The sequence below is a fragment of the Moschus berezovskii genome, chromosome 8 (assembly GCF_049115385.1).
Source record: "Moschus berezovskii isolate FMDL1 chromosome 8, NW_MosBer_1.0, whole genome shotgun sequence".
Classification (NCBI taxonomy): Eukaryota; Metazoa; Chordata; class Mammalia; order Artiodactyla; family Moschidae; genus Moschus; species Moschus berezovskii.
In genome coordinates, this window is record NC_142467.1 from 77,868,579 (window position 1) to 78,086,384 (window position 217,806).

At 37.1% G+C, this 217,806-nt stretch overlaps 2 protein-coding genes across 10 annotated transcripts; one reads left to right on the forward strand and one right to left on the reverse strand.

Moving 5' to 3' along the window:
* Positions 1–52,285: 52,285 nt before the first annotated feature.
* On the reverse strand, positions 52,286–54,353 carry LOC148777102 (sentrin-specific protease 3). Its single transcript, XM_088838788.1, has one exon. The coding sequence runs from the start codon at positions 54,280–54,282 to the stop codon at positions 52,558–52,560; it is 1,725 nt and encodes a 574-aa protein (XP_088694914.1). The 5' UTR covers positions 54,283–54,353; the 3' UTR covers positions 52,286–52,557.
* Positions 54,354–87,212: 32,859 nt separating this feature from the next.
* Positions 87,213–215,139, forward strand: DMXL1 (Dmx like 1). 9 transcript variants are annotated; one of them, XM_055431337.2, is made up of 46 exons: positions 87,214–87,762; positions 102,876–103,001; positions 106,010–106,081; positions 109,251–109,329; positions 114,121–114,253; positions 121,675–121,741; positions 123,028–123,206; positions 127,563–127,752; positions 128,953–129,118; positions 132,253–132,465; positions 133,724–133,977; positions 134,088–134,772; positions 134,863–134,984; positions 138,252–138,341; positions 138,421–138,523; positions 139,617–139,736; positions 140,021–140,242; positions 143,098–144,783; positions 145,994–146,101; positions 147,996–148,165; positions 148,686–148,783; positions 149,763–149,928; positions 150,986–151,247; positions 152,378–153,471; positions 153,936–154,127; positions 156,954–157,030; positions 158,054–158,181; positions 158,686–158,934; positions 159,267–159,380; positions 164,855–165,033; positions 170,770–170,900; positions 171,678–171,763; positions 173,068–173,269; positions 174,516–174,633; positions 177,808–177,870; positions 183,922–184,008; positions 186,717–186,838; positions 187,204–187,345; positions 190,371–190,421; positions 190,673–190,733; positions 194,666–194,793; positions 198,718–198,810; positions 201,199–201,290; positions 207,683–207,735; positions 210,648–210,865; positions 212,558–215,139. In XM_055431337.2, exons 1-46 carry the CDS (start codon positions 87,676–87,678, stop codon positions 212,780–212,782), a joined length of 9,303 nt encoding a protein of 3,100 aa, XP_055287312.2. In that variant the 5' UTR covers positions 87,214–87,675; the 3' UTR covers positions 212,783–215,139. The 9 variants fall into 9 exon arrangements, 7 of the variants coding, with proteins under 7 accessions (XP_055287312.2, XP_055287313.2, XP_055287314.2 ...); XM_055431338.2 differs by lacking the exon at positions 190,371–190,421 and having other exon boundaries at positions 212,558–215,137; XM_055431339.2 differs by lacking the exon at positions 177,808–177,870 and having other exon boundaries at positions 212,558–215,137.
* Positions 215,140–217,806: the final 2,667 nt, after the last annotated feature.

Here is a 217,806-nt window from a genome sequence, read left to right on the forward strand (position 1 = left end):
GGATGCCATGATCTTAGTTTTCTGAATGTTGAACTTTAAGCCAACTCTTTCACTCTCCTCTTTCACTTTCATCAAGAGGCTCTTTAGTTCTTCTTCACTTTCTGCCATAAGGGTGGTGTCATCTGCATATCTGAGGTTATGGATATTTCTCCCAGCAATCTTGATTTCGGCTTGTGCTTCCTCCAGCCCAGTGTTTCTTATGACAGACTGGTTCCAAATCAGAAAAAGAGTATGTCAAGGTTGTATATTATCACCCTGCTTATTTAACTTACAAGCAGAGTACATCATGAGAAATGCTGGACTGGATGAAGCAAGCTGGAATCAAGATTGCAGGGAGAAATATCAATAACCTCAGAAATACCAATAACCTTATAATATGCAGATGACACCACCCTTATGGTAGAAAGTGAAGAAAAACTAAGGAGTCTTTTGATGAAAGTGAAAGAGGAGAGTGGAAAAGTTGGTTTAAAACTCAACATTCAAGAAAATGAATTTCATGGCACCAAGTCCAATTACTTCATGGCAAATAGATGGGGAAACAGTGACAGACTTTATTTTGGGGGACTCCAAAATCACTGCAGATGGTGATTGCAGCCATGAAATTAAAAGACGCTTACTCCTTGGAAGAAAAGTTAGGACCAACCTAGACAGCACATTAAAAAGCAGAGACATTAGTTTGCCAACAAAAGTCCATCTAGTCAAAGCTATAGTTTTTCCACTAGTCATGTATGCATGTGACAGTTGGACTATAAAGAAAGCTGAGTGCCAAAGAATTGATGCTTTTGAACTGTGGTGCTGGAGAAGACTCTTGAGAGTCCCTGGACTGCAAGGAGATCCAACCAGTCTACCCTAAAGGAAATTAGTCCTGAATATTCTTGGGAAGGACTGATACTAAAGCTGAAACTCCACTACTTCACATCTGATGTGAAGAATTGATTTACTGGAAAAGATTCTGATGCTGGGAAAGATTGAAGGCAGGACTGGAGAAGGGGATGACAGAGGATGATGTGGTTGGATAGCGTCACCGACCCGGTGGACATGAGTTTGAGTAAGCTCCAGGAGTTGGTGATGGACAGGGAAGCCTGGCATGCTGCAGTCCATGGGGTCACAAAGAGTCTGACATGACTGAGTGACTGGACTGAACTTAACTGGACCTGGAGCATTCATTGTTTGTTGTTTAGTCACAAATTCGTGTCCAATTCTATGACCCTATGGACTGTAGCCTGCTAGGCTCCTCTGTCCATGGAATTTCCCAGGCGAGAATACTGCAGTGGGTTGTCATTTCCTTCTCCAGGGGATCTTCCTGACCCTGGGATTGAACCTGCATCTCCTGTATTGGCAGCCGGATAATTACGTGATAAAGCCCACAGTTCTATCTCCAACCTAACAAAGGTAGGAGGTAGAACTGTCACTAATCTGTCACTCTCCAGTTAGTCCAGATGAGCACCAAAGGTGAGAATCATTGCCATTTACCTAAAATAGTGATTTTTCTCATAAGAAAAGAATAGCAAGTAATAATAATTTCTCTCCCCTTTTGAAATTTTCAGTTTTTGCCTTTGTTGGCAGATACAGATTTTTTTTCTTTAGTGTATTACATTCCTACTTAAGGGGACATATTCACCACAACAAAAATTTGTTGGGGAAGGGGAAATTTCCTCTACCCTCTTGTAGGTGGACTAATAATAAAATTGACACAAGACAGGTTGACAGGAGATAAAGAAACAACATTAATTAATGCACTTGGGGGGTCTCATTGAAATGGGATCTAGGTAGTGACCAAAGCACACAGCTTTTATATATGTTAGATGAAGAAACAACAGATTTGTGAATAATTGACAGGACTAAGAAACTTGGGTTTTGGGTGTTTAATTAGTGAAGAACGTAAACAGTTTGGGCAAGGGGTTGTAAATTAAAGATGTAACAGTGGCTTCTCTACCCCAAATATCCTGTATCTGGTAATAAGTGCCTCCAGGTACAGGGAATGCACCTTCCTTATGAGAAATTTATTTTCTGTCTTCAGGGAGACATCCTGTACGTTAAACAGTCTCTCTAAGGGTATAAACACCTCAAACTTGAGATTCCTTGAGGAAATACCACCCTTCTAATAGCTTTGAGCTGCAGATCATCTTGATCTAACAAGTTATCTGTTGGCAATTCCTCATTTAAACCAGTAACTAAAAGGCCTAAGCCCCAACCCTAGGTATCTTTTTAATTCTCTCTGTGTTTTGAATTGAAGTAGAGAGGGAAATATGAACTTTGCTTAAAAGTTATGCAAAGTTTAAAGATTATAGAAGTTTGTTGGCAGTTATATTTTGTTCTCCATCCTCAGATATCCCTGAGGGAAAATGCTATAAAAATAACGATTAAGTGATTTTTCGTGTTCAGAGTTGAAGTTCCAAAACCAGCGTATAGAGTCACAGTCCTTGAGCAGAGGGACGGTACATGTTTTACTCATCTTCTTTACCCAAAGCAACAACCCTCTCTGTGAGCTCCTGTAGTAACCCGCTAGGACCTTGAGCTCAAGAAAGAACTGTGCCTTTCATCACCCTATCCTTGATGTAGTGAGCCCATCCCTTAACAAGGAGCTTCAAAATGGTGCTAGAATTCTTCCTGAGGTGAAAACGAGACAGGAAGAGAGCAGGGCACAACCTTTAAAAGAATGACATAGCCCTCGGGTACAACAATCAGCTAGTTAGAACCAACTAGGTCCAAGATGGTGGACAACTCAACTTCTACTAGAACTTGAGCCTCAGTATACACTTATTGTAATACATCAACATGCTAAATGACATACCCACAGGCCTATGTGCATCATTATGCTGTACACCTGAAACTTGTATAATATTGTAAATAAACTATATTCCTCCAATAAAAAAAAAACACTTCAAGTCCTTAGAAAGCACACATACACACACACACAAATTCCTTTCTATGTTCCATTATCTCTGCATGGCCAAGCAAACATATAGGGGATTATTGATGATCCCCATATGATTGATAATATGATTATTATTGAAAATTGATTGATAATAATGTCATCAGTTCAAATAGGAAAGACTAGAGTGATGAATATGTTTGGGGAAAGATGGCTGCCAAAACAGGGTGCCAGGAATTCTATTTTGTTCATGCCATGTTTCAAGTACCAATGTTGAAATTAATATAGAACTATCAAGCATGAAGCTACATATAAGAATCTGGACTATTAAGAAGAAGACAGGGATATAAACATTAAATGCACTTTTTTTCTTCCAGTTTTATTGAGATATAATAGACATATAGCACTGTGTAAGTTTAAGGTATAATGATTTGACTTATATCATGAAATGATTATGACAATAAGTTTACTGAACATTCATCATCTCATATAGATATAAAATTAAACAAATAGAAAAAAATTATTGTCTTGTGATGAGAATTCTTAAGATATACTCTCTTAACAGCTGTCACATAACATACACATAACATATATATGTCACATAACATACACATACACATATGTCACATAACATATAATTAACATTAACAATGTTAATTATATTTATCATGTTATTAAGTGTGATTTGATTTAAAAAAATAAAACAGATATCAACTATATGCTCAAAATACCAGGGGGTTGTCTGATTAGAGACGGGGCAGCAAATAAACAATCCATCACCGTGCTATATACTTTTGCTACAGTCAACTCCATAGATCTTTTCCAGTCCCTTTGATTGTATTATATATTTTCAAGAGGCCTGGAACATGAAGGTGACCACTGATGCTTCTATACCTGTTTTCAGTTTTTTGTTCATGGGAATAGGACTACAGTGAAAAGAATGAAGAAAACATAAAAAGGGGGAAATCTGGTATTTCTCAGAACAAGTGTAAATCATTGAAATAACATATATATGATTTAACAGAACTAGAATTCTAAAATAAATATCTTTTAAATTTCTTTATAATACCAACCTCCAAATTCCTGCAAAGAGAACATGATTCAGCCTTGCCACTGACATATCCTTTTGTACAGTTTCACATAGAACAGCATTATATTGAGTTCCATGCTGAAGCAGATTATACTATAGCAAAGCCCTGGTGTTATTTGTGAAATTATAATTTTCACTTTACAGCAGTTTACAGTTTATGAAGTCTTTTTACCAACATTATTTAATTTTGTCTTTCCTTACAGCCTTAGAGAGTAAATAAGATATTCATTATTTAACAGATAAGGAAAAATGGCAGCCTCTGAAAATGAAATGGTTTGTCTAAATTAAAATGGCTATTTTAAGTGACAAGATTGTGTTAGAAAGCCATATCTCCTAACTCTAGTGCTGTTTCTTTCTGTGATATCATAAAACTTCTTTATTTTTTTCCACACTCTTCAGTATATATTTATTAATAGTTTCCCAAATGTCATAATAAAATTGAAATAGTGAAATGAATGTTTTGATACCACAAAATTATATAAGAGCTAAGATTAGAATTTATATTAACTAATCCATTACACATTCATTGATGATTCAGCTAGAGATGTTTACCACTGTAAATCATTTCTACTATATAAATATCTTGAGCTAAAGTCTATGAGCAAGAAAATATCTGGCATAAATTCCCTTAAGAATGCTTATAATTCAACTTCTGACCATTTTTACTATATTTTTTTACAAGTTTTCAAAGAGATAATTCATGTTTTTAAAACTTTGCAGAAGGAAGTTTAAAAATCACAAAATTTCTGAAGCAGATGTTGCTATTGCAAAAAAAAAAAGAAGTTTAAAGAAAAATTAAATATACAAATAATGTTTTAGAATGCTTGAGTGGATTCATTGTGGCAATCACATATGGTAAATCTAATGCTTTACATACATTTTGAGACACTTTATACACAAAGCCCCTATTCAATGAAAACACCAATATATGAGCATGTGATGGATGATTTTTTGTTCTTTATTTTAGAAGAGATGTGAGTGCAGATTAAGACTGGCCCAAAAAAATCACAAGTTGAAATTTTCTCCTCTAAGTATTATTTCTCATCTTTAGATTTTAATCTCTTTTTTTGTACAACATCATTGTCATGCATTCAAATAGTAGTTTTTGCTTACAAACTTCAGAATTAGAATTCAATATGGTAATATCAGTTGACAATAATTAATTTTGGCCTGAGACATATAGTCTCAATGACTTGTTACTTGCCCTGAAAGTACTCCTACACTAAAAATACATACATTGACTCCCAACTATTACATAAAACAGGCCAATCAGTTCAGTTCAGTCACTCAGTCGTGTCCGACTCTTTGCGACCCCCATGAATCACAGCATACCAGGCCTCCCTGTCCATCACCAACTCCCGGAGTTCACTCAAACTCATGTCCATCGAGTCGGTGATGCCATCCAGCCATCTCATTCTCTGGAACACAGGCCAATAGTTGAAGGCAAAAAAAAAAAAAAAAACTCATACTCTTCTATACATATATTTATAGTCCATAATATTCAAAAAGGAATTTAGGACATGCATTTTAGTAAATATAAATATTTGACCTCCTAAGAATTCAGAACTCCTAAAAAGATTGTTATATTATGAATATTGAACATCTTAACTAGACAGGAGTTAGGTTTTATATTCTGGTTCTTAACTACAATATTTTCAAACCAAAAATCATGATCAATTATCTGAAATACTGGAGAAGAAGTAGAGGAAAGTGAACCCTCTTGCACTGTTAGTGAGAATGTAAATTGATACAGCCACTATCGAGAACAGTATGGAGATTTCTTTAAAAACTAGGAATAAAATTACTACATGATCCGGCAATTCCACTCCTGGGCATATATCCTAAGAAAACTATAGTTGAAAAAGACACATGTACCCCACTCTTCATTGCAGCACTATTTACAATAGCCAACACATGGAAGCAACCTGAGGAGGGCAATCCACTCCAGTATTCTTGCCTGGAGAACCCCATAGACAGAAAAGCCTGGTGGGCTACAGTCCACAAGGTCACAGAAAATTAGACACAACTGAAACTTAGCATGCATGCACAGAAGCAACTTAGATGTCTGTCAACAGATGAATAAATAAAGAAGTTGTGGTGCATATATATAGTGGAATATTACTCAGCCATAAAAAGGAACAAATTTGAATCAGTTCTAGTGAGGTGGATAAAGCTAGAACTTATTGAAGCAAGTCAGAAAGAGAAAAACAAATATCATATATTAACACATATATATGGATCTAGAAAAATGGTACTGATGAATGTATTTTCAGGGCAGGAATATAGACTCAGACATATAGAACAGACTTATGGACATAGAGAGGGAAGGAGAGGGTGGGATGAACTGAGAGTAGCATTGAAATATAAAAATACATATATTACAATTACCATGTGTAAATAGATAGCTAATGGAAGTTGCTGTATAGTGCAGGGAGCTCAGACTGGTGCTCTGTGACAACCTAGAGGGGTGGGATGGGGTTGGAGGTGGGAGAGAGGTTTAAGAAGGAGGGGACAAGGGTATACTTATGGCTGATTCACACTGTTATATGGCAGAAACCAACACAACATTGTAAAGCAATTATCTTCCAATGAAAAATAAATTTTAAAAACAAAGTATATAAAAATTATCTGAAATAGTCTAAAATTGGCCCTGCTCTAGATAACTCATGAAGCCTGGTCAACCCATTTCTAGCTCTTCTCCCAGTTTTCTGCCCACATATCCCCAAGTCCTCTTCCCAAAGACAGAAACTCTTGATTCCCTGCCTGGTCCCATGTTTTTTCAGTAATTCAAAAGTCCTTTTTCAATATGCTTTTGTGTATTTTCTAAATCCTGTATATAAGCAGTTTAAAAATCATATCTTAGGAATTGATAAAAATATTTTTGAGGGATTTGAAGATTACTATTTCAATATGCAAGTGATTCAGTAATAAGTGATACCTGTCCTTGCCATTTGCTGTATCCTAGTTCTGATTCCCAATAACCATCATCATTCTCGACCCTAGACCTTCCTGGTCAGAAACTAAGTTTTGTTCCCTCCACTATCACAGAGGGCTTAGAGACCTTCACTGAGCCTACATCTTGCCACACTCATTCCTGAAACCTACAAACTGCTGGCTATTTCCCTCATACTGCTTGCCATAATATCACTCTCAGGTTACCATGGACAGAGGAGCCTGGTAGGATGCAGTCCATAGAATCGCTACAAGTCAGATACGACTGAGCAACTTCACCTTCACTTTTCACTTACATGCATTGGTGGAGGAAATGGCAACCCACTACAGTATTCTTGCCAGGAGAATCCCAGGGATAGGGGAGACTGGTGGTCTGCCATCTATGGGGTCACACAGAGTCAGACACGACTGAAGTGACTTAGCAGCAATAGCAGCAGCAAGGCTTTCTGACGGTGACCAATTTTCTGGCTCACCGCTATTGTATGTTGTCACATCTCCTAGAGATTAAGTTAAGTCTTGGCGAGATAACAAACTGATGGCCTATAGGGCACTAATAGTTGGTTTGGCATTATCAGTATTTTAAGTTTTAAAAGGTGAATGGACAAATTCCTAGAAAAGTCAAAAGAAACAAAAGAGACCATAGCAAAAATCAACAAAGCCAAAAGCTGGTTCTTTGAGAAGGTGAATAAAATAGACAAACCACTAGCCAGACTCATCAAGAAACAAAGGGAGAAGAACGAAATCAATAAAATTAGAAATGAAAATGGAGAGATCACAACTGACAACACAGAAATACAAAGGATTATTAGAGAATACTATCAGCAATTATATGGCAATAAAATGAATAACCTGGAAGAAATGGACAAATTCCTAGAAAAGTACAACTTTCCAAAACTGAACCAGGAAGAAATAGAAAATCTGAACAAACCCATCACAAGCATGGAAATTGAAACTGTAATCAGAAATCTCCCAGCAAACAAAAGCCCAGGTCCAGACGGCTTCACAGCTGAATTCTACCAAAAATTTAGAGAAGAGCTAACACCTATTCTACTCAAACTCTTCCAGAAAATAGCTGAGGAAGGGAAACTTCCAAACTCATTCTATGAGGCCACCATCACCCTAATCCCAAAACCTGGTAAAGACCCCACAAAAAAAGAAAACTATAGGCCAATATCACTGATGAACATAGATGCAAAAATCCTTAACAAAATTCTAGCAATCAGAATCCAACAACACATTAAGAAGATCATACATCCTGACCAAGTGGGCTTTATCCCAGGAATGCAAGAATTCTTCAATATCAGCAAATCAATCAACGTAATACACCACATTAACAAACTGAAAAATAAAAATCATATGATTATCTTAATAGATGCAGAGAAAGCCTTCGACAAAATTCAACATCCATTTTTGATAAAAACCCTCCAGAAAGTGGGAATTGAAGGGACATACCTCAACATAATAAAAGCTATATATGACAAACCCACAGCAAACATTATCCTCAATGGTGAAAAACTGAAAGCATTTCCCCTAAAGTCAGGAACAAGACAAGGGTGCCCACTCTCACCACTACTATTCAACATAGTTCTGGAAGTTTGGCCACAGCAATCAGAGCAGAAAAAGACATAAAAGGAATACAAATTGGAAAAGAAGAAGTAAAGCTTTCACTGTTTGCTGATGACATGATCCTCTACACAGAAAACCCTAAAGACTCTACCAGAAAACTACTAGAGCTAATCAATGATTACAGTAAAGTTGCAGGATATAAAATCAACACACAGAAATCCCTTGCATTCCTATACACGAATAATGAGAAAATAGAAAGAGAAATTAAGGAAACTATTCCATTCACTGTTGCAACGAAAACAATTAAATACTTAGGAATATATCTACCTAAGGAAACAAAAGACTTGTACATAGAAAACTATAAAACACTAGTGAAAGTAATCAAAGAGGACATGAATAGATGGAGAAATATACCGTGTTCGTGGATTGGAAGAATAAATATTGTAAAAATGAGTATACTACCCAAAGTAATTTATACATTCAATGCAATCCCTATCAAGCTACCAACAATATTTTTCACAGAACTAGAACAAATAATCTCACAATTTGTATGGAAATATAAAAAACCTCGAATAGCCAAAGCAATTTTGAGGAAGAAGAATGGAACTGGGGGAATTAACCTGCCGGACTTCAGGCTCTATTACAAAGCCACAGTCATCAAGACAGTATGGTACTGGCATAAAGACAGAAATATAGATCAATGGAACAAAATAGAAAGCCCAGAGATAAACCCACGCTCCTATGGACACCTTATCTTCGACAAAGGAGGCAAGAATATAAAATGGAGAAAAGACAGTCTCTTTAACAAGTGGTGCTGGGAAAACTGGTCAGCCACTTGTAAAAGAATGAAACTAGAACACTTCCTAACACCATACACCAAAATAAACTCAAAATGGATTAAAGATCTAAATGTAAGACCAGAAACTATAAAACTCCTAGAGGAGAACGTAGGCAAAACACTCTCCGACATAAATCACAGCAGGATCCTCCAAGACCCACCTCCCAGAATATTTGAAATAAAAGCAAAAATAAACAAATGGGACCTAATTAAAATCAAAAGCTTCTGCACAGCAAAGGAAACTCTAAGCAAGGTGAAAAGACAGCCTTCAGAATGGGAGAAAATAATAGCAAATGAAGCAACTGATAAAGGATTAATCTCCAAATTATACAAGCAGCTCCTGCAGCTTAATTCCAGAAAACTAAGTGACCCAATCAAAAAATGGGCCAAAGAACTAAACAGACATTTCTCCAAAGAAGACATAAAGATGGCTAACAAACACATGAAAAAATGCTCAACATCCCTCATCATCAGAGAAATGCAAATCAAAACCACAATGAGATACCATTTCACACCAGTCAGAATGGCTGCTATCCAAAAGTCTACATGCAATAAATGCTGGAGAGGGTGTGGAGAGAAGGGAACCCTCTTACACTGTTGGTGGGAATGCAAACTAGTACAGCCACTATGGAGAACAGTGTGGAGATTCCTCAGAAAACTGGAAATAGAACTGCCATATGATCCAGCGATCGCACTCCTGGGCATACACACCGAGGAAACCAGAATTGAAAGAGACACATGTACTCCAATATTCATTGCAGCACTGTTTATAATAGCCAGGACATGGAAGCAACCTAGATGTCCATCTGCAGATGAATGGATAAGAAAGCTTTGGTACATATACACAATGGAGTATTTCTCAGCCATCAAAAAGAATGCATTTGAATCAGTTTTGATGAGGTGGATGAAATTGGAGCCAATTATACAGAGTGAAGTAAGCCAGAAAGAAGAACATCAATACTGTATATTAACGCATATATATGGAATTTAGAAAAATGGTAACCTGAACCCTGTATAAGAGACTGCAAAAGAGACATAGGCATTTAGAACAGTCTTTGGGACTCTGTGGGAGAGGGTGAAGGTGGAATGATTGGGGAGAATGGAATTGTAGCATGTATATTATCATAAGTGACCAGTCCAGGTTCGACGCATAAATTTTCCTCTGTTCAAAAAAAAAAAAAAAACAAATAGAAATCCACACATATTCATATAAGAGGAAATAACTCAGGTAATGCATTCTCAATACATTTTAAAATTCATTCTGTTATATTCTTTTTTATTCCCCAAGTCTTGGCAATTTAATTTTGTATTGGTGACCCATGTTGATGTTGTTAAATCATTACTCTTTCATATTTCTATATAATTTTCTTTAGATTTTCACAAAATTTTGTTACATACAGTTGTTTTGAAAAAAAAATAATAAAATTGCAAAGGAAAAAAAAAGTTTATTAAAAAAATGAAACAAAAAGAAATCTGCTTTTCAGCAGAGCTGAATTTGGCAGTGTTGCTCAATTTTTTGAACTCCTTCGAACTGTAGGTCAGCCATCACTTTAAAAATTACTCTGTGGGGGAGGCTGGGGGGAACATATGGGAACGCTCTGTACTGTCTGCTCAGTTCTCCTGCAAACCTGAAACTGCTCTTAAAAATAAAGTCTTCTTTTTTTAAAATTAAAAAAAAATAAAAAATAAAAGGTGAATGTCTTCAGGCCAAAAATAGGTTCTCCAGTTTGCCAAAGGCTCCAGCACTCCCTATTGTATTACAGAAAGTGAAACTCGCTCAGTTCAGTTCGGTCGCTCAGTCGTGTCCGACTCTCCGCGACCCCATGAATCACAGCACGCCAGGCCTCACTGTCCATCACCAACTCCCAGAGTTCACTCAAACTCATGTCCACAGAGTCAGTGATGCCATCCAGCCATCTCATTCTCTGTCGTCCCCTTCTCCTGCCGCCCCCAACCTTTGGTGGCAAGAATACACAGAAGAACTGTACAAAAAAGATCTTCATGACCAAGATAGTCACAATAAAGTGATCACTGACCTAGAGCCAGACATCTTGGAATGTGAAGTCAAGTGGGCCTTAGAAAGCATCACTATGAACAAAGCTAGTGGAGGTGATGGAATTCCAGTTGAACTATTTCAAATCTTGAAAGATGATGCTGTGAAAGTGCTGCACTCAATATGCCAGCAAATTTGGAAAACTCAGCAGTGGCCACAGGACTGGAAAAGGTCAGTCTTCATTCCAATCCCAAAGAAAGGCAATGCCAAAGAATGCTCAAACTACCGCACAATTGCACTCATCTCACACGCTAGTCAAGTCATGCTCAAAATTCTCCAAGCCAGGCTTCAGCAATATGCGAACCAAGAACTCCCAGATGTTCAAGCAGGTTTTAGAAAAGGCAGAGGAACCAGAGATCAAATTGCCAACATCCACTGGATCATGGAGAAAGCAAGAGAGTTCCAGAAAAACATCTATTTCTGCTTCATTGACTATGCCAAAGCCTTTGACTGTGTGGATCACAATAAACTGTGGAACGTTCTGAAAGAGATGGGAATCCCAGACCACCTGACCTGCCTCTTGAGAAACCTGTATGCAGGTCAGGAAGCAACAGTCAGAACTGTACATGGAACAACAGACTGGTTCCAAATAGGAAAAGGAGTACGTCAAGGCTGTATATTGTCACCTTGCTTATTTAACTTATATGCAGAGTACATCATGAGGAACGCTGGGCTGGAAGAAGCACAAGCTGGAATCAAGATTGCTGGGAGAAATATCAATAACCTCAGATATGCAGATGACACTCCCCTTATGGCAGAAAGTGAAGAGGAACTCAAAAGCCTCTTGACGAACGTGAAAGAGGAGAGTGAAAAGGTTGGCTTGAAGCTCAACATTCAGAAAACAAAGATCATGGCATCTGGTCCCATCACTTCATGGGAAATAGATGGAAAAACAGTGGAAACAGTGTCAGACTTTATTTTTTGGGGCTCCAAAATCACTGCAGATGCTGATTGCAGCCATGAAATTAAAAGAAATTAAACGAAGGAAAGTTATGACCAACCTTGATAATATATTAAAAAGCAGAGACATTACTTTGCCAACAAAGGTCCGCTAGTCAAGGCTATGATTTTTCCCGTGGTCATGTATGGATGTTAGAGTTGGACTGTGAAGAAAGCTGATCACCGAAGAATTGATGCTTTTGAACTGTGGTGTTGGAGAAGACTCTTGAGAGTCCCTTATACTGCAAGGAGATCCAACCAGTCCATTCTAAAGGAGATCAATCCTGGGTGTTCATTGGAAGGACTGATGCTAAAGCTGAAACTGCAATACTTTGGCCACCTCATGCAATGAGTTGACTCACTGGAAAAGACTCTGATGCTGGGAAACTCACTCTGCTGCTGCTGCTGCTAAGTCACTTCAGTCGTGTCCGACTCCGTGTGACCCCACAGACGGAAGCCCACCAGGCTCCCCCGTCCCTGGGACTCTCCAGGCAAGAACACTGGAGTGGGTTGCCATTTCCTTCTCCAATGTGTGAAAGTGGAAAGTGAAAAGTGAAAGTGAAATCGCTCAGTCGTGTCTGACCCTTAGCGACCCCACGGACTGCAGCCTACCAGGCTCCTCCATCCATGGGATTTTCTAGGCAATAGTACTGGAGTGGCTTGCCATTGCCTTCTCCGGGGAAACTCGCTCAGTCATGTCCAAATCTTTGTGACCACAAGGACTATACAGTCCACGGAAATCTCCAGGGGATCTTCCCAACCCAGGGATTGAACCCAGGTCTCCAACATTGCAGGAAAATTCTTTACTGTCTAAGCCACCAGGGAAGCTCCTATTATATTACAACAGCCCCATTATTAATTTGCTTATCTGCCTGAAACTTGAAGCCATTGGAGGTAGACCTCTAAAGAGAGATCCCCTCCAACAGCCTAACAGAGCTCTCATCATCATCCCATCTGGGCTCTGTTTATCCAGTACATCAACTGAATGTCTAATTCCAAGTCTTAAGATTTCTTAGTCTTTCTGGCTCCACTGATTCAACAAATCCCTTGTGTGAAATGACAACACCATCTCCGATGCCAAGAAAGTAGGAGATGGAAGGGGTGACATTTGAATGTCACTCTGGAATTACTGACTTGTTTACTATATCCCTCCAAATTACAGATACACTCTGGGAGGAAAAAAAAAATCTAGAAAGAAAGTCATCAGAAGAAGGAAGCAAAGAACAGCCGTGATATGCATGAAAATGAAAATTCTCACTACTGATGTTAGAATTCAGTGTATTTTTTGATGAGCTAAAAATGACTATCATGAAGATGGATTTTAGTTGCTTGCCCGCAGACGTATGCCCACATCAGCTAAGGATTCACTCCTGCATTCCATACACAACATATTAGGAATTTGTAGGATTTGGGAAAACATTCATCTCCACCTGGGGAAGATTTAGAGTCAGAAAGAGTTAGGATAAGTGGAACAAAGAAGGGGAAGTCAGAATGGCCTGAGAAACAAACAAGCACAAGTGGAAGTAAGGAGGAAGGAAGAAAGGGAGAAAGGGAGGCAGGGAGCAGGAAGGCAAATTAACAATTTATTGAGCATATACTAGGTACCAATTGTGTTCAATTCTTTTATACACATGATGTCATTTAACATTCACACTCTCTTAAGTTCAGAGAATCAAGGACACACTCAGGGTTACAAGAGCACAAAGCAACAAAGTTAGACTGTAAAGCCAAGTCTAACTCAAAAGCCCACACCCTGTTCAAGATGCCACAACTTTCTCAGTGATGATTTATTTTAACCAATGCAGCAAGCATTTGCATGAAAGTGTTCTTAAAAAAAGCAAAATTCAACTGAGTAGGGATTTCCCAAGTGGTTCAATGGTAAAGAGTCCTTGGTCAGGGAACTCAGATCCCACCTGCCAAAGGGCAAATTAGCACATTCCACAACTACACAGCCCATGTGCCACAACTACTGAGCTGGCACCGCCAGATCAAAAGATCCCACATGAAGTAAGGAAGATCCTGTGTGCCACAGCTAAAACATGAAGTGGCCAAATAAATAAATAAAATTTTAAAAATTCAGCTGAGTAAAACTGACTGTAAAAAAAGGTGGAGGAATTCAATTGAGGGGCAAGGAAGCTAATAGCAAAAGAAAGGACTATTTTGGGGCCAGGACATTTTTTTAGGGGGGATAAGGGAAGGCAAGAGTTTCATCATCAAAATGGCCTCTTTCCCCTGGGAGGTGGGATGGATAAAGTGAGCCACATGAGAGATTATTTCATTAGGAGCTGACTGTGGCTCAGATCATGAACCCCTTATTGACAAATTCAGACTTAAACTGAAGAAAGTAGGGAAAACCACTAGACCATTCAGATATGAGCTAAATCAAATCCCTTATGATTATACAGTGGAAGTGAGGAATAGATTTAAGGGACTACATCTGATAGATAGTTCTGATGAACTATGGTTGGAGATTCCTGACATTGTACAGGAGGCAGGGATCAAGACCATTCACATGGAAAAGAAATGCAAAAAAGCAAAATGGCTGTCTGAGGAAGCCTTACAAATAGCTGTGAAAAGAAGAGAAGTGAAAAGCAAAGGAGAAAAGGAAAGATATAAGCATCTGAATGCAGAGTTCCAAAGAATAGCAAGGAGAGATAAGAAAGCCTTCCTCAGTGATCAATGCAAAGAAATAGAGGGAAACAACAGAATAGGAAAGACTAGAGATCTCTTCAAGAAAATTAGAGATACCAAGGGAACATTTCATGCAAAGATGGGCTCGATAAAGGACAGAAATGGTATGGACCTAACAGAAGCAGAAGATATTAAGAAGAGGTGGCAAGAATACACAGAAGAACTGTACAAAAAAGATCTTCACGACCAAGATAATCATGACGGTGTGATCACTCACCTAGAGCCAGACATCTTGGAATGTGAAGTCAAGTGGACCTTAGAAAGCATCACTATGAACAAAGCTAGTGGAGGTGATGGAATCCCAGTTGAGCTATTTCAAATCCTGAAAGATGATGTTGTGAAAGTGCTGTACTCAATATGCCAGCAGATTTGGAAAACTCAGCATTGGCCACAGGACTGGAAAAGGTCAGTCTTCATTCCAATCCCAAAGAAAGGCAATGCCAAAGAATGCTCAAACTACTGCACAATTGCACTCATCTCACATGCTAGTAAAGTCATGCTCAAAATTCTCCAAGCCAGGCTTCAGCAATACATGAACCGTGAACCTCCAGATGTTCAAGCTGGTTTTTGAAAAGGCAGAGGAACCAGAGATCAAATTGCCAACATCCACTGGATCATGGAGAAAGCAAGAGAGTTCCAGAAAAACAACTGTTTCTGCTTCATTGACTATGCCAAAGCCTTTGACTGTGTGGATCACAATAAACTGTGGAAAATTCTTAAAGAGAGGGGAATACCAGACCACCTGCCCTGCCTCTTGAGAAACGTGTATTCAGGTCAGGAAGCCACAGTTAGAACTGGACATGGAACAACAGACTGATTCCAAATAGGAAAAGGAGTACGTCAAGGTTGTATATTGTCACCCTACTTATTTAACTTATATGCAGAGTACATCATGAGGAACACTGGACTGGAAGAAACACAAGCTGGAATGAAGATTGCTGGGAGAAATATCCATATCCTCAGATATGCAGATGACACCATCCTTATGGCAGATAGTGAAGAGGAACTAAAAAGCCTCTTGATGAAAGTGAAAGAGGAGAGTGAAAATGTTGGCTTGAAGCTCAGCATCCAGAAAACTAAGACCGTGGCATCTGGTCCCATCACTTCATGGGAAATAGATGGGGAAACAGTGGAAACAGTGTCAGACTTTGTTTTGGGGGGGCTCCAAAATCACTGCAGATGCTGATTGCAAACACGAAATTAAAAAACGCTTACTCCTTGGAAGGAAAGTTATGACCAACCTAGAAAGCATATTAAAAAGCGGAGACATTACTTTGCCAACCAAGGTCCATCTAGTCAAGGCTATGGTTTTTCCAGTGGTCATGTATGGATGTGAGAGTTGGATTGTGAAGAAAGTTGATCACTGAATAATTGATGCTTTCGAACTGTGGTGCTGGAGAAGACTCTTGAGAGTCCCTTGGACTGCAAGGAGATCCAACCTGTCCATTCTAAAGGAGATCAGTCCTGGGTGTTCATTGGAAGGACTGATGCTAAAGCTGAAACTCCAATACTTTGGCCACCTCATGCGACGAGTTGACTCACTGGAAAAGACTCTGATGCTGGGAGGGATTGGGGGCGGAGGGAGAAGGGGACGACAGAGAATGAGATGGCTGGATGGTATAACCGACTCGCTGGACATGAGTTTGAGTGAACCCCGGGAGTTGGTGATGGACAGGGAGGCCTGGCGTGCTGTGATTCACAGGGTCGCAAAGAGTCAGACACGACTGAGCGACTGAACTGCACTGAACCAGAAAATACCAGACTGCTTGATTCAGATTACATATCTGGTGAAGTTAGAAATTGCAATTAGATTAGGTATTAAAACTAGGTTTGGTGTATGGGTTTTAGTAGAAATGAAGCCACTGGAAGCCTATGGTTTTTCTCTTTAACAAGAGCCAGTGCTTTGGAAATGGGTTGAATAGATAAATTTAACTTTCAAAACAGTCTTGTGAGATAAGTATTGTTTTTTCCTTTTCTCACAGATACCGAAACTAAAGGTCAAAGAAGTCAAATACCATACTAAAAGTCAACCATTTTTGCAAACATCAACAGAATCGCTTGGTGTACGCCTTAGGCACACGAGTCCCCCATTCTCTGTGCATGTTGCAGAGGGGTGAGTTAGGTAAGGTCGAAATGAAGCTGGATGCATAATGACACTGTGCTTCATGAGAGGGATCCCATCCCCTGTTGCTCTGTCTTTTACAGAGCAAGACGAGAGTGAACTTAGAAGCAAGGGACATAGAGTCTGGGCTTGGGCACTGAATGGTCTGAGCTTGGCTGCCAGTTGTCTGTGAATGCTAGCTGTTAACTCCTGTGGGAAGTCGGTTTGTGGTGCAGCTCTTCCCATGGGGAGAAAGGAAATCACTGAAAAAGGTGCCACCAGAAGTTGTTTCAGACACAGCCCCTTCCACTGAAGCAGGGGCTGCTGCCCCAGCTAGTTCATCCAGGCATCCCAGAAAGAAATCCAAGGGGCATTTATTGGACAACCCAACTTCTTTTTACTCATTCACCAAAAATAGTGACAGAGCAAGGACATGAGCCGTTGTCTTTTGGTTTTAGAATCCAGGTAGAAGTTGGAAAGCTCACCCTGGTTGAGTGAAAACAGTAGCCATATACAATGGCTACAGCAAGCTTAGAACTGTTCCACAAGACTTATTTGGGATCTCAGGTGTTCAAATGGCAGATAGTCAAATGCTATTTGTCAAATGCTGGTAAATGCCAGCATACTAGTGCCAAGTGATGGAGTCACTCATAACATCCCAGACACAGCTAAAGAACTTGAGGAGGGAGATGTCTCCGGCTGGGAGAAAAGGGGCACTACATTGACAAATGAAGTTACAGGAATCCATTTCCATTAAACCCGTTGGTTGAATTAAAAGACAGCTTCATAAATAACTGTACTCTCTGTTCTTCACCACAAAGTCTCTTTATGATAAAATTTTCTGTACAAACAAATATAGAAGATCAAATGACATTTCTACTTTAAGAGGATTGGATCTTTTCCACTAATTTATATCACTTTTGATAGTAAAATGAAGTAGATTGTAAGTTAGGAGTCCTACTGTGAATATTTTGTGAATAACTATTGCACGATTTTTTTAAATTTTCAATTAATTTTTTATCTGTAATTAATTTTTCAGTACATATTTTCTTATGCTGAGTTTACCATTTTCTCTATTATTTTTTTTTACTTTATCTCTACAGTAGATTTAGAGTAAAAGACTTTCATTTTTCTTTATTCTCTAAAAGGCTGTGAGATGTTTCATTCTATCTTGTGAAGAACCATTCTTATTAAGCAAGGACTGGTCTGAGAATGCACCTGTGCTTATTCCTTTTGTTGACTAGAAAAGATGTACAACTTGAGAGCTGTAAGTTTTATTTGGGACAAAATGAGGACTGCAGCCCGGGAGGCAGCATCTCAGATAGATCTGAGAGACTACTCCAAAGCAGCAGTGGAGGAAAGTCAATATATAAGGTTTTGGTGAAGGGTGAGTTCAATGCCATGAAGCACTCAATTTACAAAAGGTTTTTTGTTAGTCATGAGGGTCTGATGTCACCATGAAGGGATTTAGTGCTTCCCTAGATATGAGGAGAAGCAAGATTGAGATCATAAAATCTGTTCCTAAAAACATCCAACTATCTAAAGACCTATCCTACCAATTTCCCTGGAGCACAGCTCCCTCTCTCCACCCTGAACTCCCTCAGGAGTTGTTGAAGGTCACCAGCTATAGCAGCATGGGGTTCAATCTCCAAGGCAGATGGCAAATGCCTTGTTGTTCAGTCATTGGCAATGCTCTTGGTAAGTACCAATTTGTAGTTGACACTTTCTATTCCAAAACTGAACCAAAGAGGAAAGGCAAGGAATCAGAGGCTTTAAAAAAAAAAAAAAAGTAGCTCATTGGTGAAGTGATTTTACCTCCTTTTTGTCTGAGATCGAAATCAGGGCTTCAGAGAACAAATTAGCAGTTCCAGTGGGGAGACAGGAGGGGAAGAGCAATCAATACAGGGACAGGCAGCCAATAAATACAAACTTTTCTGTATAAAATAAGCTACAAGGATATATTGTACTACAGAAGGAATATAGCCAATATTTTATAATAACTATAAATGGAGTATGGGCATCCCTAGTGGGTCAGATGGTAAAGCATCTGCCTGCAATGCAGGAGACCTAATGTTCTATCCCTGGGTCACGAAGATGCCCTGGAAAAGGACATGGTAACCCACTCCAGTATTCTTGCTTGGAAAACCCCATAGACAGAGGAACCTGGTGGGCTACAGTCCATGGGGTCGCAAAGAGTCGAAAACAACTGAGCAACTAAGCACACATAAATGGAGTACAACCTTTGAAAAATGTGAAGTGAAAGTGAAGTCACTCAGTCGTGTCCGACCCTTAGCGACCCCACAGACTGCAGCCTACCAGGCTCCTCCATCCATGGGATTTTCTAGGCAAGAGTACTGGAGTGGCTTGCCATTGCCTTCTCCGAAATTGAAAAATGTGAATCACTATATTGTACACCTGTAACATATAATATTGTACATCAACTATACTTCAATAAAAAATGTTTAGATCAGTGCTTTAGTGTCCATTTACTTCTACATTTGCTCCTTGGAAGCATGGATCTGTGGGTCAAATAACATATTGCTAAAGTACATGATTCACAAAGGTCATTTAAAGATAGAACCTAATAGATTTATTTTCTCTTTTCCTGTCTTTTATTTCCTTCTTTCTTCCTTCTTTGCCTCCCTCTTTTTCACCCCTTTCCTTTAGTGTATAAGTTAACTCTTAAATAAACCTAATATTAATAATAATATTCTATTTTATGATAAAGGGAAGACTGAGTGTTCAAATATAAACATGAGAAAGTGAAATATTTCATAATGAATATTTTACATTTTACTTTACACATACAGTTTACTATATTGTTAACATAATGCACATAATGCATGCTTTGAACTTGTGTATTGGTAGTTTTGCAAGACTATTCCCTGGTACTTAGGTCAGTGGGTAGGTGGGTAGGGTCTGTCTTGGACAGAGTTTTCCTGGGGCATAGCCTGAAACAAGGATTTGAGTGTAGGTAACCCCATGGACGGAGGAGTCTGGTAGGCTGCAGTCCATGGGGTCGCGAAGAGTCAGACACGACTGAGCGACTTCACTTTCACTTTTCACTTTCATGCATTGGAGAAGGAAATGGCAACCCACTCCAATATTCTTGCCTGGAGAATCCCAGGGACAGGGGAGCCTGGTGGGCTGCCGTCTATGGGGTCGCACAGAGTCGGACACGACTGAAGCAACTTAGCAGCAGCAGCAGCAGTGTACTTGGACTGCAAGGAGATCCAACCAGTCCATTCTAAAGGAGATCAATCCTGGGTGTTCATTGGAAGGACTGATGGTAAAGCTGAAACTCCAATACTTTGGCCACCTCATGCGACGAGTTGACTCATTGGAAAAGACTCTAATGCTGGGAAGGATTGGGGGCAGGAGGAGAAGGGGATGACAGAGAATGAGATGGCTGGATGGCGTCACCGACTTGACGGACATGAGTTTGAGTGAACTCCGGGAGTTGGTGATGGACAGGGAGGCCTGGCGTGCTGTGATTCACAGGGTCACAAAGAATCGGACACGACTGAGCGACTGAACTGAACTGAGTTTACTTCAGGGACTTCCCTAGTTTACTTCAGAGGTAGGTGAATCTCAGAAGCACCAGTAGAAGAATGGGGAAGTGAGATAGGCAAAAGTAAAAAGAGCAACAAAAATCATCATCATTATTATTAAGCATATTATAGCTGTGAGCAACTGAGACTCCATTCCACGGCATAACTCTGGCAGATAGGCAGGAATTGCTAGTGCCTCATACCACCAAGGACCAGGGGTCTCCCTGAGGGAGAAAGCAGATAAAAAACTTGGAATGAGGGAAGATAAGAAAGATTAAGTGACATTTGAACAAAATTGGGCTTCCATGGTGGCTCAGAAGGTGCCAATCTGGTTGCAATTCAGGAGACCCAGGTTGAATCCCTGGGTTGGGAAGATCCCCTGGAGCAGGGAATGGCAACCCACTCCAGGATTCTTGCCTGGAGAATTCCATGGACATTGGAGCTTGGTGGGCTACAGTCTGTGGGTTCACAAAGAGTAGGACACAACCCAGCGACTAACGCTTTTTCACTTTTCATCAATACTAGTAGAAACTCAGTTTTTAGAAAGTATATCACACACACCAAGAGTGATGGAATATCTATTGGGATAGTGAGATTTTGCCTGTGGGTTGACTGAACATTTTAAAGGAAAGGATCCATACCTGAGGGAGCTAAGACAAGTGGTAGTTACCTGAAGGTTCAGTTCAGTTGCTCAGTCATGCCCACCTCTTTGTGACCCCATGGACTTCAGCACAACAGGCTTCTCTGTCCATCACCAACTCCCAGAACCTATTCAAACTCATGCCCATCATGTTGGTGATGCCATCCAACCGTCTCATCCTTTGTCTTCCCCTTCTCTTCCCGCTTGCAATCTTTCCCAGAAACAGGGTATTTTCCAGTGAGTCAGTTTTCCACGTCAGGTGGCCAAAGTAGTGGAGTTTCAATTTTAGCATCAGTCCTTCCAAAGAATATTCAGGACTGATTTCCTTTCGGATTGACAGGTTGGAAGTCTTTGCAGTCCAAGGGACTCTCAAAGGTCTTCTCCAACACCACAGTTTAAAAGCATCAATTCTTCAGCTCTCAGCTTTCTTTATAATCCAACTCTCACATCCACACATGACTACTGGAAAAACCATAGCTTTGACTAGATGGACCTTGGTTGGGAAATGTCAGGTGAGTGTATTCTCCTCGGTTCTGTCTCGTCACAACAAAGATTTGGAGTGACGGACATTAAAGCCTTCCACGCATCACAGCTCTCAGATCTAGGACAAACCATGTTATAGCTTTTAGACAAATCAGTGTTACAGCTCTATTTTATTTAGAAGATAGCAGGAGACTCCATCCTCAAAGTGTGAGGGCATGCCAACCCAAAGACTCAAAGAGAGAGTGGAAGAGCACGCCAGCGCATGGAGAAGAGAGAGAGAGAGTGAGAGAGAGAGAGAGAAAGAGTGAACACACTCAGGAGAGAGAGAGAAAGAAAGAGCACACACACGCGGGAGAGAAAGAGAAAGAGCGCACACGCGGGCGAGAGAGAGAGAGAGAGAGAGAGCTTTGGCTCCTCCTTTTATATGTTTGTCCTCCCCCTGGGCCTGCCCTGTGCAAACTGGGCCAGCCAGGAGTGCTGTTTGTTCTACCTGAAATCTTCACTCTGGTCCTCGGACCATCCTTTGACCTTCTTTTGTTCTATTTTCAAGGGCTTTTCCCTTCCTTGTCTTTTAGCCACCGCCATTTTGGACTCCTGTTTCCTATTTTAACTACCTAATATTGCCCCTTCAAGAGATGGGAGGCCCACTTCTTTGGGAATGGGGGCGTCAAGGTCTTTCTGGCTACTTCCTGCCGAACTGGGATGGCGAGGGGTATTGGGCCTCCCCTTCTTGCTAGTCTCAGGCCTCAGAGTCCTCATAGCAGTGTCCATCTAAGGGTGACTGATATTTTCCATGGTCGGCTGTAGTTTTGTATCTTTGTTGAACTGACACCACATGTTGTAGCTAGTTGACCTGGCTCTTCTTTTTCCATCTAAGACAAAGCTGCTTCCATCAGTGTACCAGATTTCCTCAGGATTGGTCAGAGGAACTTCTGACAATCTCTCTTGGGGTTTTGTCCAGTGGCTAGACAAGAGTGAAAGGGGAGAGAGTCTTCAGGGGAAGGCAGGAGGGTGGCCGGGTTAAGAACCTCACAAGGGGATATAGTGAGGCCTGGATTTTCCATCAGCATTACTTGATATCTGAGGATTCTTTGATCAGACATCAATAATGGCCTTTCCCATTTAGGAGTTGTTTTACTTGGTGACTGGTAAAAATAGTTAGTTTGCCCCCAAAGAAGAGTTTTAAAGCGTCTTCTATCATGATTGCAATAGCTGCAAGATTTCGAAGGCAGGGGGGCCAGCCTCGGGCAGTTGGATCGAGTCTTTTGGACAAGTAAGCTACAGGCTGGGGCTCAGATCCTAACCTTTGAGTTAACACTCACAAGGCTATTCCCTCTCTTTCATGGACATAAAGTTGGAATGCTTTTTCTGGGTCTGGCACCCTCAAGGCAGGTGTCTGAGTTAAGGTCTGTTTTAGTGCAGCCTCTGCCTTCTTTTGAGGAGTTCCCCACATCAGTGGGATTGAATCATCTCGTTCCTTTAAGCTTTCATAAAAAGGCTGGGCAATTAGACCATAGTTGGGTATCCAGATTCTACAATATCCAGTTAGTCCCAGGAAAGCTTGCAATTGTTTTCGAGTCGTGGGGGAGGGTAACTAGAGGATTCCTTGTACTCAATCAGAGGACAGCCTCCTGGACCCATGTGTAATATGAACTCCCAGGTAAGTGACCTTTGTCTCGACCATCTGTGCCTTTGCCTGGAAGGCTTTATATCTCCTTTCTGCCAAAAAGTTTAGAACCTGAATTGCATGTTGTTGGGCATTTTCCTCATCTGGAGAGCAGATTAATAGGTCATCTACGTATTGTAATATTTTCCCATTAGGTCCCAGGTACAGATCTAGGAGATCTCAGCTAAGGGCCTGTCCAAACAAGTGGGGGTTATCTCTGAACCCCTGAGGTAAAACTGTCCAAGACATCTGTTGGTGTTTTTCTCCTGGGGCCTCCCACTCAAAGGCAAAAAGATATTGGGATTCTTTAGCCAGTATCCTTGCCTGGAGAATCCCAGGGACAACGGAGCCTGTGGGCTGCCGTCTATGGGGTCGCGCAGAGTCGGACACGACTGAAGCGACTTAGCAGCAGCAGCAGCCAGTGGTATGCAAAAAAAAATGTATCTTTGAGATACAAGACTGTAAACCACTTGGCACTGGATGGGATTTCTCCCAAGATTACATAGGGATTGGGTATTGTGGGATGGAGGGGGACTACAGCTTCATTTATGATCCGGAGATCTTGAACCATTTGGCAGGTTCCGTCCTTTTTCTTTACTGAGAGGATTGAGGTGTTACATGGCAGATTGGTGGGGACCAATAGCCCACAAGCAAAAAATTTATTTATTAAATGCTGTAGTCCCTCCCGCGGAGAAGGCAATGGCAAGCCACTCCAGTACTCTTGCCTAGAAAATCCCATGGATGGAGGAGCCTGGTAGGCTGCAGTCCGTGGGGTCGCTAAGGGTCAGACACGACTGAGCGACTTCACTTTCACACATTGGAGAAGGAAATGGCAACCCACTCCAGTGTTCTTGCCTGGAGAATCCCAGGGACGGGGGAGCCTGGTGGGCTGCCGTCTATGGGGTCACACAGAGTCGGACACGACTGAAGTGACTTAGCAGCAGCAGCAGTCCCTCCCGAGCCTCTCTTTTGAGGGGATATTGTTTCCGGTACCGAGTGGGATCTCAGAGGACAATGATGACCGGTTCAGCTTGGTGGGCTCGTCTAGGAATTCCCTGGTCCCACACCTGGGGGTTAATTTTGTCTTCCCATAGTTTTTGGTCCCTCTGTATTGGAGAAGGTGTAATGGGTTCTTCAGTAGTAACAAGGAGTTGCAGGGCTCTTGGGGCTGAAAAGCTTTCCATCACAAGTGTGGTCCCCAGTTTAGTATGTCTCTTCCCATTAAGGGAGTAGGACACTCAGGGACCACCAGAAACTGGTGGGAAAATATTTGTCCACTCCAGCAACAAAGAAGTGCTTAGGTGAATCTTTTAGTAGTTGTTTTTCCTATAGCACCCAAAATGATACAGGTTTGGGAGGAGAAGGCTCCGGAGTAGGAGATGAAGACAGAGTAGATAGCCCCTGGGTTAACTAAGAAATTCTCGAACCTACCTGCCACATCTGTGACAGGTGGGCTGGCTGGAGCAGGCCGCTTCAGTCCTGTTGAACCATCGTGAGGGAAAGCTTGGCACTTGACCTTGAGGCTCTTGGGTCCTGAGGGCAGAGTGCCACCCAATGTCCCAGTTGATGGCATTTGTAGCAAGCCATTTTAGGAGACTTGTCACGGTTTGGACACTCTTTGGCCCAATGCCCCCCCTATCTACAGATTAGGCATTTGCCTTGTGCCTTGTCCTTCAAGGACTCGGGGTTTGCCATAGGGCTTCTCTGGAGGGCGGCCAGCATCTGGGGGTGCCTTGTCTCTTTCCTTCTCTCCCTCTCCTGGGCCTTGGCCTCCTTCTCCTGTTCTCTGTTATAAAAGGTATTGGTGGCTGTCTGGATCATCTCATCTAAAGAGGCAGCAGGGTCCTGCTGCTGTAGCTGTTGTAACTTAATTCTGATGTCTGATGCACATTGGGACAGGAATTTGTCCTTTAAAATCACCTGTCCCTCATAAGAGTCTAAGTCCAGATTGATAAACTTTTGGAGGGCCTCTTTTAGCCTTTCCAGAAAGGCAGTGGGGTTCTCATTGGGCTCCTGAGTTATTGATGAGACTGGGCACAGTCCCACAAGTAATAGGCTTCCTTTTGTTTCCATGGGTGGACTTCCTTAAAGGTGTGTCTTTCTGAAGCTTATCCTACCCAGTACTGTTGCAACCTGAGAGCCAGGCATCCCCGGGTCAGGGTGCAGATCCCCAGGCAGGTCGAGGCATGATGGACTCCCGAGAACTGGGTCCCTGGTCAGGTAGAGGCATGACGATCTCCTGGGACCCCCAGGACTAGTGGATCCCTGAGCAAGTTGAAGCGTGACAAGCTTTCGAGGACCAGATCCCTAGGCAGGTCAAGGCGTGATGACATCCTGGGACCCTGGGACTGGAGTTTGGGCATCCCCAAGGTCTCCAGCATGACCAGTGCTGGGTAGGATTAAGGTGTTGGATATTATACAGTATTTCCCTCCCAAGGCCAGCTATTTTCTTGTTGTCCCTCCAGAAGATTGTAGAGGCAACATTGTGAGCCCAGATGGGACTGAGGAAAAGGAGCGTGAAACAGAAGGGATGGGGGCAGAACACAACCTTGGAAAGAATGACTTCGGACAAGGCTATAACATAGACCAATTAAAATCAATTGGGTCCGAAATGACAAGTTAAATTCGAGTAAACCTTAATCCCCAATCTATAAACCAAAAGACACACCCAGAGGTGGCAGGACAGCTCCAAGTCACTGTCAAAAGAGGGAGGAGTGGGTGGTTCCCCAATGGTTGGAATGATCCTCCCACTCATTAGCATATGAATTCACCCCGCTGGCAAAACCTAGGCAGGCCTAATTCCACGGCCCCAGCCCTTGCCCTTGGCAATGGCTCAAACCCTGAAGAGTGGCTTCTCTCTGAATCCTAACAAATCCAACTCTTATCGCTTTGTCTCTCAATGCATTTTTGCAATGAGACATCAGAGCCTGAGTTTCGTTAGGTTCTGAAGCCAGGCATCCTGGGTTTTTCCTGGGAGAGAGCTGAAGGACAGAAGGAAAAAGCAGTGGGAAAAACGTGTCAAGGAATCCCCTTCATAGCCTGCCAGAAAATCTGCTAAATTCCTGACCTGTGCTCACAGTTTTCATTGGCCTGATCTTGGCACAGAGAAGAGTAAGGACAGAAGAACCCCCACCGGCTTGGGTAACAGCTACTGGGGTCCAGCAGATAGCGCCTTTGGGACACACCGAACAGTAGCCTCTCCAGAGCCCCTCAATTGTGCCCACTGCTGCCTGCCTGTTCGCGGGGGGTTCAAGGAAACAGGAAACAAGAGATTGTAAAGGAATTAAGATTTTGTTAGGCATGTCCTTCCAGCCATAGGAGCGAGGACCTCCTACCTTAACCGGAGGTCGTCTAGAATCTGAGGCTGAGCCGTGTGAGCTTTCTGCTGAGTTCGTTTTTGCTGTCCTGGTCTCCAGCACGATGGGCCTCTTTTCAGTTCCCTTGCGCCGGGTTTTCTTCACTTTCCGCTTCAACCACGGGAGCTTTCGCTGAGTTGGGCTCCTGCTGTGAGTGGCCTCCTCCTTGCAGGGGCCGCACCTAGGTTGTTTCAGCCAGGTTAAATCTGAGTCACGGCACCATAGATGTCAGGTGAATGTATTCTCCTTGGTTCTATCTCATCACAACAAAGATTTGGAGTGATGGACATTAAAGCCCTCGGCGCATCACAGCTCTCAGGTCTTGAACAAACCGTGTTATACCTCTTAGACAAATCAGTGTTACAGCTCTATTTTATTTAGAAGATAGCAGGAGAATCCATCCTCAAAGCGTGAGGGCATGCCAACCCAAAGACTCAAAGAGAAGAAGAGTGGAGGAGTCCGCCAGTGTACAGGGGAGGGAGAGAGAAAGAGTGCACACACGCGGGGGAGAGAGAGTGCGCGCTTTGGCTCCTCCTTTTATATGTTTTTCCTCCCCCTGGGCCTGCCCTATGCAAATTGGGCCAGCCAGGAGTGCTGTTTGTTCTACCTGAAGTCCTCACTCTGGTCCTCGGACCTTCTTTTGACCTTCCTTTGTTCTGTTTTCGTGGGCTTTTCCCTTCCTTGTCTTTTAGCCACCGCCATTTTGGACTCCTGTTTCCTATTCTAACTACCTAGCAGGAAAGTAATGTCGCTGCTTTTTAATATGTGATCTAGGTTAGTCATAGCTTTTCTTCCAAGGAAGCATCTGCTCATGGACATCAGTGACCTAACAAGTTAGTAAAGAGGTACTGGGTCAAGATGCAGGCTAAGACAGAACAATAGAAAATGAATCTGAAATTTGGGAACACTTCTATTCTGGGTGTGTTTATCAGTTCCTGGAAGAAGTAGCTAAGAGTTTGATATACTGATAATATATGTCAATATATACTTGCTCTCCTTTTCCTCCTTATCTTCTTTAAAATATAGTAAAATTATATAAATTAATGACTATTACAAGGTATTGTTGGGGTTTTTTTACATTTATAGATGTACAGGTGAAATATATGTAACAATGATAACACAAAAAGGAGAAAGTGGAATAAATCTATGAAGGAGTAATGTTTACATCTCACTGAAATTAAATTAGTATATGGCTAGAGCTGATTGATGCTGATAAATTGAGATGTATGTGGTAAACCCTAGAGTAACCACTAAGGAAATGACCAAAATAGTGGAAAAAAAGACTAATGAAATTAAAATGCTACATTAGAAAATATTCACTTACTGAAAAAAAAAAGCAGTAAGGAAAACCAGAGGAACAAACCAACATGATAAATAGAAAACAAAAACTCAACTGGCAGATGTAAATCCAACTATCACTAATGGCATTAAATGTGAATAGACTAAACAATCTAATCAAACTGTATTCTAAAAAAAAAAAACAAGATCCAATTATATGATGACTACAGGAGAAATGCTTAGATTCAAACACACAAAGATTGAAAGTAAAAGGATATCAAAAGCTAGATTACTTAAACACTTTGTTCAGAGTGATTCTCAAAACCCATTTTAGGTCCCTGAGAAAAATTTGGAACCAATACCTTTTGCATATGGAAATTCTGATCATTCTGCAAAATTCAGTTCAAGTACAACCTCCTCTTTAAACACTTCCCTGACCATTCCCAGAGCCTTTTTCCACATTTATAATATTGTTTATACCACTTTTAGTAAAGAATATATCCAATGCCTAAATTAGGACCTAAAAACAAACAAAATTAACTTTCCTTATTTTTCCTGATCTCAGATCACTTTCCTAGTTCTATCTACCAACACTTTTTCTCCTTCCATAGTGCTTCCAACTGACCAGCACCTGCAGCACCCTTACCTCAATTTATACTACTGTGCCTTAAGTGACTTCCCCTTTTCATACAGAAACTGAAAATTTCTTTCCTTTGTGACATATAACAAGGCCTACTAAGATTTGTGAATATCATACTAGCTTATTCTAGAAGTAGCTCACTATCTCAATTTAAGTACTTAAGGTAAACGTAATAGTTTTGTATCTATGATTATGTATTTGTGATTTGAGTTTTTTAAATTTTTATTATTTTTGGTTGCATTTGGTCTTCATTGCTGTGTTCAGGCTTTCTCTAGCTCTGGCGAGTAGGGGCTACCCTTTGTTGCTGTGCATGGGCTTCTCATTGTGGTGGCTTCTCTTGCTCTCTAGGCCCACGGGCTCCATTAGCTGCGTCACACTGGGGTGTGGCTCAATGGTAAAGAATCTGCCTGCCACTTTAGGGAACTCGGATTCGTTTGGGAAGATCCCCTGGAGGGTGAAATGGAAACCCACTCCAGTATTTTTGCCTGGAAATCCAGACAGAGGAGACTAGTGGGCTACAGTCCATGGGGTCACAAGGAGCTGGACACAACTGAATGACTGAGCACACATGCACAGGCTCAGTAGTTGTGGCGCATAGGCTTAGTTGCTCCTTGGCATGTGAATCTTCCCAGACCAGGTATCAGCCCTGTGTCCCCTTCATTGGCAAGCGGATTCTTATCCACTATGCCACCAGGGAAGTCCAGGTTGGTTTTTTTTTTTTTTATCTTGGTAATAAAAAATGATCCCAGTGTTCTTGCCTGGAGAATCCCAGGGATGGTGGAGCCTGTTGGGCTGCTGTCTATGGGGTCACACAGAGTTGGACACGACTGATGTGACTTAGCAGCAGCAGCAGCAAGAAAAAATGATCAGACAATGCAGTACACGCCTTGGTTCATCACCCAGATCTCACCTTTAGCGCTCATTCTCCTACCTACTAGCATGAGCTATGGGTGACTGGCAGTAGAGCCCCTGCTGGGAATTGTCCTCATCTGAACAGACCTGCCTTGCTCAAGTTTAGATTCGCTTCCTAGGAATGATAAACTTCCAGTGACCTGTCTATATGGGAATACAAAGGCCCAGGTCCCACTCAGTTGAGCACAACTCAGAAGAAACATCTCAGACCCAGTTTCCCAGGAGTTCCATAGGAGCCCTCTGCTGCAACTACACTGAAGTTCATCTTCTCTCACTGCCCAATCCTGCTCTAGTATTTCTCCCAAGAGTAAACCTGATAGACATCTTGAGTGCAAATCTTTGTATCAGAGTCTGTATCCCAAAGAACTGCCCTAAGACAAATAAGGTATACTTGGAATATGTATCAGTTTCCTAGGGTCACCATAACAAAGTTCCAGAAACTAAGTGTCAAAAGTAACAAAAATTTATAATCTCATAGCTACGGAGTTAGCAGTCTGAGATGAAGGCACTGGCAGGGCCATGTTCCCTCTAAAAGCACTATGGGAAGACCTGTTGCATGCCTCCCTCCTAGCTTCCAGTGGCAGCCTAACTCCAACTTCATCTGGCATTCTCTGCATCTGTCACTGTGCCAAAATTTCCCCTTTTTATAAGACCATAATCATAATGGATTAGTGAAGTGAGTGAAAGTCACTCAGTCGTGTCCGACTCTTTGCAACCCCATGGAATAGTCCATGGAATTCTCCAAGCTAGAATACTGGAGTAGGTAGCCATTCCCTTCTCCAGGGGATCTTCCCAACCCAGGGATTGAACCCAGGTCTCCTGCATTGCAGGTGGATTTGTTACCAGCTGAGCCACAAGGGAAACCTGCTAATGAGTTCATCTTAGCTTGATCATCTGCAAAGACCCTATTTCCAAACAAAAGCACGTTCACAGACACTAGGAGTTAAGATTTCAACATATTTTGGGGAAAATATAATTCAACCCATAGCAGCATATTATAAGAATTAACATGTAAAACATCCTCTGTCATGTGACCCCATGGGTCATAGACTGCCAGGCTCCTCTGTCCATGGGATTCTTCAACAAGAATACTGGAGTGGGTTGCCATTTCCTTCTCCAGGGGATCTTCCAGACCCAGGGATCGAAGCCACATCTCTTACATCACCTGCGTTGGCCAGCATATTCTTCACCACTAGCGCCACCTGGGAAGCCCCTTTATGTCAAAGGGTCTTTTAAACACATAAAAACTTACATAGTCTATGCAGTTTCATCCTCATCACCCTGGGACTAATTGAGAGTTACTGTGCAACAACAGTGCTTCCCTGACTTGGCTCAAACAACTTCCCAAGAACTACAAGCTCTTCAAGGTGTTCCCAGACTGTTCTGAGATCCTCAGTGGGTGACTGTTTTTGTACTCTGTGGATTATTCTGTTGTTTTGTGGGTTGTTTTTTGTTTGTTTGTTTTTTGTACTCACAATAGTATCCATTACTTTTCTGAACTACTGCTTCAGCTGACTGAGACCATGAAATCTGCCCTTGCTGATACTCAAGGCTCCTGCCACTTTTCTTCTTAAAGTGTCAGCGCTGCTAGTGGATATTAAATCCACCCTGTTTGCACAAACTACATGATCTCAACAAACGCAGCTTTATACTAAGTCTTATTGATAGAGCAAGTGCTTCCACTGTAACCTATCTTCTCTTTTTCCACTTCTTGCTCAGGAATGGCTTGACTGACCTTGGACCTTTGCTACTCCACATTATATACAAGTTAAAATCAACTTGTCTGGACTTTCCTGGTGTCTCAGTGGTAAAGAATCCACCTGCCAATGCAGGAGACACAGTTTGATTCCTTGTCAGGCAAGATCCTACATGCCACAAAGCAACTAAGCCCAGGCACCACAACTGTTGAAGCCTGAGCACCCTAGAGCCCATTCTCCACAAGAAGAGAAGCTGCTGCAAAGAGAAGCCCATGCACAACTAGAGAGCAGCCCCCAATGACCACAACTAGAGAAAGCCTTTGTGCAGCAATGAAGATGAAACATAAATAAATAAATACATTAAAATATTTTTTAAAAAACAGCTTGTCAGTTACAAGAGAAATGTTATATTGAGTTTTGGATTGAAATGTCATTGAATCTATTGACTTTTTCATATATTGAATCTTCCTGCCATGTGGGAAATTACCTTGATGTAGTGGTGGTGTCAACAACAAATTGGCACTTGCCAGGGGCATTTGCCACCTGCCTCTACCGGGATTGAATCCTGTGCTGCTGCAGCTGTTGACCTTCAACATACCCTGAAGGGAGTTCAGGATTGATAAGAGGAATGAGGCTATTTGTGCTCCAGGAAAACTGGCAAAACAGGTCTTTAGAAAGTTATTGCCAGGAACTGATTTTTTGAGCCCAATCCTTGTATCTCCTCATACCTAGAAAAGCATTAAGTCCTTTCATGGTGACATCAGCTCCTTGTGACTAACAGAAAACCTTTTTTTAAGAGAAGTGCTTGATTGTATGAACTCCCCCTTCACAAAATCACATATATTGACCTTCCACCCCATCTCTTTGGAGCAGCTTTTCAGAGCTCTTTGATGTGCCGTCTCCCAGGTTGCAGTCCTCATTTTGCCCCGAATAAAATTTAACTCACAACTCTCATGGTGTGCTTCTTTGTAAGTCAATAGTTATGGTACCCACAAAGGGGTCCAGGGTAGACTTCTCTTCTTTGCCTAAACTTTATGAGGAACTGGAATCTTGATACCAGCAGAGACCCCTTGTGCCCATCTGCCTCCTCAGAGAGTCCAGACATATTTGAGTAAGGTTCTCCTGGTTCTTGTATCTCCCATGTTGGTTTATACTCCTTTTTATTTGGTGGTAGAGCAGGTACCTGTACCCTCCCAGTTGAAACATACCGGGGGAGGTGCCCCATTGAAAGATACCGGGGCATACCCACTCACTGAGTGGGGCTTGGTTGAAAGATACTGGGGAATATCCACCCAATTAGAAGACCCTGTGGTGGGGGCAGGCAGGGAACTGTTTGAAGGATACCAGGGGAATACCCTCCCAGTGGAAAGATACTGGGTGAGATTCAGTTAAAAAATCCTGAGGAATACCTGGGGCTTGGTTGAAAGACACCAAGGTTGCTCAGTTGTAGGAGACTTGAGTGGTCTGTGCTGAGTAGTTAGGTAAGAGGCTAATCTGATGCTTTTCCTGAATTCGGCTGCCTTAATAGAAAAGTGGCGATATTACATGAGAATTTTGTTTTGAAGAAAAGGAACAACATTTCTATCAGCCAGTTATGGTTTTCTCAGGTGACTGAGAAATTTATGGGAGTGGTGGAGGCCAGGTCCTAATGTTATGTAGCGGTCCCATAGAAAAACCCACTCATTAATTAAAACGCTTGCTCACCAGGGATAGTGAATAAGAATTGGCCATTCAGCGATCTGAACACCCATAGTCATCTTAGACTGCCGGAGGGAGAAAACAAAATACATAAGAGCTGAGACAACTCTGGAGTGATGCATGGAGGAATGAAGTTCACAAGCAGCACACAGGTCGACCACACAATTTCACTAGTAAGTTTTATCCCTGACAAATTCAACTTAAAATGAGAAATGTGCTGTGCTTAGTCACAGTCGTGTCCAGCTCTTTGTGACCCCATGGACTTTAGCCCACCAGGCTCCTCTGTCCATGGGGATTCTCCAGGCAAGAATACTGATTGGGTTTCTGTGCCATTATCAGGGGATCTGCCCAACCCAGGGATCGAACCCAGGTCTCTAGCATTGCAGGTTGGTTCTTTACCATCTGAGCCACTAGGGAAGCAAAATGGAAAATAGAGCTTCTCAAACAGAAACAAGGAGCATCAGAAAGCAACCTCTAACTAACACCACAGCGAGGGTTGTGTGCATACGTAACTTATACTTGCAAGTACGTACTTAATTGGGGAAATTATACTAAAGGAGATCTCAACTTAAAATGGCAAAATTGGGGTTCCTTTCATATTCCAAAACTTATATTTAACTGATATTTTTGCATGCATAGTTTTAAAAAACTAGCCATAAGATCAAAGAGACTAAATGGAATGCTTACTTTGATTGGTATCTAGAAGTTTCAAAAATTGAAAACAAGAGAGTAACGTCTTTGCAGGAAACCAACAAGAAATTGCTTGAACTTTTATCAGAACACTAAAAAAGGCTGCTAGCACTCTCTGCCTCTCCTGCTCCACTCAAGTATCCTCTCCTATCGGAACTGCCTAGCCCAAGTTCTTTTTCTCTTCCAACTCTTCTGCCTCCTGCTGCTCCCCTCTTCCCAGCAAAGGGAAAAAAAAACAGAAGTAATTATAGCTCCCTTAAAGAGAAACCTATTACAAGGGGAAGTGAATTGTCTTCAGTGCTTGCCTATATACCCTGGACCCAAATAGAATTTAGAGAAAGCTAAGGAATTTCCCTCATCTCACACTCTAGTAAAGTAATGCTCAAAATTCTCCAAGCCAGGCTTCAGCAATAAGTGAATCATGAACTTCAAGCTGGTTTTAGAAAAGGCAGAGGAACCAGAGATCAAATTGCCACATTCGCTGGATCATTGAAAAAGCAAGAGAGTTCCAGAAAAACATCTATTTCTGCTTCATTAACTATGCCAAAGCCTTTGACTGTGTGGATCACAATAAACTGTGGAAAATTCTGAAAGAGATGGGAATACCAGACCACCTGACCCGCCTCTTGAGAAACCTGTATGCAGGTCAGGAAGCAACAGTTAGAACTGGACATGGAACAACAGACTGGTTCCAAATAGGAAAAGGAGTACGTCAAGGTTGTATATTGTCACCCTGCTTATTTAACTTATATACAGAGTACATCATGAGGAACGCTGGGCTGGAAGAAGCACAAGCTGGAATCAAGATTGCCAGGAGAATTATCAATAACAGATATGCAGATGACACCACCCTTATGGCAGAAAGTGAAGAGGAACTAAAAAGCCAGAAGAGGAACCAAAAGGCCTCTTAATGAAAATGAAAGAGAAGAGTGAAAAGGTTGGATTGAAGCTCAACATTCAGAAAACTAAGATCATGGCATCTGGTCCCATCATTTCATGGCAAATAAATGGGGAAACAGTGGAAACAGTGTCAGACTTTATTTTTTGGACTCCAAAATCACTGCAGATGCTGATTGCAGCCATGAAATTAAAAGAAGTCAGGCTTCAGCAATATGGAAACCGTGAACTACCAGATGTTCAAGCTGGTTTTTGAAAAGGCAGAAGAACCAGAGATCAAATTGCCAACATCCGCTGGATCATCGAAAAAGCAAGGGAGTTCCAGAAAAACATCTATTTCTGCTTAATTGACTATGCCAAAGCCTTTGACTGTGTGGATCATAATAAACTGTGGAATATTCTGAAAGAGATGGGAATACCAGACCACCTGACCTGCCTCGTGAGAAACCTGTATGCAAGTCAGGAAGCAACAGTTAGAACTGGCCACGGAACAACAGACTGGTTCCAAATAGGAAAAGGAGTATGTCAAGGCTGTACATTGTCACCCTGCTTATTTAACTTATATGCAGAGTACATCATGAGGAATGCTGGGCTGGAAGAAGCACGAGGTGGAATCAAGATTGCTGGGAGAAATATCAGTAACCTCAGATATGCAGATGACACCACCCTTATGGCAGAAAGTGAAGAGGAACTCAAAAGCCTCTTGATGAAAGTGAAAGAGGAGACTGAAAAAGTTGGCTTGAAACTCAACATTCAGAAAACTAAGATCATGGCATCTAGTCCCACCACTTCATGGGAAATAGATGGGGAAACAGTGGAAACAGTGTCAGACTTTATTTTTTGGGGCTCCAAAATAACTGCAGATGCTGATTGCAGCCATGAAATTAAAAGACACTTACTCCTTGGAAGGAAAGTTGTGAGCAACCTAGATAGCATATTAAAAAGCAGAGACATTACTTTGCCAACCAACGTCCATCTAGTCAAGGCTATGGTTTTTTCACTGGTCATGTATGGATGTGAGAGTTGGACTGTGAAGAAAGCTGATCGCCAAAGAATTGATGCTTTTGAACTGTGGTGTTGGAGAAGACTCTTGAGTCCCTTGGACTGCAAGGAGATCCAACCAGTCCATTCTAAGGGAGATCAGTCCTGGGTGTTCATTGGAAGGACTGATGCTGAAGCTTAAACTCCAATACTTTGGCCACCTCATGCGATGAGTTGACTCACTGGAAAAGGCTCTGATGCTGGGAGGGATTGGGGACGGGAGCAGAAGGCGACAATAGAGAATGAGATGGCTGAATGGCATTACCAACTCAATGGACATGAGTCTGAGTGAACTCTGGGAGTTGGTGATGGACAGGGAGGCCTGGCATGCTATGACTCATGGGGTCGCAAAGAGTTGGACATGCCTGAGCAACTGAACTGAACTGAACTGAACTTCTTGGGAGGAAAGTTATGACCAACCTAGATAACATATTAAAAAGCAGAGATATTACTTTGCCAACAGAGGTCCGTCTAGTCAAGGCTATGGTTTTTCCCATGGTCATGTATGGATGTGAGAGTTGGATTGTGAAGAAAGCTGATCGCCGAAGAACTGATGCTTTTGAACTGTGGTGTTGGAGAAGGCTCTTGTGAGTCCCTTGGACTGCAACGAGATCCAACCACTCCATCCTCAAGGAGATCAGTCCTGGGTGTTCATGGGAAGGACTGATGCTACAACTGAAACTCCAATACTTAGGCCACCTCATGCGACGAGTTGACTCACTGGAAAAGACTCTGATGCTGAGAAGGATTGGGGGCGGGAGGAGAAGGGGACGACAGAGAATGAGATGGCTGGATGGCATCACCGACTCGATAGACACGAGTTTGGGTGAATTCCGGGAGTTGGTGATGGACAGGGAGGTCTCGCATGCTGCGATTCATGGGGTCACAAAGAGTCGGACACGACTGAGCGACTGAACTGAAACTGAAAACTGAACTGAGACTGAAACTGATCGTTGATTTACAATGTTGTGCCAGTCTCTGCCTTAAAGCAAAGTGACTCAGTTACATCTTTTACATTCTTTTTTATAACTTTTTCCAAAAGGGTTTATCCCAAGAGATAGGATATAGTTCCCTTTGCTATACAGTAGAACCTTGCTGTTTATCCATTCTAAATGTGATAGTTTGCATCTACCAACTCCAAACTTATAAATCTTTAATAATACCTTCACTGACATGCTCTCACCCTATTCAAGCAAATCATAACATCTGAAAGAGCATGATCTTTAGAGTCACATAAGACCAGGTACTCCATGTACTAACTATGTTTTTTAGGGCTTCTCAAACTCTTGGAAGATCAATTTCTTCATTTGCAAAATAAGAGTAAAAATACCTAACTCACAGACTTATTGTAAATTTTGAGATATTTTGTCATGTGGAGCTGTTCTGCTCAGCAGCATCCCTAACCTTTATCCATTGATACCAGTTCAGACAGTGAAGAATTCACCTGCAGTGCAGAAGACCTGGGTTTGATTCTTAGGTCGGGAAGATCCCTGGAGAAGGGAATGACTACCCACCCCAGTATTCTTACATGGAAAATCCCATGGAGCTGTTCTGCTCAGCAGCATCCCTAACCTTTATCCATTGATACCAGTTCAGACAGTGAAGAATTCACCTGCAGTGCAGAAGACCTGGGTTTGATTCTTAGGTCGGGAAGATCCCTGGAGAAGGGAATGACTACCCACCCCAGTATTCTTACATGGAAAATCCCATAGACAGAGGAGCCTGGCAGACTGTATAGTCCATGGGGTCACAAAGAGTAAGACACAACTGAGCAACTAACAGTTTCACTAGCAACAGATACCACCCCGTTTAAAAAATGAGAAAATGTATATAAATGTACATAGAACTAGTAAGTTCTCAAACATCGGTAGTTAATGAGCCATTTTGGGCATTTGGATAACTGAGTTTTTATATTTTTGAAACTTAGAATCTCTTATTTTAATAAGATTTAACAAATATATTTCTAATATATATTAAATATATGCTTTCAAACAGAAAATACAGAACAAAATTTAACATTTTATTGATGATCTGGAATCAACACTATGAATTATTATGATTTAAATAAAGCTGGAAGAAATATACATTTGAATACCTGCACTGTCATCGGCAATTAATGTCCATCATAAAATTTAATCCTTATAATAGATTTTAGAAGCAGGAACTGTTACCCCTGCTTATAAAGGAGGAAGTTAAATTGCAAAGGTGTTAATTTCACTCATGTTAAATCACTGCTAAGTGATCAGCCTTGTCTGATTTCAAATTCCATGTCCTATTTGCCACCTCAGACAGCCATATAATAAATCTCTCAAAATGAATCATGCATGTGGGACTATTTGTCCTTATTTTAAATAGCACAGATCATTGTGCTTTTTGAGTTTGTGTGCTTATTCTGCTCCACCATAGACTTGTGTCGCAGAAAGAATTGATTCTATAGGCTATCCTCCTCTGCATCTATTCTTCTCTACAGCCCACACTCCAGATTTTACTTGTTGAGAGAACCCTTGATTCCTCAGGTCTAGGATAGCCTTGAGATTTAAGGCAGACTAGACCTCTCTCCAACCCCAGAGGTCTTGATTGGTGCCAATTATTGTCATTCCATTCCCCTAGCCAACAACTGGTTTAGGCATGGGTGTGTGAAGCAATTTTGGCCAATGAGACACAAAAATCTACCAGTGGATGTCCAGCAGAAGTTTCTCCTAGCTGATAATAATAGACCAATGGAAGAAAATTAGTCCTCTTCTTAAACCTGATGAGATATCAGCTTATATCATCTTGTGATTATACAGGAACATGCCTCAGAGCAAGAACAAACATGACAAAGATGGCAGTGGAAAACAGAAAAAGCCCAAGCTTTTCATGATATCATAGAAATTAATACATTGAACATTCCAGCAAGGTACAGCCTGGTGATTCAGCTGGTGTTTCTGTTTTGTTTTGAGCGTGTAATGTGCTGAACATCAGGTAATACCTTCTTTCTTACATGCCTTCTTTCTAATGAATGAAAAAAATTCGAAAAATAAACATTAAGAAGATAATAAAATGAGAGAATCCATCACCCTTTTCTTTGTTTTTGCTCTTTAAAGTTATTTATGAAATAGTCCTAGCTCAAGACCATTCTAGACTTTAAAATGTTAGGGCTGACTGCTTCACCACTATTGGAAAAACAGAGATGAGATAATATGTCAGGTGTTCATTATTATGCCAGTTTTGTAGAACACTGAAAAACCATTCTCCTGTCCTTAAAGGAGTGTGTCACACAGGAAGCAGTAGCAAAAACGTTAATCATGCCTCTAAATCTCTCCTGCGGTTCTTCCTATGTGGTACATCAGAGGTAACACTATTATCAAATCTGGTGACCAAGCTGTCTGGAACTTTTAAGTGAAGGATAACTTTATCACTACTGGTCATACTATTTTTGGTTTTCTCTCTTTTCCCCCTTCTCTTGGGGACTCAAAGTCTTTTTCTGTCTAAAAGTGTATTAATATGAGACATGGTGAAAACATCTGTTCTAGCTGTAATAGTTTGGAGTCTATTCATGGGTAACGTTTAGAAGGACCTGTCCATTTTTACATTGTATTTATTCTTGCTACCTACATCAGCATAGATACTCAATAAATTATGGCATGAGTGAATTAATGAATGCTGCTGCTGCTGCTAAGTCGCTTCGGTCGTGTCCGACTCTGTGAGACCCCATAGACAGCAGCCCACCAGGCTCCCCCGTCCCTGGGATTCTCCAGGCAAGAACACTGGAATGGGTTGCCATTTCCTTCTCCAATGCATGAAAATGAAAAGTGAAAGTGAAGTCACTCAGTTGTGTCCGACTCTTCACAACCCCATGGACTGCAGCCTACCAGGGTCCTCCGTCCATGGGGTTTTCCAGGCAAGAGTACTGGAGTGGGGTGCCATTGCCTTCTCCGTTAATGAATGCTAGTATAAAATAAATGTACATAAATTTTGATTAATGTATTCATCCATTATCTTTGCTGTTGAGAAGTTTACTACATAGGCATGACAAAGTAAATAATTAGAACAGAGAATTATAGGTATTATGCTAGAGGTATACACAGAGTACTGTGAGAGAACAGAAAAGTGGCTTTTTGAAACTGTGGATTTCAAGTCAAGGGAACAGCATGTTCAAAGGGACAGAGAATTGCACATTGTGGGCTGTGGCCATAGTGAAGAACTAATGATGGCCTGTTCACATCTCTCCTTCCAACATTATTCCCAGAACCACTATCTTGGTTATGTCAGTCTTTGTGCTTTTTAAGTTCATATTAGACAATTTAGCTCCAGGAGCAAAATCAGAAAGATCACAAGATAGAAAGACAGATAGGCAATAATGAGCTGTGAATGAGCTGAAATACTGACTTAATCCATGGGGTAAAGAAAATAAATGAGAGGAAAAAAGAGTATGTGAAGCAGTTGGTAACTGGGGGAGAAGCAAATAGGCACTCTGAAACAGAGTCAAAGAAAGTAATATAGATATATTAAGAGGGAGCCAGTAATAGACCCGGGTTCCATCCCTGAGTCGGGAAGATCCCCTGGAGAAGGAAATGGCAACCCACTCCAGTATTCTTGTCTGAAAAATCCTATGGACATAGGAGCATCAGACACGATTGAGCGACTAGCACTTTCACTTTCAATAATAGCGCTAGACTTAAATTGCTATGGTATCACTATTTTCCTTACTGATAACCATGATCTTAAAAACTTTAGTCTGAATGAGTTTCTCTGTTCTTTACAACTCAAAGAGCCTAGTGAAAATCAGCCTCTCCAATATGGATTCTATTTCTGTAAACTAGGATTTTTCTTTCACCTTTCCACAAATGTGGCACTTTTATTCCTACCTGTCTTCCATCTTTTATGTCATTTACCTTAGATGAAGTTCCTTTTCTTCTCTCTAACTAGTTGTTCAGCTGACATTTTGAGCCTAAACAAAGTGCCAGACAGCTTGATGCTGGGGCTACAGAGATGACTCACATGTGGTCCTTACCTTCAAAGTTGGAAACAACCTAAATGCCCAAAGAGACATGGTTAAAGTAATTATGGTATGCCTGACAAAACACACCACTTAACAGCCCTTAAAATCACTCTATAAACAACATTTGGTGACTTGGAGAAAGTCACAGTCTTATGGCAAATGACAAAAGCAGGTCAGGGTAATGGTAGAGAATACGGGCTATTGGCCTCATTTTAGGTTTTATAGTCAGAACAGCCTACATTCTAGAGTTGACTCAAATACTTTCTAAACGTATGACCTTGAACGCAATACTAGACCTTTCTGAGTTTCAGTTTGCTTATCTATAAAATGAGGATAAATAATAATACATACTTTCATAATGGCCTGGTGAGAGTAAATGAGATAATATATGTAAAGTACTTAGCATCGTGCCAGCTCATAATAAGTATTCAATAAATGCTACCCATTATTATTATATCATAGTTTACTAAAAAATAAAAGTACACATTAAATGTATGCATATAAACTGGAAGGAAATATTGTAAAATGTAAATATTAATATTATATCTGAAAGATATGACTACAGATGATCTTTGTTTCCTTCTTTATACTTTTATGTGTTTTCTATATTTTATACAATAGCAATATTTTATCTTATAATAAGAAGAAAAGTTATTTTATGAGACTAATTCAGGACAAAATATCATTTTAAAGAATTATTAATGTTCTTTAAAATGTGAAATATTTTCTTTATATTTTTAAGTCAAATATTATGAATTTTTAATTAGCAAAGTTAGATTCTATTATAGCTTAAATTCTGATATTATTCTAAACAACATGCTTTTATGTGTTTTAATTCTATTTTACAACTTAAGAAATACCAGAAGTTAATTAAATACACTGAACTTCCTTAGACTCAAAGATAAAAAGATACAGCTTCAGAGAATGTGGACTATCTAAACTATCCATGAATCTGAAGACAGCACATTTCCTGATTTCTTTTTTTTTTTTCCTTTTTAATTTTCAGTGTGCTGTGCAGCTTGCAGGATCTTAGTTCCCTGACTAGCGATCAAACCTAGACCCACAGCAGTTACAGCACCGAGTCTAGACTAGTGATAGCAGTAGACTGCTAGGAAATGCCCACACACTTCCTGATAATATTTCTAAAGTTATAATAATCAAAAGAGTATGGTATTAGCATAGAAACAGACACATGGGTCAACGGAGCAGAATGCAAATGAATGAAACTGGACCTTTATCTTACAGTATACACAAAAATTAACCCAAGATGGATTGAAGAATGTAAATCCAGAAAGCATAAGAAAAACCTTAGATGAGAATATAGGGGTGAGCTCCTTGATATTGGCAAGGATTTATTTTTTATTTGACACCAAAAGCAAAGGAAACAAAAACTAAAACAAACAAGTGATACTACATCAAGCTAAAAAGTTTCTGCATGGCAAAGAAAACCATCAACAGAATGAAAAGGCAACTTTCAGAATAGCTGAAAATATTTCAAATCATAAATCAAAGTATTGGAACTTCAGCCTCAGCATCAGTCCTTCCAATGAATATTCAGGGTTGATTTTCTTTAGGACTAACCAGTTTGATCTCCTTGCAGTTCTCACTCTCAAGAATCTCCTCTAGCACCACAATTTGTAGGCATCAATTGGAAAAAACCCTGATGCTGGGAAAGACTGAAGACAAAAGAAGAAGGGGAGGCAGAGGATGAGGTGGTTAGATAGCATCAACTCAGGTGGCATACCAGTAAAGAATCTGCCTGCCAGTGCAGGAGACACAGGAGATACGGGTTTGAACCCTGGATTGGGAAGATTGCCTGGAGTAGGAAATAGCAAACCACTCCAGTATTCTTGCTTGGAAAATTTCATGGACAGAGGAGGTCTGCAGGCTGTAGTCCATGGGTTTGCAGAGCCAGACACGACTGAGTGACTGAGCACACACACACACACATATTCAAATCACACATCTAATAATGGCTTAATACCCAAAATAAAAAACTCATGCATTTCATGGATAAAAGCATAAATTTAAAAAAATAGGCAGAACTGAATAGACATTTTTCCAAAGAGGGCATACCTATAGACAACATGTACATGAAAATGTACTCAACAAAACAGTATGCAAGTTTCATCAAAAAGTAAAACTATAACTACTCATATGATTCAGCAATTCCACTTCTGTTTATATATCCAAAGGAAGTGGAAACAGGATATCAAAGCAATATTTGAACTCCCATGTTCATTGCAGCATTTATTCACAATAGCCAAGAAAGGGAAACAATCTTAAGTGTCGATCATTGTGTGAGTGGATAAAGAAGATGTGATATGTATATACACAATGGAATATTCAGCCACATTAAAGAAGGAAATCCTGCCATATGCAACAACATGGATAGAACTTGAGGTCATCATTCAGCGGTAAAGAATATGCCTGCAGTGAAGGAGACCCAGGTTCAATCTCTGGGTCAGGAAGACCCCCTGGAGGAGGGTATGACAGCCCACTCTAGTACCTTGCCTAGAGAATCCCATGGACAGAGAAGTCGGGCAGGCTGCAATCGATAGGGTCATACAGGGTCTAACACGACTGAAGCGACTAAGCAACAGCAGCAGCCTGCTAAGTCAAATAAGCCAGACAAATAAAGACAAATGCTGCTGATATTATTTATATGTAGAAACTAAGGTGGCGGAGGGTAGGGAGGGGAGGTCAAACTCATAGATATAAAGAAAAGTGCTTTCCAGGGGCTTGGTGGGGTAGGTGGGGAAATAAGAAGAGGTTAGTAAGATAAGTAAGGTCTGAGGAGCTAACATAAAATATGGTGACCGCAGCTGATAACATTCTATAATTGAAATTGCTAAGACAGTAGAACTTAAATATTTTACAGAAAAAGGGAAAAGATAAATATGTGAGGTGGTGGGCATGTTAATTAGCTAGATGGGGGAACCCTTTTACAGGGTGTGTACATCAGATCACCACAATGTACACTTTAGGTAAAAATAAAACAACCTAAATATGAAATTTATAATTCATTGACTTTCCCTATTACTCGATGACACAGGAAACTACCTTAAAGATTTACACTTAAAAAAAAATGACTACTATATGCTATTTTTTTTCATAAGGGCAAATGTTACAGGAAATGATTACAAAAAATAAGAAACAGAAAGTGGTGGTGTTTTGCAATGGTTTTAATTTTTCTGCTCGCTTTCATACAGACAGAAACACCCACAGAGAGCTTCAAATACTATGCTTGTCCAGATGATTCCCAAATTTACTACTCCTGAAACACTCTCTTCTCTTTATTCAGTACCTCCCCTTGCCTGTTCTTCAGCTCTCAGCCTAAATGTCAATTTTCAAAGTTTCTTTTTCTGACCAAGACTAGGTTAATTTCCTCCAAGAGAGATTTTAACCCTTATGACTTTGAGTCTCAGTAAGAAATATATTTCATGTAATGATCTGGTGCACATACAGGGAAATATTCATTCTTGAATACATGTGCCAGTCACTATAAAGTATTAGGGATATAAAGTGAATAGGATTGTTAAAAACTAATTACACTTAAAAAAAAACACACACAGAAAAAACTATCACCTTGACAGAGTTTACATTCTGATATTCCTGCTTCTGCTTTTGTTGTTGCTGTTGTTTAGTCACTAAGTTGTATCCTACTCTTTTGTGACCCTATGCACTGTAGCCCACCAGGCTTCTCTGTCCATGGGATTCCCCAGGCAAGAATGCTGGAGTCGGTTGTTATTTCCTTCTTCAGGGGATCTTCCTGACCCAGGGATTGAACCCGCATCTCCTGCACTGGCAGGTGGATCCCTTACCACTGAGCCACCGGGGAAGCTTGGTGCCTTTACCTCCCTTAAAACTATTTTCAATCTAGCAGCCAGAGTAGTCCTTTTAAAACATGTCACTCGGATGTTCAAATCATCTAATCATCAAATCATCTGATGGCTTCCCAGCTCACACAGAATCAAAACCAAAGGCCCTTCAATGAACTACAAGGCCTTACATGCCCCAGACCCCAACTGGCCCTTTTTTCTCATAACCTGCTATGTCTCGCATTCACTTAACTTTACTCACTTTGGCCTTGCTTTACTTCAAAATCAAACAGGTCAGGCACAATCCATGGCTTTGTGGTGGCTATTCCTTCTGCCTAGAATGTTCCTTCTCCAAATATCCATTTGACTTACTCCCTCAGTTCTTTGAGGTCTTTACCCAAAAGACACCTTTCCATGGAAGCCTTCTTTAACTACTGTTTCTAAAATTTCAACCCATACCCCTGACATTTAATATATCCTGCCTTGCCTTTTGTTTTTCAGTTTCATTACTTTCTAATACAGTCTATGCATATATGCTAAGTCGCTTCAGTTGTGTCTGATTCTGTGACCTGATAGACTGCAGTCCTCCAGGTTCCTCTGTTCAAGGGATTCTCCAGGCAAGAATACTGGATTGGGTTGCCATGCTCTCCTCCAGGGGATCTTTCTGACCCAGGGATCGAACCTGCATCTTTCATGTCTCCTGCATTGGCAGGCGGGTTCTTTACCACTAGTGCCATCTGGGAAGCTCCAATATATTCTATACCTTATTAAATTATATCTTACTATCTGTCTTTCTCCTAGAAAGTCCACTCCACTAAAACCTGGATTTTTGTATTTATTCACTGGCAATATAAACTGAAACCAAAAAAAATTCACAAAATAATACTTAGCTTATTATTAATATGTGTGATTTACTCTGATATTTTTCTGCTACTCTTTTTGCTAAAAATACTGGTCATAAGCCACTTAGATTGGTTTCAGGATCCACTCATGAATCACTATCCGCAGTTGATATCACAGTGCTTTCATGTGTGTTTTGTGTCATGTATATTTGTTTCAAGCTGTCTCTATCTCTCTCTCCTCCTTTCTCTCTGACTACTAGTCCTTGCCATACTGTGAGTCCCATGAGGGTCAGGGCCATCTTACTCACTATTATATTTCCAGTACCTTGTTCAAGTCATGTGCAAGCAGAAAGGGAGCAGAAACTGTAAGCAGAAGTTAGTCACCAGGCAGATAATGAGCAGAAACAAAGAGGGAAGTAGAAACTATGACCCATGAGAGAGAGAAGAGCTATTATAAGTGCATACATATCTTTATAGGAAACTTCTTTACACTCTTGCTTAATTAGGGTTTTTTATTTTTTGAAAATAATGCTACATAAAGTGAATGAAACATCTTGATCAAACAGAGTAAACAATCCAAATACTTCAAAAGAATAAACATCAATAGTTTCTAAATGTCAGGTGTGTTGATGGATAACCAGAAGAATTACTTTAGTTAGGGTTAGGGTTAGGGTTAGGGTTAGGGCAGGAGAGTATGTTTGCTTCGGTTGGCCCCCATGTCCTTTTACCCAACTTGCTTCTTTGCTCTGCTGTATGGTTATGTGACATAGGAAGGGCTCCTGGCTGGCCCCTTGCCCAGAAGGATAAATGCTCTTGATTGAATAAGGAAGATGCTTTCAAAGGTAAAGAGACTCTACATGAGTAATCTTTCTCTGGGTGTCCTCCTTTCTTGGAGGTTCAGGTGAAGCAAGTCTGCCCTGAGAGGTGTCTGGGTTAGTAACTCAGGCCTGCTGAAGTTTATGTTCTCTATCTTGCTCTTTGGCATTCTAGCACATTTCAATACTCCACACTTCATTTTATGCAATTTATAAAAGCCGAGTTTCAGCCGAGTTTCAAATTTCACCGTTTATTTGATCCAATTAAACTCATTATATTCTATGTTGGAGAAAGTAGATAAAATCCCAGATACAAATAGTGTTCCTATAGCTGTTTTGTTTTGGTTTCATACACAAACACACTTTTTTTGGAGTGGTTTCTTCTTGGAGATATATACATACAAATTTCCTTGGCAATCACAGATTTAAACGAAGCAAACAAAGCTTCGATGGACATGAGTTTGAGTGAACTCCGGGAGTTGGTGATGGACAGGGAGGCCTGGCGTGCTGTGATTCATGGGGTCGCAAAGAGTCGGACACGACTGAGCGACTGAACTGAAATGAACTGAACTGAACTGAACAAAGCTTCAGCTTCAGTGCTTCTCATTTGCAACGGCCTCATCTACGAAAGGAAACTAATTTTGTCTGTTCTTAAAAGGGCCTCCAGAAGTGTATAATTTTAATGTCTTATTAAAATCTGGATCTGCTTGTGCCTTTAAGAATGTTATTGGTGGTATAGGCTGATTGATAGTAGAGTTTTGTGTTTTAGGAACTCTGGTTGGCTCAGTAGTTCTGACTTTTATGAGTCCCAACAGCCATGTTGAAGTTGAGGTGTTGCTGCTATGACATTTTAAAAAAAGGAAAAAAAAAAAAACCCATGCATCAATTTTTGGTTTCTTCTTAGCCACAGAAGCGGGTAAATCAGGGTACATAGGAAAATATAAACAGAGATGAGAGACCACGGATTAGCATATAAGTGTAGGAAGAAGTGTCAATAGCACAAATAAATTCTGAATAAAAATACACTTTATAATCTTTGTCTTGTAATTAATTTAGATCTTTAGCTAATCTTGATTGGAAATGGTAAAGAAAAACTGGAGTTCTGGGTAGAGAAGTATGAGATGAAACTGGATATTCATGTAGTTTTTAAGATCATTGTTGTAAAAGTAACATGAGAAGCATTTTTAAATATTAACAGTAAAGGTGATTATGGAGCCAACAGAAGAGTATCTTTCATACCTTCTTCCCTTTTAACTATGAGGCATAGGAACTATCCCCAGAGGATTTTGGGCCTACGCAGGAGAATTGCTGGAGAGAGGGTCCCATTGTAATATGCCCTCAGAATTGGATCACCACTCCAAATTCATTTTGCAAAAATTGCTCCATAGGATGGAAAATTGATTAGGATGAATTTATGACTTAGAATCAGAACTAAAAGGGCTCTTAGGAACCTTAATCCTCTTTATTATATAAAGATTTTCTTTAAAAGGTCATTTGCCTAAAGTCACGGAACTAAGACTGAACCCCAGGACTTGTAATTCTCAGCCCAGCGCACCTTGTAGGATATCTTACTGCCTCTTTGCTTCAGAAAATAAAAATCCATATGCATTAATTCTACTTGCCTGGAGTTTTTTACTTGCTAAACTAGAAATCAATTTCCTTTACTTGAGGAAAACCAATCTCTTACTTCTTTTAGGAGCATTAAAGGTGGCTGGTTGATGCATTCATGTGACATTTGATTTAGTTATCATAAAAGTATAAAGAGAAATACTAATTACTACCACAATTAAAATTGCCAAAAATTCCACAAGGGAGATAAAATGTTTTAAAATCTTAATCATCTATATAACATGTTTTACTTTTTAAATGTTTACAGTTAATATGTATCACATACAACTTATCTGGTCAGGCAAATGCAGGCTATCATACAGTTCTTCCAATCATTATAAAATTATAATGTATTTTAAAAAATTATTTCTTATTGTAAATCAACTATAATTCAGTTATTTCTTTCTAGTGTCCTGTTTGATTTCCTTTAGTAATAACCTGTTTTCTCTTAGGATCTAGGCTGAGTACAGTTTAGTGTTTCTCAAACTTTAGTTATTCATATTTGGGATTTCTTTCACATTCACAAATCATGCATTTCCGTACTCCGTATTTTTATTTATATTGACTCACTTTTATTCAATACCTAGTTTACTTTCATCCTAAAATAATATCCATGATATCACAAACTTGAGGTGCTATTTATATTCTTATATGTATAAATATTTTAAAAGATATTACTATGCCTACTACCTAAAATCCTCTCATTGTGAGAAACACTGATATACTTCATGCAAAGAGCACTGACTTTTGACCAACAAAAAAAGGGGCTCAAAATTCAGTTCTCTATGTGAAATAAGACAGGCAGAGAAAGACCAATATCATATAATATGGCTAATATATGGAATCTGAAAAAAACATGCAAATGAAATTATTTACAAAACAGAAATAAACCCACCTCCATAGAAAGCAAACTTATGGTTACCAAAGGGAAAGGGGGAGAGGTATGAACTAGGAAGATGATATTAACAAATATACCCTACTATGTATAAAGTAGATAACCAACAAGGACCTACTGTATAATACTGGGAACTATATTCAATATTTTGCAATAACCTATAAGGAAAAGAATCTGAAAAAGAATGTAAATAACTGAATCACTCTGCTATACACTTGAAACTAATACAACATTGTAAATCAACTATAATTCAATAAATTAAAAAAATCAGTTCTGATTTTTTTTCTGTGAAAATTTCTTTACCACTCTAAACCACTCTCCTAATCTGTAAAATGAAAGAAAATACCCTTTTTGCTTCCCTTTCTGCATTTTTGTGAAGCTTAAATTGCATAATGGCCAAAATACTTTGAACTGTGAAAAAGATGTAAGTGAGAAGAAAAATATTATATAGGGGAATATATAATAAATATAAAATAATAATAGGATAATAATAGGTCAGCTAATTTTATGCTTAAAGTATTTAAATACAGCTGCATTTTAATCTGTAGGACTATTTTTTTATGAAAGCAAAAATTGGGGTATTAAATAAGGTTGTTATTTATCCTAGAAAAGAAAGTTAGACAGTGTTAGTCACTTGGTCATGTCCAACTCTTTGTGACCCCATGGACAGTAGCCCGCCAGGTTCCTCTGTCCATGGAATTCTCCAGACAAGAATACTGGAGTGAGTTGCCATTTACTTCTCCAGGGGATCTTCCTGACCCAGGGATTGTACCTGGGTCTTCTACATAATGAACAGATTCTTTACCATCTGAGCCACCAGGGAAGCTATTTATCCTATCAACAAGAAATTTGAGGAAGTGGGAAAATCTTGCCTTTTTCAGGAAAAGAGCTATTCTTTTTATTGGTTTGCTTTTAGCCACTGTAATCCAATAGCCTCCAAAGGCCATCTGTGGCAGCAGCCCAGAAGAAGACTTAGTGTGTCATTCTAATAACACGTATAAATTGACATGAATGATCACTGCAAGGCCAACATAAAACATGTCTTTTTATTGGTCAGTAAAGCTTGAATCATCTTACCTGCCTCCCGAGAAATCCGTATGCAGGTCAAGAAGCAACAGTTAGAACCAGACATGGAACAACGGACTGGTTCAAAATTAGGAAAGGAGTAAGTCAAGACTGTATATTGTCTCCCTGTTTATTTAACTTATATGCAGAGTACATCATGTGAATTGCCGGGATGGAAGAAACACAAGCTGGAATCAAGATTGCCAGGAGAAATATCAGATATGCAGATGACACCACCCTTATGGCAGAAAGCGAAGCATTAAAGAGCCTTTTGATGAAAATGAAAGAAAAGAGTGAAAAAGCTGGCTTAAAACTCAACATTAAAAAAACTAAGATACTGGCACCCAGTCCCATCACTTCATGGCAAATAGACGGGGAAACAATGGAAACAGTGACAAACTTTATTTCTTGGGCTCCAATATCACTGTAGATGGTGACTGCAGCCATGAAATTAAAAGATGCTTCCTCCTTGAAAGAAAAGCTATTACCAACTTAGACAGCATATTAAAAAGCAGAGACATTACTTTGCCGACAAAGGTCCATCTAGTCAAAGCTATGGTTTTTCCAGTAGTCATGTATGGATGTGAGAGTTGGACTCTGACATCTGAAAGCTGAGAACTGAAGAACTGATGCTTTTGAACTGTGCTTTTGCAGAAGACTCTTGATAGTCCCTCAGAGTTCAAGATCAAACCAGTCCATCCTAAAGGAAATCAGTCCTGAATATTCATTGGAAGGACTGATGTTGAAGCTGAAGCTCCAATACTTTGGCCAACTTATGTAAAGAACTGACTCACTGGAAAAGACTCTGATGCTGGAAAGATTGAAGGCAGGAGGTGAAGGGGAAGACAGAGGATGAGATGGTTGGATGGCATCACCGATTTGATGGACGTGAGTTTGAGCAAGTTTTGGGAGTTGGTGATGGACAGAGAGGTCTGGCGTGCTGAAGTCCATGGGGTCACAAAGAGGGACTGAACTGACTGAAAGCCTGAACAGTGGATTCTTACACTGTTTTCCTACCAGAAGTCAGCAGAACTGCTCTCAGGTTTCATTCAGGGTCATCTAAGGATGCAGTACCCTCTAGGAATCACCACATCTGAACATCAGAGGGATCTTTTCAGGCTACAGTCAGTCTTGAGAAGTCATGTTAGATATCCTTGAGAAAATAGAATCTATCTAGGCTGGTATGCTTTACAAGGCTTCATATTTACCTCTGACCCTCCTTACCTGAGTATTAAGGTTCAAACAAATGTTTCGGGCACTATGCTATATACTTTTGCTTGTATTAATACATTTAACATCTATCAATCATGTCATTTGTGAGAACTCTAGTGTTATCTTGGTTCTAAGTTATGAATGTAACTTATAGCCTGCTGCTGCTGCTGCTGCTGCTAAGTCGCATCGGTTGTGTCCGACTCTGTGAGACCCCATAGATGGCAGCCCACCAGGCTCCCCCGTCCCTGGGATTCTCCAGGCAAGAACACTGGAGTGGGTTGCCATTTCCTTCTCCAATGCATGAAAGTGAAAAGTGAAAGTGAAGTTGCTCAGTTGTGTCCGATTCTTAGCAACCCCATGGACTGTAGCCTACCAGGCTCCTCCAGCCATAGGATTTCCCAGGCCAGAGTACTGGAGTGGGGTGCTGTTGCCTTCTCCAACTTATAGCCTAACAAATGTTATATAGCCACATTGTTATAAACAAATTATTTAGCTTCCTTGGGAAAAATTACAATTATCTGTGATGATTAGACATTTGACTGTTTTATATGTAACATTTGAACTGTTAACTTTTGCCACCAGGGAAGCCCTAGAATATAATAAAAGTACTAAAATTTAACTTAGGATTTCCCTGGTGGTCCAGTGGTTAAGAATCCGCCTGCCAATGCAGAGGACATGGGTTTGATCTCTGATTCCGGAGGATCCCACATGCCACAGAGCAACTAAGCCTATGAACCACAGCTATTGAGCCAGTGCTCCAGGGCCTGGGAGTCCCAACTACTGAGCCCATATGCCACGACTGCTGAAGCCCGAGCATCCTAGATCCCGTGCTCTACAACAAGAGAGGCCACCACAATGAGAAGCCTGCTCCTTGCAGTTCGAGAGTAGGCCCTGCTGGCCACAGCTAGAGAAAGCTCATGCAGCAGTGAATGAACAGCACAGCCAAAAATAAATAAATGAATAAAATTTTTAAAAAGTAAAATAAAACAAAATTTTACCTAAAGCATATGTCTTTTATCTTAATCATCACTATAAATTCTAAGTGTATATAGCTATAAAATTATATAAAACTGAATTCATACTCATGATTATTTTTTATAATATTAAATGCAAAAAAATATAGTTATTTGGATTCTCTGACAGTGTGACTGAGAGATAAATAAGACTTTATTATAATTGTCAATCATTCTAATTAGCAAGAAATCAGAATATAATTTTTTATTATTTTTTTTTTTTTTATATCTCCAAAGGATTCTTTATTGACAGAGCAGGACCGTGGCATTTATATATATATATAAAAAATGTTTGATTTGGCAGGCAGTAATCCCATTGCCCGCCCACCACCCCTAGATTTTTCTGCCTCCCACCCCCGCCCTGCACATGGAAGGGAGATGACTGCCCCACCCAGGCCACAAGGCCATACTCCCTTGCAGACAGCAGGAAATAGGGGATTTTCCATGGCCACCCCTTAAACATCAGAAATCAACAAGTATTCTCTCAAAGGAAAAGAAAAATACAGAAATCAAAACATTTAAATATGAAAAACCAAAGGGAACTGGGTGGAAAGAGGCTAAAGACAAAAGGAACTTGAGTTTCTTGGGAAGGGTCTCCCATGTTCCCCTGCCCATTAACGAATGGGCTTGAGGCCTGGGATACGAGGCTCACACGGTGAGTTTGCAGTGACACAGCTCCTTGTAGATCTGCCGACGAAGTTTGGGCATGTCCTGCTGAGTGAAGCTGAATGGCTGAGACAGGGCCAGGTGCTTGCAATACTGCAACACAAAGGCGCCACAGTCACTGTCATTATTCTGCCTGGCCACATTCATTTTGAAGTAACCTTTCCAGCCCTGGTGGAAATCCAGCCGGTCTTTCTTCACTGCCTCTGCCTGCAGATACTTGGCAATATGCTTAGGGCAGCGGCGGTTCAGGGTGCGCTGTGAGTCAAAATAGGTGATGGTGCGCTGCCTCACGTCAACAGAGATGAGGGACCAATGCACCTCCAGGTGGATGGGGATTAGCAGGAGCTCTTTATTGAAAATGTCCACGTTTTTGGTCCACCTTTTCACCCCATCATAACCTTTGGTACGGAGTTTATCATAGAAGAAACTGTTGAAGAAATGCACCTTTTCAGGGACTGTGTCCATGACCAGGTCTCCGTACATGTTCATCACCTGGTCATTGAGCCAGTTCTGTCCATACAAAGTCCCCAGGTCATCCATGGTCAGCACATGCCGCTTATAGGTGACTCGGAAGCCCCTCACCATGGCATTGCCTGGCATCCGCTGGTATGACTGGATCAACTGCAGCACCAGGCCCTTCCTGGAAGGTGCAGAGAACTCCTGCTGGAAAATGTCCTCTAGTTTCTCCACTACCTCATCAGTGCTGAGGGGGATGAGGCTGCCATAAGTCTGAAGGAATTCATCTAAGATGCTCTGCACACAGGTGACATGCTCCTCCCGCAGAGGGCTGTGCTGGCCAGCTTTCTCCCCAGGCCGCTCGGCCTCTTCTGCAGTGCCCACATCTGAGCCCTGAAAAAGCTCCTGGGCCACGTGGTCCCCGATGCTGCACACGTTGCTGATGAGGATGCTGGCATCAGGGGGTGCCAGACTTCGCTCTCCTTCTGGCCCAAGTGGTCCCCCAAAGCCATTGGGCAGAGTACAAGAGAGGAGACCGGAGTCAGGGCCCAAAGGAGACTTTGGAGTCCACCTTAATCCATCTTCCTCCATGGGGGCCCCAGAGGGCACTGGTGGAGACCCTCTCACCCCATCCTCAGCCATGAGAGCACCTAACAGACCCAGCCGGGGTGGAGGTGGTCCCCGAGGGGAGTCAAAACGACAGCAGGGGGATGGCACCTGTGGTGTCACAGCCCCTTCCCGGGGTGAAAGATGGTTCTTGGGGTGTGCAAGGTTCCGCCGCCGGCCCCGGTGTCGCCCCCAAAGCTTCCAGTGGAATGTCAGCGAGGTGCTTTTTGAGTAGAGCAGCATCTGGAAGGCTCTCATTGCTCTGCGACGGCGCTGTGAACAGGTTTTCCGATGAGTAGCGCGGGGAGGGCGAGGCCTCTGGGAAGCTCCCAGCTGACCCCATCTGGGGGGCAGCCTCCAAGCTGCCACTTCCTCCTCCTCATCTTCATCTTCATCGTCCTCTTCTTCCTCCTCTTCTTCACTAGCTGAGGCATCAAAAGAGGGCCGAGGGACAGGGAGGCGTCTGGTTGGCACTGTGGTCCCTGACCCAGGGTCTGGCCCAAACCCTCCACCTGATTTGAGTCGGGGTTTGGGTGGTGGGGGCCAACGAAGACGCTCCCGCCTGGGACTTGAAAAAGCTGGGGCTATGCCGGGTCCAGGAGGCTCAGGCCCCCAAGACCCGGTCCCTTGTATAGTCTCTTTCATCTTCCAATAGCCCAGAGCGGGGAAGCCGGGCGGACAGGCCCGAGGGCGGGCGTCTCCGGCCTCAGGCTTCCCGGCTCATCTCTCTGGCGGCGGCGGCCCCACCACTTCTGCTGTCTTCAGGTGCAGTCGTCTCAATTCAGGATTCCAACGCTTCTGGGCCGCGCGCCGCGCCGCGGCCGCCTCTCGCTCTGCTTCAGCCTCCACCTCCACAACCTCCCCCTGAGAATATAATTTTTTAAAGTTAGCTGTTCAGATAGGACCAGAACTTCTTGTAGTACCAGCAAGTAAAGGAACGCTTGAAAAAAAAATGCTCTACTGTGTCAAAGTAACACAGGAGCCAACTGAAAAAAGTCCCAATGGCAAAAAGCTGAAACAATCTGAGCCACAAAATAAATAGCATGGGATTATAAACCAACATATAAAGTAAAAATCCATGAGTATACACTAATATAACAAATAAATATGTAAGTAGATGTCGAAGAGATGACTCTCCCCTGCCAAAGAATTAAGAAAGAATTTATGTAGATAAACTCTACCCTGGGGAGAGAGAGGGTAACTAACTGTCAACTGACAGAGTTAAGGGAACTCTGTACATGTTCTCTGTGAATTGTGTATTCCTTCCAAAGAGTACAGTAGGGGAAGGTGGGAAAAAGAGTGGGAAGGTAGGAAAAAGAGAAACACCACATCAGCCAAGTGATCAAAGCCAGCATCAGCAGTGATAAATCAAGTAGACACGTGTAGCCTTAACATGATATGATGGATACGACATCTTTGTCCTGTGCGTGCTAAGTCGCGTCTGACCCTTTGCTACCCCATAGATTGTAACTGGTCAGGCTCCACTGTCCACGGGATTATCCAGGCAAGAATACTGGAGAGGTTTGCCATTTCCTACTGCAGGGGATCTTCCTGACCCAGGGGTGCAACCCATGTCTTTTATCCCCTGCATTGGCACATAGATTCTTTACCACTAATGCCCCCTGGGAAGCCCTCACCTTTCTGGTCTCTTCCCCAAAATGTATAGTCTCAGTCTAATAAAGGGGTACAAATCAGACAAATCCCAACAGAGGAACATTTTTCAAATGACCTGACCAGTAGTCCACAAAATGCTCAAAGTCATCAAAAATCAGGAAATATCTGAGAAAGTGTCATAGCCAAGAGGAATCTAAGGACATAATGACTAAATGTAATTTGGTAACTTAATGGAACCCAGGACACAAACAGGGCATTGGGTAAAACTAAGACATCTGAGTAAACCACAGACTTTAGTAACAATGTGTTGATATCAGTTTAAAGCTGAAACTTCAATACTTTGGCCACCTCATGCGACGAGTTGACTCACTGGAAAAGACTCTGATGTTGGGAAAGGTTGGGGGCGGGAGGAGAAGGGGACGACGGAGAATGAGATGGCTGGATGGCATCACCGACTCTGTGGACATGAGTTTGAGTGTACTCCGGGAGTTGGTGATGGACAGGGAGGCCTGGCGTGCTGTGATTCATGGGGTCGCGGAGAGTCGGACACGACTGAGCGACTGAACTGAACTGAACTGAACTGAATTATAGCAAGTGTACCACAATAATGTAAGATATTGAAAATACGGGAAACCAGATAGATATATGGTAACTCTTTAAACCATCTTCTCATTTTTTCTGCAAATCTTAAACTGTTCTAAAAAAATGAAGCTTATTATTTTTAAAAGTTTCCAGTTATTCTAATAAAAGCATATTTATATATTACATTGTACTTTCTGTTTAATGGGAATAGTATTAGAATAATGACATTTGTCAATCTTTAAAACAATTACACTGTAGACAGGTTTAATTCTACTTAACCCAAGTAGAATAAGCAACTGAATTTAATTTATGGTAGACTCTGAATACTGTGTAGATTTTTTAACTTAACTAGGAAAAATTTTAAATTAAATCTGGAACTGAATGTTTGTTTCTTTCAATTTATTTTATTTAACTGAACGATCAGATGTATAGGGAAGTTAAATACTTTTAATGAGATGTTTTATTTGGAGGGGAGATGAGCCCAACATAAATAAGTTTTCTCAGAATTGATCTCCAATGAAACTAAAACATCTGCTTGAAATTTTATAAAACTATATTTGAATATGAGACTTTTTAATATTGTCATTTGCTACCACCTTTTATTGGAGAAGGAAACGGCAACCCTCTCCAGTATTCTTGCCTGGAGAATCCCAGAGACAGAGGAACCTGGCAGACTATGCTCCATTTGGTCTCAAAGAATCAGATACAGCTGAAGTGACTTAGAACGCACATACCACCTTTTATACGTGCATTCAAGCATTTCACAAGCCCCTTATGGTACATTTATAGTAACATTTCCTAAATGAGAGAAACATATGAGTCAAATGACTTAATACCAGATTCTCCATGAGTCAAAGATGGAGCTGTTTCATTGAGTCATTACCTGTCAGTCCTAAATTCTCAGGAGAATTATTTAAACATAAACCATCTGAAATCATAGTAAGGAAATAAAAATAAAACATTTTCCTACTAGTTTTCAACAGTAGATTGTTTGAGAACACATCTGGGGGACTCCAATATCTAAAGATACCCCTAAACTGAAATGCAAAAAATACTGTTCTTACCTTTAAATTTTCTTTTATACTATTATCTGTTAAATCCTATTCTAAGACGCTTTCTTTCTATTATTGTGCTTATTTAGGAAGTACATTCAGTTCAGTTCAGTTCAGTTGCTCAGTCGTGTCCAACTCTTTGTGACCCCATCACGCCAGGCCTCCCTGTCCATCACCAATTCCCGGAGTTCACTCAAACTCATGTTCATCGAGTCGGTGATGCCATCCAGCCATCTCATTCTCTGTTGTCCCCGTCTCCTCCCGCCCCCAATCACTCCCAGCATCAGAGTCTTTTCCAGTGAGTCAACTCGTCGCATGAGGTGGCCAAAGTATTGCAGTTTCAGCTTTAGCATCAGTCCTTCCAATGAACACCCAGGATTGATCTCCAGAATGGACTGGTTGGAAGTACATTAGACAAGTCCGTAGTGATCTGTTAATTTTGTCATTACTGCCTCAGAATCCTAGGTTCTTAAATAACTGCCTTACAAGTAATGCAATAAATAAAACTGTATCAGAAAACATAATTGTGAAATTTTTGAATGCCTTAAACCTGACCACAGAGTTTTCACTGCTCCTTCTTTGAGTGGTGAAGATTCTTATAAGAGTATATACCAGAAATAAAACATCAGTATTTTGTATATGATTCTGAATTCTTATTAAAATTAGTTCTCATCTACACTGAAAAGTAGTTTGAGCCCAAGTAAGCTTGTCTTCAATCTATTGTGTGCAAGCCTGCATTAGTAAGAAACTGTATTTCAGGTAATCCATTTAAAGCAGTATGATTTCTTAAATAAATATTAAGTAGAAAAATATTTTATATGAAGTACACTGGAGAAAAAATACATCAACCCAGATGATCCTGTAATTCTTGAATTGCTTGATATTGTCACAGGTTTTTCTAATGTTGTTCAGGAAGCCTTGAGGGCAATGAGATTTGCTGTGTCAAATAAGCAGCAGATTCTAATCAAATTCCTGGTTGCCTAGTTATGGTTCTTGATAATGAAAAAATAAAAACATTGTTCTTATCAGTTGGTATGTGTACTGTTAGTATAAATTTACAGTGACATAACTAACATAATGCTGAGACCTTATCCAAAGTGTAAGACCTTGTTGAGTCCTAGGGAAGTAGGAATAATACCAAGAAATAACCACAAACCCTCACTGGAAAGTCATCTTATTGTGGACTCATAGGATGTACCCTGAGGAGACTACCTTGCCTTATATTCTCATTATAACACCCTTTTCAGGGCCCCATGAGACCATGCACCTTCCTTCATGATCACCTCATAAATCATTACCTCTAGTGAAGACTAGCACAGACCTGAGTCATCAAGAAAAATTCAATTTCACTAAATACCTGTTTAACTCAAGTTTCTGTTTAATGAACCAATTCCTGTATCCAAGCAAATGACGCATTTAATAAGGCAGGGGATATAGTTCCACAAACTGTGTTGAATGGAAAGCTCCATATAGAAATGTTATTTCCAAACATGGGTATATCCAACCCAACTATTTTAGAATTAATTTTTCATGCCGTAACAGTTTTTACATTACTGGAACTTTGACGGTCTATAGAAGAGAGGAGAAGGACAAAAAAGGGAGGCAAACATGGAGAGACCCACAGGCACTTTGAAAAAAGTGTAAAACTCAAATGTTGGCAGGATAAGCTAAGGACAAGTTTACTGCTTAAAAAAAAATGCAGAAACAGGTAGAGGTAAAACAGGGGCACTGTGTTACTGAATTGAAGCCTAACTTCAAATTCTCCCACATGACAAGATTCACTAACAACAAAGAATTCCCTATTACACAAATCATCCACTTAACTGACAGACAAACCCAAGAAAACACACTGCTTTATTATTTTTTTAAGGTCCATCTGGAGTCCAAAACACTTTGTTGTTGCTGTTCAGTCACTAAGTTGTGTCTGACCCTTTGCGACCCCATGGACTGCAGCACACCTGGCTTCACTGTCCTTCACCATCTCCCAGAGTTTGCTCAAACTCACATCCAAGGATAGAACCAGGTCTTCCGCATTGCAGACGGATTCTTTACCATCTAAGCCATCAGGGAAGCCCCCCCTAGACACTTGGTTTTCTTTAAAACATTCTTTAAATTAACCCCAGAAATGGTAACATACTCTCAATTTCATTCAAATGGGAGTTCAGTTAAACTGAATGTTTTCACTTTGAGAATTAATTTATAGGAAATGGCCAGCAGGAACAAGTGTTTCCTTTAGGAAATAACTGAATTTGATGTTTTGAAACTGAGCTGGGTAGGTGCTTAGATTAAATGAGATGTGTCAAAAGTCAGTATGAGAACATGTCTGGAAGAGAACTCAGGCCAGAGCACAGTAGTTACTTCCAGGAACTGGGTGGCAGGGAGACAAGTGCAGGAGAGAGACATCACACTATATACCCTTTTGTATCTTTTAAATTTTACATTGTATGACTGTGCTATCTATTTAAAGAAGGGAGTACAATATTTTAAAAGATATTATGTCTCTCCTATAGCATGAAGCCCAATGACAACATAATCTTTTAGGAAAACCCTATTCTTAAACCAGTAAAATATATAGCAAATACCACTCCATCCCTCAGGTTAATGAGCTATACTATCTTAAAATCATAAAGAATGCACTCAATCTAGTGTCTGTTGGTGACAGAGAGCAGTACTCACAAAAGTCAATTAAACAATTGTATTTCATTAAGTGTCATTACACATTATTTAACATACTCTTTAGGGCAAAAAATAAATGTGATTCCAAATTAATACTTTTAGCTCCTGTCAATAAAAGAGAAAGAATACAGAGAGAAAACAATGTGAAGTTTCTTTTTCTTTTTTTACCTCAGAAGCTTTTACTGATCCCAGGGCTGACAGAAGCATAAACTGAACTTTGAAAAAGAAGGATGGACAAAACCATAGATGATAGACCTGTGAATTATTCAATATAGCTTATTTTAATTCTCTAATAAAAAATACTTTTAATTGACTATATTATTACTACTGATTAGTATTAAAATTACTGAATCCATTCATGACAATGAAGAAAAGATCTTGGAGTTACTTCTCTTTAAGGCTAGAATCATCATGACATTGGATAGAGACGGGAAAGAGCAGCCGATTGAATGGTATACAGAAAGTGGCAGCACATAATGACAGCAGCATTTTCCTAGGCCCACTTCTCTGTCTCTAGCTCCATACTTATACCCCTCCCTTGCTTCCCTCTCTCCTTCCCTTCTTCCTTCTAACAAGACATTATTCCAGGCAGCAGGAATTCTAAGAGGTATCTCTTGGATGTGTACACAAACAATAAAAAAAAAAACAAAACAGAGGTATGACCATACAAGGAGATGCAGATTCTGATGTATTCCAATCTGGCCACATTCTAGTGCCATGAGTCTCAGTGTTGCTACAACAACATCCCTGCAAATGAAGGTAAAGTTTGGATTGAGAGCAGTGATAAGGGAAAGAGAATTTCATAAACCTATTGAAAGTATATGAATGGGTTTGTATGCTCAACTCTGCTTCCTCTTGGCAATTACAGGCAAAATTTTTTTCTGCTAAAATTTTTTGTTGATTTATTATTCAGTTCAGTTCAGTCACTCAGTCATGTCCAGCTCTTTGCGACCCCATGAATCACAGCACACCAGGCCTCCCTGTCCATCACCAACTCCCGGAGTTCACTCAAACTCATGTCCATCGAGTTGGTGATGCCATCCAGCCATCTCATTCTCTGTCGTCCCAGTCTCCTCCCACCCCCAATCCCTCCCAGCATCAGAGTCTTTTCCAGTGAGTCAGCTCGTCGCATGAGGTGACCAAAGTATTGGAGTTTCAGCTTTAGCATCAGTCCTTCCAATGAACACCCAGGATTGATCTCCTTTAGAATGGACTGGTTGGATCTCCTTGCAGTCCAGTTGTTAAATTAAAAAATGTTTATTTAAATGATCAATGGCAGTGCTTTGAATATTTGAGAGCAACTCATAATGTAAAACTACTGTTTTGCTTTGGAATGCACTTTTCTTGTTACATTTCTTGAGCTAATGCTAAAATTAATTTTAGCCTATTGGGACAATAATGAGCTTTAAGCAGAGTAAACTGGACCAGGGAAAATACTAACTGAAGTTTGTCAGAGTTAGTCCATAGAGAAGGTAATCAAAATTTCAACATATATGCAAGGTATTTTAAATCCAGGGAACTAGTGTCCTATTCTTTTCCTATTACTGTTTAAAAATGCTTCTCAAAACTCTTCATACTTTTCAGCAAATGCCAGCTGGCTGTGGCTTCTTTAGCTGCTTCTAACAGATTCAGATCAAGACTACATTAGATACTACAAGGTTTAGTGATGGTGTAAACAATCTCCCTCAGCTAAAATGACCTTAAGTAGTAAGGTAAAATAAAGCAAAAAATCTTAAGAGACTGAGATGTGAGGTTTCCAGAGGAAAAGGAAACATTCATTGTACTCAAAGGGGCAGTATTTATGTAATTGCCTGCCATGGTCCAGGCATGTGATTGTTCTAGAACTCTTTCTAAATATATATCTAAATTTACAATGAGAAGTCCCATTTCTGAACACACTGAAATTTGTTATAGTCACAGTTAAACCTAGGAATATCAGAAGAGGCTTATTTGCATTATTATTGTATTTAAAATAGCAATAACCACCATGACATTTATAAATTACATATTTACTGTTTGTCAAAAACTATGCTAATCTCTTTGCTTGCATTATCTCATCTATAACTCACAACTCGGTGAATAAGGTACTATTTTAAACCATTTTACAGATGGGGAAACCAAGGTAACTGACACACAGTAAATGTCATGACTGACTTAAAAGCTCACACTTAACCTCTGTGCTTTTGGAGATCAATCTTGGGTGTTCATTGGAAGGACTGATGCTAAAGCTGAAACTCCAATACTTTGGCCACCTCATGCGATGAGTTGACTCACTGGAAAAGACTCTGATGCTGGGAGGGATTGGGGGCGGGAGGAGATGGGGATGACAGAGAATGAGATGGCTGGATGGCATCACCGACTCGATGGACATGAGTTTGAGTGAACTCCGGGAGTTAGTGATGGACAGGCAGGCCTGGAGTGCTGTGATTCATGAGGTTGCAAAGAGTCGGACACGACTGAGCGACTGAACTGAACTGAACTGAACCTCTGTGCTATAGTAACTTTGGAATTTTAGCGAAAAGGAGAAAAGAACTGGATTTGTTTATGTCACTACGAAGTGATTCACATGGATACCTTGATGGTAACTGCTCACATAAACTATTTCAATGTAAGCCAACTTCATCTATAATTTTACCTCTTAGGTGAACCACATTCCAGTTGGGCATACATACAGTTTTGGCTGTAAAACTAATGAACTACTATTAATAGAGTCTTTAGTAGGGTCCAGGTGCTGGTCTCAGAGAGGTGTTATTTTTGTCATCCCTACTAAAGCCCTGAGGGGTTAAGTTCACACTGCTTGTGAGCACAAGAGCTGGGATTCAAACACAGGCAGTTTGGTTCAAAGGCTCCAAGTCACTGCTCTACAGACCCTCAACTGAAAGAGTTAATGAGCCAGTAACAATAATGAATTTTGTTCTTTGAGAAGTGAGGGTTGGAGCAGAGTGCCTTAGGCGGCCCAGGAGTTTCATCATTTTACAGCATAACATTTTCTCCTTTGCTGCTAACCCTTTGGGGAAGCTAAATTTCATGTCAGAAGTAGATATCAGAAGGGAGAGGAATGGCCATAGCTATTTAATTGGCCTGGGGACCCCCTGCCTCGGCTCCCACTCAGCATCACCCACTTCCTAACAGAGTAAGCTTGTAAGGTTCACTGTTTGAGAATAAATATGAAAATCTTCAGAAAACATACATTTCTCTTCTCTTCTAGTCGCTCCTCCTGTCTTACTGAGTCCATAACCTTAGGTAGGTTCAATGCTCTCTGCTTGCTCCTCTTTGAAATGTCTTATTAATGTCTGAGTGGAAAGTACACTACTAATAATGAATATTAATTGTGTTTATCTTCAGGATTAGAAATATAACTATAGATTTTAATGAGGTTGTATAAGTTATTAACATTTATTCAGTGCTTTAAATTTTCACAATCTTATTCACAATGCACAGTTTGCAATGTCAGTTTCATTTCTTTTGCAAAAACAGAGTAACAGTTTGGCAAAGTGACTTGCTTAAAGTTATGCAGCATACTGATAGTGAATATTCCTAGCCTGGATAACTCCTTAACCACAAGTTCTTATTGGCACTGATGATCTAATAGTAGCAAAAATGTAACATGCACTTAACTTGTAGTGCTAAGCACTCTAAGTATATAATCCAGTTCTCATAACAACCCAGTGAGGAAGTTATTTTTATTCCTATTTTACAGATGAGAAAAAAGAGTCTCAGAGAAGCTAAATCATATACCTAAGATTGCACACCCATTGAGTGCAAAGAATCAGGATCCAAACTCTGGTCTCTCTGACTCCTGGGACTTCCCTCTAAGCCCTGGGGAATAAGGGTACATGTGTAAAACAGTGGCTCCAACTGGTAAAGAATCCACCTGCAATGCAGGAGACCTAGGTTCAATCACTGGATTGGGAAGATCCCCTGGAGAAGGGAAAAGCTAACCACTCCAGTATTCTGGCCTGGAGAATTCCATGGGCTTCCCTGATAGCTCAGTTGGTAAAGAATCTACCTGCCAATGCAGGAGACCCCAGTTTGATTCCTGACTCTGGAAGATCTGCTGGAGAAGGAATAGATAAGGTACCGACTCCAGTATTCTTGGGCTTCCCTGGTGGCCCAGCAGGTAAAGAATCTGCCCACAATGCAGGTAGACCTGGGTTCAATCCCTGGGTTGGGGAGATACCCTGGAGAAGGGAAGAACTACCCACTCCAGTGTTTTGGCCTAGAGAATTCCATGGACAGTCCATGGGGTCACAAAGAGTTGGACATGACTGAGCGACTTTCAATTCAATCAATTCAATGTGTAAAATGTTCTCCTTACCTAAAATTTTTTAAGAAGTGAGAAGATAGGAGGAGGGGTTGCACATCTGTGCCAGAACAAGGAAGTATGGTTATAAGCTTAACCCTCTAAACTTAAGGTCCAAAATAAAAGAAAACAAGGACATTACATGTTCCTGTTTCTATCATTTGGTTCTACATTGCTTATGTTTCAAATAAAAACATACTGGGTTAAAGATATTGAATTGTGGCTCAGCTGGTTTACCATAATACTTCTCTCCACCTGCACTAGTTACTAACAACAATGGTACTTAGGAATAATAAATAGGAATAATATAATAATTAATAATTATATTAATTATATAATATAATAATAAATATAATAAAATTTATTGTATAATAATATAATAATATGAAATAATAATTAGGAAATCATTAAGTGACAGCAGGAAACATTGGTTATAGGTTGTAAAAAGATACTACAAAAATAGGAAAAGTTGTTAATACTGTGGGTACACATACAGACATATGCACACACATAGACACACAGATGTGCATTTGTTATTCAGGTATAAGAATATTGACCATGTCTAAAAATGGCTTTGTGCACTCTATCAGAATATGACTGCTTTTCAAATTGAATAACATCTGGTTAAAAGTAGGTTCATTTGCACAAATTTATGCTTATCCCAAACAAGATTTCAAAAATTGGCAGCAACTAGATTGCGGTAGGAGAAGGTATATCAATAGGGCTGAACTTGTTGTATAATTCTCTCTTTTTTTTTTTTTTTTGACTTACAGTATTTTTATTTTTTTTTGACTAATTTTTTATTTTTTTTAATTTATTTTTTTTTATTTTACAATATTATATTGGTTGGTTTTGCCATATATTGACATGAATTCGCCCCAGGTGTACATGAGTTCCCCCTCCTGAACCCCCCTCTCACCTCCCTCCTCTCTTTATCCTCCCTCTGGGTCATCCCCGCACACCAGCCCCGAGTATCCTGTAATATGCATTGACCCTGAACTGCTGATTCATTTCACATATGACAACATACATGTTTCAATGTCATTCTCTCAAATCATCCCACCCTCACCCTCTCCCACAAAGTCCCAAAGACTGTTCGATACAACTGTGTCTCTTTTGCTGTCTCGTATACAGAGTTATATTTCCATCTTTCTAAATTCCATATATATGTGTTAGTATACTGTATTGGTGCATTTCTTTCTGTCTTACTTCACTCTGTATAATAGGCTCCAGTTTCATCCACCTCATTAGAACTGATTCAAATGCATTCTTTTTAATGGCTGAGTAATACTCCATTGTGTATATGTACCAAAGCTTTCTTATCCATTCATCTGCAGATGGACATCTAGATTGCTTCCATGTCCTGGCTATTATAAACAGTGCTGCGATGAACCTTAGAGTACATGTGTTTCTTTCAATTCTGGTTTCCTCAGTGTGTATGCCCAGAAGTGCGATTGCTTATAATTCTCTTTTTAAAGCTAAGTCTTAGGGCAGTTTAAAAATGATTATTTATCAGGATCAAGATATATTTATTGGATTGGCCAAAATGTTTGTTAGGGTTTTTCTGTAAGATGTAACAGAAAACCTCTAAGTGAAATTTTTGGCCCATCCAATATAATAGTAAAAACATAAACTTTTCAGCCAATTTATTAATCAAGAATTATGCTTTTTTTAAATGAAATTAAAAGACGCTTGCTCCTTGGAAGAAAAGTTATGACCAACCTAGACAGCATATTAAAAAGCAGAGATATTATTTTGCTGACAAAGATCTGTCTAGTCAAAGCTTTGGTTTTTCCAGTAGTCATGTATGGATGTGAGAGTTGGACTATAAAGAAAGCTGAGCACTGAAGACTTGATGCTTTTGAACTGTGGTGTTGGAGAAGACGCTTGAGAGTCCCTTGGACTGCAAGGAGATCCAACCAGTACATCCTAAAGGAAATCAGTCCTGAATATTCATTGGAAGGACTGATACTGAAGCTGAAACTCCAATACTTTGGCCACCTGACTCATTGGAAAAGACCCTGATGTTGGAAATGATTGAAGGCAGGAGGAGAAGGGGACGACAGAGGATGAGATGGTTGGATGGCATCACCAAGTCCATGAACATGAGTTTGAGTAAGCTCCAGGAATTGGTGATAGACAGGGAAGCCTGGCATACTGAAGTCCATGGGGTCACAAAAAGTAGGACACAACTGAGTGACTGAACTGAACTGACTGATGCTTTTTCTGGCACAAGCTGAAATAAAGATTTCTGGGAGAAATATCAATAACCTTAGATAAGCAGATGACACCACCCTCATGGCAGAAAGCAAAGAGGAACTAAAGAGCTTCTTGATGAAAATGAAAGAAGAGAGTGAAAAAGCTGGCTTAAAACTCAACATTCAAAAAACTAAGATTATGGCATCTGGTCTCATCACTTCACGGCAAAATAGATGGGTAAACAATGGAAGTAGTGAAATACTTTATTTTCTTGGGCTCCAAAATCATTGTGGATGGTGACTGCAGCCAGGAAATTAAAAGATGCTTGCTCCTTGGAAGAAAAGCTATGACAAACCTAGACAGCATATTAAAAAACTAGAGACATCACTTTGCCAACAAAGGTCCATTTAGTCAAAGCTATGGTTTTTCCAGTGGTCATGTATGGATGTGAGAGTTGAACCATAAAGAAAGCTGAGTGCTGAAGAATTGATGCTTTCGAACTGTGGTGCTGAAAAAGACTCAGAGTCCCTTGGACTGCAAGGAGATCAAACCAGTCAATCCTAAAGAAATCAGTCCTGAATAATCTTTGGAAGGACTGATGTTGAAGCTGAAGCCTTAATACTTTGGCCATCTGTTACAAAGAGCTGACTCGTTGGAAAAGACTGAGGCTGGGAAAGATTGAAGGCTGGAGGAGAAGGGGTAACAGATGATGAGATGGTTGGATGGCATCACTGACTCAATGGACATGAGTTTACCAAGTTCTGGGAGATGGTGAAGGACAGGGAAGCCTGGCATGCTTCAGTCTATGGGGTTGCAAAGAATTGGACAGGGCTAAGAGACTGAATAACAGCAACCTTTAAATTGCTTTTATTCGAGGCAGGGATCAAGGTGACCACATTTCCCACAGTAAACTCCTCATCTCTTCTTTTTTGTTGTTGCCCAGTTGCTCTAGCCAACCAAAATGCAAGTCCCTGAACTGGCCAAGCTGTTTCACAGCCTTTGCTTGAGCTGTTCACATTGCCTGGAAAGCACTCTCCTTTCCCTGCCCATCCTCACCTGCCAAAGACTTATCTCCAAGATGCTTTCCCCTAAGAAACCACCCTAGATTCATTACTGTTCTCCTTCCTTGTTTAAGAAGTGACTGTTTCCTCCACAGGCACTTCCCTGCACTTTTCCCTTCTATGACTTCTGTCACAGTACTCATCCCCTTATCGCATTTACTACCTTACATGCTTCTCTACCTGACTAGATTCTAAACTGTGTGGAAACCTGTCATTCTGTAATCGACTCTGTGAACCCCTCCAAAGACATTTTTTTTTGATGTATCATGAAGTCTAGGATTTAGATGAGTGCCAGAGCATTTCCTTCAGTCTCTTATGTGAGTTCTTACTTTCACAATAGCTGGTGGCGCAGTTGGTAAAGAACCTGCTTACCTAAGTAGGACACACAAGAGATGTGGGTTCGATCCTTGGGTCAGGAAGATCCCCTGGCAGAGGAAATGACAATCCACTCCAGTAATCTTAACCAGGAAATCCCACAGACAGAAGAGCCTGGCAGGCTATATGGTCCGTGGGATCACAAAGAGTTGGACATGACTGAGCACGCACACATGCAACAGGAAACAGAACATTAAAAATTCTTTAATTTGTTGGCCATGTTTAATTGACTTCCTTCTGAGGTCAAGAACCCTATTTGTCTCCAGAGCACTTCAACTTCACAGAACACCCCCCAAGCTTATCCATTATCCCTGTGAATGTTAATGCAAGCTCTGGTGAGCACAGTGAGGTCTGCAACCTGAGCAGATTTTCCTCTCTGTAACAGGTTATATTCTAGGGGTGAAGTGAATTTTATTAAACCTATTTTAAAATTTTTACCTAATAAATTTCTATTTTTGTTTCAAAATATGACCCATCAAGAAGAAAAGTTCAGTCTGCATTTTCTAATGAAATTTCTAATCAGTCTCTTTCAGGCCTGGATTTTACAAACAGAGGCTGCAGTGAATTTTCCTCTTCTTCAGGCGGTGGAAGAAAAGTTGCAGGATTTAAGTAGTATAATAAGGATCACAAATAAGTAATAGAAAAGATGGTAGAATCTCATAGAAGGTAAGTGTATTTATGAAGATCTGTGGTGTATTTTCAGCGAGTATCAAAGATTTTACAATATGAAGGAACATCAGATTTAAAGGCAGCTCCCCAAACAAGGTGTCAATGTGTCTACTAGTTTATTTGCTGTGACTATTGTTAGACAAATCACAGTGGAAACCTGATTATAACTCACTAAAGGCCTGTTCATGTTTAAGATTCAAAGAGGTTTCCTTCCCAAGGACTTAATTCATAAAGTCCTTGGTAAGGAAGACACTATACAAAGACATTATTGTTTCAGAAGAATTGGGAATCCACTTCTTGAAAAAGCCAGTGCCATCTAGGATTCTGCTTAATTGTGTCTTAGTTACTGGCCTGGCAAAGTTTTGAATAGCCTATAGTGTGTCAGAAGTAAAGAATTCATCTTCTGGGGATATATCATGTCCTAGCTAATGAACTTTACTTTGAAAAAATTATAAATTCTCTTTTGTGAAACTTACAGCCTTTCTGAACTGAAACAGCAAGTAGAGAGAATCAGTCTAAGGGCTTAGGTCATTTTCAGAACACAACAAAAGGTCATCCACATTTTGGTTACAGGCAGAATCACAGAGAAATTTACAGTCTTTGAGGTTGGGGTTGTTGAATTGTGAGGAGCAAGAGTGTACCTCTGAGATACTTCCCTGGTGGTCTAGTGATTTAGACTTCACCTTCCAAGGCAGGGGGTACCAGGTCGATCCCTGAGCTAAGATTCCACATGCTTCATGGCCAAAAAACCAAAACATAAAACAGAAGCAATATTGTAACAAATTCAATAAAGACATAAAAAAAATGATCCACATTAAAAAAATGGTGTACCTCTGAAATTCTAAACATAACTGTCCAAGGCCTTGATTTCCCCAGGAAAAGGCAAACAAGCATTAACTATTTGATCTAGAGGAAAACATCATGTGGTGCAATTTCATGGGACAACCATCAACTCTTCAATAAATGATATCAACAACAGTTTGCATCCTGAGACTTGTCCTCAAAGCCTCACCTTGCTGGGTCCATTAATTCTAAACTATCAGTCAGTCAGTTCAGTCACTCAGTTGTGTCGACTCTTCGCGACCCCATGAATCACAGCACGACAGGCCTCCCTGTCCATCACCAACTCCCGGAGTTCACTCAAACTCATGTCCACAGAGTTAGTGATGCCATCCAGCCATCTCATTCTCTGTCGTCCCCTTCTCCTCCCGCCCCCAACCTTTCCCAGCATCAGAGTCTTTTCCAGTGAGTCAACTCGTCGCATGAGGTGGCCAAAGTATTGCAGTTTCAGCTTTAGCATCAGTCCTTCCAATGAACACCCAGGACTGATCTCCTTAAGGATGGACTGGTTGGATCTCCTTGCAGTCCAAGGGACTCACAAGAGCCTTCTCCAACACCACAGTTCAAAAGCATCAATTCTTCGGCGATCAGCTTTCTTCACAGTCCAACTCTCACATCCATACATGACCACAGGAAAAACCATAGCCTTGACTAGACGGACCTTTGTTGGCAAAGTAATGTCTCTGCTTTTTAATATACTATCAAGGTTGGTCATAACTTTCCTTCCAAGGAGTAAGCGTCTTTTAATTTCATGGCTGCAATCAGCATCTGCAGTGATTTTGGAGCCCAAAAAAATAAAGTCTGACACTGTTTCCACTGTTTCCCCATCTATTTCCCATGAAGTGATGGGACCAGATGCCATGATCTTTGTTTTCTGAATGTTGAGCTTCAAGCCAACCTTTTCACTCTCCTCTTTCACTTTCATCAAGAGGCTTTTGAGTTCCTCTTCACTTTCTGCCATAAGGGTACTATAACACCCACGTAATTCATGTTCTGATTCATATGTAATCCTAATCAACACAATCCTCCCTGCCTAGAGTTAAAAGAATTGGCTTGAATCAAAGTTCAAAATCTCAGTAAATACCCCAACTTTGCCCTTCTTTCGAGGAGACACCATTTAAACATTTTTGTGGCAGCGTTCTTTCTTGCCGCAGTAAACAATAAATTCAGCTTTGTGGTATCCACAGGTTGTTTAGGTAATGTGAGGGAGCCAGTATTTGACAGTCCTTGGATATTAGGGATTTTGTCTCATTTATTTTTGCTTTTTATGGTATCTGATGAAGCTTAAGAAACCTAGAAAACACTTTAAAATGTTGCAAATCAATATTTGTTGAATGAATGAATGAATGACTGCAATATTTTGAACTCTTGAATGTTAGGCAAGTTGGCAAGGGTCTTTCTGAAAGGAGGTAGTTTTCATGAGTGGTGGTACCTTCTCTTTAGGGAGCATTTGGATTAGGATCACCAGATCTAGAGTTTAAAAATACAGGGAGCTGGAGAACAGAGGATTTTTATGGCAATCAAACTATGTAAGATATTGAACTAGTCAACCCATGTCATTATACATTTGTCCAAGCCCATTAAATGTACAACAGCAAGAGTGAATGGTAATGTAAGCTATAGTCTTGAGGTAATAATGATGCATCAATGGAGGTGCATTAGTTGTAAAAAATGTAATTTTCTAGTTGGAGATAATGGTAATGGGAGAGGCTTTGTTATGTGTGGTGTATGAGTGAATATGGGAAACTGAACTTTTTTCCTAATTCTGCTGTGTATCTAAAATTACTCTAGAAGAAAAAAGTCTATTAAAAAGTAGAGGAAGCCCAGCTAAATTTGAATTTTAGACAAAGAATAAATTATTTTTAGTATGTATATCCCATAGAATATTTGGAACATACCTGTATAAAAATTATTCTGAAAAGATATGATGTCTGACAGTCCTTTTCAGGATGTGTGCAGGGTATGTTTGGTTGACATGTCATGAGGTGGGAGGGGGTGGGGTATGTGAATACTGTTAGTAGAGGCCAGGAAGACTTAACGTCCTGAAATTATGGGACAGTTCTATGCAACAAAACACTGTCCCGTCAAAAATGCCAATAGCATTATTTGTGAAAACTGGAAGATTTGTTGGGTAGGGAATAAACTTTTCCTCTACCCTCTTCTGTGTGCTAACTGGGGGCCTGCAAATTAAAGTGACAAAAAGCAGATTTATTTGCATGCAGTTTTATGCATACAGTTTATTTGTATGCATAAAAGAAGCTACTAACAGAGAAAGTAGCCAGCTCATTAAATGGTTAAAGTTAGAGGTTTATATACCTGATTCAGTAAGAGAAAAGGAGAGAGGAGAAAAGACTTCTACAGGAAGAATTTTAAGCTTATTTAAGAGAGGCAAATGGGTTTTAGGAGAACAAAGGAAAGATATGAGATAAAAAGTTTGTGATAATGTTTGTCTAAGAAGGTACTGGTGGCTTTTCCTCTTCAAAGTTATAAATTTCTCCAGAAAGGGGATTTATGATAGATTTACTCCTGGCTTCCTTCCTTGGAGTAAAAACTGCCAGAGGAGGGAATTTATGGCAACCTCATTTCCCCCAAATTTCTGCTTTTAATAAAGGAAGATCCAAAGCATGTTTTTTCTACATCTGTTGAATCTCCAGTGTCTTTAGCTTAAAATAATCTTTATACCAACTCTGGGGTTCTGAATAGACCCCCGTAGACTCTTATTTGTGAGTTTTCTTTCTTTTTAAATGTGTTTTGTGTACAATCTTTGGAAAGAATAGTATTAATTATAATCAGAATTTGGTAATAATTTTTCCTATCTATCCTTAGAAGGAGTCAGCTGTGATACACTATAAAAGACCGAAATTGAAGCCTAAGTTTTGAATGTCTAAATTTTTTTGTATACTATAGACTCCCATAATAGTGAATAGGATACTCTTTTTAATCAGCTCTGTATTTCCTTCTTCAAAAATAAAAATGTAAGGATCAATATAGTTACAGTTGTTAAAGCTAAAATGTATGAGCAATTTCTTCATTTAATAATAATACTGAAAAAGGCAGTGTGGTTCCTTGTCTCAGTTTGTATAATAAATAGTTACTGTCAACTGAAAAATACTGAACAATCTAAAAGTCTAAAATTATATTTATTTGGCAGACATACTGAGGACTTAAGCCTGGAAGACAGGATCTCAGATAGATTTGAAGAATGGTTACAAAGAGGTAGGGATGGAGTCAGGATATACATAGGAGGCCTTGAAAACAAAACAAAACTGGTACTTGGAACATGAAAAGTGTACTGCTAATTAAAGAAAACCAGACATTCATTCAAGTTAATGAATTTTGCACTTTTCTATAAATGGGAAGATAAAAGAGTCTGGGCTTATTGAAGTTGTTCCTTCCATATGCATCTTGATTAGGGCCAGTATCCTGTTTTTCTCCATGCTGAACCCTTCACGGTGCATAGTTGGGGCAGCTGCACTGGCTGATGGCTCTGTGGGCATAATATCCTTTGTTTACTGATACGGCAGGCCCTTATCCACAGTACAACGAACATTATTCCGAGTTGAGAAGTTACTAGTTAGTACTACTCTTTCACAACACATGACATTGTCATGGTTTGAACGAAAAACAGTTGGTTTTTTTTCTAAGATTTTTACTTTTGTAGGGATCCCAGGTCTTAAAAATAGGTTACATTTTCCCAGCTATCAGCACTTTTCTTCATCTTCTAGTACCATACTTAGGATTTGCCGTGTTTTACTTTAAACCTCATTGAGAAATATAGAGATGCTAAATGTGACCAATGCAAAACTGAATGAAAAGAAAAATAATTATCATAATTAGGAGTAGTTATTAGAAACACTCTTGCCTCACTTATTTGAGATAGAAACATCCAGGCTTTTGTTCCCTAGGTAAATATCCATTCCAGGAAAAGTTAGCTGTACTACAAGAAATCTGTAGTCCTCCCAAACTGACTGGAATCCAAAACACAAAGTTATCTTAATCAGTTTTATTTTCATAACATATTTTCATATGCTCATGTTTTGGTTTCTGAAGTTTTGTTCACTTTTCAAGCATGCAATTTCCTCAAGTTTTAATCCTCAGCTTTTGAGTTTTATCAGTTTAAATGAAATCTGCTCATATTGGAAGCTGCTCAAGCAAATATTGTTTGGTTGTATTATACTTTTCCCCCAGTGAATAATGTAGCAGAGCATTTGGTAGCTTACTTAAAAGCCATTTCCAGTCCCCTCCTTTGTTGTCCTTCTCTCTCTGAGGCTAGAAAGCCAGCTATTCACTCACTTCTCCAGCCTCCCTTAAAGCTAGGTGTTTGCAATGTGACCCAAACTGTGACCATGAAGATACAATAGAAAATTTGCTTGTTAACTTCCCAGGAAGATATTCCTCCCTGGTTAAAGGAAAGTTGAAAGTGATGAGAAAGTCTCTTTCCTTTCCCATCCTTCCTGCTTTCCTATATGTTTTCTGGTGAGGAAAAATCTGAAACTGTCATAGTCAATGTGTGTCTATCAGGAGAAATCCCACATTTTCCTGCTGTACCATCCTGGAACCATTTCTTACTGTATGACACACTTAAGTGTCTTCATTATATAAGCCACCACTGGCTGCATAGTCTGTTGTGTATAGCCTAAAACAGACTGTATAAATATTATTTATGTATGAAAATATTTAATATATCTGTCACGTTTACATTTATGGATTAGGAAACATATGATTATGTTCCATTTGTTCCTTCCCTGGAATGACTACCAGGAAGTTAAAGATATTCTGTGGAAATCTTTGGCACAATCTAATATTTCAATGAGAAAGGAAGAGAGGAACAGAGACAATTGCAACTGCTCTGTATATTAGAGAAACATCATTAAAGGGATCCGTAACTAGGAATTGCCATGTTAATACGAATATGACTGTTAAAGCTCAATAGTTTTCTAATTCTATCCCATCTCTTATGAGTACTTCTTTTTTAAATAGCTTTATTGAGACACAACTCTCATGCAATAAAATTCATACTTCCTCTTTGAAAAGGATTTGCATCCTATTTTGCAGAAAAGATGAAGACACTCAAATTGAACCTTTCTTGCCCCATCTCTATCTTCTCTAACCAAAGATAGATAAAACTGGTTATCTTCTCTAACCAAACTGATAAAACTGATAACACTCACCATTGGCAAGTCCAACCCCTCCACCCTGGATTCTCTATATCCTTGGTTTTTTATTCCATCAAAAATATTTACAGTCTTTCCACTTTGTAAGAAGCTAGTTCTTAGATGCAAGTTTCCAAAGGAGGCATAAGCAGTAGGGTGTGATCCAAATGGGGTTAACTAAACAGTGTGGTCAGAGAGCAAGGGGACTGGGCAGGGCAAGACTGCTGATTAGACTAAGGCAGCTGGGCTTGGCAAGTTTAGGAGACTCATCAGGCTTTAAGGTCTTTTTTAAAGGTAGCAATCACGGTCAGAGAAGCAAACTAATTAGACTCTTCAGGACAGTGGACCAGAGCCAGCGCTAGAAAGAACTTGTTCTCTGATGCCTAGGAAACCATTACCCTCTTATCTACTGTAGTCTAAGAATTCTCTGCTGCTGCTGCTAAGTCACTTCAGTCGTGTCCGACTCTGTGTGACCCCATAGACGGAAGCCCACCAGGCTCCCCCGTCCCTGGGATTCTCCAGGCAAGAACACTAGAATTCTCTAGTTAGCACCTTTCCCTGTCAGAGCCTTCTAGATATTGGGGGAATTTAAAACAAAAATTAAAACAAAAAGATTTTAAAAAGAAGTATGGGAGGAAGGAAAGACAAAAGAAAAAGGGATAAAGGCAAGAAAAAAAAAGATACTGTCTTCATCTATTTAAGAGCTCTCAGTGTTCAAGTCAGAGTCAAGGCTTAGCTGGAGGACTGGAGTCCCTTGTGCATGCTAAGTTGCTTCAGTGGTGTCCAACTCTGTGCAACGCTATGGACTGTAGCCCACCAGGGTCCTCTGTCCATGGGATTCTCCAGGCAAGAAAACTGGAGTGGGTTGCCATGCCCTCCTCCAGAGGATCGTCCCGATTCAGGGATGAAAACGGAATCTCTTATGTCTCCTGCATTGGCAGACAGGTTCTTTACCACTAGCACCACCTGGGAAGCCCATTTGAGTCTGTCATGGTGGACTAATTCTTTAGAGCCTTGTAATTTTCTTAACAGCTTTCCTTTCAGTATCCACCTTGAGAAAAGGACACTGAATAAGTACAAAAGCAAAGACAATTTATGGATATGGCGTCAGTTAATTCCTCTTTATCTCCTTTTTGTGCATTTAGAAGGATCTCCTAAAATCCTTGGCTTCCTTGCTGACTCAGCAGTAAAGAATCTACCTGCCAATGCAGGAGACTTGGGAGACTCAGGTTTGATCCCTGGGTTGGGAAGAATCTTTGGAGAAGGAAATGGCAACCCACTCCAGTATTTTATCCATGGAAATCCCATGGACAGAGGAGCCTGGCAGGCTACAGTCCACAGGGTGACCAGAGTCGGATACGACTTAGCAACTAAAGCACCACCACCACCACCTAAAATCCTAAATCCAATGCTCTCTTCTTGGACTTTAATTATTTTTAACACTCTGAGAAGCATATATATATATTTTTAAGTAGCATACTTTTCAAAGACCCTGCTATGTTTCCTTGGTGCCTCTCCCATTCACCTGACTACATTAGTGGAGTTGACTCATTACTACTGTGGGGTACGCACTAAGCTTTAGTTATTGGTTCTTCAGTGCTTGGTTTCTTCACCTTCTCTCCTTAGAAACCACCTTTCTTCCTGAGGGTCAACTCCGGATACTTTAAATGACTGTTTCTTGGTTTTGTATTACTAACTCTGTAATAATTCCTGAGCTCCAACCCCATTTCTCTAAGTATCTTCTACTATGGATGTCCTATGATTGCTTCAAATTTAAACACTGAGTCAGTCTTAGCCTTCCCTACCCAAAATGGCTTGCCCTACCATATTCTCCTTATTTTTCACTACATTAGTAAAATGCCAGTTACCTAATACTGTTAATGAGCAGCCTGTTTCCATTCCTAACCTTTTATGAGAAACTTTCAAAATTTTATCCCCTTCTTTTCCAGGATAAAAACTTTCTAGGAAGAACATTAAGCAAACAAATGTACCAGGTTAGACACTATACATCATTATCAACAAGAGAAAGTTAGAAACAGGTAAAAATATCCTATAATTTTTTAATTTCATTTTTGAAAAACACAAACTTGAGGATGAGATTATTTTTTCAGAAATAAAGACAGTTAAGGTGACTTTTCCATGTTTAACAAAAAGGTATTTCTTTTATCTACCTCTACCTCTTAAGGTTTAGAAAGCAAAAAGTCTTGTTTACTGAAAATCTATCATTGGTTCAGACAGATGTGTTTTAATTGAAGCACTATTTACAACCTTGGAGAAGGAAATGGCAACCCACTCCAGTATTCTTGCCTGGAGAATCCCATGGACGGAGGAGCCAGGTGGGCTACAGTCCATGGGGTCGCAAAGAGTCGGACACAACTGAGCAACTTCTCTTCTTCTTCGCTCACAACCTGGAGCCCTCTCTCTATGGATGTTTTTGATCCAGAAACTATAATTAAAAGCCTCTGAGTAAATGGCAATGTTCTGATAGAACACAGGGAAATTGTGACCATTTGAATTTCTAGCAATTTCAGCTACAGACAAAAGGACTTTTTAAGAAAGCTGCTTACTGAATTTCCCTCTTAACAGGGTTGGGTTCTCTTTTTCTTTCTGCTGCTATATAGAAAGGAAAAATCAGCAAATAAAATCAGAATAACATTTATCCATTCCTCAACTTTAGGTTTTGCTTTTTTTTTTACTTTCTCAGAGCTCTAGTATATGTTTTTCTGTAGAACTAGTTTTCTACATGGTGTCTATATTTTCATTTTTAAAAATCTTACCAATAGCAATTGAACCAGTTATGTGAAGTTATGTACAAAGCACACTTTAGAAATGGTATTATTGCCTTTCTCCTGTATCTATTGCTCTTCCCTTTGTTACTTGACATGCTAATATTTCATAATGATTCAAGAAAAGTGAAACTCTCATGCTGGACAGAATATAAACCACCATGTTCTTGGGCTCCAAAATCACTGTGGATGGTGACTGCAACCATGAAATTACAATACACCTGCTCCTTGGAAGAAAAGCTATGAAAAACCTAGAGAGCATATTAAAAAGCAGAGATATTACTTTGCCTACAAAGGTCTGTCTAGTCAAAGCTATGGTTTTTCCAGTAGCCATCATCTTACGGATGTGAGAACTGGACAATAAAAATGGCTGAGCGCTGAAGAATTGATACGTTTGAACTGTGGTGCTGAACAAGACTCTTGACAGTCCCTTGGACTGAGAGGAGATCAAACCAGTCAGTACTGAAGGAAATCAACCCTGAATATTCATTGGAAGGACTGATGCTAAAGCTGAAGCTCCAATACTTTGGCCTCCTGATGCAAAGAGCCAACTCATTAGAAAAGACCCTGATCCTGGAAAAGATTGAAGTCAAGAGGGGAAGGGGATGAAAGAGGATGAGATGGCTGGATGGCATCACTGGCTCAATGGACACGAGTTTGAGCAAACTCTGGGAGATGGTGAAGGATCAGGAAGCCTGGCATCCTGCAGTCCATGGGGTTGCAAAGAGTTGGACAAGACTGAGTGACTGAACAACAATTAGTCATTGTGGCTTCACATAATTGGGTAGGAAAGGCATCACACAGGACTGGACCAAGGGTTTAAGTAACATCATGATATCCTCTTACTCTTACTCAAAAATGAACTTTACTTTTCTCTCTTCATTCTCTTCTAAAACACTCAGACATCATCTATGTTCAGGGATGATGGTCCTTTCTTTCAAAAATGGAGGCATTTCCCCAGAGAAGGATTCTGATTGACTCAGGATTCATCCCTGAGTCAATTACCATGGCCAGAGATGAGGCAGTAGAGTTTAGTGGTTAAGAGCAAGTACTCTGATGAAATTTTGCAGATTTACATACTCTCCTTTAATGTACTCTCTGATACTTGCCACATTCATAATCCCATTTTCATAGGAACTACCACTGCTTTTTTCCCAACTCAGTGTAGGGACCTGAAGCCTAAGCATTGACTGGTGAGAGACAGCCCAGGTTGTGGTTGTTCATTTCTCTTCTCATCCCTCCCTATATAGCAGCTATTTCTACTTCCCTAGGTAGAAGAGGAGAAAATTAAGGATATACTCAGTTCACTTCTCCCTACATTTGGGATTATCTATGGGAACTCTGATGATTTGTTCTTAGCTTTCAAGCATTGCTTCTGGGAAAAACAAGTAGAGCAATAGTAAGCTTCAGCAGAATCTTCTACTTGTGTATTGGCTCTAACTATTCCTGCTTTATCTGTTTCTTTCCTAACGTGGTTGTTACTGACAAAATTCTGCTGGTAAAATATATATATATATATTTACATACCCATAAATATACAAATGTGTATATTATTTATAGAGTGTTACTTAGTTAGATATTGGTAGACAGAGTGTGTGACTCAACTTCACTTGTCCATCTTAATGCAGAAGTAACCTCAGTTTATATGGCATAATTAAAGGAGCCACTCAAGTGACTCTCAGCTAGACATAGGTTGCTTCAAGGGCATTTGTTATGTTGTCCTGGGAAAAAAGGCTGGCAGTTTCTGTTGTTGGAAAATTTTGTGTTCTGCCTCACCAGTTATTCCATTAAACATATATGAAAGAAAGCAAGCACAGTCCCTGATAAGATTTGTTTATAATCTAACTGGGTAGCCCCTCCCCGCTTCCTGCACACAACTTCTCTTTTCTTTGCTTTCTGAATATAAAAGTCTTTTGTAATTATCCCTTTCCATGGTTAAGAAACATTCCCAAATTTTCTGTTCATTAATCTAGCTCTCTATCTCGGCTCACCGTTTTGGCTAGGGGCAAGTGGTAAGCTTTGATGATTTACCAAATCATCATTCCTCTTTTTTTAAAAGACATTTTAGGTTCACCACAAAATCAAGAGGAAGAAGCAGAGATTTCCCAGAAACTCCTGCCTTTACACATGAATAGACTCCTCATTATCAACTCTCCTAACCAGAGCAGTACATTTGTTACAACTGATGGACCTACACCAAGTTCATGGTTTGGACAGATGAATGACATGTATTCATTTTGATAGTATCATATACAGTATTTTCAACACCATTTTAAAAAGCCTTGCTGTTCCACCTAGTCATCCCCCACCACCAACCTCTGGCAATGACCGATCTCTTTACTGTCTCCATAATTTTGCTTCTTTGAGAATGTCACAAAGTTGGAATCATACAGTATGTAGCCTTTTTAGGTTTACTTCTTTCACTTAATAATATGCATTTAAGGTTCCTCCGTGACTCATCACGGTTTAACAGCTCATCTCTTCGTAGCACTGAATGATATTCCATAGTCTTGATGTACTACTGTTTCTTTACCCATTAACTTACTGACAGACATAGTGTTTACTTGTAATCTTGGAAAGTGTAAATAAAGCTGTTACAAATATTTGTGTGTAAGTTTTTGTGTGGAGATAGTTTTCAACTCTTTTGGATAAACTCTGAGGGGCATGACTGCTGGATTGTATGGTACAAGTATATTTAGTTTTGTAAGAAACTGCCAAAGTGTCTTCCAATGTGACTGTATCATTTTAGCTCTCACCAGCAATGAATGAGTGTTCCTGTTGCTCTCCATCCTCTCCGGCCTTTAGTGTTGCCAATGTTCCAGATTTTGGCCATTCTAACAGATATATAGTAGTATCTCATTATTGTTTTTCATTCTCTCATGACATAGGATATGGAGCATCTTTTTATATGCTTATCTGACTTAGCAGCAGCAGCAGCTGACATCTGTATATCTTCTTTGGTGATGTGTCTGTTAAGGTCTTTGGCCCATTTTTCAATCAGGCTGTTTGTTTTCCTATTGTTGAGTTTTAAGAGATCTTTGTGTTATTTGGGATAGCAATCCTTTATCAGAAATATCTTTTGCAAATATTTTTTTCCCGGTCTGTGATTTGTGGTCTTCTTGTTCTCTTGGCAATGTCTTTCACAGACCAGAAGTTTTTTATTTTATTGAAATTCAGCTTATCCACTATTTCTTTCATGGATTATGCCTTTGGTATTGTATATTAGAAGTAGGCATCAAACCAAAGGTCATCTAGGTTTCTCCTGTGCTATTTCCTAGGAGTTTTATAGTTTCGCGTTCTAATTCTGGGTCTGGGATCCATTTTGAGTTGGATTTTGTTAAGGGTAGAAGGTCTGTGTCTATATCAAATTTTTTGCACAGAGTTGTCCATTTTTTCTAGCACCATTTTTTCTCCATTGTATTGCCTTTGCTTCTTTGTCAAAGATCATTTAAATATAGATCAGAGCCTGTTTCTGCATTCTCTATTCTGTTCCACAGATTTATTTGTCTGTCCTTTCCCCAAAACCACACTGTCTTGATTACTGCAGCTTTATAGTAAGTCTTGAAATCAGATAGCGTTAGTCCTTCAACTTTGTTTTTCTTTTAATTTTGTTCTGGCTCTTCTGAGTATTTTGCCTCCCATAAAAATTTGGAGTCAACTTATCAATACCCACAGAATAACTTGCTGGGATTTTGAATAGAAATGGCAACCACTCCAGTGTTCTTGCCTGGAGAATCCCAGGGACGGGGGAGCCTGGTGGGCTTCCGTCTATGGGGTCACACAGAGTCGGACACGACTGAAGTGACTTAGCAGCAGCAGCAGCAGCAGCAGCAGTCCCTCTACTTTGTTCTGTCCCACAGTCAAATGCTCTCAAGTTGCTCCTGGCTAAACAAAACTGCCTGCTTCTGTCTTCCTCATGGCTTCTCCTTTCCTTTTCAAAATTATATCTCTTGACTTCTGCTTCCCTTCTAATGAAAACTCCAATAGGTGTTAGAAGAGCCATGACCTGATATACATGACTTATTGCTAGTTCCAAAACATTCCTAGAAGTATTTCCTTTTCACCAAGTGAATATCTAAAACTGGCTGTGTATCAAGGCGCTTTCTAGTTGGACCTGTATATTTTGCCTTTCAACAAAAGCTGGCCTTTATAATCTGGGTGTTGGGTCAAGGTAGGGAGGTAAACTTTCCTTCCATCTTGAGGAAGGGGAGGAGAAAACTATTCAGGAAAGATGGTTCTTTCTACCAAAGGCTCACTGAAGACCCAAACTTAAAAAAGTCCTGTCTCTTCTCACCTTGTCAGCTAAGGAATAGCAGACCCTGACTGAACTCGCTCTGGGCTTCAGGGAGCCTTGGAGAACACTTAGAGGGCCTTTGTAGCCTAAGAGATCTGAGTTCAAATCTTTGGATGGCAATATGACCTAAATCTAATATGACCTTGGCAAGTTATTTAATTTGAGTTCAGGATTCTTCACTTGAAAAACAGAGATATTAACCCTTACAGCGTCCTTGAGATTGAAATGAGATAGAATACCTGTTACAGAATCTGCTGTGCTGTGCTTAGTTGCTCAGTCATGTCTGACTCTTCATGACCCCATGGACTGTAGCCTGCGAGGCTCCTCAGTCCATGGGGATTCTCCAGGCAAGAATACTGGAGGGGGTTGCCAGGCCTTCTTCATTACAGTATAGAATGGGTATTTAATAAACAGTAACTTGTATACACGGAGAAGGCAATGGCAAGCCACTCCAGTACTCTTGCCTAGAAAATCCCATGGATGGGGGAGCCTGGTAGGCTGCAGTCTGTGGGGTCATTAAGGGTCGGACATGACTGAGCGACTTCACTTTCACTTTCACACATTGGAGAAGGAAATGGCAACCCACTCCAGTGTTCTTGCCTGGAGAATCCCAGGGATGGGGGAGCCTGGTGGGCTTCCGTCTATGGGGTCACACAGAGTCGGACACGACTGAAGTGACTTAGCAGCAGCAGCAGCTTGTATACATAATTGTCCTTTAATTATTTATGGGTATAAAACCCTCCAGTTGAGCAAGTGAGGGTGAGCCAGTAGCCAGTAGTATTTAATGGCTATCTTCAAATTTTAGAGTTATTGGAATTAATTTTTCGATAGTAACAGTATTATAAATGATGGCTAGGGTCCTGTAGCATTGTTCAACTATCTATTTAACCTGTAATATTCCTGATGGATTTTTCTATAGCAAGGTTGCTGCTGGCAGCACAGGCAGGTTTCTGGGACAGTCTATTATTTTTGAGACTTTTATGATAATGATATAAAAATGCTTACGTGCAATTCCAGCAACAAAGTCCCCCTGATTCCCTGATTTAGTCTTTGTTATAGAATTAGGGACTTTTTTCTCTGTTTAACCTCCTTTATCTATTGGAGGACTATGGGATGGAAACCCTTCTTGATGGCTCCCATGGCACAGGTCCTAGGAGGAAAGGGATTTATATCGATGAGTTTAGAATGCTGGGAAAGATTGAAGACAGGAGGAGAAGGGGACTACAGAGGATGAGATGGTTGGATGGCATCACTGACTCAATGGACATGAGTTTGAGCAAACTCCTGGAGTTGGTGATGGACAGAGAAGCTGGTGTGCTGCAGTCCATGGGGTCACAGAGAGTCGGACACGACTGAGCGACTGAACTGAACTGAGGATGAGGGTGGCAGAGAGGAGGGCAATGAAGGGAATTTCAGTAAATAAGCTGGTGAGAGAGAGGCATGATTACTTCTCCATCTGAGCTGATTTCCTATATGCTCCTTTCCTTCCCCCACAAGAATCTCAGAGTTTAGCCTGTTTGCTTTTCTTTACAGTGTCACCACTCCTTAAGTCTGATAGACGTCCTCCTTTCCCTTTAAGACTAGAACTGAAGAGAGAATAGATTTCTCTTTGGCCTGCCGGTCCTCGAAACCACAGTACTTTGGTTTTCTAAGAGATTCTGCTGCTAGCAATAAGGCAAAATATGCAGAATTTTATTTAAAGAAAGACTTCCTTTTTCAGAGCCATCCTTCCTCTTTTGTTTCTTAGAAATAAAGCTGGAGAAAAAAAACTAAAGAAATTACAGGGGGAAAAAGGAATGAAAGGAACTAAAGGGAAAAAATAAATAAAGGTACACAGCCTTTGCGTATTCAAAGGACAGAATGAGAAAATTCAATTACAGTTCAGGAAATAATTGGATTCAAGAATTCCCCTGGACTTCTTGTTAGGAGGTGGATTTGTGGCCTCTGGGCAGAAGGGGTAAGAGAAGGGAGGATGAAAGGCAGGTATATATAATTTACCTTCATCTCTTCCATTCTTCCATTTCCTTATCTAACTAATTTTGTCACAAGGTCAGAGTTACACTCAAGTTGCATAAGAAGTTAGGACTGGATTTTGGATTGAATAGAGCTTTGTTAAAGCTTGCCTATGGACAGTTCTCCAAGGTAGTCCTTTAGGGACTCTTTATATATATATATAGGTAAGTCAGATCCTGTCTATATTCGTTCTTGCTATCAACTATTAGTGGCATCTACTCTGTGCTATGATAAATACTGGGGACTCAGGAATGCAGTGTGTGTACATGCTGCTCAGTTGTATCCAACTCTTCTGTGACCCCATGGACTGTACCCTGCCAGACTCCTCTGTCCATGGAATTTTCCAGGCAAGAATACTGGAGTAAGTTGCCATTTCCTTCACCAAGGGATTTAAAGATGCTTGTGTAATCATCAACACAAAATGTTTTACTAATTAAGCTGAGTTATCATTCAGTACAACTACCATTCTGCACAGCAAAAACTATTTTGGAGATCATAGAGCAGTAGAGGATCCTTCCTATACATTAGGGGTTGGCAAACTTTCTCTCTAAGAGCCCAAATAGTAAATATTTTGCTTTGCAGGATATATGATCTCTGTTGAAACTATTCAACTCTGCAGTTATAGTGTGAAAGCAGTTATAGACCATACCTCAATGCCTATGCATTGCTGTGTTTCAATAAAATTTTACTTACAGACATAGGAATTTCATATAATATTTATGCATCAAGAAATATATTTAATTAATTTTTTTCAACTATTAGAAAATGTAAAAAACATTCTCACCTCAAGGACTGTATAAAACCAGACAGTAGGTCTTAGTTGTAGTGGAATGAATAGATACAGTACAAGGATTTACCGGTTCCATTGAAACAGTTCATTTGCTGTACAACAAAGATAGGGTGCTTAATGGGTAGTTTTTTTCTGAATAAGAGGCAAAGGAATACCCTCACTTTTCATTAGCTGTTGTACAATAGTACCATAGGTTTGGATACAGGCCAAGATGGCCTCAGAACACTTATGGCATTTCAAACATCACTGAAAAATTTGATTTGGACTGAGGTTTGACACTATATGGAACACTTTAGAAAAAATATGTCAAAAGGTTAGGTTTATTTAATAATAGTAATAGTAATAGAGACTTCCCTGTGGGGGAAAGACTTAGCCCTCCACTGCAGGGCATGAGTTTGATCCCCTGTTGGGGAACTAAGAAGCCTCATGGCCAAAATACCAAAACATCAAACAGTATTGTATCAAAATCAATAAAGGCTTTCAAATAGTAAAAAATCTAAAAAATATTAAGAATAACATCTATTAAATTCTGCCTATGTGCTAAACACTGTGCTCATTTAATCTTCATGATAATCCTATGAAGAAGGTTTATTAATATCCCTACTTTACAGATAAGGAAAGTAAAGCACAGAAAGATTAAGTTACTTGTCTAAATGAGTAATTAGGGCAGGAGTCAAATTCCATCTATTTCTAGGTGAAGGAATTTGATAAAAACTAACAGATGTTTATCAGGAATAAAAATGCCAAGCAAAATACTGTTGATAAACAAGTTAAACTTGCTAATTTTACAGATGAGGAAAATGGTCTTAAAGTTAATGAGACATTTTCCATGGTCATACAGCAAATGAGAGATAAAGAGTAGATCTCAGATTTCCTAACTACGAGGTCCCTTACTTTCTTTCATTCTTTTAACCTTTTATTACATACTTTTTAAAGTATGCCTTTTAAAACCAGAAGATAGGCAGAATAGAGCGAGTAAACATGTTAAACTTTGGGCTAGCTACAGAATTTATATGAAACAGAAAAAAGCTTGATTTAAGATCTAAAATATAAAATTAACTAAAAGCCATTTTAAATAAAATCTGAATTAATAATTAAAAAACAAAATGTTACACCTCAATAAAATAGTATTTTTAAAGACAATTTAAATTTTAAATCCCTCATTGTTATGAAGAGACTGGGATAAATAATGGAATTCATTTACATCTTTCAAATTTAAAAAAGGGAGATGGCTCTTTTACACTTTTGTTAAAAATATTTTTTATTATAGTTGATTTACAATGTTGCACTAGTTTCTGCCCTATGGCAAAGTGTATCAGTTATATAAATATATATATCTACTTTTTAAAGATTTTTTCTTAAACTTACTTTTAAAGTAAACTTTTAAAATTGCAAAACAAAGTATATGTACATTGCAGAAAACTTAGGGAAAGCAAAAAATAAAAATAAAATTACCAGTACTCTTCTCATCCAACTATTAGTGTGAAGAGTTTTTTGTTTGTTTTTACCACCAGAAAAGGGTATAAAAATCAAAATCGGGTTCAGTTCAGTCGCTCAGTTGTGTCCCACTCTTTGCGAGCCCCTTGACTGCAGCATGCCAGTCTTCCCTGTCCATCACCAACTCCTGGAGCTTACTCAAACTCACGTTCATGGAGTCGGTGATGCCATCCAACCACCTCATCCTCTGTCGTCCCCTTCTCCCGCCTTCAATCTTTTCCAGCATCAGGGTCTTTTCCAGTGAGTCAGTTCTTCAAATCAGGTGACCACTTTTTTTACTGGGAAGTTCTTAATTTACATTCACTCTTTACCCTTTACTGAACACCTAGATCGTAAAGTGCACTCTGCACTAGACACTGGGATACACGACAGCTTGTCTCTTAAGAGGCTTACGGTACATGGGTGGAGACAAAAACAGATGTTTATCAATACAGAGTGAAGTCGCTTAGTTGTGTCCGACTGTTTGCGACCCTATGGTCTGTAGCCTACCAAGCTCCTCAGTCCATGGGATTTTCCAGGCGAGAATACTGGAGTGGGTTGCCATTTCCTTCTGCAGGGGATCTTCCCGACTCAGGGATCAAACCCGGGTCTCCCGCCCTGCAGGCAGACGCTTTACCCTCTGAGCTACCAGGAAGCCCCTTATCAATACAAAAGCCCCTTATCAATGTCAAAACACAATGAGTTGAATCTCACAGTTGGGATTACGACATTAATCACTTTGGTATCCTTGGATTTTTTAGGAAACACCAACTCAACGCAGGGCTGGTGCAGTATTTTTATTACCGTAACTTAAAAACGAATGTTAAGTTGAACTTTGGTGAAAAAACCTCATTTTAGCACTTGTCAAGTGTTTATTTTCGTTTTTAGCGAACTGGAAACGCGCGGCCAGCCGGAGTTACTACTGTGCGGGTCAGAGAAGACGCAGGGTTCCCATTCACTAGTATTCGCGGGCGGCCCAGAGGAGCGGTGTTTGTTGGGACTTGTAGTCTCTACCAGGACTGAGGACACCGCAAGTGTATTTATAATGCACTTCTCCCTTTTAAGCTTTCTGGTCCAACAGTCAGAATAAGCCCTAACCTAAAGCATAATTTGACAGCCCTTATTCTAAAGGAGATCAATCCTGGGTGTTCATTGGAAGGACTGATGCTAAAGCTGAAACTGCAATACTTTGGCCACCTCATGCGAAGAGTTGACTCACTGGAAAAGAGTCTGATGCTGGGAAACGTTGAGGGCGGGAAGAGAAGGGGACGACAGAGGATGAGATGGTTGGATGGCATCACCGATTCTGTGGACATGAGTTTGAGTGAACTCTGGGAGTTGGTGATGGACAGGGAGGCCTGGCGTGCTGTGATTTATGGGGTCGCGGAGAGTCGGACACGACTGAGCGACTGAACTGAACTGAACCTTACCCAAGGCTCTTCATGTTTTCACTAGGCTCCTGACGTTGAACATTCAAACGCACAGCGTCCCTGACAAGCCTTTAAGACATTGGTCTATCCTCGGAAGTGGGTGGAGCCTTACGTGGGCTAGAGCTCGGGATTGGTCAACATCTCCCTCGAAGAGGCGTTTTCCTCTTGCTGTTCTGTCAGCCGTGGTAAAAAAGTGAATCGTTTACCGCAGTATTCCTTTCCGCCCCGAGAATCTCGCGATATTTCGGCCAAAGGGACCTAGCGACGCGTAGGGAGCCGCCGAGGCCATTGGGGGTGGCGGGCACGGGAGCCTGCAAGGGCCAGGTCAGGTGGGGAGGGCGAGCGCGTGCTGCTTGCGACACTTGGGCTCGGTCCGGGCCAGCCACCCAGACCTCAGGGGAGTGTTGTGGACGGCGTGGCCCTCCTGGCCGGTGAGTCGGCCGGGGGTCGCGGCCGCTGGGTCGACCCAGAGCTTCACCTGGGCCGGCGTGGACTGTGACAGGTGTGCGGACGAGCGCGGCGCTCCGCCCGCTCGCTGGCCCGCCCCCTCCGGGCCTCAGAGGCCGGGGCTCGGGATGAGCTGCGGGCCGCAGCTGAGCGGCTCCGGCTTCTGGCGCCTGTCGCTGCGGAACGGCCGCCGCCCGTGAAGGAAGGAGGGAGGGCAGCGACCGCTGACCCCGGGCATGAGCCGGACACGACGTCAGTTGCTGGACTGAGGCGCAGACATGAACCTGCACCAGGTGCTGACCGGGGCCGTGAATCCCGGCGATCACTGCTTCTCGGTGGGCAGCGTCGGCGACCAGCGCTTCACGGTGAGAGAGGGAGGCTCCCTCGTCGCCCGTGGCGAGTCCGCGCCCCTGAGTCAGCGGGCGGAGGCCCAGAAAACCTGGTCGCCGTTGCGGGGGCTCGCCGCGCCCCAGGGGGAGGGCCCCACTCTTTAGGGTCGGCAGACCTGGCCTTTGAGAACGGAGGCGGCAACAGCACTTTGGTCATTGAGCTACTTAGTGTTTACAGAGACTGCATTCGGAAACGAGAATGTTTTGTAGGATTTTTCCAAGTCTTAATCTGACATCTTTGGGTTGGGGTGGTTTAACAATGTCGTTGCTGTGTGGCGGGGTGGGGGGGTGGGGACTGGCTTTTTATTGCCCAAGTCCATAGGCTCTTAATTGTCAAGTTTAGGAATAGCTGGGATTAGTTTCATTTCTTCCTCTGAGTTAAAGTCAAGTTTTTGTAGTTAAAAAGAGTGCGTGTCTTTAAAAAAAAAAAAAGTTAAACAGTTACTAATTGTTTGCTGTCAACAACTAGCGCGTAGTAAAAATTTAGTGAAAACAGTGCTTTTCATTTAGTTTTAAGTTCACTGGGAGTAACTTTGGAAGGAGAAAACTATTTTTGTTAATGGTTCACTCCTGCCATCCTTGCACTCCTTATTTAAGAGTGTAGCAGTCCTGGGTGGAGAAGGAAATGGCAACCCACTCCAGTGTTCTTGCCTGGTCCCAGGGACGGGGGAGCCTGGTGGGCTTCCGTCTATGGGGTCACACAGGGTCGGACACGACTGAAGTGACTTAGCAGCAGCAGCAGCAGTCCTGGGAGACTTTTATTTATTTTAGATTGTTCGTATTAGTTACCAAAAGTTACGTTACTGTTTTTCAGTAAAACTCTTTCATTTGTAGCTATGTTAAAATTTAAATGGAATTGTCGTGTTTTTCATTTGTTTTCCCCAGATAGTGAAAGGAGGGCCCCAAACTTTTGCTTCTTACCAGAATATTATAGACATTTTCTTCCTTAACTGTAATTTTTTAAAGAATTTTCTGTAGTTATTATGATTTCAAGCTTCAGGTCAGTATTGCACATAATAGTCTATATCTAAATAGAAATATACTTACAGGGCTCAAGAGTTTTGCTACAACTTGAATAGTTATTAAGCTGTCTCTTAATAGTTGTGATTAAGTTACTTAATTTTGCCTGTATAAGTGAAGCAAACTAAACAGCTTAATAGATAGCCCAGGTTTTCTTTTTATCCACCTTTGACTATTTTTTGTCATATTTGTCAGTCAATAAATAATAGAAAAGAACCAGTAATCATTATTTAATATGGTGTACTCATTTAGTATCTGAATTTTGCTTTTAGTGCCAACCAAGTACTTTGCTTTTGAATAGTCTGTTCCTTCCCTGTAGAGTGACTCATATATGCCTTAAATTGCACTTGACACTAGGAGTTTTAGAGATTCTAATTCTAAACGTTAACCTTGCTTCAGTGCTCAAAGGAGAGAGTGAACTCTGAGGGTTCTAGAGGGCCACCGGAGTCTCCCAGCAGTTGAACATTGCTTTCTGCTGTTGCTGTTCAGAAAATAAAGATCATCCTAAGGAAATTTTTCTTAATGGGAGATTTTTGGATGGTAACATTTTGTTCTCTGACATCTGCTAAAGTTATATGAATGCTCCTCTAATGTAAATTCTAACAACCTTATCTGAGAAGGCATTCAGAATCTATTAATGTGTAAGCAGTGGTGTGAACTTCAAAGTAGATACAGTATGCTGACTTATTTATGCACCTAGATGGCCAGAGTGTTTATAAATTTTTGGTGAATGCTTCTGTTATTTTAAAGGAGAGGTGAGTTAATTTGTCAAAGATAAAAAGAACGTCCTATGCCATTATGTAGCTTGCTGCTCAGGTTTACTGAATTTTAAAGTGTATTTACATAGACCAAGCTTTAATCACCTCCCGCCAAGCCCCCTGTAGATTTCTCTCAGATCTCGAATCAGTGCGGTAAATAAGGTGAAAATAAACATTTTGTTGTTGTTATTTAGTATGAAGAGATCCCAGGTCTCTCTAATTCTGACGGTAGTTTATTAACAATCATCTTTTTTCCTGTGCAGGTAATCTACCCTGACTCTTTAACATTAAATTGATGTGTTATAAACTAGATTTCTTGCCCTCAGTCTTCTGGACACTATATACATATTAAATTTAATCTCTCTTGAAATTATCATTTTTTTCTAAAAAGTAGAACCTCTTGTTTACGCCTTGAATTTTGTTTTTAACCTCTTTTGATTTTGGCTTTTTTTGTTTTACATAGAGAGCAAACATTAATGGTAGATGGTATGTGCAGACTAAAAATCTTTCCCTAAATTCCAGTTTTACTTAACCTGAAGTGAAGTGAAGTCGCTCAGTCGTGTCCGACTTCTTGTGACCCCATGGACTACCAGGCTCCTCTATCCATGGGATTTTCCAGGCAATATTAACCTGAAGTGAAGTGAAGTAAAGTCACTCAGTCGTGTCTGACTTCTTGTGACCCCATGGACTACCAGGCTCCTCTCTCCATGGGATTTTCCAGGCAATAGTACTGGAGTGGATTGCCATTTCCTTCTGCAGGTGATCTTCCCAAGCCAGGGATTGAACCTGGGTCTCCCGCATTGTAGACAGACGCTTTACCATCTGAGCCACCAGGGTACTTCACCTAGGGACATGAAATCTTTCTCTTATAGGCCCACTTGAATAATTATTTTGTTTCTCCTGTTGAATTATACCTTCTCTAAAGACAGATTTAATGTTTGTAATTCCTCTCTTTGCATGTTTGCAGATAACTTATTTGTTCTTATTTTAAAAGATTACAAGAGATGAGATCCTGTTTTCTGAATATAGCCAGATAGGCTTTAAATTGAAATAAAATTGAGTGCCATTTCTCATGGATTCTAGATTTTAAAATATGACATTTCTAATATAGTTAGTATATATAACAGACACCTTTTTGTGCTACTTAAACTGGCATCAAACTATTTTGACTTTTCTGTTAATAGGAAAACTTCTAGTAGGCAGTGACAGTGTCTGTTACACTTCAAAGCACTTTATTTGCACTTTCATTATATTAGTAACCTGTTTTGCCTTGTGTATGTCTTCCAAAGTTTCATTGTGAGTGCCTAGAACAGTGATTGAAGTACTGGTGTCACCTAATACTAGCATCATTATCTGAATTTGATTTCCAACCTAGTCCTTACAGTTAGTTATATATCCGTGGGGAAATTCTTCTACATTCTTTGAGTTTCTTCTTTTTTTCTTATCTGTATAATGAGGCTAAGGAAAGCATATTCATAGGGTTGTTACATGAAAAACTGTTAAGTCCGTTGCTTGGTACCTGTACAACTCTTAGAAATGCCAGTTATTCTAAAGGCTAAACTCATAGTGCCTAAATACTAATTAACTCAATGAATAATAGTAAAGAAGTCTTCAGTTCAGTCGCTCAGTCATGTCTGACTTACTGATATGTAATTAAAAATTTCAGTTTTAAGTATTTTTAATCATTTAGATTTGAGTTCAAATAAATACCTCAATTAAAGTTAAAAAAATTTTTTTCAATATCAGTTGTTATGCATTTTATCCTAAATATCAGATGAACAAGCAGGAGAAATTTCAGGTATATTAGCAAAAATTCTTTAATTTTTCTTTATTTACATGAATTCTTCCTTCATTCCTTTTTCCTTGTTAATTTCCTACAGTCTTTAGAGTGAAAGTACATGAGCACCTGGCCCTAATCTGTTGACGACTTTTGTTTTCATCAAAAAAAATTTATTTGTTTTTCATAGTTAAAAACAGGCATAGTTAGTTAGATCTGGTTTTCTAATATTACTGTGCATGCTAGTGATGTGTGCTTTAATATATAATAGATTATCTGAATTTAGTGTTGAAATTGTGTTTTTACTGAAATGGAAAGGGAGGTAATTTTCAAGAGACAGATTGTATTACTATTTAGGACTTCCTGTCTCTAGTTTGTAATTTAAACACCTTGGCTATATGAGGAATAGCAAACAAATAATAGATCCAGACTCTCTTTTGTGTTGGACAACTCAGTGTTCCCAACCAAAGGGACCCAGATTAGAAGTGAAAAGACTGACCGCAGCTGTCTGGATGCTGGTAGAGAAATGGAGGCTGAATTAGCACTCTCCTTCAACTTTCTGTAATAGTAAGCATCCTTTAGTTTAAATTTTTGTTTTTTTCACTGTAGGGAAGACTTTATAGGAAGTTCTTTTTTTGGAGAAGCATGTGAATGAGAGAATACAGGAGGGGAAAGTTTGATTATGTATCTGGAGAGAATGATTTTTGTGGTGCTCATAGGCCACTACGGATACAAATTAAACTTTAAATATTTGGTTTATTTTTAAATATTGTATTTTAAGTAGTATTAAGGTACCTTTAAAATTGTTGAAGTAGTATGAATTCTTAATGTTGTGTTTTAATAAATGTGAATAATATTAATTACAATATGCCAAATATAAGTCATTTAACCAGGAAGTATACCAGGAAGAAATTCTTCGGGATATTTACCTGGTATGGTTGGTTAAAATAAAACAGTGAAAACAGGAAATTAACTGTTATACAGAAATCACAGGATTTCCATATTAGAATGCTCACTGTTGCAACCTTGGGTAATTTTTAAAATTTAGAATATTCAAGATGGTTGTCTGCCAAACTTAAAGTTAAAAATCATGTTTGTTGTATGCTAAATAGCATGCATATGAACTCAGTTTTTTCTTTGCACCTTGTTTAGCCTCAGTAATCGTAATATTACGTGTGCCTAATAAAAAGATTTTCATTTGTCAATTTAATTTTCATTGCTTAGTAATAGGTTATTCTGATTATGGATCTTTTGACAGAAGCAGCAAGTGTATCAATTGTAATATATGCATATTACTTTTGAAACTTGGGTTGCATGGCAATTTATTTGATAAACCAGTTCTGTTCTTTTAATTATTGTTTTAATAATAATAATAGGGCAACTTGAAGTTTTCAAAACCATTTATTTTGTAAAAAAATCTATGAAACTCTTTAGATTTTGGTTTAAAATATTATGTATAATATATTTAAAACCAGGTAGGTTAGTAGAGATGGATTATTTTAAAATCATACATATCCAATTTTATTTTTTCTTTATTTTGTTAATGTGTGAATTATTAATACATTCAGTTTTTTAAATTGAAGTACAGTTGATTTGCAATATTGTGTTACTTTCAGGTTTACAGCAAAGTGATCTGGATTTATATATGATTATTTTTCCATTATAGGCTATTATAAGACTTTGACTATTGTTCCCTGCATTATACAGTGAATCCTTACTTCTTTTCTGTTTTATGTTTAGTAGTTCATGTCTGTTAATCCCATCCTCCTATTTATCATTTGCCCCCTTCCCTTTTCTTTTTGGTGACTCTAAGTTTGTTTTCTTCATCTGTGAGTCTGTTTCTGTTTTGTATATAGATTGATTTGTATAATTTTTTAAATTCCACATATAAATGCTATCATACAATATATGTCTTTTTTTCTCCCTGACTTCACTTAGTGTGGTATTCTCTAGATCCATTCATGTTACTGCAAATGACAATATTTTATTCTTTTTATGATAAATATTCCATTGTGTATATGTACCATGTCTTCTTGATACATTTATCTGTTGATGGACTTAGGTTGCTTCCATGTCTTGGCTGTTGTAAATGCTGCTATGAACTTTGGGTGCAGAGCCCATTTTAAAGTTTGTTTTCCCAGTTTGGTTTGGTGTAATGTTAACTTGTCATGTTGTATAAACTCCAGTGATTGAATAAATTTTAATAATCTATTTAAAATATCCATAAGAAGATGCGTCTATTTCAAGTGATTTTTGCGTGATACCCAGTTTGGATTATCTGTACAGGTTCACCTCTCTTTTTTTTCCCGAGCCTTATTGAGATACAGTTGGTGTTAACATTGTGTAAATTTAAAGTATACAATGTTATGATTTGATACACATACATATTATGAAATATTTACCACAATAAGATTAGTTAACGTATCCTTTACCTCACATAATTACCACTTTGTTGTTATGATGAAAACATTAAAACTATTCTAATAGCAACTTTCAGTTGCACAATATAGTATTGTTAGCCATAGTCACCGTGCTATACATTAGATTCCTGGAACTTACTCATCTTATGGCTGAAAGTTTGGCTCCTTTGACCAACATCTCCCATTTTCCCACCCACAGCACCTGGCAACCACCATTCAATTCTGTTAGTAAAATATTTCTATTAGTAAAAATGTTTTTGGATTCCACATATAAGTGGAATATATATGTACAGTATTTGTCTTTCTCTGACTTAACATAACGCCTTCAAGGTTGTCACAAGTGACAGGGTTTTATTTTTGTGTGTGTGTGACTGAATAATATTCTTTTGTTTTTGTGTATGTGTATAAAATATATTTTTTAAAATCCATTCATTCACTGATGGATACTTAGACTGTTTCCATACCTTGGCTTTTATGAACAATGCTGAAATGAATATGGGAATGCAGGTATCTCATAGTGATTTCATCATCTTTGGACATAATCCTAGAAGTAGAATTGGTGGAACACATGGTAGTTTTGCTTTTCATTTTTTCAGGACTCTCCCATACTGTTTTTTTTGCTTGCTTGTTTTTGTTTCTTTTGCCTGTGCTGTGTCTTCATTGCTGTGCGTGGGCTTTAGCTAGTTGCAGCGAGTGGGGACTACTTACTCTCCAGTTGCAGTGCATGTGCTTCTCATTGCAGTGGCTTCTCTTATTGTGGGCATGGGCTCTAGGGTGCATGGGACTCAGTAGTTGCAGCACACAGACTCAGTAGTTGTGGTTGTGGCATTTGGACTCTAGAGTGTGGGCTTCAGTAGTTGTGGCTCACAGGCTTAGTTGCCTTGCAACTTAGTTGCCTTGCCACATGTGGAATCACGTGGACCGGGGATCAAACCTGTGTTCCTGCATTGGCAGGCAGGTTCTTAACCACTGGACCACCAAGGGAGTCCTCTTCTATATTGTTTTTCACAGTGGCTATGCCAGTTTACATTCTCACCAAGAGTACACAAGGATTCCTTTTCTTCACATTTTACCAACACTTATCTTTTATCTTTTTGATGATAGCATCCTAATGGGTGTGAAGTGATATCTCATCCAGTTTTGATTGGCATTTCCCTGATGATTAGTGATATTGAACGTCTTTTCATGTACCTATTGGCCATCAGTACATCTTCTTTGGAAAAATGTCTGTTTGAGTCCCCTACCCATTTTTAATTGGATTGTTTTTGCTGGAATGCAAAAGTAGGAAGTCAAGAAATACCTGGAGTAACAGGCAAATTTGGCCTTGGAGCACGGAATGAAGCAGGGCAAAAGCTAATAGAGTTTTGTCAAGAGAACGCACTGGTCATAGCAAACACCCTCTTCCAACGACACAAGAGAAGACTCTATACATGGACATCACCAGATGGTCAACACCGGAATCAGATTGATTGTATTCTTTGCAGCCAAAGATGGAGAAGCTGTAGCAAAAACAAGAAGTTAGCAAAAACAAGACCAGGAGCTAACTGTGGCTCAGATCATGAACTCCTTATTGCCAAATTCAGACTGAAATTGAAGAAAGTAGGGAAAACCACTAGACCATTCAGATATGACCTCAATCAAATCCCTTATGATTATACAGTGGAAGTGAGAAATAGATTTAAGGGACTAGATCTGATAGATAGAGTGCCTGATGAACTCTGGACAGAGGTTCGTGACATTGTACAGGAGACAGGGACCAAGACCATCCCCATGGAAAAGAAATGCAAAAAAGCAAAATGGCTGTCTGCGGAGGCCTAACAAATAGCTGTGAAAAGAAGAGAAGCGAAAAGCAAAGGAGAAAAGGAAAGATATAAGTATCTGAATACAGAGTTCCAAAGAATAGCAAGGAGAGATAAGAAAGCCTTTCTCAGTGATCAATGCAAAGAAATAGAGGAAAACAACAGAATAGGAAAAACAAGAGGTCTCTTCAAGAAAATTATAGATTCCAAGGGAACATTTCATGCAAAGATGGGCTCGATAAAGGACAGAAATGGTATGGACCTAACAGAAGCAGAAGATATTAAGAAGAAGTGGCAAGAATACACAGAAGAACTGTACAAAAAAGATCTTCACGACCAAGATAGTCACGATAACGTGATCACTGATCTAGAGCCAGACATCTTGGAATGTGAAGTCAAGTGGGCCTTAGGAAGCATCACCACGAACAAAGCTAGTGGAGGTGATGGAATTCCAGTTGAGCTATTTCAAATCTTAAAAGATGATGCTGTGAAAGTGCTGCACTCAATATGCCAGCAAATTTGCAAAACTCAGCAATGGCCACAGGACTGGAAAAGGTCAGTCTTCATTCCAATCCCAAAGAAAGGCAATGCCAAAGAATGCTCAAACTACCGCACAATTGCACTCATCTCACACGCTAGTAAAGTCATGCTCAAAATTCTCCAAGCCAGGCTTCAGCAATATGTGAACCGTGAACTCCCAGATGTTCAAGCAGGTTTTAGAAAAGGCAGAGACACCAGAGATCAAATTGCCAACATGCGCTGGATCATGGAGAAAGCAAGAGAGTTCCAGAAAAACATCTATTTCTGCTTCATTGACTAAGCCAAAGCCTTTGACTGTGTGGATCACAGTGGAAAATTCTTAAAGAGAGGGGAATACCAGACCACCTGACCTGCCTCTTGAGAAAGCAACCTGTGTGGATCACTGTGTGGATCTTGAGAAACCTGTGTGGATCACTGTGGAAAATTCTTAAAGAGAGGGGAATACCAGACCACCTGACCTGCCTCTTGAGAAACCTGTATGCAGGTCAGGAAGCAACAGTCAGAACTGTACATGGAACAACAGACTGGTTCCAAATAGGAAAAGGAGTACGTCAAGGCTGTATATTGTCACCCTGCTTATTTAACTTATATGCAGAGTACATCATGAGGAATGCTGGGCTGGAAGAAGCACAAGCTGGAATCAAGATTGCTGGGAGAAATATCAATAACCTCAGATATGCATATGACACCACCCTTATGGCAGAAAGTGAAGAGGAACTCAAAAGCCTCTTGATGAAAGTGAAAGAGGAGAGTGAAAAGGTTGGCTTGAAGCTCAACATTCAGAAAACTAAGATCATGGCATCTGGTCCCATCACTTCATGGGAAATAGATGGAAAAACAGTGGAGACAGTGTCAGACTTTATTTTTTTGAGCTCCAAAATCACTGCAGATGCTGATTGCAGCCATGAAATTCAAAGACGCTTACCACTTGGAAGGAAAGTTATGACCAACCTAGATAGTATGTTAAAAAGCAGAGACATTACTTTGCCAACCAAGGTCCGTCTAGTCAAGACTATGGTTTTTCCCGTGGTCATGTATGGATGTAAGAGTTGGACTGTGAAGAAAGCTGATCGCCGAAGATTTGATGCTGTTGAACTGTGGTGCTGGAGAAGACTCCTGGAGAGTCCCTTGGACTGCAAGGAGATCCAACTAGTCCATTCTAAAGGAGGTCAATCCTGGGTGTTCATTGGAAGGACTGATGCTAAAGCTGAAACTGCAATACTTTGGCCACCTCATGGGACGAGTTGACTCACTGGAAAAGACTCTGATGCTGGGAAATGTTGAGGGCGGGAGGAGAAGGGGACGACAGAGAATGAGATGGCTGCATGGCATCACCGACTCTGTGGACATGAGTTTGAGTGAACTCCTGGTGTGCTGTGATTCATGGGGTCGCAAAGAGTTGGACACGACTGAGCGACTGAACTGAACTGAACTATGAGTTCTTTATATATTTTAGATGGTAACTTTTTATCAGATAAGGTTTTGCACATACTTTCTCCCAATTTGAAGGTTACCTTTTCATTTTGTTGATGGTTTCTTTTGCTGTGCAGAAGCTTTGCAGTTTAGTGTAGTCTTATTTATTACTTCTTTTGTTGCTTGTGCTTTTGGTGTTCAATTAATCATCACTGATTGTGAAGGGGCTTTCCCCCTGTGTTTTCTTCTAGGAGTTTTGTTGTTTCCAGTTTTATTTCTCAAGTTTAAGTTTTTGATTCATTTTTGAGTTTATTTTTGTGTGTGATGTAAGACACGGGTTCAGTTTCATTCTTTTGCACAGGGATGTCCAGTTTTCCCAGAGTCAACTTATTGAAGAAACTATCTTTTCTCTGTTGTATGTTCTTGGCACCTTTGTCAACAATTAGTTGACCGTATATGTGTAGGTTATGTCTGGGCTTATGATTCTGTTCCTTAGGTCTCTGTGTCTGTTTTTATGCTGATACCATATTGTTTGGATTATTATAGTTTTGTAATATAGCTTGAAATCAGGAAATGTGATGATCCCAACTTAGTTATTCCTTGATTGCTTTGGCCATTTGGGGTCTTTTGTGGTTCCATGTGAATTTTAAGATTTTTTTTTCCCCTATGTGAAAAATGCTACTGGCATTTTGATAGAAATTACATTGAATCTATAAATGGTTTCGTGTAATATGGACATTGTAACGATATTAACTCTTCTAGTTCGAGAACAAAAGACATCTCTTCATTTATTTATGTCATCTTCAGCTTCTTTGATCTATGTCTCGATAGTTTTCAGTGTTCAAGACTTTTCACCTGGTTAAAGTTATTCTAAAGTATTTTATTCTTTTTGATGCTGTTGTCGATTGGTTTGTTTCCTTAATTTCTTTTTTGAATAGTCTATTGTTAGTGTACAGAAATGCAGTTTTTTTAATATTGATTTTATATTCTGCAACTTTGCTGACTTTATTAGTTCTAAAAGTTTTTTGGTAGAGACTTCAGGGTTTCTATATGTAGTATCTTGTATTCTGAAAAGAGACAATATTATATCTTCCTTTCTGATTCAAATGCATTTTATTTGTGTTTCTTGCCTAATTACTCTGGGTGGGACTTCCAATATTATGTTGAATAGAATTGGTAAAAGTGTGGGCATCCTTGTCTTGTTCCTGATCTTAGAGGAAAGCTTTTAGCTTTTTACCATTGACTGTATTAGCTGTGAGCTTGTCATATATGGCTTTTATGGAACCATCCTGCATTTCAGGGATAAATACCACTTGATTATGGTGTATGATCTTTTTAGTACGCTGTTGAAATCAGTCTTTTAGGGTTTTGTTGAGGATTTTTGCATCTATATTCGTCAGAGAAATTGGCCTGTAGTTTTCTTGTAGTGTCCTTGTATAGCTTTGGTATATATAAAACTTTGGTGCCAAAGTTTTTTCCTTCTCACTCTCCAAGGCTGAAAATATATTAGTCAAATTCTGTGTTCATAAATTACTTAGTTTTTTCCTGCCTTCTTTCTTTCAGTGTAGATGTAGTATTTGTTTGTAATGTAGTTAGTTCATTTGTTTCCCCCTCATTCTGATTCATTTATTTCTGATGTTAGTTAAGTTTCAGAAATCATAACTAGCATCCCTTGGTAGATGAATGAATAAAAATGTGTAGGGGTGTGTGTGTATACATGTATATATATATACATCTTCTTTATTCATCTACCAATGGATGCTGGTCATGATTTTTGAAATTATTAAATTTCATGTATACATATGTACATGTATACACACACACATACACATATGCATTCATTTTCATCCGTATATGTGTACACCCAGTGCCTGTACACACACACACACAGTGGAATATTAATCATAAAAAAGAGTGAAATCTTGCCATTTGAGACAAAATATGTGGATCTAGAGGGTATTATGCCAAGTGAAGTAAGTCAGGCAAAGACAAGTAAGTCAGCCCTTTTCTACTTGTTTTTTTAATTTTTCACTTGATACTATCCCCTGGAAATCACTCTATCAGTTCATAGGCTTCTTCCTCATTCTTTTTATAGCTGTGTAATACTCCATTGTTCCTATGTACTATAGTTTATTCAACCAGTATTCTGTGCACAGCAGGATTTTTAAGGAGATACTTACATACTCTTAAAAATGATTGAGAAACAAAAAGATGCAAATATAGTTTGACTCTTTAATGCATTTTATGTTTAATTAATTACATTATCAAATAAACTATAAAAATTAAAATTCTATAGTCAAGAAAATCAGGAGTTTTTTTTTTTTTTTTATTATAAAGCCCCAGGGATAATAGTCAACTCATGAAGTGTGGACTGCAATTAGTTATATTCTGTTTTTGTTTTTTCCATTTACCAGTTTATTGCCATCCACTAGTTGTAACTCTGAAAGAAGAAAGGCCAGGCTGAATGAGAGAGATATTCTCAATGAAGATCAATAACATTTATTTGACTTAAATTGACCAAAATTGGGCTTCCCTGGTGGCTCAGACAGTAAAGCATCTGCCTGTAATGTGGGAGTCCTGGATTTGATCCCTGGGTTGGGAAGATCCCCTGGAGAAGGAAATGGCAACTCACTCTAGTACTCTTGCCTGGACAATTCCGTGGATGGAGGAGCCTGGTAGGCTACAGTCCATGGGGTCGCAAAGAGTTGGACATGACTGAGCAACTTCACTGGTTCACTGGTTACCAAAATTAGGAATCGATAGCTTTGCATCTTCTAGTACTTTCACTAAGGAAAAATTAACTGACAAGCTGTGATAATATAATACAGTAGCAGGAAAAAAGAAAGGGTAATCTAGGACTGGATAAGTCTTTGAATGATCACAATTTGTATTATGAGTTGGCATCTTTCTGTTGGGTAGGTGTCTGTTTCTGAGATAACTCTGCATTTATCAAGTCTGAAGATGTTCAATACTTGTATTAAACATTAATTAAGCAGTAATTTTTGAGGTACTTCAGGATTAATGCAGACTTGATTCAGGAAAATTTAGTCATGATTGACAAAAATCGGTGCAACACAATATCTAAGAGTAGATAGATAATTGCAGTACATGAAGGCAGAGGTTATGAACACATTAAAGTTTTTAAATATATATATATAAGTGTATCTATTTATCCTGGCTAATAGAAATTGAAAAAAGTTTGTGTAGTGAGAAGGAAATCTAAATTGTAAACACTCTGCATTTAATATTATATTTTGGTAAACAGTGACAGTATTTTATAAAAATTTAAAATTCAGGATAAAATCAGTTTCTAAAATATTAAGGTATTTTAGAGGATCATTAATGAAAAGTTTTCTTAAATTGCTTTTTGGAGTTTACTCTTGAGGATAATCTTGTGACAAGCCTTGTGATCCTGTCGTGGGTATTTACACAGAGGTGAGCAGACCATCATGAGGTTTTTTGTTTGTTTTCTGAGCCAGTTTTTCCCACTGTGTGACACTAGTAGAACCGCACTTGATTTCTCGTAATTCTTTTTAGGAAGATCCCAGGCAAGCATCGGAGAAGGCAATGGCAAGCCACTCCAGTACTCTTGCCTGGAAAATCCCATGGATGGAGGAGCCTGGTGGGCTGCAGTCCATGGGGTCGCTAAGGGTCGGACGACTGAGCGACTTCACTTTCACTTTTCACTTTCACAGATTGGAGAAGGAAATGGCAAACCACTCCAGTGTTCTTGCCTGGAGAATCCCAGGGACGGGGGAGGCTGGTGGGCTTCCGTCTATGGGGTCACACAGAGTCGGACACGACTGAAGTGACTTAGCAGCAGCAGCAGCAGGCAAGCATGCTTAACTAAGGAAGTTCCTGTGCTCCCACTGAAAGAGCTCTAGATCAGAAGTCAAAATCAAGCCCACTCTGCCACTCTAGAAGCTGTCAGCTAATTTAGGCCTAATATTTTTGATAATGTGAGCAGATTTATTTGTATGTTCTCTCAAATCCCTTTTCTAATATTTTTTGTAGCTTATACAGAACCATTTGACCTTGGTAGGATTTATGGTCATAAAGTATATATATTAAGTATAATATTTTTTTGCATTAAGTAAAGTGTGTGTATCAGAGAAGGCAATGGCAAGCCACTCCAGTACTCTTGCCTAGAAAATCCCGTGGATGGAGGAGCCTGGTAGGCTGCAGTCCGTGGGGTCACTAAGGGTCGGACACGACTGAGCGACTTCACTTTCACACATTGGAGAAGGAAATGGCAACCCACTCCAGTATTCTTGCCTGGAGAATCCCAGGGACGGGGGAGCCTGGTGGGCTGCCGTCTATGGGGTCACACAGAGTCGGACACGACTGAAGTGACTTAGCAGCAGCAGCAAAGTGTATGTATATGTGCAAAAGAGATGAGAAAGTAAAGAATTACTGAGATTTTCAGAACTTACCAGGATGGAAAACAGTTTGTGATGGATATTTTATTTTCAGGGTTATGCTGCATATAAATTCCAGGATGACAGTCATGTGCTCTTAAATGGAAGAAACTTCTGTGATCTTAAGATCAGAGAACAAGATAAACTTGAACTCTACCTTTTTGTCATGGACTTTAACTTGTAGTAATGGAAATGGGTAACAAGCAAGATATTTGCAAATTGTGGTGTATGCTGTGAAGAAAAAGAACAAAAAGTCATTAGAGGAGAGGGAGCAAGAATATGGGTATATTCAGGAACTGAGACCTGAATGTTGAATAGAAGTTAGACAAAGACCAGGCAGGTAGAAGGAAGGAAAACTACCTTGAGGTAGAAAAAGATTGATATACCCAAGGAACAGATTAAAGGGTAATATAGTGGCAGGAGCCAATTGAAGGGATGAAAGAGTAGCTTGAGATGATTTGGGGAATTAGGACAGTCATTTAGGGCATTGACATTGGTAAGAAGTTGAGATTTTGTTCCAAGTCCAATGAGGAAACTATTGAAGGGACTTAATCAGGGAAAATTGCTTGGTGTAATAAACATTTTTAAAAGATCACTTTTGTCTTTGTGTGGAAAGTAGTTATAGAGGGAAGCAAGAATGGAAGTGATCAGAGTATAAGCAATCATGCAGGAGAGAGATTATGGTAGTTTAGATAAGTGCAGTAGCATTCAATCAAGATGGAAGAAGTGAAAGGAATTGGTATATAGTTTGCAGATAGGACTGATGGGTCTTGTATATGGGAGGTAAGGGAAATATTCTCAAATAATGAAGATTTAAAAAAAAGAATATTTAAAATAAGTCTGTTAAAATATAATATTTAATGCCAGTGTTTTATGTGATAAAATATTTTGTTGACAATTTTATCATTTTTAGTTTATTTTGTTCTTTTTTGTTTTGTTTTTAGGCTTACGCATCTGGATGTGACATTGTTATACTGGGAAGTGATTTTGAAAGACTGCAAATAATCCCAGGAGCTAAACATGGAAATATTCAAGTAGGATGTGTAGATTGTTCAATGCAACAAGGCAAGGTTTGTAATCTTGCGGTAATATGAGACTTGAGTATGGTTTTTGTCAGTATAGTCTCTGATGTATCATTTCCTGTTGAATTAGAGACTTACTGTGTTTCCAAGACAATGTAGCTGCAGATATCTTTGTCTCTCTAGATGTACCCTAGAGAACAAAATTCCTGACTTAAATGTATCTTAGAGACTGTCAGGAATTATATTCTTGTATAATCTTGAAATATAGCATAATTTTCTCCATGAGTTGACAGATATAATATTTATTGCCTGTAGAGTAGATGTAAAATTTATTTCAAAATTTATTGGATTGAAGGAAAGGAATAACAATAAACTTCAGTCTATTTAGAAATAAACTCCTGAAAAGTAATTATTGTTAGAGTCCTACTTTGTCTTTAGACAGGTAGTTATCTCCTTGTAACTTTGGGATAAGCTTTGTAAAAAAATCAACATAAATGCTATAATTTTTAAAGTAATTTATTCCAAGTCTATAAAAATGAAAAATTTAATCAACTTCTATTTACATATGAAAAGGAAAAATATTACCTTGAAAGTGAAACAGCAACAAAATCAAAAGAAATGGGTTATATGATTTTACATCAGGTTAAATATGGTTTCTGTATAGTACCAGAGTTGGGAGAGTTATAACTTACAAACAGTATAGTATAGAGCTTCATATAGCACCATCTAGGCATGGATGACCAAGCCTAGATACGGTTGTAGCTAGACTAGGCTGAACTTTGCAAATGTAATTTTTTTTGCTAGATACTTAAAGTATATTGTTTGACTCTGTGATAATGTTAGAACATCTTGTGTGAGAAATCAAAATAGTCCCAACCTTATTTTTAATCATTCCTAGTAAACTTGCCATTCTGAAAAGTTATGTCTTCTGACCTAGCTTAAAGATGTTCATGGTAAAGTCGTTTCAACTCTTGTAGTCTTTGCCTGTTTTTTTGGACTACTGTTTTTTGTTTTGTTATTCGTCTACCCCTTCCTTTCAGTAGAGTTGCAGGTGTCTTATCTGTCTTTCTTTTGTTCATGTCTTTCATTCTCCCTGTACTACAAAAATGATTTTTGTTATGGAATGCCAAAAATCCTTTAAACTTTTTCCTTTCTCTTCATTTTTGCTTGCTCTCCTAGCTCTGTAGTTCTGTAATCTTGATTGTGTGAAAGCTCACTTCTACCGTCTAGATTCACATGAGGCTAGTTAATGTTGGAAATCTAATTTTAGTAATTTCCAATATGAATTACCTTTTTGGGATAAGCTATACTATAGGCTTCCCTGGTGGCTAAGATGGTAAAGAATCTGCCTACAATGCAGGAGAACTGCGTTCGATCCCTGGATCAGGAAGATCCGCTGGAGAAGGGGATGACCACCCACTCCAGTGTTCTTGCCTGGAGAATTCCATGGACAGAGGAGCTTGATGGGTTACTATATTACATGAAATACAGGTTAGAATGAAGAGGTCATTTGGTTTTCTAATCATTCTGATAAAGGGTACATTTCCTTTGTTTTATAGACAGTATCAGTATAATCAAATGATTCCTTAAGATATCAAGATGAAAATTTATAGGTTTTGGTATTTGGGACTTCTGTTTAACTTTTAGAAGGAAGTGCTTCTTGATACCATAGGCATCAATATTTTATCATTACTAGTTTTATGTTTGTAGTACTACCAGATTAGTTTTCCTAAGAAAATTTGTCTGCATTTGACTTGTTATTCATTTGCTTTAAACTGTTCTTAGTTTCCCATTACTTCAGAAAAGTTTAAGTTGTTCACCTTGGTTTGAGACTTTCTTTAATGCACTCACACCTACCTTTTTGGCCTCACGTTCATTATTCTCTTTCTGGCTGGGCTGCTGGTCAGTCACCTCCCAACATACTTTACTTCTTTTAATATTTACACTTGTATTCATACTGTGCCCTATTTTTGAAATTGAACACTGACTACAGTTTGAAATCCTAGCCACACATAAAGGCACAAACTAAACACTCCTGGATGAACTCAGTGTAGATAATTTCTATATTCTCAGAACTCCTCCGTTCCGTTCAGTCGCTCAGTCGTGTCCAACTCTTTGCGACCCCGTGGACTGTAGCCTACCAGGCTTCTCCATCCATGGGGTTCTCCAGGCAGGAAGACTGGAGTGGGTTACCATTTCCTTCTCCAGGGGATCTTCCCGACCCAGGGATCAAACCTGGGTCTCCCGCATTGGAGGCAGACGCTTTAACCTCTGAGCCACCAGGGAAGCCCCAGAACTCCTCAGAACACTTAAAAATATCCACTCCCATATGTATGTTATATCCTCATTTCTTACTCTTCTTCACTGGGTTATATGTTCTTATTTTTATTCCTGATCATTCATTCTATCTATATATCTGATTTCTGATGTTTTAATATTCTTCATTTGTCACTCACTCAGGCTGCAGTTGTAGCTACCTAATAAAACAAAGCCAGCAAAGTTTATTTTTCATTGATTAAGGGGTAAATTTTAAAGATACTCAAATAAAATAGAATATTGAAAAAGTATACTTCTTAAAGAGTTCACAAAGGAATAGATCTAAGTTTTATCTCCAATAAGTTAAATATACACTGACAGAATTGTGAACTTTTGAGGACAGATAACCTAAAAACTGATTTTTAAGTCATCAAATTCCATAGGGAATACATCAATACATTTTCTTATGTGAGGAAGGGAATTAACATTTAGTGTTCTTTACCAGATGCTTTACAGATATTATTTCAACCCTCAATTCTACTAGGAAGATAATATAATACATACTGTAAATATAGATAGGGAAACTGAGGTTCAAAGAGATTACCTTGGTGGTATTCAGTAAGTGACAGTGCTGGGATTCTGACTCAGATATGGTAACCCCCAAAACTGATATTCTCAAGTATTGGTGAAAGAAATTTTGTGTTGAGTATTTTGTAAGTTATACTATTCATTTCCTTTGCTCTTTTGATTCATCAGTAACAACATATTTATAAGTTTTCTTTCTTTTTTCTTTTTAAAAGATTGCAGCATCCTATGGAAATGTTATTTCTGTTTTTGAACCAGTTAACCTACCGAAGCAAAAGAAAAATTTGGTCAGTAATTTATCTTTTTCTATTAGAAATGGAAATGTGTTTTAAGAGATAATATTTTTGAGTACAAAATTAGAGTGATTGTCACATAAATCAGTATAAATTGTACACTGTAATTAAAGACAACATGCTAAATGCCACTTCCTTCTTTAAAATGTGTAAGTGTTTCATTGAAGTAGAATTAAACTAAATTGTGCTTACTGAATTATGAAATGCTTTTTTTTTCCGGTCTGTCATTTTTTTTTTTTTTCTTACTTGAAGAGTCAACAACTTGAAATTTGTCAGTTACTTTGTTAATACTGGCAAACATCATTGTCTAGTCATATGTGGCACTTGTTTTTTGTTTCTATGATCTTCTTTTGTATAGCTTTTTTCTTTGTATATTTTGTTCTTAAAGTGACATGTTTTGACTGCAAAATCTTAACATACCCCTTGGATTTACTTTCTTGCCCTTATTAAATCATGTAATAATTGTTAGTAGGTTTGTGAATGTTTTTTCTTTGTAAGGAATCTATATTCAGGAATAGTTCTGAAAGTTGCTTAAAACAATAGTTTATAAATATTGAGGTTATGTAGTAGATTTTTTGTGTTTTGATACTCTTAAATATAGCAGACCAAGGTATTTTATTCATCTCTACTGAAGGTTAAACTACTGATTTTAACTGTGAAAGAGGATCAGCATATTGTGGTCTAAAGAAAGTTGTAGTAGGAGTCATAGAAATGGTTTATTTATCTGCTGCTCTGTAGCTGTTTGATATTAAGCAGGTCAGCTTTAAGAGGCTCTTTGCTCAATTCCAAAATTGTTTAACATCTATTTATTCTTGATTTCAAAGACTGGAAGTGTGTTAAATGTGAAAAATTAAACAGTGTGTTAATAATTTATCTTATGTATCTTTTAACAGTTTTCATTTCATCTTCACTTAGCTTATTAATATCTTACAAATTCCCTCTGACTTAGTTGGGCAGCTGTTATTTCTTTTTTATAAATAAGGCAGCAGAGGTTCAAAAATATGTGACTTGAGCAATAATACAGCAGTTGAGCCATAGATCTAAGCGTGAAACTAGTTGTCTTGATCCCTAGATGTGAGCATTCTTTTTTCTTACCTTGTGTTAATGAAAAATATTTTCTCTAGGTTAATTTATGTCCATTTAAAACTTTCATGGAAGGAGAGTCCACACTTCTCTCATTTGTGTTTGTGTTTATTTTATTATCTATGAATCCAGTGTTAGAGGCTCTCATACCCTTAGGAATTAGTAGTTGATAGTACTAGAAACATATTTTATAGGTGGTTGTTCCTTATAAAACACTGTATTTCAAATACTAGTCAATAAATATTTGTTGAATGAAATAACTGACTTTAAAAAATCAGTTTGTTATGTTAAAATGCCTTTATTAATAAGGGTAGAAATGAGAATTTCAGTTATAACTCTTGTACTAGTTATAATTGTTTAATAGTCTGAAAAATTCAATAAGAAGAGGCTGGTTTATTGGTAGCAGCACTGAGTTTGCAGAGAGGGCAGGGTAAAGAACCTGATGAATAAAGGGAAACTGGATCAAATGGAAAGATTATTAACTTGGAAGATGCTCAGAATCTTTAATTCCAAGATATAGTATCAGAGCATCTTTAGAGCCTCATAAAAATATTATTTTATTTGTACATTCTGGAATATTCTGTTAAGATGGTAGTTCTTCACAAGAGGAGCACTTCAGAATCACTAGTTGATAGTGTGTCCAGGTCCTTCTCTGGGGAATTGTGAATCTGTACCTGTGGAATTGTGCCTATACTTGTTCATCTGGGCTTCCCTTGTAGCTCAGTTGGTAAAGAATCTGTCTGTAGTGCAGGAGACCCGGGTTCGATCCCTGGGTTGGGAAGATCCCCTGGAGAAGGAAATGGTATACCTCTCCAGTATACTTGCCTGGAAGATCTCATGGACAGAGAAGCCTGGAGGGCTGCAGTCCATGGGGTCTCAAAGAGTCGGGCACAACTGAGCGACTAACACACGCACACTTGTTCATCTAGTTGTAGAGGGAGTCTTTTGATGGTTGAGAGCCATTCCTGCAAAATGTGCTTAGTTGCTCAGTTGTGTCTGACTCTTTGCAACCCCATAGACTGTAGCCCGCGAGGCTTCTCTGTCCATGGCGATTCTCCAGGCAAGAATACTGGAGTGGGTTGCCATGCCCTCCTCCAGGAAATCTTCCCAACCCAGGGATTGAATCTAGGTCTCCTGCATTGCAGGCAAATTCTTTACTGTCTGAGCCACCAGGGAAGCCCACATAGTGTTTCATAAAAGCGTATTCAGCAGGTCACCTGTATCAAAATCACTTGGAGATGTTGGTTTAAAGTACAGATTCCTGTGCCCAGTCCTGGACCTTTTAAATCTGAACATTTGAGCATGGGTCTTAAGAGTCTGAGTTTTTAGTAAATATCTCACATTATTTTCATACCAAAGTATGGGAACCACTGTACTCAGAGAGTGTTTATGGGTCTCAATCTATTAGAAGTTAGAGATGTCAACTTAGTAGGCCACAACCTGACTTTAAAAGAAAATGAAAAAGAATAGAAATATTAGAGTTCATTACATGTATTAAGATAAACTTAGATTGCATTTGTGTGTATGCATATATGTGTTCTGGGTTACAGTGCAATGTGTATTTCTTACTGGTTTGCAGGTTAAAAAAGTTTGAAAAATACTGCTCTAAGGGATGAAAAGCCTTTATATTTATATAAGAGCAGTGTTAACATCTCTTATTCTGAATATTCACACTTACCATATGCCCTCAGGTGAAGGTGAAACACTAAAAGAGAAGGAATCTTCAAATAGCAGAGACACAGACATATTTACAATTAAACCTTTGTAGCTATAATAATAATAATAAAGTAATAATAGTAACTTTAAAAGTTTGAGGTTAATACGTATATTGTCCTAGTTGGCAGATACTTAATGATTGTCTAAATATAGTAAAGACAGACTTTTGAACCTTCCAGGAATGGATATGCTCGCATTGATCTCCATCACATACTCTTTATTTTTCTTGACTAGACTGAACATTTTATTCTCTTCAAATGTGACTCAGTGCTCAATTATACCTCAAGAAATGAGTACATGTATTATTAAAAATAATTAGTGTCAGTGTAGACATAGACTAAATGACCTTTTTTTCAAATTTTAGGAATTATATAGTCAATGGCAGAAAAGTGGCCAATTTTTTCTGGACTCCATAGTACACAATATAACTTGGGATCCTGCAGGTAAGAAAAGAAGGATTAACTGAAATAATACTTGTCTGGGCTATTGATTTTTTTTACTTTTATGTATTTCAGTTCTGCTTTGTGTGAAATGATAGAGAACACAAAAGTAAGTAAAACAAGTTGTGTAATTTTGCAGCTTATACTGAAATGAGGAAAATATACACCATAATAGTGTCCAGCTATTGTAGGAATATGTGTTATTTTGGGAAGCAGACACTAATTGTCTCTGGAGAATCAAAGTTTCATTGAAGGCGAGCCTTTTAACATGAGAGTAGATGACTTTGATAGTGAGGGTGGGGATAGGTTGAAAGTGAAAGTGGTAGTCAGTTTTGTGTCTGATTCTTTGTGACCCCGTGGTCTGTAGCCCACCAAGCTCCTCTGTCCATGGAATTCCCCAGGCAAGAATACCAAAGTGGGTAGCCATTCCCTTCTTCAGGGGATCTTTCCGACCCAGTCAAAGCACAGGTCTCCTGCATTGCAGACAGATTCTTTACCATCTGAGCCACCAGGGAGCAGGGATAGGTTGAGGATGGAAAAAACAAGTGAATTCTAAGAAGAGATAATGAAAGAGAGAGAAAGAGAAAGAAAAACTTACCTATTTCTGCATTAAAAAATAATCCTAAAGCAATTTTTACCAGTTTACCAGAGTGAGCAAAGGAACAAGAAAGGAAAGCGTAGGATATGTTCTGATACTGGTTAGTACTTCATTAGACTGGAGTGAGTCTGGTGAAGCTATAAGAATACAGCAGATGGAAAGCCTTTCACTTCAGTTCAGTTCAGTCGCTCAGTCGTGTCCAACTCTTTGCGACCCCATGAATCACAGCACGCCAGGCCTCTGTGTCCATCACCAACTCCTGGAGTTCACTCAGACTCAGGTCCATCGAGTCGGTGATGCCATCCAGCCATCTCATTCTCTGTTGTCCCCTTCTCCTCTTGCCCGCAGTCCTTCCCAGCATCAGAGTCTTTTCCAGTGAGTCAACTTGTCACATGAGGTGGCTGAAGTATTGGGGAAAGCCTTTACAGTCATGTAAATAATTAAATAACTTAATTCTTTTAAATTGTATAAAATGTATAGGTTTTTGAAAGTGGCTAGTGGCAAACTAAGATTTATGATTTTGCCAGATTTTTCTGGTAGCAGTGTCTTAGAATGATCAGAGACAAGAGGAACAGGAAGGTAAATATTGTATTTTAATTACCTTTGAAAAATGCTTTCACAGTAGTCTAAATGAGAAATAACTTGTTTCAGTGCCTTTATCATTGTAGGTGCTCAGTTCATATCGAGTGACTGATGAAAGCAATACACAGATAGGAGATGCAGTTATGTATAGTAGATAAAATGACTGAGAAAAAAATCTTAATTTAGAATACAAAGTTCAGAACCTTGCTAAATTGTTTTACAAGATAAAGAGATTACTTCAGATTTTAAAAATTCACAATGTTTTAAAATGTTTTATCTCATGAGGTTGATGCTTGCTAGCTGGCATCTTGCATGTGTATTTTATGCATACAGTGAGAACAGTAAAAATTTAACCTGGATTCAAATTTGGCATTTAGTAAGGCACTTTGTATTTAACTCTACTGTGTATAAGGTTACTCATGTCCAGTTTATGCCTATTGTCCTCATATAATTATTAATGGTGTCATCTTTTATTTTCACAAGTGTTCCTGTTTGGATGATAAATTATATGATTATTCTGTGATAGCACTACAATTTATTGTAATTATTTATTTTGTTAGACAAGGCCTTAGATTCTATTTTATTCAGTAATTTATCTGGGGTCCGTCATATATTAAACTGTCAATAAATGTTTGTATATATGACTGGAAGTTTTGTGATCGTGAGCAGATTACTTAACATATGAAGAATGGTTAACTATGAATGTATTTGATGCTTTCTGTAAAAAGGTATTTTAGTACTTACCTATAAAAAATATTGTTAGCAAGTGAACTGGATATTTGAAGTCTCTTATGAATAACTATAATAAAAACATTTTTTACTTGAAGTGAGTGTTCTTTAGTAATGACTTAGTAGTTGCTTGGAATTTCTGTACCTGTGGTCTGTAAGTACTAATGCTTAAGAAGGTAGTATCAGTATTATTATTGATATTGATGGTATTTTAGTTCCTTTGAAATCATAATTACAGAGTTCTGTTAGAAGATAACTACTTATTTTCTTAACATATCTGCTAGTGACTTGCCAGTAGTTCTTGACAGTTATCTTTTAAATCATGATTTAGTTAAAATTCACAACAAATTTTATTATTTTTCTTTTTATAATCAAAAATTTAAAATTTAGAGGTTTGGTTCAGAAATATTAAGTGAAATATTAGTATTTTAGTTTTGATGAATATACCTTATTAGTATATGTTGGATATAAAGAATATTCTTCAAGTGATGCTAGTAAACTGACTGTAATACCTTTGTATTGCCCCCAGACCCACCATTGCATCTTGCTTAAATCCTAAGATTTACTACTTTAGACTTAATGCTTTTTTATTCCCCCTGCTGTGATAGCCATACCTCTGCTCTTTCTGTTCAAATCAATGTATTATACTATACCCTACCTACTTTTGTTTCATTCTGTAACTAAGGTGAATTATTTTGCATTCTATATTAATTTCTTAATTTGGGGGGATACTTTAATTTCACCCTTAGTTTATGTTAAAGAAAACTTATCAAAATTGAATTCACAGATATTGAGAAGTCAGAGGTAGTGGGTGGAGAAGGGTGGGGTTGGGGAGAGTAGATGAAATAGGTGAAGATTATGAGTTATGAAATAAATCCTGGTATATAATGCATGACATGGTAACTATGCTTAATTCTGTACTGTGTATTTGAACTGTTTCAGAGAAAGAGTAAATCTTAAAAGTTCTCATCACAATAAAAAAAAAATTGTAACCATATGTGTTGATGAATGTTAACTAGACTTACTGTGGTAGTTATTTCACACTATATACAAATATTGGATCGTTATTTTATAACCTGAAAGTAATATGTACTTTGTAATAGTACATGTCAAATATATCTCAGCAAAAAAAGAACAGGTGTATTTGTTGGTAAGCTCAACAGTGGAATAATAACCATATTTAATGGAATGTCTTGTTAGTACTATCTGGGCTGTTTTTATCCATCTATGAGACTTTCTACCTAATTGCTAGTATTTATTGAGCTTCTGCTAAGTGCCTAGCCTGTGCCAGATACATTTTATATATATAATAGCTAATTCTTACAACAACTCTACACAAATTTCTAATTTTATAGGTGAGAAAACTGAGGCTCAGTGGTTGCCCAACTTGACCAAATTCACATAGCTAATTAAGTAGCTTACTTGGCATTTAGACACAGGGATTTCCTATCTAAAGTCAGTGTTTTGCCACAGACTCACTTTTTAAATAAAGTGATCTTTCCAGAGAGATTACAAATCCATAGTCTTCAGTTGCCAAGATGAATGGCTTATTTATTGTCAGCTTTTTGGCCAAAGTTTGTACTTTTTTATTTTCTTTGTTTGACAAAACAATCTTCTCACCAGTTATCCAAGTCATATAGTTGGGATCTATCCTTGAAACCTCTTGTACCTCTCTATTTTTTATTTGGTGTTAAGCCTTGAAAATTTTGTTTTTTTGAAATGGCTTTCAAATCCATGCTTATTACTTTAATATTTAATTCAGATCCTCATGACTTCCCATCTGTATGTTATAGTCATTTGACCAGGTTTCTCAGCATCTTATGTTTTTCCTAATCTTGTCTGTCTCTAGAATTACAGAGAATATTTACCCTTCTTTGTGTACTGGGGTTTTTGAAAGTATGGTGAAAATTATGGGTTATCTCTAGAAAAATACACATAGTATACCTATCGGAGAAGGCAGTGGCACCCCACTCCAGTACTCTTGCCTGGAAAATCCCATGGATGGAGGAGCCTGGTAGGCTGCAGTCCATGGGGTTGCTAAGAGTCGGACACGACTGAGCGACTTCACTTTCACTTTTCACTTTCATGCATTGGAGAAGGAAATGGCAACCCACTCCAGTGTTCTTGCCTGGAGAATCCCAGGGATGGGGGAGCCCGGTTGGTTGCCGTCTACAGGGTCACACAGAATCGGACACAACTGAAGTGATGCAGCATCAGTATACCTATAACTTTTGCATGTATGTTATTGGAGGAGGTTTATATGCCTCTTCACGTCTATCTATTGACACCCTCCTCCCAGCTGAGACAACTTGTTGTAGAATACAGATCAACTCTGCAAACTATCCTTCCATATAAAATCTTTTAACTCCCAGCTGCTTGTAACAAACTAAACTCCTTACAAACCTCAAAAATGCTTCACAATATGATGGCTTTTTTCCCCCAACCTTACTTTTCTTAGGTCTACTATGCGCTTTATCCCTTAACCATGAGGAGATTATGAAACGTTCTCTGGAATATGTTTGAACTCACATGTTTTCATGCTTCTGTTCATAATATTTCTCTACTGGAACGTGAACCCATCATGAAAAAGGACAGTGTCTCATTTGTCATTGTATTGCCAGCACCTGGCACAGTGCCTGTTACAAAGACGATGCTCATTAAATGTTTGTTGAGGGAAAGATTACAAGATCTGTTCCCCTTTCTGTCTAAGCTTCTTCAACAAAGTTAAAATATAGCCTTACTCCCTCATAATCCAAATCTCTTTTTATTTCACTTTTTAAAAAGGTTGTATTCTTTACAGTATTATAGGAAACTCTTGAGCATGTAACTTAAGTCACTAATTAAATACCTATATAATTTTTGGTGCATGATACATATTTTTTCAGGTAATCGTCTTTTAACTGGTTCTAGCTGTTTGCAACTCTGGTCCAATGCTAACTTGGAGAAGCCAGCTGAAGATGAAAATCCAGATAAAACAGATCTTAACTTTGGGGATTGGAGATGCATTTGGCAATGCAAGTAAGCAATTAGTTAGGGGGTTAAACCAATAAACCTATTTTGTATGGTCTTATTATATTATAAGTGCATTTTAGATTGTATAAAAGCATACTATCATAAAAAGTATTGATTTTTTTTTATAATTGTGACATACCTTTTCTTATATATAGAACAGTCACCATTTCCCATGCTCTGCAGATCCTTTTTTTGTAAGTTGTTGAATAAAATGCATAGGAAGAAACAGAAATATGTAAGGCCCAGCTTTCTAAATTATACAAAAGGAAGACAGATACCTTTCATACTTTTGACTGAATTTTCCCATTGTGAAGTATATTTTTCCCAAATTAATCTATATGTTGAATATCACTCTTACCAAAATCTCATTGGAATTTCTACTTGTGAGTGGAGTTCAGATATTAAAAGGACATATATGGCAAGAAAAGTAAAGTTCTTAAAGAAGAAAAGAATGAAGGCATACAGTATAGTAAAACTAATTCTAAAACGTCAACAGATCAAGCCGTTTGTTGTTGATATAGGAATGGATAGATTAGGGTCCAGGGTTAGACCCAAGTACACAGAGATTCAGTATGTAAGGTGGCATTTTACATCAGTAAGGCAACTTGCTAGCTCTGTGGAGGAGAAAGCAAAGTTAGAATCTCTTTCATACTTGGCACCAAAACAAGTTTAAAAGGAAGAAAATGCAATATGTATACAACAAAAAAAATTTAGATGAAAATACCGGTAAATTTTCATATTTTAATATGCCGTGTCTGCTGCAGTCCATGGGGTTGCTGAGAGTCAGACACAACTGAGCGAATTCACTTTCACTTTTCACTTTCATGCATTGGAGAAGGAAATGGCAACGCACTCCAGTATTCTTGCCTGCAGAATCCCAGGAACGGGGGAGCCTGGTGGGCTGCCATCTATGGGGTTGCACAGAGTCGGACACGACTGAAGCAACTTAGCAGCAGCAGCAGCAGCCACGTCTCACTTGAGCGCTTGAAATATGGCTAGACTGAATTGAGATGTCCTAAAAGTATAAAATATACACTGGATTTCAAAACTTTTAAACAAAAGAATGTGAAAGGCTTACTAAGTTTTAGTTGATTACATACTGAAATGTTAATGTTTTTGATATATTGGATTAAGTAAATAATTAATTTCACCTGTTTCGTTTTACATTTTTTAAATGTCACTATTGGGAAATTAAAAACTGTGTATTGGGCTATTAGTTGTCATTTGTGTGCTATCACTATTGGATGAGAAGTGCTATTTTAGAGTTGTGAAAATTTTTCTAAGTATGACACCACATCTAAAAATTAAAAAGAAAGAAAAGGAAAAAATTAATAGTTTTGGGTATCAGTAAAAATCTTTTGTGAAGCAAAAAGACCATAAGAAAAGAAAAAACAAAACTTCATGGGAAATATATGCAATTTTGGGTTCAGTTCAGTCCAGTTCAGTCTCTCAGTCGTGTCCGACTCTTTGTGACCCCATGAATCACAGCACGCCAGGCCTCCCTGTCCATCACCAACTCCTGGAGTTCACTCAAACTCATGTCCATCGAGTTGGTGATGTCATCCAGCCATCTCATTCTCTGTCGTCCCCGTTAATGCCATTTTTAAAAGGAGGTTTTAAAAATTAATTAGAAGGTAGTAGATATTTCAGAAGTAAACAAAAGTGGACAATGAGAAAAATGTTTCTAGAAATTTTTTTGAAGTATTATATGCGAATAATGAGCAGCATATTAAGTTGACTGACCTCACTCAAAAATCATGAAATGTAAAATATCCATAAAGAAAAGAATGAATAATATCTATTACTAGTGAGTGAGTAGAGAAAAGATACTGTAATATATACTGTTAATGAGAGCATAAAATTAGTATCATGCTTTATGGAAGTATGAATCAGTAGGCTTAATTTTTCTTATGTTCTTTAGATAGCAAGTCCAAATTTCTTTCATTCATTCCAACAAATATTTGTTGAGTGCTTATCACATTCCAGGCAGTGGTAAAAGTGCTTAGAATATAGCCATGAACGGATGGGTGGAGATAGACAATATAGCAGTAAATCAGTATGACAGGATGTAAGGAAGGGCATTCTTCCTGAGTCAATTTTATGTGACGCAGTTGTTTAGTTGCTAAGTTGTGTCCATCTCTTCTTGAGACCCCATGAACTGTAGCCCACTAGGCTCCTCTGTATATGGTATTTCCAAGGCAGGAATACTGGAGTGGGTTGTAATTTCCTTCTCCAGGGGATCTTCCCAACCCAGTATCTTCTCCTGAAGTGGCAGGGGGATTCTTCACCACTGAGCCACCTATCAGATACCAAAGTCAGAGTAAGGCAGATTTCCTATATGTACAATTTACAAAGATTTCAAAGGAGCTAGTTCTATGTTTTTTTGCACCCCATAGTCAGGTCATGGGTATTAAAAAGGGTTTAAATATAGAGAGGAAATAAGATTTTGCAAAAAAGATAATTCTTTTAAAAGAGCTGTGGCTTTGCTTTTGAGTCTTTCATATAAGATTGCAGGGAGAGAAGAACAAAGAAGTGCTGTAGTGCAGTCACTGCAAATCTGGTAAGGGACTTCTTGGGTTGAACTGAGAATTTGAGATGTATTTCATACATTTGGAAGAGGGAGAGAATCTTAAGTTAAAAAACAGTTATACAGAGTCCTAGTAGCTTGGACTAGACATACTCCTTTATTTGAAGTGGTTTATTATTTAAGTAAACATTTACGCCTTGGACTGTAAACTATGCAAGTTTTATTCTAGGATCAACTGAAGATTGATCCTAGGAAGAAATGGAGTAGCCATCAGGGTCAACAAAAGAGTCTGAAATGCAGTCTCAAAAATGACAGAATGATCTCTGTTTGTTTCCAAGGCAAACCATTCAATATCACAGTAATCCAAGTCTATGCCCCAACCAGTAATGCTGAAGAAGCTAAAGTTGAATGGTTCTATGAAGACCTACAAGACCTTTTAGAACTAACACCCAAAAAAGATGTCCTTTTCATTATAGGGGACAGGAATGCAAAAGTAGGAAGTTAAGAAACCTGTAGTAACAGGCAAATTTGGCCTTGGAGTACAGAAGGAAGCAAGGCAAAGGCTAATAGAGAGAACGCACTGTCATTGCAAACACCGTCTTCCAAAAGCACAAGAGAAGACTCTACACATGGACATCTCCAGATGGCCAACACCGAAATCAGATTGATTATATTCTTTGCAGCCAAAGATGGAGAAGCTCTATACAGTCAGTAAAAACAAGACCGGGAGCTGACTGTGGCTCAGACCATGAACTCCTTATTGACAAATTCAGACTTAAAGAAAGTGGGGAAACCACTAGACCATTCAAGTATGACCTAAATCAAATCCCTTATGATTATACAGTGGAAGTGATTAATAGATTTAAGGGACTAGATCTGATAGACAGAGTGTCTGATGAACTATGGACGGAGGTTCGTGACATTGTATAGGAGACAGGGATCAAGACCATCCCCAAGAAAAAGAAATACAAAAAAGCAAAATGGCTCTCTGAGGAGGCCTTACAAAGTAGCTGTGAAAGGAAGAGAAGCAAAAGGCAAAGGAGAAAAGGATAGATATATCCATTTTAATGCAGAGTTCCAAAGAATAGCAAGGAGAGATAAGAAAGCCTTCCTCAGCAATCAATGCAAAGAAGTAGAGGAAAGCAACAGAATGGGAAACACTAGATATCTCTTCAAGAAAATTAGAGATACCAAGGGGACATTTCATGCAGATATGGGCTCAATAAAGAACAGAAATGGTATGGACCTAACAGAAGCAGAAGATATTAAGAAGAGGTGGCAAGAATACACAGAAGAACTATACAAAAAAGATCTTCATGACCCAGATAATCACGATGATGTGATCACTCACCTAGAGCCAGACATCCTGGAATGTGAAGTCAAGTGGGCCTTAGGAAGCATCACTATGAACTAAGCTAGTGGAGGTGATAGAATTCCAGTTGAGCTATTTCAAATCCTGAAAGGTGATGCTGTGAAAGTGCTACACGCAGTATGCCAGCAAATCTGGAAAACTCAGCAGTGGCCACAGGACTGGAAAAGGTCAGTTTTCATTCCAATCCCAAAGAAAGACAATGCCAAAGAATGCTCAAACTACCGCACAATTGCACTCATCTCACACGCTAGTAAGGTAATGCTCAAAATTCTCCAAGCCAGGCTTCAGCAATACGTGAACTGTGAAATTCCAGATGTTCAAGCTGGTTTTAGAAAAGGCAAAGGAACCAGAGATCAAATTGCCAACATCTGCTGGATCATCGAAAAAGCAAGAGAGTTCCAGAAAAACATCTACTTCTGCCTTATTGACTATGACAAAGCCTTTAAAGACTGTGTGGATCACAACAAACTGTGGAAAATTCTGAAAGAGTTGGGAATACCAGACCTCCTGACCTGCCTCTTCAGAAACCTGTATACAGGTCAGGAAACAACAGTTAGAACTGGACATGGAACAACAGACTGGTTCCAAATAAGAAAAGGAGTACGTCAAGGCTGTATATTGTCGCCCTGCTTTTTTAACTTATATGCAGAGTACATCGTGAGAAACACTGGGCTGAAAGAAGTACAAGCTGGAATCAAGATTGCCAGGAGAAATATCAATAACCTCATATACGCAGATGACACCACCCTTATGGCAGAAAGTGAAGAAGAACTAAAGAGGCTACTGATGGAAGTGAAAGAGTAGAGTGAAAAAGTTAGCTTAAAGCTCAACATTCAGAAAACTAAGATCATGGCATCTGGTCCCATCACTTCATGGCAAATAGATGGGAAACAGTGGCTGAGTTTATTTTTTGGGACTCCACAATCACCACAGATGGTGACTGCAGCCATGAAATTAAAAGACGCTTATCCTTGGAAGCAAAGTTATGAGCAACCTAGACAGCATATCAAAAAGCAGAGACATTACTTTTTCAGCAAAGGTCGGTCTAGTCAAGGCTGTAGTTTTTCCCGTAGTCATGTATGGATATGAGAGTTGGACTATTAAGAAAGCTGAGCGCTGAAGATGTTTTTGAACTGTGGTGTTAGAGAAGACTCTTGAGAGTCCCTTGAACTGCAAGGAGATCCAACCAGTCCATCCTAAATGAGATCAGTCTTGGGTGTTCATTGGAAGGACTGATGTTGAAGCTGAAACTCCAATAGTTTGGCCACCTCATGCGAAGAGCTGATTCATTTGAAAAGACCCTGATGCTGGGAAAGATCGAGGGCAGGAGGAGAAGAGGACGACAGAGGTTGAGATGGTTGGATGACATCACTGACTCAATGGACATGAGTTTGGGTAAACTCCAGGAGTTGGTAATGGACAGGGAGGCCTGGCGTGCTGCAGTTCATGGCATTGCGAAGAGTTGGACATGACTGAGCAACTGAACTGAACAACTGAAGATTACACTAACTGGAATACATTTAAAAGTTGAGCTTGATTATAGTTCATTTGTGGTGCATTTAAAACTCTGCTTACACGTGTTAGACGAAGACTAGTAGGTATGATAGAAAATAAGTAGGATGGGGGAAGAGGAGTAGAGGTGACGCTGAGTATAGATATAAAGGAATTAAGTTATGTGTGCATATCTTTTGGAGGAGGGAACTAGTGCAAGACCCTGAGGTAAAACTGTGTGTCACCTTATGGCTGGAGGAAAGTGAACATTGTGAGGAGTAATGGGGAAATGATCAGAGTCAGGAGGCAGCTGATAGGTTATTGTGGGGCTTTTGCATTTCAATTTTGAGTGAGTTGGGAAACTGTTGAGGGTTTTGAGCAGAGCTTGAAATCTGATTCCCTTTTTAAAGAATTGCTTTAGATACTGCTTTAAGAAAAGACTGTAGAGGCAACACAGTCACAATCATGAAGACCAGGCATTTTTTAAAAACTTTTTATTTTTTATTGGGGTATAGCTGATTAACAAACAATGTTATGATAGTTTCAGGTGAACAGTGAAGGGACTCAGCCATACAAATACATGTATCCATTCTCTCCCAAACTCTGCTCCCATTCAGGCTGCCGCACAACATTGAGCACAGTTCCATGTGCCATATAGTAGGTTCTTGTTGGTTATCCATTTTAAATATAGCAGTGTAAGACCAAGCACTTTTAATTATTTGTTTTAAAGATATCTTTAAGAGTAACCAGATACATAAAAATGTGTGTTCAAAACTGTTCACTGTACCACTTAATGTTCAGTTCACTTCAGTCACTCAGTCGTGTCCGACTCTTTGCAACCTCATGAACCCCAGGACACCAGGCCTCCCTGTCTATCACCAATTGCTGGAGTCCCCCCAAACCCATGCCCGTTGAGTCGGTGATGCCATCCAATCATTTTATCCTCTGTCGTCCCCTTCTCCTGCCCTCAATCTTTCCCAGCATCAGGGTCTTTTCAAATGAGTCAACTCTTCGCATCAGGTGGCCAAAGTATTGGAGTTTCAAAGTATTGGAACTTAATGTTCATGAAATGTTTTAAAATAAATATTGCAGAGCAAACTGTAAATATGACATCAGATTCCCCACAACCTCCCACAGAAAGTAGATGGAGAGGTAGAGTGGAAAGAGATCTGGAAGTCAATATATTCACATGTTACTAGTGATTTTGTATGGAAATGGGTGTTGTGGTTTTGGTGAAGCTATAGATGATTTTATTTTCCTCTTTTCACCCATTTATATTATTATTTTCTGTTATGTATTTATAATAATTAAAATCAAGGTAAAAAAGTTTTTTTTAATTTGAAATTGAACTGTGACGGAATTCCACTTTGGCTTGCTTTACAAATAAGTTTAGTGTGACTTGGTCTAAGCATAAACTTGTGTAAAGAAAAGGAAAGCAATGATAGTGAGAAATGAGATCAGTATTTCCTGAAAGGCAGAAGGGAAGGTGATGAGGGAAATGAGCTGAAACTCCTTGGAGAAGGAAAGACAAGTATGCACCAAGTATGTTGGTGAAATTGGAAGGCCGAGTCCATAATGGAAGTCTCTCATTAACACACACATAATCTTCAACTGTGCAAATGCTGCCTTAAGGCAGAATTCATTATAAAATACTGATTTATTTTTCTTGTAAATGTATGTTGGAATGTAAGTATCCATAGCTCCAAAAATTAGATTTCCAGGTTAAAAAGTGAATCCTTTCTTTTTCATATTCTAAAGGAATGAAACCTATGACTCTTCTGTCTTAAGCTTTAAAGAATGACAAGTCATTCCTTATATGCTTCTTATGCATAGATATTTTTATATTGAAAATAATTTTTATATTTAATATTAAATTTTCTATTTCTAATTTATATTATGAGATATACTTAAAAGTGAGTGTCAAACTTATGTTATCATATTTTGTATTTGAAGCAGATTACTGAATATAGTTTAGAGAAGTTGCATTCTCTCATTTAATTTTCCTTGAAAATTATGCCCTGTCTATTTAATTTACAGAACTGCTTCCCAGGTTCATTTAATGAAATTTTCACCAGATGGAGAATTTTTTGCCACTGCTGGGAAGGTAATTTGTGAAAATACTATTATCAAGTTGTGTTTATGGTGTATTTTGTAATTTAAAAAAAATTTAACTTGCTTCATTATTTAAGTTGCAAACATTTTCTGTTAAATATGTTAAATAGCAAAAATTGGCTAAATATTATTATGTTAAAGGGCAATATGATATAATTGAAACAGCTTAGATCAAATGTAGATCTGGGTATAAATTTGCCATTTACCAACTTTTTGATTTTGAGTAAGTAGTTAATCACTTTGAGCCTTGGTTTCCTCATGTATAAACTAAGGATGATAATACCTACCTCATAGGTCATGAATCATTGGGTTAGTTTAGACAGTGATATGTAAAGTGGCACAGTGTCTTGGATATAGTATATTGTCAGCAATAAACTATAACTGTTAGTTATGTTATCTTCTCGCTGACAGCTATATTAGACTGTATTTATAGTAAAAGAATTTACAGACTTTGTCGAAGGATATTTGTAACTTTTCTTTGTTATTACCTATTTATTTCAGAATAGTGAATTCCCTTAAATTTTCATTCTTTTAGATCATTGCTTCACAGAGCACTTTAAATAAAACTAATAGTCTGAAGTTATTGTTCCCATGACTCAAATCTGCAGACGAAGAATATGAGATATGTCTTAAATTTTTGGTGAGGTATTTTCTCCTAAATTTTTTATAGGAGAAAACTAGGGCTCTTTAATCTGATTAACTTTAGTCATTGTCAGGAATGTAATTAGTAGCTTAAGCGCAGAACCTGATACATGCTAATCTCTCATTCTTGCTTTCCTTTCCAGATTAGGAGATGCAATTTTGATTGTGCTTAGAATATTTCATATAGTGTTAGTTGCTAACTAGTTATTATCATTTTCTTAGAACATTCATATGACAATCTATAAAAAATGTTGTTTTATAAAATTAGCAGTATTTTGAAGTCTACTAATGGTAATGGTCTCTTATTTAATATTTGGCTAAGTGAGAAAATGAATCCTTCATCTTTAGGTCTTTCCTAAATGACTTTATTTTCCATATCAAATAGTAGCTAGCATTTTCCTTGAACCAACCTTTGCAAAATACACACGTTCACATACCTTAATACTCAAAGAACAGTTAAGGAATGCTGGTTAGAAAAGTATCAGAATCAGAGATTTTCTTAATTTTTCCATGCCCAACCCCTCCTTACATCCCTATGTTCCTTTAATTGGGAAGAAAAATCTTACCTTTGGTATTTGATTTAACCTTTAATTCTGATCTGGATGTTTTTCTGTTTCTGTTTTTCCACCCTCTTAGGATGACTGTCTTTTAAAGGTATGGTATAATGTAGAAAACTGGCGGACATCTGTTACCTCTCCAGATAAAAATTCAGAAAAACAATCTGAAGGAGAAACTGACTTTTCTTTTGTATATCTGGCCCATCCTCGAGCTGTAAATGGATTTTCCTGGCGTAAAACAAGCAAATATATGCCTAGGTCAGTGGATTAGTCATTTTTCCCATGTATTAAGAGAACGTCATCTTTGTGACTGACTGCTTTTCTCATTTTGAGAATCCATTGCTATAGGGTTTTTGCCCATGAAGACTCAAGTAGTACTAGATAGCTCCTGAACTGCAAGCCTCTGGCTATGAGTTAACTATATATGATACTTAAGAGGAAAGCCATGTGAAAGGATAATTTACCTCTAGTTCAGATATCTTAAAGTGAGAAAATTGTGCATCTTTTTCTTTCAATTCTTTCATCTTTAATCATTATCCAAATTTCTATTTGCATCAACTTTTTCACATTTCACTCTCTTTATCTTGTCCCTTTCTATGTGTATCCACTGTGTTTTTTTTTTTTTGTAACTAAAAAACAAGCTTAATTGAGAGTGTATACAATGAGACCTCAAATATTTCTTTAACTGCCTGCAGTTGAGGAAAAGTACATGGGCTAATAGATTATGATGTCCTAAGTATAGGTATTAATTTAACCTACACATGCATGCACAAACGAACCTGTTAGTACTTAGTTTCCTGTAGTGTTTGCCAGACTTGATAGCCCGTTGACTTTTTGCATATACTTAGTAAGTTTCAGATTGGAGAAGGAAATGGCAACCCACTCCAGTGTTCTTGCCTGGAGAATCCCAGGGATGGGGGAGCCTGGTGGGCTGCCGTCTATGGGGTCGCACAGAGTTGGACACGACTGAAGTGACTTAGCAGCGGCAGCAGCAGCAGCAGTAAGTTACAGAGGTATTACTTAATTATAGGTAGAAATCCCTTTTTGTTCCACATGCCATCTTCAGTTTGGCCACACTGTGGATCAATACAGTTTTTCCCTTATCTTTTTGTCATCTGAGGATGTCTTAAGCTGATCCGTTATAGCACACTTAGATCATTTGTTAACTTTAATTTTGCTCTTCTGAGCCAGCAGAGTAAACCTAGATTTTTAAAAAATATATTTCATATTAAATGTTCTTTTTAGAGTGGTTTAAGGTTTATAGAAAAGTTGAGGGGAGGGTTCAGAGATTTTTCCATATAACCTTTTTTCCCACATATGCACAACCACCTGCTTTATCAACATACTCCACCAGAGTGGTACATTTGTTACAGTTGATTACATCAACACATTATTATCACCTAAAGTCCATAATTTACATGGTGATTCACTCTTGGTGTTGTAAATTCTGTGGATTTGGACACAGATCCTCATATAATGTATGTATAACAGCATGCATACATTATTGTTATACCTAGATATTTTGAACAATTTTGTAGTGCGATAGTTACCATTCTTCTTACCTCTCTCCTCCAGTCTAACAAAGCATAGAGGTAGGACACTCTTGGTACATGGATGGTTCTTCTGTTAGAAGTGTGTTTCACAGTTGTGAGCTAAAGGAGAGTGGTGTGGACAATCTATATTGTTAGCAGAAGCCCCCTCAGTCCACCTTCGCTTTGAGAACTATTACTTTAGTACTTGTGAGACCATTGCCCACACGTGTAAATATGTGTCTAGAATAGAATGAGCCATTATGTGTGTGTGCTCAGTTGTGTCTGACTCTTTGCGACTCCATGGACTGTATCCCACTAGGCTCCTCTATCTATAGAATTTTCAGGCAAGAATACTGGAGTGGGTTGCCATTTCTTTTTCCAGGACATCTTCCCAACCCCAGGATTGAACCCGTGTCTCCTGCACTGCAGGTGTATTCTTTACTGCTGAGTCACTGGGGAAGCCCTGAGCTTTGACATACATAAAGCAAAAATAGCTGTCTTCACAAACTGTTAACCTTTTAGAACTATCAGAAGTTTACATTATTCTGAAGGTTGAGTTCTTACGATATTCCAAGTATTTTTACATGCAGCTAATTAGAGCACCAGAATACTAAAAAAGAGAATTATCAAATATTGTATATTTTGAGAGAGGACAGTCACATCTGCTTCTGATACAGTTCACTCACTGTTGGCAAAAGTGATCATGGCGGAGGCAGAGGCAGGTACCTTAAACTGGGGCATTAAGAATACTTGATGACAGCAAAAAATGTATTAATTTTTCCCCCTACTTATTTTATCTCTTTTATCAACTAAATTCTACAGCATAAGGAACTGTGGGATAGAACAAGACTTTTCTGTTAGTTGTGGCGTCTTGGCAAGGTTTCCAGAATTTCACTTTCGGAGCTATTAAAAAACCAACTGTTTTCATATTTGTTTCACCAGCTGCCTGCAGATTTATAGTAGGAAGGCTGGCCCTTTCTCATGAGCGTGAAAGAGATCCCATCAAAGACCGTTGTCCTTTCTGATATAATATCTTAAAATTAAGATGTTCAACCAAATGATGATACTTCACACAAAGTGTCTGCTAGCTTGAGAGGAAAAATGGGGACGTGCTTGTAATGAGCATATACAGGCACTTCCCTGTTAATTAAAAATGATGAATGTAGGACAGCTTGGGAGGTTTGGTTATTTTCCCCACAAAACTTTCAGAAGTTGGTTTTACATAACTAGTTTTAGAACCATCTTAGCCTGTTGTTGCCTCAAGATAGGACAGCTATTGCAGGCACTTACCCATCATACCATTGCCCTGTATAAGGTCATTCATCTATATATATAATTTTTGGGTAGAGGGGGAGGGCTGTACCTGAATATGATGTCCTTATTGAAGAGAGAATAAGATATCTTGATGAAAAAGTGAGAAAGGGAGATATGGCCTGAGCAATACCTCAGATACATCAGGATATTTCTTTTATGCCATGCTTATATTACCAGCCAGCTATTTACACTGTTTGTAAAGGTTTGGTGTTCTGAAGAGCATTATCTGCGGTCGAAACTGTGTCCATGCTTCTGAATTGTGCACCTTTCTAGCTTGCTTTGTTGGTCTTGTCTAAGTTCATATGCCTCTCCTGATTGCTGTCTGTTCTACTCTTTAGTCTGCTATCTTCTGCTCTTTCTTTGTAAGCCTCCCATTCTGCCATTTATTGATGGGGCACTATGAACCTTGCACTTTCCATGTTGCCTTTTTGTATGTTCTTCTGTTTCTGTTACATTTGATATTATTGCTGCTGCCTGTGTGTATGTAAATGTACTAGAGAGAAACAGAGCGGAGGAGAGCAGGAAAAGGTCAGAAGGAGACAGAAAAAAGGGGAAGAAAATTGAGGGAAAAAGAGGAGGGAGAGGCCTAAGGATGGGAAAAGGAAGGAGAAACAGAGGGTTTGGAAAGGTAAGGGGAGGCTCTAGGAGGAGGGTACCAATGAGAGGTAGGAGAGGTGGAAAGGGAGGGTGGTTTGGAGAGGCTAAGAAGCAGAGAATTGTAGGAGGAGGCAGAGGCAGGGAAGCCCAGAGAGTGGATGGAAATGGGAAAGAAGTAGGGGAGTAGACATAGAAGGGGAGGGGCAGGGAGGGAGGTGTAAGAACAGGGGAGGAATCTGAAGGAGAGAGCTACCAAGACAGAATGTGTTGTTCTCCCTGGTCTTCCCCTTTGCTTTTTTTTTTAAAATCAGATAGGTATGTTTTTAAAAGTGACTACTATAGAATATTTTAATTTTTTTTTCTTTAACTTGTCGAGTTACTTCATAGAAACCTTCTACTGGTTTTTCTTTTTTAATCAGTTAGATATGTTTGAATAAATGTCTATTATAGGATATTGCAACTTTGAAAAAACAATTTGCTGAATTATCAAAGACTGTCAGTCAATAGAAAGGTAGTCTTTATTAATAGAATTCCAGCTTTTGAGCTCTTGATGCGTATGGGATTTATTAACATATATGTAATTGTTTTGTTATTATTTTGTGGGGTGGCAAGACAGTAAACTCATTGAAAGTCAAAAATGACTAAGGAAGGAGATGGCTAATTCTTAACAAATTTTTCTGTTCTTGCACTTGACTGCTTTTGGCATATGTTAGGCAAAGACACAGTAAGTGTGCTAGTTACTATAGCTTGTTAGTGACAAGTATGCATATACCTTTACAGGAAGTAAAAATGAAGCATTGTGAAATAATTTAAATAACTATCCACTGAATAAATCAGAAAGTCTGAATAGATGTCAGGTTTTTTCCTTGTTATTAACTGAGGGAGTATGATATGATCTCAGTTTTTGTTCTTTAGGTGTAAGAATCTTGGATTACTGAAACAGGAACTACTGAGTTCTAGGCAGAAAAGAAATGGATTAGCAAGCGTTTGCAGTGATGAAATCAAATACCCAACTCAGTTTTAATGGTTTTGACTATGTTGCATAAATGTATATTGACATTTTTTTCACTGATACCTTAGTTGTGTACATTTAAATAATTATAGAAACATTGTGGAATATGATACTGTGGGAAATTTATGTTTTTGCTTCTAAAATCCTTTTATTCCTTAGGGCTTCTGTATGTAATGTACTATTGACTTGCTGCAAAGATAACATATGTCGTCTTTGGGTAGAGACATTTTTACCAAATGATTGTTTGCTCTATGGAGGTGACTGTAACCACTGGACTGAACCAATTAACTTAACAAATAACATCAAGAGAAACGTTTCCAGTAAAGAACGAGTTCAAAATGCTTCAGATGTAAGTGTTTTTGTTTAGATGTTTTTCCTATATGTTTTAATATCTTTTGTACAAGGCCTTTTTGTAACATTCATCTTAATATTCAAAATCATGGATAGTTATGAAAAAAATATATGTCTTAGGAAATCAGTTCTCCGAAAATTTCCAGTATTTTTTTTTTTTTGTCTAGCATGAAACTGCCTATAATTACAAAGTTAACCTTAGATTAACTGGTGATATCAAAAGGATGATCATAGTTAGCTGAAATAACAAAGTAAATTAAGATCTGAGAATGCAAAGATTTGACTGTAAAAATAATTTATTATTTTTCTTTCTTTAGGGCTTGGGGTGTTTGTCCTGTCATGATTACAGGAATGATTAGTTTATCAGATTGTGTTCTACGTTTGTTATCGTTCAAACCTCCAAGAACTTGAATTACTATAGTATGGCAAAACTAAAGTCAGTTTTTGATGTTGGGCTAATTAAACATAGACTAGTAACATGGATTCTTGAAAATAAGAAAGTGACCTAAAAATGATTTATCTTTGAATGTTTTATATGGCTATGGAAATACTGTTTCTCAAATTAAGATCATATTGCTAGTGGCATAGAATATAATTAAGTGTGTATTGTATAGAGATTCAACCACTGAGACTCAGCCAATGGTTATGTATAATAGTAGTTGAAAGAAGTCCTTGACTAGGAATCACTTTCAGGTGATGTTGTGTTCTGTATAAAGTATTGTATCATAGGAAAGATGAGAATAGCAATATTTGCTTTGTCTGCCTTATGGATCAAATGAGGTGATCTCAGAGAAAGTGCTTTGTAAACGATGAAATATCATCCTAACGAATGGTGGTAATATTATTCAGTGCTTTGTGGTCATAGGGAGTAACCTGTGGATACAAAGAGAACCGTATAAATAGTAGGGACATCATTTTACCACAGATGCATGGTAAACTTTTTTTAAAATTAAGAAAATATTAAATCAAAATTTAACATATTGTGTGACAGTTTAAAGAAGAGTTGGGCAGTTAAAAGTTCCAAGCTTATTTCAGGGTTTCACATTTGTTGTACAAAAATACTGTAAGGTACTTGTACATATAGGCTTACCTGAAATAGGAGCATCTAACAATCATTATATGACCTATATGCTTATAACAAAATAGACGTTAGTTTTACTTTGTTTTGCATTGTTTCACATTGTTTTTATTCTTACAGGTAAATCTGAAATTTTTTCGTAGAGGTCGGAGATCGCTTGCACTTGTAGCACATACTGGATACCTGCCACACCAGCAAGACCCTCATCACGTTCACAGGAACACTCCACTGCATGCCAATGCACTTTGCCACTTTCATATTGCAGCCAGCATCAACCCAGCCACAGGTAATAAAGCGCTGTTCAGAAAATGTTTTTCAGATCAAGTAGATTGATTTTTATGACCAATAAGTTATACTATACTTATTGAGTCAGTGAAAGATTGTAGGTGATTTTCTTAGCTAACTTTTCATTATAGCCAGTTCACTGATGATAGAAAAAGTTTTTGTTTACTTGTTTGCTTCTTAAGGCTGTGATTTGGTCTGTAATTTTAGATCGTGATAAGTCATTGAGATGTTCTGTATTAGTTTATTCAAAAGTTGAGATTTGAACTAATACTTAACAAAGAAATTAACACCTCAGAATTGTAATTACTGTGTAGTTGTTCATATGAAACTGGTATGTTTTGTACTTAATCTTTGGAGCCATTTCAGAAATAGGGCAGAAATACTGTAGAAGTTATAACTGAAGAATTAAGAAACGTTGTTTTGTGGTCAAATATATACTTTGAGGTAGATTGAAAGATCTAGAATACCTGGATTTATCTATGAATTTGAAGACTGAAGTGTTTATCATTATAGTAAATATTTTATGTTAGTTTAAAAACCAGGTGGTCACAGTTGGGCATTTAAGGTAGAACCTTAAAATATTGCTGGGAAAAAGTTAAAAATAATATTTGCACATTATAAACACCATCTATACAGGAAATATAAAGTTAACCTCCCTTCACATGTATTCCACCCTAGTCTTCCTCCTCAGAAGGTAACCACTCTAGAATGAATTTTTGTGTATTTTGAGATATTCTTTTGTTTCTTTTGCTGCACCAGGTCTTCGTTGCAGCATGAAAACACTTAGTTTTGGCATGCAGGATCTAATTCCCTGACCAGGGATTGAGTCCAGGCCCTCTGTATTGAAAGGGCAGAGTCTTAGCCACTGGACCACCAGGGAAGTCCAGAGATATTCTTAAACATAAATTAAGCACAACCTATTTCCATATAACACACTGGATTTGCAGTATTGCATTCTTCAAGAAACATAGAATGAATACGGTCCATTAGTTACTTGAATCAAAGTGAGAAGTGCTTTGATAAGTTAAAAGTGCAGAGATACCCATGGTAGGAATGAAGTGTATTTGCCTATATTTTTTTTCAGTTTTATTTGGTTAATAACAGTCCCAGCACTTAAAGAATCCATGAGCCAAGAAAATGTAAATGGGAGAATATTGAATGATTTTTATTGAAAATTATATTATTACCTTATCAAAAAAGATATATTGTCAGTGCTTATAGTATCCAGAGGAAGCCCTGAGGTCAGTGGAATAATTTTGAAAGTCTTTGTGAGTAAAAGACAGTATTTTGAGAATAAAGAAAGCTTGAAATCTCACTTTAATAGAAAAGGCTGAGGTATTATGGAAAAAGAAACCCTAAGTTATAATGTAGCATCTTCTTGACTACCTTACAATAAGGAAAACTCTAAAACCTTTCTTCAGATTGTAGGTCCCCAAGAAAAGTTCATACATTTAGGGCAAATAAAAAAAAATAATAACTTTAGGAGCTTATTAGATTCTTTGGAGACTTTCTTTCCTTAAATTAGGTCTGTTAGAATGACCTTTCTGCAAGGCCCAGCTCAGATTTGGCTTCACTTGTTTGTTTATCAATAGGAATAGATACAGGAGAGAAGTTCATAATAGTATGTTCTCTTAGTTCTAGCTTTTATACCCTCTTCATGATTATTTCTCATAAGAAATGATTTTACCAGATTTTTTGAGTGAGGTCAGAAGGCAAAGGAAATGTGATTACTTTTCAACCAGAATGCTTTGGCTATAAGTCACCCTAAGCCCCTCCTTTTTTGTGTGCTTAACAGCTACGCCTGTGATCTACTTCAGGATTACTTATCTCTTGTGGGTTGGTTTGTAAGTTGAAAATCAGAAAATCCTACCCATGAAGTTTCTTGGGGACAGTTTAAGTCCCTGACGCTATTGTGTATCCACCTAGCAACAGTGCAATTGGTAGTTCAGCCCCTCAAGGCTTTTATTGTGTGTTTAGTGCCATATAGGAACTGGAGATACAATAATGATCAAAACATTATTTATCATTGCTCATATGAAGCATGTAACTGGATAAGAGATAAATAAATACTAATTAAACAATTATACTAATGGATATATAATTATAAACAGAGCTCTTGAAGTAGATAATATCCATCAGCTCTTAGAACCACTTCCAGTAGAAGGGGTGGGGAAAAGATTCGTTTGTCCTTTCCTTTATCCCCTATAATACTGTTTCTGTTGGTATCCAGCAATAGACAGTGTTTGAACAAATAATTCAAATTATTTATATTTCCTGTTTTTAAAAATCAGCAGATTTGTTCTGGAGAAAATTATTAACCTTCCCTGAATCTATTCCAGCCTGTACTGATCAGCAGACACCAGCATGATTTAGATTTGGACTTTAATAATAATAGACAAATCTTACTTTACCTCTGTTAAGAATTGTCATTTTTTACAATTTACTCTGAATTTGTACTTCAATATACTATACTTAGCAATGATTTCAAAAGTAATACCAAGGGACCAGATTTTGTTTTGTTTTTTAGCTGAGTTGGCTTGTCTTGAATGATTTTCTTGAATATAAGAAGGGAACCTCAGTTTCATACTATCTGATTTCAGTCTTGATGCTAATAAATAAACAGTATCTATCGCAGTATCTATCTTAGGATTAGATAGGTAGGTCATGAAAAAAGTTAATATGTCATTCTCTTAAGTAAAAGGAAGTTCTTGCTATTGAGGTAAACATATCACTGGTTCTTTTGACAACTTGATAATGACATTTTTAATGGTCAGATCAGGTTAAAATATGTTTCTAATGAGTTTCTGTATAAATTAAGAACACTTCTATTAACATGTCTACTAGTCTATTAACATGTCTACAAATTATAGATATGTTTCTTAATGAGAACATTTTATAATTGTAGAAAAATACATATGTGTGTATATATAAGTAAGTTATGGTATGTTACTTAGAATGTATACTTTTCTGTCCTTTACAATAAGTATATTAAATACACCATTTACGTCTGTTTTTTCATTAGTAATAATTGTGGGAACCATTATATTGTGAGTCTTACAGATTAAATAAAATGTGTTTTATGTGCTAGCATGATAGAAATTATAATTTTGATTTTTTTCTTGTTGTTCTCTGTAGACATTCCACTTCTTCCTTCTATTACCTCTCTGAGTCTAAGTGAAAATGAAGAGAAGAGTGGACCTTTTGTGGTACACTGGCTAAACAATAAAGAGTTGCATTTTTCTTTGTCCATGGAAGTCTTTTTACAACAACTTAGGAAAAGTTTTGAGCAACCATCTTCTGAGACCAGTGTAGAAGATTCTAATCAGGCAGATGTAAAATCTGATGAAGGTAAAGCTTTAAGAAGGGTAAAAACTATGACGTTTTGTTTCAAATAGCGAAGATTTTTATATTAGGGTAGCACCAGCTACTGTTAGCAATAACCTTCAGATTTCAGTGGCATAATACACATGTGGACTAGCTCATATAATAATCCAGGATAGATGTTTTTGATCCAAGTGTCTTACTTCCTGATGGTAATGTGGGGATTTAGAATTCTCCATTCTTATGCTTCTGTGGGCCCCTAGGATCTTGCTGCTCAGAGGACTATCTGCAGACTAGTAGCTTTGGCATTATTAGGAATGCACAATCTCATGCTCCACCTAGAGCTGCTAAATAAGAATCTGCAATTTAGTGAAATTCCCAGATGAGTTGTATGTATATTAAAGTATGAGAAGCAGTACACTTAGGGTTAAGCTCTACATTCAGCTTCTATTCATTCAGCCTCAGTCAAGTAGAGAGAGAGAAATCAAATGTTTTTTAAATTACAAGTTTCATGTTCCCCTTAAAAAAAAATTAAACAATACCATCATGTATAAAGTTTCCATATTGTTAAATTTGATGAGCGTTGTTCCAGATTTTATTTTTTTCTGTGCTCATGCAAGTATATATAAAGGTAACCTCTTTTTAATTGTACTATGGGATTTCATTTTTAAATGAACATAGTGTTCTGAAGCTTGCTTAAATTCGGTATTCGGCACTTTTCTTGCTCATTATTTTTAACAGCTCCTGAGTCAGGAGGCTCAAGAGAAAACTTAAGCATTTTCTTTGTTGATAGACATTTAAATTGATTTCGGTTGTTTCTCACTGTATACTGATAATGGTACAATCACGCGTCTCTTTATCTTTGTGTGAATTTTTCTATAAGGGGGAATTAGCATATTGTGTAAGCATTTTTAAATTTCAATAACCTTTGCCAAATTGCGCCCCCCAGTGATGTTTTACAAGTTTATGCTCCCTTTAAGTAAGTGTTAGTCGCTCAGTTGTGTCTGACTCTTTGTGCCCCCTTTACCTATTTTCCAGTCAGTATTAGTCCTTCTACTGATAATCCAGTGACTCAGCCCTTTGGGCCTTCTGATTACTAAGTTAACTCCAGTGGCCTTGTATTCCTGGAGCAAAATTATTTTTAAAGGGAGCCCCATTTCCTGTTTATATGAAAACTTATGTTTTTCATTTTGAATGCATTTATAAAGATAGATTAAGAATGCATTTCTTAATTTATAGTGGTAGCTTGATTGTATTTATGTTTCTTGAACTCTTTTGCTTATAGAGATCGATGACAGTGTTGATGATCTGAAAATAAATCATGAAAAGAAGGAATTGGGTGGTGATAAACTGGTACCAAATTCAAGTTTTGTACCATTGCCATCATCTGCCATTGATCATCAGATTGAAGTACTTCTGTCTGAATGGAGTAAAAATGCAGACATGCTATTCAGTATTCATCCCATGGATGGTTCTTTACTGGTTTGGCATGTGGATTGGCTGGACGAATACCAGCCTGGTATGTTTCGTCAAGTACAGGTATTATTTTTATGATCTCTGGAGAGCTGCTTTTTGTTAAATGTGGGTACTGTTTTGTAAAACCTCTTTATGTAGTTCATGCCTTCTAATGCTCACGTTCTTAATTCCAGGTGTCCTTTGTTTCCAGAATTCCTGTAGCTTTCCCCACAGGTGATGCAAACTCTCTCTGTAAAAGCATAGTGATGTATGCCTGTACGAAGAATGTTGACTTGGCTATTCAGCAAGGGAAACAAAAACCTTCCAGCCTGACACGTTCCACATCAATGCTTATCTCTTCTGGTCACAGTAAATCAACTAATAGTTTAAAATTAAGTATTTTTACCCCTAATGTTATGATGATTTCAAAGCATGCTGATGGCTCCCTGAATCAATGGCTTGTCAGTTTTGCCGAAGAATCTGCTTTTTCTACAGTTCTCAGTATTTCCCACAAATCCAGATATTGTGGTCATCGCTTTCATCTTAATGATTTAGCTTGCCACTCAGTATTACCATTATTGCTGACAACGTCACACCATAATGCATTAAGGACACCAGATGATGATAACCAAAAGCAACCTGATGATGCTGTGAATATTGAAGAATGTCCTTTGGCACAAAAGAATAAAAGCACTATTGACATGGCCTTTCAGGATCCCAATGCAGTTTACAGTGAGCTTATTCTTTGGAGAGTTGATCCAGTTGGGCCATTGTCTTTCTCTGGAGGTGTTTCTGAGCTTGCCCGGATTAATTCTCTTCACGTTTCTGCATTTTCCAATGTGGCATGGCTGCCCACTCTTATTCCCAGTTATTGTCTAGGTAAACATTCTGATTTTTACTTAAGAACGTTAGATTTTCAAACATTGTTGCTTAAAGGTTAAATTTTAAATGTTTTTTAAATACATCTAGGTGCATATTGCAACTCTCCTAGTGCGTGCTTTGTAGCAAGTGATGGACAATATCTGAGATTATATGAAGCAGTTATTGATGCCAAGAAGCTTCTATATGAGCTTTCCAATCCTGAAATTTCTGTAAGTAAATGACTTGAAACTCTGAATAAATTATAATGTGTTTAAATACTTAATTTATACTTGCTGAGCAATTTCTAGGATTGTAATATAAAATTTATAATTAAACATATTTTTAGTTATTTTTTGCACATTTACATTATAGTCTTAGTGATAGTCTTATAGTGATCCCAATCCCTTAAAAAGAAAGCATGTCTTTAATTCATTCCAAAAGTAGAATCTAATGTCCAACAATATGTAGTACTTCCTTTTGTTGTTCAGCCACAAGTCATGTCTGACTCCTTTGTAACCTCATGGGCTGTGGCCCATCAAGCTCCTCAATGTGTGGGATTTCTAGGCAGGAATACTGGAGTGGGTTGCCATTTGCCTCTCCGTGGTATCTTCCCAACCCAGGGATGAAACCCATGTCTCTTGCGTTGGCAGGAAGATTCTTTACCACCGAGCCACCAGGGAAGTCCCATAGTATTTCCTGGCTTAGAGATATATGGGGACTTCTGACAGTAGATTGCTGAATCATATTGGTTCATCTGTAGGTTATTTCTGAACAGGGGAAGCTGAAATAATGAGTGGCATTTTAATCAAGAGAAAAAAGCTTTCAGTTTGTTTACACTACAGGCAGGAGTTCTTGCAATATCATTGTAAAGCTTTTGTCTTACAATAGAAGGCACTTTTTCTGTTCCCAAGTGATAGCAAACCCCCATCTGCTTTGCCTCAGCATCTGCAGCAAGCCAATATTTCCATTCTTTTGGTTTCGGTGTTTTTAAGTATGCCCTGAGGTAACTTTTAGCCAAACTGACCTTGTTGTTTAGGAGATTCAAACCTCCTCAACTACCAATTAATGTCTGTTAATGCTCTGGTTACAGAATTGCACAGGTTATCAGTGGTCTGCTCCCATCTTTTTTTGTTTGTTTGTTTGTTTCCCCCTAAGTTATTTTACAGAAGACAAAGGTTTTTTTTAAAAGCATCCAGTGTTATAGTAGCAACATATTTCTTGAGGGTCTTCTATTTTTTCAGGAATTGTTTTTAAGTGCTGGGAATTTAGATGTGAACAAAACAGACAAAAATCTCAGCTTAAATTCAGTGAAAGAGTATAGAAAAAAGGTCAAAATATATTAATAAATACTTTGGAGAGAAGCAATGTTGCAGAGCCGAAGAATTGATGCTTTTGAACTGTGGTGTTGGAGAAGACTCTTGAGAGTCCCTTGGACTTCAAGGAGATCCAACCAGTCCATTCTAAAGGAGATCAGTGCTGGGTGTTCATTAGAAGGACTGATGCTAAAGCTGAAACTCCAATACTTTGGTCACCTCATGCAAAGAGTTGACTCATTGGAAAAGACCCTGATGCTGGGAGGGATTGGGGGCAGGAGGAGAAGGGGACAACAGAGGATGAGATGGCTGTATTACTTCACCGACTCGATGGACATGAGTTTGAGTGAACTCCAGAAGTTGGTGATGGACAGGGAGGCCTGGCGTGTGATTCATGGGGTCGCAAAGAGTCGGAGACGACTGAACGACTGAACTGAAGTGACTGAATGTTGCAGAAATAGTAGGGAGTGCCAAGTAAAGTGCTGGTCAGGGAAAGCCTCATGGAAGTGGTACAGTTTGAGCAGAGACCTGAAGGAGATGAACGAGCTACCGTGTGGATATTTAGAGGGAAAAGTATTTCAGGAAAGCAAGTGTAAAGCTGCTCAGACCAGAGCATGTTTGGTAGGTAAGGATCATCAAGGAGGCTGTTGTGGCTGGTGTAGGATAAATGAGGTGGAAAGTAATCAAAAATAAAGTTAAAAAGTTAGCCTGGCCTTTGCAGTAAAAGACCTCATAGACCATTGTAGTTACTTTGAATTTTACTCTGAATGACATAGACCTGGTGAAAAGAATGACAGTGATATGATCTGACTTAGGCTTTAAAATCGGAGAAGGCAATGGCGAGCCACTCCAGTACTCTTGCCTAGAAAATCCCATGGATGGAGGAGCCTGGTAGGCTGCAGTCCGTGGGATCGCTAAGGGTCGGACACGACTGAGCGACTTCACTTTCACTTTTCACTTTCCACTTTCACACATTGGAGAAGGAAATGGCAACCCACTCCAGTGTTCTTGCCTGGAGAATCCCAGGGACAGGGGAGCCTGGTGGGCTTCCGTCTATGTGGTCACACAGAGTCGGACACGACTAAAGTGACTTAGCAGCAGCAGCAGCAGGCTTTAAAATATCACTCTGTTTGCTATATAGATAAGACATGGGAAGCAAAACTGTTATCAGAGAGACCAATTCAGGAAACTATTACAGTAGTTTAGGAAAGAATGAAAGGGGTTTAGAATGGTAGCAAGTGGTGTGGTGATAAAGAGGATAAGAATTGGTCAAATCTGTATGTGTTTTGAACATTGACTATAAGGGTTGGATTGGATATGGGGTTTGTGTGAGAAAAAGAGGATAACTCCCAAGGTTTGCCTTGAGATGTGAAGAATGTGTAAATGGGTTTTGAGGTGCAGGGAGGATTCAAGAGCCTGACTTTGGACATGTTAATTTTGAAATGCCTGTTTGATATCCAAGAGATCTAGTAGGCTAGTGTCTGGAGTTTAGAGGGAGGCCTCGTCTGAAGATAGAAAATGAGTACCTGTTAGAATATAAAGTTGTGATGCTGAAAGAGATCTCTGAGGGAGAGGCTATAGTTGGAAAGCAGGAATGGTAGGAAGATTGAACCCTGGGGCATTCCATTGTTAAAAGTGGGGTGAGTGTGATGTATAAAGGAAGTCAAAATGAAGAAATTTCCAGGAGGAAGAAATAATCAACGGATTCATATGCTGATAGATCAGGCATGATGAAGATTGAATTTAACCATATGACCTTGACAAGAGCAGTCAGGAGATGATGTGGCTCAAGAAATCACCATTTATAAATAGTGTGTTAACTTGTTTATTTAGCTTTTGTTTGTCAAAGTTAATGCTTAAAAGCTTTGATTCTTGGAACATTTCCATGAGATTGAAGTCAGTCTTTCATAGTTAAAAATATAAAATACTTTTTCTCCTTAACGATTCCCAAACATTGCTTTTGTTTTTCTCTGCACCAACTGAGCTATTTAACTCTGTTCATTGCTGTGTAATTGCCTGGTACAATCCCAAAATGTTTATAATAAAAGGGACTTGTGAACTTATTTAGTCTTACCTGAACTTATTTATTGTTTGTCCGTGTTATGCCTCAAATTTAACATCATTTTTTATTGTTTTTTAAATTTAATTGTTTAATAAAGGAGATATCCATTTTTTCAAAAACAGAAATATGTTGGTGAAGTGTTTAACATCGTAAGTCAACAGTCAACAGCCAGGCCAGGATGCATTATCGCATTAGATCCCATTACCAAACTTGTAAGTATTATTTTTCTGGCCACTTAGCATTAATAAATAATATGTATGTCAACTTATGTTGGTATTTATTTACATTCAGCAAGGCAGAAAAACCCAACTGCTTCATGTTTTTCAAGAAGACTTCATTTTGAATAATCTTGAGAAGAAAAAACTGGGAAAAGACAGAATATTATCTGATGCAGGTAAAGAAAAATTTTTTATGTAATGAGATATAAAATGTACAGTATGTTAGGCAGTTAATAAAGATAAGTTGATACAATGTTTCATGTCTGAGTTTCAATTTTTCCTGTGTACATTTGTGATAATATTTATCATAACTATCAATATCTTTTTATTCTTAACAAGGCAATAATAATGAAAAAATTAAAGGAGTTTGTCAGTTATGGTTTTTTAAAATACTTTAATTAATTAATCTATATTTAGCCATGCTGCCTGGCATGTAGGATCTTAGTTCCTCAACTTGGCAGTTACAGTGCAGAGTCCTAACTTCAGGATTGCCAGGGAACTCACATCAATTATGTTTTTAAAAAAGTATCATAGACATGTTCTTTATCATTAATGTGTGAGTGCTCTTTGCATGGGAGGGGTCCTGCCCTAACAATTTGAATGATATTGGCACCCGACCCTTTAAAAATCTGCAATTTAAAGCATTAGCTACAATCTTAAAATTATATAGGTGGTTTTAATGAGTACTTTTTTATAATTAAGCAGTTTTAAAAATGATATTAAATTCATCCTCCCAGTATTAGCTGTTATTTTAAATAAAGAAAAACAGGAAAATAAAGCTAAAATATCTTGGTTATTAGTTTTGATTACAGAGCCAAACCAAACTCAAAAATAACTTTACTTACCAAGGAACTGTACAGTGTGTGCCTGTTGCTCTAAAAGTTGATTATCAAGGCTCAAGTTATAATATTAACTGTATTCTGTATTTGTTTCAGGTTATTTTTATTTTCTTGTACACCATTTCTTTACCCTTTTTCCATTTCTTTTTATCCTTTGAGAAGTACCTTTTTGAATGCTACACCTTTATATTGAATGTCTAATTTCTTACCACTGCTTTCTTAGTCTTCTGTCATTTTCCCTGAGAATTTTGAACTTTGCAAAAATGCTTGTAGTGCTTTTGTAACCTTTAAATACAACGATGGAAAGATGCTGAAAATGAGAAATATGGATGTAAAAAGTTATTTATATCAACAGAATGTTCTTTATTTTTCATATTAAAATGTTAATAGCTATCTATGTTAATGTGAAATATATCATTAATACCAACAGGCAGCTCACCTAATGGATTTTCTGAAAGATTCTACCTAATTGTAATAGAGTGCACCCAAGACAACCGTTCATTGTTACACATGTGGAATTTGCATTTAAAATCCATTCCTGTCTTGTTGGGTAAGTTTGTTTTTTTTTTTCTATTAGTAGACTTAGATTAACAAAGTATGTATGGATAGATTGGTGGATATTTTTTTAAGCTGTTTTTATTGACAGAGGATAATAGTAGTTTATTCTGTTAATTAAGGAAAAAACAGTTTCTCAGTTTTCTTGTCATAAAGAATCATAGGAATATGTTTACATTTTTATCTTTTATAAGGCAGTTGTGGATTATAAAATGTAGCAATTTTAATGTTTATAGGGGTTCCCTCCCAGTTTTTTGGTTCTTTGTTTATGTTTTATAGATGAAAAAGTAGATACAAAAATATCTGAAGCAGCTTGGCAGCCAGAAGAACATTATTCTTCTTCTCCAGAGAAGATCCTATCCCCCTTTTCACAGAAGTATCAGGCTTGCAGAGCAAATCTCCAGAGTACCAGCAAGTTGACTCTGTCTTCAGAAATGGTTTATAGCCAAGAGTTGCATTTGCCAGAAGGAGTTGAGATAATAAGTGTTAAGCCATCAGCAGGTGTGTAAATTTTGTAAAAAGAGACTGATAAGTTTGGCAGTGCATCAAAGTTTACTGTGTATTTAAAAATAGGTGCAACTCCCACTTTTTAAATTCACACAGAAGCAGAAATGGAAAGAATACCTTTCAATACCCTAAATTAAAAATTTAAATTTCTCATTATGTTTTCAGATTACTCTGGCGTTTGTCAGCCAGTTATGGTCTTAAATATTGATTTCCAAGACAAATTTTTATTATCCTTTTGTAAAGACGAAGTGAAAGTTTCCAGGGCAGACTTAATAATGGAGTTGCACCTTATTTGCCAACTAATAATATTGGTAATGGTGGCCAGGAGCTCTGTGCTGTGAAGGACTCTTAAGTGTGTAGTTCCTGATAAATATTTATCATCCTCATCCTTAGGGCAGTGGTCCTCAAAATGTGGTCCCCAGACCAGCAGCATCAGCTCTGTTTGGGAAGTTGTTAGAAATAAAAATTCTTGGGTCATACACTAGACTTACTGAATCATAAACTCTGGGGGGCACCCAGCAGTCTTGTTTTGACAAACCTTCCAGGTCATTCCAGTGTACAGAATTTCAAGGTATCAAGGGTATCGTGAAAAACCAAGACAAAAATCCATCTTTTTAATCACCTAGTTCTTTCATTTTCATAGTCACAGTGTGGATTTTTGGTCTTCTTATCACTTTTGACTGGTTACTTCGAATGCTCTTCAGTTCGCTTTGTAATCAAGCGCTTAATCTTTTGTAATTGGTGAAGTTAGCAGGAGTATTACAGTGTCATGATAAATTTTTTTAAACATTCTGAGATTTTTTTTATTTTAATAAAAGAGACATCAGTGCAAGGAAAGTTAAAGTTTGAAAAAAAAAATGACTTTTGTACTGATGCAATTTTAAGAGCTGTTATCCTTAGCCAAAACAGTATACTCTTCATTATTCAATTCTAATAAAAATTTTTATAGCAAATGTAAGAGAAACTGAAGATGTTTCTAAAAATAATCTTTGGTGCAAGTTGAGTTTAGAAGAAAAAAGAAGTCCTAGGGCAGGAGAGGAAATTTCTTTTGTTTGACAAAAACAGTAGCATATGATAAAAGCTTTTTTCCTAGTCTTAACAGTTTTTTTTTAAAACTGAGACTTTTGGGAAGGGATGGCTTCCCTGGTAGCTCAGCAGTAAAGAATCCACCTGCAGTGTAGGAAATGCAGGTTAGCTTCCAGGGTTGGGAAGATCTCCTGGAGAAGGAAACAGCATTCCAGGATTCTTGCCTAGGAAATCCAATGGACAGAGGAGCCTGATAGGCTACAATCCATGGGGTTGCAAGAGTCAGACACACTTCAGTTCAGTTCAGTTTAGTCGCTCAGTCGTGTCCAACTCTTTGCGACCCCATGAATCACAGCACACCTCCCTGTCCATCACCAACTCCCGGAGTTCACTCAAACTCATGTCCATCCAGCCATCTCATCCTCTGTTGTCCCCTTTTCTTCCTGCCCCCAAACCCTCCCAGCATAAGGGTCTTTTCCAGTGAGTCAACTCTTCTCATGAGGTGGCCAAAGTATTGGAGTTTCAGCTTTAGCATCAGTCCTTCCCATGAGCACCCAGGATTGATCTCCTTTAGAATGAAATGGTTGGATCTCCTTGCAGTCCAAGGGACTCGCAAGAGTCTTCTCCAGCACCACAGTTCAAAAGCATCAATTCTTCAGCGATCAGCTTTCTTCACAGTCAGACACACTTAGCAGTGACTAAACCACCACTAAACTCTTTATTTTCTGTTTAGCTTAGAGAAACTACTGGACAATGTTAATTGTGTCCTTTGGCAGTACTGCTAAGTCCTTGAGGGCTTTAAAAAAACTTATTAACAGTATGTTGAAATATGCTTTTAAAATACAATAGATGTTCCATATAACATATATATTATGATTAGTAATTTATGTTTAATAGTTAAGGATAGGGCTTGACAAACTATGGGTCACCTACTTGTTTCGTAAATAAGTTTGGAAGATAGCCACACCTATTGGTCTACTTTTGTGTATGGCTGCTTTTGTTCTACAATGGCAGAGTTAAGTAGTTGCAGCAGAGCCTGGCTGCTGCTAAGTTACTTCAGTCGTGTCCGACTCTGTGTGACCCCATAGACGGCAGCCCTGGGATTCTCCAGGCAAGAACACTGGAGTGGGTTGTGGTTTCCTTCTCCTTTTCCTCTGGCCCTTTAAGAAAAGTTTGCCAACACCTGATTTAGGAAATTGAGTATTTAATTACATTAAACCCAAGCAAATGTATGTCCCACCTGGGAATCTTCTCAGCATCATTTCCTTGAAATACAGCTTCAATCATGGAAGACCCTTTTAGTACTTAAATAATCATAAGCCATTCACACAATTATATTTAAAAATATTATAGAGATGTAGCCAGTGAATATTGATGAATTTTTTAAAATGTATTGATATCTTTAAAATTAGGTTTATAATAATATATAATGCTAGTAAAGAGCTATGAACAGAATGTTGGATTGAAAACCAGGACTAGAATTTAGGTTTTCTAATTCTGCCTTAATCTAGCTATTTTGTTTAGGCATAAGATACACATTTAGTCAAAGAGTCCTTAGCTGTAAATTATCTGAGTTCTCTTTTGGCTCAAGGTTTTGATAATAATGTTATTTTTATATACCACTTTGATGTCATTAAAGGCTGCTTACTGATCTTATTGATCCTTAAGCTAAATATTGGCTGTCATGTTGTTAACGCTAGTTCATGCAAAAGCCTAAAACCTTTAGTACGAGAAGAAAGATGTATTTAACCAAATTTGACATTTTATTAATGGATTATTTTGACATGATTTGACATTTTGTTAATGGGTTATTTTTATTTTAGGACATCTGAGTTCTTCTTCCATATATCCCATATGCAGTGCACCTTATTTATTGGCAACTTCATGCTCAGATGAGAAAGTAAGATTCTGGAGATGTAGAGTAACAGATGGAGAATCTTCCACATCAAAGAATGGAGAAACAGATCTTACATACATTTGGGAAGAATGGCCGTTACTTATTGAAGATGGACTACAGAGCAATAGCAGTATAACTGTACCTGGTAGGCCTATAGAAGTCAGCTGTGCACACACAAATCGTTTAGCAGTAGCATATAAGCAGCCTATGTCTAATAGTAGATCTTCTCAGGACTTTGTGATGCATGTAAGTATTTTTGAATGTGAGTCTACAGGAGGTTCATGTTGGGTCCTTGAGCAGACAGTTCATTTAGATGAGTTGAATACAGTGTTGGATTCTGGCATTAGTATTGATAGCAATTTAGTGGCCTATAATAAACAAGAGGTCTATTTATGTAGTAAAGAAAGTGTCACATCAAACACAAAGCATTTAGTTCACTTAGACTGGATGTCTAGAGAAGATGGTTCTCATATTCTGACTGTAGGAATTGGATCAAAACTTTTTATGTATGGACCCCTGTCTGGCAAAGTACAAGAACAGACTGGTAAGGAAAGCCTGGCGTTTCCTCTCTGGGAAAGTACTAAAGTTGTGCCCCTTTCTCAGTTTGTACTGTTACGAAGTGTGGACTTGGTTTCTTCTGTAGAAGGCTCTCCACCTTTTCCTGTTTCTTTATCTTGGGTCCGAGATGGCATCCTGGTGGTAGGAATGGACTGTGAAATGCATGTGTACTCCCAGTGGCAGCCATCTTCTAAACAAGAACCTGTTACAACAGATTCATATAATGGGAGCACTCCATCTATAACGAGTTTAATAAAACAGAGTAACTCATCAAGTTCTGGATTACATCCTCCAAAGAAAACTCTGACTCGATCCATGACCAGTCTTGCACAGAAGATCTGTGGGAAGAAAACTGCGCTTGATCCTTCTGTGGATATGGAAGATTCGGGTCTTTTTGAAGCAGCTCATGTTCTTTCCCCAACTTTACCTCAGTACCATCCTTTGCAACTTTTGGAACTCATGGATCTTGGCAAAGTTCGGAGAGCAAAGGCCATCTTGTCACACCTTGTCAAGTGCATTGCTGGGGAAGTCGTGGCTCTGAATGAATCCGAATCTAATCATGAGCGCCGCCTTAGGTCTCTCACCATCAGTGCTAGTGGAAGTACTACTAGAGACCCCCAGGCATTCAACAAAAGTGAAAATACAGACTACACAGAAATCGATTCCGTCCCTCCACTTCCTTTATATGCTTTACTTGCAGCAGATGATGATAGCTGTTACTCATCCTTAGAGAAAGCTAGTAATCAGAGTACCTTAAATAACTCAAACCAGTTGTCAAAAGAAAATTATGATGAGCTTTTTCAGATGCCAGCTTTAGTGACTGATCGTCATGTGCTAGAGACAGATGAAGAAAATACAGAGCCTGTGGTTATTGACCTTTCACAATACAGTCCAACTTACTTTGGTCCTGAGCATGCTCAGGTTCTTTCTGGCCACTTACTTCATTCTAGTTTACCAGGACTCAGCCGGATGGAGCAGATGTCTTTGATGGCTTTAGCAGATACAATCGCAACTACCAGCACTGATATTGGAGAAAGCAGAGACCGAAGCCAAGGTAAAACTAAATTGGGTACAGGATTAGAGGAGAAACTGATGATAATATTTTTACTTGGTTTTTTCACAGAAAATAATCTTAAATAATTTTTGTAAAAATGATATAGGCTTAAAGATTTGTTGCATCATCATCGTTGCCTTCACAATAGTTTTAATTTGAATATATGTTCTTTATCCCATAAGTTACAGTACTCTGAGAAAGTGCACAGAGATTCATTATGCCAGTTCATTTTTACTTGTCTACTTAATAACAAAAATCCAGTGATCCATTGCTTTTGAGTTTAGTGAAAGTTAACATTCTTAATAAATATCTTAGATACCCCAAAATAAAGTGTTTTCTTTATTTCTCACATCATGGCAATTCACTAATTTGGGTTTTTTAATATTGAGGTTTTTAAAAATTAACATTAATGTATACTCCTTCCTAGAATAACAAACAAATCTACTAAAATTAGGTCTTCCCCTCACTCAGCATTTTTTATTTTTAATTTCCTGAGTTATGAATAAAATTTATAAAATTCCCATCAGATTTCAAGTAAGATCTGAAATTAACAGTCTAGCCTTCAGTACCAGATATAGATCAGTAGGATGCACCCTTTGAACCTTGCTTGAAAGGAAAATGTAGGGTAATTTTAAGAAAAAAGAATAACAAGAATAGAAATTAAAGCTTTAAGAAAAGTTGGTTGTGAATTACAATATTACATATTACTAGTTAGTAGATATTATTTCTTGATCTGACTGTATTACAACTGTTTGTTTTTCTTCATGTAAAGTAAAAATCAGGTCCCGCTACCATGTAGCCATTTCTTCTAGTGTTAACAGTTACTGGATGGGGCATATGACTTGGATCAATATAGAAAATATTGTACCATGTACCATAGAGGTTAAACTTTTAAAAAATTCTGTCAGATTTTAATTTAAATATTCATGTCAGAGGAGATTATATTATTAAAAAAATATAAGAGATCCTGAGTCAATTTGTTCTCTTTATAAGTTTTTAAATTATTTAACTATATAGCTTTTCTTGTATAATTGTATAGAAAAAAAGAAAGATAATATTTAGATTGATAGCTTTTGTCAGTTTCACAATGTTTTACCCTGAGTTTGGTGCTATGACATGCCCTGCTTGCCAGAATTATTATCACTTACTTGTGTTTTGCTCTTGAAATGGGTTTTTATAGGTAAAAGTACTTTTTTTTCCTGTTTTATAGGTGGAGAAACTCTTGATGAATGTGGCTTAAAATTTCTTCTGGCTGTTCGACTTCATACTTTTCTTACAACTTCTCTTCCAGCTTATCGAGCTCAACTCCTTCGCCAAGGTAATTTGGTAGTAGTCTAGTAAAAGGAAGTAAGCCAAGTGGAAGAGAGGTTTAAGAACATTTAAGTTTTCTTTGCCTGGATATCATCATGACAAGTTTGATACATTCTGAATTTCCTTAATTTGTGTTAAAAACATTGGCTTTCACCTCATCTTCTTTGCTTTAAAATACTGAAATGTTTTTTGTAGATAGAGTTAGTGAAGAAATGGATTTTGGACAATTGAATATTACATATGTTTTCAAATTCATTATACGTATAGGCCAATTAGTATTGTTTCATTCTCTTTAATTTCTTTAAATTTTCTTTATTCTCCTTTTTGATTGACATCCATCTAAATTCATTTTCCTCAAAATTTGAGTATAATTTGACTAGAGAAATAATATATACTCAATTTTAATTGTTTTACAGAGAACGAATATAGAACATAGAAAATAAAAATCTTTCCACTCCCAAAACTGCTATTAATATTAATGTGTATTTCAGATATTAGTTCAATAACATTTCAAAAACTTTTGTATTATTAGTCAGGACTCCAAAGTAACAGAAATACTTTACTTAAATTTAAGGTAACTTAAACAAAACAAGGTATTTATTGACTCAGTACCCCCAGGTTTAAGAAATAGAGCCAGCTTCTTGGATTATTGGATTAAAAGTTTAAGCAGTGTTGTTGAAACTCTACAGCTTAACCTTTGCTCATTGGTCTCTATCTCTTGTCTCTCTCTGCTTCCTCCTCCCTTTCATTTTGCATTTAGTCTTAGAAAAGAGAAGCTAAAATTTAAGTCAGATATTTATTTATTTATGAAAAATTATTAAACTTGGTTGAGAGATATTAGGGAATCTAAAAATAATTTAGAACAACAGTCCATTCACAGTATAGATGTTTATTTGTTTTTTATTTACAGTTTCTTTATTTCCAAAGACTTGGGTATTGTGGGCAATTCAGATTCCTTGTCATTGTATATTACATTAAAAATTTGAGTTCATATGTTTGTATAAGTCAAAGCCAAATCTTATAATTAATCATTTACTTCATTCAGTAAAGCTAAACAAAGTGTAATTTGAGGAGACAAAATAGAAACTGAATGATTAACACCACATGTGTGAGCCAATAGATCAAGAGACTTGCTGATGTAAATGATACTTTATAAATGTCAAAGTATCTTATTAATATGGTGATATGGGGTAATAAAAGTTATTATATGCTAGGTGCTATCCCAAATGCTTCAACTATATTATTTCTTTAGGTGCCACAGTTATTCACATCTCGTAAATAAGGAAATTGAGGAATCAAGATGGGGAACACATGTACACCTGTGGCGGATTAATGTCAGTGTATCGCAACACCAATACAATATTGTAAAGTAATTAGCCTCCAATTAAAATTTAAAAAATTAAAAAGAGAGAGACTAAGTAACTTACCCATAGTTATATAGTTAGTTAGAATGGAGCTGGAATTTAATTTATGCATTTTTGACTCCAGAGTTTTTGCAGTCTTAAGTTCTGTTCACCATCTGTACTGTCTTGATGCTTTTTTAATTCCATGCAATTAAATCCACACGACATATATTGACCAAAGGAGATCAAACATACTGGAGAATAGAAAGACTCAGCACAATGGCATTTGTCCATAAGCATTTTTTATCTTTTTTTAACAAATATATTTTAATTATAGACAAATGTGCTCATTGTAGAAAATGATGTAATCAAGTTATTTGGAGAAGCAAGATAAAAAACCAACACATATTCCCTCTAAGCTCAAACATTTAATAATTATAACTCTGTAAGTCTAACATATAAACTTTTAGGCATTTCTGTTACAAATATGAGCATTCATTTCTGATCATAATTATATAGTCATATTTCTTATAAACATTATTTCTGATATTTCTTCAGGGCTCTCTACTAGTCATTTTGCCTGGGCATTTCATTCAGTAGCAGAAGAAGAACTCCTTAACATGTTGCCAGCGATGCAAAAAGACGATCCCACGTGGTCTGAACTTAGAGCTATGGGTGTGGGGTGGTGGGTCCGGAATACCCGCATCTTACGCAAGTGCATAGAGAAGGTGAGTGTTTTATTTTGGTGTAAAAATGAAATAGTATGTATTGTATATTTATTGAAATGATATTCCATATTTACTCTCCTGTTACTCTTTAAGGAGTAAAATCTTTTTCAGTAGTCTTTATTTCAGGATAGCATGTTAATGTAATTTTTTAAAATTTATATTCTAATTCTTAAATTGCTAGTTCATATATTTATTTAGTAGTGTATGTCTGTCTTTTACAAATTGTATATATGCACTTTTAGGAAAATAAAGCAGTACTCAAGAGCTTGTCATGGAAAGCGTAGTCCTGTTTCCACCTCTTTGTGACCTTGATTACTTGTGTAATTTTAAAATAAATAAATTTACATATACATATGCATGTGTTCATTCATGTATTTTTTTAATTTATTGAACACTTAAGTAGAGAATGTATGACAGTTTATATATAAAGGAAAGTATTTGTTTTCTTAAAAACTGTTTCTTTGAAATTTTGACCAATACTTTCTTTTTTTTTTTTTGGAAAAATACTTTCTAATTACAGGTAGCCAAAGCAGCCTTTTATAAAAAGAATGATCCTTTAGATGCTGCCATTTTTTACCTAGCAATGAGAAAGAAAGCTGTGATTTGGGGATTATATAGGTAGGTGAAAAAACTGCCTCAAAATGTAAAGCTTTCCATAAAGAGTATGAAGTATAAAGATTTATTGTGCTTGTTAGTGTGGTTCATGTAGATTGTTAGTTATTTTTGTATTTAGCAGACTTCATGTGAAAGAAGCCCAGGTGTCTACCAGAGCAAAAGAATGTTGAGGTCACATTCAGTTTTTTTAGGTTTATCAGTCCAGAAAAACATCTTTTTGCTTATTTTAATAATGTCTTATGATGCTCTGGGAGGACAAAGAACTAAACCGGCAACTTCTATCTAGAATGGGGAAGAAGATGAATTGGTGGAGTTTTGAAAATGCATGTGCCCTCTGCCATGTTAGAAGCTCTTGGACCAGACTTAACCTTCCAAACCAGTCTTTTCCTAAGGGCCCTGACCCCATTCTTGATCTAGGGTCATTTAGAATTTTTCGCATTCACTTGTCCTCAGCTAGGATTGGTGAATGTGATAGGCATAAATAGTTCACTCTTCGTTTGGGATTCAGTCTAGGTGTATCCATATGAACAGTAACCTTTGGTGAAAATCGTGGTAGTCAGTTTTCTCAGAGACTAGATTTTAGTCTCTTAGAAGTTTTACTTCAGGACAGATTCCTTGGTGGTGATGATTTTTATCATCAAAGTCATCCTTAGGTGGGCAGTTGGGGGTACGTACAGGCAATTGATTAAATGGTAAAGTAACAGAATTTAATATAAATTATATATTTTGTATAGATTTAAAAATTATTTCTCAAACTGCTGCTAATGTAGTTTTCTTTGTAATTTAAAGAATTTTTTTTCAGTAATCTCTGAAATTTATGTGAAAAAATAAATGTTCTTTTTGCTCAGAAAAGAAACAGATGTGTACTAATTTATGAACTGGTAATTGTTTTGAGTTTTAACTTCTAAGTGGCTAACTTCATAAAGTTGGTTCTGATGTGAAAGCTTCATGTTTCAAAATTTTCATACTTCTTTCTTTATAGATCCCAAAAAGACTCCAAGATGACACAGTTTTTTGGACAAAATTTTGAGGATGAGAGATGGCGTAAAGCAGCTTTAAAGAATGCTTTTTCTTTGTTAGGAAAACAACGATTTGAACATTCAGCAGCATTTTTTCTTTTAGCTGGTTGCCTCAGAGATGCAATAGAGGTATGAGTGATTTTTTAAAAAAAAATACCATTGTCATCCTTTTAAGCTCTTTATGGTTTAAACTTTTTTTAAAATTTCAACTTAAGTATAATGGAACTAACACAAGGCTTAATAGATAAAGTAACTGGTAATACTTAATAGTGACTTTAAAATTTTGTCATTTAGCTTGAATGATATTTATACAGAATTAAAATGAACCAGGTTGTGTTGGTTGAGATAGGGAGTTGATCTGCCTCCTAAGAATATTTATGAACAGGTTAAAAAAAGAAAAAATTTGTCCTGTCATTTTAAACATGTGTGTGTGTACTGAGTTGCTTAAGTCATGTGTGAATGTATGGACTGTAGCCCACCAGGCTCCTCTGTCCATGGGATTCTCCAGGCAAGAATACTGGGGTGGGTTCCCATGCCCTTCTCTAGGAGATCTTCCTCACCCAGGGATCAAGCCTGAGTCTCCTGCATTGCAGGCGGATTCTTTACTGCTGAGCTACTTGGCAAGCCTCATCACTTTCAATATATTTGGACCTATATTTGGTTCTGTGTTAGTTGATGAACCTTAGCAAATATTTAACTGATTATTTCAAAGTAAACCTTATAAAAAGTTATAAATATTTAAATTATAACATTTCTATCTCAAATTGCTCTTTTGCTTAGAGTTTCATACAAATGATTAAAACCAACTTTTTGATTTGGAAACATTAGTCTGCTGAGGTGGATGGGAAAGAGTGAAAACTCAAGGATAAAATAAAATATGTCATTTAAATTGATGTTATTAAGAATTATTCAGTATTTTTCCATTAGACTAAGTCTTTTTGCAAATGTATACTTAGTATTACCTAAATCACCACCACCACCACTTAATACTACCAGTTAAATTAACATAAGTGTTGTCAAGTGGATTTGCTGAAGTAAGCAGCATGTTTTACTTATTATCCTTGTTCACTAATTTCAGATATTGTTTAAGCTTTATGTTCATGTAGTTATTAATGAGTCAGTTTGAGTCTTTTACCTTAAAACAAAAAATACCCTTATTTATAAACAATATTTCTTCTTTTTGAAGGTATGTCTTGAGAAACTGAATGACATTCAGTTGGCTCTTGTAATAGCAAGACTCTATGAGTCTGAATTTGATACATCTGCAACATATAAATCTATTTTACGTAAAAAAATTTTGGGAATTGATTCTCCTGTCAGTGAACTCAATTTGTTGAATATAAATATGCATTATGATCCTTTCCTTCGAAGTATGGCATATTGGATTTTAGAAGATTATAGTAGTGCTCTGGAAACATTAATAAAGCAGCCTATCCCAAAGGATGATGGTAAGTTACACTTCTAAGATTTAATTATTAAGAGTTTACCAGGTTCAGAACACACTGTTGGATGCTAAGGATAATGCAAAGCAAATTGAAGACATAAATGGTCCAGGACATTATGGTTTAGTTGGGGACACAGAGTTATGTATACAGTTTATTACCCACCTTCTGCCCTCCCAGAAAGTTAAATCCTTTGAAAGCCAAGGGCTTTGGATTTTCTGTTTTTATGAAATCAGTGTATTGAACATAGATGTTATCAACATTGAATATAAATATTTTGAAGAAAATAGTGATATACAGTGAAAGGAAAGTGGTTGGATTTGGACTATAATTTTAATGTTGACTAGATAGGACTGAATTGGATATGGAATTTGAAGTGAATGAGAGTCAAGTTTAACTCCTGAGTTTTTAGTTTGAGCAGTGGGTAAATGATAGTGGGAAGGCTAGGAGCAGATCTTAGGGAGTGTTGCTTTAGATAGAAAAGGCTTCTCAGATAAGGTGACCTTTGACAGCAAATCTAATTGAAATGAGTGAGTAATCAGCCAATGCAGATATCTGAGAAAAGAGTGATTTTTAGGCCAAGGGCACAGTAAATAAAAAGGCCTTGAAGCAAGATTATGTACTTGTAAGTGTAAATATAATGTAGGCCTTTGGATATAGTGTTCTAGATTCACAGGTTGGATTTGGGACTAGAAATAGAGATGTGCAGGTTATCACATAGAGGTAGTATTTAAAGCCATGGGGCTGTAGGTGTTCAACCAGGGAATGTAGATAGAGAAGAAGTCAAGTACTGAACTCTTGGACACTCAGCATTTCAAAGCAGAGAAGATGAGGAAGATCTAGCAAAGCAGACTGACTGAGAAGTTGTATCCAGGAAAGGAAGGGAAAAAGAACTATGTTTTAAAATATCTCAGATTATTACTTGAAGAGATGTGAAATCAGCAAACCTTTGTTTTCCTACTGTGTTAGAACACTTTCATTACACATGTGTTCTTGTCTATTCAATGCTATGTATTAGTGTGGTCTACATTTTTCTCATAAGACCAGGTAGATACTGGTGTCATGATAGAGAAAAAGGGCCACACACACAACTCTTGAAGAATTTTTCTTGGCTCATGAAATGAATTTACTTTCAGATCAAGTCATGATGTCAGCCTGCAATCCTGCAGTTTTTAATTTCTACAATTACCTAAGAACACATCCTCTTTTGCTCAGACGTCATTTTGGATCATCTGATGCATTTTCCACACACATGAGTTTAACAGGAAAAAGTGGACTAGCAGGAACAATTAATTTAAGTGAAAGAAGATTATTTTTTACTACTGCCAGTGCTCATTTAAAAGCTGGCTGCCCTATGCTGGCTTTGGAGGTGTTATCAAAGATGCCAAAAGTCATCAAGAAAACAAAACCTTTTTGTAGAATATCTAGTTTTTTGGATACTAGTAAAGACTGTTCTCCTTCTTCTCCATTAAAATTGGATGCAAGGGAAGATAAATCTTCAGCGATTGATTGGTCACAGTCACTAATGAATGGTTTTGGATCTTCTTCAGAGGGTTCCTCAGAGAAGCAATCAAACTCCACTCTTTCTTTTGACTGGAGCCAACCAAGTATTGTATTTCAGGATGACTCTTTAGAATTCAAATGGGACAGTGATAACGATGAAGAAAATGAGGATGTCCCACTTTCAATGAAAGAACTAAAACCTTTAGAGGGAAAAATTGGGAAAAAAATGGAAGAAGCAAGTTCTAATTACACAGAATCTCTCAGTGCATTAGATGAAAATGACATTTTAAATCCATCAGAAGATGTAATTGCAGTTCAGTTAAAATTTAGAGCCTGTTTAAAGATTCTCACAGTAGAACTTCGTACTTTATCTACTGGCTATGAAATAGATGGTGGAAAACTGCGATATCAGCTATACCACTGGCTTGAAAAAGAGGTTATAGCCCTTCAGAGAACTTGTGACTATTGTTCAGATCCTGAGGAAGCACAGTCTGCATTTGGCGAAAATGGAGATGCAATTGAACTAAACGAGGATGCTGAAGATTTGCTTCAACAAACAAAAGTGAAACAACTGAGAGAAAATTTTCAGGAAAAAAGACAGTGGCTTTTGAAATATCAGTCTCTCTTGAGGATGTTTCTTAGTTACTGCATACTTCATGGATCCCATGGTGGGGGTCTTGCATCTGTGAGAATGGAATTGATTTTGCTTTTACAAGAATCTCAGCAGGTATGTAACTTAAATGATAACCAGTTAAAATAGTACTTTTTCGAAAAACAATTTTTGAGATTGCTTGTTTTAGTTTTTAAATATTCAAATTGTTGATTTTCTTAATTATGGTTACTTTAAGGAATGCTGCTTTTTTGTGGTGCTTCATATTGTGAATTTCTAGAGTTGTGAATGTATTGTGGCTTAAGGACAGTTTCATGTCAGATGCTAAGGTCTGCTTAGTTCATATTAAAAGTCTTATATGAAGGCTTTGCGAGGTGATAATAAGAGAATATTATCCCATCGTTATTCATTATAATCAGTTGAAGGTTGACCACCTCAGGTCCCTTCTAACTCTGAAAAAGTTTCTGTTTTGCTTTTAATTTTTAATCGTTCTCAAGTTTTTCAAAGAGACCCCTGACTTACTTAAGTAATGGATTATAACTATAAATAGTTGATTAACCTTTTTTCCCTTTGTTTTTAAGGAAACAGCAGAACCAATATTTCCTAGCCCTCTTTCAGAACAGACCTCAGTACCTCTCCTCTTTGCTCGCACAGCCAGTGCCAAAACAGTTGTTGCCAATCCACTGTTGCACCTTAGTAATCTAACACATGATATTCTACATGCCATAATTAACTTTGATTCACCACCCCATCCTGATATCCAGAGCAATAAAGTAAGTATGCTTGGTTTCAGACATTTAATTAACCTATATACTGTCATAAAGCTAAGAGGTAAGTGTTAATTAAGGCTTTTTATAAATGATTTAAAACATCACCCTATGCTTAGTGATTGTTATGTAGCCGAGTTTGTATTGATTTTGATCAAAGAAAACTTGACTGTAGATCAGGCTCATTTTATCTGTATTATTTACCCAAAGGGTACTTCATTTTTAACTTTTATCTTATTTAACCATTTCATTTAGGTAAGAATTTTATGAGTAATTCTTTAGTGCACACTTAGCCAAAAAAAAAAAACAAACCCACTGATTGTCTTTTAGAGACAGAAACAATATTGTGTTAAAGAACTAGTATGTATCTCTTTTTTTTTTTTTCTCACATCTGTCATCTGATTCTCTCCTACCTCACAAGCTGTGATATTATTCTATTTCCATTTTCTTCTTGTTTAATGGTAGCCTCTCTTATAGTTTTACCCTCCTGGATAACCAAACCCTTATAAATTAATTTTGTCACTTTATTTCTTGTACTGCCCAGTAGAATAAATGCCCACATTGCATATTATAGAATTAGGAATTTAATTTCCCTCAGATTATGGTAATTTTAAGCAAATTTCATTCCGTATTTAACTTTAATAATAAGCATATCCCTGATGTATCAGCTTCTGCTGCTTATGAAACATTAGTATTAATAGCTCAAAATAGCTATGATTTATTTTGCTCATGATTCTATGGGTTGGCTCATCAGTTCTTCTAGTTTGGGCTAGCTGGATTGATAGCTGGATACCTCATTTGTCTTTGGTCAGCAAGCAGGTTGGCTAGATTCTGGATGACCTAAGATGGCCTTATTTACTTTCTGGTGGTTGGTGGGCCATCTGCAAGCCTGTCAGGAGATGTTAGGATGACCAGAGACTCTGAGATGTGTCTCAGCTGCCAGTAGACATGCTTAGAGTGTTAGGCTGTGTTCTCTAAAGAAATAGAATTGAAAGGGGGTGTGAGTGTGTGTTTATAGAAAGAGGCTTATTTTAAGCAATTGACTCACTTCATTATGGAGGCTTAGAAGTCTCAAGATCTTCTGTCGGCATGCTGGAGACTCAGGAGAACAGATCATGTAGTTCCAGTCTGAGTCCAAAGGCCTGAGAGCCAGGGTAACTGACGGTATAAGTTCCAATCCAAATACCAGCAAGCCTGAGATGCAAGAAGAGCCATTGTTTCAGTTGTTGTCTGAAAGTAGAGAAGACCACCAGTGTCCAGCTCAATGCAGCCAAGCAGAAGTTCCCTCATACTCAGCCTTTTTGTTCTATTCAGGTACTTCAATTGATTGCATAAGGCCCACTCACAGACTACCAATTCAGATGTTAATCTCATCCAAAATCACCCTAACAGACAAACCTAGAATAACATTTGACCTAATGTCTACGCACTCCTTGGCCCAGTCAGATGGACACGTAAAGTTAACCATTTCACTGGGGTTATTTCATATAGTGGTTTCAGGGGTGTAAAGAGCCAGAGTAGAATTTGCAAGGCTTTTAGAGAACTAGTTTCAGAAATAAGACATCACTTTTGCTGTGTCCTCTTGCGCAAACCAAGTCACAAAGTAAGCCCAAACTCATTAAGTGGAGAGACAGACTCTGCCTTTTGGTTAGAGAAGCTAGAAAATATTATGATTTTTGCAGTCTCCCATATGTGGTCTTTGCTGTCTTTGTTTATATGATGCGATCTTTGACTTTAATTCATGTCACATGTCTATTGATAATTGAAGGAAAAATAGCAGTTAGATTTTAATCTGCACAAGAGTGTATCATACTTCATAATTAGATCGGGAACCTGATTTTTTGAATAGTCCAGTCTACTTTCTTACCTAGATTAAGCTTCTCCTTCATCCTTAGATCTACTTCTGTTCTCTTGTCATGCCATGTTTAGAGCTCTGTCTTCCTTAATACAAGCATTTTCTGTCAGTTGCTGTCTTTCATACCTTTCCCTTTCTCAAAAATTTCACTCTTTTCAAATTGTTTTCTGTAGTAACTTGAATAGTTCATAAATGAACTGTCATTATCAGGCGGGGCTTTACGTTTTGGTTGAGGAGGGAACAGGTTGAGTCTTGGAGGGCTTGCTTTTAACCCATGGCTCATTGCTCTGCTGAATAGCTAACATCTGTCCTCATTTGCCCTTAAAATAGAATTTAGGTAGCAGTTGTGTATTTTATAATTTCTGCCAGAGGCCTCAGGTTTTATTTGTGTCTCTGTGTATATTTGTAGCGAGACATCTCCAGACAGAAATTAGTATTAAGGAAAAAAAGGAAATAGTTTATTAGGACAAAATAGTTTTTTCATCTTTTTTAAAAATGCTAATTAGGCCTTGAAAAACGTTCAGTTTTTTTTTTTTTTTGTAGTTAATTTATTTTTTATTGGAGGCAAATTATTTTACAATATTATATTGGTTGGTTTTGCCATACATTGATATGAATTTGCCCCGGGTTTACATAAGTTCCCCCTCCTGAACCCCCCTCCCACCTCCCTCCTCCCTTTATCCTCCCTCTGGGTCATCCCCGCATGCCAGCCCCGAGCATCCTATAACATCCATTGACCCTGAACTAGTGATTCGTTTCACATATGACAACATACGTGTTTCAATGCCATTCTCCCAAATCATCCCACCCTCACCCTCTCCCATAGAGTCCCAAAGACTGTTCTATACATCTGTGTCTCTTTTGCTGTCTCGTATACAGGGTTATCATTTGCATCTTTCTAAATTCCATATATATGTGTTAGTATAATGTTCAGTTTTTAAAAGTTATAAATTAATATTGTGTTTTTTTTCCCCCAGGTATATGTAATGCATACTTTAGCAGCCTCACTTTCTGCTTGTATCTATCAGTGCCTTTGTGGTGGTCATAATTACAGGTAAATATCTTCTTTGAAATTTAAGAATGTTTGTAGTAACTGCTGAGGTTTGAGAATTTGTATGCTCTTGCTTTGGGAATATGTATACAGCAGTCCACTTTAGCTAATGCAAAAAGCAAATGGAGAAATGTTGAGTCTTTTTTTTCATCTTTGAAGTTTTAGCATTTGTCTTTATGGCAAATGCATCTCAAGTTAAACTCTTCACAATTAACTTATTTAACTGCCTTTTATTGATCACTGCCTAATGCTAGACATTATGATATCACTGGAATAAGATCTTCCTTAAGGTCATGCTAGTTAGTGACAAACATATAAATTGATAAATGATATGTAATATGACATCATACTAAAATGATATGTTCTCTAAGATGATAGACAGTAAAAGGCTCAGGGAGCACAGAGGAGGGAGTGACTGGCTTGGAACTGAGAAAAATTTTACACTGTCCTTGATGTTTATGATTTTCTTCATGTCCTAAGGTTTTACTGTAATTTTTCTAGGCTTTTGAAACATATTGTTTGACACTGTGGGATTATATCTTTCTTTGTAATTTTCTTATTCTATTTCTTCCAATATTTTATCTTCTCTCTTCTCTTTCCTTTTTATGAGACAGATATTGGAACTTGTGGATCCCTTCTTTTTCTTTTAGATTTCCTCTTAAATGATCTATTTCTTTTATTTTTGCTTCATTTCAGAAGAAGTCCTAGCTTCATTTTCCAGACACTAATTCATTCTTCCATGTTTTTCATTAAACTTTTGCTATCTGGTGCATATACCTGCTGTAGCCTACCCTGACGTAGGGTAGACTCGCCATTAAATATCAAATTGAACCTAAACTGACTTTGTTTTCAACTTTCTTATTGATATATATAAATTATATACCTTTGTGATATGTAAGCTTCCTATCTGTGGTCAATAATAGTTAAATGTGAAATTCATTTTAGGTCATTCTTTGTTATTATTATTGTTTTATTGCAATCGGAGGTCACTGTAGATAGTTATTATTTAAATTTTTTTTCTCTCAGTTCATTTCAAACAAATCAGTTTACTGGAATGGTGTATCAGACAGTACTGCTTCCCCATCGACATTCCTTGAAAACAGGAAGCTTAGATGAAGCCATAACTCCCAATACATCACCAGCTCAATGGCCAGGTATAAAAAGTTTTATATATATATATATATATATACACACACAGACAAGTTTTTTTCTTAGCTTTATTGTTCTTAGTCAGATGAGGAAAAAGTAGGTTTGGTTTGGTTTTGCTGTGTGATAATCATTGTTAAGTATTGTTAGAATTGATTCCAATTCATTATTCATTTACTGCAAATTATCCAGTTATATAACATTAGTTTTTCCTTTATCATAATACTAAAATAACTCAAATGTTTTGTCATATCATTTTTCATACTTTTGCTTTTGTTGTAATAGAAAAACATTGTTATGTTATTTCCAGTGTCTGTGTAAATTGAACAGATAGCTCAACACTTACGCATTAACTGCAGTAACCTCTAGTGGTCTGTGAAACTGAGGAAGAAAATATTTTTATCCTGATGCTATAACATTTTTTCAAAAATTAGGAATTGTAGTTAATTTTTTATTTATTAAATTTATTGTCAGTGGTAGCTAATGGTAGCTATGTTTGTTCTTTCTCCTAGGAATAACTTCTCTAGTTCAACTTTTGAATTCTTCTGGGGAGGAAGCCCAGTCAGGACTTACGATCTTGCTTTGTGAGATTCTCACAGCAGTGTATCTTAGTCTCTTCATCCATGGCTTGGCAACACATTCTAGTAACGAACTATTTCGAATTGTGGCCCACCCTCTAAATGAAAAAATGTGGTCTGCTGTATTTGGTGGAGGTGCGCGTGTTCCCAGCAAAGAACAAGCACATTCAAAAACTTTACCTGGTTAGTTTTTAATCTGTTTTATCTTATTTTTGAAGGCTACCACTTTATTCATCTGAATGATAACTTTGTTAAGTGTGATTACGTTTTAATTTATTCACAGGAAGTTATGTTACAGACCATTTTCTTAGAGCATGAATAGTTTTATGGAAAACATACAGTATGAAGTTTCTGGTGTAATTATTAAACTTTAAGATACTGGTACACCAGTGATTAGAACTATCTAATGTAATTTAAAATCTTTTACTATTGACATTTTCATTTGTTTTGAAAAATACTGTAACATTGGTTTTTGTTCTATCCCAAATACAGATTCTCTCTTCTTTCTTTGGCAGGAAGGTACTTTGCTATGCCTAGCCCCCACCAGGTAGTGGTATTCTCCATGGAGTGTGTGGGCTTTTCCAAAGCTCTTTCAACCATCAGTTCTCATAGCCCTCCCAGTCTTGCAGGCAAGATACTAGCTTTAGAAATAGGCTTTTACAGTTCAGCTTGCTTTGTGTTGTTTTGGAAGGGTTGGGATACAGTGGGCCGATTTTATTTTGTTTGGCACTTAGAAAATTGAAAATTTTCCATTAATCAAGTCATATTTTTGATTTAAAACAATGATTAGCATTTTAGAACACCATCCCTGCTTCTTTTATTCTGCTTTAGTTCTTCATTTTGATGTTTTATATTCCTTAGACTTTAATGTATTTTTAAATGGGTAGAAATAAAGAAATGCCAGTGCTAATCATGGTAAATCAGACTATGGCTTGAAGTGACTGGAAAAACATTTCAAATAAGGCTGCTTTATGTTTGCGTATCATGATTCTGGCCATTAGAGATTTTGGATTTCTAAGTGTTCATAATACCATGTAAAGTAAATATTTTAAACAATTCTATTATCTTTTCTAAACTTTCTGGTGTTAAAACTATGTATATTTATTTAAAGATTGAAACAAAATTTTTGACCTGAAAAAAATCTTCATGATGTTTTCTGCCTTTGTTTTCTTTTTGTGATTTATTAGCCCATATGTGATAATCTTGGCTTTCAAATTTTATTTTTTTTCAGATGCTCATATTTATTTATTTACTTTGGTTTTTTTATTCTAAAATTTTTATTTAATAAATGGTACAAAACACAATGCCAAAAACATTAACAGTTAAAATTTCACCAAAAGAAAAAATACTATAGAATACACAGTTGTAAAAAGCTACATTAAGTTATTTTACAACTGCTTCAGGCTGCAAAAAAAAACCCATTGCCATACCTAAGTTATCCCTCTCTCAAAATAATGCCATTTATGTTATAAATCATGAGCACCCCATCAAAAGACGGGAACTGCTTTTGTTAATTCATATGTATATTTATATGACTGTATCACTTTGCTATACACCTGAAACAAACACAACACTGTAAATGAAATATGGTACAATATAAAATAAAAATAAGTAACAGAACTTTGGGGCTTTACACAGAGTTAGAGTTCCTATCAGAGGGACAACAGCACCACAGCCATACTGAATCCTCATGAAGGAGGCACATGAATGACTGGATTACAAGAGTTACAGGAATGAGAGCTGCTCACTTCCCAGAAACTACAGCTCACAGAAAGCCAACAAAGGCACGAGATACAGACCATTTATTTATGAATGTGTAAAACTCAAGAAAGTCCACATTATTCCTACAACATGTTGAAAGTGCTTCAGAATTCACACAATACTAATTTTCTTTTGGTTCTGGTTAAATTATATATACCAGTTTATAACAAATGGTAAAATCTGTAACTGATCAAAGTTTTAAAAGATTACTTAAGAATGGTTTCTTGTATTTCTATGCCACCTTTATAGTTCTGGTTTCTCATTTCTTAATTAGTAAATTCAGCGTGCAGCTTCTATCCCAGGCTAATTTATATACTTCCGGAAGGAATGGCCTCTTGAATCCACAGAGTGTTGAGGTGGGGAGCCCCCAACCACGTCAGATTCGTTTCACATATGATAATATACATGTTTCAATGCCATTCTCCCAAATCATCCCACCCTCGTCCTCTCCCACAGAGTCCAAAAGACTGTTCTATACATCTGTGTTTCTTTTGCTGTCTCATATACAGGGTTATCGTTATCCTCTTGCTATATTCCATATATATGTGGAATGATATTTTAATTTCTCTAATGTCTCCTTTGAAATTTTTAAAGAGTAATTTCCAGTGCTTTATTTTTTATATGGATGAAAATAGAAAAGACCAACATGAAATTCATATTGGAATATATACTTGACTTCAGATATTTGAATTCATTTAAAGAACTTTCAAAGTCTAAGAGGGAGTACAGTTTATAGGCTTACTGAAAGTGAAAACTGTGATCTTGTTAATGTAAAATGTTATAAAGGGGATAAATTCTTGAAATAGAATGTCCACACACTTATGAAAAATAAAAAATACGTTCTTATTAACCAGTCAGCAAGTCTTAATTTTAACAATTCTAGAACATTTCTGAGCACAGATACATAAACAGCTTTACTCGACGTCCAGGTTGTTCTTCGTTTAACCACTCAGATTTAGCTGTTTGTAGTGGCAAATACCATATAATAAATTCTTATCTCACCACTTATCAAATCCTAAATAATCAAAGTGAAAAAAATTATCTGCATCTATATATTTAACCTCTTGGATTGGGACATGGTATCCAAATAATACGGGATACTTAAAACATATGGTTTACTCAGTGGTGGGGCTGGGTATAGCCGCATATAAATTTTGTGATGCTCATCTGTCGATAAGAACCCAGAAACTCTTCTGAATACAATCCGTCATGGATGTAACTGAAAGAGCATTTACAGAAAACGTACATGATACGATTCATCAGTTTGCTAACCGAAGAAAAAGAGTAGACTCATTTAATGATGAAGCCAAGGCATGCTGTTTCTAAAGCTGATTTAGTTTGTAAAGCAGCTGGTAGAAAAAGTAGAAAAACAGAAAAAGGGAAGAAGTGAAGATAGTAAATAGCAAAGGCAGTAATAGTAATTAGAAGTAGCAGTCCTGTGAGGCAGATAAACTGACAGTTGGAGAGACAAAATCTGAGAAAAGAAAATTGGCAAAGGGACAAGCAGCGGTGACTTTCAGTGTAAGGCAAAGTTCTGAAATCTCAGTTTTTGAAGGCATTATTATGTTGTTCCGAAACCATACCAACTAAAGCAGCACAGCAACTTGATAAATTTTCAGTTGTAAGTAAGTAGTCTTGCGTGTTTGAGTTACTGTTAAATGTAATCATGATGTCCCGGGAGTGTAATTGCGTTAGATAATATTAAGTATACATTGTTGACCAAGGGAATAAAAAGATGTATTAGAAAAGTTGATCTGAATTCAGCAAAAAATAATACATATATTTATTTTTTAGTGTTTAAGTATAGCAAAATGAAAATGGATAAGTCTAGAACATTTCATTTTCCTGACAACCTATTCAGCTATTCAATATCAATGTATTGTATATTGAAGATGAAATACTTTCCTTATAACCCTTGAAAATCTTTTAAAAAGTTTTTCATACACTTAGTACTGTGAAGTTTTGTAATATGAGAAAATGGTAGATGATTTTTACTAGACTAATTTGGCAGGTCAGAATTCTTAACAAAAATGTTATTGTACATAAATCAGTATTTTTAATCAAACTTAATTTACTTTGTGATTTCCACATAGGTTAATATGGGATTTACTTTTTTCTAATTAATTAAAACTAGTCTGGGTATATGTTCATGGAGTTATTTTGTTATTATGGTAAACTGTTAAAGTAGATAGTTGAGCAGTAGTAGTTTTTGAAAAATACTTTATTTTTTCTGTTAACAGTTAGAAATCCATACTTTTGCTTTTTATTGCATTTATAAAGCAAAGCAAAATATTTTAAGAATTTTTGTTGTGTTTCATAATACTTGCAGATGAAAGAATTGTCATTAATTCCCATGCATAACTTAGTTTTGTTAACCCATTTTCTAGCTTCTTCATGCCCTTATAATTCACAAGGTCTCTCTATATCCAGATTCCTTTTAATTTCCCCCTAGTGCTGATTTTTCTTCTATTACTATTAAAGTAGCCATTTACTACCTTAATAATGGAACACTACAGTCAATTTGTATCCACAGAGTGGCATGCCCATGGCTTGATATTTTATTATTAGCTTTTTTCAAAAACAAATGGTGAAGCACCCAGCAGCAGTATATATATTCTCTATTGTAGTGCCCCTGAGCTTCATGACTACTTGAACCCAACATGATTTAAGCCATAAAATTGTCTTAGGTCCTGCTGCAGTTTGAGGGAAAAGTGGGTGCATCTACTCTAATGACAAGCTTCAAATCATTTCTTGTTTGCTGGGAGATATCACTAAGTCTTTTTACTTGTAGCATTTCCCGTAATATATCATTCAGTACTGTGAACCTGTTTTGCCATTTCCCCCCTGTTCTCCTTGTTTATCAGAAGTGTTTGATAAGAAGTTTTTTCCTTCTGAAATTGAATCTGTAATTTTAAACATTTCCCCATAGTGTGGTTAATTTCATTTTCATGTCATGTGTCTGGGTTCACACACTATACTTTGAAATGTTTTTCTCCCTTTTAAAAAACTGAAAACAAAACAAAACTTTGCTTTAAAAACTCTACTTATTTTTATGACATAGCAAACTTCGTAAAACTATGACTTTAGCCTTGTAGATTTTATTTTTCCCTAAACATCTATGTTCACATCATATGCCTTCTTATAATCTAAAAACAAAATAAGCAGAATAGTAATATTAGAGTCAAATGAGATTTATCTTGGAACACAGCATTAATTTTTGACAGATAAAAAATACCTTTAAATTCTAAATTTTTTACTCAGTGAGAATTTGATAAAACCATTGTTTAAGTTTTAGATTGTATGTAAATGTATGCAGTAGATATATTAGAAACATGATTATTGATTATCAATTGTTTATAAGATCAGAGAGAAAAAATTACACACTGATATGGTTCTTTTTAAAATCATTTGAAAGATTATCTAATAATCAATACCACTTTTTAGCAGTCTCTTAGTGTACTAATTTTATGCATTTTATTTTTTTCTGAAATAATTAAATTATTCTGTTAGAATCAGCTTGGCTATAACTTGATATAATGCATGAGCATGCTATTTATGCAAGTTGAGTAGCTTCAAGCAATAAAGCAAAATTATATTACAGCACAAATACTTGTATTCCTTGGAAGGTGAGTAACTTCTTGCTGGAATCATTGAAGAAGAATATTCGTTTGCCTTAATATGGAGTTGTTTACCTATCTTTTAGACCATGCCTATGTCCAGGAGATCCTTGATTTTCTACTGGTGATTTGCATCTTGTGACTTAGTCTTGATTAAAATTTGTATAACTTGTTTTTCTTTGTTTATGCCCTTAATATTCTAAGATTAAAATAATAAGGGAATATTGACTCTAAAGTGTTTAGATGTTAAAGCAATTAAAAACTGCATTTTCTTCCTCTTCTTTGTATTCCATTGACTAGAAAATTCTATCTCTAACCATCTAGAATTGTTGTCTTTAATTAATATTGACATCTCATGATACTGTTTTCCCTGCCCCCATCCATTAAATTCTTAAAAAAAAAAAGATGTAGATACTTTTCTGTCATGGTCTTAGCTAAATTATGGACTCATTTATGGGAAGATATTACATCCTATTCCATATACAGTTTACATATACAATAAATAAATGAACATTCAGAGAGTAAGGGACAAGATGAGATAAAAACAAAGATGGCTATACAAGATGATTTTGTCTCACTTCCTCCACTTACCTTACTATCATAGTAATCTCAGTTTTGTGTATATACTTATTTGTAGTTAACTTTAAGTCTTATGTAAAAATAGATGAAATCAGTACAATGAAAATTGTGCTTATTTTAGTAATACTTTGTTTTGTTCTTATTAGTTTCTTCACTAGTGGAAGAAGGAGAGAAACAGAACAAACGTTTTAGGCCATCAAAAATGTCTTGCAGAGAATCTGCCTCAGTGACTTCTTTATCACCACCAGTAAGCCAGGAGACACTGATAGTTAAAGAGAAGTTCATTCCACCTGAGCTCAGTATCTGGGACTATTTCATTGCCAAGGTAATACAAATGTTATCCAAATGATGATTTGTATAGTTAAACAGAAATGAAAATGTTTAAAATAAGTGTAATTGTTGGTGTTTCCAAATCCACACAGGTTTAGAAAATATTCATTTTATCAGGATAAATTATCACAGAATATATCCTAAAATATTTTGGGCATATTTCAACTATTTTTTAAGGCAGTTCTTGTATAAATTAAGGTTTTTGCATTTTAAACAATGCAACATTCTTAGGAAGATGAAAAGATAAATTGGCTAGCACATTAATGCTAATGTGTATGTGTATGTTAGTCGCTCAGTCTTGTCTGACTCTTGCAACCCCATGGACTGTAGCCAACTAGGTTCCTCTGTCCATGGGACTCTCCAGGTAAGAATACTGGAGTGGTTTACCTTTCCCTTCTCCAAATGGTAATGTACTTGGTAGTGATTAAGGAATCAAGACTGCCAGAAGTCAAAGTGCCATCCAAACTCTAATTCTTTTTCTATACTGTAGTCCTGCATTGTCCTGATGTACTCAGATTTCAGTTTTTAGTTAAATAACATCAATCCCTCAGCAATATTGTTCAAGTTTAAAGTTACCACAATTTATTCAATATGAGTAATTGCATAAAGTACAGACTTTTCTGCTAGCTCTTAGTCCACAAATCACTGTATAAATAATAGATGCAATTCTTGATCAGTGACTAATCACAACAAGTCTTTCAAAGTCTGTCAGTGATTGGTCATTTAGTACCTTTTATTCAGTATTCATTTCATACACAGAAAAGCATGTAGTTAGTTGTCTTGCCTCCCTTCCTCCCATAATAAATGTAAGTCACGTTTTACAAAACTGGCTAATCAGAATAGGAAATTAGCTGACAAAGTCAAGTGCAACTGGAAATGAAAAGTGAGTACTGGAAATAAAATTCAAATCAAATATAAATAAAGTTTTAGAAAAAATAGCTAATGCTGGGATTTAACATTGCTGTCATTTGAGAGACTTTAGATGTGCAGCCAAGGAAAATTAGTGAAGACCAGCTTATCAACATAAATGAGAAAAGTTTGACAAAACGATGGAGATGACCTAGAGATACTGAAATTGGAAAAAAAAAAAACAAAACCCTTTACATTAAAAGAACTCTGGGTAATATTTCACAACATCAAAATCGCAATAAAAAGTTGAATATTGATACAAAGTTAGAAAGGAATATGACAATTTGCTAACAATTAGAAAAGATACTTGCTTTGTATTCTGGGTTTTATAAAGTTAGAAGGCTAGCACTATTCAAAGTTTTCTTGATAAATTTTTTACAAAGAAAACACTTTATAAATGCTCACTGATTCTAATTTTGCAGTTACAGTATACTAAATACATATTATTTTTACTGTTTTCTTTTTCCTATACATTTATAGTTGACTCTAAGAGTTTTTAGTGTTTTGATGAATTTGTTAATAGTCACAGAACACTTGTAGTTTTTTCATTGATTATTAAGATTTGCTTTGCATGGTTTCAACTTGTCCTACCATGCCTAGCAAGAACTTCTTGTATATATCCTCTTCTTCTTCTGTGGACAGCCAAATTCCTCACATTCTGAACTTCTAGATTTTTTGCTTACTGCTGCTGCTAAGTCACTTCAGTCGTGTCCGACTCTGTGTGACCCCATAGAGGAAGCCCACCAGGCTCCCCCGTCCCTGGGATTCTCCAGGCAAGAACACTGGAGTGGGTTGCCATTTCCTTCTCCAATGTGTGGAAGTGGAAAGTGAAAAGTGAAAGTGAAGTCGCTCAGTCGTGTCCGACCCTTAGCGACCCCACGGACTGCAGCCTACCAGGCTCCTCCATCCATGGGATTTTCTAGGCAATAGTACTGGAGTGGCTTACTACCTTGTATTAATTGACTCCTCACTATTTCCTAATGACACCAATCCCTGAGGCCTTCTAGGCAGTAGATTTTGTTTTTCTCATATCCAACATGCTTCAGGGTAAAGAAGGACATTTATATCACCTTGTTTCACATTGACTTTTGCAGTCATTGATTCATTCAATAAATGTTTATTATATGCTTTATTTTTATTGGAGTATATTTCATCTTCATATTTGAAGCATAGTTCCTTTTGCTGAGTATATGATTCTTGATTATCAAGGCCTTATTTAGTTGTTTTGTTCCTGGATTTGGTTAAATTTCTGGCTGGTCTGCCTTTGTTCCAGTGTGTAACACAGGCTAGTTGAGATGTGAAAGTGTTAGTCCACCCAGTCCATCCAACTGTTTGTGACCCCATGGACTATAACCCAGCAGGCTCCTCTATCCATGGAATTCTCCAGAGAGGAATAACAGATGCAACTGGAGTGGGTTGCCGTTTTCTTCTCTAAGGGATCTTCCCCACCCAGGGATCTAACCCAGGTCTCCTTCATTATAGGCAGGTCCTTTCCTGTCTGAGATGTTGGCCTTCCCTAACTGTTTGCTGCTGAAGACTCTTGTTTTTGACAATGCTGCTGGGCATGGAATTTTTTTTTTTAATTTATTGAAGTATAGTTGATTTACAATGTTGTGTTAATTGCTGTTTTATAGCAAGGTTATCCATTTATTTGCATTCTTTTTCATGTTTTTCGTTATGGTTTATCACAGAATATTAAATATATCAATAGTTCCCTGTGCTGTATAGTAGGACCTTGTTGTTTACCCATTCTCTATATAATAGTTTCCATCCACTAATCCTAAAGTCCCATTGCCCACCCCACCTCCATCTTGGCACACACAAGTCTATTTTCTATGTCTGTGAGTCTGTTTGTGTTTCACTGATAAGTTCATTTATGTCATATTTTAGATTTCACCTATAAGTAATATCATATGGTATCTGTCTTTCTTTCTCTTTTTGACTTCACTTATGATAATCTCTAGGTCTGTCTTCAGCATTATTTGATTCTTTTTTACGACTGAGAATTTGATGCTATATATATTATACACACACACACCACATCTTTTTATTCATTCATCTATTGATAGACACTACTTAGATTGTTTCCCTGTCCTGGCTGTTGTAAATGGTGCTGCAGTGAACATTGGGGTACATGTATCCTTCCAAATTGTGCTTGTCTTTGGTTTTATGGGCATGGAATTCTTATTAAAGACAGCCCTCTCTGGCCAGGCATCAGAGTTGTCTTCACAGACTGATAGAACAAATGAGTCACAGAGAGCAGGGATTGGGCTAGAAAAAGCCCCTGGCCAAAATGCTAGATGCTTACTTTTACCAGAGATTGAGTAGTTTTTGTTGTTGTTGTTGTTTCTCCTGGCCACACAACATGTGGGATCCTAGTCCCCTGAGCCAGGGATCAAACCTGCACCCCTGGTAGTGGAAGTGCAGATTCTTAACCACTGGGACATCATGGAAGTCCCTCAGAAGTTTTTCTTGAATAAATACTTCTCTATGTGTTTGATCAGTTTCCAGTATCTTTAAATGATTGTTTTGACAACTTTGTTGGGTTTCCCTGGTGGCTCAGGTGGTAAAGAACACCTGCAGTGCAGGAGACCTGCGATTGATCATGGGTTGGGAAGATTCCCTGGAGAAGGGAAAGGCAACCCACTCCAGTATTCTTGCCTGGAGAATCCCCATGTACAGAGAAGCCTGGCGGGGTACAGTTCATGGGGTAACAAAGAGTCGGACATGACCAAGCGACTTAGCATAGTGCAGCACATTACTGCTTTTTGGGCAGAGGACTACCAAGCTATTCGCTCAGCTCTTCCAGAACTTCTACTCCTGCTGTTTCTTTATTGAGCTTCCTTGAATCCAAGATTTTATGCTTTCTTCTCAAATTTCCCACATCTCTTCTTTCATCCTCACTCAACTGATGACCTCATAAGTCATTTAAAAAAGAGAATCAGACAAAATTCTTTCATCAGTCTGTCATGAATCTCCCATCTTATTCTCTCCTCTTATTTACTGTTGAGGAAGCATCTTTCCTATCAAAGGCTCTAGTGCTAGTCTGAATCCTGTCCTTGCTTTTCTTCTCTAGCCTTCTGTCTTCTCTGTTGTCTTTTCCCATCAGAGTAGAATACTGCTCTGCTGTCTCACATCCCAAATACTGCTTTGACCCCCCAGTTTTTTCCAGCTGTTATCCCATTTTTCTGCTTCTCATCCTCATTCAACTTTTCAAAAGTGTATACATATTATCTCTCTCATTACCATACGTCCCCTTCAATTTTAGTCATTGTATGACTTCTGAGACAACTGCCTCCTGAAACTGCTATAACTAAGATTCAAGTGGCACCCGTTCTGTTATCAAATATAATGGAAACTTCTTTATCAGCATCGTACTTGACCTCTTAGAAGCATTCAACCACGTGACCATTTCCTCCATTTTGAACTTTTTTCTCGTTCTCTTGAAACCAGCCTCTTCTAGTTTACTTCCTAACTTTTCTCTTTATTCCTTTGAAACGTTTTTTCTTTATCCTTCCTTTTCTACCTGACCTGTGAATCTTGGTCTTTAAGATTTGGGTTTTTGATTTTCTTCAGCAATTCCCCTGTCACAACTAGTCTTCCCATTTTAGTAACTGGCATCTTCATGTAGTTGCTCAAGCAGAAACCCAGACATTGTCTTTTCCTTCTCTTTCCCTTGCTTTTAAGTTCATAAGTAAATCCATCAATGCATTCCCCCAGGTATACTGTGAATGTGTTACTTATCTCCATCTCCATGACTGACACCTGTATCCAGACTGCCAGCTCTTGGCTTAGTTTCTGATATCTCCCGTTTCTACTCTTCCCATTTGACTTTTCTCTAAAAAGGCTGTGGTCATAGTGATACTCCTAAAAGCATAAATATCAATACCTGTACTCTACTTAAAACTCTTTGGTGGCATTCCATTACACTCCTTACTGTGTTGTTCAAAAAACCCTACCTGATGTGTCACATGCTGTTCTCTTCTATTTTTTTGCCAACACTGTCCTCTTGCTTTAGTAGCCTTCAGCCAAATTTCTTTTATCCCATGCCAAACCTTTTTCCTTTATTAAAGCCTTTTTACCTACTATTACTACTGCCTAAAATGCTTTTCTTCCCTTTTGTTATATGGCTTATTCCTTCTTGTCCTTTTAAGTCTTAAGTTACACTTCTCAAAGAGGCCTTTCATGGTTAGCTTATCTCAACTCTTATTAATATTCTTATTCCCAGTGCTATCTGTTTTTTCTTTATGCTGCTACTAAGTCACTTCCCTTGTGGCTCAGCTGGTAAAAAAGCTGCCCGCAATGCAGGAGACCTGGGTTCTATTCCTGGGTTGGGAAGATCCCCTGGAGAAGGGAAAGGCTACCCACTCCAATATCCTAGCCTGGAGAATTCCACGGACTGTATAGTCCCTGGGGTCACAAAGAGTCGGACACGACTGAGTGACACTCAGTCGTGTCCGACTCTGTGTAACACAGCTAAATTCAATTTATATTTAGTTTTCTATTATTTGTCTGTTTTTTCCCCACTAAAGTATGTTATATGAGAGCAGTGACTGTGTGTATGTCTTAAATTTTCTTATATTGAAAATTTGATACATAGTGGATGCTGAATAAATTTTTTGTTGATATAACTAAATAAGGGAACCAACTAAAGTGGTATTGAAGGCATAAACTGTCAAAAAAGAAGCAGCCAATTACTTTCTACTTTACTTTCTTATAAGGAAGTACTCAAAAATGGGATAAATTGCTGATATTAGGCTATATAATTGCATGTATTAAGTCATATAGTTGGATAATAAATTCTATAACTTTTTTCTTTTAGCCTTTTCTACCTGCTTCCCAAAGTAGAGCTGAGTATGATTCAGAGGAGAGTCTGGAAAGTGATGATGATGAAGATGATGTTTTAGCTTCAGATTTCCATCTCCAGGAACATTCTAACTCAAATTCATATAGGTATGGAATATTTAATTTTAAGCTTCTTTTAAAAAATTTGTTTTTTAATTTTGAAAATAATGCATGTGAAATTAGTTGCTTGGTGAATTATAACGTATTATAACCTAGATCTGAATTGTTAAGTTCTCTTCCATAACAGTAATTCCGCAGTTAATTTTTGATTATGTACTTTATGACAATTTACAGTAATAAAAACCAATACTCTAAGGAATAAATTTTTCACTTAAAAAAAAAAAGAAACCAAAATGTCTTTGTTTAATTTAAAAAAAAGCAAATCTGAAGCATATCTCTTCCAGATGAGTCTTCCTGTATGCTGTTTACAGATACTTATGAGTTTCTGGTTTATCCTTCTGTTTTCAAAAATAAGCTTGTGTGTGTGTCTCTGTGTGTATGTACAATCTTATTTCCGCTGCTTTCTTACACAGAAGGTAGTAGGTACCGTATTATATGTAATGTTTATAACTTGCTTTTTATTTATTAATACATGCTAAAGTTCACTTCATATTAACATTTAGAGATACTTTTTTGTTCTTTTTTATGGCTACCCTAAAATATTCCATGATTCAAAGCTAGTTATTCAGTCATTACTCTCCTGATCGATAATTTGGTTGTTTATACTCTTGCTATTGCAGATAATGCTGACATGGTACATTGTTTCGTTTTTGTGGAGGTATATCTTCAGGGTAGATTCCTAGTAGTGAGTTATTGGGACAAAGAGTGGTGTAGTCTTCTCAATCCCTTAGTAAATTTTTAACAAATCTATTGCTTTATTTATAGTTGGTCATTGATGCGTTTGGCAATGGTGCAGCTGGTGCTCAGCAATTTGAAGACTTTCTATCCTTTTGCAGGTCATGATCTTGCAGGTAATACATAGCTTAACATGAACTAATATTGCCATTGCTTTTGATTTACTATTTTGTATTTTTTTCCTTCCTTGGAGAAGGAAATGGCAACCCACTCCAGTGTTCTTGCCTGGAGAATCCCAGGGACGGGGGAGCCTGGTGGGCTTCCGTCTATAGGGTCACGCAGAGTCGGACACAACTGAAGTGACTCAGCAGCAGCAGCAGCATTTTTTTCAAACGTGGAGAGAAAGTTTAGTAACTTCCTGCTGGTAGAAGATTAGGTTCTTTTAACCAAAGCAACCATTTGTAAATGAGTCTCTCATATTGTTAGTTGCTGTTAGAAAGACAGGGTCCAAGAAAACAGGGAATCTGCAGCTGATGTGATTAACTGTACCAAGACTGTGTCTAAAGCTCTAGTCAGAGTTGGATATTTCCTAGTTGTAGACACACAGGAGACTAAACAAAAGCAACAATGTAGTAATTATTAACTCCGATGGATGAAAAGGTTGTATAGGAAAGAAAGGGGCATGACAGTATACCAAGTAGTTTAGCTATGATCCGTATTTTTATATGTATGTGTGTATATATATGTATAAGACAAGGTAGATGCTAAAATACTAATTTAACCAAAAATTATTATGGACTGTATTGGATTGACGGAGAGAAGGGAAGTTTATTCTCATATTCCATAGTAGTAAATCAGTAGATCACTTCTAAACTTGAAAAAACTCAAGAATTTGCAGTAAGCATACTATTTAGATTTTTGAAGGTAAAAAGCAGGAATAGCTAAAGATTGAAAGTAGGATCAGGACTTAGGAGTATGGAAATGTAGACTATGAAGTGTTGAGTTTTGTAGTAAGTATTATTTCACTTTTTTTTTACCTTATGTATTATTTTAATTCTTAAAAAGTTATATGCTGTGCAGAAATTGGGCTGATACAAAGGTTTAAAGCAACTGATTTTCCTTCCAGACATATTTTTATAATATTCAGGTACATTTTTTCATATGAAATTAAAGTCAGATGCAGTAATTCCTATAGCAGTTATTTAAATCACAAGTCACAAATGTTATTTCAAGTTCTAGTAGTAAAGGTATGATGTAATTTTGACCTAGATTGCCCTTTTTCTGTTATGATAGACCACTGATTATGTTGAAAATGCTATACAGATTTACAGCATCCTTCTTTTCAGTCCCCTGGATTTCTGTGCTCACCTCTCTTTCATGTCTCCTCTGCAAAATGTGTATATCTTATTTCAGTCGTTTTTAAGATTGAATATAGCATTTTATTGTAGAAGATAAATGTGGGTCAATTTTCTCTTTTTAGAGCTTCCAGTTAGTTCACCACTTTGTCATGCTGTTCTAAAAACTCTTCAGTGCTGGGAACAAGTTCTTCTCCGACGACTTGAAATCCATGGGGGGCCACCTCAAAACTTTATTGCAAGTCATACCTCTGAAGAGAGTGTTTCTGCAGGTCCTGCAATTCTCCGCCACAAAGCTTTGCTGGAACCTACAAACACTCCTTTCAAGTAGGTTTTCATATGGATACTATTCTGAGTTTTACTAAGTCAGAATGTTTGGTATTTCAAGAGGAAAATGTTTTAGTACTTCTTACATTTAATTTGCTGTTCCGGGCTCATATCTTTGTCTTTGTGTGATGCATATTGTAGTGTGGATGTTAGCAAACATTTCTGACAAAGGTTTATATAGTAAATATTTTAGGCATTGCTGGCCCTATAGTCCTTGTTGGAGCTGTTCAGCCCTGCCATTGGAGAGTGAAAGCAACCATAAACAATGTGAATGGGCATAGCTGTGATCCAGTGAATTTTTTTAAGTTTTATATAGGCGTACAATTGATTAACAATGATCTGTTAGTTATAGATGTAATTCACTTATACCCATACACGTATCCATTCTTTGTAAAATTGTTTTCTCATTTAGGTTATTACAGAATACTGAGCCAAGTTCCCTGTGCTATACAATGGGTCCTTGTTGCTTATCTATTCTAAATATAATGGAGTCAGTAAACTTTATTTTTGAATATGAAAGGTAGGCTGGATTTGAACTGTCGGCCAGGGCCAGTGTTTCCTGACACCTACTTTGGAGCAGAGCTATTTGGAATAGTTTTTTAGCAAACTGTTTTACTGCACATGAAGAAATAAAGCATTTGTACCAAAAGATAAATTAGTTCAGTGCTTACTTCCTGAAGAAAATTACTACAGAAAATGTTAACTGAGTAAACAGTGTTCTTCGTGGCTCAGTGACATAGTTGATTTCCATTCTTTCACAGGCTCTTCCCTCATTGCTCATCAGTAACAGAGTTCATGGGCTAGTACATGTTCACAGACAACACTTTGAGTGGCTTTGTTTCTGGATCTCTTCTAGGAAGCATACCTCTTTTGTTAGATCTTACATTCTTAGGTTAAATGTCAGCAAACTGCAAACCATGGGGCTAGCTAAATCCACACCTCCTTCTGTGTTGTCAATAAAGGTTTATGGTTTATAGCCACACCCTTTCATTTTAGTATTACCTGTGGATGCTTTCCCACTTCAGTGGTGAAGTTATGTAGTTGTAGGAGAGATCGTATGGCCCACAAAGCCTGAAATATTTACTGTCTCTTCTTTTAAGAAGAATATTACTAATTGCTACCCTAGATGATGTGGTCTGATTCTGGATAACTTATTATTATGATCATTCGTATAGCACCACGGAAATGTAATCAGGTTAATCAGAAGTCTCTGAAGTGTATAGTGAAATATATTGCCTCTCTGTAGATCTAAACACCATCTGGCACTATCTGTGAAGAGACTTTGGCAGTACTTGGTGAAGCAGGAAGAAATTCAAGAAACCTTTATCAGAAATATATTCACAAAGAAAAGGTGTCTAAATGAGGTCTGTATAAATTAAAACTTGTTGCTATTTTATTATTAATGTCTTGTATTTTTAATTATAAAGAGTAAGTTTTATTTTACAGACTTTTATAAAAATTCATTTTTTATGTCATAAACATGTATGTTAATGCATAGAGTCGGTATTTTCCTAACTAGTTTAAAGTAACTAATTCAGCTGTAGTTGGGACTTTTTTCCCCCAAAAAGATACTGTTTAACTTAGAATTCTGTATCTTGTTTCCTGATTTTGAGTTGTCATGACTACCGTTTGAGACAAAGGGGAAATTTCCCATCCTTTTCATGTGATAAAGTTTATCTTAGAAGTTTCATTGAAACTAGGTTTTTATACTGAAAACATATCTAATATGTACATTTTCTTTTTATTGTATTGATTATACTTAGTATAACTTTATAATCTCAGTATATAATTATACTGTAATTGGTTGATTGTATCTTAATGTTATCATAATACAGATTATTTTTCTCATTTAGTACAATGCTACTCATAAGTATAGTTTGATATGGGGGACTTGTACTGGAATATAAATTAACATATTGCTTCCTTCTTTGAAATAATTTTGCTATTAATAAGTACTGTATAAATTAAGCAGAGGGTTTAGTGATGTAGTTAATTCCTTATTTTCTCATGTATTGGTAACAGAGAGTTCAAGACTGGTGGCTGGTTTGTGGATCACACTTTGAGACGCTCTGGCTAATCTGAAAGCAGGCTTTTCAGTTTTTGAAGTGGGAGGGAAAAAGGAAGACATTTCAGTTGGAAAAATAAGGAAATAGAATGGCTTCTTAAAGACAAGTTAGCAAAAAGCAAGATGACATCTAACCTTATTGGAAAAGGAAAATTACTTGTCTGTCAGTTTAAGAACTAATTTGTTAGAGGCAACTGCATGTGTTATTATTTACTGTTTGCCTGATTATGTAAATATATTTGAATTAGCCAAGTCAGGAAACAGAATACATAGTATTCTTGCTAACTTAGAAGACTTATGATACGTATCTAGTCAAACAATAGATACAATTAAATATAGTACAAGTTAACGTATTTCTTTTTAACCTTTGGGTGAGACATATCTTAAATATTTAATCTATGTATTACTTTAAAACAGTTGAAGAAAATCTTGGATAAATAAAATTGAAAATTGTGCTATATAAGAGTGTCAGAGTAATTAGAATGTGTTTACTGGTGAGGTAATGTTTCTTATTTTAAACTTACCTTTGACTAAAATAATATGTTACAAGTTAAAGCCTCCTAATAACGGTATACAAAGCACTGCTGCATTCTGAATAAAAAGCATGCTTTACTATGCTTGATATTACTACTTTGATTTCTTTGATGCACCTTGTAATATGAACATGCAAATTGAGCATAGTAATTTCAAGTACAAAATTACTTTTTAGAAACCATTGCTATATTTGGTAAATATAGTTGTGAAAATAAAAACATTTCTCCACTGCTGATATATTTAGTGCATTTGGGAAATGAAATCATTCTCAAAACAAACAAAACAAAAAACTAGTTTACTGCTAGATTGTTTAGTTGAATCAGGAAATAGAATCATTAAGGGAACAGAGCATAACTAAGCCCGAATGCATAAGGAATGGTAATGGATAAATGAGTACAGATATACCTGTTAAACTCATCTGCTGTTTTATTCTTAGTTTTCTTAGGATCCTGTTTCATAATATCTTAAGAAAATTTTAGTTATTTTTGTATCGTAATTATTTTAACAAAAATCATGAATATGGATGCTAGACTATAAAGGATTTTAGTTATCATTTAGTTAAATATGTTCTCTGATTTTAGTTTTTTTAATCTCCAAAATAAATATAATACACTTTTCAGTATTTGACTAGCAGATTTAACTTATTTAAAACCCAGCATGATTAATGGCAGTTATGAGAAATTTGTTGTTACTGCTTTGTTGTCTTATTCTTAACAGTGATAGTGACATTTTCATGAAGGAAATATGAAAAGAAAAATTTTACCTAGTAAAACATAGATTAAATGGAATTAAATAAAATATTAACTTTATAGAGTTGGTGCAAAATTATTTAATCTTCACTGGGAAGTTGACTGGCTTTTTGTAGTATTTTCAAAATTGCCTTCCATCTCTGTTTTATAAAATGATGATTATACTTAAATAGTTGAGCCCAAGTCTCTGTGACTTTTCAGATGGTTAGAAAATAGATACATGACAGGCCCTATATTTACAGTAGATGTTGGAGAGTATTTTGAGAGTGCTGCTGTTTCTTTATTCCCATACATGGCTGGAATGAAATTTTCTTCCTCTGACATTAAAGTTCTGGTGTATCCTCAGATCTTTTCTTTTCCTATATAATTGCTGGTACATACATTTTTAAAATAGAAGTCCTTCACTGTTTGTACTTAATTAAAAGTAAAATACAAATATAGATAGCTGCAAATAGACTATATCCTAATCAGTCCCAACCCCCCAAAAATACTTGACAGCTGTCATCTTAATCCTCAGCTTCTTTTTTTGTTTTGTTTCATTTTCTAAGAATTAAAGGTCGTGAACCATCTCCTTCTTTAACAAGTGCTAATATCTTCTTTTAAAAAGAATATGTGGCTCCAAGCATTTTATTGACTATTTCTGGCTAAGTCCAGAGAAGGAATTAGAAATCTTGAAATCAAAGTTTCTAATCAGGAGATTTTCCTTGAGGAATGAGATATCATAATGGAAACAAGACTTAATAGTGTGTAAGAGAACAGTTTGACTTTAATTTTCATTTGATAATACTCTGGCACTAGTAGCTCTGAAATTTGTAGTGTAAAGTACTCTGGACTTAATCTTGCTTTAATGTCAACATTTCAAATGAGTGAAGTAAGTAAAAATTTCTTAGGAAATAGAATAAAATTTATAGTGATTGTTAATGAGTTCTGAGGGATTAAGTTTTCTCTAGCCCCCAGTCTCTATGGGGTCACACAGAGTCAGACACGACTGAAGTGACTTAGAAGCAGCAGCAGCAGCCCCCAATCATGCCTCTCCACACATACTTTGTTTAAAATACATGAAATTAAAAAAATAGTTCATTGTTGTTTTCTAGTAAATTTGCTTAAAAATAAAAAGAAATATCCCCAGTGTTTTACATGTTACATCTCATCTTTACTCTTTGTCATATGGTTATTCTTTCTTGATGAAGTCATTAGAGGACAACTGTGAAACCATCAAAAATTCTATGATGGAGGAGCCAAACATCAATAAGGTACAAAATATCATTCAACTGAAATTAGAAATTGCATTCTTTAATGGGAAAAACAAAGTGTTTGCATTTTAGTTGTTGACTGGACTTTGTTTCCAATGCAATTAAATTGCTGCATTACTTTTTAAAGTAATTAATTACCTCAGATTACTTTTTTTAACAAGTTAAATATTGTAATCATTAAAAAATGTTTCTGTTTTGTTTTTAAGAGAATGCAATTTTAAACGGAGTTGAATGTATCCTGTTTTGGCTACAAATTTTTATGAGTAAATAAAACAAAAGTTCGTAATAAAACATGATTATAGTAGGTATTATAGAATTATAGTAGTATTGTTCTGTTTCTGCAAGTATCACTTTTGAAGTTAAAATTCTCTTCTGTGATTGTAATTACTTAAAATAAATCAAATAGTATTATGTAGCATTTGTTTTGGCTCAAATGGTAAAGAATACGCCTGCAATGCAGGAGACCCAGGTTCAATCACTGGGTTGGAAAGATCCCCTTAAGAAGGGAATGGCAATATTCCACTCCAGTATTCTTGCCTGCAGAATTCCATGGACAGAGGAGCCTGGCGGGCTGCAGTCCATGGGATCGCAAAGAGCTGAACACTACTGAGTAACTAACATACACACAGCATTTATTTTACTAGTACCAGTAGCATATAGCACATTGCCTTATGCATAGTAAGTACTCAAAGTACTTGAGAACAAGAGCAGAAAGGATGAGAATTTGTAAAATCTTAAAACAACTCCAGGTGTTTTTAATGATTACCAGGCAAAGAATACTGTTAACTGTGTGTTTGATAGAATTCACCAGAGAAATTATCTGGGCCTGGAGTTTTTAAATCTACAGCTTCTATTTTTTAACAGATAACAGGGTAATTCAAGCTATCTGTTTCTTCTTGAGTGAACTTTCTTAGTCCATACCTTTAAAAAATTTTTTCTGTTTCACTTCAGTTGACAAATTTATTGGTTAAAGTTATTAATAGTTTTTCCTTATCTTTTTAATACACAGTAGAATCTATGGTGATATTATCTCTCATTTCTCTGCTATAATCTTGAAAGTAGAATTATTTCTTAATATTTATATTCCCTGATTCTGAGTATTGATGTCATTTTATATTCATCCAGTTGCTTCCCATTTCCTTCTGTTATGCCTTTGATATTTTTTAGAGCTCATTTTCATGTTTGTTTTATTAAATCGTTTAGGGTAGTGTTGAAGTACTCCGGGCATACAAGAGTACTTCATTATATTGCAGGTCGTAGTAACTGAAAACCACTAATGAGACCTTTCCATAGATCTGTTGTGTGACACTGAGCTCATTCCACTCTTGAAGCCTCATTTACTAAGGCTTCAATTTGTAAAAGGCGAGTTGATAGTTTTAAACATGCTGCTGCTTTAATTGAAATAGCAGTAGAATCCTGGATTTAGTCTGTTAGAATTTTTCCCTTCTTCTCCAATTCCTAAAGAAAGCCTTGTGGAACCCAAATACTATTCAGATCAGTTTCTGCATAAAATTTCTTTTTTAAAAAAATTGTGATAAAATATGTGTATAAAATTTACCATTTTAATTGTTTTCAGTATACAGTTAAGTGACATTAAGTACATTGATACGGTAGTTCAGCCGTCATGACATCCATCCCCAGAACTTCGTCATTTTCTTAAAATGAAGCTCTTTACCCGTTAAACAGTGCTCCAGCCCTAGGCAGTTACCTTTCAGTCTATGAATTTTACTATCCTCAGTACCCATTATACTTGGAATCATACAGTATTTGTCCTTTTGTGACTGGTTTATTTCATTTAGTGTAAATCTTCAAGGTTCACCCATGTCATGGCATGTATCAGAGTTTTGTTTCTTTTCAAGGTTAATAATATCCTATTGTGTATATATAATGTATTCTGTTCACCTATTAATCTGTTAATGAGCATTAATCCCATCTTTTGGCTATTCTGGGTAGTACTGCTGTGAGCATTGGTATACAAATATCTCTTCCAGTCTCTGCTTTCATTTCTCTGTGTGTATACTGAATAGTGGAATTGCTGGATCATATTGTAATTCTTTGGTTAGTTTTTTTATCTGCATAATCTCATAAAGTCTCTTTTAGCATTAATATTTGGATTTCCTCCTCATATATCCAGCCCAATCACATTTTATAAGCATGACTTGAAACCTTATATTAAGAAGACCTTTAAGACCATATTCTTTGTGATTTTTTTACTCTGATTTTATGTTGTATGACTTTTAATGTTTGTAGCACATGCAAGTTCCGTATTTTTATTTACCAGTATCATGTCCCTGGTAGCTTGGACGGTAAAGCATCTGCCTACAATGTGGGAGACCTGGGTTCAATCCCTGGGTTGGGAAGATCCCTTGGAGAAGGAAATGGCAACCCAAACCAGTATTCATGCCTGGAAAATCCCATGGACCGAGGAGCCTGGTGGGCTACAGTCCATGGGGTCAGAAAGAGTTGGACACAACTGAGCGACTTCACTTCACTTCACTTCACGTCACGTCCCCACTTCCTTCCTTTCCCAGCTTAGATTCCATGAGCCCTCACCATCTGAGCCGCCAGGGAAGCTCTCTCATTATGATCAATCCCTTGCAAACGTCCTCAACCTTTTTGCCATCTTCTCTCTACCCTGTACTTGCCTTCAAAATTCCCAAACCTGTTTAAACCTAGCTCTCTACCTACTCTATGTCTGCACCCAAGTAGCTGAACTTGGATGAAGTAAAAGCACAAGCCATGGGGACTTGCCTTATTTAAAATTTATAGTCACAAATCTCAAATTAAACTATCCTACCATCATAATTTTTTCTTCATTCTCTTTTCATTCTCCCTACTTTTTCCCTTTTATCTCAGCTTTCCAATATTTCTTTACTACTTTCCACGGATGACTTCCTTTTGCTATCAAACTAAGTACAGTCAGCAGAGATTTAGCCCACAATATTGTCTGATCACCAGATCTCACTTCTGTTCTATATGCAGATATTTTGTTCTGCCTTCTCTCACAGTAGATGATCGAATGCTGTTTTATCCAAAGCCAAATCTTCCACTTGTGCACTGATCCTGTCTGCTGTTACCTCCCTAAGAACTTTGCTTCGGTATTTATTCCTCATCTCACCGCCATGATAAATTTTTACCTAAGTTATTCTCAACATAAGTAAATATATTTTATTGTCTTTAATATGAAAAAAAAAATCTATCTTTGAGTCTATCACCTTATTTCTCTAAGCCTTTATCTAGGAAAATTCATTTATAGAGTTGCCTATAAAGTCATTCAAGAATGAAACTTAAAGAGTAATATTGCAGATACCATGTAGGAACTACCCAGTTTCAGAAATAAAACATTGTCAACTCAGTTGAATGCCCCTGTGAACATTCCCCAGTGGACTTCTTTCCCTATTCACCAAATGTCATGTGTTCCTCTAACCTAGTTAGGTATTATCTTTTGCCTGCTCCATTGTTATTGTTCTAGTGTGTGACTACACTGATGGCAATAGTCAATTTTCTGTCTTTATAAAATTCAATGTTTTAGTATCCTTTGATAGTGTTAATCTCAGCTACTTTTTTGAAACTCTTGGTTCCCATAATGTCATCTTTGATTACCAAGTAGTCATAGCTCGAGATTGTTTCCTGTTCTGTCAGTTTATTCACTGTCAGTATTTCTCTTTCCCAGTGCTATTTCCCAGTCCTGAAATGACTAGTCTTTTATTCCTACCTTTGAAATGTGGAATACTCCAGGACTTACTTCCCTAACCGTCTCTCTTCCTGTCTTGACTTTCTCTTTGATTTATCTGATAGCTTAAATATCATTCATTGGCTGATAATGTTAATTATTCCTAATTAGGAATAATGAGTAGGAATAATTAGGAATTACTGATGATAATTATTATCAGTAATAATAACTCATTTCATGAATTCCAGACCTGCATATATAACCTAATAGTTACCTCCCCCTGAATGTCAAAACACAGAATTTTCTGTCTTCTCCTAATTCCAGCCCAAACCCACTCTTTCTTTCACTTTCATCCAGTATCCTTTATTGAGACAGATCTGAAAACGGGGAGTCATCCTTGCTTCCTCTAATACTCATATTGCAGTTTCAGCCCATTGACAAAATTTATCTTAATTCTAACCACTTAATCACTACTGCTATTCTACCCCTAATCAAATCCACCACTACCTCTCACTTTAGCTATTGTAGTAACCATAACTCATTTCTTGGCAGCCAGTCTCTCACCCTTTGTGTTTTGCCCTACCACATCCAGAATTACCAAAACCTCCCAGTGTTTTTCTAACTTTAAAAATGAAATCTGGATTCTTTATTATGGCTTTTAAGACTCTGTACAAACCAAACCTGCTACTTCTCCAAACTCATCTCCTACAACGTGTGATTGTTCTCAAAATTAAATATGCATAAACTCTTAATGCTGAACACCATTCCTCCTATTCCACTCCACCCCCTTTAGTTGATTCTCATTCAGATCATCTTGGGACCACACTATTGAGAAACAGTGTTTTGGTAAATCTAGATAATGAGAGGACAGCAATGTATTTCCATATCAAAGAAGCTATTTTTGAACTTCTTACTTTTCTGTCCATAACAGTGAAGTTTGAAGACTGTTCTGCAGGTGACACTACCCACCTACCCATTCATTACTAGCAAATAGCATATTGCTCTATTCCATTGAAAAACTATCTATCTTTATATCTAATTTCTTAAAAAACCCAATAGTAAACACTTAGTGTTCTTTAGATACCAGGCAAATAGGTGGTTAATTTGGAATTTTAGTCATGGAGTTACAAAATTTGACGTAGACATTGTTACTGGGTGATGGGCCTCAGACAGGTAAGACTTTATTTAGAAAAGAAATTAACCTTCAAATCAACCAAAATGTTTGTATAAGCAGTGAAATCTTTTTATATTTGTTAGCAAGTTGCATTTAAGATTATATTTGACATTTTTCAATCCAGGGACTGTGAGTTTTGATTGCATATGGTTGTTTTGGTTTAATTATAAGTCTCTTTCAACTTTGTAAATGAACTGTCATCTTAGTTGCCATTTTTAAAAATACTGCTAACCCTACTCTGTTCTGTGGTCAAACAGTAGATGGGTATTGGTGATATTTTATTTAAATTTTCCAGGAAGTAAATCTGTTTTCTAATTTCAAATTAATAACTTATGTATCTCACAATGAGTTATAAAACATTTTATAATAATTCATTTTAAAGATTGATTTTAAAGATTGAAGGTTAGGGTGAATAAAATAAAATGAATCATAGTGCATTAGGTAACATCTCCAACTCTTAACAATTGCCTCTTCATTTCACCTCTGATTATTTTAGTAAATTTTAATTTTATACAGTACTCTCTTCTAAGTTGAAAGATGTATTTGCCTTCTGTGGTATAAGCAAAAGGTCAAATACATTTCCCTTGTCTAACGTTATATTGGATTATGGTCTATTCAGCTATTAAAATGATTACTGACTTGAGTAAATCATTATGCCTTTCAGGGTTTCAGGTTTATTTTATAACTAGAAAGTTATTTTAGACAGAGTCAGTAAAATATATTCAGCTGGCTGTGTCCTGCTTGTTCTTCTGTAGATCATTAACTGAGAATGGTTTTTATATTTTTGAAAGGCTTTTTAAAAGAATATGCAGCATGACTCTATTGGTCTGCAAAACCTAAAATATTTATCTTCTGGCTTTTTTATATCTTTAAAATATTATCAAAGGATTATAAACTTAAGAAGTGTGGTAAATTTATTTTACTTTATTAATTAGAATGTCTTATCTTATTGCACCTTAAGAATATAAGCAGTTAATGGATTTATCAATTATGTTTTTATATGTGAAAAAGCAAATTTGTAAAGATGTCATTTCCTCTTACCAAATTTTATTTCAGAAATAATTAGCATGTAAATTAGTACCTTTGGATTTGAATTATCTAAAAAGCTTCTTAATTTATGCAAGTATTAAATGAAAGACTGGCATATTTCTTTTTCCTATTACTAAAATTGCTATATTTTTGTACCTTCTTTCCCTCTGTGTAGATAGAAGCAGATTTGGGATATCCTGGAGGTAAAGCAAGAATTATTCATAAGGAATCTGATATCATTACTGCCTTTGCTGTTAATAAAGTAAGTACATAGACTTTTTTCTTTAATTAAGTACTCATAGTTGGAGAATGTCTCCTATTCAGTCAGTTTATTTAGTAGCATTGTTTCCCTTTCTCAAAGCTATTTTTCTACTCCCTAAATTGCAATCTGAGTAAATTTTTTATTATATAAGACGATTATATTGCTTGATAATTTATTTGACTTGGATATATAGCAGATAAAATGCTTTATTACTAAACAGAGGGAAGTCTCAAGTATTTATATATGCAGTTGCCTTGGCGTCTTAACCACTGGACCACCAGGGAAGTCCCCTGCCTTTACAAATTATACAACACATCCAATTAATCGAAAGAAAATGTTTTCCTTCTTATATGAATATGTTGAATGTGATTCTTAGATCAAAATTAAGCTTAAATGTGACTTACAGAAAGTTTTCCTCTTTAACTTTCATCTATAATAGCTGCCCAACTGGAGTGTTTGCTTTGTATCCCTTACCCTTCTACTCAGCATCCTCCATAGAGATGTCTGTAAGCTACTTACAGAAGAGGTAGCCTTAGGTACAGTGGTCCACGGTTGAAATTTGTCTTAGCCCTTTCCCCTCCTATCTCGCCTAACTGCATTACTAAAAAATGTATAAAAACTTCTAGTTATTCATTTCCTTTTACTACCATTATTAACCTAAAGGAGATATATATCTAGATATGTGTGTGTATATGTATCAGTTCAGTTCAGTCACTCAGTCATGTCCAACTCTTTGTGACCCCATGGACTGCAGCCTGCCAGGCCTGCCTGTCCATCACCAACTCCCGGAGTTTACTCAAACTCAGGTCCATTGAGTTGGTGATGCCATCCAACCATCTCATCCTCTGTCGTCCCCTTCTCCTCCTGCCTTCGAGATATATATATATATTTTTCATGTATTCATAACTTTAAAATATTATTTAGATCATATCCTATGGCATTACCCATTCAATAATCAATTGGTTCTTCATCGTCCTATGCTTGTCTAGATTTCATCTAGATAGTTCCTTTGTCCTGTGCTTGTCTAGATTTCATCTAGATAGTTCCTTTGTCATTCTTTCCTCATCTTTCCCTGGGTTCCTTGTCTTATTTCCTCATAGACACTCCTGATCAATGACTAATTCTGTTCATAGCAGGCAAGTTTGGAATTAGCCCCTCAGCCAGGCGATTCTCATGATGTGCTATTTATATATATACATGTGAAATACAAATATAAAAATATTATCTATACACAACTAGTACCTTCCTTTTCCTGAAGAAAATAAGATTTTAATATTTTGTGTTATAAAACAAACTAGCTTTTTTCTCTTATTTGAATTTATATAACTAGTTGAATAGTCATCCTCATAATAATAATACAAAGTCTTCTATTGACTCTGTAAGAATGTACTTGTTTAATTTTTATTTCTCCAGTTATTTTGTTAAATTTTTACATCTTTGCTGAATTTGTAGCTAAGAAATAATATCTTTGCTTTAAATTGCAGTAATTAAAAATGCTGATAAGATTGAACTTTTCCTCATTTGTGTAGTTGTGGATTATCTGTGTCAAGCACTGTGAAGGATCTGAGATACTCCCCTGCATTCAGTCTAACAAGTTAGCTTTCACAGTTTAATGGATACTGTTAGAAGACACAAGACTCCAGGACCAGAGACAAAGTATAGTTTATTACTAACAGCAAAAGCAAAAGCTAAAACAACATTTTTGCTCTGGTTCCCTTAAGGTGCAATTCCCACAGTGACAGCAAGAGGGCTGGATGATACCCAGACAGTGTGTTGCATTACAGGCGGAGAACAGTGAGTTCAGGGAACCCAACTGTTTTCTAATGGACAGTAAACATATCTGCCTTTTGATCTGGAGGGAGAGAGTATAGCTATATAGGCATCCTGATAATAATACTGTGAAACAAAGACAGTCATTGACTAACTCACAGGACACACAGAAGTAGAGAGTCACATGGAGAATTACCTTCCTTTTTTCCACATATCTCTGGAGTCTCAGTTTTCTCAGTCTCAGTTTGTATTAGAATTTTGCAAAATTGAAATGTTAGTCCTTTTTTCTCTTTGCTGTCAATAATCTTCCTTTTTTTCTTTAGAGATACGCATTTTAAATTTGTAGATGTTGAAAGCTTTCTATCATTTAATCTGACCAACTTTTCACTGATGATTTTTTTCTGAAATACTTCATCACCTTTTCTTGGTGACCCCTTCCCAAATTCTGTTTGTCTTGCCTAAGATTGAAAGGCTTTAGGAGAAAATAATACCATCTTATTTGAATAATTCACCATTATTTCTTCAGTTTGAAGTTCTTATCTCCCTTACCTTTGTTTACCTTCCAGGGCTCCTATATTTTTCAATATCTCACTTCACGTTTCTGAACTGTGCAAATTTTAGGGAGATGGTACCATTCTAGTAGACTAGAGAGACAGTGCTACTGGCAGAAGAAATGAAGTGGCACTTGGATTTCCATTTGTAGCTGGCCTTCTGTTGAGCTGTGAAATTCTCAAAATATAAACATATCTCCAAGCTCATCCTGATGGTTATCTCCCTCAAAGTTTAATTATTAAAATATTTATTTGTGAAAATAATATTTATTCTATACCTTAAGTTATCATTTCTAGAGTCTGTTTTGTAGTCTCCATTTTCAAAAGTAACCCATATACACATTATGCTTTTTTTATTTAAAAATTATTATGTGATTTATTTTTCAGGCGAATAGAAACTGCATAGCAATTGCTTCAAGCCATGATGTTCAAGAACTAGATGTTTCTGGAATTCTGGCTACACAGATCTATACTTGGGTAGATGATGATGTAGAAATGGAAACCAAAGGGTACCCTTTTACTTTGTTTTTAAATGGTGATATTGCAGTATGAATGATGATATCCACAGAACTATACCTTTCAAGTTATTTTTTTAAAGGAATATTCCTAGATTGTAAGCAAAATGGAAGTTGATATGCAAAAGAATGAAGAAGTGGGATGGCTGGAACTTTAAAAAAGTGGGTTGAGGGTTGGAAGGGAATAAGAGAAGGGATCTGAAATTGTTCATGCATGGAATTATTGGCTGTGAGTTAGGAGTTGAGCTGAAGAAAATTAATTTTAAAGAGAAATGCAAAGTCATATGTTAGAACTTTCAGGTATAACAAGAAATGAAGACCTGATGGGTTGATTTATTCTGGCTGACATTCCTTTGTAGATCAGAAGATTTCCTGGTTATACATGCTCGTGATGATTTAACAGCTGTGCAAGGTACAACCCCATACACACATAGCAATCCCGGTACTCCAATTAACATGCCATGGCTTGGTAGTACACAGACTGGCAGAGGAGCATCTGTGGTATGTAAAGTTAAAACTGTTTGTGTATAAATGTCCGCTTTTCCCCTCTAAATTAATAAGATTAAGGATGATGTAAATGGTTTTTAAATATTTTATTTTTTTTAGTAAGTCATACTTTTTGGAAATTCTGATTTTTTTATTTGAAGAATAATAGGTTTTCATTTGATAGCAAAAATTATTTTAAATAAATGGAAATACAAAGAGTTGTATTTTAAATAATAATTATTTGAAACTTACTGTTCCAAATTAGGCCTCAGCAAACTACATCCTGTGGGTCAGATCCTGCCTACCACCTGTTTTTGTGTCAAGAACATGCTAAGAATTTATATTTTTAAGCCATTAAAAAAATAATAAGTATGGTATTTTGTGACACATGAAAAGTATATGAAATTTAGTTTTGTATATAAATAAAGTTTTTTTAGAACATCGCCACACATTTTTTTAGTATTTTGTTTATGGATGCTTTCACATTACAATGGTAAGATTGAGTATCTGAGACAGAGACTATATGCCCATAAAGTACCAAGCATTTATTTATCTAGTTCTTTTCAAAAAAGATTTGCCAACCCCTAGCCTAGATAATATTTTTAAATGGTTATCAACTAACAACTCTTAGTTGATGCTGAGACAATATTTTTCTTTTCATGAAAAAATAAAAATGATACAATTTTTTTTTAAATTTAAGCAAAATATAATATGCAGATGAACTAAAAAAGTATTTTTCTGTAATAATGGAGGATTTTCTTGAGCCCTGATTATCTAGGATATGATCCATAGCTGTATCTACATGAGTATAGAAATGAATACACAGAACCAAAGAAACCCAGCACCAGCAATTTTTCAATGACTTGCTAAGTGGTAGGTGTTTTTTTTTCCCCACAGTTCCTTAAGTCCTGTAGAGTTCTGTCTTTGCCCCCCTCCACCAATTTTTTTTTCTAATTAGTGAAGATAATTATTTAAATGAAGCTTGATTATCTTTAATAATACTTAATAATATTTTATACTTAATGCAGTTCCTTTACCAATCATATAACCTTATTATTATTTGAGATATCTGTTGTGGCTGTTACATTACTCCACTTAACCGTTCTTTAGATGAAGCTTGAGATCGAGAAAGGTAAAGGAATTTAACTCAGGTCACTGTCTCCAATTTGTGGTAGAGCTTCTGTTAAAGCCCTCCATTCCTCTTCACTCATTGATTTCATGGAGGACTGTTTTTAAGTATTGAATTGAAGAATTCGAAAAATAGTCTAGTGATTTTTCAAAAGAAAAGACTTGGTCATTAATAGTTAATTTTTTCCAAGGGACAGATATATTAAAATTTATTTGTAAAACTTAATGATGTTATCTTTTAAAGGAGAACTTAGAATATACAAAATATATTAAAAGAAATAGTAAGCATTTTTTCCAGCTCTATTTTCAGAGAATATAGTACAGTTCTTCCTGTAACAGTTTTCTTTCTGGTCTCTGCTTCTACAACTGCTCCCTCTGTTACACAGCAGGCAGAGTTTCTCTTTTCTAAAACATCGTTCAGGTTATCACTCGCATGCTTAAAACTAAGATTTCCCGGTACTGCTTTAAAACAAGTCCTTCACATGGCCTCTAAGGCCCTGTGTGACTTAAACTCAGTCAGCCTCTGCAGCAGCATCTCCCTTTTTTCGCCACTGGATTCTCTTTGCTCTCACTAGTTGCAGTGACCTTCTTTCTGCTACTTGAACACACTGGGCTTGGAGCCTCTGCCTTGTTTTCTACTTACAATACTTGCTGTTTACCATTCAGATCTCAACTCAGGTTCCCAGAGATTTCTCTGTTTCCCTAGCAAAGTATCTGCTCCTCCCTCCTCTACTCCCAGTTACGCTGTTTTCTCACTTGATCATCATATCATCCCATTTTATCATCTTTATAGCTTTTATCAATTTATAAATTCTCTCTCTATTATTATTTGGTTGTATTTTTTTATACCCTTCTGAATGTAAGCTCTTTGAGAGTTTATTATGTGCCTACTTTATACACACTGGTGATCTCTAAGTAGAATGTGCTTAACATTTAGTCGATGCTCAGAAAATATTTGCTTATTCTCCAGAGCATTTTTATATGGAAATTTACCTTTGTCATTCCTCTTAGGACTGAATTTTCTTCCTATTTAAATGTTAGAACATCTTTTTAGTTGGTGTCGTTGTGGTTTGTAAACGTAAGTATTGGGATTACCCCACTCCATCCTCAGGAAAAAGACACCAGTACAATAAGGTGATTCCTTTTATATAGATCTTCTAAAATAATCAGTGATTTCTTTCCCTGTACTAGTCTGAATATGCTTTCAGAAACTTAACGCTTTGTATTTTTTATTCATGATTTTTCTTTCTTTGATACTCTTACTAGAAAAAAAATAATTAAAAGAAAAATCAAGAATCTTTAGGCTTTTTTTTTTTAATTGAGACTAGAGATTTAAACATGATGTTTACTAAACAGAGATAACATTCAGCAGGCTTTCAGTTTTTATGGGTAGAGAATTTGATCAAATATTTTCTAGTCCTATTATTTTATTAAATTATGCATACTAATGAAAAGGAATACTAGTTATGATCAATTTCTGCTCTTTTGGAGTATAGCTGTTTCCAAACATGTCTTTCAGTGTTTCTGTTCCTTCCTGATTCTGCTGACCTAGTTCCGTCCCTCCCTGTTACATCCCCGCTTTACTTATGGCTTTGGGCTAATTGAACAATTTAAAAATCCAAAAGAACAAAAACAACAAAAAAATGTACATGAGACTGGTGCTACAAACTTAGGATAATACTTTAGTTACAGTCTATAAGTAGGATATATCCTGTAAATTAAAATTATCCCTTTAATTTCAAATGCTTAGTTTACTCTTGTTTGACAGGCTACTTAAACCATTCAAAGCATAATTTTAAAATGGGTAAATAAATAGTTCCAAACTATCAGTTAAAAATTTATACAGTTTTCTGTTTACCTCTTTTTTTTTTTCACATGCTTCTGCCTGTCTTTTTAACCTTATCCTATTCAGGATTATTCCAATAAATTTAATGGGATCAGAAAAGAATTGGCAAGAAAGGAGGTAAGACTAAATTCTTGAGGTGAATTTGTTCTTAGATCCTAGGCAATGATGCAGAAAATGTATGTACACTTAAAATGTTAGCTGAGCTATTAAATTTTATTTCTGTTATCATATTTAGTATTTTTAGCACCCATTATGATAGTTATGGAATCACACAAAAATAAATGTTTCTTGAATTTCCTGTCACAGTATAAAATTTTAATGCTACTTTTTATTAAAAGTGTAAAAGAATGATTTTTCTTTGTTAACAGATGATTAAGAAAGCCATTAATAATGTCAGAAGAATGACTTCTCATCCAACTCTTCCTTACTGTAAGTTGATAATAGTCATTATTGTAAAGAATTTAAAGGAAAATTCTAGTATCAATCAAAAATAGTCAACATTTATATTTTTATTTTTTGTTGAGCATGTTTGCTAGCAAGTAAAATCACCTAAAAATTGAGTAAAAATAGAGAAAGTAATTTTCCTGAATTAATAAAGACTAACTTAATGTGTAAATTTTTAGCATTTTTGCTACATATTTCTTAGCACATTTTATTTTTGAGCATTTCTGTACTCTTCATAGTGTTAAATTATAGCTGACAATTATTATTTTAATAATTGGATCACTCTCATCTTTTATTATATAGATCAGAACCATATCTTAAGTCATTTAGAGCCTCATCATAATCAGTTTGTATATTTTTTAATATTTGTCAGTTTATCTTTTATCAGACACACTAATAGTAAGTATAGGAAATGGTTATACATTCTAAGGCAGGATATATTTATTTTCAGTTAATCTTCCTAGGAATCTCAAAAGTTTTTCTTCCTTTAACAAAGAACTTAATTAATGGGGAATTATTGGAAGTATTGAAGCAGAAATAATAATAGAGACAACTTTAAAATTAACTGTTGGGTTGGAGTCAGTATTCATATTGGCATGTGAGTATTTCAAGTTTTTTTTAATATGATTTTTAAGTTGTGCCCTTCATCAAGTTGTCCTACCACACAGTAACAAAAATAGTAAAAATAGTGCATGTTAATTAAAAGGTACTCATGTCCCTCCAATTTAATAACCTATAAAAATTGTACCATCTTTTTAATGAGAAATATTCTGATAAAATACGAGTGATAAAGCCAGTGTTCTTTTTTACTTAATGATCACAAGTGCTGTAAGCATGTGTTATCAAAGTTGTATACCAATGCCTAATAAAAGTGTTCAAGAGAGCCATATATTTAAGATGAATAGGTAGCTTCTGTTACTTACGCTAGAGATGTAAAGTAATACTAAAAGCTTTAGTTGATTTTTCATTATGTTGAATTTATTCAATTCTAGAAGTATATGTTTTCTATCCACAAGTCTAATGTAAACATGAACTAAAAGCAATCATGAGATTGTTTAGAGAGGAAGGAGTCAAAGATGTTTTATATATAAAGTGTAGATAGTATGAATCCCACAGCAAGAAAATTTGGCATTGCTTAAAACCTATCCTTACTCTTTGCAGTAGGGTTTAGAAGTTTCCTGAAATATTGAAGGGATTTCATTATTTCTCAGCTCTAAAGCACATGTAATGACAATTGACTAGTTTATAAATAGGCTCTGCCTCAAACCCGTAGATTTAAATAAAATAATTCTTGGATTCAAAGACAATTAATGGACTTATTTTCATAGTTCTTAGGTAGTATCATGTAACTTCTGTCTTGGGATAAGTACTTTCTCCATTCAGGGATCTACTGTGACTGTATAAGAGTTGAAAAATTAACTGCTAATTAATCATTGAAATTTTTTTACAGTATATTGTTTCATATCATAAATAAGTCTCACAGATAGTAATTTAGTTCAACAGTGGGCTGCTTTCATGAACTAGAAGTTTTGAAATGAGTTTTTTATTTATTTTAAAAAACTTTTATAATTTTTTTTGTCATGCTGTCATTGTTGCTGCTTGGGCTTTTTCCATTGCAGTGTGTGGCTTCTAATTGCAGTGGTTTCTCTTGTTGTGGAACACAGGCTCTAGGGAGCATGGGCTTCAGCAGTTTTGATGCATGGGCTCAGTAGTGTGGCTCCCCAGCTCTAGAGCACAGGCTCAGTAGTTGTGCACGGGCTAAGGTACTCTATGGCGTGTGGGATCTTCCCGAACCAGGGATTGAACCCATGTCTCCTGCATTGGCAGGTGAATTCTCTGCCATTGAACCACCAGGGAAGCCCTGAAATAGGTTTTTTTAAAAATTTGACTGAATTGCTGATACCTCAAAACAGTTCCTTTCTTCCTTGGAACAGATTTTTAAAAGATCTTAGTCATTATAAACCAATACTTTTGGACTTAAGGAAAATTTTTATAGAAGTTAATCTGATGAGTTGAATTGAAATAGAAAGATAAGTCTTAAAAAGAAAGTTCCATTTTAAAAAAATAATGAGGTTGCATTTAACTCTTTCCACACCTATATAGCTAACACTCTCCAGTTACTAATGAGGGATATTTACTCAGACAACTTGGTTATAAAGTTTTTTTAACTTTATAAAATTTTAAGAGAGTGTTTCATTTTCATGTAAGCTGCTAATAGGGATTTTTCCAAATAAATGAAAACCATGAATAATAGAAAAATTTGAATGATTTTTGTTAATGCATCTAGTCCAATTTATGTTTGTGATTAAGCTAGACAAAACTATAGGGGGGAGAGGAATACAGTTAACATCCCTTGTTGTTATTCAGTCACTAAGTCATGTCCGACTCTGCAATCACATGAACTGCAGCACACCAGGTTTCCCCGTCCTTCACTATTTCCTAGAGTTTGTTCAAACTCGTGTCCATTGAGTCCATGATGCCATCCAACCTACTCATCCTATGTCGCCTGTCCCCCGCCCCCACCTCCCCGCCTTCTCCTCCTGCGTCTTTCCCAGCATCAAAATCTTTTCAAATGAGTCAGCTCTTCACAGCAGGTGAGCCTACTACTAAATTCCTAGTCGCAAGAAATTGTACCCACTCTTGCATCCCAGCACAGTGTTAAAACATACCAAAACAGCTAAAGTTCCTTTATTTTAAATGCTTGGAAAGGAAGGAAGGAAAGTTAACTCATATATGACTAGAAATGTGCTAGATGCTTTACGTACATTAATATAATTTTTCACTACCTCTGTACAGTATTCTTAATGTCAGTTAAGCCCTGTATGTTATGCATATTTCTGAATGATTTATATAAATTATCTCATTTACTTCTCAGAACTGTACAGTGACTTATATATCATTAATGCTATATTATATATCATTATAATAGTGACTTATATACCTTTTTGGCTTCCCTGGTGGCTCAGATGGTGAAGAATCTGCTTGTAATGCAGGAGACCCAGGTTCAATACCTGGATCAGAAAGTTCCCCTGGAGAAGGAAATGGCAACCCACTGCAGTATTCTCACCTGGAGAATCCCCATTGCCAGAGGAGCCTGGAGGGCTACAGTCCATGGGGTCACAAAGAGTCGGACTTGACTGAGCGACTAACACTTTCACTTTCATATACCTTTTACAAGAAGAAAATAGAGCAGGGGGATTATGTAAGATTCCCAGTAACATACAATTAGTAAATGATAAAGCAAAGAAGTAATAATATTTAGTTTGCTCATATTCCTTAGTGAAATGGATACTGTATTTGAATATTAGATAAATCATAATAAAATTATTAGAAATGATTGACTTTTTAGCATGACTTTCAAGACCTCCAATCGTTTAGTCAGAGAAAAATGCAGGTATTTAAACATTATTAGTATGATTGATAAGAATTGACTGTTAGTAGTCCCAAAATCATCTTTTTAATACAATTGACTTAAAATACTGTTTGTCTCAGGTTTACAACAGTGAATCAGTACTTTTATACACTGCAAAATGATCACCATGATAAGTCCAGTTACCATCAGTAACCATATAAAGCTAAATAATTCTAGGACTCTAACTCTTTATCATAAACATTATCTACTAAAGACTATTAAAACATAATTGAGATAATTTCAAAAGAAAATAAAGTTTATAGAGATCTGATTCAATTACTTCCGTTGTTTTCTGGGAGGATATGTTCTCAGATGAAAGAACCTTATGTAATTATCTGTTTTTAAGATTGAGAGTATTCAAGTGAAGTTTCATACAAAGGTGAATTCATTTAAATTGACTATGACTCATTTCTTATTTCTTCCATATTTTCACATTGGATTAAAAAATAAATTTGCCAAAGATTCCTGAGATAAATTTGTAGTTTTTTTCCGTCTCATAATGCAGATCTCACAGGAGCTCAAGATGGAAGTGTCAGAATGTTCGAATGGGGCCATTCTCAACAAATAACCTGTTTCCGCTCTGGTGGCAATTCAAGAGTTACAAGAATGAGATTTAACTATCAAGGAAATAAGGTAATATTTAAAAGTGTCAATAGGGGTAATGGTTTGATTTTGTTAAAGGTTTATGAACATTTCTTATTTGGGCTTCTGAAAAGAACAGTTCACGGATCTACTGGTGAAGTATTAATCCATCTATATGAATTCTTTTCAAAGAAATTCCTCTCAAAACTTAAATTCATTTGGTTCTTGCTGCAAAGACATTATATACATGTCCATCAAAATTATTTTATGTGATGCTTAAGGACCAAATGATAATAGGATCATCTTCTAAATACTTCTGCTTTCTTTATCCTCTGGAACCTACTCAAAATATGGTCAAGTACCAAGTAGTAGGTAACATCTGAGCGCCTATTAGAAATGTAGATTATTGACTCCAGACCTATCAAATCATCTTGCCTTTCATTTTCTGTCAGCCTCCAAACCTTCCACCATCCTCACATGTAACTTGTATCATGGTGTGCTGCAACCTTTTTGTCTGTGACATTTATTAGATGGCTCTTAGCATTTCACTAAAGTCAACAATTTTTTCAAGTATTTATGAAACAGAATTGAGAGCGTATAATTTCTTAATAGTAATTAGCAACACTCTTTGCTCCTTAATGGGAAATTGAAGGAATTTAATCAAGAAACCTTTTAATCTAGAAACATTAGCATATAAGAATATCATTTATATACTCATGTTTTTCCATTTTGTCAGTGTTATATTGTTCCTAACTAATCTCTCTAATGCTCCTTCATGTTGCCAACAAAGTTATGTAACAAATAGCATAGGGAGTTCCCTAGCCATCCAGTGGTTAGGACTCTGTGCTTTCACTGCTAGGGCCCGAGTTCGATCCCTGGTTGGGGAACTAAGATCCCGCAAGCCTCACAACATGGCCAAAAAAGATAAAAAAGGGAAAAAAATAGCATTTTATATATATATATTATAGATGAAATCATGTTGTCCTTTTCAAGAACCCACAGTCTGCTCATTGTATCTAAAAGTCCATACTCTTAAGTATGGCATTCAAGTCCTTCTACACTCAGTTATTTTATAGATTTAACATTCTGACTGACCCGGATTCGATCCCTGGGTGGGGAAGATCCCCTGGAGAAGGGAATACCCACTCCAGTATTCTTGCCTAGAGAATTTCATGGAAAGAAGAGCCTGGAAGGCTACCGTCCATGAGGTTGTAAACAGTAGGACACAACTGAGTGACTAACACAACAATACTCTCCTATATAGGCTTTTTTAAGGCACAACAAACTCTTCTTTATTATCTGCCCAGGTATCTTTAACAGGAAGTCAGCTTACTGTTAATTCACCTTTGCCATGATGGTACCCAAAAGCACAGCACCCTAGCATGCTATCTCCCTCAGTAGGGAAGGCTGCTGGAGTAAATGGAACAGATAACTCACACTACTTCACAATAATGCTGATCATTTTGTCAGAAGTCATTGGACATTGCAGAAAAACCAGGAGATAAAAGGGAGCATTTAGCAGGGAGAAAAATGACCTGTGAGGAATAATTCCTCATATTCAGGAAGATCTTACACTGTAAAACAAGAACAGGATTCTGTGAACCAAAGGCAGTAGAACAGTAAAGTTTTAGAAATTAAAAGCATACAATTCCCCAAAATTAGAGTAGAGGAACTACTGATTACAGGGACTGAATGGCAGAATGGAAGTATTTGAAAATCAAATTTGTGACTGGGAAGTACAAATTAGGAATTTATCCCATCATGAAAAAACCCAAGAAGTAAATTGAGACAAAGATCCAGGAAAATGCATAGAAGACCTTTAAAAGACATAGCAGAAGAAGAAAAACAAAAGTGATATAAAGAGGAAACGTTGTATTAAAAGGAATAATAAAAATTTCTCCATAGCAAAAAGTGGACTTTTAGAAAAAGAAGGGCCTACCAAATGCTAGACCAGAAGTAATGAGAAGCAACACATGCCTCAGCACAGCCTGATTATTTGATTTTTGTTTTTTAATTGAAGGATAAAGAGAGCTTCTGGAAGGAGTAGGGGTAAAAATGTTTACCTACAACCTCTCCATCTTCCTATCTAAAATAATGACATTTGCCTTCTCAAAAATAGAGGTTATGAATAGAACAGTATTCACAGAATTCTGATGGATAAGGAATGGGGCCAATGTCTGTCCAAACTCATGCAAATTTAGTGGCAAAGTAGACATATTTTTAAGTATGCAGAGAATTAGCACATTCCATATACCTTTTCTGAAAAATGTACCTAAACTTACTCCAGAAAACATAGAATAAACCACTGAAAGGATAAGCCCTGGGAAAATAGCTGTAAAAAATATAGTAAACAATGGGTTAATACTCCTGTTGTGAGCCCTGTCAAATCTATTTTGTAAAAAAGACAATGAAGAAGACAACAAAGAATGTGAACAATTGACCAAAAAACAAACAGAACCCTATTCATGATCAATAACCCTCACTAATAACTGAAGAAATGAACATTAAAATGAGATTTTTCTGTTAATTGGCAAATAGTAAAATTTTGTAGTATGCAGTGTTGACTAATGTGTAAGGAAAAATGGATGTGTAAATTGATATTACCACTTAGGATTTAATTTTTTTTAAATTTTTATTTAATAAATGGTACAAAGCACAATGCCAAACCATTAACAGTTAAAATTTCACCAAATGAAAAAATACTATAGAATGCACAGTTGTAAAAAGCTATATTATTTTACAACTGCCTCAAGCTGCAAAAAGAAAAAAAACCCAATGCCATACCTAAGTTATCCATCTCTCAAAATAATGCCGTTTATGTTATAAACCATGAGCACCCTATCAAAAGACGGGAACTGCTATATATATATATATATGACTGTATCACTTTGCTATACACCTAAAACAAACACAACACTGTAAATAAAATATAGTACAATATAAAATAAAAATAAGTAACAGACCTTTTGGCTTCACCTACCTATTTTAAATGATGCCCTTTGACAAATTTTTTTTTCTTTTTGGATGTCTGTCCTATATAAATCCTCAGAGGTATATATGCAAGAATGTTCAAAGCAGCATTTTTATTATAGGAAAGTCTATAGAGAAAAGCTTTTAAAAAAAATTACAACTATACAGTGTAATACTACACAGCACAAGAAAGAGATAAATTTATATGTACCAATGTGGAAAAATGGCTGTAATAAGTAAAAAATATAATTGTAGAACTGTATATTATTATCTTAATGTCATTTTAAAAATCTTATATATGTGAGTATTTGAATATTTGCAGAATAAATCTGAATGAAAACACATTGGATTATTAATGATTGTTATGTCTGTAGATGGGAGAAGGTAGGAATCGAAATTAGACATTTAAGATCTGTATATTATACTCCCTTACTGGATAATTTTATCATCTTTCCAATCAAAATGCTCTGAGTTTCCATCAAGAATTCTTTTAGTGTAATAAAGTTTGTTTCATTTTACTTTCTACTGTTGTTTACCACGTTTTCCTTATTGTATATCTCTGGGAATCTTTTTCAAAATGAACTGTGTTTTATCTTGTATATACTAAAATTTTGTCACATGGCTTAATGTGTAAATCCAGTATCCCATTTTTGGAGTACCTGGTGATGAACAGGGAGGCCTGGCGTGCTGTGATTCATGGGGTTGCAAAGAGTCAGACACGACTGAGCGACTGAACTGAACTGAACTGAACAGAGAATATACAGATTAGGCTGTTGGTTAGTGTAATAAATTGGGGGTCTGATGTTAATTTACTTTTCTATGTCCTGGAATTTTTTAAAGCAGTAGCTAAATGTTCATCTGGACTAGATCTATGCATAGGTAAAATGAGAAGTCAAACAATTTATGACTCAGATGTTTAAGATTTACAATATGAGATTCACAGTGAGGGTAAAGGTAAATATGTGCCTTTTATTTGTACTAAATGCTAAATTTTTTTCTCTTAAGTTTGGAATAGTTGACGCTGATGGATATTTAAGTTTGTATCAAACAAACTGGAAATGTTGTCCAGTTACTGGAAGTATGCCTAAGCCATACCTGGTAAGCCAAGATGTCCTACCTTTAAAATTTTTTAATTTTTATTTTAAAGAAATCAAGAATATATACTTAAGTATCAAAGCCAAAATGTAAAATCTATCTAGTACTATGTATTCAGTCATACTACTCTAAGTTTCTGTCTGTATTATGTTAAAATTACTCTGTGAGGTATAAAAAACCTGTCTGCAGTAACTTGGAAAATAAATCTGTAAAGTGCCTGGTTCTGATGGCAAGGGGAAATCAGATACATGGTTACTAGAGGCAGGAGAAATTGGATGGAGGCAGTTCAAAAGGTAAAAACTTGGAGTTATAAGTTATAAATCAGTACTAGGGATGTAATGTACAACATGATTAACATAGTCAATATTGTTATATGTTATATATGAAAGTTGCTAAGTGAGTAAATTCTGAGTTCTCATCAAAGGAAAATATTTTTTATTTTTCTTTTTTATCTGTGTGGGGTGGTGATATTGCTAAACTTATTGTGGTAATCATTTCATGATGTGTGTAAGACAGAACATTATGCTATACTCCTTAAAACTTATACAGTGCTGCATGTTAATCATTTCTCAAAACTGAAAAAAATAGAAAAGTAAAAAAAACTCACTGGAAAATATAAATAAATAATAAGAGTAGTGGATCAGTCACTTGATAAAGACCAAAGTAGTAAAATTGATTTAAAATGTAATAATTAGTCAAGGGATAAATTTTAGAAAAAGGAAGCCTGTATAGAACCAACATGGTACCTCTGGAGACCCATGCAACCATAGGTTACTCAAGTACCTTTCTAGCCTCACTAAACTGCAGTTGGCTATGATACCTAAAAAGGATGATAAACAGACTAGTGCATCTAGTTGTTTTTCTGCAGTAAATTTATACCTTATGAACAGAGCAGAAGAGATAGCCTATGTTGGTGCTTGCCCATCTCTTAAAAAAAATGATAACATCTCTATTCAGGACCACAAAAACTTAATGAACCTTCCACGACTTCATAGAACTGTTAATTTATATTTGATAGATTCTTCAGTGAAGCCCTTTGTAGGACTAAGCAATATCTATCAAAAAAAAATTAAGAATGTGGGTTGATTCTGGTAGTTCACCCTAGGTTAAGTGCTAGAAGAAAGTACTGATCTAAGTGAAAGCAAGCAAGGGAGTGTTGGTGAGGGTACTTTGAAGCTATTTATTTTTCCCTCATATTTTCATTCAGCCAGCAGATTAAATGTACAGGTGTCCTTTGACCAACACAGGGATTAGGGGCACTGGACACCCTCCCCCCTCAAGTTGAAAATCTGAATGTAACTTGCAGGCAACCCTCCATATCCATGGTGCTGCATCTACATATTCAGCCAACTTTGGATCATGTAGCACCCTAGAATGTATTTACTGAAAAAAAAACAAGAAAATCTGTGTATAAGTGGATGCGTGTAGTTTAAACCCATATAGTTGAAACCGTGTTGTTCAAGGGTGAACTGTACAAGTTTATCTTCCTAAGGGGACTGCCTTTTTATTTTTTTATAATAATGAAAAATTTCATTATTTTTTTAACTTCCAAAAAGACAAAATGAGTTTAAAAATGAACAGTGTTTGCTTTTGGAGATTAAAGTAGATTTTGTTTTAAAGACATATCATCTAGCCCAGCTGCAGTGGTGGTTGGGGGCAATGGGGAGTGACTGAAAGGAAAATTTTTTCATGAGATGATTTTGACATGTTTTTAAAATTCATTTTTTATTGAAGAGAAATGTCTGAACAGAAGTAACTTGGAAACCTTTATAATTGACTAAATCTCTCATAATAGTTTGTTATTTATTATTTGATGGAATATTGAGAAACATTGTCAATTTTCTAATTTGTTGACTATTAGTATTATGTTTTTATTTAACATATTTAAAAAATATTTAAAAGTGTATTTCTGAAAATACATAATTCAGTCTGAGATCATCTGAAATTCTAGTCTTTGTCTTCTAAGACAAATATTTTCACAAGTTTTCTAAGAAAAATATTTGAACTTAACCTCTTTTTGTTTCCCCTTGAACTTTTGGTTGAACAAAAGCAGAGGGCCTCTTAAAGGCTCATAATGTATGCATCTTATTTAAGTAGCTTAGGAAAAGTGTATGTATGCATGTGTGTGTGTGAGAGAGAGAAGAGGCGGGTGGATAAGAGAGAGAGAGGTGGCAAATTTACAAATGTGCCAAAATGGTGAACCTTGGTGAACTGGGGTGAGGGGTATATGAGAGTTCTCGGTATTACTCTTACAACGTTTTTGAAGTTTGTAGGGGAAAGAACACGATTAAGTGAGCCACAAATTACATGATCACTTTTTGATTAATGCATCTACCTGCTTATAAAGTTGTTCGTGATAGCAATAATGTTTGTTGTTTATAACCATTCCAGACTTGGCAGTGTCATAACAAAACAGCCAATGATTTTGTCTTCGTTAGTTCTTCCTCTCTAATAGCTACAGCTGGTCTTTCAACTGACAATAGGTAAGAGATTATAACTGAAATTGAAATTTGTGGTGTATGTAGCTAAGCTTTATTTTTAAATTGCTTGATGTCCTTATATCTCAATAATGTTTTCACACTTACACCTTTAAATATTTTATTAGAGACTTGTTTCCTAGAGCACTTTTAGTGTTTTAATTGTAAAACTAAGGAAATTCTGGTGACATTAAAAACAAAATCCATTCCTTCTGGATTTTTGGTATTCTATTAATAATGTTAACACTTCAGTGTAGGAAAAAAAAATTTGATTTTGCTAAGAGTTTTTCTTCATATTATTTTCTATGTGTTAAGATAGCTTGAGGCAAAAAAAAAAGTATTCTTTATTGGCCATGCTATTTAGTTAAACCCTTGCCATAGCCTTATGAGACCAATATTATCAGTTTTGTAATCAGAACACAAGAAATTCCAAAAGACATGTTAGTTGTATAATAACGAAAAACTTAAATGTGGAAAGAAAAAAAAAAATCTCGTTTCTCCACGTCCATGCATACTTTTGACTTTCCGCATAGAGCTGAGTTTGAGATTAAGGCCTTCTGAAGTTGCTGAGCTTTTTATATTTGTCCTGAGGCCTCTCTTTGAACTCAGAGTGGGAATTTTAGGAATATGGAGTTTTCAACCCATCTTTCATAGAAATTCTTATATATATTTATGCCTCCTTTGTAACTCACAGAATGGAGTAGAAGCTGTTCCCTTTCTAGTAGGAATAAGTTTTTTTTTGCTCAAGATTCCTTGTGTCCTCTTATGTCAATCGAACTATTTAGAAAATCAGTGAATACACAGAATAGTTTCTGTATTCAGATTTCATATAGTATTCCTTGTAATTACATTTTAATCTGAAGTTTTCCATTTTGGAAGCTGTTTTTAAAATTTTTGTCTAAAAATTAATCGTACATAAATATATTGGTTACTTGTATTTGGTGCCTTATAAATTTAAGAACTTTCTGTGTGAGTGAGATTCAGATGAGCTAGAATGAGACACACTTTTTTTAATTGAGTATACTTGATTTACAACATTATGTTAGTTAGAGGCATATAGCATCATTATTCAGTATTTTTGCAGATTATACTGTTTAGGTTTTTACAAGATAATTGTTATAGCATACATTGTATGCTATATACAATGTATCCTTGTTTCTTATCTATTTTATAATATATGTGGTAGTTTGTATCTTTTGTTTTTTTTTTAGTTTGTATCTATTAATTCCATATTCCTAATTTGTCACTCCCCCAGCTTCTCCTCTTTGGTAACAAGTTTGTTTTCTATATCTGTGAGTCTGTTTCTATTTTGTATACATAGTCATTTGTATTATTTTTTTGATTGCACATTGTGATATCATATAGTATTTGTCTTTTCTGTCTAACTTACTTCACTGAGCATAATAGTCTCAGGGTGCATCCACACTGCTGCAAATGGCAGTATTTCATTCTTTTTTATGACTGAGTAATATTGTGTGTGTGTGTGTCCCATACCTTCTTAATCCAGTGTTCTGTTGATAGGCACTTGGGTTGCTTCCATTTCTTGGCTATTATAAAGTGCTTCTGTGAAAGTTGGGGTGTATGTATCTTTTCAAAAGGGTATTTTCATTTTTTCCAGTTATATATCCATGAGTGAAATTGGTGGATCACATGGTAGTTCTGTTTTTGATTTTTTGAGGAACCTCCATAGTGGATGTACCAATTTACATTTTCACCAACAGTGTACAAGTGTTCCCTTTCCTCCTCATCCTCTCCAACTTTTTTTTTTGTTTTAGATTTATGTACCTTTGGACTGTGCTGGGTCTTTGTTGCTTTGCACGGGGTTTCTCTAGTTGCAGTGGGCAGGGTCTGCTCTCTAGTTGCAGTGCATGAGCTTCTCTTTGCCGTGGCTTCTTTTGTTCAGAAGTGGTCTTTAGGTGTGTGGGGAAACTAGTTGTGGCACACAGGCTCACTTGCCCCAGAGCATGTGGGATCCTCCTGGACCAAGAATCAAACCTAAGTCCTCTGCATTGGCAGGCAGATTCCTAGCCACTAGACCACCAAGGAAGCCCCTCTCTAACATTTTTTTATTGGAGACTTTTTGATAACCACTCTTAACAGGTGTGAGGTGATTGCTCATTGTTGTTTTGATCTTCATTTCTCTAATAATTAGTGATATTGAGTATCTTTTCATATGCTTTTAGGCATCTATATGTCTTCTTTGAGAAATTGTCTATTGAGTTACTCTGTTCATTTTTTTTAAAACAGGTTGAATCAGAAACCAGTTAAGATACCCAGCTGTGATTGATGTTTGGGGTTTTTTTGTTTGTTTTGGTGGCTTTGTGTTTTAGTTTTGTTTGTTTTTTGGCTGTACTGTGCTGTATGCAGGATCTCAATTCTCAACCAGAGATTGAATTGTGCCCCCTTCATTGGGAGCGCAGAATCTTAGACACTCAGCCACCAGGGAAGTCCTGTTCTGCTCTTTTTTTTAAATAGATTTTTTTTACTATATTGAGCTATATGAACTGTGTGTCTGTTTTAGGTGTTAACTCCTTATCAGCCACATCGTTTGCTTTTTCTCCCATTCAGTAGATTATTTTTTCATTTTGTTGATGATTTTCTTTGCTCTGCAAAAGCTTTTATGTTTAATTAGGTCCCATTGGTTTATTTTTATTTCTTTTTTGCCTAAGGAGACTGATCTAAGAAAATATAGCTATGATTTATGTGTGCTGCCAGTGTTCTCTTCTAGAAGTTTTATGATTTTCCATTCTTCCATTTAGGACTTTAAACAGTCTTGAGTTTATTTTTGTATATGGTAAAGAGGAATGTTCTAATCTCATTATTTTACACGTTGCTGTCCAGTTTTTCCACCACCACTTGTTGAAAAAACTGTCTTTCCTCCATTGTATATTCTTGACTTCTCTGTCATAGATTAATTGACCATAAGTCTTGGGTTTATTTCTGGGGTCTCTTATTCTGTTCCACTGACCTATGTGTCAGTTTTTATGTCAGTACTACACTGGGTTATCTTTTGTTTTTGTTTTTTACATTAAGAACTTCAGTTTATTAAAAAAGAAAACACATCTTAACGTGAGTGAAAAGACAAGCCACATGATACATGATGGGAAAAGATATTTGGAAACACAGTTTTATTGTTTCACAGTCTCTGTGGAACAGGAATTTGGGAATGGCTTAGCTGAGTGGCTTTTCCTTAAAGCTGCAGTGAAGATGTCAGTGGGGCTGTAATGATCTGAAAGCTTGACTGGAGCTGGCGAATCTTCTTCCAAGATGGCTTATTCACAGGGCTACTGGCAAGAACTTTTTTTCCCTGACTCTTGCCAGGAGACCTCAGTTTCTTGCCACTTGAGTCTCTCTAAAGGGCTGCTTGAGTGACCTTATGACATAGCAGCTGGCTTTCCTACAGAGCAAGTGATTTCCAAGCCATTCTCCATATTCCCTGAGGTCTTTGACTACTAGATGAGTCTTCTATATCTGGATACCTCTTTCAGTGCTGCTGCTGCTGCTATTAAGTCACTTCAGTCGTGTCCGACTCTGTGTGACCCCATAGACGGAAGCCCACTAGGCTCCCCCATCCCTGGGATTCTCCAGGCAAGAACACTGGAGTGGGTTGCCATTTCCTTCTCCAATGCATGAAAGTGAAAAGTGAGAGTGAAGTCGCTCAGTCATGTCTGACTCGTAGCGACCCCATGGACTGCAGCCTACCAGGCTCCTCCGTCAGTAGAGGGAATTAAATTATGTGAATTTAATTAGGAAAGGTTGGGGGCGGGAGAAGAAGGGGACAACAGAGAATGAGATGGCTGGATGGCATCACCGACTCTGTGGACATGAGTTTGAGTGAACTCCGGGAGTTAGTGATGGACAGGGAGGCCTGGCGTTCTGTGATTCATGGGGTCGCGGAGAGTCGGACATGACTGAGTGACTGAACTGAACTGAACTGAATTATACATGCTTGCTAGTATTGAGGGGTCTCCTGTGGTGTAGGTCAACAGTGGCTTGCCACAGTGAGTTGGAAACTCAGTATCACACTGTTTTGATGACTGTTGCTTTGTAATGTAGTCTGAAGTCAGGGCATGTGATTTCTCCAGCTCTAGTCTAATATCTTAAGATTACTTTGACAACTCAGGGTCTTTTGTAGTTATTTTGTTCTAGTTCTGTGGAAAAATGTCATGAGTATTTTGATAGGGATTACATTAAATCTGTAGATTGCTTTGAGTAGTGTGGTCATTTTAACAATAGTAATTCTTCCAATTCAAGAGCACAGGCTATCTTACTATTTCTTTGTATCATCTTCAGTTTCCTTCATCAGTGGTGTATAGTTTTCAGAGTATAGGTCTTTCACCTCCTTGGTTATGTTTATTCCTAAATATTTATTTTTATCGATGTGATCTTAAGTAGGGTTGTGTTTCACCTTCTTTTTCTTATATTTTGTTAGTAGTATATGAAAGTGTAGCATATTTTTAATATATAATCTTATATCCTGCAACCTTGCTGAATTTATTTATTAGTTCTAAATTTTGGGGGGGTGAAGATTTTAGGGTTTTCTGTATCATGTCATCTGCAAATAGTGACAGTTTTCCCTTTTCCCTTCCAGTTTGGATACCTTTTATTTCTTTTTCTTGTTTGCTATAACTAGGATTTCCAGTAACGTGTTAAATAAAAGTGGAGAGAGTGAACATCCTTGTCTTGTTTCTTAATTTAGTGGCAGGCTTCCAGCTTTTCACTATTGAGTATGATGTTGGTTGTGGATTTGTCTTAAGTGGCCTTTAATTATGTTAAGAACTGTTTCCTCTTTACACACTTTGATGAAAGGTTTTATCATGAATGGACAACTCAATAGAGAGTTTCTGTGTCTTTTGAAATAATCATCTGATATTTGTCTTTATGTGATGTATTATATTTTTTGCTTTGCAAATGTCTAACCATCCTTGTGACCTTAGAATTAATTCAGCTTGATCATGGTGTACGATCCTTTTTATGTATTGCTGAATTTGGTTTGTTAATATATTTTGTTGAGGATTTTTGTTTCTGTAGTTATCAAAGATACTGGCCTTAATTTTCTTTTTTTATAGTGTCTTTGTCTGGTTTTGGTATCAAGATAATGAAGGTGATGATGGCCTCGTAGAATCAATTTGGGAGTGTTCCCTTCTCTTCAGCTTTTTAGAATAGTTTAAGAAGGATAAGTATTAGTTCTTCATATATTTAGTAGAATTCCCATGTCTGGTCCTGGACACTCAGTTGCCTGGAAGTTGTTTTTGTTTTGTTTCCCCTTCCAGATTGATTTTCACTTCTAGTGATCAGTCTGTTTAAATTTTCTGTTTCTTCTTGATTCATTTTTGGCAGGCTGTATATTTCTAGAAACCGGTCCATTCCTTATAGGCTGTCCAGTCTGTGGGCATATAACTGTTCATCGTATGCGATTCTTTGTATCTCTGTGGTATCAGTTGTTATTTCTCCTTTTTCATTTCTTGTATTGTTTATTTGGGTCCTCTGTCATCTTCTTGATGAACCTGAGTAAGTTTGTTGATTTTGTTTTCTTTTCAGAAAATCACTCCTTGTTTTCATTGATTGCTTCTGTTGGATTTTTTAATCCCCATTTTATTTCCTCTCTAATCTTGGTTAAAATTCCTTCCTTCTACTGACTTTTGGCTTTGTTTGTTCTTTTTCTAAAAGAAAAAGTAGATGGTAGGTTGGGTTGTTTATTTGAGAATGCCTCTATTGCTGTGAACTTCCCTCTTAGAGTTGCTTTCTGCATTCCGTGGATTTTCAGAAATTGTGTTTCCATTTTCATTTGTCTCAAGGTCTTTTCTGACTTACACTTTGATTTTGTTATTGACCCATTGCATTTTTAGTAGCATGTTGTTTGGTTCGCATGTTTGTTTGTTTTTCCTGTTTTTCTCTCTGGAGTTTATTTGTAGCTTCATTCCTTTGTGATTGGGAGAAAAATGCTTGATACAATTTCTATTCTCTTAAATTTGTTGGCACTTGTTTTATGACCTAGGATGTGAAGTATTCTAGAGAACATTCCACGTATGCCTGAAAAGAATGTGCATTCTGCTGTTTTTGGATGTAATATCTTATTCATACCATTTAAGTTCAACTGATCTATTGTCATTTAATACCACTATTGCCTTACTGACTTTCTCTCTGAATCTTTTGTTCATTGGTGTCAGTGAGGTGTTAAAGTCCCATACTGTTACTATATTATTATCAATTTCTTCCCTTGTGTATTCATTATTATTGTTTACTTTATATAGGTGCTCCTGTACTGGGTGTGTATATGTTAACATGTATAATATTCCTTTTGTAGTGATCCCTTTATCATTATATAATTTGAAACATTTTACTTTGTTTTCAACTTTTTATGTTACTTAAGAAGTAATCTTTTTTTTTTTTCCCAGAAACATATGTTTGTGGGACACTCTTGTAGCACCTGCCAATAGTTTAGTCCATGGTAAGTTTTGAAAGCATTTTATAAAAGTGATTTTTAAATGGATTTTTCAGAATGATACATTTGGTAGCTTGTGAGATTTATTTTGCTCATGGTAGCAAAGTATGAAAGCAGAAAAGTTAAACATGTGTAATTAACTCTTCACTGTACTTTAATGGACAGTGGAACATAGATAATATAAAAATTGTTTTTACTTTGAATCTATTAACCATAGGTCATCATTGTGAATATCAGTTATAGTATTATGTCCTCTCACACCACTGTTACTCAACTTCATACTTGATGTTACAACTAAAGCAATAAGACAAGAAAAGGAAATTAAAGATATACATATTGGAAGGGAAGAAATAAAACTGTGTTTATTCACATATTATATGATGGTGTAGAAAACTCCAAAGAGTATAGGGGAAAACAAACTGCTAGAACTCTTGTACAGGTATAGCAAAGTCACAGGATACCAAATCAGTACACTAAAGTCAGTTGCTTTCCTTTACACCAAGAATGAACAATTGGAAGTTGAAATTAAAAAAAAAAAAATCACCATTTAAAATAGCACCCAAAATAATGTAATTCTGAAGCATAGATCTATGTATGGCATCTGTTGGGAAGAGCTACAAAAAAGGTAAAAAAATAAAAGACCTAAATAAATGGAGAGATAGTCTGTGTTCACAAACTGTAAAACTTGATATTGTTAAGATGTTACTTCCTCCTAACTTTATAGATTCAGTGCAATTCTAATTAAACCCCTAGCAGTCTGTTTTGTACACGTCAACAAACTGGCTCTAAAGTTTATGTAGAGGGGCCACAGACCTAGAATACTTGGAAACTTGGAATATTCATATTGCCTGATTTCAGGAATCACTATAAAGCTACAGTAATCAAGCCATTGTGGTACTGGCTTAAGAATAGATACATTAGGGAGCCTAGAAATAGACCTGCACATAGTTAGTAGACTCATCGTTAATAATGGCATAAAGTTAATTTAATGGAAGCACATAGTCCTTTCAACAAAAAGTGCTATAACATTTGGGTGCTTTTATGTGGAATAATGAACACAGGTACAAATCTTAACCCTTTCACAAAAATTTGCTCAAAATGAATCATAGACCCACATTTAAAAACAAAACTGTAAAACTTCTAGAAGGAAATATAGGAGAAAATCTAAGTGACCTTAGGTTTGGTGATGAGATTTAGATACAACAACAAAAACACAGTCTAGTAAAGAAATGATATATCCTTTTGCTCAATATCTGAAGAGCAAATAACCATATAAAAGATGCTCAATATCTCTAGTCATCAAGGAAATGCAAACTAAATTCTCCATAATTTATCATACTATTCTATACACTGAAATGGCCAAAATTAAAGATTCTAGAATACCAAGTGTTGGTGAGGATATGGAAAAACTGGAACCTTCATGATTTGCTGATAGAAGTATGAAATAGTACAACTTCTTTGGAAAACTGTTTAGCAATTTCTTAATAAAATTACACATGCACCTAACATGACCTAACAGTATATATTTTTACACAAAAAATGAAAACACATGTCCACAATTAAACTGGTATAGGAATGTTGTTAGCAGCTTTATTTATAATAGCCAAAACTGGAAATAACACAAATGTCCAACAGGATAACATGGTATATTTATGTAATGGAATACTATTCAGAACTAAAATGCATGACCCACTGATCCATGGAACAACATAGGTTAACACCTAAAATGTATGTTGAAAGGAAAAGAAGCAGGAACAAAAGAGTATATACTAATCAGAATTGTGATTGCTTTTGAGGGAAAAGGAAAGGCCTGAGGGTGCTTTTTGGAATGATGAACACATTCTTTGTTTTGTTCTGAGTAATGCTTACACAAAGGTATCCATTTGTCAGAATTCATCAAGGGTGTACACTTAGAATTTGTGCATTTTACTCTATGCAAGTTTATATCTCAAAGTGCTGGAAAAGTTAAAAAAAAAAACCTCATATGATTAGTTTTATCTAGATTCTTACAATACTAATAACATTTTGTTGAGTACTTAGTATTTGCCAGGTAATGTATATGCTTTGAATATATTAATTAGTTTCATCCTCATGCATAACTGTTAGACAGATGATGTTATCGTCTCTTTTACAAATGATAAAACTGAGACTTAGGTTAAATAATTTGCCTAAGGTATACATTTAAATCCAGACAAAATCCAGGATTTGGGGAATATACTTATATTGGTTTTTAGTTTCCTTATTTAGTATTTCTGTCATCTATGTCAATTCTGGTTTAGTTTCAGTTGATGGATTTTCTTGTCTTTATGCGTGCTTCTTTGCATGCCTGGTCATTTTTTATTAGATACATTGTGAATTTTATAAATTTTAGGTACTGATTATTTTTGTATTGTTTAAATATTTTTGAGGTTTTCTCCAGAACTGAGTTACTTGGAAACAGATTTGTTGAGGGTGGAGATGGGAATTGTGTTAAACAGAATCAAAGCCACGTTTGGTACAGGGCAAGTTTTGCACACACATGTGCACACACACACACACCTCCCCTCATTGAGTCAGTACCCTCCTCAGTACTCTGTACAATGCCTTCTGAATTAAAAGATTTTTTTTCCCCATTCTGGCTGGTCAAAACAGGAACACTAATCAACCTGGATTCCCCTTTCTTATGCTATGGCCAGAAAATCCTAAGCAGTAAGCTGGGTCAGTTGTGTGGCTCACCTAGTTTGTTTCGCATTTCTCAGAGATCATTCTTCTTCAGTGCTTAGTTTCCAGTGTCTCATACCGTTGTTTCTTATGTATCACTTGGTATTTTCATTGTTTTAGGCAGGAGAGTAAATAGAGTCTAGCATTCCACCTTGGCCAAAAGCCGGGAGTATGTTTCTTATGCTGTTATATAGTTTTTATTTTTATTTAATTTTCAGCTTTTGCATGTCATGATAGTGGAGCCACTGTTTTGGCATATGCTCCAAAACATCAGCTACTAATATCAGGTGGCAGAAAAGGTTATACATGTGTATTTGACCTTCGGCAACGACAGCAGAGGCAACTTTTCCAGAGCCATGATTCTCCTGTTAAAGCCATCGCTATTGATCCTACTGAAGAGTACTTTGTTACCGGATCTGCCGAAGGCAACATAAAGGTAATTATAGTAATGCCACAGTATCTCCAATGTGAAAGGAAATTTTTGGAAACCTTGGATCTTTAATCATATTGTCTCTTCAAATAATAGAAATAGTGACTCCTTTGTAGTCCACAAGGTTAATTGCTATTTAATAAATCTTTTAATGAATAAAATAAAATAATATTTAACTTGAAAATTGCCTGTTTTCCTGTTGTTTTCAAATGTGCTTAACAAATGCATACAAACGAACTGGATTTTCTGTGGATATGGAAATGAACATATTTCAGATATTAGTCTTGACTCCGTGTTCAGAGTTACTGAATTCAGTTTCAGGTGCTGTGAAATGTACTGACATTTCCCTTATCCAGATTTCTCCCCATTTTGTCATTCATAGTATCAGCATCCAACCACTTAGTGCCTGATTCAAGAATTCTGATGTACCTGGACAAGCTCTGCTTATTACAGTCTTTCTGAAACTCCACTGTTTCAAACTTAGAAGTTTGAATGTTAAGCAGCTTGTTAAAAATGTTAAGCACCTTGTTAAAAATGAATCCCACTCCAGAAATACTGTTGCTAGATTACACTCCCATAATACCCAGTTGGTAAGTCCAAGGCTCAGAAGTGTGCGCTTTTATAACACGGATATAGTGGTTTTGATGAAGGGTTCCCTGTCTCCACTTTGAAGGATCTGTAGGGGTAAGACTAGTCAGCAGATTATTCTAATGGTCAGTAACTCACTGGGGAAGTGTAGTTTCTTAGAATCCATTAATTTAAATGCTAGTGAGACGACTTAGTACAAATAAGTTGGACTATGTTACTTGTTAGGACTTCCATACTGTTTTCATAATTCTCAGCCAGAAAAAAATTAACTAGAATTGTATAATTCAAAAAGGTGTTTCTTAAAATCAAATATATATACCAGTTTTCATACAAAATTCTTTGTTTGTTTGAAGCTAGTTTCTTACTTGAACTTTCCTTAGTTTAGAATAAGATGTGCTAGATGTTAGATTAGTTCTTTAGTATGTATTTTCATTCTGAGTTTGATTATTTAATCAAGTTAAAAGATTTCATAATATACCAGGTTGTATTCAGGAGTTACAATTTTAACACTCATGTCTAGAGTAGTGTGAATTAATGAATTTCTCTGGGAAAAGAAAGAAATATAATTATTTTAAATGAGATGTCAAAGCATCAGAAAATTGTAATAATTTATCTTGCCACTTGAATATAGTTTTTGCCTGATCTGAAGGCCTTTAGGTATTTGGCACTTTCCTCTTTCCAGTGGCTCTGATTCCCTGGTGGATACTGTGCATTATGGAGAAAAAATTACCCTAGTTATATAGCTATACAGCAGAATATTTGCTGAGAGAGAAAAATCTTCATTGTAGTTCCTACAATATTACAAGTTTCTGTAGCATTGCATACCTAACCTCTTGTATCTAAGTTTTCTCATCTCTATGAAGGGTTTAAAATACTTACCTGTCTTACTGGATTAACTTTTGAAGAATGTAATAATATCTCAGAGATTTAGAAAATTGCAACACTTTATACAAGAATCTAAATGTTATGACTGTAGGCCTACACAGATTTTTCTCCATTTTTGTTTTAGAAATTCCTTATTTGTACACAAAGACAGGCCTAAATCTTTTGCTTGGAGTTTTAAGGTAATCATCAACCCCAATTTTTATTTTGTCCTTGATGTAATTTCAGATTTGGAGTCTCTCCACCTTTAGTCTTCTTCACACCTTTATCAATGAACATGCTCGGCAATCCATTTTCAGAAATATTGGAACTGGAGTGATGCAAATTGAGACGGGGCCTGCAAATCACATTTTTTCATGTGGAGCTGATGGAACAATGAAAATGAGAATACTACCAGATCAGTTTAGCCCATTAAATGAAGTGTTGAAAAATGATGTGAAATTTATGCTGTAACATTTTAACAATAAGATGTATGGTTTATTACCTATTCCTTGAAGTGGCCAACACGTATAATGTATGGTGATCATTCTCTGTACCCCAAATAAGCTAATGCTTTCTTGTTTTCATATTTATTTTATGGAGCTTTGCCCTTGATGCACTGATGCCTTAAAAATTAACAAGGTCATTCAGAATTAGACTACATTGCCTAAAGTAGAATGTGTAAGTAATGCTGTAATAATACATATTTATAGTATGTTATAATGAGTATATCATAGTGTTAAAGGAGTTTTGTTTTGTTGATAAGTTCTTCTGCAGACATGTCTACATGAATTTGTTTCACAGTAAAAATACTCTTTATGTAAAGGCAGTTGCACCTCAGTCATCACTTAATTTACCACATTCTCACTTCCTTTTTCAGACTTCCACATCTCAGACTCCTCTCTTAATTAATGATAGAATGATATTTGGGCAAGGGTCAAAAAATAATGAATATCTCCATTAACACTGTCATTGGGACTTCAGTGATAAATGAGTCAAATGGCTCCTTATGTGGAGTTTTCATCAGTTTTCTCTCTGGAGCCCAAGTTGTATGTGTGTGGCGTGTGTATATATGTAATATATCTTACACATCTTATGTGCACTGTGTGCGTGTGTATAAGAGAATACTGCTAGTCTTTTCATTTGTTTTTGTGCCATAACAGCACTGCCACCAGAATAACAACTTTTTTTTTCAACTGGTTTATTTCATCTTTTTTTTTTAAATTTTGAATTCTCATCATAATCTTCAAATAAATTTCAGGAAAACTTCCAAGATTATTAAGATTGCATTGACTCAGATTAGATTTAGCAGGCAGTAGTGTTTCTGTGGTGGCATATATGAATGAGACACTTAAGCTTATAAATTTGTCAAAGGATTTTTGGGCACCATACATTTTACTTAAATTTTATTTTATTTCTTATTTTTAGGTGCTTTTAGTCTCAAAGTTCTGAAAAACTTACAGCAGTGTTTTTAGAAACAAATGTGAAAAGTCAAATTAAATAGATAGTATTTACAAATGTAAAATACCTGCCAGATCTACCATTAATAGATAATAAACTAAACCTTATATTTTATTATTTTTTGCCAAAATATATTATTTTATTATAAAAGTATGACCAAAATATTAAAAATGCACAATGCTTTTAACTTAAATGTGCTAACCCTATTTCTGTCTGTTTTGTGCTATACCTTTTCTGATTCAGAATTATAGAAAACTTGATAATACTTGATTTTAACCAAGGAACTGGAGGCAAATGGGACTAAGTGTTTAAGCAACAACTATATACTACTTAGCTTAAATATATTTTGTTAATAGGAACATTAATAGAACATTTTTATGTAACAAAATATGGACAACTATTATCTTGGAAATTAAAGAGTCAAATGGAGCAAAGAAATGAAGGGCTGGTAAAATGAATTTTGTAATATCCTCAGGATACTTTTAAAAGTATATTGTTAAAAGATTTTGTAAATTCATAATTTTAAATGTGTTAATAAGCAAGTTGCAATGAAGACACTGTTATTGTATAGAGAGTTTATGTGCACATAATAACCTGTACCTATAAATTGTGCAATAACAATATGTGACTATTTTGCCATGGAGAAATCTGTGACAGCATTGGAAATGATACTGTTGTTTGATGTAGTTAATCTTAAATTATTCTTCAGTAATTTCTTCATGAATCAAGATTCAGAAGGCTTTAAACACTTTCAGTGAGATAGAAAATTTATTATTATGCTTATTAGGGAAAAGACATTGTGGATGAAGAATTAAGCATTTTAATTGAGGGTTTATATGAATAATAAATTATGTAAGCCCATATGTATTTACATCCAGAGTCATAATATTTTAAATAAACAATCATGCAGTGACTTTTTTTTTAAAGCATGCTATTGTTTTGAGTAATAGTTATGCCACTTTAGTTGATTTCAGTATATGTGACATTTTAAATAGAATTTCTGTATTTGTATTTGGTTGATGTAGGAAGAATTACATAATTTCCCCAGATTCCCTGTTGTTCCTTTTCTATAGTCTTTTTAACTTAAGGAATAGGCATTATACAAAAAAGGTGAGAATAAAATGGTAAAGGTAGTTGGAATGTATGCTTAAATAAAAAATGATGAACATATATGTAAAATTTCATCCACACTAATGGAGTGGATACAACAAATTACATTTTTTTTTAGATTGTGTGCTTTCTGAGAATTAGGCTTTGTAATGGTAGAAGAGGGCTTCCCTGGTGGCTCAGAGGTTAAAGCGTCTGCCTCCAATGAGGGAGACCCGGGTTCGATCCCTGGGTCGGGAAGATCCCCTGGAGAAGGAAACGGTAACCCACTCCAGTATTCTTGCCTGGAGAATCCCATGGACGGAGAAGCCTGGTAGGCTACAGTCCACGGGGTCGCAAAGAGTCGGACACGACTGAGCGACGGAACGGAACGGAACGGAATGGTAGAAGAATTAACCACACTGCCAGCCTTATTTTCTAAAATGTAGGTTTTTTCTTTTTTAAATGGAGGATCATGGGACAGTCAATTCTATCATCCTTTCTTGCTCTCTTTGTCTTGCTCCAATTCATTTCTCCTTTAAAAAATTTTTCTTATAAAACCATTGCAGAATTTCTCCAACTGGTCTCAACGATCAAAACAAAGTACAGAGATATTCTTACTTAAAGAAAATCCCTATACAACATTAAAGTGGTGATGATCTTTTCATAACAGTGTTGGCAACCCAGAAAGATATATTTTACTAAACAAAAAGCTTAAATGTTATATTGCAAGAGACCACAATCCAAAGAACAGGTAGACAAGAAGTATATGTATAGTATATAGGGAAATTTTAATGCTCGTAATACAAAGAGAATTTTAAAATGATAAATAGTGGAAAAATAACCACACCAAGCACAAATATGTTCATCCTCACTAAGAGTTCAAAGAATGTTTTTTTTAAAAAAAGCAATGTGATACCACTGTTCATCCATTGAATTAGTATAAAGTCAAAAAAGTGGCTTCAGTTTGGTGAAGATGCAAGGAAGTGAGCACAGTGAAACATTGCTGGCAGAACTAAACTGCTACAGTCATATAGATATATATTAAGACTGAAAAACATACTTTCACTGAGCAATCTTTTGAGAGATTATTCTTTACAATAAAAAGCTATGCATAAGACTATATGTATACAGATGTTTATTGAGACATCTAGTGGAGCAAGAAAACTGGAAATCTAAATGTTAATTTGTGTGTAAATTGTGACATAAATTTTGGTAATCCATACAACGGAATATTCTCTCTGCTCAAAAAATTGTTAGAATTGTATCAGTTCATCTGAAAAAAGTTGGTGAGAAAAAAATTTCAAAGTAAAAGGTGTTATGTTTCAGATTTTTTTAGTCTTTAGTTTTAGTATGTATTATAGGGACATAGAAATATGTATAGAAGAATACATGTGAAGCAAGACTAACATGGAAGGAAGAAGGAGATAATACTTTTCTAAATGCCTTTAAACCCTGCTTGGTAACATGATAGCAGAAATAGTTGTGTATGTGTTGGTGAAGAAAAGCTATATTTTCATACCAGATAGGACTTTGACAACTGATTTGTTGAGTGAAGTGGTCTTGTGTTAGGAATATTCCTCTTTGGATTGTTGAAAGATATTTTTGGTGCTTGATGTTACTTTAGTAGAAAAGTTACAATGTTGTCCTTCAGAGTACTTGAAAAAAGTTGAATCTAGATTACTTAAATGTTCCTGTCAGCCTTAAAAATGTGTATGGCTTTTGCTAGTTATTTTCAAAGCTAAACGTTTGGAGTTTTTCATGACTTTTTTTCCCCCTTCTGCTTGCTTGGTTGTCACCTGAACATCTGTGGTCTGTAACTCAGGGAGCTGATGCAGAGTTGGAGTATGACATTATTTCACAAGGCTTCTTAGAACAAGAAAAGTTTCTTAATGTTCTCTCACTGCAAATATGATGGGTGATAGAAACAGTTTGGTGTTATAACCCATTTCTTTCCGCAGTGGGAATGCCTTATTGTGTGTCATGCTGAGTCACTTCAGTCATGTATGACTCTTTGCGACCCTTGTGTGTGTGTGAGTCACTCAGTTGTGTATCTTTGTGACCCCATGGACTGTAGCCCACCAGGCTCCTCTGTCCATGGAATTCTCCAGGCAAGAATACTGGAGTGGCTTACCATTTCCTTCATTTGAGATCCTTCAGTTCAGTTCACTTCAGTCGCTCAGTCGTGTCCAACTCTTTGCGACCCCATGAATCACAGCACGCCAGGCCTCCCTGTCCATCACCAACTCCCGGAGTTCACTCAGACTCATGTCCATCGAGTCGGTGATGCCATCCAGCCATCTCATTCTCTGTCGTCCCCTTCTCCTCCCGCCCCCAATCCCTCCCAGCATCAGAGTCTTTTCCAGTGAGTCAACTCGTCGCATGAGGTGGCCAAAGTATTGGAGTTTCAGGTTTAGCATCAGTCCTTCCAATGAACACCCAGGATTGATCTCCTTTAGAATGGACTGGTTGGATCTCCTTGCAGTCCAAGGGACTCTCAAGAGTCTTCTCCAGCACCACAGTTCAAAAGCATCAATTCTTCGGCGATCAGCTTTCTTCACAGTCCAACTCTCACATCCATACATGACCACGGGTAAAACCATAGCCTTGACTAGACGGACCTTGGTTGGCAAAGTAATGTCTCTGCTTTTTAATATACTGTCTAGGTTGGTCATAGCTTTCCTTCCAAGGAGTAAGCGTCTTTTACTTTCATGGCTGCAGTCAGCATCCGCAGTGATTTTGGAGCCCCAAAAAATAAAGCCTGACACTGTTTCCACTGTTTTTCCATCTATTTCCCATGAAGTGATGGGACCAGATGCCATGATCTTTGTTTTCTGAATGTTGAGCTTCAAGCAAACCTTTTCACTCTCCTCTTTCACTTTCATCAAGAGGCCTTTGAGTTCCTCTTCACTTTCTGCCATAAGGGTGGTGTCATCTGCATATCTGAGGTT

Coding starts and splice junctions, on each gene's coding strand:
- LOC148777102 (XM_088838788.1), bottom strand. CDS start 54,282: ATGAAAGAGACTATACAAGGGACCGGGTCTTGGGGGCCTGAGCCTCCT.
- DMXL1 (XM_055431337.2), top strand. CDS start 87,676: ATGAACCTGCACCAGGTGCTGACCGGGGCCGTGAATCCCGGCGATCAC. Junction 87,763..102,875: donor TCGGCGACCAGCGCTTCACG/GTGAGAGAGGGA, acceptor TTTTGTTTTTAG/GCTTACGCATCTGGATGTGA. Junction 170,901..171,677: donor TCTAACTCAAATTCATATAG/GTATGGAATATT, acceptor CTTTATTTATAG/TTGGTCATTGATGCGTTTGG.